General features: G+C 42.4%; 5 protein-coding genes and 1 non-coding gene across 6 annotated transcripts; 4 read left to right on the top strand and 2 right to left on the bottom strand.

Annotated features, from left to right (window-relative positions):
- Positions 1–17,734: 17,734 nt before the first annotated feature.
- Positions 17,735–21,340, top strand: S100Z (S100 calcium binding protein Z). Its single transcript, XM_054397559.1, has 4 exons — positions 17,735–17,775; positions 18,488–18,582; positions 19,350–19,501; positions 21,143–21,340. Exons 1-4 carry the CDS (start codon positions 17,735–17,737, stop codon positions 21,338–21,340), a joined length of 486 nt encoding a protein of 161 aa, XP_054253534.1.
- Positions 21,341–35,314: 13,974 nt separating this feature from the next.
- Positions 35,315–43,514, top strand: CRHBP (corticotropin releasing hormone binding protein). Its single transcript, XM_054397992.1, has 7 exons — positions 35,315–35,476; positions 35,933–36,026; positions 36,677–36,834; positions 38,831–39,041; positions 40,310–40,458; positions 41,783–41,900; positions 43,357–43,514. Exons 1-7 carry the CDS (start codon positions 35,396–35,398, stop codon positions 43,512–43,514), a joined length of 969 nt encoding a protein of 322 aa, XP_054253967.1. The 5' UTR covers positions 35,315–35,395.
- Positions 43,515–86,537: 43,023 nt separating this feature from the next.
- AGGF1 (angiogenic factor with G-patch and FHA domains 1) lies at positions 86,538–107,840 on the top strand. The gene is made up of 14 exons (XM_054397441.1): positions 86,538–86,708; positions 87,525–87,621; positions 88,046–88,248; positions 89,092–89,238; positions 90,366–90,554; positions 98,468–98,822; positions 100,262–100,373; positions 101,262–101,313; positions 103,167–103,268; positions 103,624–103,789; positions 104,031–104,113; positions 104,906–105,033; positions 105,928–106,027; positions 106,758–107,840. The coding sequence occupies exons 1-14, from the start codon at positions 86,538–86,540 to the stop codon at positions 106,956–106,958; spliced, it is 2,106 nt and encodes a 701-aa protein (XP_054253416.1). The 3' UTR covers positions 106,959–107,840.
- Positions 107,841–110,161: 2,321 nt separating this feature from the next.
- On the bottom strand, positions 110,162–110,290 carry LOC128979886 (small nucleolar RNA SNORA47). The gene has a single exon (XR_008489461.1). It is a non-coding gene; the product is annotated as a small nucleolar RNA SNORA47 (small nucleolar RNA).
- A 34,523-nt stretch (positions 110,291–144,813) lies between these two features.
- On the top strand, positions 144,814–240,838 carry PDE8B (phosphodiesterase 8B). The gene is made up of 22 exons (XM_054398232.1): positions 144,814–145,125; positions 187,596–187,655; positions 192,948–193,138; positions 194,950–195,009; positions 196,831–196,888; positions 201,522–201,610; positions 215,861–215,939; positions 216,434–216,574; positions 218,967–219,055; positions 219,690–219,750; positions 223,185–223,236; positions 225,469–225,546; positions 226,461–226,537; positions 228,891–229,055; positions 230,314–230,359; positions 230,804–230,939; positions 232,155–232,353; positions 233,336–233,553; positions 234,479–234,614; positions 237,421–237,588; positions 240,109–240,238; positions 240,723–240,838. Exons 1-22 carry the CDS (start codon positions 144,814–144,816, stop codon positions 240,836–240,838), a joined length of 2,661 nt encoding a protein of 886 aa, XP_054254207.1.
- Positions 240,839–252,100: 11,262 nt separating this feature from the next.
- On the bottom strand, positions 252,101–276,569 carry WDR41 (WD repeat domain 41). The gene is made up of 13 exons (XM_054397475.1): positions 276,519–276,569; positions 272,703–272,818; positions 268,462–268,510; positions 266,911–267,042; positions 266,511–266,573; positions 265,895–266,006; positions 263,529–263,591; positions 262,237–262,347; positions 260,817–261,001; positions 258,006–258,127; positions 256,865–256,953; positions 254,727–254,860; positions 252,101–252,973 (listed from the first exon to the last, which is right to left on the bottom strand). Exons 1-13 carry the CDS (start codon positions 276,567–276,569, stop codon positions 252,821–252,823), a joined length of 1,380 nt encoding a protein of 459 aa, XP_054253450.1. The 3' UTR covers positions 252,101–252,820.
- Positions 276,570–288,358: the final 11,789 nt, after the last annotated feature.

Genomic DNA, 288,358 nt, shown 5'->3' with positions numbered 1-288,358 from the left:
CTGCTGGTGATGCCCCTGTTGACGCAGCCCAGCATCCTATTGACATTTTTTGCCATCAAGACCACCAGACCCCTTTCCACAGGGCTGCTCTCCAGCCAGGTGGCTCCCAGTATGAGCTGGACTCCTAACTGAAGGGACAAAGCCTCAAATATGCCCTAAACCAGGCAATAGAGCAAGAACCAGGACTTCTGGCTTTCCAAGACATTGCCTTTGTTGCCCAGGTTGTCTGAACATGCCCTGGGGTCCAAGTGGGCTAGGTGTGTGTGCCTTTGGCCACGTTTGGAGAAAACCTGATTCTATAGGTTAAAATATCAGGTTTCTATCTCTTGATCTTTGTTGCCGCTGGCCATCAATGTTGTGGGAAGTCTACAAATGCTACCCCAAAATGTGAGCAACTTGAGCAAGATGCAGCAAGAGCCACTGTGGAGGTTGCAGCTGAAGAACCTCTCTGCAGCAGGCAAAGCTACAAAGCTGCCAAGACCAGAACTGCAGGGGCGAGAGCTGCTCAAAGCCTGAGCACCAAAGATACCCCAGATCACAGCCCACCTGGACAGCCACATCATCTGCCTACCTACACTGTGCCAGGGACACATCCTTCACAGAGACACCTCTGCCTGGCACAGCAGTGCCCACGTGCAGACACCGCCGCCGGCCGGCGTGAATTCAAATGCGCCACATGTCCTTGGGATGGTAACCGCAGTGACCGAAGATGCCGGCCTGAAGCGATCTGCAGTGAGTAACCCAGCCAAAACCCAAAAACAAAACAGCAAAGCTGGTGCTTATAGGCATCTCTTAAAGGGTTCTGTTGCCCTAGCCACTCTATTGGGTGAGTTCTGGAGTTCCCCTTTGTGGGCAAAGCCAGCATGTTGCTGAAGTCTGTCTTCACAGTTTAAATTACTGTTTGTTGTTTCTGGGTTTTGCTAATATTGTTTAAATTGTTACATGCTCCTACTTGTGAGATACTTTCCCACAATTGAATATTTTGAATCAGTAAATAGGGTTTATTAATGTTTTCTATGAGATTTTTGATTAATAAAGTTATTGATATTTTTATTAATCATCCCATCAATTATTAAATATTAATAACCATAACAGTTATGTATTCCCAGGTGCAAGGCCTTACATTTGTCCTCACTGAACTTCGTAAGATTCTTGCTGGCCCACTCATTTAGCCTGTCCAAGTCTTCCTAGAAGGTGGCTCTCCCTTCTGGAATGTCAACCTCCCCATTCATTTTGATGTCATTTACAAACTTCATAATGAATATTACATATTCATGAAGCATGATTCATCCAAATACATGTGCGTCTGCACTTGCATAATTTATCTGAGGGTCCTGAATCCCTCTCCTCACATCACCCTTCTGTAGTATCAAAGACAGTAAATTGTTTATCCAGCTTGGCAAACTTTCTCTACAAGATAAGGATGTTCCTTAAACAGTCCTAGGTTTTTTTCTTCTCCATTATTTGTTTATGTTCTGAAGCACACAGATGGTTTCTGAGCTGGTCATCCACCTGGCTGGCCTCTCATGTCAAGATTAAAGAACTTTCTAACTCACTCCCTAGACATATATTAAAAACATTCTCAAGGCCTTATGCCATGGACAAAGAAGCTACAGTTATACAGAGATTCAGCCAAAACACCAAGGGTTTGCACTTTGAAATGCAGCCCTATGAAACAGGACCAATGACAGGGAAGACAAAGGTAAACTGTCAGGGAGCACTTTGGTCCCATGTCTCTAAAGAGTTCATATGGGACACTCATAGCGTGGATGGGTGGATACTTCCCTGGATAGCCAGGCCCAGAGAATGATGGTTGGTGTCTTCACATGTGGTGTTTCCCAGGGCTCAGTTTTGAAGCCAGTTCTCTTTCATATCTTTATCAGTTACCTGGATGAGGGGATCGAATATATTCTCAGTTTGCAGGTGACACTAAGCTGGGATGGAGTGCTGAGCTGCTTGAGTGTAGAAAGGCTCTACAGAGGGACCTGGACAGGCTGGATGCTTAGACTGAGAACAACTGTATGTCATTCAACAAGGCCAAGTGCTAAGTCCTGCATTTGGGCCACAACAACCCCATGCAATGCTACAGGCTTGGGGCAGAGTGGCTGGAAAGCTGCTCAGTGGAAAAGGACCTGGAGGAGCTGGTTGACAGCCAGAAACGTGCTCAGAGAGCCAAGAAGAACAAAAGCAGCCTGGGCTGTATTGGAAATAGTGTGACAAGCAGGACCAAAGAAATGATTGTCCCTCTGTGCTCAGCACAGCTGAGGCCACACTTTGAGTATTGTGTTCAGTTTTGGGGCCCTTACTGCAAGAAAGACACTAAGGTCCTGGAGTGGGTCCAGAGGAGGGCAGCCAAGCTGGTGAAGAGTCTGGAGAACAGGTCTTATGAGGAATGGCTTAGGGAACTGAAGTTGGTTGTTCTGAAGAAAAGGAAGCTGAGGGGAGACCTTCTTGCTCTCTACAACTACCTGAAAGGATGTTTTAGTGAGGTGGTGGTTGTTTTTTCTCCCTAGTAACAAGTGATAGAACAAGAGGTTTATGACTGGGAAGGTTTAAGTTAGACATTGGGGAAAACTTCTATAATGAAATATTATTATATTAATATATTATCAAAGACTGGGACAGGCTTCCTGGGAAAGTGATTAAGTCACCATCCCTGGATGTATTCAAGAGCCATCTAGATAAGGTGCTCAAAGATATAGTGCAGTAATGGCCCTGGTAGAGTTAGGTAATGGTTCGTCTTGAACTTAAAAGGTCTCTGTTATTCTGTGATAAGGGCAAACATCCTTGAAGATGATGGAGCACTGGAAAAGGCTGTCCAGAGAGGTCATAGAGTCTCCTTACCTGGAGACTTTTAAAACCCACCTGGATGTGTTCCTGAGCAACCTGATCTAGGTGAACCTGCTTTAGCAGGGGAGTTGGACTAGATGATCTCAGGAGGTCACTCCCAACACCAGTCATCCTATGACTGATTCTGTGAGCAGACATGTATGTGTGTTTTGATATGGGCTATTACTAAACTATTTGCACATCACAGGGAAATGTAGATTAATCTTTCACTTCTGATATTTAAGAAATAGTGCAATAGCAGCTAGAAGCAGAAGAGGGAGTTGTTAATCAGTTTTTAGAAGATTAAATAAAACATGATTCTATATGTAAATGCTACCAGGTTTGACATGCTGAACCACCCTCCACAGATGTCTTTCTACCCATACAGGATGCTTAGAGAGCAAAGCCTTGACTCCCCTCACAGGTGCAAACTAACTGTAAGGGGCAGTCTCTTCTTTTTTTAGAGGGAATTAATTGCTCAGTGCAAAGGCACTGTGAGCTCCTGCGAACTGAAACCATGCATTAGCTGGCATAGGATACATGCCACATGCACACTGCACTTATCCCACTGTATGGACAAGCCCCTTGAACAGTCCTCAGGCCACAAAGCCCTGGGGCACCTTTGTCCTTCCTGATCAGGTTTGATAGGTCTTGTTCAGCGTCTTTGGGTGTCTCTGACCAGGTTTGGGATTCACACCAAAGGATGTCTAAACTTAAATCACTTGCGGAAGACAAAACAATCTTGAAACAAGAGGACTGCTGACACCTCTCTTCTAAAGCCCTGCTATCTTGCTTTGAGGTATAGGCAGTGGAAGCTGTGACCTTAGCAGCAGAGTCAGGCACTGCTACCTCCCTCTTTCTGGCATAGATATCTCCATACTCTCCTGTCTTATGTCCTAGAGTCAGGACCTTCTGTATCTGCCAGACCATGCCCTGCCATAACACAGTTACCAAAGTGAAGATAGCTCTGGGAGGAGTCTCTCCTGACATCTCTCCTTTTTCAGACCCATCATGGCTTCTGCCAAAGAACAGAATTCTCCAGAGCTTATCCTGGGCTGAGTTTTGTTGATGTTGGTGCCAGCTTTACATCCTTCAGCATCAAATCTGAACAAAGCCACAGAATCATAAAATCACAGAATCATAGAATCACAGCCTTTAAGACCATTGAGTCCAACCATTATTTAACTCTACCAAGTCTGGTACTAAACCATTCCCCTAAGCATTACATCTATGCATCTTCTAAATACCTCCAGGAGTGGGGTTTCTGCCACATCCCTGGGGAGTCTATTCACCTGTCAGTGAAGAAGTTTTTTGTAGTAGGCAATCTAAACCTCCCCTGGTGCAACTAGAGACCATTTCCTCTGGTCCTATCACTTGTTACTAGGGAGAAAAGACAACAACCACCTCACTAAAACATCCTTTCAGGTAGTTGTAGAGAGCAAGAAGGTCTCCCCTCGGCCTCCTTTTCTTCGGAACAACCAACTTCAGTTCCCTAAGCCATTCCTCATAAGACCTGTTCTCCAGACTCTTCACCAGCTTGGCTGCCTCCTCTGGACCCACTCCAGGACCTTAGTGTCTTTCTTGCAGTAAGGGCCCCAAAACTGAACACAATACTCAAAGTGTGGCCTCAGCTGTGCTGAGCACAGAGGGACAATCATTTCTTTGGTCCTGCTTGTCACACTATTTCCAATACAGCCCAGGCTGCTTTTGTTCTTCTTGGCTCTCTGAGCACGTTTCTGGCTGTCAACCAGCTCCTCCAGGTCCTTTTCCACTGAGCAGCTTTCCAGCCACTCTGCCCCAAGCCTGTAGCATTGCATGGGGTTGTTGTGGCCCAAATGCAGGACTTAGCACTTGGCCTTGTTGAATGACATACAGTTGTTCTCAGTCTAAGCATCCAGCCTGTCCAGGTCCCTCTGTAGAGCCTTTCTACACTCAAGCAGCTCAGCACTCCCACATAATTCGGTGTCATCTGCAGATTTATGGAAGATCCCTCAATCTCCTTGTCAAGATCATTAATAAATGTATTAAACAGGAGCAGCCCCAGCACTGAGCCCTAGTAAACTCCTCAGCTATGTTTAAGTGCAACCTCCTATGTTCTAGTTTGTTCCTGTTTCTCCTTGTCCTATCACTGGGCACCACTGAAAAGAGCCCAGCCCCGTTCTGTTGACCTCCACCCCCTTTGCCTATTGATTAGCATTGAAAAGATAACCTGTCACTCTTCTCCAGGTGAGAGACCATCAGGTCTTTCAGTGTCTCTTCGTAAGGCAGATGCTTTGCTCCCCTAATCATCTTCGTGGCCCTCTGTTGGACTCTCTCCAGTACTTATCTGTCTCTCTTACACTGCAAAGCTGAGAACTGGGCACAATACTCCAGGTGCAGTCTCATCAGGGCAGAGTAGATGGGGAGGCAAATCTCCCTCAATCTGCTGGCCACACAGCTCCTGGGATACCATTGCTCTTCTTGACCATGAGGGTACTTTGTTGGCTCATGGTGAACTTGTTGTCCACCAGGATTCCCATGTCATTCTCCACAGAGCTTCTTTTCAGTGAGTCAATCCCTAACCTATACTGTGCATGGGGTTATTCCTCCCCAGGGGCAGGACTCCATACTTGCTTTTGTTGAAATTCATGAGGCTGCCCACGTCCCAGCTTGCCAGACTATCCATGTCTCTCTGAATGGCAACACAGCCTTTTAGTGTCTCAGCCACTCCCAGGTTTGTGTCATCAGCAGACTTGCTGAGTACCTCTATCCCTTCATCCAGGTCATTGATGAAAATATTAAACAAGACTCAACCCAGTACTGACCCTGGGGGAACACCACTAGCTACAGGCCACCATCAAGTCCCTGTACCACTGATCACCACTGAGCTCTGTCATTCGGCCAGTTCTCACTCCATCTCACTGCCCATTCATCTAACCCACACTTCCTAAGGTCACCTACAAGGATGTTCAGCCTTGCTGAAGTTGAGGTACACAATATCAGTTGCTGTCCCCACATCTACCCAGATGGTCACACCATCATAGAAGGCTATCAGATTGGTCAAGGATGATTTCCTGTTGGTGAATCCATGGTGACTACTCCTTATAATCTTCTTTTCCTTCACATGCTTAGAGATTACTTCCAGAATGAGCTGTTTCTTCACCTTAGCAGGGATGGAGGCGAGGCTGACTGGCCTGTAGTTTCCAGGGTCCTCCTTCCTGCCCTTTTTGAAGATTGGAGTGACATTGTCTTTCCACCAATCCTCAGATAACTGTTCTCCATGACCTTTCAAATATAATGGAGAGTCGCTTAGCAATAACATCCTGCCAGCTCCCTCAGCACTTTTGGGTACATCCTATCACAGACCACAGATTTGTAGGTGTCCTAGGCTTTTTGCCTACATCATTTGCCTAGATGATCTCTAACTTGGTCCTCCTTGACTAAGGGAGAGTCTTTCTTCCTCCAGAATTTTTCTCTTACCTCCAAGGACTGGTATCCCTGAGGGCCAGTGTAAGCAGTAAAGACTGAAGCAAAGAAAGCATTCAGTAACTCTGCCTTCTCTGCATCCTCTGTCACCAGGGCTTCCATCTCATTCAGCAGCAGGCCCACATTTTCCCTACTCTTCCTTTTCCTTCTGATGTGCTTGAAGAAGCCCTTCTTGTTGTCTTTCACAGCCTTTGCCAGATTTAATTCCAAGAGGGCCTTAGCTTTCCTTGTAGCATTCCTACATACTCTGGCAGTGTTCCCATATTCTTCCCAAGTGGCCAGTCCCTTTTCCCACATACTGTGACCTTTGTTATTCCATCTGAGTTTTTCCAGAAGCTCCTTGCTCATCCATGCAGGTCTCCTGCCTCCCTTGCTTGATTTCTTACTGATGGGGATGTACCCATCTTGAGCTTGGAGGAGGTGGTACTTGAATATTAATCGGCTGTCATTGCCCCCACTACCTCCTAGAGCCCTGAGCCATGGGATTCTTCCAAGCAGGTGTCTGAAGATGTCAAAATTGGCTCCCATGAAGTCCAGAGTTACGATCCTACTTACCACCCTGATGCTTTCCCACATGATCCTGAACTCCATTTCATGGTCACTGCAGCCAAGGTTGCCGCCAAGCTTCACATCCCAAACCAGACCTTCTTTATTCATTGGCATAAAGTCCAGTAGCACACCTCTCCTTGTTGGTCGTCTGCCACCTGTGTCAAAAAGTTACCATCAATGCACTACAGGAACCTCCTGGACCATGTGTGCCTCACTGTTTTGCCTTTCCAGCAAATACTGGGGTGGTTGAAGTCCTCCATGATAACCAGGGCATGTGATTGTGAGGCTATTTGCAGCTTTCTGTAGAAGGCCTCATCAGCTTCCTCTTTCCGACCAGGTGGCCTGTAGTAAACACCCATGACAATGTTTACCTATATTAGCCTGACCCCTCATTCTTACCATTATGCTTTCAACACATTCTTCTTCCCCCAACTAGGCACAGCTCAATACATTCCAGATGCTCTCTCACATAGAAAACATTAGAGAAGAAGAAGGATTTAACAGAAGATATCAAATGTTCCTGCTAATCTTGAGATAAGGAAAGCTGATCGCTAAGGAGAGATAAGGGGGTCCTGGAGGTTATCTTTTGAAACAGAATTTTCTTACAATATCTTGCAGTCTTTACCATTTTCCTTGGATTTAAACCACTCTTAAAGCAAAGTCTTCAAAGCATAATCTTTTCTGAACAAGAAGAGATGTTGTCATTTATCTCCTCTAATTCCCAGTATGGCATCCAGAAGTTTATTGTCAGTGATAGCTGTGGGTTTTTTCATTATTTCTGCAGAGTCTGAGCCCAGGTGCAGTTTGCCATCACGGAAATGTTGCTTCACTTGCAAATGTCTGGCTGTAACATATTGCATGTTGTCAAGGGTTAGGGCTAGGCTGGCCACTAAATGAATGACAGACATTCTCCACGAGCCCGTCTCCCTTCCCAAAGGGAAGAAAATGGAATAAGGGAGAGAAACTTGGACTGGAAAAGAAAATTAAAATTACTTTAATGAATACAATAAAAATAAAATTAAGTATATAGATATAGATACAAAACTGGTATTGAACCCAATCTCCCTGATAGTCACTGGCATTGATGCTGTGGCACGAGTCCCAGACTGGACTTGGCAGAAGGGAACCAAATCTAGGAGCTGGATCCCAGAACTAGATTGAGAAATTTGTGGATTGGGATCAAAGGCAGAACAGACAAAGGTCTCCTCAGACAATGGCCAGTGAAGAAGAGGAAGTGAAGAAGAAGTTGCCCCTTGTGATCTCTCAGCTTTATCCTGAATATGATATATATTGCATGGAAGACCTCACCAGTTAGTTTAGGTTTACCTGAACTGTCCTCTTTTCCCTGCAGGTGTGGCCTTTTATTTTGCACCCCCACATAGCACAGAAGATTTAGCAGTGACCTTGGTCTCCATACTAATCTTTGGTACTAACTACAAACATCGAGAAGGCAGTCTGGGGAAACATGCCATTAACTTCAGAATGGAGTTACTTAGAAGTGACTGAACTGAAAAGCACAGTCACTGAACAGAATTAGTTCTGTTCTGGCTCAAACTAGGACATCCCATCCCTTATTCCATACCATTTAGGTCATACCAATCGCTGGTCAATGATTTCTTTTAGAGAAAACTTTGTTAAGTTCATTTAGTTCATTACTGCAGATTTCCATTATAGCAGTCTCTCAGGGCAGGAAAAATGCTATGGAATTCATTTCAGCTTGTGCCCAGGAGCTGCAGCTGCCTTTGCCTGAAGCAGGAAATACTCACATCGTCTTCCCCAACACGTTTCTTTCATACAGCACAGGAACTTTATCCCCTTCTACTGTATGTTCTGATTGAAAAGGACCAGCTCAACTGATGGATTCCCCAGGGTTAACTAAACAGGTGGCTTGTGCTAGATGCTTGTACCCGTTTCTAAAGGTTCCCTCCCTCACTGCTTTCAGAGTAGTTTTTAGCAGTCCACTGTATCATTCCATTTTTCCAGAGGCTGATGCACAATAGGGAATGCAATATGTCCGCTTGATACCAGGTTCTTTGCCTCAGTTGTCTATAAGATTGTTTTTGAAATGAGTCCCACTGCCTGACACAGTTCTTTCTGGAGTACCATGTTGCCACAAGATCTGATTCTCAGTGCCCAGGATAGTGTTCTGGGCAATGGCATGTGATAGAGGATATGTTTTCAGCCACCTGGTGCTTGGTTCCACCACCATCAGCATGTAACACTCATCCTGATGGGTTTGAGGGAGTGTAACATAATCAGTCTGCCAGGCGTCCCCGTAACTATATTTTGACTGTTGTCCCCCATACCACAAAGTTTTTAACCATTTAGCTTGCTTGATTGTGGCAGACATTTCAGAGTCATGGATAACCTGTGAAATAGTGTCCATAGTTTAAACCACCCCACAGTCGTGAGCCCATTTTTATGTTGCATTTCTTCTCTGATGTCCCGAGGTGTGTCATGGACCCACTGAGCTATAAACAGTTCGCCTTTATGTTTCCAGTCTAAGTCAGTTTGGAACACTTTAGCAGCCTGAACCACTTGCTGGTTGTTTTAATGTTCCTCTGTGGCCTGACCTTTAGGTACATGAGCATCTAGATGGTGTATTTTTACTACTAGTTTCTCTAGCCAAGCTGCAATATCTTGCCACAAAACGGCAGCCCAAATAGTTTTACCTCTGCATTGCCAATTCTTCTGTTTCCACAGTTTTAACCACACTACAAGGCATTTCATGCCATCCATGAGTCAGTACAGAGACAAAGTACTGGCCACTTTTCTTTTTCAGCAGTATCTAAAGCCATCTGGATGGTTTTCACCTCTGCAAACTTACTTGATTCACTTTCACCTTTAAGCTGCTTCTGTGACTCGTGTGGAACTCCACACAGCAGCTTCCAACGAAATGTTCAAGTAACAGAAATTCATACAATTCTGGTTATGGAGTTTCTTTTCACAGAGATATTTGCCTCTAAGAAGGAAAATATAAATGTTATTAAACTCTTAGCGATAACAAATGTAGAAAGCTCACAGGAATCAAAATGTGAATGTAACCTGTGCAAATTTCTATGGTTAAGAAAAGATTTAAACAGTGTTATGTGGCTCTTAGAAGTAAGGAGAAGACCTACTTATCAAATGTGGAGTGTTTTTTGTTGTGGCAGGGAGGAGATGAAGAGGAAGTTCTGTGAACACAACACTCAAGGCTTTGTTGTAGAGGTACTTGGAAAGTGGAATAAGAACAGTAAAACATTACTCATCCTTTTAGAAAGCAACAAAGCAGTAAATTTCTAAGTGGATATGCACGTGATCACTCTGTTTTCCACAGCAGAGATAATGACTATTTTTAATGCCACATAGACAAAATAGATAATTGCTTGGTGGGCTTTCTATCTGTCAAAACTTTTACTCATCTGTTTTAACTCAGTTTGGTGATTTTATTCCAGTCTATTTCCAAATTTGGTAACTTACTTTAACTGTGATGTGTATTGGTTGAGTAATAGTTCCACAGTCACTTATGTCTACTTCTTCTCTTTCAACATCTAACTTTGGTTTTACACACTAGAGGTGTTTGCTGAAACCAGTTCTATTCAAACTACTTCTGTGAATCCAACACAGTGAACTTGAAAGTCAGCTAATTCATTAGCCACCAAAAAAAAAAAAAAAAAAAAAAAAAAAAAAAAAAAAAAAAGCTTCCCATAGCAAGACTGTGGGGGATGATGCACAAACTTGTAAGAGAACCTCATGCTGCATGCTGCAGAGTGAGATGAGATGAGATCTGCTGGAGATGTGGGAGTCTCTGCAAATGCAGGCACTGAAAGGGTGCACAAATGTTATGCTTGTGAAGTGCAGAAGCAAGGATAAAAGCAGCAAGGAGAAGTGAAACAGAAGGATCAGAACAACTCCACAGCAAGCACTGTCAAAGACTGGAGAATTGGTTTTGCTATTGTTTGAGCTGTGTCCTAGGACAAAAAAGTGCAAGTGCGTTCTCTGTCACCCTGCTGGGCTTACGTCTAGCCTCTAAGCATCCAACATGAGAGCTGACATAGGACACTGGTACGAGACAGGAGAGTGTGTTACTAGGGTGTGAGCCAGGAGACCAGCATGAAGCCTGTGGAGCTATTTGACTCCACCTCACTGGTTTGTGAGGTGTGGTTTGACTCCAACCTCACTGCTGGTCAGTTGCTTGGATGAGGTACCTGGCAGGAATGGTGGAGCCAGGAGATACTACTATGCAAAGCTGAGAGATGGAGGCAGGTGGTGCATCTGCACAGTACAATGTATTCTCAGTTTCTCCTCCAGAGAGAAAATATGCAGGCCCAAATTCTAAGTAAACTCTAAGATGTGAAGAGGAAATTGTGCTTGTTGGCTTTCTCTGTTCCTCCCACCATCTCAGGTTCTTGGTTTGCATATGTGTGCAGCATGTCTCTAGCCCTCTTACAGTGTTCAATAAACTTGGAACAACCTCCTGGTTTCCTTGACTTTTAAAGACAATTAAACCAATTGTACCTTAACAACATCTGCCTCTGGTTCTTCATTTACTTTATCCCTTCACTATTCACTCCCATTTCCAGATCAGCAATGAATATGTTCAATAGTATTGACTCCAGGACAGATTCCTGTGTCACCTCACTGATGGTGTCAGTTCACTTGTAAAATCCAATAATTTATTCTTTATCTGCTATCTTTCAGTTAGCCATTTAGTGTATGAGTTTTTTCCTTGTATCTTATGGCTGTTTAGTTTCTTTAAGAGTGAGGAATGCTTTCTGGGAACAATGTAGACAGTAAACAGGCAAGTCACCCATTGTGGGATCCTTCAGGGAATACCAGTAGGTTGGGATTAGGTTTGCCCTTTATTTTTCACCAGTTCAGCTAAAATAGGCTTAATTCTCTCACATGATTTTCCCTCCCATCCAACCAGATTGGGAGTGGGGTTGGACTGCATGAGTGGCTACTGGTTTTAGACATGGTCCCACCCATCTGTTTTTCAGGATGGCATTTACTGCTTTACCCAATATGAACTGCAGATAATGTTCATCAACTCTCTGGATACTGCCTGCCATCTCTCCATTTGGCATTATACCTGCTAGGTTTCTGTGTTGTGGTCCTGTGGCAGATTTCAGCCAGTGGCTCCCAGGAATCATGCACCTCAAGTTTCTCTAGAGCTCCGGGGTGGACACCATCCAGTCTTTTCTTGTTACACCTTGTTTTAAGGATCTCCCCCACACCACCTTTTACCTATACTTCAGTCTGACAGATCGTAGAATCAGAACAGTTTGGGTTGGAAGGGACCACCAAAGGTCATCTAGTCCAACCTCCTGCAGTGAGCAGGGACATCTCCTATTTGATCAGGTTGTCCAGAACCCTGTCAAGCCTGACATTTGATATCTCCAAGAATGGGGTCTCAACTACCTCCCTGAGCAATCTGTCCCAGTGTTCCACTACCCTCATGGTGAACAACTTCCTCCTAACGTCCAGCCTGAATCTACTCTTCTCTAATTTAAAACCATTGCTGCTCATCCTATCACTCCAGGCCTTTGCAAACAGTTGCTTTTGAGCCTTCTTATAGGCCCTCTTCAGGTACTGGAAGGTCACTATTAGGTCTCCTTGGAATCTTCACTTCTCCAGGATCCTTCAGCACGTCTGTTTCTCCAACCAGTAGGAACCTCCCCAGGCTCCATAACAGAGAAAACACTTGCAAAATATTTATTGTGGTTTTCTGTTATAGTCTTCACATTTTATAAACACTCCTTCTATACCTTGACCACTACTGGCCCTCATTGCCCTCTTCAGGCTTCTTGATCCCATTGCATTTTTCCTGTGCAAAATTCCACAGCTGTTTGCAGAGTGTTCCTATAACAGCTCTGGTGAAGCATCTGTGCTTGTCCTGGAGCAGTCAGGTGGGAGTTTGTCTCCTTTGGGCCTGCGTCAGTGTGAGCTGAAATTCCCCCCCACCGACAATAACCAGGCTAGCCTAGTCTGGAAGCAAATGAAAGCTGTATTTACAAAGCAGAATCTACAATCTATGATGAAATGCAATGAATATGTACAAATATACAAAATTCACAACATTTACAAATATATAAAATCAACAGAAAATCACAACCAAGCTCCCTTTGCTTCCCCCCAGAGGGGACCCTTCCCAAAGGAGCCTCCCTCTCCCAGGAGCTTCCCCCCCCAGACCCCCCTTGGACAGAAAGCAGAGTTAGTTAGAGCAGAAAGTTGTTAACTTAGCTGCCAAGGTCAGTGTGTTATCTTCAGCCAGAAGAGAAGAAGAAACAGCAGCCAGACAGCCCAGCAACTGCCCCCACTGCAGAACGCAGAATGTGCAGAGTGCCTACTTTGTTTTGGGTAACAGTCCTTAAACATTTCTATCTATGCAATGGAAGTGTTTAGAACAATCAGTATTTTGCTTTCTTACACCCAATAGTGACTTATTTACACTCTTTCACTTTCTCTGTTCTGAACTTTGCAAGGAAAAATTAAAAAAGACAGTTTCAAACCATCACAGGCACCTGCAGCTCTATTAGTCATTGCTAGCATGAGATCAGGAAGCAGCAGTTCTTCAGCAGGACACTAAGGGGCAGCCCCAGACCAAAAGAAGCTCTCTTTCTTTTTTAAAATACATATAAAGTAACAGAACAAAATATTTCCCTCACTTTCCTGTATTGCTTTAACATCAGCAATGCCTGGGAAGATTGAATCAAGTCAGTCTGGAGAGGTTTTTCCTGTTATTGGTATGTATTTTGGCACTGGTGCTAAGCAAGGTGAGTTTATTTGCCACTAATCTCAAGACAGACCCCCTTGAGTACAAAGCTCACAGGGAGAGCAGGGAAGCTGTTTGGAAAAGACGCAGTGAGCTCTGCATCAGGAGCCTTGGTGGCCACCTGCAGGTCATCGTATGACCAAGAGCAGGTAGAAGTATGGCCAGTGCAAGTACAGGCCAGGGGTCCTTGCTGCTCAGAAGTGCTTCTTTTCACCAAAGAGCTAGTCAGACAAGCACTAGGAAATCCGTTCCCAAGGAAAAAAAAAAAGGCTGTTGTGTGCATAGTTAGAGACCAGGAAGGAGAAATTGAGGCAGGAGTCACTCAACAGCCCACATAGCAACAGGGAAAACCTGTAGAAGGTTTTCCTGCTGCTACAACTGACAGGTAACTTGGCCACCATCTTGTGACACATGATCACCCCTTGCAAGAAAAGGTCCCAATAGTTATGAACACAAGCCCTGTGAGGAGAGGCTGAAGGAGCTGGGATTGTTTAGCCTGGAGAAGAGGAGGCTCAGGGGAGACCTCATTGTTCTCTACAACTACCTGAAGGGAGGTTGTAGCCAGGAGGGGGTTGGTCTCTTCTCCCAGGCAACCAGCAACAGAACGAGGGGACACAGTCTCAAGCTGTGCCAGGGGAAGTTTACTCTCGAGGTGAGGAGAAAGTTGTTCACGGAGAGAGTTGTTAGACATTGGAAGGTGCTGCCCAGGGAGGTGGTGGAGTCACCATCCCTGGAGGTGTTCAAGAGGGGATTGGACATGGCACTTGGTGCCATGGTTTAGTAGTCATGAGGTCTTGGGTGACAGGTTGGACTTAATGATCCTTGAGGTCTTTTCCAACCTTATTGATTCTGTGCTTCTGTGAAGCATGGACTGAGCCTAGCTGTGAAAACGTTGTGGAAGGAGCTGGACATTAGAGTGAATTAGGATGAAGACTAGTTCAATCAGGAAGAAACATGAGCTGGAAAAGACTGGATTTGGCTTGTAGATCAGTGAATTTAACACAAAGGGACTTACAGTCTTTGCTTTGCTCAGAAGAGGGTGTATTGCCAAATACTAGCTGCAACATGAGCTACAAAGCTACCTGGTGCTGGGTGCGTGTTCTCTGGTAGCAGGGTTGGGGAGCTGCTCCCTAATAGGACCCCCTGCAGCTACCTGAGGCAGAGCTGGCTACAATTCCTTGTCACAACATAGCCAGATAGATATATTTGCTTCAGAGGTTTATGAGAAAAAAAGGGTTGTCTAGACCTCCAAACTCCAGTTAATTAAGGCTTGTAGGCTTTTTTTCACGTAACAACTTGATGTTGCCTTCAAACGCTAGCAGAAGGGGGGAAATGGCAGCTGATTTTTGGTGAGGAGGGGAAGGTAGCAGTAGCTGGTAACACACATAACACCTCAAGCACAGACAATGCTCCAGTTTCTGTCCTAAACCAGTATCACAAAAGAAATTTACCACAGTGAGAACAAAGTGAAATAATCTGGACGTTTCAATGAAAAAAGTAATTTCTGTATTTGAAAAAGCAGTGTACGATCTTGTCCAAAACACAACTCAGCAGCCTCCACTGAAATCAGACGGTTGGCTTTTATTGTAAGCCTAGCATCTATTACTTCTTGAGCAAAGATGGCCAGATTCAACCCTACAGAGAATTTGTGCCATGGCAGGTGAAAAAGCTGCCCTTTTACTTCTGACAGACATTGATTTTGCAGTACATGCTTTAATACTGAAATACTCATTAGGAGAAGGGCGCAGCTGGAGCAGCCTGAAAGGGACAAGCTTATAAGGTAAAGCCTAACTGTGGAACAGGATTTGTCTGGGGACAGGGTGCTCTCAAGTTTATCTTTGAATTTGAGTGAGGAGCCAAGACTATTTGAAGACAACAGAGTCAAACTCTTTGTAGTAGTGGTGGGTGGTGCAAAAAAGGGCCAGTGTACACAACTGCAGCTTGGAATGCTCATACTGGGTATTGGGGTAAACATCTTACCCAGGGAGGCAGAGAAGAACTACAGCATGTTACCCAAGAATTTGTGAAATCTCTGTGCTTGGTTTCAAGATTTCACTAGGCAAAGCCATGTTTAACCTTACCTGGCTCTGGTGATCATTCCACGTTGAGCAGGAAGTAAGACTAGGCACCTCCAGAGGTGCCTTCCCACCAACACTGACGTGATTTTGCATGTTGTGGTGGATAAAGTTTGGTCTTGAATGAGAACCAGTCTTCACCATGTCTACAGTAATTCTGCAGTCTTGCTGTCTCTGTCAGTCCCATGTCTGCAGCTGCTCCTGTGTTTAGTCTGGTGCAAACAAGAGTGAAGGGGCAGATGGATTGTGGAAGGGCGGCTGGTGACACAGGGTCAGGTCTTGCCCTTGTATTGAAGTGCTCACAGGATGCACTGGCTTTAGTTATCTTCAGTGCCTATCAGATTCCACACAAAAATAGATTGTGCTGATGTTTTAGATGAAGTGTTTAAAACTGATAACTTGATAAACTTAATAACTGATAAACTTGACTGATAATTACAAAGTTTGAGTAGGCTCTGGACCCTCACAAGAATTAGAAGATTTCTGCTGTCACTGGAACCACTGACAGGATTTCAGTAGCCAAGGAGGAAAGAAAGAGACACAGAAAATTTGACGTACCTCTTAATAAACAAGCCCAGTGCAGCCATTCCATGTGTACATGTAACCCACTGGTGTGGAATAGAGAATTTCTTATATGATTAGCTGGAGAAAAAGTAGCTATTGAAAGAGACTTGCACAGATGATCTCACAGTATCACAGTATATCAGAGGTTGGAAGGGACCTCAAGAGATCATCAGGTCTAACCCCCCTGCCACAGCAGGATCACTTAGAGTAGTCCACACAGGAATGCATCCAGGTGGGTTTTGAAAGTCTCCAGAGAAGGAGATTTCATTGCATAAATTATTGAGCTGATGTCCTTTAGATGATAGAGGAAACTGGTCTTTCTTTGGTTCTGAGTCTGGCAGCTCTACCAGTTTATACCAGCCTCGTGGAAGTTGTACCTTCTGCAGACTCTACTTACATAACTATTTTGCAATATTCATCAAGCAGAGGATCAATGTAATATACAGACAAACAGAAGGATTTTATACTCATGTATTGACTCAGTTGTGGTTTTTTTATCGTTATGAGTGAAACTGTTGTTGAATAAATGGCAAAAAATCCCAAACCCACTAGTATTTTGATGTTTGGTTGATAATTCTGAGCAATAGTTAATAGCATTAGTGAATCACAGGCAAGGAAGCCCTACATGTCTGTAGCTACATAAGAGACTCCATGCTTTTTTTCTAAGCATCTGCAAAGGCACAGAGAATGACCAAGATCTGAGTGGGATATCACATGATACCACCTATATTCTTCTCCCACATGCTGTATATGGTCCCTGTGCTCCAGCAGCTCCCTCTACATAAAACGGCACTCGTTAGCTATCCCCAAATACGGAAGAGCTGTGAAGAGCAGCTATCCTCCCCAGCTCTCCCCCTCAACTCGCCCCTGACTCCAGGAGGAATTACGTTCCTCTTGTTCCATATCAGCATTTCCAGGCTGGTTTCCACCTGGAGCTTATCTAACATTTACCTGAATGTTGTTTCCCCTCATATCCTGGTGAGCACTCACAATCCCAGTGATGGGAAGTGAAGACCTATACCCTGCACCAGGTGTTGTGTATGTCCACAGGGACCTCTAACCAGAAGAGCCAGCCTACTGGTTTTGAAACAGTGTTTTACAGAAGGTCACCTCCCATACCACTGGGGTTCAGTATTTTTATTTGGCCCCGCTTCCTTCTCTTCTCACCCAGAAGCCCAGCCAAGACCTCTCAAATTGTGAAGGCTTGTCACAACAGTGCAGACGGAAGGAACATCATGTTTGGAGGCAAAATAGGCAGGCAGAGATGTGTCTGAGTCTCCTGTGGTGCTCAAAATTGCAAGTGCCTGGTGGTTTTCAGAGAAAGCAATGCTCATCTCATTCTTTTTCTCCCTGGATGGAATAGAAGTGAGAAGGACCTGTAGTTGTGTGCCCTGTTGTTCTTAATCTACACAGTTGTGCTCACTGGACATGTGTGTGCAGAAGGTGAAAGGCTTCATTGAGGGAAAGTAAACCTGAAGCAACCAATTTTCTATTCCATATGGCTGTCATGAAAACTGTGGTCATCTGGCATTTTGGGTGGTAAGTAGGCCACACCATGATGAAGCTGATGTTTCTTTTATTCCCTAGTCATCACCTCTGGAATCAGTGAGTCCCTGGGCTTGAGGCAAGGGAAGCTTTCTTTGGGGTAAGATCACTTATTAAAAGAGAGATACTGAACTTCTGTTGCTGTGCAGGACTAATGAAAACGAAGCCAAGTCCACTGATCAGTGCACCCTGTAATTTCAGGCACACCTTCCTCTGAAACTGGTTTCCTCATTTTCTCCTACATGTATTACAGCAAGAATTTCATTCAGCAAGAGCCAGCATTTAGGCTTTTAGGAATTTGTGGCAAACTCACCTACAAACCTACCCCTAGATACCCAAGTCTCTAACAGTGGCTGATTGAGCAGACTTTCAGCAGTGTAAGTGCAGAGAGACAGGTCACAAAGAGTTGGGTTTCTATATGGGGGAAGTTGTTTTATACTGAGTAGTTGATCACTAGCCTTTTCTAATTTTGACCTTCAGTCCTCTGGATGGGTGTATTTGTGAAAGGTCAAATGATAAAAAACACCTCGTATGTTCCACACACAGCCCTCTGCTCTGCCTGCTGAATATTTTAGTGACCCATTTACAGCAAGAGGCTTTTATTGAGCAGAGTAAGCAAATGCAGAAGGAAACAGAAGCCCTGTCATCCTCGTAACAGTTATACATCTGCCTCAGCGTAATCCATCCTCTCAGCCTGATCAACAAGTGCCTCTGTGTGTGTGGGTTTTGAAAGGAAGGTAACCATTACTTTCTGTGATCTGAGTATTTTCTTGCATGCACTTCAGCTAGTCTGTAAAGCAAGTAAGTCTTAGACTTTGCATGGTGATACTGCTAAGGACTCCAGTATTACCTTAAATTTCATTCTGGCTTTTAAAACTCTCTCCCAGGGCTCAATCAATGTAATGTTTTCTTTTCACATGATTTATATTTTTAGTTACTTTTTGAGTCAGCTACTCAGCAACTAACTGTTTTTCCATATTTTTATTTTTCCCCTTTGTACTTTCTTACTGCATGATTGATGAAGCAAAGCTTTGGGGGTGTATAGCTCACATTTGTTTATTCCAGGTAATTTACAGGAAAAAAAGTCAGCCCAAGCAAACACGACCAAATAAATTGAAAGCTGATGTCTCTTTCCTTATTACTGGTGATTTTCCTCTAACCACCTAAGAAACTGGTGTGAAGCTTTTTGTATAAATGTGCATCTACTTTGACTGCTGTTACTCATTGTTCTCATGTTCTTGAGAAAATGTTTGAATGAGCAGGTAGGAGGGGGTACTCTTTTTTTTCCCCCTAGTTTTTACAGATACTTCTTAAATAAAGGTCTTCCTTCCATTGACCTTTTAGAAGTAGTAGCTAGTGAGTTGAGGGCAATGTTTTGGTTTATAATAGTCTAGCCTTGTTGATAGGAATAATCACCAAAAAGTTTTTTGTTTTGTTTTGTTTTGTTTTGTTTTGTTTTGTTTGTTATTAATGCACTTTCTCTCTTCAGCTAGCTCGCATTCCCTTCCCTGAGCAGGCCTTCGGTTTGGCTCCCGTGCAATGCCACTGACTGGTTCATTTCCCCACAGCTCTCTTGGCCACTGCTGTGTGCACTCCGCTGGAGAATGTAATGGACACCTTGATCAGGATTTTCCATCACTATTCTGGCAAAGAAGGAGACAGATACAAGCTCAGTAAAGGAGAACTCAAAGAGCTCCTCACCTGTGAGCTCTTTCTTTCAGTAAGGCACAGCTCCTGAACCTCTTGAGTTGCTGATTCATGGATGGGATAAGCAGCTATTCAAAATGTTCAGGAATAGCACCTCCTTCTGCAAGAACGAGGAACGTCCTGCTACAGCCTCTCAGTTGTCTTTTTGAGGCTGGGCAGAAGGACATGAGATGTCCTGTTTGACAAGTGTTTTCAGAAGGTGGCCCAGCCTCGCTATCTTGCCATGTGCTGCCAGTGGCAGAGCTGGGTACCTGTCCTCTGCTTACTCCTCTGAGCTTTTGAGCAGGAGGACAAAGACAGCCTAGAAGCAGTAGCAAAACTGCTGATAAATCAGGCATTAATAATTTGTTTGTTTGTTTGTCCATTTTTGTCCCATGAGACAAGAAAGTAGCTTGTGCACAATGGCCACAGACACAGTACAGCTGCTTGTGTGCCTTGCAGAGAGATGCTGTTATGAATATAATAAGTGATTTGTGTTAAAGGGTGAGTTAGGAGTAAAGTTCAAGGAGCTTGTTTTGAAAGATCGCAAGAAGCTGTTTTCGAAAAGCTCGAACAAAGACTTTTTAACCAGACAGACCAAAGATAAAGCTGTACTAGCTCTGCCTTGGAATGTGTGGATTTCAGATAAGAAACCTTGGGAACGGTGCATGTTCAAGGTGGGAGGTTTTTCGGCAGACACTGTGAGGAAGGTTACTTCATCTTTCAACCCCATCCCACCCCCCACCCAAGCACCCCAGAACATTCTAAGAACTCATTACCATATCCCTGCTTCTCTTTAACATAAGCCTGTTTATGTAAATGAGATAGCTATATAAGTAGGAAAAAAAGCTATTGCTGTTGTTGTGTTTTTGTCCCTTTTCTCAGCCCAGCACACTGCTTTGCTTACTTTCATTCCCAATAAAATTTTCAAAGACATTTTTTTGGTTAGCATATTTATAACAGATGCTAATAAAATCCTTTCAGTGTTAACCTGCTGATCTGAATATTTCCTTGCATGGATTACACAACATGGATGCTTTTTATGAAATACTGACAAGATTCATAATTGTTTTTCTGTATCCTCCTAATTGTCAAAATTGTTGTGGATCCTATCACCATCACCAGGATGTTTTGTACATTGTATCTATTTCATAGAATTGGATTTTCTTTTAATCTTGGTTATTTGATTTATTATCACAAGATTCACTATGCTTACTCCCACTGACTGGGATCTCTTGTTTGCTAAGTAGAGATCTTCTGAACTGATGAATTGGCATATATAGTAAGACCACTTATGAATAACCCATTGAAACTTTAAGTACTGTTTGTTAAGGGATGATAGAGAGAAATGCACATTATAGATCCACCTTGTCAAGACAAATCAGTGCTCAGCAGCTCCTAAAATTGCTCTGATTCCTTCCAGTGCCTATTTAGTAGCTGTATTCCTTCTAACAGCTTCACCGTCTTTGGTTTCTGTTGCTGTGCATTTTTGGCATTCTAGACTTAGATTTTTAATGCTGTAATCAGTGGTATATGACTGTTAAGGTGCAAATTTCATGCAGCCTTTTATTTAATAGCACCAGGCCTTGTGACATAGCAGTGGGTTGCACTGCCAGGTGTGTCAGAATTAAGCATTCAAGATCTGCACAGCTAAGATACTTTTCTTTCTCTTTAGGATCAAAAGGATTCCATTCTGGTTGACAAGATTATGAAAGATCTGGACTCCAATAACGACAATGAAGTGGATTTTAATGAATTTGTCATTCTAGTTGCTGCTTTGACTGTGGTGTGTAATGATTTCTTTGAAGAACAGCTAAAGAAAGAGGGATTTTTAAAAGGCTTCGTACAGTCAATCTTCTGGCCACAAATGTGAGTAAAACATGTCTAGTTAGGTAGCCCTCATCACCATTCAGTGAATGCAAACCTCCATCCTCCAAGAGCAGATTAGCAGATTTGGTTTTTTAGATCTGGCTTCTAACATTTTCAGTCTTTGGACTGCATGCATCTGTAACATGCATTCATCAGTTGTCCAGGTCATGGGCTTCAGGTAACAATTTTGCAGGAGTTTAGACTCTATTTCTTAATGATTAGTGGTAAGCAAAAGGCACAGGAATGTTACCTATACACTTTCTCAACTGGAAAATTTGGCATGAGACACCAAACTTGCAATTTAGTTTGCAGTCCACCAGTAACAAACATATATTTGCATCTCAAAAAGACCAGCTTGCTTTTGCTCAGCTCTGTTTATTCTAAAGTCATTTTTAGATGATGCTCCATATCTCTCCACACTCCTCTTTTTCAGATGTAGTCATAGCTGTCTCCTGCCTTCTGAGCAAGATAGTACTGCTTGCCATTGTTACGGGTTTGTTTCCTTCTCCAGCTTCAAATTTGTTGTGATGGCTTTATTGCATCCCAGTACTCCACCTCTTCATTCAGCATAAATTAATTTATTCATACAATGAATTATTCAAATACATAGAAGATTTTGCCTCCAAGGGCTGATGGAAGGACTAGATCTTCAGGGGAAATATAAATGCCTTCTGCTTTCACTATTCTGTCACCCATAAAAGAAAGGATTTTAAAGGACCAGTTGTGGGGGATTTAATGGCAGGATCCCTGGATACAGCTTTGTAATGTGACTCATTTTATGGAACAATGATTTAATTTCCCACTGATCCAATCAGTGCATAGAAGCCATGCAAAGGGGGCAGTGGGACCCCATGGCTGTGCATGGAGAGGTAGGACTATCCTTTTACATGTTCAACTGCTCTTGGCCTGAATTAAGAGTACCTCTATGCTCCTGTTTGAATAAGGCATGATTCCAAAGCCCTGCAAATCCTCAGTGGTAGGGTGCCATGGCTTTTTTCTTGGACAGAGAATTCTCTTTGTTCCGTGTTGTTTTGTTGGTAAATTCAAACTGTAATAAAAGACATCTGAATTCAGTGAAGATTTTCTGTTTGTGTAAGAGGTTAATAAAAAAAAAAATGCCCCAGTGATGACACACCCTGTTAGACAACATTTAAAGAATGCCTTTCTCTTGACTCTTCTCCACAGATCCTTGGACGTCATTCAGTAAAAACTAAAATACATGTGTAAAATCATATATAATTAAGAAGACATAACATATTACAAGAAGGGAATACTTCAGGTCTAATAAATATAACTAGGGATAGGCATCATCCTAAGAAACCAGTCGCCACCAAATGACATTATCTCAGATATAAAGGAGATATTGTGGTGGTGGCAGAGTCAGAGTGTGCTGTCTCTTTTAACTCTGCAGTAACAGAAGTTGTTTGCAATTCACAGGGGATCTTCTAGGGTGACATGGCTTAAAGTATTAAAGTAAAACAAAAAAAAATTACATAGCTTTTTTTCCCCTGTGATGCCATACACCTCAATATCATTGCAGTTGTTGGACTAGGATGGCAGGAGCATCAGCAAGAAAATGTAAATCTGCTTTTATGGTTCCCCATAGATCCTGCAGATGCTGCTAGTTTCCAAGCCTTTCCCCTTCCTCCAAGGGGAAAGGAGAGAAGAGAAGCTTAAAGCTTCAAACCCAAGCTAAAAGGAAGTAGGTTGTCACAGTAGGGACCAGTATGTTCATTAAAACTTCTGAGCTAGAGGCTTCTTGGAAGCTCTAGGAAAGTTCATAAACCCTCTTATCCTCCGTGATGAGCCTCAGGAAACATAGCTGCCCATGTGCTAAGCATAATTATGCCAAGCCACAGCTGGCTGCAGCAACATGCCTTCAGATCAGGCAGGGAGCTGCTGTCATGATGGAGAGGGTCAGTGGAACCATCTCAGCTGAATTTGCTAGGGAATCAGAACAGCCTAATTCCTCCATGGAAGTAGCTTAGTTGTACATGAGCTAGGAGTGAATCAGAGGAGAATGACTCAAATGATCTTTATTCCAATGAAAGTTTTATAAAACCTCATAAATCGCCCTTTTTGTCTTGGCTGATTAGGTTTTTCTTGTTCCTGTTATTACTGCAAGGACAACTGCTGAACTCTATCAGCTCTAGAGAAGAGATCTTTTTGCACAAAGACTGAAGACCAAGTGAAACGGAAATAAATACTACAAAGCACATTCATATGCTTCAAAACACAAAGCCTTGGCAGATTATGGGGTCGTGGGGTAAGGAACTTGCCACCCTAATCTTGGGCTAACCAGTGCTGCATTAGTAGAAGCCTCTTGCCAGATCACGTGGAAGTTTTGAATTGCCTCTGAACCAAAAAAAAAAAGCTATGAGCAATCCTCTTTTGTGTAGGCAATCCTGAGGAAGGAAAACTGATTTAAAAACACTCAAATTGGCTGTGCAAGATGATGCTTGCCCAGCCAACCTTACAACGTTCACTTTGTTCTGCAGATGTGACCATTTTGGTTTTAGCTTCTCTCAGAAGAGAAAAAGGTCTCCTTCAAACATGAAGTAAATTGTTGGATTTTTTTCTCATTGTTTACTGACACTTTTCCTGCTGACTTCAAGTTTGCCTGTAGTTCACGAATCTATGTAGCACTTTAAAGTTTTACATGCAAAGGATGTTTGTCATGTGGCTTTCTCTAAAATCCTTGAGCTTTAGGAATGATGTGTAATTACGGGGGGGGAAGGAGTAGTTTGTTTTGTTTTGTTTTGTTTTTTGTTTTGTTTTGTTTTTTGTTTTGTCTCTTTTTTATCAAACTATCTGAAAAATCAATGGGAAATTGAACACTGCAATACGGCCTAATATTTTCAAGCTACATTAAAGACCAATAAAAACACAGCAATGCTAGACAAGATATTTTCTAGTTATTGTGAAATTATTTTGCCTGACATCTAAAAAGCAGATTTTTCAGAAGATAAATGATATTATCTTGAAAGCCTTAGCCTCTGCCATTGGCTTTTATTTCAGTTTGAAAGAGGCTTTAAGTGCCAGTGTAACTGAGTACATGAAGCTTGACGCACTGTGGTAAAGAAATTTATAACCTCTTTAGATCTGGTATCCACTACAGATCTGGAAAAGCTCTGTACGACACCACCATGACAACTGTTTTGCAATGGAGTGGTCCCTCTGACTCATCAGCCAGGTCCACTAGGAAGGCAGCACGTTTTCTCTCTACAGCAGTGCAGAGAGTGTCAAGTGTGATGGGACAGCCATCATCCTACATCAGTCCCTCCTTATAAAGATGAGAAACAAAGTTGCCTGGGTTGTGGGAAGGGAGGAAGAAGTGACACTAGGAGACTCTAAAAGAACAGGTGATGTTTCTAACAGCCAGAAATGTCATTAATTGCTTTCCAACAAATTAAATTCAAGAAAGAATTGATAATGACTGCCAGTGCTGAATTTATACTTACGTATACGAATCTGGTGCTGCACTTGCCGGGATGCCTTCAATACGTGGTGTATCTGTGTTAACATGCACTCACTAGCAAAAGCAATCCAGTATCTCCAAGGCCTGTCACAACTGCTAAGGAGGCACAGAGCAGCATGTGCAACACAGCCCAGAACTACTCAGGGTCACACAAGAGCACATCAGTCTGATGCGCCTGGCTGTTCAGTCTGGAAAATGTGGATGGGTCTGCCTTTCAAAGCCCAGTGAATATTGATGCGTTTCCTTCCTCACCCTTGGCACCTTGACACCCAGGCTGGCAAAATCCCTGGGCTGTCAGTAGATTGCCTGCTCTGTTCAGGTGCACACACTTTTCCCTTATCAGAGTAGACATTTTCTTCTAGGGCAAGGCTCTGGCATCTCCCTCAGCACAGCAACCATTGACACAGCTGCATGGCCACAGCAATGCAGTGGGTGTAGGCAGTGTGTGTTGTATGGACTTTATTATCTCAAAATCTGGTGCAGGTATCTCAGTGAAGCACAGCTTCATGATAGCTTAAGCAGCCAGGGAATCAACACTGTGGTAAAAATAGGCCAGAAAAAGGGTTAGCAGTGTTTCTCTCTGGCAATGCAAACACATCCCAGGTCAGTCAGCCATCCAAGTCAGTATTAGAAGGGGTGCAGTTAGTAGGTCAAGAGACGTTCTTCTTCCTCTCTACTCTGCCTTAGTGAGACCACATCTGGAATATTGTGTCATGTTCTGGGCCCCTCAGTTCAAGAAGGACAGGGAACTGCTTGAAAGGGTCCAGAACACAGCCACAAAAAATGATTAAGGGAGTTGAAACATCTTCCTTATGAGGAGAGACTGAGGGAGCTGGGGCTCTTCATCTTGGATGAAGATATAGGAGACTAAGGGGTGACCTCATTCTTGCTTATAAATACGTAATGGGTGAGTGCCAAGAGGATGGAGCCAGGCTCTTCTCAGTGATGTCCAGTGACAGGACAAGGGCCAATGGGTAGAAGTTGAGGCATTAGAAATTCCATGGAAACATGAGGAAAAAATTTTCCACTCTGAGGGTGGTGGAACACTGGAACAGGCTGCCTGGGGGGGTTGTGGAGTTTCCCTCTCTGGAGATATTCAAAACCTGTCAGGATGCATTCCTGAGTGATCTGCTCTAGTTGATCCTGCTCTGGCAGGGGCGTTGGACTAAGGGATCTTTCGGATCTTTCAAGGTCCCTTCCAGCCCCTAACATTCTGTGATTCTGTGGCCAGGAGGGAAATGCTTAGGGGCAGCCAAGAACCCACTGTCCCGGCTTGGCAGCACACAGAAAACATGCAGTTCCTCTCTGATTTCAGCCCTAAAGAAGTTGGGTGAAAAGTCAAACACAAATCTTGCCTATGAAATCAGACTAACCTATAGGAAGGGTTTTGACTGGCAGGAAGATTTGTAAGACTGTGATGTGATATCATGCACATGTCTAATAAGGGCTTTGATTGACAAGCCAACAATTATTAGATGTGTCTTTAGGGATAATTAAGTCTATTGAATGGTACTGTAGTATTTGAAGAAAGAAGAGGTCAAATTTTCAATTTTATCCTTCTTCTGCCGTATTATGTGGCATGAGAGAGAATGTTTCTTTTACTGCCTGGTAATCTCTTTTCTCATCTAGCTCCATCCGTGTACTTTCCTCTGAGTTGGAATGTGGTTGGTAACAGACCACAGGCAGCCATCAGAGTAAAGCACATGAATGAACTTTACCAGATACATTAAAAAAAATTTTAAATAAATAAAAAACTAAAAATCCCAAACTTGTCATTTTAAAATGCCAACTCGCAGCCACCTGCAATCATTTGCATATGAGGGGCAACTCCCAAGGAAGAGAACTGCAGCTGCATCCACTTAGTTTGCCCTCGCAAGCAGATCCTCAGCTGATGCAAAATGACAGAGCCTATTGCACTTAGTGGCACAATTTTGCAACAGCTGAGGACACATGCTTGAGACTTTAAATTAGTTTTCAGTGGAAAGCTGTGTTTCTGCTAGCTGGTTGTCTAAATAAGGACATGTCTCTAAAACTGCAAATGTTGCAACAAGGCAGCTAAGAGGAAGACGGGAGGAGCAGTTGCTCAGAGCACAGGTATTTTTGGGAAGAAAACAGTGGGAAAATAATCCTGTGATACATCTACTTTAAATTCTAAGCTATCTTCTTAGGTCCTGGTTGACTGCATGAGTTGCAGAACAAGTTGCTGTAATTTAGCTCTCACCTATCTGTGGCATCTGCCTTAAACCTTCATATATATCACTGTCTTGCCAGCAGCTGCCTGTACCCAGAAGAACTATTTTGTGGAAACACGGGATAAAGCAGGAATAAAATTGTGGGTAGAACATGCTGCAAAGAGCAGAAAAGCAACTGAACCATCCAGGACATTAGTTAAGATTGTGTTTTGGGAGCAGAATTTGAGAATGCTACAGTAAGATGCAGGCTCCCCAGCTCCAGCTAGCTTCATTGAGTGGCAGCAGCAAATCGGTCCCTGTGACTGAGGAAAGAGTGGCTGCATGAGATGCAGTGTAGGATAGCTCTATCCCTTTTTAAAGCATTAAAGCCTTGGCTAGGTGAAACCAAATCTTTTTGCCCTTGCAACAATAACCTAATTCTGCAATTTTGACTCAGTGAAATTTTTTTATTATTACTATTTTCATTTTTGGTGCCCCAGGAATAATATCATGTGAAGGAGAATCATCAGCCTTCAAAAGTCACGTAAGGTTTCTGTTTGAAATTAAGTAACCCATTGGCATATCCAAGGTAAAGATGGTCTGTGACACTGCTATCAAAGGTGAAGCTGCCTTTAGACTTCAAGAGGCTGAAAAATGCTGGTAATCTTGGTCCTTCAGTTTTATGATTTTTACACTGACACAAAATATTCCAGTACTTTCACCTAAAAGTGTCTGGAGTCTAACTGATCAAAGCTTTTGACACTGCAGCCTGTACAGCACAAAGGATAACTGGTAAGGAGTCACATGAATGTGAAGATAAAAGACTAAGCAATAAGAGCAGTTGAAAGGGTAAATACAGCATTATGCTGGATATGCTGACATCTCTCATCTGACTCATGTTGACTAGCTGAATTGTGTAACACTCCACAGTGTTTCTGAAATGGGCCCATTACTGTAATGCCTAACACTACCAGAGATGATTGTGTTGAATCATAGTTTTTGGTTTTTTTTTTTTTTCCTGGTTGAGAAAGACTCAGCCAAGGAGACAGTCGCTTCATCTCAGAAATACTTGTCCTTGGGTAGGAAAAATATCTTAAAATATCACTGACCAAAGTGGTGTTTTGTCAGAGATAGAGTTTATTCTTCATAGTGACCCACATCTAACAAATTCTGGAATGTGCCATGCACATAAATAGCAAGGTTTTGCAATACGTAAGAAAACTACAATCTGTATAATAAAGTGGCAAACGTTCTAGTAACCCAGAACAGAGCAGAATATCTGGAAGAGGAACAGGAGCTGTTGTTTGGGGCAGTGTTGCTAGGAAAATGCTAAAGTGTTAGCAGAGGCTGCAGTGCTGCGTCCTCTGCAGATCCAGCACAGGATCTGACCTGGGCTACGAGGGGTACATCTCCAAGCAAAGTACGACTGCAGTAACAGTTCCATATTTTGGAAAGGGGATTGTTCTGTAAGAGCACTGGGACTGACCAGAGCTGTTGCTGCAGCCAGCAAAGACAAGCACAACCCACTTAAGCTTATGGACATGGACCAAAGGAGGCATCTACCAAGGTCTCTTGCCTGGGAGCCACACTGTCACCTGCTTGTTCTGGTGTTGAGGTCTTCCTGCACTGGTCCTTGAGAGGTGAGGTACCATGTGGGGTATCCACAGAGGAGCTATGCCCAAGCTCAGTGAATACCTGGCACCTATCCCAATGCCAGAGTGATGGCACATGCTTTAGCTGGTCAACCCCTCCCACATCTCCTCTTCATGGGAGAAAACTTTTCTGTGCTCCCACTTCTTGGCCCTGACTACTTTGCCTAGTAGCTGGTGGGTTGAGTCACAGGCAGAGCTGGTAATGATAACAGCCCTCAGGGTAATCTTGGTGCCTGAATGCAATGTTTGTTTGATTGTTTGTAACCTGCTAAACTGTGAGCTTCACAGTCCTTGCCTTTATTCAATGCCATAAATAGTGTTAATGCAACACTTATCATCAAGCCTGCATGATGCTGATAGGCTTTCAGTTCATAAATCACACCTCTTAGTCATTTCTCTAACCACTCAACATGACAGATCACACATCTCTTGTGTCAAACTGCCTAGAGTTGACAAGCTATGCTTACTTCACCTTATGGAAAGTCCAGCTCTATTTGAAACTGGTTTAGACACACAAAGTCATAGAAGTGTCATTGCACAGGGATGTATAGCAAGGCTTGGAAAAGGCTTGCCACGTGCAACACAGAGTTGGGGCAGACAGGTTGCAAGAGAAGTCAGTGACAGAGATGCCCACTGACCACAGAGGGAGGAAATGGGGTCTCAGATTGGATCATGGACTGTCAGGAAACCTGTCTGTTGCTTAAACCAACACAAGAGCAAGGGAACAAAGCACAAAATATGATCTCAGACTTGGTTTTTCTACTGCAGGGAATGCTCTCCTTCAGCTGTCATTGCAATTCTGGTTGGGTTCCTGTAAAACAAATATATTACCATCAACAGGGCCAGTTTAAGTCATTTGCGTTGTGTTTAATTTTACCTTTCCTATTGTATGTTCATACCCTAGCTGCTTAAACTGTGTCCAATAGTTAGCTGGTGCGTCCTGTAGATTGGGCAACTATGTATCGATAAGTGCCATGGCAAAAATCAAACTCATTTCTTGTGTGCCACAAACAGTCCCCAAATGTAGTCATGATCACAGTCACAGTTAAGGTCCCAAGTGATCTGGCAGTCAGAGTTTGAGTCCTCCAGACAATGAAGGCTTCGGAGATGTTAATAAGACACATATTTATTTTTCTGGGTCTGTGCTATGTGTTGCCTCCTGGCAATGGGATGCAACGGTGAGTCTGTGCTGGATGCACAGGGTGGTTTGGCAGCAGGTATCTTGATAATTAAATTGCCCTTACCAGCAATGATAAGATAAAAGCATAGCATAAGTTCTTAGTGGAGGGGGCACCTGGTGATTACTGATGGGATGCGTCTGTGAAGGCCCTCAGGACTGACATGAAGTGTTTAGTAATGATTTGTGAGTATTGAGTATGGATTTAGTTACTGTAGTACTTCCTGTGGTGACTTACGGAATGAGAGAACCAGACCACAAGCAGGAGCTACACACACATTTGGCTCTAGCTTCTCAACCTTTCAAGTAGTTTTTGAAGCAAAGACTTGTGTGAATCTGTATTGGGGATATAGCTCCAGGACAGAGCTCCAGGGCAGCAGTTTGCTGTACAGCCTCTGCTTTGCTTCCTTTTTTGTGATGTTATTTCAGAGCAATAACTGTTATTTCAGAGCAAGGATAGGCCAAAAAATTTAGCCCTCATTGTAGCATTTCTGACACTTTGGAGCCATTGGATTTCTTTCTTGCCTTGATCTGCGCTAACTGATCCCATGGTTCAGGAATAATATACTGAGGGATTTGCAATCAGTTGAATGACATCCAAGTATATTAAAATACAAAGGACATCTAGCAGTCCTCTACCCTGCAAAGACACAGACACCAATGTGAGACCTGCAGGCACACAATAAAAATTAAGGACTGGCTAGTACTACATGTCCCAGATGTCATGGGGGAAAGCAAAAGCTACTCCCTGAATTAATTCTGAGTTACAGTGGGGATGAGTGTAAGGGAAATAAATGTAGCTCAGCACAATGTTTATCGACTGTCACAACAGGAAGCACAAAGTCCAGCCAGACGTCTCACACTGTGCATCACCCCACACCCCATCCCTTCAGCCATCACTGAGCAGCAGTGAGAAAACAGCATCAACAGCCAAGGATGGACTGCCTGAGGCAGGTGACTTGAGCAGTCACTGGTTTAGCACTGTGGATTCACTGCTGTTCCTATCAGATCAAGAAACCACCCAGTACAGAAAAGCAGAGGGGACCACTTTGGACACACACCAGCTAGGCTGATCCTGTGGCATGGCATTGTGTCTATATTAATTCTTGTTTAAGGTCCCAGTACTAGATGGAGATTTGGTCTGCTTCAACTGCTTGTGCCACCAGTTAGGCTTCAGCTCAGGAGGGAGGTGTTCTGAAGGGGAAGGAAGAATGGGTTTAAAATATGATCTGGATTGGAAGATTACAGTTTTCAACAAATATCTGGTAAGGAGTTCAGGACCTGTGGTTTGTACAGGCTCCGTAGTGCCAGTGAGTCTCCAGAGTGCATGACGAGATCTGCTGCAAGTGAAATTTCCACACTGAGTGGAGGGAATGGAAGTGACAGCCTGTGGTGTGTTTATGGTGAAGATAGTGCTGAAATAAAATAATAGTTTACAAGCTCACTTGTCAGTGAGCTGAGGACTCAAGGGACCCTTTTGGAGAGGAGAAAGGTTCATAAAACCTGGCCCCTCTTCACATCAGGGAGGGACCCCTGACGAATGTCTGTAGCTCAAGCACTGCCCATTTAGAAATCTCACTACTAAGAGCATCATCCACAATCTTCCTGTGTCAATTTTGAGAAGAAACTACATTTACTACCCGTATTATAGCAGAGAGCATCACTTGATCACCACAGGGGAGAATAAATAGGGTTTGTTTCACTGCTCTTTTTATTCAGCTATATTTTCTCCACCTCTCACCACAGCTGGGATCTCTTCTCTGCTGTAATAGCTAATAAGACGCCTACAAGCTTGAAGCGCAAGACGGAGGATTTCCACTGCAGACCAGGCAGATCCTCCTAAGCACACAGCTGAATGCCATTGAAAAAAACACCCATGAGCACTGCTTTAACAGCCTGAGGCCCCGCAAAGACAGGATGTCTCAGCAATAGCCCCTGAGGTGCAGCAGAGGTGGCTGGCTCTGCAGAGGAATCTGGACAGGCTGGCTTGATGGGCTGAGGTCAACTCTATGAGGTTTAACAAGGCCAAGTGCCAGGTCCTGCTCTTGGGTCACAACAACCCCATGCAATGCCACAGGCTTGGGGCAGAATGGTTGGAAAGCTGCCCAGCAGAGAAAGACCTGGAGGAGCTGATTGACAACCAGAGCCAGCAGAGTGCTCAGGTGGCCAAAGCAGCCAACAATATCCTGGCCTGGATCAGGAAAGGGATCATGCCTATGTACTTGGCACTGGTGAAACCAAACCTTGAATACTGTGTTCAGTTTTGGGCCTCTCATTACAGGAAAGACATTGAGTTGCTGGAGTGTGTCCAGAGAAGAGCAACAAAGCTGGTGAAGGGTCTAGAGAATATGTTTTATGAGGAGCAGCTGAGGCAACTGGGATTGTTTTTTCTGGAGAAGAGAAGGCTGAGAGGAGACCTTCTTGCTGTCTATAGCTACCTAGAAGGAAGTTGTAGTGAGGCAGGTGTTGGTCTCTTCTCCCTTGTATCAAGTGATAGAAAAGAAGAAATGGCCTCAAATTGCACCAGGGGAAGTTTAGGTTGGATATTAGGAAAAATTTCTTTACTGAAAGAGTGGTCAGGCATTGGAACAGGCTGCCCAGGGAAGTGGTGGAGTCACCACCCCTGGAGGTATTTTAAAAGCATGGAGACATGGCACTTTAGGACATGGTTTAGTGGGCATGGTGGTGATGGGTTGATATTCGGACTTGATGATCTTAGAAGTCTTTTCCAACCTTAATGATGCAGCCCAGCCACTTGCCAGCATGACGGCATTACATTGCATCTGCCAGGGAAATGAGCTGCTCTTGGGATGAGTTACAGTTGCTGACAGAGTCAAGGTGCATGAGAGCAACTGGATTTTCTAAGTTCTAGCAGGGTCAGATCAGGAATGTACTATGTTATATAAGTTGATATTAAAAGAACAAAAATTGTCCTAGGAAGTGTTGATGTGACTCAACTCAATGAAAGAAAAATGACACCCTCCTCATTTGCCCAAGCCTTTGTATGACATTGAAGGTGCTTTTCCCTTCTGAAATGCTGAACCCTTTTAAAACTGCTGATTTTACTTTGCTTTGTTAGTTGCTATCTCACCTCTGCCAGTGGCCTTAAAAGAAAGCAGCACTGGAGTGGGCAAAGGAAGGTGCAGAGGGAAACAGGACCTCTGATACCCTGTGAGGAGGCAGCAATGTTGAGTGGTCCCCCATCCCCTCAACATCTAACAGCCAACAAGTAGGGCTGAGAGAGGAACATTCTCCTTCCCCTGAGTCTTGTCCTGTTTGGGGGTCTATCTGCTCAGGAAATCCCCTGCCAGCAGCAGCAGCTGCACCTCTCTGCATGTGGTTCACTGCCCCCATCCCAAATACTTGCCCTCCACAGGCATTACAGCTGCATAAAGGGAAGCACAGAAGAGTTTAGGGGCTGAACTCAGCCCTGCATTTGTGAACACAAGGAATTATCTCAAGCACTGGAAAGCAATGCAATGAGACTGGGCAGGACATCACTGTGCCTCATCAGCTCCTGCTGAACCCAGAGACAAAACACTAATTGGAAAATGATGCAGAATAGACGATAGGTTGCCTTAGCACCTCTGTTAAAACCAAGCCCCACAGCAAGGGGCATTTGAGTTTAACTTTTGTTCTAATATTATACAAAGTATTTGTAAAGCTCAAAGCAAACTTCTGTGGGTGTTGCATAGGAATTGCAAAAGTCCCACGTAAGCGAGAAACTGCAACAAAGGTGCATATGGCTCCTACCCTCCCTCTCACCATGTTAGCTGGAGAAGGATAGTCTCCACACTTCTTCTGCCAGGACCTCCTAGTGAATGCTACACTAGCCCAGACCTCAGCTATGCATGGGCAAGATTTTAAAATATGTTGACATCACTGTTGGCAGGTTTTATTCTGACTTCACAGCTGATATAATAGTCGGTCATACTGATTTGAGCATCATTTGTCCTTCACTCACTTTTGGACCTGAATTTAAGCAAATCTTCAGTAACTTGTCAAATTATCATACAATCAAATTATCACATTCCTTTGCTGAAGACATTCAAGGACCTAGCATCTCAGGTTTAGACTGGGGGCAAACAGGGACACCTCAGCCAGGATTGGGGCTGGGTTCTGCAAAGTGCCTCAAAGATGAGGAGTGAAGGGATCATACTGTAATTCTAACTTTCTTCACCTCTTGAGAAACTGAATGTGTGACGAGAAAAGTGAATGATGCTAGGCTCCCCTGCAGCCTCTCCTGGCCCCACAGGATTCCAGTGGTCTCCAGGGTCTCCTGATTAACCACCCAACCATCCTCTAAAGTTGGGATTAAACCCTGTGGTTTTCCAGCAAAACATACAACTCCCAAAGAACTTAAGTGGATTTCAGATTCTGAACTCCCTTGCCTAAAATCACAGTGTTTAAACAATTCAGGCCAGGTACATGAAGACGAATTAATTCAGCCTTGGTTCATGCAGTAATTAATCATCCAGTCATTTAATCATTGTTCAACCAGTAAGTTGGGGGAAACAGCAAGCAAATGTCTGTTCACAAGTCCTGACTATAAAATCAGAAACAACAAACTTAAAGATTTGCAGGTTTAGATTGTATTCTAAGTTTTGCTGAACCAAAGTGACAATTTGATAGGGATACGAAGTACAGAAAGAGACATTAGCAAGAAGCCTGGAATAGGCATCAGGTAGTTAATGTATGCAGAGCATTGATGGTTCATCCCAGATTAGAAGAAAACAAGAATATACTCTAACACTGGGGGTTTTCCTGATTTTTAATACTCTGCAGATTTATTAATTTTCATTCCCAGGTTTACCTTTTAAAGGTCTTTCTCAGATTTCCCTTGAGGATCAGGGCTGGAGTAGTATCAGCTACTATGGGGAATATGCCCTTGGGAACCCCAGGCTTTTCTCATTTCTGTACAAGAGCTGTGTTGGCAGAGAAAGCTGCCTGGTTTTGCCTGTGTTCTTGCTGAAGAGCCCTTGTGCCCCAGCTGCAGATGCAGGACCTGGAAGCCACTTGGTCCTCCAGCCCCACGGGGCACATTGGCCCTAGGCTGCAAGCCTGGGATGTAGGTGCACCCACTCAGGCCTGGCCAGTGAGAAGTACTTCGGACTAGGGCTGTGGAGAGCTGCACATCACAGAGCAGCAGGAGGGAGGCAGTGAGCTCTGCAAGTTCTGAAATGCAGAAGAGAAGGAGTGAGGGATTCTCACCATTCCTCACTTTGGAATAACTGGAAATAAGCAGAAGTGCCCCAGCTGCACAGGAATGGGTTCTCCTCTGCAGAGCTTTTCAAGTCCACCAGACAGGTAAGTAGAAAAGACATCTGCCGACTAGGGGAGTTCAACCAGCAGTGGCAGTGGCAGTGATTTGGACCCTCGTCATGCCCACATACTGTGTCACTGCAAGAGAAATTCAGTTACCATGGGTTACCCTATCAGTACAGGGACCAAGTGCCTCCCCTCCCAACAGCTCTATAAAAAGAATCTCTCCAAGATACCCCAGCGGCTCCTGCCTACCGGTGCAGACCGGCAGAAACTTGGACACGGGGAGAGAGAGAAGGCTGCCAGAGGAGGTGTCAGCATGCCGTCTGCTTTCCAGTTTCAATGCCACTTCGTTCTCATCTTCCTGGCAGCCTCCAAGGGGGAAACCAGATACCTAGAGGTGAGCAATGGGGTTGACAACTAAAGCAACTTACTGTGGTTTTAGCTACTCTCTTCTAACCTGTACTCCCAGCTTTTGAGCACTGTGCTTTTTTCTCTCTCCCCTCCTATTTTCACTCTTCCTACATTTAACTTACACCTGGGCAACATTAATGCAAGAGTCCCTTCACCCATTTATGTCCCCCGCTCCCCCCATTTGTTTATCCTCCTTTTTCTGGAACTTGCATTTTTTGCTGAGGATTTAAGAGACTCACCATGCACTGAGCTGCTGGGCTTACTTCATGGGTGCCAGGTTTGTTCCTCTCTACAGCAGGCTGGCAGCTTTCTGACTGCTCTTCCACAGCTGCACTGTTCTGGAGGAGGGATTTAATCTACTGCTGCCTATGCTTGAGAGGTGCACGGAGTGGGCTGCATTTCACTTTGTCCCAGCCTCATCTTGCCCTCTTTCCTTCACCAGGTGAGGGATGCTGGTGAAGACGAGCCCTTTCTACTCCTCAGTGAAGATTTGAAACGAGAGCTGTCTGCAGGGCAGATCTACCGGCGGTCACTCCGTGAGTTTCTTTGGTTCCTCTGGTAGGGACCAATGTAGGTGGGATAGTTCCAGGGGAAGCCTGGGGCTCAGGGAGGGGAAAGGGGCTATTTGACAGTGACAGAGCTGCAGGCACTTTTTGCAAGGAGGCGAAGAAGGATAAAGTGTTACGATCTCAGAAAAAAAAAACAAACACCAACATGGCTGAGGTAGAGAGAGTGAAACGGCGTTCAGAAAAGAGGTTGGAGCTCGGAGCTGGGGGTCCCCAATAATGGGAGGAGGATGAGGATCATCCACCTGAATCCTTGGCCAGGGTCACATCTCCAGGGGACAGGGAAGGTGGAAAAACTGTGATTAGAAAGAAACCTGAAGGAACAGGATTTGTGCGCTTGTGCACACACACACATGCGCACAGAGTTTTCTCTCTTCTCACTCAGAGATGCTTTGACATGACATCTTCCCCACACCTCTCCAACACATACTTGTGCTCACACCTGTGAGTTACTATACATTCTCTGATGCTCATCAGCTACTTTCTTCAGCTGGGCCTCCCTCCTCTTACTGCCAGCCTGGGGGTCTCTTGTTGCTCCCCATTTCCTTGCATCACAAGAGCTGGTGCTGGGTCTTCCTCCCCAGCAGGCTGAGGCAGCAGCTCTGTGTCTTTTTCTCCAGGCTGCATTGACATGCTGAGTATAGAGGGGCAGTTCACCTTCACTGCAGACCAGCCACAGCTGCACTGTGCGACTTTCTTCATCGGGGAGCCCGAGGAGCTCATCATGATAGACTACAACTTTGTAAACATCGACTGCCAAGGGGGTGATTTCCTGAAGGTAAGAAACTGGCAAATCCTGCTCCACTTCCCCTGCTCTCATCTGACATGTGAGACATTTGTTCCATGGGAAAGGGCATAGTGAATGCATTGTGCTTGTGTGTGCAGAACAGGCTTTCACAAAGCAGCTGCCTCTGGGATGGCTGTTTCTCTTGCTTGAGATACTTGGGGTACATCACACCCCTTGTAAAGCAAAGTCAAATGTGAGTTGAGGCTTTCCTCTTCAAACTGCAGCACTGGCTCTTCTGAACTCTTCCAGGAGCACTTCTGAGTGTCCATACCTGGGGACCAACCAAGAAGTTTGGTCAGTATGAGCTGAGCCACTTAGCCCCATTAGGAGAATTTTCTCATCACACTATGAATCATGCAAGCCCTGCAGACTATGACACAGCTCTCTGAAGGGCTGTTACTGCTCAAAACCCTCCACTCTCAGGTCACTTCACATCAGCTATTAACGAGTGGAGCACTGCAGACTTCTTCGAATGGTCCCTCTAGAGCTTTACAGGATGTTGGCTCAGAGCAGAGGTTCATGTCTTGGAGCCATTTATATTTCAGTATCAAAAAAACCTTACCAGCACATTTTGCTGGTATGCAGAAGATCTGAATTTGGTTCATGAAAGGAGAGGAGGCTCAACAGCCCCTGGCTGCTCCCCTCAGCTTTTGTTGTGCCCTTCATGCTGTGGTGGTTGTACACAGTGCAGACCACATCCTGCCCAGTGGAGAGCTGAACTCCAGGGAGGAGGATTATGAAAGCTAATTTCATCCCTTTTCTTGCCTCCCTGCTTTAAAGAGATGCTGTCTCCCTGCTTGATTTACCTGGGGAAATCCTGTCCCACTATCCCATTCTCCTGTCTGGGATCTCTCCCCACATCACTGCAGGGAGTCTGATTTCAGCCTCATGTGCCTGCAAAGATTTTGTGCCTAGACTTACAGTGACTTGTGAAGCTTAGAAAAATATGAAGAGATCTTTGAGCTTTTTATAGAGGTTTTCTTCCTTTGGTCATATAGCCCCACTTTCTACATTATACAATTGTATTTATACAGGCAGCTTTATTCTGGTGCAGTCTGAGCACCTACATCTCATTACTTCAAAAAAGATACAGTTCTGGCAAATGCAGAGACTGATCCTGCAGCTTGTCTGTAAGGAAGTCCAACACTTGCTCACATTAAGACCACAGGATCAGGTCCTTGGATTTTTCAAACTATTGACTGGAGCATAAAAGAGATTACTGGGTAAGAGTGGCTAGGAGGGAACTGAAAAAGCAAGGCATGCAATTGCACAGCTATGATAGAGTAAATACAGATTTATAGTTCTGACACACTTCTTACACATTTTGTCAAAGACAGAGAGAGCAAATTGTTGCTTATTTTGTTGTGAAAGAATGATTTGTAGAAGTTGCTGCTTAAGGTCCAACCAAGTAGGCAGCATTTGTTCTGCTTTCTAGTGGTTTGGATGAGCTGAAAGAATAGGCACAGGAGAGAGAGAGTAATACTTCTGCCAATAATTCCTCCCCAAAGCTGTATTGTATTACAACATCTGTGGAAAGCCTTTTGGACCATTAATGACAAGCTGCAAAACATGCAATGGACTTAATGCACAGAGTTTGAGAGGGTGACTTATCTTTCATTTGGCTTCCAAATCAAGCTGGTCAAAACCTTTTCTTAGTAACAATGAAATTGCAATAGTAAGAAATCTTAAAAACTATAGAAATATGATATTGCTGGAGCAAAAAGAGCTGCTTAAAAAAAAATGTCACCAAAATTATCACTAGAAGAAAACAAAGGTAGCATGAAAATCTGTGTGTATCCCTCTCCTAAATATGGATTGACACTTGAGTAATTAGTTAAATACTAGGGAACTGATAAATGCAAAGAATTTTTTGTTTTCATTGGTGGCTTTACCTGGTGTCAAAATAAAACAGTATCTGTAATGTTTCTGTTCTCTGCTAACAGTGTATTAAGCAAAACCCTTGTTTTCAATTATTGAACCCCTGTAGATATTTGATGGCTGGATACTCAAAGGAGAAAAATTTCCCAGTTCCTTGGACCATCCCCTTCCCACTTCCCAAAGATATGTGGACTTCTGTGAAAACAGCAATACTCAGAAGAGCATCAGGTCATCGCAGAATGTGGCAATGATCTTCTTCAGGATTCACCAGCCAGGCAATGGATTTACTGTCACAGTCAAGAAAAGTACCAACCTCTTTCGTAAGTCTGTGTTCACACCATCACATGGGCTTGAATTCAGGGCAGGAAGCAAACTGAACATATTAATTTGCATTGAATTCTCTTGCCAGCATTATCTACACTGACACAGCTCCAGTTGTGCCAGTAGAACTGTGCGCTCCTGCATGCCAGGGGATTTGAATCAGGCTCAGTGTGTGTCCTAAAAGAAAATTAAAAAAAAAAAAAAAAGTAAGTGAAGCAGAAGAGATAACTTAGGCATAGCTTCAATATTCAGGACCAGAAGGCTCTTCTTTTCAAACAGTATGCTATCCATTCTGTCATGTCCCAACACAATTTACTTGAACAAATGGTATTAATTTAGAGTTTAACCTCAACAATTTCTATATCTGGATTGATGATGAGGAAAAAAAATTGCAAAAAAGCTCAACAGCAAGAACAGTGTATTGAATAGTTATCTGATTGAATAGTTATCTGATAGTTATGAGTGACTTATGATCCCATGGATCTATTTTGCAAGTTATTTCCCTAAGCCTGTGAGCTGGCAAGGCACAAATCATGGCTGCTTTCATCATTTTCCCAAGAGGGGAAAAGACAATTATTGTTCAGGGTAGCCTGATTTATCTGCCTTACCATGGAGTGGATGAAGATGATGGCACATTTGCCCTGTCTTTATTCTGAGTTGTTCGGCCACAAGCCTGCAAGCTTGGTCTCCACAATGGTGTGGCTTCATTCTGTAGTTATTGTGTGCAGCTGATGGCCTCTAGGTCTGTGTGGAGGATCTGTAGGGTTGCAAATGCAGGTAAGTTGCTCCCTTACTTGAACTGTAAAATCAGCATGTACTTGCTCTAGTTTCAATGAGATGTTTTGCAAGGTAAGAAACTCCAGTTAAGAGGAGCTGAGTAGAACTTCAGGATTTCCTGGCAACATCAGGTGATAATCAGTCAAAGCTAAACAAAATCCCTGCATTCCTATTTAGCCTCCTTCAAGCTGGCAAAGAGTACAAGCCCCTCAACAACATGAGCCCCTGATATATGAATAAGGGCTGTGAGCTCTCCCATTGACTGCTTCACCCCTATCTTCTGCCAGACCTCATGTGTCCTCTTAAGCAACAGGCAGGGAATTTTTAGGGAACCCCAAAAAATGTGACATGCAAAATTCTCAGCATTTGGTTATAACTTTCAGTAATTAAATAGTATGTTCTTTGTTATTACTGAAAGTACATCATTATCATTTTGTTACATGCAGTAACGACTGCACAAGTAACTCCTGTGCCTTCTCCCACACTCCAGCTTGCAATGTCATCTCTCAGACTCCCTCAGGAAGGTTTACCATGGTCATTCCTCATCAGCACAGAAACTGCAGCTTCTCCATAATCTACCCAGTGGTGATAAAAATATCTGATCTTATCCTGGGTCATTTAAATGGACTCTTTTTAAAGGTGAGTTATTTGTTTCCTTAGAAATTACTACCACGTGCATTTTTCCCGGGCACAGGAGAGAAAAGGGGGTGAAGCAGGGGTAGCCTGTGGCAATGACTGCTAAGGCAGGTGTGCTTCAGTCCACATATGCACAGGCTGAGGGCTCTGGTTTCCCCCTAGACACTAGAGAGCTGGGTCTCTCTCTGTTGGTTTTTCCTCTGTAGTGTTGCAGAGGCAATACACTTATGCAAAGTATCATTAATGCATATACACTTTTCATTAGAAGGAAAGAACTATGCTCCCAGAAAGCTGTCTGTCTGTATTTAAACTAATGAAAGAAGCAACCACACAAACACAGAAAGAAGGCAAGGGTTAGATAGTCAGGTGTTATCATGGAGAAAATACAAACATGCTCACAAGATGATTCCCTGCATGCTGAGCATCCTCTGCTCCATCTGCTATGATGTATGGCACAGGGCTGGGATTTGGCTAAAGTGTTTGGTGCTAGGTGAAGATCAGACAGGAAAGGACAAGAGCATCTTGTGCCTGAGAGGTGTAAGAAGGTGCAAATTCCAAACTATCCAAGATCATAGGAGCAAGAAAGTTCGTTTTCTCCTGACAGTGAGACTGACAGCCTAGGTCCTTTACAGGAATTGTGAGCGTCAGAACAAACCAGGCTTTGAGAGATGGGCAAGTGAGGTGACTTATTCAGTAGTGGAGAGAAAAGGGACAACATCAGGAGGACAATAAATAAATCAGACACTTAAACAGCAGCATATGGGTGACAGCCCAAGGGCCACAAGGTATCTGCGTGAGTTGTTAGAAAACAGCATTTTCAGGAAAAGAACCTTTGTGGGCCTAATGTACAGTAAGCCATTGTCATCATACAAAACTATTCCTTTGGTTAATTCCTGCTTTAATTAAACTTTGCCAGAATAGTGCATTTTAGCAACACTTATTGCTTAAAAGTAAGTAAAGTGTAGTGCAACTTCAGTTCCTGCCTGCCAGACGAGTGTGGGCACACATGCAACTCATGACTATACTGATAATAGCTCTAAGCATCCAGAATCAGATTGCTTACCTGCACTAAAAGCAGCTGAGTCAACACCTTAACAACTTGTCTGTAATTTTCAGAGCCTACTTAGGTCTTTCTTTGGAATTCCTCTAGGAAATTAATTTATTAATGTCAAAATGAAGTATTTTTACTCAGGATGAGACCAGCCTGATTTCACACAAGTTTGACCACAGGGGACTTCTAAAACCTCCTCTTGGGTGTAATCATGCCTAGAGAAGTGCTATGTTTTGAAGATAAATGATAAACAATTTTTAATCTCTGCCTTTTTAGAAACCATCAGCAGGCTGTGCAGGAGTCGGAGACTTTGTGGAGCTGCTAGGTGGTACTGGCTTAGATCCATCCAAAATGTTTCCTCTAGCTGATCTCTGTCACTCCTTTCATGGGTCTGGTAAGAACTTCTTCCACTTACCTTTATGTGATAAAATAGTTAACCAAAGGGAGTCATACAGAGTCCTTGCATGTAGCAGAACAGGAAAACTAAGACTATTTTAGTTTGTACCTGGGCTGTGTGATACAGCACACTCACGACTACCTTCACTGGCCCTGCAATGTTCATTATTGAAAGGTTAAGTTATGTGCATTTTTTAAATGCTTGTCCAATGACACTTATGATTATCAGATTGTCAACAGATAAATGAGCCTGGAAAATCATAATAAATTAAGGCAAAGCAATTATATTTTCAGTTAAGGGTTTTTTTCTGCACTTAATGTTCCCAAAGCCTGCTTTTCTGCTGCAGGAATAACACATACCCCAAAAGTTTCAGAGGTCCCAGTCCCTGTTTTGAAACCTGCAGGAACTGTGTACCTGTTTGACTATCATGCCAGGTTGGCGACCTCTTTTTCCCCATAAAAATAAGAATTTCTATTTTTTCTAAGATTCAATACAGCAGAGTACAAAGTGTTGCAGCAATGCAGCAGACTAGCCCCTTTGGCATCTGTACTATTCCTTGGTACCATGAACGGGTGCACCAGAGAAGTGGCATTTCCACTGAGCTGAAGAGCAGGATTGTGTCTGGTGCGACACCCTGTGGACTCCCTTGCTGGGAGATCACACCACATCTTAATTGCCCAGGCACTGTTCAAAGCTTTTTCTGGCAAACACTAGTGCCAAGTCAATACCAAGCACTTCAATTAGAATAAAATGTGCTTTCCTGGTGGTGTGAAGGAGAAGAAATCCCATCTGGGCAGTTCTCACTCTCCCAATGACCCACCAGATTTCTCCTCCAGTAGGAAAGGTTCCCAAGTTCTCCAACTGAAATAGGCTTTGCCAAAATCCTGCTCAAATGGTTCATCTAAGGCAGTGGTTAGTGATATGCTTGATTCCTCCAGAGCAAGTCTGTATGTTGGTTTTGTCTTGGTGGGACTCTCACATACCTTTGTTACTGTGAAAAGCGTCCTTTCACACAAAACCACTCATCCCTCTAACAGGAAACATTTTGATATTGATGATTTTGGATCTCTGGGGTGCCTTTACCTTTACCCACTATTCATGGTATCTCACAGCAGCATACCATCTCAACTGCAAACACATACAGACCTCTGCATCATGTCTATCTGTTTATGCATGAGACTGCAGTGGGAAGGGAAGTGCATGGATTTGAATGAGTAGATGTTACAACACTGGATTAAATACCCAAACCACTGTACAGTAAAACTAAGAAATCCCAAAGAAGGTGTTCAGTCAGCAATACCATCATTGGCCAGTCATAACTACACACAAATTTGCTTTGTTTCCATAACTGTGTGTCTCAGTACTTCTGAATTCCCAACATTATGTATCTCTTTTCCCTCTATCTCATAAAGTATATATTTATATTTCCTTTATATCTCTTTTCCCTACCTAGCCCAAATGAAGATTGGCTGTGACAATACCGTGCTGCGAATGGTCTCCAGCGGCAAGCACATTAACCGTGTGACATTTGAGTATCGTCAACTCAATCTGCAGGAAACAGAAGACAGAAAGGAGAACAGTATTGAGGAATTCTGCTTCCCTAGTATCTGAGAAACCAGGATACAGAGTTTCACATAGTTAATGAAATCCTTTAACCAGCTGATGTTATCGAGCCTTTCTATGATACAAGCAGATTTCTTTTTTTTAATATAAATCAGTCATTCCCATGACAAGCAAGAAAAAATAATCAATATATTAATCTTTGTTATTATCATTATATTTTTTTCTGCATCATTTAAGCTAATTTACTACATCCAAAATCAACAGCAAGAAGGCTATATTTCCCATACAGATGTCCTTGATGTCCTTGATATCCTTTTATATCAAATATAAACAAAAAATAGATGGTGCAATACACTTTCAGTTTGCAAGAGGAAACCCAGCATTAGTATGTGTAAAAGCTACTGGTTTGTTTATGACTATAAATGTACTATTTATTTCTAACAACATGTTTTTAATAAAAATTTATAGCATGGAAACTTCCTTACACAAATCCAAACATAAATAAATGCATTCAAAGAGTTGGCAAAATGTTGTTGTGTTGTATTTTTCTGAAGGGCTCTGTTAACATTCTGGTTAAACTTCCTCATTTTTGTGCAGTTTTCTGAAGATTATAATTTTTGAACATATGTTGCTGTAAAACTGCAGACTACTGAAGTAGCATTAGGGGCAGAAATTTGGTTTGCCAGTTTGCACATACCTTCACATAGAGTACCTTCCAGCTGTACACTCACTGGCACCATCCCTGTTTGAAGTTTTTGGTCAGGTATCCTGCTGACATGTGGAAATAAGTGTAGATTAATTTTTCCAGAACTTTGATGACCCAGATGAAGAGAGGGTAAACCTGGAGATCGCTAGGAAGCCAGTGAGGGAGGCACATGGACTGATTCACAGAATCACAGAACAGATCCAGTTGGAAGAGACCTCAAAGATCATTCAGTCCAACACACAACCCAGCACTCAAAGGCAAACACTAAACTGTGTTCCTATGCACCAGGTCCACACACTGCGTCCAGGGATGGTGACTCTACCACTGCCCTGGGCAGACCATTCCAATGTTTGATAACCCTTTCTGTGAAGAAGTATTTCCTAGCACTCAGCCTGAATCTCACCTGGCACAGCTTGAAACCATTTCCTCTAGTCCTGTTGCTTAGCACCAAGGAGAAGAGGCTGGTCCCCTCCTTGCTCCAACCTCCCTTCAGGTAGTTATAGAGCAATAGGGTCTCACTCGACCTGCTCTTCTCCAGACTGAACAATCCCAGCTCCCCCAGATGCTCCTTGTAGGCGATGTGCTCCTCGCTGACAGCTCTTGAAATGTTTTTAGTTCGTAATTTCTCACTGGCCTTATTGTGAGGGAGGTATTTTTATTACCACTATTAAGAGCAGAAATAGTACTACCTGGATACTTAGGCAGATAGAGATGATGGGCACAAACTGGCAGTTGGTGTCAGGCTCCATGTTGGCAAGGAATAATCGCATCAAGACTTGCAATGCAAAATGCATCTAGTTCATAGCCTTTGGGCAGTAAATGAAAATTCACCATAAATTTTCATATATTTCACTCATTTTGCCATTGTGCTTAATAGTAAGACTACTGTTCTCCTGTGAGACAATCCACTGGGGTTTGTAACATTTGAAAAACTTATTTTGAGCTACTTCTGCTGAACAAAAGATCTACAGGCCAGTGAGTTGCAAGGTTACTGTTCTTGGAAGTTATAGCATGTGTTTGCTTGTTTCCTGCCCATGAAGAGGGATCTTTCTTTGTCCTACTTTACTGACTCTACTTGGGAAGAACTGTGAACCCAGGTAGGGATGACGTTTTTGCTCTTGGTATCTATGCTTGAGCATGGAACAGCACAAAATTTCTAAAATGGGTTTGGCTGCCCCTGCTATGGCCTATCTTTAACTTCTTTTAAGCGTCTGCCCAACAGATGGCTGTTGGAAGAATCATAGAATCAGTCAGGGTTGGAAGGGACCACAAGGATCAGCCAGTTCCAACTCTCCTGCCATGGGCAGGGACACCTCACACTACATCAGGCTGGCCAGAGCCTCATCCAGCCTGGCTGCAAACACCTCCAGGGATGGGGCCTCAACCACCTCCCTGGACAACCCATTCCAGGCTCTCACCACTCTCATGGGGAAGAACTTCTTCCTCATGTCCAATCTGAATCTCCCCACTTCCAGCTTTATTCCATTCCCCCTAGTCCTATCACTACCTGATAGCCTAAAAAGTCCCTCCCCAGCTTTCTTGTAGCCCCCTTCAGATACTGGAAGGACACAATAAGGTCACCTCAGAGCCTTCTCTTCTCCAGACTGAACAGCCCCAACTCTTTCAGTCTGTCCTCATAGGAGAGCCCTCTGATCATCCTGGTGGCCCTTCTCTCGACACATTCCAGCATGTCCAGATCCTTCTTGTAATAGGATGCAGTACTCCAGGTGGGGTCTCACCAGAGCAGAGGGGGAGAATCACCTCCCTCCACCTGCTGGCCAAGAAGCTGTAGGCTTCCATCTTCTGCAAATGTGGTCTGTGGGCACCAGGTGGTCTCACTTGAGGAACAACATGCTGCCTTGAACCTGTGTGGAGCTGATCATATGCTGTCCCAGGAAAGTGCTGCATAGGGCAGCTGAGCTTAACTTCCAGAAATACATTACCAGGAATACACAGAGCTTGTCTGGCAGGTCTGTTAAACGTGACAACCCCAGGTTGCATGTAAGTATTTGAGTGATGCCTGCTTAGTCACAGTGATGAAAGTGATGCTCCCAAGTCCTAAACTGGAATAACATTTTCAGTCAGCAGGGACCTCCTTTGGTATATGACCAGGAAAGGTCCTGCTGTAACATCTCTCTAGCTTCTTCAGTACTTTGGGGTGAATCCCATCAGGTCCCATGGGTATCTGGCTGATACAACTGGTCCCTTCTTATTTTAATGTCTACAAATAGAAAAATCACTGTTTCTGCAGTTGTGACTCTCCAGATCAGAGGACTGGGCAAGCCCACAGGGGCCCCATGGACCTCCCCCATTAAGCTCCGATGCAGACAGGGGCCAGCTAATTGGTGTTGTCTCTGGGCTACAAGGTTGGTTTCTGCCATGACCTGAGAGAAGAGTAACAGCACAAGATTTGTACTTGAGAGCCAAGTGGCAGAGACACATCAGGAATGCACATCAGAGGGACAAGTGCATAGCCATCAAGGGCAGGGACAAGCCTCCCAGGCCTCCTAGGTGTAGGGACTGCCTCAAGGGCAGCAGCCCAAAGGCTTCCTGTGAAGGATGCTGGGCAGAGGGGAGGTGGGTGGGGTGACAATGGGCAGGGCTGCACATGTGGGGCACATCAGCCTGATGGCACAGTGCCATCACCTGGTAACGGCAGCACCGCAGTGACAGTGCCCAGGGACAGTATAAAAGGGAGCACCCTCCTGTGTCTGCTGCCAGATCCTAACCTAGGAGCATCCCAGACACATCCCAGAGGAGGCCATTCAGGAACCAGTGGAACTGGTTGGTGAGGGCTGAGGGAGAAAGACCATTGGTGTCCTGCCAGGCACAGGAAAAGATACATGCCCCAAGGTCGATCAGGCCAGGGGTATTTGATCACTCTCAGAATGCCATGAGGTGGTTCCAGGTTGAGGGAGAATAGGGCTTGGGCATCTCATGGGAGGTGTGACCTGCCTGTGGGAGGAGGAACCAGGTCTTGCTCACATGCTCAGGGAATAGCCGATCACCAGTGCTGGGGTCAGGAAGGAATTTTTTCCCCCAGGGCAGATTGGCACTGGTCCCTGGGGGTTTTTTGCCTTCCTCTGCAGCATTGAGTATGACCACTTTTCAAGGCTCCTCTGAACCTTTTTGGCTTGGTTACTGCCCTGCTGCTCATGTACCACAAAGACAGCCTCTCGTGCCCTGCAGCTGGGGGAAGGAAGGCTTTTTTTTCCCCAAATTGGCTACAGTGTAAATGCCTACAGGCTAATAGGTAAATGCCTCTGGGTTTTTTTTGCCTTCCTCTGCAGCACTGAGCATGGCCCCTTGCCAGGCCCCCTTTAGGCTATTCTGGCCAGGTTCCTGCTTTGTGCTTCCACGAAGGTGGCCCTCATGCCCTACATCCAGGGGGAGGAAGATTTCTATACTCCCAGAATGGGGAAGATTCTTGGGTTCCCTGGGAGCTGCTTTCTTTCCTCTGTAGCATTGAGCACATCCCCTTCTCAGGCCTCCTCTGGGCCCTTTTCGCTCAGTTCATGCTGCTGCTCCATGCACCACGGAGATGACCTCTCGGGCCCTGCATCCGGGGAGAGGAAACTTTCTAGACTCCGCGGACGGGGAAGCTTCTTGGGTTCCCCAGGAGTTGTTTCTTTTCCTCTGTAGCACTGAGCACAGCCCCTTCAGCGCTCCTTCGGGCCCTTTTGGCTTGGTTCTTGCTGCTGCTGCTGCTCATGCACCATGGAGACGGCCTCTCGTGCCCTGCATCTGGGGGGAGAAAGCTTTCTACGCTCCTAGGACGGGGAAGCTTCTTGGGTTCCCCTGGAGCTGTTTCCTTTCCTCTGTAGCATTGAGCACAGATCTTTGTCAGGCCCATTTGGTTTGGTTCTTGCTGCTGCTATTGTACCTCCAAGGCACCACTTGAGCCCATACTCTCAAGTTTTGGAAGACAAAAGCCTGCTGCTTGTCATTGTTGCATGTCTGTCTTTGGAAAATACCCCATTGTACCATACACCACCTCTTCTTTTTTGTGTAGTGGATAGCAATTTTCATTCTTCAAGTTCTTACTCTTCAGGAAACAGGGAGTTCTTGGCCTGTGTTCATGCTGCTGCTTTTTGTGGCTTTCCTTTGCCACACTGCAAAGAATGTTTTTCCCAACTAAACTGAGAACACATCAGCCTGCTCCTGGCTACACAATGGGCTTTGTGTTAGTGAGCATCAGCTCTTAAAGAAGGTTCAGGAAAACAAAATAAAATCCTCTATCTACTTGTAACTTTTGTGTTTTGTGTTCTTGAAAGAGTTTTTGGAGCTAAACACCTCCTGACATTTCAGGCAACTGGCAGTCTTACTGTTGCCCAATTCACAGTGAGTGCAGGGAGTGGAATGGAGTAACAAACTCAGACACAGGTCCAAGTGCTCCACCCAAGAGAGCAGCTCTCTGCCGTGCAGGACCCAGTCCCATCCAGAAAAGAGAGGCAGTGAGAGGCACACCTACAATATCACTCAGGCAGGGACTGAAGGCCCCAGGCTAATCAGAGACATATCCCCCGGGCCCTCAGCAGTACATGGTGGGGATGGGGTTCCCAGGGGATATGTGTCAGCCACTAAGACCTATGAGCATGTCAGGACCCTGGCAGAAATAGACCTTCTTTCTCATTACTTTGGTGTCTAAACCAAAGCTAGATGTTTAGAGTGAAGCAAAGAAACAATATCTGCTGGCTACATGGATTGCCTGATTGACAAAACCTTGAAGTTTCAGGAGTGACACTGTCCTACTGGTCTTGGGTGGACATGTCTAAGGTGTTAATTATGATAGATTACCTTAAGCAGCATGAGACTCACTTACTTGAGGATTTGTCACCTCTGAGCACCAATGCTGTCGCAGCTGCTGACGACCATAGTCCTTCGAGGCAGGAAGAGGACAGCTGATGGTGTATTCTCAGCACATGAAGATTCACATTTGCTTCCAGCATGCCCCAAAATAACCTGTATTTGGCAACGCTGTTGTTATACTGCAGGATACATGCAGTTGAGAAGCGTTCTGCCAAGGGATACCAGCGTGCTTATCAACAACAGCGAATGGAAAATGTCTCTGACTGGCTAACTTCTTACATGAATTATATTAAGAGTTTCATTGTTTTGCCAGAGTATCTGCAGTTCTATTAGATTTCTAATTCTCTTCAATTAGATGCTTAGAGGATAGAAAAATGAAACTTTCTTCACTATTTACAATACCATAACAGCACTTCTGGAGAAGACAGTTAAGGAAAGGCATTCACACCTGCACTTACACAGATATATCAGATCTGTTGCATTTTGGTTTTGATTGCTTTCCCTTGGGAAGCTGGTCAGAGAAAGGTCTCTGAGGTATAAATGTGGATTGTACATTTGACCTCAATTTTTCAAAATAAACTATTTCCAAGTAGTGTGGATATAGCTGCAAAAAAACCCTCTCACTGTGTAGGCGTTCAGAGTGCCAAGTGTGGTTTCACACCAAAATACACACATCTAGATTTAGACAAACCGCCTGGACTCAAAGTGCCCCTTTAGAGTGGTGGGATTCATGCAGAAATGACCAATATGGCCAAGTTTGATCTCGCCAGAGAAAAACTGCTGTTAACACACAAGCACAAGATGAGAGGAATTTATCATCTCTTAAAACTGAAAGGAATCATTTATGAACTGAGATGCCTGTTTCTCAAAGCATAAGGCTCAGCACATATGGTCTGAAAAGTCTTTCTATAGTAAGAACAAAATATAGCATTATGAAGTGTAAACGATTGTATCTACAACACCATTGAAAGGTCCCAATGTTGCAGATAAACATTGTGGCTTTTAATTATCTTTTACCCCAATATTCCCCCTAAAAGCAGCATGCTAGAGCAGTACTTTTCACTGTAAGTCCCATGTAATTACAACTGCAGAGCAATGGGGGTTGGAAGGGACCACTCTAGGTCATGTGGTCTGACCCATCAATAACATTACCACACATGGGCCAACTTCAACATTAGGTCCAGCAAAAGTAAAAGGTACTTTTGAACTAAAGTCATTGTCAGTATATACAAAAGGAAGCAGGTTGGTTGGCTTTTTTCTCCTAGAGAAGTGACGTCCAAGGTGACACGATACTACAACAGCACTATGCAGCATAGGACTACTGTAGTAGGTTTAGAAAGAAAACCGCTGAACTTGAGCTCATGGGTCAGACAACACTCAAGTAATGACTGAAAAACTCTTCATCACCACAAAAACTACAAAAGAACCTAGGTTTAACAATTGTTTGCAGAAACAGAAAAATCATCAGTCCTTGCTGGAATCTCAAACTTGGAAGACAGAGGGATACAGGATATGAATCAACTCCTGAATTTCTATACTAACATGAAATTCAAGGTGGCTGTTCAGAGAAAACAACATAGTAAGTTCTGCAGAAGGAGTCTGGATTTCCCACCTTAAATAAGATTTAATGATTAAAATTCTTCTGCTTATAGACCGTGCAATAAATCTTCAGCTTAAATATTTCCATCTTCACCAGGTATAAAAGAAATACATTTATAACAATTGCAGAACTTATTAGTGAGTAGTAACCTCTGTTGTTACCTATTAAAGAAGACGGAAATACTCTGCACCTATTGGGGAAACAAAAAAAGAGCACTTGTTCCTACAGAAGTGCCCCTGTCACTGGGGCAGTCACTGGCCCCAGAAAGCACCAGTCAGCTGAAACAATGTTTGTCAAGAACTTTCTGGCAATGAAAACAGACCAATTGTCATAAAACCTATCAACACAGGACATGTGCCAAAAGCAGTGTAAAATAGGTCTTAATACAGAAATAGATAATACACATTTATTCAAGCTCTTTATGATTTTTTAAATGAAAAAAAAAAAACCCAAACACCAAAAAAACCCACCTCCAGCTATTCAGGAAATAAGGATTACTTTAAATATGTAAAAGTAAAGTAGAAATGTTTTGTTAAAGTTAGAATTGATTCCTTCAAAGGTAAAAAGATCGATGATAGTAAGATGTTACAATGATTTTTCTGCTCTGTGAGGTGACCACCTGTTCCCAAAATTAGACTCTTTGTTCCTATAGCAGTGACGAAAAAAATCACAGACTTCTGGAAATAATGTGCAACTTCCCATAATAATACTAAATGTTTTTAAAGAGAGAATTGTTCTGCTAACCTAATCTTGGCTTTTATCTTTCACAACTGACAACAAAAATAAGCTCTCAGACCAAGATAAGTGTAGTCTTTTCTGAATGGTAGTCTAAACACGCTTTAAAACACCTTCTAAATTTCTCTGCTGTGAGTAATTCCCTGAAATTGTGCCTGCTTTCTCTGTAGTGGTGTTCTGATTAATAGTCAGTAAGGTGTAGCACGGAGGCTGAATCATAGAGGTTAAGTAAACAGTAAAGAAAGCAAAGAAATTTTTGCAGAACACATTAGGTGCTTGATCATATAATTTGCTTTCCACTGCAAATCATCTACTCGTGCAAATTTACAATACACCTCTGGGGCCATCACACTGCACTCTTTTCGCACATCAAGTGGATTTTATGCAGCCTACATGGATCATACTATTTTGTGCACACAGGGCACAAAAGACTTTGAGCTCCATTATCTCGCACTGCAATATATGCAGCATCAATATTGTAACAGGGACCAAACTAATTTTTAAGCACTTAAAGAAATTTCACTTTTCTTCATGAAATGCACACTTCTTAGGACCTCAAAGCTGTACTTACTCAGTTCTAAACACAAGCTAAATTATACTTCAAGGAAGTGATTCATTATAGTCATTTTTATTCAGAGCCTCATTACTTCTGGTATCCAAGTAACTTTTTTTGTTGATAAATTGACACCATTTTCACTTTTTTCCCCACACTTTGCTTCTTATCTTTAAAGATCAGCAACAACTAATCATAGCAACTATGGATTTTGTACGCACATCATTTCCTATTAAAGGAAATGCAGTGTATTTACACGTGAGTCACTACAAAATGAAAAGTTTTCTTTATCTGTTGTTTTGAATAAAATTGGTATTCATGGTACGGTGCTGCTGCAAATTACCATCAAACCATCAATTACAGTGTTGACTAATAGGGTTTTTTTGGTAACTTTGCCCCTCAACAGAAAAGCAAGCAGATTTATCACCAAAATTTGCCTTTCATCTATACACTGATACTCAGTGCCCCGCACTGGGACTCACACAGTGGTTTGAAGGACCCAAGCATGTCCTTCACGAAAAGCATGCCTCTTTCATGCAGAATACGATTGCTCACAGACGTCCCACCACTCACAAGCCCACCCCAGGTCTGGCAGTAGTTGGAGGTTTCTCAAAGCAGCTTGGAGCTTGGCAGCACCACCCCCTGCCAAGAGCTGAGACACCCAGAGCTGGAGGAGAAACATGTTCTGGCCTTTAAACTCATAGGCACAACACCCTAGCTCTCCTCCTTCTCTGCTGTCACATCCCTGTCTCTGCCTTACCCAGGCTTCTGGAGCCCCATGGCAGGAAACTGCAGGGTTACAGCCTCGTGCCTGAATCTGAGCAAACTGTTGTCAAATAAAAGTTATCTTAACTCCTCTCACATGGGAGATGCTTAGGCTGGGCCTGCCTTTACTCTGGGACACTTCCCACTGCCGGTTCTGAGCAAGTGCTTTGGCTGAGCTCTCCACTGTGCATGAGAGCAACAGAAGCTGCCCTATCATCCAGCCTGGCTATCAGGGCCCACTAGTCTCGGACACATGCAGCCACAGGCAGGAATTAGGATATATATATAAATAAAATATTACGTAAAGCTCAGTTACTAAAACAACTGGATGCAATAGTAAAGGGTATGACTGAATATTTTTCACAGAACAGAAGTAAAAATTACAGAACCATCACCATGGCAAGTGGTAATAGATCATGATAATTTGTCTGAAGGATAACTCTTCCATCTTTGGGAAGCTCAGCTTTAATTAACTGACAGCTATTGGCAAATACCTCTACACACGCCTTTGACCTGGCTGAACTCAGACACCAAAGCTAGGTGATGATGACTCCTTCTGACATCTTGTTCAGATGTCAGAGCTCCAGTTAGGTTGGCAGAGGAACTTTCTGAGAGTCTCAGCTGATCCTACCTTGCTGCCTCTGGTCACAAATCAGTTCTGGTGCTCAGGAGTCACATGAGGTGCTGGAGACATGCAGCTCCACAACCTGCAGCTGCCACTAACTGCAAGCCACCAGAAGGTGGACATGGATTCTGCAGTCCCAAAAAGCCCTTCAATATGGACCTGGGTGTGTGGGGAAACAATTAAAATCTAATGCCTCTGAGAAGGTTTCACAGGCTTTTTAATTAGGAAGCCTATACTTACAAGGAAAAGATACTCTTCCAAAGAGTTTTGTGGGCCCACAAACTGTGAACAAAACAAGCAAGTGCAAAAAACTTTGTTGTTGCTTCTGTGAGGATAAAAGACATGACAAAATTAACAACATTTCTAAGAAACTCTTGTTTTCAACCTCCCTCAAATTTAGGTGCGGTAGTAAAGTGAGCCTCAAGCTGGGCAAGTCTTCGAGGAGGTCTGAACACAGACCCAAGTTGCTGGTTTCTCTTAAAAATATTTTGATTTGGAAGTCTGGGGGTTTTGTGAGGCAAAAGAGATTGATAACACATACTTCTAACTCTGACATAATTAGAGTTACAGTAAATTCTCTTTCAGTCAGGACCAACATTGCAATTAATTGGAAGCCAAATTATGTGTCCCAGTTGAAGAGATAACCAAATGGGGTCCCTGACTGTTTAATTAGTCAGGCTCCAGCCTCACCTTTGGGAATGCATAGGCAGTTTCTTATTTTATAAAAGATGCAGTGTCTTCAGGCTTCTGCAAGCTGGATTAAATACAGCTAAATACACTGGGTTCCTTTACACTGGAAAATGAAGAAAAGTAAAAAAGACCAGGTTAGAGGCAGGAAGAGTTGGACCCTCACAATGAGAGGCAGAAAATAAGTAAATCTAGGAAGCTTTACAGAGTCATCACCACATAATACAGTCCATTCTTAATGCAGCTGACACACAGATCTATCATCTCATTACATCAAAATATGTAGCTATCTTTGGAAGGAGGTCAGTTTTGGCTGATCTATTTGTGACTACAGCAGTATCAGCCCTACCTGTCTGAATAGAATACATCTTATGTTAGGAATAGATTCCTCAAAAACATAGAAATTGCTGTGTATTTACTATGATAATTTGTTTGGTTTGAACATAGATAATGGGGATTAAAAAAAATAAAGAAAAAGAGACACATTTTCAGCCCATCTGAGCTCTCAATCTCTATAGCAGATAGTATAATTTTACAGGAAGCTGAGGATGCAGTAGAAATGCTGTTTAGATGATCCAGTTTAAAATGTACAGTGTGCTAAGCTGAATCCTGGGGAATTTGCCCCAAAGACTTTGGGTTGCTCTTATTCCAAAACAGCCTAATTTACAAATGTGATCTATCCGTTTCTCTTTGTTCCCATCTCTTGGCTTTTTCAGACACTTGGTCTTAACTGTCTTTGCAAGCAAAAGCGAAGCAGAAGAAAGTTCCATCAAGCATGTATTTACAGAGGACACATCAAAGTCAAGCAGACTTTAGAGCCATCATTGGCTCAAATGTAAAAGGAAAATCAATTGGGAAAGGCCATGCTGGTTCGTCATAATCCAAAGGTATGATTCTATTACCAAACAGATGCAGGAGACCCCATCACTGAAAACTCAGCAGTTTTCTCATTCAATGAGAAAACCTGAGCACTACCTAACTCTGGATAATAAGATTGTACAAATAGATCATACATGTGCTCATGTATGCCCAGTGTGGCCAGGAGAGCCAATGGCATCCTGGCCTGTATCAGGAATAGTGTGGTCAGCAGGACAAGGGAGGTTATTCTTCCCCTGTACTCAGCACTGGTCAGGCCACACCTTGAGTACTGTGTCCAGTTCTGGGCTCCTCAATTCAAGAGAGATGTTGAGGTACTGGAACGTGTCCAGAGAAGGGCAACGAAGCTGGTGAGGGGTCTGGAACACAAACCCTCTGAGGAGAGGCTGAGGGAGCTGGGGGTGTTCAGCCTGGAGAAGAGGAGGCTCGGGAGTGACCTTGGTTGCTATTTGCACTGTCAGGGCCCTCTCACTGATCAGCAGGAAGAAGCAGAGTCCAGGAACCGGTTCATGTCTCGCTGAAGCACGCATTCAAAATGGATCAGGTGAGTGGCACCAAAAGCCTATTTGTTTGGCTCTGCTGAGCAGGGGACCCAGGATCGTCACCTGAGTTGCAGGCCTCGTAGCTTCTCTCTGTGTGCTCTGTAGATACTAAATGATTAAGTCACAGAGATATTTCAAATTCAGGAAGCAGTTGTTAAGAAAGCTTCTGCACAATCATAACAAATAAAGGCATTTATTTGTCATATCTCCCACACAGTCTCCTTCACTGCTTTAAGGAAAATTATTCCAGATTTTGATTTTTTGGAAAGTGCTATCCAGGTCAAACCCTACAAGTGAGTGTTGAAATCTCTGAAGAAGGATTGGAAAATGTGCCCAAATTGTGACTCCATTCCTATCATCCACAGGAATGGAGGGTTGCAACATTTTTTCTGAGAAGAGAAACTTAAAGAAAGGGCTTTGAGCGTACACACAACAAGAGAACTTACGTAAATTCAAAGCGATGTTCTATTTTTGCTGCTGTTAATTAAATGTTATCTTGCGTGCTTCATGCTTACAAATCACTTCAGCTATTGTCAGATCTCAAGTAGCTTCCCTTCATTTCTTCTTTTTCAATGAAACCAATTTGAAAGTCTCTCTCAGTGATTTGCTTTTAATTGGAAAGTACTCCCAAATGCAAGTCTGAACAATGTGATCACTGATGTGCATTGATACTGATAAAGCATTATTTGTCAAGTCTGTGTTTAAAAGAGAACATCTTTAAGGGCGACAAAGCTGGTGAGGGGCCTGGAACACAAACCCTATGAGGAGAGGCTGAGGGAGCTGGGGTTGTTTAGCCTGGGGAAGAGGAGGCTCGGGAGTGACTTCATTGCTGTCTACAACTACCTGAAGGGAGGTTGTAGCCAGGTGGGGGTTGGTCTCTTCTCCCAGGCAGCCAGCAGCAGAACGAGGGGACACAGTCTCAAGTTGTGCCAGGGGAGGTATAGGCTGGATATTAGGAGGAAGTTCTTCACAGAGAGAGTGATTGTCCATTGGAATGGGCTGCCCAGGGAGGTGGTGGAGTCACCGTCCCTGGAGATGTTCAAGAAAAGACTGGATGAGGCACTTAGTGCCATGGTCTAGTTGATTGGATAGGACTGGGTGATAGGTTGGACTGGATGATCTTGGAGGTCTCTTCCAATCTGGTTAATTCTATGATTGTATCTGACTGGAATCTGTAGAATGGTTTATTTTCACCCTTTTGCTTTTTCCCCTCACCAAGATCAGGTAAGCCTCAGGAGCAGTATGAAGGCAGGTGAGCACTAGGATTCTGCCAGGGACTGTGGAGACCCCAGACAGCCCAAGGTGAGATCATGGGAGCCTATACAAACACACCAGCAACTGAGGCCAGCAAGTGACTTTTGTCCATCTCATCATCATCTCTTCATGATGTTGGAGACAAGAGACAGGGAGAGTTTAAAGCTATATCCTTCTCTAAAAATGAAAGTCAGGAAACAAGTAGGTTTTGACTGCTCTTATGAGCTGTCAGAGGGTGCTGGTGACTGAGGATGGAGTCACACTGCTCTCTCCTTCTCTGTCTCCTCTTTCCCCTTCTGCAGCATGTATCTGACCCTCTTCTGTGCAACACACCTGGTAAATCTGTCACATCAGTTCTCTGCTGAGCCAAAGAGACAATTCAGCTCAGAAAAGGACTGAGTGAGCAACTGGGGGGCAGGTGAAGGCAACTGAAGCTGGGAGAAGGTGGAAACAAAATCACTCCTTTCTGGCAGTGGAAAGTCATTGGAACAGCTTGAGCCCATCTCAGTTTGTTGTGCAGAACAGAGAACATTGGCTGTCCAATGATCTGATAGTACTTCAGGATCACATAATGGGTAACCTTTGCTTTCCAGGGACAACCCATGAGGCAGCAGGTTGTACATGGAATATTTCAAGAGATTACTTCCTTTTGCAAGCCTCAGAGTACAGTTTGGGCATGAGGCAGCCACCTTTTTCATTACTTAGTATCAATACCTAGGAAGAAGGGATCAATATTCCCTCTCACCCTGTATTTATGTGGCTTTCTCAGGAAAACTGGAGAAATGAGGAGCAACTTGAAGCTGCAAGCTGCAGATATCGTAAAGCAGATGATTCCACTGAGAAATGGTTTATTAACTCTGTCCTGATGTGGCACACCTTCACCAAGAGCTATCAAATGGAGTGCTCTTAACTGAGCATTGGAAATAGGTCTCTTGTTCTGGCTAATGTTGTTTCTGAATTAATAGCACTCTCAAACAGGTTATCTGGCCTCTTAGAATAAATGCATAGTAATGAATCTTTTTTCTTTGCAGGACTGCCACAGAGTACTTTTAACCCCAGTAATATATTTCTCAGTGATAATTACACAGATAGCTAAAAATCCATTTGGTCAGTTTTTATTAGAAATTCAAGCAGTCCTTTCACTTGTCTCTTCCAAATTGCATTTATTAAGTCCTTATCATCCTTTTAGGTTCCAGTGCATAAACAATTCACTGAGCATGTAGGTCCTGCCTCCTGTAGTGACCACTATCATGGAACAAGAAACACTCAGCTTCTTATGGATGTGAGACTTTGCTCTGTCTGACTCAGCTGTTATTACTCCCTCCTCTCTGTTCAGGGATTAGTCCCTCCTCTGGTTTACCACAGAGTTTTCCCACTGCTACTTACATAAAACATTTTTTATCCCACTGGTATTTGTATTTTCAACATTGTCTGTTAAATAACGAAGAGTAAATTGGTCTTTAATAGGGACACTGGTAAAAGTCCAAAATCTCCTACCCTTCTTCCATGCATGCTGGAATGAGCTCAGGGATACAGAGTGAGATCTTCTTTTAGCTTTAACAGTGTTAGTTTCTTCAGTCCATTGATTTTTGCTGATAGTTGGTTAAAGTGGAAGGACCATAACTTGAAGAGGTATGTAGGCACTGGAGTCCAATGGTATTGGACTTTATTTTTAAATAGCAAAAATGATTCAGATAGATAAAAATAGAACTAGTCCAAGCCAAAGCCTGATTTCACATCCATCAAACAAGATAGTCACAGGATGGGAAAATCTATAGACCAAAACAATACGCCGAAATACAGACATTCCTTCATGGGTGAACACAGGGAAGCCATTTAAGGAAATTCAGTTAAGTGCATAAAGCAGGAACATGTGTGAATGGAATGGTACAGATTTGTTATCCTGGGTGTTGAATATTAAGATACACTGGAATTATGTCATTTAATACGGGTTCCAGGGACCAAACCGGGTTGAAGAACGATCTGCCATCCACCACGGGCAATTCTTTACCTGCTGCCAGCCTCTCTTCTAGTCCAAATCCCTACAGTAGAAAACCTGGGCATGTTTCTGCCCTGGCAGCATGGACCAGCCTGCATATGACCAGCTTACTCTACCAAAAATCAGTCTCCAGCAGGATTTGTGCCCTGAGATAGCCCTCAGACACCATCTTTGGGAGATGTAAAACCTTGTTGTGACTGCAGGCCAAGCTAACACACCCAGTAGTAAAAGAGAAAGCAAACATGTTGCTGAGAGACCTTAACCAGCTAAGGTCAGTGAGAGGTGTTTGATCCATACTGTCCTATCTCAGCTGTCCCCTTTATATCTTGCTGGGAATGTTCCAGCAGCTAATGTCACAGGCTGAGTGAGGTATTCATGGAGAATGAGGAGGGAGGCATGTACTGGAAAAATCTGGAGACTCAAATGGCCTGCTCCAGCCTGATGACTCCCAGATTAGGGTGGCTTCAGTGACCAAAGCCACCCAGAACTGGTCACTGCAGTCAGCAAGATGCTGCCAGCAGTTGTGGAGACAGATGTATCATAGAATCACAGAATCATAGAATCAGTCAGGGTTGGAAGGGACCACAAGGATCATCTAATTCCAACCCCCCTGCCATGGGCAGGGACACCTCACACTACATCAGGCTGGCCAGAGCCTCATCCAGCCTGGCTGCAAACACCTCCAGGGATGGGGCCTCAACCACCTCCCTGGACAACCCATTCCAGGCTCTCACCACTCTCATGGGGAAGAACTTCTTCCTCACATCCAGCCTGAATCTCCCCACTTCCAGCTTTATTCCATTCTCCCTGGTCGTATCACTACCTGATAGCCTAAAAAGTCCCTCCCCAGCTTTCTTGTAGGCCCCTTCAGATACTGGAAGGCCACAATAAGGTCACCTCAGAGCCTTCTCTTCTCCAGACTGAACAGCCCCAACTCTTTCAGTCTGTCCTCATAGGAGAGGTGCTCCAGCCCTCTGATCATCCTGGTGGCCCTTCTCTGGACACATTCCAGCATGTCCAGATCCCTCTTGTAATAGGGGCTCCAGAACTGGACGCAGTACTCCAGGTGGGATCTCACCAGAGCGGAGCAGAGGGGGAGAATCACCTCCCTTGACCTGCTGGCCACACTTCTCCAGGTGCAGCCCAGGATCTGGTTGGCTTTCTGGGCTTAAAGTGCACACTGACAGCTCATGTTGAGCTTCTCATCCACCAGCACCCTGAAGTCCCTCTCCTCAGGGCTGCTTTCTAGCCAGTCACTGCCCAGCCTGGATTTGTGCTTGGGACTGCCTCAACCCAGATGCAGGACCCTGCACTTGGTCTTGTTGAACCTCATGAGGTTGGCTTGTGCCCAGCTCTCCAGCCTGTCAAGGTCCCTCTGGATGCCATCCCTTCCCTCCAGCGTGTCTGCTGCACCACACAGCTTGGTGTCATCAACAAACTTGCTGAGGGTGCACTCAATGCCACTGTCCATGTCACTGACAAAGATGTTGAACAAGACTGGTCCCAGGACTGATCCCTGAGGGACTCCACTTGTCACTGGCCTCCACTGGGACATGGAGCCATTGACAGCCACTCTTTGGGTGCGGCCATCAAGCCAGTTCTTTATCCATCTAATGGTCCACCCATCAAACCCATGTGTCACCAGTTTGGAGACCAGGATGTGGTGTGGGACAGTGTCGAAGGCTTTGCTCAGGTCCAGGTAAATGACATCACTTGCTCGCCCCTCATCTATTAAAAATCATAGAGGTCTCTACTCAAACACTGCTCATGTCTGGCTAACTTATCTTATTAAAAGTTTTGATTGTGTGATTATGTCTTGCTTAGTACCTGGTGAAGAAAAAACCTGGGATACAGGAGCAGAGACATCTGACTGTTGTGCCAACATTCTGAGTTCCTGAATGCGACTACTACTGCCTACGATTAGGGATATGACTGAAGTTTTTTTTAACAAATTTTGAATATATTCTTATTTTAAGGAGCAAGTAAACCTCAGACTAGGACCTAAAGACTCCACATTTGTTTGACTACTTGAGTCACATAAATAAAATTTGTTTCTTTTACTGTAAATGGAGATGAATCAGTTCTAAGTCTGAACAATTAGCAATGTAAGCAATTAAGAACATTTAAAACTTGTGTTTCTATCTAACCACCCCTCAGTCAGTTTCTTAAGAAGTGTGGTTGAAAGGCACATTCATAACATTTTGATCTTTAAAAGAAACAAATATTTTTTGTGCTTAGGGGAAGGAAGGGAGTTGGTATTCAGTACATCCAAACTTTTACTTCAAATAGCTGAAAGATATTTCACTTTCAATTAGTTCTAATTTTTTCAGTTTAAAATGCCTTAGTCTAAATTGGCTGTTCATGATATATCATTGCCCCTTCATTGCATTAATTATTTTACTCAGAAATTAAGATTAAAAGCCAACATAACTCAGGTCTGAATTAAAACATTTTAAAATAGATTATAGTATAGCAACACTGTAGTTAAAGTCCCATTTAAAAGTCACTGATTCACTAATCAAATATCAGGAATCACCATTACAATCATTCTAGAGAAGACATTCCTTAGAATGGAAAAATTTAGCCATGGACTTGCCATTAGTGATAGGAAATTGGTTGTTCTATCATAGAATCATAATCAGCAAGGTTGGAAAAGACCTCAGAGATCATCAAGTCCAACCTATCACCCAGCACCTCATGAATAACTAAACCATGGCTTCAAGTGCCACGTCCGATCCTTTTTTGAACACCTCCAGGGATGGTGACTCCACCACCTCGCTGGGCAGCACATTGCAAAGGCAAATCACTCTTTCTGTGAGGAACTTTCTCCTCACCTCAAGCCTAAACTTCCCCTGATGCAGCTTGAGACTGTGTCCTCTTGTTCTGCCACTGGTTGCCTGGGAGAAGAGACAAACCCCCACCTGGCTACAACCTCCTTTCAGGGAGATGTAGAGAGCAAGAAGGTCCCCCCTGAGCCTCCCCTGAGCCTCCTCTTCTCTAGGCTGAACAACCCCAGCTCCCTCAGCCTCTCCTCAGAGGGTGTGTGCTCGAGACCTCTCACCAGCCTTGTTGCCCTTCTCTGGACACGTTCAAGTATCTCAATGTCCTTCCTAAATTGAGGAGCCCAGAACTGGACACAGTACTCAAGGTGTGGCCTAACCAGTGCTGAGTACAGGGGCAGAATGACTTCCCTGCTCCTGCTGGCCACGCTATGCCTGATGCAGGCCAGGATGCCATTGGCTCTCTTGGCCACCTGGGCACACTGCTGGCTCATGTTCAGGCGGCTGTCAACCAATACCCCCAGGTCCCTTTCCACCTGGCTGCTCTCCAGCCACTCTAACCCCAGCCTGTAGTACTGCATGGGGTTGTTGTGGCCAAAGTGCAGCACCCGGCACTTGGACTTGTTGAATGTCATCATGTTGGACTCTGCCCATCTGTCCAGCCTGTCAAGGTCCCTCTGCAGAGCCTTCCTACCCTCTAACAAATCAACACCTGCTCCCAAGTTGGCGTCATCTGCAAACTTACTAATGATGGACTCAATCCCCTCATACAAATTCTTTGTGACCAATACCTCTTCTTCCTGGTTTGCCAACCAGCCTTTGCACGTAGCAAGAAGCACTTGGTGATAGAGAGAAGTCAGCTCTTCTGTTTCAGAATCATGCCTCACCAAGTAAGGCAACTTTAGGGAACTGCTACCTTCTGCACCCGAAACAGACCATATCTTTGAATAATACAACCATAGAATCATCTAGGCTGGAAAAGAACTGTAAGATAAGCCTAACCATTAGCCTAACACTACCAAGTCTGCTGCCAAACCATATCCCTAAGTGCAACATCTACACATCTTGTAAAATAATTCCAGGGATGATGATTCAACCACTTCCCTCAGCAATCTGTTCCAGTGCTTGACAACCCTTTCAATGAAGAATTTTTTCCTAATGTTCAACCTAAGCCTTCCATGGTATAACCTGGGGCTCTTTCCTCTAGTCCTGTCACTTGTGACTTGGAACAACAGAGCAACACTCACCTTGCTACAGCCTCCTTTCAAGTAGTTGGAGCAAGCAAGAAGGTCTCCCTTCAGCCTCCTCTCCTCCAGACTGAACAACCTCAGTACCCTCAGTCATTCCTTGTAGTACTTATTTTCTAGACCTTTTACAAGCTTAGTTGCCCTTCTCTGGACATGTTCCAGCTCTTCAATGTCTTTCTTGTAGTGAGGGGCCCAAAACTGAACTGAACTGCATTTAAGGTGCAGTCTCAAGCATGCTGAGTACAGGGGGACAACACGATACAAGCCCACTTCTCCAATGTCCTTTCTTGAATCCACCTAAATTTTCCTGATAGACTAACTGTTCACAAGTTCATAGTGTCTGGAGTTTTTTTATATCTTCTTTGTTCCTTAGGTGTTAGGATAAAAAAAATGTTATCAGACCACTATTTATGGTCATTCTGGCATTATCAGTCATCATGGTATTCTTGAAATTGGTCTTTTAGTCCTCTAAAGAGCCAAATATGAAGAAATGTGTGCAGGCAGCACATGCAGCATTGAACCTTCCCCCAGGAGAAATCATGAGAAGTGTTTTGGTAAGATGGTTGTGAGTCTTTCTTCAAAAGAACATTCAAAATGAAAATGCAAATTCCAAACAGTCATTATTCTCTTAGTGAACATTTTCTGAAGGCTTTTATTATTAGGCAACTAGAGGAAAAAGAAACAAACATCCTTGGTCTCATGAAAAAATCCTGAGGAAATCTCATTAAAAAATCGCATTTTTGTCAACTAATTAGCTAAATCTCTAACTTCCCATAATTGAATACATCATGTAAATTCTATATCTGAAGGCATAATTTACTCAGCTATTGTACTGTGAAGGCTTTGGGTTCGGTAACTTGTATCTTAAGACAAAGGATCAAGTGGAAAGTATGAAATTTCATCAGTTAGAGCCCAAAGAAAAGGGCCTAGAGTTGACAGCAGGAATGCAGAGGGGTTTAGTTGGTTGGCTGGTCAGTTGGTTGGGTTTTTTTTGGGTCTCACACCAGCTTCTCCAAAGAGCTACTGAACAGGTCTTTCATTTTTGCTCTTTGTCATGGATTGAATTGAACCTGCTGCTGTTATTCATACCATGCTGCACTCAAGCCAAATTAAAAAATGAAAGTGCTAACTGGAGCAAAGTATTATGGGGCTTGAAGTTCAGATTGCAACATGGGAGGCTTCTTGTTCCAGTTGCTGCTTCTGGGTTCCCGGTTCTTGGATGCGGGGTCTTTTCTACAGGCGTGGCAGTGGAAAGAGTTGGAGTTGAGTAGCTGCTGGTTTTGGTTTTCTGTTTTATGCTGGTTTGTTTTTTTCCCCCTCTATTTCACTGTGCTTCTTCTGCAAATAGACTAAGCTAAGGTAATCATGTATTGTACTATTAGATTATTAGCTAAGGTAATTATGCGTTGTGCTTGTGGTATCTTATGTTACATTAAACTCTTATCTCAGCCCTGGGTTGTGTGTATTAATCTTTCCCTCACTTCTGTGTGGGGGGAGCAGGAGCTTTAGCCCTTGCACTAAACCATTGCATTCTTTTATGGCAGAATTTTACAATTGTACAGACCAAATTTGAAAACTGCTACATATGCCTGTCAGCTAGTCTGGAAATGGAGCCTGTTTTCTTCAGGTTTTGATAGGATCTTTCACAGTAACATTCAATTTCCACAACAGAAAAGCATTTAGGAAAATATACTGTATTTCTTGGCATGTAGCTGTCACTTTAATATGAATGACTCCAAAGAAATTTATTTTTTATACAGCATAATTACATTTTATCATAGTATCTGCTTCCCAATTCCTTACACATATTTGCTTCAGTGCTACCTCCTCTGCTGGCTGGATGATAACTTTGTGATGGCACTGGTGAAGCAGATAAGGTGAGGAAAAAGCAGTGCCTACAATTTACAGGTTTTAAAAGTGATTAGTTATGTTTCTGTTATCATGACTTATGTACAGGCTTCTTCTGGAAATAATTATCTTAGTCACCAGAATTAAATTTCCGCTTGAATCTTCTGCAATCTGTATTTCTTTTTTACCCACTGCATGGAATAATGCTGATTATTTTCACTTTGAGTCATTTTTAAATGCTCGTAGAAGCTGGATTTTATGTAAGAATTTCAATTATGACTACTAAGTCTCTCAGGTATCTGTCAAAAAAAGTGTTGTTGTGTTTTTCAATTTTTATTTCTCACCATCAAACAAACATAAAAACCTCTTCCTAACTCAAATTAGAGAAAAACCCTTTCCCTCAAGCACACTGTTGTTGAATGCAGTTCCTGTAGATTAATTGTTTCAGCAACTGTTGTTTTTCTCCTGTGTGCTCTGTGTTTCTTGACTTCAGATTCTCTGAAGTGGAAAAAGGGAAGGGCAAAGGCAGTCTTCATTTGTTCCATGGCAAATTTGCCACTTCTCCATATCAGTCTGAAGCAGGACACAACAAAGCTACATGAAAGCCACCAGCACCGTTCAGCTTTGGTTGTCCAAAATGGCCTTGTGGGGCCCGTAGATACTCAAGGTAGTTTCATAATTTTAAGACATTCCTCATAAGCAAAGAGTCAGAAGGATGGCTTACTAAAGTTACTGTGCAAAAGGGTGGCAACACCAGCTCTGAATGTTTGTGGTTTGCAAAGTAGTAAACGTCTCACAGAAGTTGTCCTGCTATCATTTTTAATTCCTATGCTAAATCATTCTAAATATATTTTGGTCTTGTCCAGACTATATTTTAATTAGCCCTGACCAGATGGATAAGAACTGGAGTTTTGCCTCTGAAAAACTTTGCAAGCTCCTTGACATCTGGTGGAGGATAACGATTAAGATTCATGAGGATCTTGAAATATTTCCTCTCATAGATGTGAGTCATACTTTCAGTCATACTTTCAGGAGAGTGTGCTTGGTGTACACAAGCTGAAGAACTGGCAAAAGTTGCCTGAATGCTTTTGCCTAACTTCTAGCATTGATAACTTCCAACATTAGCACTACCATTTGCAGGCAGCTGGGAGCCAAGTTCTTTGAGATTGGAGGGGAGAGCATCTAGGCTGCTTCAGGGTGAGGCTCCTTTCCCAGTTTGTTCAAAGATCAATTCCTATGCAGAGAGGAAGGACTGGTGTTGATTTGGAAACATTTCTGCTCACATTACATTCAAGATGTACCACACGCAGCTTAATAAAAAATGAGAATATCTCTCTGAAGTGCTTGAAAGTATAAAATCACCTGTTTAAGATCTTTTCAGGGAAAATGAATGATGTGGCAGGCCCTAGTGGAAACAGGATAGCGAATCTGTTCAACCCTGTAACAAATTGCCAAGCTGAACAGACACCTCTGATCACACAGGAAATAAGCTAGAAGTCTCTGAGGACATAAAAACAGACTTCTGTGAAAGAGTTGTCAGACCTCTTTCTCCAGACCTTCTGCTAGTTGGTTTCTAATCTAATTAAGCTGAGTATAAAAACTTTGTTTAACACGAAACATTCATATTAAAGTGACAGCTGCATGCCAAGAAATACAGTACATTCTTCTAAACACTTTTTAATGCAGAAATTGAAAGCTATTGTGTGAGATCCTGTCTAAGCCTGAAGAAAGGTGGTGAGGCAAGAATCAAAACTAAGGGTGAGCTGAAATTGCTTAATTAGGTATGAATAAGCATAGGGACATGTTCAGTTGTGTTTTCCAGTCTTTCTCTAACACATATATTAAACAATCTAGTGCAAACTTAGAAGACCGTCTTGCTGAGTGTAACATCTGTATATGACTCCCAAAATTGGGCAGGGGGAAAGAAGGAAAGGAGGTGAGGGCAAGGATAAAAACTAAGGGTGAGCTGCACAAACCTCTTGCAGAGGCTAAGGCACTTGGAAGTAACTGGACAAATCGTGTGTAACCGGCTTTGACGTCATAGCTGACATTACTCTGAGCAAGAGATTGCACTAGTGACCTTCAAAGGTCCCTTCCAACTTGAATTGTGCTGTGATGATATAATCAGACACAGCCTATATGGATGTAGATGCTAAGAAGTGGAAACCCCCACGTTATTCTGAAATGAGCTACCAGAACTGGCAACCACTTCACTTAATCTATAAGTGTGATCTTTATATTTAATCTAGTGTGCAACTACACATCTGAGTAACAGTGATGACTCCAGTGACAGACAGCATCCTGCTACTGTTGGAGCTGGAGTCAGGTTTACATTCAAATATTATATATCCCATCAGGTCTTGTCCTGCCTTGACAGAAAATTTTACCACATCGCAGGGATTTAGGCATATGACTGCTTTTCAAGGATTATTTTAAGAAAGGAAGACACCTACATTTGGAATCCTTTTGTACAGTATCTTAATTTAACTCGCAATTAAAGTATGCAGCTGGGAATTTAACTAGAGTCATTATAAGCTACAGCAGTAGGCCTGTCACCCACAGCCTCAAATTCACTTGTGATTGGAAGAAAGCCTCCCCTGCTGATCTTTGGTACAAATAGACACAGTACAAGTCAACATTTCCTTTAGTCTTCCTAAGGCAAGGCTGTTCCCAGCCTGAGCAGCTGGTGTTGGCTTTAAGCCAAAAAAATGCTGACTGGATGGATTTAGGGACAGAATCATAAAATGACTAATCAAAACAGCAGTGCCTAACTTTCTCAATAGTTGCATGCTGCGCTGACATTTTCAGGCAGGTCAACCCTCGATGGCCCACTTACTCTGTGGCATTCAAATCAAATCTTACAATGTGGCCCTATTAGAGCAAATCATTAATACCCATTTTTGCCAGTGCTAAAACACTTAGACGAGACTCCAGGTAACTCTGTAAGCTTTTGAGACAAGAACCAGTAATGAATGTATGACCTGCTGTGTAATGAGGCCATTTCTAGGTAAAGATGAATGTTTACTTGGGAGCAATCTTATGGTTCACTTCATCTGAAAACCTTCTCAGGAAAATGCAGATGTTGCCTTACTGGATGTTGCCTTACTGGATTTTAGATGATGGGAAACATCATCTAAAGAAGCCTCCAAAGGTCTCAATTTAAAAAAAAAAATAATAATAATTCAAAGGATTTCACAGAGTAAATACCTGGGAAAGGGACTTTGTAGGCATCTGATTGATCAGGATTTTCCCTACTATCTATGGAGCATTTTATTAGAAAATTTACTGAAGTCATCTTCTCAGCCATGGGAAAGAATACATAACTTGTAGGACTTTACTACATCCCATTACCATGATGTCTGTAAAAATTAGTTATAGACACTGATAACATGTGCGTGGAGCACCGAACATTAATGATTTGCAGCTGCTTCTTATAGCAAAGATGGCTTTCAATCTGCACCACAGCTTTTTATTTTGAAAGAAACCCAACAGTCTGAAGCTGGGATCTTACAAAAGGGAGATGAATGTGTTCAGTGAAAATTAGAATACACAGAATTTTTTGCGTCAGCTCATGTGGGCTTGTACAAGGTGTGCAAAGACTGGTCATGCCTTATGTGCACACAGCATGCTTCTTTCAGCTACTGACACCTTTGCCCAGCATCAGTGTGTTCTTCCATGTGTTGCAGTGTTGGGGTTTTGCCAATCTCTTGCATCTGTGGGGCATTTCTAGAGAATCCTTCTGATTTCTTGTGACCAGCGTGATCTTTGCACGTCAAAGGCAGCATAAGAACAGCAAGCGCCTTTTCCCTTCATCCCCTGCGTCAGCCTTCTTTTTAACTCCCAGTCACTAGCTGCTAGAGTTCCTGACTATGACAGAAAATGTGAGAGAGAGTATCAAATTACTCCCCCTGTTGTACCCCATTAAAACTGCTCCAGTCCCACTTGGTCTTACAGGCCAGGGGCTGGGTTTCACCTGGAGGAATGAAGCAAAGTCACAACACTTTGGAAAATCACTCAGCCAGCAGTATGTGCCTGCTCTGCAGCCCACCAACACCTAACACGATACAAGGGTCTTTCTGAACCAGAGCCTGGAATGATCATAGTTTCAACCACCATACTCAGGTATCTTAAGAAATACCATATACTTACATACAAAAGACACACATACATACAGAACAACTCTGAATGTCAGTCTCTGTAAATAGTACCACTTCTGCATATAAATTCTGTGCAGGGATAACTTACAGAATTAAGATGCATATATGTAACTTTACACTTAATCTGCTCTTTTGAAGAGAAGTATATAAAACATTTCACTATATAAACTAATAGGCAAACACATCAGGCAGACACACAGCCTGTCACAGATCTTCATCATTTAGCACAGGCTTTCTAATCTGATTAGGGGAGTAACAGAAAGGGTATGGCTACTGTTGCTTGTGCATGTTGGATGCTCTGTTAAGATCTACCTCTGAAGCTCTATCTCTGCTGTGCAGTGTGTCTTGCATTAGCAATTTATATACGAATTGCCAGCAAGCAGTTTTATTTACAAAGCACAACGCTAGCCATGGTGGAGGCTGTTACCAGTCTTAGGAGTGGCTCATCTGTGTTAGTATGGTAACTGTGCAGGTCAAATTACATTTCTCTCCATGTCCCAGGTCCAGGCACGTTACAGGCAGCAGCCAGAGCCAGCTCTACCTTAAGTCCCTCATTAAAGGATGTCATTAAAGGATTTCAGCTACAGGTAGGTTTGGTTTTTTTTTTCCCTGGATGAAGGTTGGTAGTATATGAGTATAAGACTAGGCTAATTATTTGAAGCTAGTTAGTCTCTGGTCATGTCTGTGATGTTTTGAGGACAAAAAATTTGGGAGAACTACAGTTCTTCACCTAAATAAAAGCTGCAGTTAGTCTGAGACAAAGCAGGGAGAACAGATGCATCCTGAGTCCAGACACAAAACCTTGCTGTACTCAGGTCTTAGCTGCTGTCCTTCACAGGCACTAGATCCTGTACCTCACACTGCTGGTAAGATCCTGCAGATAAGGAACAATGTATTTTACTACGAAAGACACAGCACCTTGGCAGCCCATAAAAGTCCTCAAATACTCCCTCCTCACAAATATGTATTTTAGAAGACCATGAAAAAATTGTCAGTCTTAATTTTACCACAATGCCTCAAAACAGCAGGTCTCAAGGGGGAAGAATCACAAGAGTCTTGAAGAGTCTGCTCACCTTCACCTACTTACCTATAGCTATGAAGGAGGCGGAAAGGAGAAGGCTTGCCTTTGTAACCCCAGAATCTGAGGCAATGCTGAGGGAGGCTGCAGAGAGAAACAGCATAGCTGCAACAACAGTAATAAATTCAAACACACCTAAGGACAGTTCTGAGCATACATCACACTGACTGTGCCCAGGGCTCCACTGCTCCTGCATGGAAAGCAGGATCCTGCTGGCCAACGTTGTCCTGGGGTGGTGATCAGCTAGCAGAGGAGCTGATGCCTCTCAGCTCTGGCCACGGCACAGGTGGGAGAATGAGGGGCACAGAACCACAAAGCAGGTGCCTTTCCCTTTGAACTTTATTTCTGCATGTGCAAGAGGCAGTCAGGACAGTGCGGTGGCTGAGGGCTGGGGCCATGCAGGATATGGTCATTGCTGCAATTGTGGTCTCTGCCTGCTCAGCTGCCCTGTTGCTGCTGTGAGACACCTTTCTGGGCACTCCTGCTGAAGCAGTCCAGGAGGATCTCAGTCAGTAAGCAGACTTGTGCACTTGTGTACTTCATTGCATTTTCTGTGATCAAGAACAAAATGATGGGAAAGGTGGTAAGTTGTCCCATGCTCCAGTCAGTAGCAGCACTAATATGCATTCCCGCTTCTGCCCTGGGACACTGTCACTTCTGAGCATAACAGGTCCCCCTCCCCTCAAGAACATTTCTTACCTCTGTGTAGCACCAGTTTCACCAAGAACCTGACCTCAGAAGATGCCAAGTACCACATGGCCCCCTTTTCTTCCCATCTGGCAACCTCAGACCCAATTTTCATTTACCAAATCCAAACTTGAGAGCCAGGATCCACAGATGCTGACAACGACTTTCGAAAGAACTAGCTCCTGGACCCAGATATCAGCCCTGAGCAGTTCAGAAGGTCTTTCCCATTAGTTGTCATTGCCTGTAGTCAGGCCTTGCAGTTCATGTCCAACACATTTTCAAGTATGTAGGGTATCAGGAAGACCGAATAGAGATAAAAGATCAGAATGCTTAGGAAAAAACATCACCACCACGTGGTACAAGTAATAGAAGAAAGATTTTTTGTTTTGTGAAATTTTCCAGATTTCTCAAGAGAGTACAAGAACAACAGCAACAAGGGTGTGTACATCGAAGCCACAGACTTTTGTCGTTGGCAGCCATCTGCTCCCTCTGAGAGTTTCAACAGCTTGAGAATATTTTTTTCAGTATATGATAGCTGTCAAAACAAGTTCCTAATTACTTCCCAGTCCATATTCAAAATTACCCAAGGTGTAACGCAGTATATTTATACCTCTGTCCCTGATGGCTACTCTAGTAAAAGACAAATCATTTGTCATTAAAATATCTTGAAAAATCAAGGTAGAATAAGGCAGTGTTTTTCCTCTCAGCTGAAAAGATATCAGTATGTTCCTCATGGAATAAGTGATCAGTATAAATTTCCAATGTTGTAACAGAATTCTCATCTAAGCCCTCTTATTTGGTAGAGGAAAATATAGACGCTTGCCCCAGAATGATGATGCTGGGGCCATTTAATAACCAAGAAGTCATCCCAACAGAGACATTGCAGTGAGTAACACTACATTTTTGTACTAAAGCGTTCCTGATGTGAGAGGCTCTATTACAAGCATCATTATGGCATGAATGGCAACTTGTAAAAGTGTTTGTGCTCCACCTGCAGTGAAAAAGAGGGTGCTGAAAGACTCAGCATAGTCAACACTAGGAGGGGGAGCAGGAGAAAAGTAGATGGTAGAGGAGAATAAAAGCCAGCAGCTTTTGGTACTATTTTAAAGTTGTTTCCTCATCACTAATTCAGTACTTGGATTAGGTATCAAGCACATCAGTAATGGTGAGAAGTTTGATTTTCTGTTGGTCTCACCTGTAGCCAGTCTCATACTCCTTCAGAAAATGGGCATCAAATTCATACTCTGGAATTTGAACAAGTCCAAAAATAGAGTTTTTATGTGGTTAATAACAAGAGGCAACTATAATGCATTTCAACAACAGAAATTTTGTGGTCACTTGTGTGTGAATATGCACACATAAATCACAAAGGGAATTTAAGAGAACGATACAGTAGAAATCAGGCAGTATAGGCTATTCACTATCAAGATAATTCTAACAAAGGAATTTAGTGTATCTGTGTTGGAAAAGAGAGCTTTCTCCTACATGTTCCTTTTCACATTCACATTGAGTTGCCATGTTGCCTTGTCTGTGAGCTTGGAGGCCAGCAAAATCTCTACCTAGAACCACTGCACAGTACAAATCCATAAGAGAACTGTAGCTTATTTAAATCTGAAGTCTTAAAACAAACAAATAAGCAAACAAAACAAAACAAACCCAAACAAACAAACAAACAAAAAAAAAAACACAACAAAACCCACCATGTATTTATGGTAAGTACCTCTCAGGGTTTACATTGGAAGTAAACCTCCATTTTACTTTGTTTCTGTTTCATATGACCAGAAGGACAGAATGAATGTGGTGAAGGCACCTGTGCCCAGAATTATGCCCCAGATACCGTAAAACTTGTCCAAACATGTTTGGGCACACCGCCCCTTCCACCCTCCTTTCTGGAGGGGGTACTCAGTCCAGAGCAGAGGGCGACAAAGCCCCAGGCACCAGCCAGACAGCATAAACAACCTCAAACTGCCTTCTAAGGGGTAAACAACTACATGCACCCATCGCATGGGATGCTCATGCTCCTGCCAAGTAAGGAAATAATTCTAGCTTCTTGTTTTCTATAGGATAAAGCTAGTTGTTGACAAGATTGCCCATTGGCCAAATCCAGCCTCGAGATACTTAGAAGTATTACCCCAACTTGTAATCAAGTCTCTCTCCTCGCTACCAAGCTTTCTCTTTGCTACCACGCTCTTTCTCTTCGCCTGAGCCTGTAAGTGCCTTACTTTTTGTGCTTAAGCCTTTGCTATCGAGCTCATTGCTAGGAAGTCTTCCCACTCCACATGCAAGCAAACTGCCAGCCTCTGCAACAGAGAGTGAAGCCAGCATCCTCGAGAGCCCCGGGAAGGGTCGCCGAAGCCTGAGACCCCGGAAACTGCAAAGGAGATCCCGTTGCTGACGCTGCAGAAGCCAGCGCCGTATCCCCAGTCCCACCGGTCGGAAGGAGAGCCAGTCATTTCTTAAAGAGGACTTACCCCCCAAGGGTGAGCCTTAACCCAGAGGGGGAGGACTAGCCCGAACCCCGGCAGTCCAAATGCCTGCTACAGCCATAACCAACAGACTGACGAGCCACAACCGTGTCTGTGCTTAGCTCGGAAAGTGCAGGAACAGCACTCAGACGCACCTTGCGTGACCCCGCCCCATTCACGGGAGAGAAGGGAGCCGCTTCGTCGCTCTGCAGCCCGGTAAAGCCCAGGGCAACTCGGGACCTCCCGAGAGAGAGAGTCCCGCCACCGCACTTTGAATTGCCAAGGGGACGCCGCCACCACACCGAGCAGCCGCGTCCCATTCAGGGAACCGCTCCGCCGGTCCCATCACGCTCCGTGCCGCGTGGGCCGACCCCGGAAGTGCCCGCTCCGCGGCCCTGTGTGTGCCAGGGAAGTTCAGAGCACGAGTCGGGACTACCTGTCAGTGTCCCGTACAAAGGACTGCCTTGTAACCTTAGAAACGAGAAAGCAGCCGCCGAGGAGAATCGGCACCGCCAGCTCTTTTGATCCGAGCAAGGGAAAGCCGCCGCTCCTGGCGGCCCTGAAGCCCGTCACCGAGCCGACCCCCGGAGGCGTCCGGCCCCGCCTGCCGCAGTGCAGAACCGTCGCCTCGCCCCGCCCCGCCCCGCAGTGCGGGCCGACCCCGAAGGGCCCTGAGCCGCCCTGCAGGACCGCTGTCCCGGGAGCAGCAGTCGCACCGAGGAACCGCCCGAGGCCTGCTGAGGGGACCTGCCGACTGGCTAAAGTCTCGCCCCTCCCACCGCCGTGGCAAGGGGAAAGTTGCCTCCCTTACGCCGTCCGGAGGGAAGCGCCCCCGAGCGCCCGCCAGCGGCTCAGCCTCCCCTCTGCCCAGGGAGCCTCCCCTTGCCCGAAACGGACCAGTCCCGGAGCCAGCCCCGGAGCAGCCAGGCAGGCGGCGACCTGCCGGTGTATCCTAGCAACTAGCCTCGCTACAAACAAAAGACACAGTGTATCTTTCACGTGTGCAACACCCACTAGCATTTAGTTCAAAGCCTCCCGCGCTCCGCTCGCGTAACGTTTCTAGCTTAAGCCTCTGACACTTGTAACACTTTCTCTGTATGTAGTCAAAGCCGTGAACCTCTTGTCGAGTCGCCATCTGGTGGACAAGAGGCGGAACTGCATGCTGCGTTCCTTCACTCGAAATTAATTCTGTAAATATTCTAATTGGGTTCAAATTGTATACACTAAACCAATTATGGGATATATTTCACAATCGTGCACTAGAATATATAAAATAGTGATTAATCAGTTATTAATATTTTAATAATAAAAATTAATTTCTATAATTTCAATTTCATAAATCAGAATTAATAACCTCTCCATCACAATGACAAAGGAAGATTTAACAAGGATTACAAACTTGTGGTGCAAGTGATCCCACTATACCCAAGGTCAGAGCCACCCTAGTAAGTATGAATTGAGAACAATCAATGACTGGAACAACCTCCACAGGCATGATGCAGTTGGACAGGCTGCTAGATAATCTCATACAGGATCCCTTTCCCATGAAAGGCTGGATGAGACTGTCTTTTGATACTCATTCAAACTTGGGCTGTTCTATGAAACTGAAAAATCCAGGAAAAGTGACTAAGAAAAAAGATAGGCATGAAAATTGAAAATTCCCCCCCCCCCAACATTGCTAGCTTAAGTCCGATATCTTTCCAATGGGGTTGTTTAGTATTATCATTATTTTCCTTTTTATACCCAATAGTGGTTTATTTACATTTTACTACTTTCTGTTCAAGATCTGTGAAACATTTTAAAGGCATAGCCTAAAACTATCACAATACCATTTAAAGAGAACAGCCTGGTTAAACCAAAGGCTGGAAGCATCTGGTTTGCAAGGAAAATTTTCATGTGGAAAGAAGCCATTGCAATAGCCTCTGAGGAACAGAAAAATATTTTTGTTGAGAACTCCTCTGAAACCATGATCTTGGGGGAGTTTGCACCTCAAACCTTCCTACTTTCAAAATACAGATGCATTCCTGCACATTTACTTTGCGCTTCTAACAGATAGCAAGAAGAGAATTTTTGCAGAACTCTGTTTATATTGAAGAAATTTATGCTTGTGTGGTTTATTAATGTTTTGGAAGCCAACTAAGCAGAGTAGTAAGAAAATAAAGAAACCACAAGTTTCACCACAATTCAGAGTAATCCCTCTGAAACACCTGCTACATTTCCCTTTTTCTGGCTTTTCAGCAGCATTTTTAGAGGTCAGCTGAAGCTCAAACACTGACCCAAAGTACATTGTGTCTCCTGAAGAGCATGCTTTCCTAGTGACATTTTTTGTCCTCCTTACTAAACATATTCTTCATTATCTGCTCCAGAATTTGATGGAATATTTTAGAAAGATTATATAACTATTTCTAATGAGGATTAAAGTGGGGAAATAAGCTATGTCTAAGTAGGCATTTTGCAAGATAAAAGTACTGAACTCTGTTAGACTCAACTGTGTGTGACATGCAAAAACAACTTCCCAGTTAAATGTGGAGACAAATTCACACAGTACATCTACAAATACCTTTTTAAAGTTCACACTGCAAGAAACTGTTCCGGGGGGAAACTTTGAAAAAACTACGGCCTGAGTTTTCTCTTCCAGGGCACACCAGCCCCCCAGAGCAGAAAACACAGGAAAATCATAGAGGCGTGACAGGATATCATGTCGAACATTGCTTATTTGACACAACTTTTGTTCCATTCCAAAAAGCTGGAAGCTGTTCTGGATACAAAGAATGAATCAGTCTCAAGAGGCTGCTGAAAATGAAAAAGAGATAAAAGCCCACAATCCTAAATGTAACTTTGCCCCAGAATAAAAAGGTAGCAATTTTTTTCAGAAAACAAAACAAAACAACAAAACAGAACACTACAGAGTAGGCAAAAATCAGCTTATTGCCCCTGTCTCAGCCCAAAGAAGTGTAAAAATTAAATATCTAGCTTCATATCACAACCATTGATAGCTTGGACATTAATTTTCATTTGGATCTCATTTAATTATCTAATAATTAAGAGTAAAAATGTAAAAATAATTGGGGGGGGGTTATTTTACCTAGATTAAATCCTGTTTTGTATTTATGCAGATAAGAAAGATACTGAGATAATTTTAATTCATCAGTGGAAGATCAAGTAATTCATATGACATACTTATTAAAGTAGGTCATACCTGATTTGTTCTTAATTAGATTCTCAATATAACACATTGCAATACAACTAGCTACATTCATCTCTCTGTGGCTATAAATGACTACAGAAGTTTTGTGATCACTACTCCTCTTAAACTAACTGATAATATACCTACAAAATTTCTCATCAGATATGAGTCAGGTGAACAAAGTTGACAGATAAATTAGACCAGTTGATGAGGTTGCTTCCTAACTTTCTTTATAAAACAAATTTAATTTTTTCCATAATTATCTCTATCAAAAAGTACTGCATTTGCAAGTAAAACACCTTTTCAAAGAGAGATCTTTCTCATCAATTTGTTTGCAATATGTTGCAGATCCGTACCTGCACATTATCCAGTATTTATGTGTTCCTTTTGAGTCTTTGTTAAAACCAGAATTGTCCCCCTATTAGATGACAACTAAGTCACAGGCAGTTTTATTGCTTTTGAGCCATCTGAAAGCCTTCAACACTGTCCCGCACAACATCCTGGTCTCCAAGCTGGTAAAGGCTGGGTTTGATGGATGGACCATTCAGTGGATAAAGAACTGCCTTGATGGCTGCACCCAAAGAGTGGCTGTCAATGGGTCTATATTCAAGTGGAGGCCAGTGACAAGTGGACCAGTCCTGGGACCATTCTTGTTTAACATCTTCATCAGTGACCTGGACAGTGGCATTGAGTGTATCCTCAGCAAGTTTGCTGATGACACCAAGCTGTGTGGTGCAGCAGACAAGCTGGAGGGAAGGGATGACATCCAGAGGGACCTTGACAGGCTGGAGAGGTGGGCACAAGCCAGCTTCATGAGGTTCAACAAGACCAAATGCAAGGTCCTGCATCTGGTTGGGGCAATCCCAAGCACCGACACAGGGTGGGCAGTGACTGGCTTGAGAGCAGCCCTGAAGAAAGGGACTTGGTGTAACAGTGTGAGAGCTGAAATCCCCATCCCACACCAACAACAACCAGGCTAGCTCAGTCTGAAAGCAAATGAAAGCTGTATTTACAAGCAAAACCATAATCTATGATGAAATGCAATGAATATGTACAAATATACACTATTCACAACATTTACAAATGTGTACAATTAACAGAAAAGCACAACCAAGCCCCCTTTGCTTCCCCCAAGGGGTCTTTCCCCAGGGCCCCCCCCTCCCCCCCCCCAATCCAGAAGGAATCCCCCCAGACCCCCCTGGCAGAAGGCAGAGAGTCAAGAAGCAGAGAGGCTTTTAGACTTAGCTTGTTAAGGTCAGTGTGTTATCTTCAGCCAGAAAAGAAGCAGACAGAAACCAAGCAAGCCAAGAACTGAGACTGCCCAACTCCCCAACCTTGTTTTGAGTAGTAGTTCTTAAACATTTCTCTCTCTCCAATGGAAGTGTTTAGAATAATCATTATTTTGCTTTCTTGCCCCCAATAGTGATCTATTTACATTCTTTCACTTTCTCTGCTTGAACTTTGTGAAGAAAAATTAAAATTACAGTCTTAAAACCATCACACTTGGGGGTGCTGGTGGATGAGAAGCAAACATGAGCCAGCAGTGTGTACTTGCAGACCGGAAAGCCAACCACATCCTGGGCTGCATCAAGAGAAGCATAGCCAGCAGGTCAAGGGAGGTGATTCTCCTCCTCTACTCAGCTCTGGTGAGACCCCACCTGGAGTACTGTGTCCAGTTCTGCAGTTCGTATTACAAGAAGTATCTGGACGTGCTGGAACAGGTCCAGAGAAGGGCCACAAGGATGATCAGAGGGCTGGAGCTCCTCTCCTATGAGGACAGACTGAAAGAGTTGGGGCTGTTCAGTCTGAAGAAGAGAAGGCTTCAAGAAGACCTTAGTGTGTCCTTCCAGTATCTGAAGGGGGCCTACAAGAAAGCTGGGGAGGGACTTTTTAAGGTGTCAGGTAGCAATAGGACTAGGTGGAATGGAGCAAGGCTAGAAATGGGTAGATTCAGATTGGATGTTAGGAAGTTTTTCACCATGAGGGTGGTGAGACACTGGAACAGGTTGCCCAGGGAGGTGGCAGAAGCCCCATCACTGGAGGTTTTTAAGGCCAGGCTGGATGTAGCTCTGGGCAACCTGATCTAGTGGGAGGTGTCCCTGCCCACAGCAGGGAGGTTGGAACTAGATGATCCTTGAGGTCCCTTCCAACCCCAATGATTCTATGATTCTATGATCTGTATTTTGCAATTCTGGCAACATCGGCAGATGTTCTTTCTGGGATTTCCAGCCTGAACCCCTGGTATTGAGCTCTGTTCTCTTCAGAGAACAGTCTACATCTACTGCTCTGACTCTTGCCTGCATTAATCTATTTTTGCCTTTGCAACTAAGCAGAGTCGTCAGTTTACTTGTAATCACAAAGTGAAGACGTCAGACATTTGGCACCTTCACGTCACCAGAAAAAAAGAAAAAAGAAAAAAAAAAAAGAAAAGCTGAATAGCCTTTATAAAGTGTGGAACTAGATTTAGCATCTAAGTCAAGTAGTTTAGGTTGGTGCTGACTCTGTGTCCTGCCCTTGCTGGCAAATGGACTCACAGCAACATGTCTGTATGTGTATGTGCTATTTGAGATAAGCTGTTCAGGGGGTAATGAGAAAATACAAGCAAAACTTTTGCTTGTGCAGCAAGAAAGGGGCATCCATATCTATTCCTCTACAGCTCACACTTGCTACTACAATTTCAGAGGAGGGCATTCAACTTTGGAGCAACCTAGACACCTGTGTTAAGGTGTTTGTTCACTCTGCTGTATAGATATCTCTCAGCCACAGCAATTCCTAAGAAGAAAGGTACAAAGAAGCTGACTGTTTCCTAGGCATAGGTGATTCACTTTTCCTACGGTACCAGTCTCTATAGATGCAACCAACAGGCAAGACATTGTATTGTTACTGTACTGGGAGCCTTTAGATCAGATCATCTCCAAGGATAGAACAAGCCCTTTTTGGTGGCTGAGTCCAATGCAAGTTTGACAGATTCATATATTCACAGAATACCCGGTTGGTAGGGACTACTAGGATCATCTAGTCCAACCTTTCAGGGTAAGAATAGAGATTAAACAAGAAAGCCCAGCACCCTATCAAGCTGAGCCTTGAAGCTGTCTGATGTAGGGGAATTTTGACTCAACAAAGCCAAGATTTGGGTTTTTTTGGAATGCATTGCTTTTTCTCAACTCTTTAAGAAAATTTTGGTGAGACTGTGGAGTTTAAGCAGGCTTCCACAGTTCATTCAAGTAAATTCTGTTGCCCTCTTTGTGTGCTTCTATATCAAGAACTCACTTGTGTGCCCAAGCCTAAACTGCATGGTGAGTGAAAGAAAATTAGGTCAGAAATACATCTTTTTGCCTAGTTAGGCAGGTCTGCTGTGTCAGAGCATTTTAAAAAAACCCGATCCTTAAACGCCACCTAGTGGTAAAGGTTCTTGGTTTTGACATTTCACTTCACAGAGAAACGACCAGAAAAGGAGCATTGTGCAGTCATTCTCAGCCTGCTTTGGATTTGTGGAAATTCCTTCAGATTCCTATCCTCGAATAGTGTATGGTCAGGAGCACTAGAAATATTGGAAATACGTTCACAGGATTTAAGCTCTGCAGTGCTCTGTATGGTGGTGTCTCACTTTCCAGCGTCCTAACGTGGGAGCAGGATCTTTAGTCGCAAGTGAGGAGACTGTACTTGTAGTAGGACAAGGAGTAGGCCTCCTGAACCCAGAACCTCGGTACACGAGGACAGAAGGCAGCTACACATCATGCAGGACCTAAAGGAATGTCATGTGCAGAAACCTGAAAGCCAAGATGCGCTTTGTGGTATCTTAAAACAGGTTTAAAGACGTTGCAGCAAGACTATAGCAAGCAGTATCAAGGAAAGCACCAAGATGCAGTTCACTGATTCTATTTAATACCTGTGGGCTACCTGAAAACAAGCTCTCTGCATTGGCTGAAACAGTTGTGATGGTTTGAAACTGTCTTTTTAATTTTTCTTTGCAAAGTTCAAGCAGAGAACGCTAAAGAGTGTAAGTAAGTCACTATTGGGTGTAAGAAAGCAACATAATGATTGTTCTAAACACTTCCATCGGATAGATAGAAATGTTTAAGAACTACTACTCAAAACAGAGTGGGGCAGTCTGCAGTCAGGGCAGCTTCCTGGGCTGTCTGGCTGCTGTTTCTTCTTCTCTTCTGGCTGAAGATAACACACTCACCTTGGCGAGCCAAGTAAACAGCCTCTTTGCTTCTACCTAACTAACTGCTTTCTGCCGGGGGGTCTGGGGGAGGCGGCCCCTGGGAGAGAGGCCCCTTGGGAGATCCCCTTTGGGGGAAGCAAAGGGAGCTTGGTTGTGCTTTTCTGTTGATTGTATATATTTGTACATGTTGTGAATTTTGTATATTTGTACATATTCATTGCATTTCATCATAGATTGTAGATCTGCTTGTAAATACAGCTTTCATTTGCTTTCCAGACTGAGCTAGCCTGGTTATTGTGGGTGTGGGGGGAATTTCAGCTCAAACTGACACAACAGTACATAACTTTCATACATACCCAGAGATAGCATCAACGACAGCTAAAATTGCTGACCTCTTGGTGGCACCTTGCAGTTTTTTGTAAATGCTTCCTGGTCCTGCTTGACAAAAACCCTCTGCCCCAATTTCTCAGTACCTATTAGAAGAAAGGTCACTGAGCAGCTGCCTCCTGTTTGGATACACAGTGTTTTGGGAGAAATACTCCTGAGAGTATCTCAGAGGTGACACAGATGAGGCCCCTGGCCAGCCCAAGACCATATCAAGGCTGGGCCAGTCATCTGCCCAGACTTTAAAGAACTGCATGGAGTCCTCTGGCATGACACAGACATACTGCCATACTGTACTCTCAACTCCATATTACAGCAGAGGAGCCTTTAATCCATCCCAGGTAATTTGCCTTCTCCAAAGCAGGACCATGGCAAGAGGTGGACGATGTAATTTCAGTGGATACACTCAAGTCAAGCACTTGTTGTCTGAACTGTGACACTCTAGCCAGTGCCTTTCACTTTAAGAAAGCTTAGGACAACATCAGAGAGCCTATCTGTTTGGAGGCACCTATTTTTCAAGCAATATACATTTGTATGAAATGGAGAATAGTGGGAGGGAAGAATAAGTCAGTCTCTGGATTCCTTGCTGAAAAGACCTGCAGCTTAACCTATTGCAATTGTTTTTCTTTTCCATTTACTTTCCCTGTAGCTGTGTTCTCTTCAAGACATTTGTAATAGTAGTGGTGCATGTAATACTGTTACTATTATTCATACAGATCATCAAGGCACTGAACTCAGCATACGTCATTGTCTGATCAAATGTAATACACTGACTAAAGTTTGGGGAAGACTTCTGAGTGAAAATGCACAGCTCAAGTCATGTTATCACCACCTAAACAACTTTTGGAGAATCTCCACATTGAAATCCAAACCCAGAAAGGAGGAGCCAGAGATCTGTTCCAAAACCTGCAATGCAGTGAGGCTGGCTCCAGCAACTCACATAGAGAAGCACAAAGATATAGGATGCTGAGCATCAAGTCTGCAAACTTCATGAAACTGGGAATCACTGTGCTTAATCTTACTTTTACAACAGAGAACGTTTGCATTGCCACACACATGAAATCACTCACAGAATCCTTTAATATCTCAAAAGTGGGACAAAGCAATTGGCTAGGTCAAAAGAGGCACTTTTGATCCACACATACAGCCCTCCACTAAAACACCAAACAAAATTACAAAGACCCATCAGAAAATCCCTCATTTTATTTATTCCAAAGCAGTATAGGGCATAGTCAGGGCAGTTAATTTGAAGTTACACATAGAGTGACAGCTACTGCAGGCAAGTAGGCTCTATCTGGACAAGTGAATAGAATGTGTGGAGAGCCAGAAAGCTGAGCAAAGCAGCCAAGCTCTGAGGGAGCAGAAGGAGACTCATGGGTCACAGACAAAGGCAGATTGTATGAGACATGCAGTGGCAGACAGCAAGAGAAGGCCAAGCAGGTCCAGTTTTACAACTCATTGTAGAGGAAGGCAGAAAGGTCTTAATAATTTGCTGTGGCAAAATATCTGTGGTTGTTCCTGCATGGCATCAGCCTGGGGAAGGTGCACGTAGTGACAGCTCTGTGTCCTTCCCATTTCTCCTATTCCAGGCTCCCTCTGCAGCCTTTGGGCTCTTGCATCTTGCTCATGCATCATGCAGAGTGGCATTTTCTTTCATTCAAGTTTGGGCTTGTAGAGCTGTGTAGTGGGGAGAGTTCTCCTGCAGATGTTGCCCTTAGCGAGACAGTATGTGTTTCAGCAGCCTTGCCATCCTCACCTTTCATCTTTCTTCTATTATCTCCAGCCCTGTGGTGACAAATATCTCTGTGACTCAAGTGCCCTCCTCCTTTTAGTATAGAAGGTGCAGGAATCTGGCATCTGTTTTCTGTTCAGATGGATGGGGATGCCACCAGTACTTCCAAGTGTAACTACCCCATCCCAGAGGAGCAAGGAGTATGGGCAGGGGCTGCTGCAACAGACTCTTATCAGTCCCTGTCAAGGGCCCACTAAGAACATAGCAAAGGGGAATGTTCAGAGGCTGTAACAGTGTGAGAGCTGAAATCCCCATCCCACACCAACAACAACCAGGCTAGCTCAGTCTGGAAGCAAATGAAAGGTGTATTTACAAGTCAATCTAGTCTACGACGAAATGCAATGAATATGTACAAATATACACTATTCACAACATTTACAAATATGTACAATCAACAGAAAAGCACAACCAAGCCCCCTTTGCTTCCCCCAAGGGGCCTTTCCCCAAGGGACCTCCCCCCCAGCCAGAAGGAATCCCCCCAGACCCCCAGAACCATCACAGAGGCACCAACATAGTGGCTTTATCATGAGATCAAAGATGAACAGAACTGAGACCTTATACCTGTAGCTTAACTATTCACCCATCAGGAGGTCTCTCTGGGAAATTGACTACTTGTGGTAACAGCTACCGCCTCCTTCTTCTTCAAACCTAATACCACTGCACATAGACACAAATCACACTCTGCATACCCTATTCTTCCATCTGATATGCTATTCCCAACTGCTGCTTCCTGACAGCAAGGCACAGTAAGATAATAGCCTGTGATGACTGTCAAGGACTTCAATACATCTACTCCAGCTAGCATGGATCTACCTCTCCTCCACTCTCTCTATTTTCATCCACTGCAAACTTTTAGGAACACTCACTATTTAAAGTGCTGGCATAATTTTTCACCACAGTTTTTGCTTTGTTTTGTTTTTACTGGTTACACTTTATAATCTGTTATTTTAACAATTACATATTTGACTTCAAGAAAAATGTTCAGTTGCTCAAACATGGCCAGAGAAGAGCAACAAAGCCGCTGAGGAGTCTGAAGCACAAACCCTATGAGGAGAAGCTGAGGGAGCTGGGGTTGTTTAGCCCGGAGAGGAGAAGGCTCAGGGGAGACCTTATTGCTGTCTACAACTACCTGAAGGGTGGCTGTAGCCAGGTGGGGGTTGGTCTCTTCTCCCAGGCAACCAGCACCAGAACAAGAGGACACAGTCTTAAGCTATGCAAGGGTAAGTTTAGATCTTAGAAAGAAGCTCTTCACAGAAAGAGAGATTGCCGATTGGAATGGGCTGCCCAGGGAGGTGGTGGGGTAACGTCCCTGGAAGTGTTTAAGAAAAGACTGGATGAGGCACTCAGTACCATGGTCTAGTTGATTAGATAGGGTTGGGTGATTGGTTGGACTTCAAGATCTTGGAGGTCTCTCCCAACCTGGTTGATTCTGTGATTCTGTGACTCACATATGTATAAAAAATAATTAGATCAGACCAATCTTTTAATAAGAAGATAACATGATTCTCTGAACTTAAAGCAATTTTACAGAGTACAGTGAATAAAATCTCTGCTCTTTCAGAAAGTATATTCCTCAACTCAGCTCCTTCTTTACTTACATTACATTAAGTGAAACCATCTTGACACAAACAAAAACATTACCTGAAATTAAACATTTTTGGTTACAGACAACACACTGAACCTCAGCTGGCAGGACACACCTTTCCAGTGAGAAAATACAGAGGAGCAAAACTGAGGTCTGAAACTGTGTGTTTTAAGATCTTGTAAAACTGATAGCCCACTCTAGAGCCTTATCACTTTACAATATGCTTTAAAGAAGACAAGCTACCTATAATTTTATCTATTTCCTTTCAATTAAGATATGAATAGCTGCAGTTTTGCCTCTTGCCTGATCATAGAGGCCACTCTCTGGAGTTCAAGTATTTGGTTCAGGCAGTTTCTGGTCAGAATGTTACTTAATGAGTTGTGCATAGTGCAGAAACCCATTGCCTTTGCAGTGAAAAGTAGCGTTCATGCTAGAACAAAACTGTGACATACCATGATTTTAAGATCTCATGTCTTTGGGATTATTTATTGGAAATGGGTCATTATTTCACTGTCTGCAAGAAGCAAGTGAATACCAGGCAGCAGTACCTCAGCTTTTAACTCATAGACTCAAAGTGTTGTATTATCTGCTTTTCAAAAAGGCAAGGCTCAAGCTTGTTTTATTAAGTCTAACTCAAACCCTATTGCAGTCCATGCTATTACCAAGTCAGTAGCATGAGTCCAAACTAAAAATATTTCAGAAATGCCTAGATAGATTGCAGCGGCAAACTAACCATTACTTTGATGCCAAGACAAAAGTTTGACAGATATAACGCCACCCTCTTGCAATCAGCAGCCAAAAAGCAGGCCACAGAAGCATGGCTACAACTTTGTGGCCTGCACCATGACACACTGCAGATTTTAAAACCCTGATCTTGCATCTGGTGCTGCATCAAAAGATGCATTGCCAGCAGATTGAGAGAAGCGATTCTGACACTCTGCTCTCCTCTGCTCTGAAGCACTCTGTCCAGCTGTCAGATCCCCAACACAAGAGGGACATGAACCTGATGGAGCGTATCCAGAGGAAGGCCACAAAAATGGCCACAGGGCTGGAGCACCACTTGTACAAAGATAGGCTGAGAGAGCTGGGGTTGTTCAGCCTGGAGAACAGAAGTCTTACAGTACCTGAAGTGGGCCTACAAAGAAGCTGGGGAGGGACTATTTACAAAGGCAGGTAGCACTAGGACAAGGGGCAATGGGTTTGAACTAGAGAAGGATAGATTTGCATTGAACATTACAAAGAAGTTCTTTATGCAGTGGGTGATGGAACATAACTTGCCCAGGGAAGTGGTGGTGACAGCCCCATTCCTGAAGATATTCAAAGTCAGGCTTGACAGGACTCTGAGAAACCTTCTCTAATTGGGGAGTGTTCCCTGCTTACTGCAGGTGGGTTGGACTAGTGCATTCTACGATTCTGTGATGCCTTTGGAGACTCTTTCAACACAGCAAGAACCAGCAGTCAAGATTGAAACACCTATGTGTGAAACATACACTATGATCTACTATGTAGTTCTTGTTTCTGCAGCAAAGTACACTAAATAAACAGAAGCATATGAGATGAAGGTTTGAAAATTATTATACTGAGATGGAGCTGTGGGGGAAAACCTAAGAACTCTCTCCATCTGTCTCCAGAAATCCCAGCAACGTAACTGTATACAGAACCTCAATGCTGCAATTCTGAGCACAGATTTAACAAGGTAGTAGTGCTGTATGCTGTTCAGATGGCTACAGTTCTAATAATCTCCGGACAACTCCATTTTCAGCCAGGGTATGAAGTGGTTTGTCACAATATAGACCGAGAAATCTCGACGGAAAAAAACATAGCACACACAGTAATGCCATGCAAAACCATACGGTACTTCTGTGGGACAGTGCACATGCCAGAATTACTTTTCACTGCGTCATGTGTTACAGGTGAAACTTCGGAGCATGCCAAAGCCAACAAACACGCCTTGGTGCAACCAAGTGCAGATGCCAGTTGGACTTGTTAACAGTCTTCAAGCACTCCTAGCCCCGAGACCGCACCGTGAAGTCCCGAGCTTCACAGTCCCATTCTTTCAGAACCGTTTTGGGTCATTCTTCAGCTTCTCCTCGATGCTGCTTCGCTGCCACGAACCCCAAGACGCCCCAAGTAACGAGTTAGAACTCTTAGGGCTTTCTCCGCCCACAACTAGTTTTATCGGACCCAGGCCCATCCCCCGCCCCCCGCGCAACGCACGGCAACCCAAACCGGGCGCTGAGCGCACGCGCGCTTCCCCCCAGCAACTTCCGGCTTCCCCCGGTCCCTTCCGGGTTGTGCCGCGTTCCCGCCCCGCGGGCAGGTCCTCGCGCGCCGCGGGTAAACTTTTCCAGCAGAGCATTGCTGGGAGAGGCTCGCGAGCGCGGGGTGGGCTCTCGCCCGCGCCATTGCTGCCCTCGTGCCCGGCTGGGCGCCATGGCCGGGGCCGCCGGGCGAGGCCGAGGCTACCTCTTTGTCCCGGGCGCCAGGCGGCGGCCGGCAGCCGGGCACTGAGGAGCGAGCGGGCACTGAAGAGAAGGCGGGCATGGCCTCCCCGCACGGCGGCGAGGACCCGGCTCTGCGGGAGCGAGTGGCAGCGCTGGAGGTGGACCTGGGCGCCTGCCGCGAGCAGTTAGAGCGGACACAACGCCGGTTGCGCTTCACCGAGCGCCTCTACCGCGAGGCGCGGGAGCGCAACGAGGCGCTGAGGAGACAGGTAGGCCCCCGCCCAAGGAACCAGCTCCCTCGACCCTCTCTTCCTTTCCGGGCCGGGCAGCACGCGGCCGCAGCCCTGCCAGGTATGGCTGCCTTCATACCCCCGAGTGCGTGCTCCGTCCTCCCTACTGTGCTTGCTTACTCGCCTAGGCGTGCCGCCGTTGTCCGGGCGCAGCTCTTCGGCAGGCGTGTACCGGCTCCCCGAGGCCCGCCGGGCTCTCCTGGCCTGGAGAAATCCAGCGAACAGAAAAGGAAAGCAGCCTTTAGCCATCACACTCTAGACTGTGGGCTTGAATTTGCTGCCCCGAGTCAACGTTTGCCCTGACAGGTAGTGGTGGTGGAAGAGAGAGCAAGTTGGGTTTCAGAGTTAGAAAGAAAAACTGATTTAGCAGAAAGAAGGATGCTTCATAAACAAGGTGAGGTAAAGGAATAGTGGAAGAAGTGTCCCACGTTGTTTATAGCAGAATAGGGAATTCTTGTAAATGCCACAATTTGCCACCACAGAACAGTGGTTATTGCTTCAAATCCAGCTTTCTAGGGTGGGCATCTTAAAAATAACCTTGGTCAAGTTTTTATTTGTACTTCCAAGTGTTTGCCTTTATTATTATATCCTTTGTGAGCAAAAATAGTATTTTTCATTATGCCAGCCATTCAAGTAGAAAGTGGACTCCTCCTAAACAAACTTCAGTTTAAATACCTATGATGCAGTGTTATTTTGTTTGAGATATTAAGAAATGTAAAATAAACTGATGCACTTTTCTGACATAGACTCCTAAAATGCAGTGTTGTGTTTTGTAACATGCTATTGTTGTTTCAGGTTGAAGATCTTACTAAGGAAATTGATAACAGAAAGGAGAAAAATACATCTAGCATAGCAGTACAAACAGAGGAGTATGCTGCGTGGTCACAAGCAGGTAGAGAGGGTGGTGATTGCTCAAATAGTCATCTACAACAGTATCTTATTTTGACGTTTTTAAAATACATTTCAAGACTATAGCTGCATTAAACGTGGTAACCATATATTATCTTTTCAATAATTTTCTATTTACTTACACCATTCCTTTTAGAACAGGATAAAGTGCAGCATGGACTGTAGCAATGTCCATGCCGTAGCAGTCCATACATAGCACATATGTATTTTACCAATTTTGAAAGCATGTTGAAGCAAGGTATAATTTGTTCAGTAAGAGTTGAGTAAATTCAGAGCAGGAATAATTGATTTTCATTAGGGTATTCACTTGCATGAATTGTCAGTTTAAGATTTAGGATCCTTAGACCACATTTTGTGAAATATTAGTTTGCTAATTTATGCCCCTTTAACTTTTTTCCCCCCTGCAGATTATTACTATTACGAAAATTATGATCACACTGATACTCAGGATTGTGCATCTGAACTGCCAGTGCAGTACAATCATGAGGCTGAAGGCACTGAGCATAACAGCACAGAGGACTTGCGGACAGATATTGATACTTCTTCAAGGATGGATAGCATCAAAGTTACTGATGGTGGAGAAGAGGAAAATTTCATCCAGACATCACAGGTTATAGAACCATTCAGGGTTTTACCAATTCTGAAGTTAGCACTTCATTAGTATTTCATCTTATTTAAAAGCTAAGCTTTTTTTGTCTTGATGGTATTGCATGACATGATTTTTTTGGGAAGGCCTGGTGCTCATGTTAACAAACAGACATTGTTGTGTTTTGAAACTAGTTGTTTCTGTAGTATGTTCCAGCAAGTATGTATGTAGTAACTTGCTCCTAGATTTTGTGGTTTGGTTTTTGTGGGTTTTTTGTTTGTTTTTAAAGGACATTCTAAGATGTGTCCTCCATTGTCTGGAACTCTGGCATTTATTTTTATCAGCAGGCTATGTTCAGCATGGCTGTGGTGACTTAAAGTGTAACTTTTTGCTTTCCTTCTCCATTGATACAAGGTGGCAGTGTATAAGAAAAAGTTAAGAGTGTTTTATTTGTTTATTTTATTGTGAGTTGTTTTTCCCTCTACTATCCAGCCTTCTTTCGGATCACTTCATTTCAGTCACTGACGTGCTTTTGTGCCTTAGCATCTAGCAGCTGAAATGAAATGGAGAGCAGAAATCTGTTCTAGCAATGTATTGAGAGATACTATGCATATTTTGATGTAAACCGCTTTTGAATGAAGGTTGGGGAAAACAACAGGCATGGAATGAAGTCTTGTTCCCATTGAAATCAGTAGAAGTTTATTGGTAAATTACAGCTTGATTTTTGCTTTCTTGTTTAATAATACTTCTTGAAGCAATCAAGTTTGTAGAGCATGGGTTAATTTTATTTAAAATAGGACATTGTAAAATGCTAAAGAAATAAGGAGGTTCTTTTTAGATGAAATTTTGATTTCTTTATGGTATCAGGAAACAGAAGATACTTCAGTGCCAGAGGGTTCTTTAGCAGAGAGCTTGAGAGCTGCTGCAGAGGCTGCTGTTTCACAAACCGGATTTACTTATGATGAAAGTACAGGATTGTACTATGACCATAGCACTGGATTCTACTATAATTCGGTAAGGGTTGTTTTCAAAACCCTAGGCATTTTTTCTCTTGCAAAAGCTTAGCAGTAAAAGTCAATGTGAACAAAGAACTAAGATCCAAGCTGACTGTGATTGGAAATTGTTACTGAAGATGAATAATAATGGAAGCTTGCTAATTAGTTATTTATTCCAGCTGAACTACAGGTAGCAAGCTGAGACACCTCAGCTCTTGATTTCTTCTACTCCTTTAACTTCCTTGTCATTGTAGAAATTTTAGACTACGAAACAGCTTCAAGACTTTGAAAATTAAAAAATTTGAGATGAAAGATGACTTTTATATAGAAAAAGACAGTGCTGAACTAAGTCACTGACTTCTCCACAAAAAAAAGTTAAGAAAAGTACACAAAATACTTGTACTTGAGTACTGTTACCAACTAGTTCTATGCTAATGCAAAGAAAAGGCTTCTTTAAAACAAGTCAGATAGTGAATCACAGTTTCATAATGGTTAATTCCTGCTGTATGTTTTTAAGAAGACGGCTTTTGGGGAGGCTTTCTTTTTGTCCTGTGAGGGGTGTGTGTGTGTGTCTGTGTGTGTATGGAGATGCGTATCTACAGATGGATACATACATTGTCACAAATCCCAGTGGAACTACTGTGCTGAAAACGGGTTTTGTTTGCAGCATAACATTCAAATCAATTGAAAAAGAAAACAATGCATGTAGTGCACAGAATAATTATTTTCAGAGACATTTCTGGACTTAATTTTTAAAGTCTCAAATGACGCTGTTGGTTTTGGCCTAGTTTGTGAATACAGGGGAATACAGATTACAGTTTGTGGTACAATTACACAAAATAATATCTTTTCCTGTTCAGTAGCTATTCTTAATGATAGGAAATGTTCTTGTATTACTTTTACTGGCAAGGTTTTGGCAGTGGAGATGGGGGCTGCAGAGGCAACCTCTGAAAAGAGGGCAGAGGCTGCCGGAATGCACCTGGTTCCACTGAAGGCCACAGCTGAGCCCATCAGAGAATCTGGTGGTGCCTCTGAAAGCATATTTAAGAAAGTGCAAAACAGGGCAAAAGTATGTGGTTTTAGGTGTTTCTTTAAACAGTGTATTTATTGAGGTGATGAGAACATTCTTCTCTGTTTCTTACAAAGGAAAATCAACTGTATTATGATCCAGCAACTGGAATTTATTACTACTGTGATGTGGAAAGTGGCCGATACCAGTTTCATTCACGAGTGGATCTGCAGTCTTATCAGACCTCTGATACTCAGCACATCAAGGATAAAAAAGGGAAAAAGAAGAGAAAAGAACCGGAGCGAATTACTGCAAATGAATATAAGGTAACTTTAGAACTGGCAGACAGAAAATGCAAAACTTTTTTTTTTTTTTTCATGTTGGAATTTGTGGGTTCTGGGGTTTGGTTTTATGTAGAAGATGTATGCCTGTTTTCTGAAGCACTCAAACTTCTTTGGACTTTGTACTACAGCAGTTTGCTGACTTGTAGTTAGTGTTCATATAATTCTGTTGAGTAATTAAGCATGAAACTTTAAACTTGCATCCCCTCACTGTTTTTCAATGTTAGGTTATTACAATATAGCTGTATAGATCTCAATCTGTCTCTCAGCAAAGCTTGCTGATCATGAATTCAGGGCACTATGTGGACTGAATTAATACCGTAAATTCATTATGTCATAAATTCAGTGGTACCTCAGTGTCTTGGTTTTGAGTTTTGGCTTGGGGTTCTTTTTTTTTAATTGTTGGGGGTTTGTTTTATTCCTTTAAAATCGTGTGATGAATCAAAAATAGACCAAAAGTTTTGAAAATGCACACATCTACCACCCCTTCTTTGTGACTATATCCCAAAGCTTTTTTCACTGACATTTTACTGTATTTCTACCTTCATTTGACATTCATGAAATGTCTGATGTTCTAATTCTTTGCGTATTATGCTCTCCTATTTATAATCTGTTTGGTCAACATGGTTTTTTTTGGCCCATAATGTGTGGGTAAGCTACATTCTAATAAATGACTATTGTAATCAGCATGTATTTTAGGTGATAAAAAAATATAACTTCCTTTCTGTTGTTTTTCTGTTCCTAAGAAAGCATACCCCATAGTACATAGCGACTGCTTTGGAAAACCATTACTCCTAAACACCAAGTCTAATGTAACAGAGCTATTAATCATCAAGAAACATTTTCTTCATGAATGCTGCTACTGATGTTGAATCAACTTTATATAGTCCTATTCTGCAAATTTGTTTTATGACTTAAGATTTAATAGAAGATAGTTTTCTTTAATTTGCAGTGCTCCTTAATTTGCATTTTTCAGTGCTATAGCTTTACCATTGCATAATTTCACTATGTATGCCTCTGAAGCTGACTGGCTGAAATTAAGTTGGTGTACATCTGGACACTAACACTCTTACATAATTAAGCACCATCAGTACAGAGTTTTAAAATTTTGTATCAGGAGTGAGGTCCTCTGAAAGATTTGAAAATGGAAACTGTTTACATTAAGAACCAGTGAAAGTAGGTTAAGTCGTAGTATTGCTTCAGGCTGGAAAAGTCCTTCAATATGGATAGTGGTAGTTCATCCATTACAGATTTTCTAAATAGGTTGTGGCTAATGCAGAAACTTTTACTCTGAGAAAATGTTGTGTGAGCCATTCCTTCTGAAAGCTTGACACTTAGCAACATTAAGTGTAATGATCCTGTAGACTTGAGGGAGGAGCTAATGCAGTTGAAACTGGGGGTTTTATCAGCATCCAGTTCTGGGCACGCTGTAACTGCTGAATCAGCATTCTGCCACTCACAAAAGGCATTAATAGAGAACTTTATTCATCATGGAAAGCATCATGAAACGCTTATTGAAATAAATCTTTATCATAACCTATCTTAAACTAGGTTCTGTGATGAAAGCCAGGCTGGATGATTTAAAGCCAGGCTGGATGAGGCTCTGGCCAGCCTCACCTAGTGTGGGGTGCCCCTTCCCATGGCAGGGGGGTTAGAACTAGATGATCCTTGAGGTCCCTTCCAACCCTGACTAATTCTATGATTCTATGAACTGTTACATATTGACGTAAGTTGCCAAGTGTTTTTATGGAAGTTTTGTGGCATATGTAGCTTTGACCTAGCAAGTTACGTTGACTACTTTTGGGGATCCTATCGCAATCCATTTTTGTTACCTAGTTATACTAGAAATAGCTGCTTGTCTTTCACTCATTTTATATTGATAATTCATTATTACATAGATGGTCTTGTTAACAAATCTTTTGTGTGAAGCTTGTGCAGTGACAAGGTAGAAGGCAAACATCCACTTTTTCTAGTTTTTATTGATAGTAAACAGTGCATTGGTTTTTAATTTGAGAATAAATTAACAGGAAAAATAAAGCATTCTGTGCAGATCTGTGAACACTTAGTGAAGGTTAGTGTCAGAATCAAGGCCTTTTTTATAAAGAAATAAAGGGAGAATTCAAAGTGAAACTTAAAAGTTACTCTCCACCTTAGAAAAGAATGCCTTTTTGACAGTGCACTTCTATGTAAGTGCACTGTTAGAAAGTACCATAATGTCTTATTTTATGTAGCTGAGTTAAAACACTTTATTCTTGTTGTGTGGTTCCTAATTCTAAGAAATCTGTTCATTGCTTAAAAAGTTAAATTCAAATAAGATACAATATTACTGTTGTCCAGTTCAGTTTGTTATTGGTAAAGGCATTAATTAGATCATGCTGATTGTTGTATTATTTGTATCCTAAAACAAAACTAAAAATGCCTGGTGTTAACTAGATTTTTTGATTTGAAGTGCTGTTGGGTGATATGCTTTCCCACACACGTAATTTTCCACTCTCAACAAAAACATGAAAACTGTCCCTGAATATTTGTTAAATTATTAAAAATGTGACAGTTATTTTGAAGATTCGTAATCCATTACTGTTGTTCCCAATTGCTTTTTTAATAGATTATTAAATTGTTCTGCTAGTCTGAAAAATATCTCCAAACATTACCTACTTTCTTGGCCAAAGCAGATTTTACTCAACTCACTTTTTCTACAACCGGTAGAAGTAGGAGAATGATTTTGTTTATTGTCTAGTTTGCAGACCACCCATGGCAGTAAATAAAGCAATGTTAGGGTGTAGTTCTGAGAATATGTTGCACGTCCACTAAACATTATTACTCCTGGATGAAGGTAAGGTGGTTTATAATAATACTCACTTGAAACAGAAGAGAATGAACAGTAGTTACAGAACCTCAAGTACATAAAACACTTGTTAAACTTGTTTTCTTTCCTTTTCAGATGCTTAGTATTAAATGTTGCCAAATACAATAAATAAAGAAATCTAGTACTTGCGTGGGTGATTATCACAGCAAATATTTCTACATTGTCTGTGCTCATGAGATCTCACCTGGAGTACTGTGTATAGATCTGGAGCCCTCAGTATAGGAATCATGTGGACCTGATGGAGAGGGTCTAGAGGAGGGCCATGAAAATGATCATGGAGTTGGACCACCTCTGCTACAAGGACAGGCTGAGGCAGCTGGGGTTGTTCAGCCTGGGGAAGAGGAGGCTCCAGGGAGACCTAACAGCAGTCTTCCAGTACCTGAGCGGGGCCTACAGGAAGGGTGGGGATAGTCTGTTTACAAAGGCCTGCAGTGACAGGACAAGAGGCAATGGCTTCAAACTAGAGAGGGGCAGATTTAGACTGGTTATCAGGAAGAAGTTCTTCACTATGAGGGTGGTGGAGCACTGGAACAGGTTGCTCAGGGAATGTGGTTGAGGCTCCTTGCCTGGAGATACTCGAGGTGAAGCTCAACAAGGCCTTGGGCAACCTGATCTAGTTGGGGATGTCCCTGCTGACTGGAGGGAGGTCAGACTAGATGACCTTTGGAGATCCCTTCTGGCTTGGGCAATTCAATGATTCTGTGATTCTATTGATAGTTTATAGTTTTTACAAAAATGGTATGTGATTTTTGAATGACTTAACTCTATTTAAACCAAGTTAATACCTTGTTAATCTAAAAAAGATTGTAACTAGACCAATGGGTTAACTCTCTGTTTCTGGTCATAAGAGAGTTCTTTAGTTGTGGTTTAGTTTGTATCTATTTGTATCCTTATTTGTATCCTTCCATGCAGGTTAGAGAATAGACTCTGTGCAGCAGGGATCACGTAATTCTACTTATTTTATTGGGGTCATTAGAAGTACATGGTGAAATTTAAATGCAGGATCTGATGTAAGCCTTTTTTCCTGAAAATATTTTTACAGTTTATTCTTAAACTACTGTCTTAATTTTATTCCTCTGTAGTGCTATAATTAACTACTGCCATATTCTTTTCCACTACAGTTACATGCTAGCTACTTCTCAAGGAGAGCCAAAAGTTTTTGTGGCATTTCCCATAGAACTCTAGAATTAGTAATTTTTTTTTACTAATTTTTTTTTTTTATCACATATAGTTTACTTTTTGCAAATATTCATCCCATCTTTAGGTACGTCATTTGGCACAAACCATGGCTAATCTGAAGATTTCTTCTTTTGGATTGGCAGCTTCTGGTAAAGGTAGAGTTGAGACAACAAACACATTAGTCCATGGATGTTTACCTTTAACCTTGACAGTTTTATTAAAGGAAAAATATTATCTAGTAGTTGATGTTTAGATGTCTACTTTCATAAACAAATTAATTTTTTGAAACTCTTTGACCAAAATCAATTCATCGACAAATTAACTTCAAATACATTTGAAACACTGTATAAAAACATCTGAAGAAAACTTGGATGACATTTTAGAATATTTGGGAAGAGACATACTTAGCATCACTGTATTAAATGCAGAGTGTCCTGACTTAAACTACCTATTGTTTAGTAAAACAAATTTGTTTCCTATAATTCAGAGCTGTTCACCAGTACATAAAACTGCTCTTTATGATCTAGGAAGAGCTTTTTCTGGATTTTAATTTTTTTTTCCATTGGAAATTTTGAGTATTGTGTAGGGTGAAGCTAGTAACTGAAGCACTTGTGAAATGGTGCTAACAAGTGAAACCTTAATCATCTGAGTAAAAGAGCTATTTTAATGGTTTGAAAACAGTTCTTTAGTAAAATACTAGTTTTCAAATTAATGTTTCAGAATGAGAAAGTCAGTGCTAAAGATCAAATATTCAGTCTTTTGGATGAGTGTTGCTAACCTGTGATTCCATTAATTCACCTACTGAACCTCAAGCAAACCAACAAGCAACAGACTGCACGTTTATTGGCGTGTTTTGCATAAAAGAGATATATTTAGAAAATAGTGCAGTTCAAACATTGTATTTCTTGGAGGTGAGCTAATTATGCTCAGAATTTTTAAGTTCTAATTTTGTAAGAATGCTGAAGAACTGCATAAGCACACATATTGATCAGGCAGAATACAGAAGAAAGTGAGGATGGTAAAGACGAAAAGTACCTTGCTTTGTCACAGTAAGGCAAAAAGCATAGTTTATGCTTAAAAGACTTTTAAATTTTCATTAAAAATTTCAATGACTAAATCATTCATGCATTTCAGAAGGTCCTTTTCATTGGTAGCTTGTAGCCTAGTTTATAAAGCAAAAATATCCATTCTAGTCACATGAGCATCAGTTGTAGTTCTTACAAGATCACTTATCATGGGATACATAAAAATCCTTATTTGACTTGCAACTTTGGCTGGCTTTGTCAGGGATGTGGAAATATGAGCTGTCTGAACCCTGTAATTAAGAAAATAATTGATTGTGGATCAGATTCGTCCTGCCTCTCAACATACGCTTAGAGGAAAGACAGGTCATGTGGTTAGAGTGAGCACAAACTTGTGTACTTTTGTGTGTTCTGTCGTGAGTTTGGGATGAATCTAAGTACACTGCCATTGAGAAATAAAGTGCATTGCTAGTATTTGTTAGGTCATTCAGCATGGTATTAATGGGTATTTTGTTTACTGCCAGTTTCTGGGGTTTAAGGAGTGGCTGTATGGAGGCAAGGTATTAGGTGCTGCTTGCATAGTTACACTTTTACACATGCTTCATATGTTCAGTGTTACTACTGGAAAATTACTTGTTCAGCACAAGACCTCTCAAGTGCTTTAAGAATACATTCAGTATCCTGTATCATCAAGATGTGTATTTTAATACTGATCTGTGAAACTGAAATGCTTAAAATCCCTATTATTTAGGAATGCAATTTTAAAATCTTCAATTTTGTACAAGGATTTATTTTTAAATGAGAAGATTACATTTTATCAGTACTTAACTATTTAGAGTTGCATTTGGTTTTTGGTGGGTTTTGGTTGTTGGTTTTGGGTTGGGTTTTTTTTTCTTAACAATTTATTGCAGTAATAATGGAAAAAATACAGAAATTGCTGAGAACAGGCTTAACGGTCATACTGGCAGAATGTATGTACAGAATCCTTCGTCACCTTATAAATGTTTTTTAAAATTCCCGGAAAATGTAAATTTTCCACACAGAACAGAGTCTACTGTTTAGTAGCCAAGCTTTGAAATAACACCTTATTATTTTGTAGCATAGAATACCTGAAGTGGTGCCAAAACAAAGTACCACTGGATTCACAGTGACAAAAGAATTGAGTGGTTGGAGCATTATACTTGGACATCAGTGCATCACAGTCATCTGTTGCTTTGCCTCGATTTTGATTTGAGCAGATCATTTAGTTTCTCTGTTTTCAGATAAGAATAGTAAAACTTCAGTAGCTCACAGTATTAATGGAAAGAAATAGCAAGATGCTCTGTAACCCTAAATATATGTTGTAATCAATCTGATACTGAACATTAATATAGACAAATACACTGAAAAAATAATCTATAAAAGCAAGAATCAGAGTTGTCAAAAAGATTTCTAATGGAATTAGTAATGTCTGACATGTCTGACACTGTAGACTTACTTTTGGTAATATTACTATATCTCATTTAAAATAACATAAGGCAGTGACCTTGTGACTTGGTCCTTCCTCATTTTCATACTTAGAGGATTCAAGGAGAAAGGCACAAGTGCATTCCAGAGAAACCCTAAGCAAACTGATAATTCTTCAGTTAAAGCATAAGGTCTTCAGAATTTGAGAATTGTTGACTTACTGAAAATGCTCCAAAAATGTATTGTAAAGCCCTATCCAAGAGCCTGACTGCTGGGATGAGAGGAATTTCTGTGGTTTACAGGTCTGCCACTGATGAGTTATTACAGTTCTGGAAAGTGGGTCTGCTTTCATTTCTGTTAGCATTTCAAGATACATAAATCAATATGAATGTAAAATGCTCTTACGAAAGCTTACTGAAAAAAGTCAGAAGTTTTTTAAGTTCTGTGTTGCAATATCTTGTACGGTTCAGGGCAAGTGAATGTATTCATTCTGAATCTAACACAGCAAATAGCTTGAAACCTGAGAGTTTTTTTAAATTTAATTTTTAAAGCCATTTGTGGTGTTCTTTGTTTTTTCTTCCTTTTTTTTGTGTGGATTTTTTGCTCTTCTTTTTAAGATGGACATCAAGGCTATTGGACTGTTACATTTTCAAGTTACTCTGTCAACATTAGTATGAAACTTTAGATTTCTCAGTTAATAAACTGTTGCTGATCTTTTTTTCTGCTGATGAAATCAGGCAGCAATGGAAGAACCTGCAGAGATCTAATCTGTCTGGTGTTCAGTGCAGAAATACATTGCAGTAGAAAATGGATTGCCAGTAGAAGTGTTTCATGTAGCATAGTTTATAAAGTTATCTAGAGTATTTTGATGAACAGCTTTGTTGAAGTTGAAAATTTGAAAGGAGGAGGAACAGGTTAGTCAAGCATGAGTGGGCATTTCAGATATTCTGGACAATTGTGGAAAAAATGGGAAGACAAAGGAGGAAGATAAGATCAATTGTGGAAAACTTTTAAGCAAGTTGTGAGTTTTGAGTAAGAGGGACAAAAAACAGTGTCATAAAGGCAAAGCTGGAAAATATTCAAGATGCTGTTGTAAAAGTTTGAAAGCGAGGACAAGGATCTTAAGTTTTGTGAGAAAAGAGGAACATGTAAAATTTAGAAGAGTAGTGCAATTATGCTTTCCCAAATCTGTCATGAGACTTGTAAGATGAAAAAATATTTCTGATTAAATGTTCCATTGACTGCATGTGCAAAAATTTCTGGAAATGTAACTATTTCTTAATGTGAAATTAGTTCTTCCTCTGAAGAATTTACTTCGAGGCTGACAGCAGACTTGAAAGTAACTCAATCTGTAAAGAATGTAACATTCTGTAACTCCCCCCCAGGATTTGGACACAGAAGAGCAGAAATCATCTAACAGTCTGAATTGCTTTTTCACTACTGAGCAAGTAAGTTCTACTGAAGAAGAAGAGTCTCCAAATACAAGGAAGAGGACTAAAGTGGACACAAGCCCACAAAACCGTCTAGCAGCCAAAGAATCAATTCGTACAGACAGTATAAATTCACATTCATGCAAAAGTACACAAGATATTGCAGCATATACAGATGACAGTAGAACAGCAGATACAGAGAGTGAGCCAGAAGAAGGTGAAATTACAGATTCAGAGTGTGAAGCCTACAGCAGTGAGGATGAAGTAACAAGTGAAGAAACTGCTGATTCAGAAGATTCAGAAAATGGAGGTGAATTATTGTGGCTTATATGTATGATATCACTATATTTTTCCAGGAGCCCATTAAGGACAAAGTACAACAAAAGAGTTTGGCTAATTAAAAAAAAAAATAAAAGGCATTGTCACTGGAGATACTTTGAATTACAATGTGCTATAAGTTAACAGCATTTGGTTCTTTCTCTTGATTTGCACTGTGGCCAGAAATAGGCAGTGGTAAAGCTGCTTTTGTGAAAGCTATGTAGGGGTATGTGTTATGTTTGTGTAGGAACTAGTGGCAAATTAGGATTTGTTTAGGTTAGGATAATGACAGGAAAAAGTAAGTCTGTTGCCAGAATAGAAGTTCTAGTACAGAACTCAGAGTAATTCTGTGTATTAACTCTATTCCATTAATGTGTTATTTCTGATACTGTTCATAAACATTCGTGTATAATTCAGTGTAAGATCTGTATACTGTGTGAAAACGACAAACATGGAGTGGTCAGTATTATTCAAAATCCTATTTTGTGTGTATTCCAGTTGCAACACGTTAGTATAGAGAGTAAACCTGGAAGTAACCTGTGAAAAGCTTAATGCAACCAATTGAAACTGTGTATGCAAAGGCTATTTCAGATTAGAGTGAAATACTACCTACAGGAGTTTGTGTTGCAGTCTGTACACTTCTTACAGTCAGTTTCCTCTATTTTCATTATTTTACTTAACTACTCAGATGCTTTTGGATTAAAATTCCTTTTCTCATAATCAGTTTTGCAGTAATGCTGGAGTAATAAAAAATGGAGACAGTTTTTTTTTTTTCCTCCCTAGTACCTTTTGAGCTAATGTCTTTCCATTTTACTGTGTCTATTCCTGAGATCGTTGTAGACTGCTTCTGCAAATGGACATCCAAGAACAGAATTCATACAGCTGTTCAAATGTAATTACTTCACAGATACCAAGGGAAAAAAAAGCATATGTTTATCTATTGTTTTTCCTTATCTGTATGGGTACATAGTGCTAGTAAGTCTAAAAACTAGTAAAAAATACATTTGACCTATACAACTTTGTATTTTATGATTTCTATGCATTAGGTTTGTGATGTGCAACAAAAAGTTGCTGTCTTTTCTCAAAGTAAAACTGCATTCTAATCTGCTATGGCTAATGGTCTATACATTACAACATACTAGTAAATTCTATGAATGTAGTTGTATTCTGTTGCTGTAACTAAATAGTTATACACATGTAAATAACCAGAAATTAGGAAAACGTTTTTAATATAGTGTAGTCAGAAAGGCTTTAAAACAGTAGTCTCATCAAAGTTTTCTCTCAGATGTGTTTATACATTTTTTTCTGAAAGTTGTATAGGATTCAGCCAGATAATGGCTACCTGCGTATCAGTTGTGTGAAAGCTATGGACTGTAAGAGAAAAACGGCATTTTGTTTGAACTGATTTTTTTTTTTTTCCCACAATTATAGATGAAGAAAAGATCTGGCCTCCTTGTATCAGAGTAATTGTAGTAAGATCACCAGTTCTACAGACTGGATCACTTTACATTATCACAGCTGTGAAACCTGCTACAATTGGAAGGTAAAAATTTAATTGTTCTCTATATTGGAAGCTATCTCACGTTGAAAGCTGTGGAAGCCACTCAGGATTGCTTGTCCTAGTGTGCAGCACTTGTGAAACACTCTAAGTTAGCCCACAGTATTATGTCACATAACGTTCTTGCTTTGATAGCAGCATATGCAGTTAATGTAACTCAGCAGTAGTGAAAATTTGTTAGTGATAGCTTGATCTTGTGTCTGAGTCCTAATGGCAGTGTAGCTGCAACTCATTCTTTGAAAGCTTTTGTTTTCTAAAAAGTAAATAAACTTTTCTTTCTGGGCAACTAAGATAAGTTTAATTAAATGTTTTAAGATCACAAGGAAGCATATCCTAGGCTTCTCACACATTCAAATTCCAGTAGTGTTGGTTCATCATTTTTGAACAGTAAACTGGGTTTTGTGCTAACCTGTATTCTTCTGTTATCAAATAAAGTCTGGGTAACCCCCCTGCCAAAGCAGTATCACCACACAAGAACACATCCGGGGTGACTTTGAAGTGGTGACTTTCTCCGGAGAAGGAGACTCCACAACCTCTGTGGGCAGCCTGTGCCAGTGCTCCGTCACCCTTACAGTAAAGAAGTTTCTCCGCATGTTAGGTTTTATCTATAAACCTAACATGCGGAGACATCTTAACAGCACATCTTTATTATATGTTCACTGCCTTTTATATACAGTTTATAGATGGAAGAAGGTACCTGAAGCAAGTCTTCACATTTGCAACATAAAAAACAGTGGTACACATCTATAAAGTTCCATAATAGCTCAGAAGAGAAATAGGCTATTAAGATTCAACTGAAATACACCTTTTGTAAGTTACATACTAGACCTATTTCTGCTTTGTTGTGATTTATCCATCACCTTTCCTTTCCAGAGAAAAAGATGTTGGACATACGCTTCAGATTCCTGAAGTTGGAGTCAGTAAGGTAACTTGTTTTCATCTGCTCAGCATATGAATGAAACTTTAGATTTTATGGTGTTATAGTTTGCAAAATCTTAAGTATTTCAAAGAACTTGTAGAAGGAGATGTGGGTTTAGCTGCATTTGAAGTTAGAAAAAGGAAAATGTACATAGTAATTTACAGAACAGGAATGCAACATGAACAACTGTGATTTCAGTCTAGAAAAGCTAAATAAAAATTCACAGTGTAATACATAGTAAAAAAACTTTGGAGTCTTGACTTTTTTAATTATCAAACTTGAGGAAAACTTTAGTCTGTTAAGTACTAATGGCATATAAAAGATTGATGTCAACTAGGTAAAACTTGTCATAAAATAACCTAGTCCTTCCAGTTGAGGTCAGAGCAACAGGTTTTATTTTTCTTCAAGGCAACTGTGTAAACATGTTAAGTGATGTATAGGGAATTTAAAGATTAAACAGAATTTCAGTGACAGATTGTAATGAAAAAAATTTCTTCTGGTGAAGAAATGATTAAGATACATTATGTGCTCTGTTTTGCTAACTACTTTAACACAGATCATAAACACAGCACTTTCAGTTAAAAAATGCAGCTGGACAAAGACATCATCCAAAAAATACTGCAAATGCATGTATCTGAAATATGCTTTATTATATCTGTTCCAGATTATAATTTTGATTGATCAGCTGTGTAATTCTTACTGAACAACTTCCAAAGCAAATCTTTCCTTGCTATTAATGCCTTTTTCAGGCATGCATTTGAAACTGAGTGCATAAAGAAGCCAGAAGGCTTTTATTTTCCTGTAATGTTTAGTACTTCATGGGTACCTGAGTGTTTATCTGCAAAGTGAAATAATTTCTTACATAAGGAGTCAAACACAGGAAGATAAATGACAGATTCGTAGAGACAAAGTTAACATTTTTTTTCAGTGTTGATATTTAATAGCTGTGCACCACTTAGGCACTTGCTTTTCTTGAGTGTAAAATGAAATTCAAAACAAAGCTACAGCCTTCAGATTTAGCATCTGTAGAAGTTTGGGTTCACTCGATGCAGTACAAGAGAGGTAGAAATTAAATTAATTACTAGTCAGTCTCCACCTAATGGTGGAGTAGTTCTGTTATAAATGGCAGCTAACCTACAAAATACTTATTACTGAATGCAACATTTACTGTTGCACAGATAAGATACTTGGCTTTAAATGAACACTTGTTCCCAGATTGACTCTTGGGTTTTTTTCTCCATTAGAATAAAATTGAAATAATCACTTTGTTAAACTTCTGATTTTTACTGGAACTCTCAGTAGACTGCAGAATTAGACTGCTAGTCTCAGTATCAGGATACAGTTACAGCATCCTGGGCATTAAGATGCAGGTGAAGGTTAACTGAATGAAATTTACAAAAGCCTGGCATTTAAGGAGCTATTTCCAACATGGAAGACCAAGTAACATGAAGCTGTAGAATGAAATCAGATTTATTTATTTGAATGAGAGAAGACTGTAGAATGCTGTAACACTTAAAAAACACCCAGCCTTTTAAGAGCAGCTAAAATGCTGTATTACTGAATCTTGTAGTCCTTTAAGTAATGCATACTTGCCACATTAGAAATACATACTTTTTCAGTACTGAATCACTTTGTAGTTAAAAGCTGTATTAGTATACTGTAGTTCATGCTACTATTGTGGCTCATTCATTGCATTTCACATGGATGAAATCACAAGGTGTAGAACACAGTAGTAACTTAGATTACCAGAGCCACGCATTTAAAAGGCCTTCAAATAAATTCTGAAATCCTTATAATAGTATATATGTTGTGAAGTATTTGCTTAATAAGAACATTTCACTTAGGGTTCTATTTATCAGTTCCATGCAGAAGTGTATTTTGACCATGATTTGCAAAATTATGTTCTCGTGGATCAAGGCAGTCAGAATGGAACAGTTGTTAATGGAAATCAGATTCTCCAGGTGAGTACCTGTTATAGTGCTCTGTACACTGCACAGAGAACTGCAGTCTCCTGGTTGTTTTAACTATGTTATGGCAGATCACTAACAATGTCATTGCATGGCTTCTTTGATGCATCAGTCTCTCTCTTGGTTCCCTTCATGTTTTCAGGGCCACTTACAATACTTCACATTCGATTTATATTTGCAAAAATCCACTACCATTGCAGCTGATAGCGCAAAATACCCACTGTAGTTAGATACTTGCCTGAATTTGTGGGACCAAACTGCATTAATAAATTATGAGCAGTATTCATGCAATAGAGTTTGTGCTCTTAGTAACTAGGTAACATCTGACAGAAACTTTCTTTTGCTGTAGCCTAAAACAAAATGTGATCCCTGTATCTTGGAGCATGGAGATGAAGTGAAGATTGGTGAAACTGTGCTTTCATTTCACATACATCCGGGCAGTGATACTTGTGATGGATGTGAACCAGGACAAGTCAGAGCGCATCTTCGCCTGGACAGGAAAAAGGAGTCTTCTGGTTAGTAATGTGATAATGGGCTATGTGGCTTTTTACTTTATAAACATAACAATTACTTCAGTTTTCTTACCATTTTCCTGTCAAGTGGGAATAGTTCTATAACACATGATGATGTATTTTCTTCTTGGTCTGTGTGTCTGTGTAATCATGTTAGAATAAAAATTCTCGTGTTTGTCTCATGTTTCAAAACAACAGTGTAAAGTTATTAATTAGAGATTCAATCCTGTGTTATTCCTTTCAGTTGGTCCAGCACTTAGCAAAGAAGAGAGAGAGTTAGTCAGAAGAAAAGCATTAAAACAAATACGGGTAAAATATGGTTTACAGGTGAGTTTACAGTAGAATTTGATTAAATGTTTGCAGTCTCCATCTATTTTGTGATTCCTGTTTTAAGCCATAAAATTAAGTGAATAAGTTTTCAAATGCCCTCTAGCTCAAGCCTGTCAGTTTAACTCATCTTTTTTTACACTCCTAATTATTTACAAACCTCTGCAGAGACAGATTATGGTAGGAAAATCCATTTTGCCATAGGAGAATGCCAAGATGAATGTACAGGCTACCTATTATATATAAGTATTCAAAACTATTCAAATTACTCATTTATTAGAGATTATTTTAACTATATTACCTCTGCGTTTGTGTAGTAAGTATTTGTGTAGGAAACAGAAGGCCATAATTTATTTTAAATTCTTCAGCTACCAAAATAATGTTGATACAGAAGACACATGCTTAGTTCTGTCATTTGTTCTGAAGAAACAGTTGCTGAGGAACAGGCTAAATGTTTAAACAAAAAGCTAGTGGCATGTACATACGGTTTTCTGCTAAATACGGAGAGATTGATTCTTCTTACCAAAAGAATATTTTTCACAGCCTCTGTGAAATCAGTGTATTTGGCAATATTACATTATGTGATGATGGCAATAACATACCTCACCAAGGTATGGCTGTAAGGTAAGAATCTAGTTAGATGAGTACTATAGATTTTTTTGTTATAAGGTTTAGAATCAATAAAGTAGGCTGAAGCTGCCTTACTTCTGGAGGGAAGCAGTGAAATTATCAAAAATAAAGGATTTAAAGCCCTCTTTCTTTGTCCTGATGGAATTTAATTTTCTTACAAAGAACACAGAGTATGAAGACAACAAAGCAGTAAAGAATCCGAAGTACAAAGACAGAGCAGGAAAACGGAGAGAGACAATTGGAAGTGAAGGAACCTTCCAGAGAGATGATAGTCCAGCTTCTGTTCACATGTAAGTTTGATTTGGGGGAACATGAATCTTCAATGAATCTTAAAAAGTGATAAAGTTAAGTGTCAGTTTGATACTAGGATACAGTTTGTTGATGATGAATTACCTGTATATAATGTGTTAGAGCTAGAAAATGGTGAGCTATTCTCGCTTCCCAGTTCATGTGATCTTTTTACTAACTGAGCTTCCATACTTCCATTCAATGTGGCAGTAAGGATGCATCAATCGCTTCCTTACCAACTTGAAAAATAAAGGAACTCCTCAGCTGCAGTATCAACACCCCTAATAGTGTCTGGTTTCCAATTTCAGGGGTTTTATCCAGTCCCAGTAATTGTACATGTGCATCTTCTTTCACTGACAATATCCAGGCTACCATGAGACACGCATTTACATAGTCTTAAATTACAATCTTGCTCCTCATTTATTCCTTCGTTTCTGTAGTTATAGTTGGGATGGTGTGCTTTTTTTAAGAAGCATGAACTTGTAGGAGCTCCTAAATTAGTAAAAGGAAGTGTAAGACAATGAAATTTGTGCACTAGGATGATTTGGTAACGAGGTAGCAATACTGCTTTTTTCCTAGTGCAGTCACTTTCTACCCACCCATGCTGTATTTTTTTACTCCTTAAGTAAGCAAGTAGTTCAGAAGTAGTTTTAAGAAAGTTTATATTGACAGGAGGCTTGGAATAGCTTTGGTAACCTACTCTATTAATGGAAGAACTTGCAAAAGATAGCACTATCATCTTCTAAATAGCTTGTCACAGAAGTAGGAACATACAGTATTGAGTCCTGGTTCCTAGAGCAGCATATGCATGCACACTTCTGTCCTTCAGTATTTGAGTAGAGAGCATACTCTTTGTATTAACTCTTGCTTAACAGTTGTTTAAATTTTCTTCAAAGTGAAATCAGCAACAGCAACAAAGGACATAAAATGTTGGAAAAGATGGGATGGAAGAAAGGTGAAGGCTTGGGCAAGGATGGTGGTGGAATGAAAGATCCGGTAGGTCTTTCTGATTTTTATTTGTAGTGAAAGGGAACAGAAGTGTATTTGCAGTGCGATATGTCTTAACAGTAAGCCACTATTTACTGGAAACATTTCTAAATCCTGGTTAGGAAGGAATAATGACTAGTGGAGTAGTTTTGATTTTTTTTTTTTTTCAATGATTTTGCCCTTCAGTAGAAAGTTACACTGATGTCTGTATATGTTAGGAAACTAAGGGAAGAAAAACAGCTTCTAGCAGATGAATCAATAATCTAATATTTGAAAAGTCTGGAGGATCATAACTGATGTAAATTCAAGATGGGCCTATGGTGGAATTTTACACTTTTTCTGAGGGTGATCTAGCATGAAGTTCAGATGACAGGCCATGTAAGAGGAAAAGCTGGCTGAAGTCACTGTAGCCACTGAGTTTTGGGCTTCTGTGGCAGCCATGCCTACCTCCGTTTTTGTCACCAGAAGTGTGTTGTCTGTTGTCAGACTACACAGGGACCATACACTACTCAGTGAGGAGTCATTCATGGTAATGTTAGTGGCAGGTGAAATCATTCAGCACTCTAGATCATAGTTCATCATTTTAACAGTACTTTAAATGTCCGTGGATGATCTAGGTATATTACAGCCTTGAAGAGAAGCACTTGGGAGTGGAATTAGTATTGTAAAAATATTATTTATAATAAAGTATTTAGAGTATCTGACTTGTGTTTACAAGAGTATTTAATGTATTTGATAGATCCATCTTCAGATACACAAGATGCATGCAGGTTTGGGTACCAGTAAACCAGCCTCCATTGAAGATGTTCAGATCATCCAGAGCAAGAACAAAAAGAACTGGGATAAAGCAAGAGAAAGGTTTGCTGAAAACTTCCAAGAACCTAAATCACAAAAGGATACACCCAACATTATGCCTTGGGTTAGAGGGACTGTAAAGTGAAGTATCTCGTCCTACAGCAGGGTACTTCATGTGTGTAAATATTTGGGAGAGAATTTATTTTTATTCTTTTTTTCTTTTGCTAAAGCAGAAGTTTAGTGATATGTAAAATAGTTGTTGAGAAAATTATAAAGATTAACTATCATGTTATTTGGGTTTCTGTAGTCTTCATGCTTTTATAAAACTACATTTTTAATAATGGAGTTTAGAGGGATATTCAAATCTAAGTACTTGAAAGGGATTCTTACCCTAACCAGGAAGCTTCTTCAGATCTGTTTTTATACAGTTCTTCATGGAAAGTAAAACATCTGTTGAATTTAAATACAGCGCCTTTGACATTTGGACAGTAGTTTAAAAGCAAGGTAAAACAAACTAAGGACAAAAAAAATTCCCCTGAGCCCTAATAATAGTATTATATTGCCATTTCATCTTTTATGTTCGTTTGCCGTGAAAAATGCTCAGCAAGAGGTACACCATTCTTAAATTCATATGATTCAGTTACATGTCTACTAGTTACATGTCTCAGCTTACATTAAGGGGGGAAAAAAACCTTGTTTTAAACGATTCATCAGTATAGTTCAAAAGTACTGTACTTCATGAAATGAACTGCCACCATTGGTGAAGAAAACAGTGTTCAGAGAGAGCTTATAGCAAAATTTTCTTCTGTGAAGAACCTGAGATTTGTTTAGTAACTAATCTGTATCACACCTTTAAAAGAGGAGGTATGTTTAGAAAACCTGTGTCTGTGTGTATTATTTATCATCTTGTTCTGATACATCCATTGCTGGCAATGGAGTTTATGCCAGAAAAAAGTTCCAACCTACCAACTGCTTTTTGGTAGGGGTGGATTACCAAACTAATTCTAAAAGCTTGGTATTTATTGAATGTTCCTGAACACAATAAATCATTGTCAATTTAAGCAGTGTGCTTCTTGATACTGTCTTGTGCATAATTTGGATAGGGAGAACTTAATCCTGTTCTAGTGAAGTTAAAGTTCTGATAGTTGTCCAAATAAAGGAAGTAGTCTTGCCTGCCATCTTTTTTATCATGCAGGGAACTGCCAAGCACGGTTGTGTAAATCCAGGACAAGTTGCTAGCTATTTATCTTAACATTTAGATGCTGTGGTGGCTTGACCCTGGGTGTCCACCAAAGCTGCTGATAATCAATTTGGAGTAATGAGAAACAAACCCAAATCTTGGAACACCTGCTCTCCACCCCTCCTTTCTTTCCAGGCTCAACTTTTGATTTCTCTACATCCTCCCACCAGCAACACCTTGGGGGAATGGTAGATGTGGGGCTACAGTCAGTTCATCACATGTCTGTCCATCCACAGGCAGTCCTTGAGCATCTCCCCTGTGAAGAAAGACAGACAGCTGGGGCTGTTTAGTCTTGAGAAGACTCAGAGGGGATCTGATCAATGATAAATACCTGAGGAGTGGGTGCAGTAATAAGGCAAGGAACAGTGCATACAAACTTGAACATAGGAGGTTTCACTTCAACATGAGGAGAAACTTCTTCACAGTGAGGGTGACAGAGCACTGGAACAGGCTCCCCAGAGCGGTTGTGGAGTCTCCTTCTCTGGAGGCTTTCAAAACCCACCTGGATGCATTTCTGTGCAGACTACCCTAGGTGGTCCTGCTTTGGCAGGGGGCTTGGACTTGATAATCTCTGGAGGTCCCTTCCACCCTCTTTTAACATTCTGTGATTCTTCATGAACTGCTCCACTGTGGTTCACTTCCATAGTATGTAGAGCTTCAAGAACAAACTGCTCCAGGATGGGCTCCTCCAGTGGTCCACAGGTCCTGCTAGGGTCATGGTCCAGTATGGGCTTCTCAGGGAATTGCACCCTCCTTCAAGGATCTGCTTGCCTTGGCATGGGGTCCTTCATGGCCTGTAGGTGGCTGTCTGCTCCACCATTAATCTCCGAGGGCTGCAGGGAAATCTCTGCTCCAGCACCTAGAGCACCTCCTCTCCCTCCTTCATTGACCTTGGTGTCTGCAGAGTTGTTTCTCTCACATGTGCTCACTTCTCTCTTGCAGCTGCTGTTGTGCAGGTTTTTTTACCCTTTTTAAGTGTGTTACCACAGAAGTTGCTAGACCATTGCTGATGGACTCAGCCGCGGCCAGCAATAAGTCTGTCTTGGAGCTAGTTGGCATTGGCTGCTTTGAATGTGGAAGGAAGATTACAGCAGCTTCACACAGAAGCTACCCCTGTAGCCCCCCATGCTACAAAAACCTTGCCATACAAATGCAATACAGACACACACAATATAAAGCAAAAAAATCACTTGTTTATATCGTTAAAGCACACAAGTTTAACAACCTGAAGCATGCCTTACTTCAGCAGTATATGTTTGAAAATAGAGTTTTGCATGCTCTGCCTGCAGTATTGCTTTAATTGATACCAGTTCACTGTTTGCCTTTGTAAGCTGGCTTGGTTTTCTTTTTACTACTACAGTGATAACTGAATTTTTGGCTGACTGCTGCTGCATTTTTTTATATTGACTTCACATTTTTAGAGGCTATCTAACTGGAAAAAATCTTTATGGAACAGCTACAAGTGAAGTTTTAGTTCATCATGCATCTAAAAAGACTTCTGCTACTACAAGAAAGGATCAAATAGACTAAAAGAAAAGGTTTACCTTGTTTAAAAAAAAAAAAAGTTGAACATTGTGGTCTTCATATTAAACTGCAAATCTGTACCTTAGCTTTCCCTCTTTCCAATTACTAAAGAAACAGCTCTAAGAAAAGTCAGTCACTGGTCTATTGTTGTCTTGCAAAGTTGAAACTTTAAAGGATTTAACTGAGTTTGCATTTCATAAAGTTTTTTAAGTAAGGCATCATTTGACTTCTGGGAGAGGCATGGTCTCATGCAGTCAAAGGGTGACTGCTTTCAGTACTGCAGCTTTTCCTCTTTCAAAGAACAGTTCTATATAAAGGGTCAAAGCTTAGTCTCAGTTTAGTGTTGTGATAAATCCCCAATTACCCCTTGATAATATTCCAAATTTCCCTTGAAGTGGAAAAAGTGGTGCCATTAATACAGCATTGTTAACTGAAAAGAATCCTTATCAAGCAGTTGTGTGCTGACAAGAAGAGTGGGAAGATTTGAGCTAAGTGAGGCTTCTCATCCCCTAGTCTAGTGACCTCTTAGAAATTTCTAAGTACAAATGAGATGGAAGTGCCAAAAGGTGTGCAAGATTTATATGCAAATGCAGTACTGCTTTCCCTCATGTCAGGAGGGGAACATGAGTTGCCATTGCACTATCATAATTTTGGAGGCTATAACCAGTAAGATACAGCATAAAATTTAACTGTCTTACCTTCTCAGTCCTCCAAATATCCTATTGTCTTTTTTACCTTACAATATTTAATACTGATTGCTTACACAAGGCTGCTTTTATTTTATAAATCCAAAGTAAAAAGTTTAGGCAGTTTACTGTATAAAAATACTGATACTGAATCTTAAAGCTAAGAGTGACATTCCATTCATCAGTTTACATAAACTACTTTCTCTAGTCTTAAGAGTGAATTCTGCAAAGCATCAACTTTAAACATATTTCCGAAATGTAAAATAAACTAAGAAGCGTATGCTTGTATCTTCAGTGAACAACCCAGCTGTCAATTAAAAACAAGGAGCACATCCATCATTGAATGAAAGACAGTGAACTAAACACCTATGCCAACAGGTGCTCTGAACTGTTGTACACAAAGTATTTTTACAGAATACACCACGGATGAAACTGGAGTTTCTGCTCTAGCAAGAACAGACCCTTTGCTACTGCAACCGGTTGTACAAAGTGTACCTGACAGGCTTCCACCCAGCAGTTAACAAATGCAGGGCAGCACAGAAAGATGTTGAAACCAGCATCCTATTATGAACAAGGCATACTTAAATGTGTATAGCAAGAGATTGTTGCCTTTCTGTAAATGCTACGTATTTTTGTGACCTCTGAATGCAGGAATTTTTCTCATCCAGCTGCTGTCTTATTAAATGTTTTTCATCTGCATTTTATTTTAATCCAGCAATACCTTTGCCACACTCAACTTGAGTGCCACTTTCTGTGGCCCAGCTAACACTGATCTTGGTACAGCCCTACAACGCAGGAGGGCACCATTTGCTCTCCTCTGTGCTGAAGTGTCTCGGTGTTATTTCAGCACTGCAGACAGGGCACACGCTGCCTCTTCTGCTGCTCCAGCTCCTTGGTTAAGGCAGGAGAAAAAAAAAACGAGGATTACGGACGGCCTGGCTGTGCCGTCGCCTTTCCTGCGCTCACATTCCTCGGCAGCCGGGGAGCGGGCTGGCACCGGCAACACCTCCCGCCGCTTCCCCCCCACTGCCAGCCAGCCGCCCACCTCAGCCTGCTTTCGCAGCGCGGGCAGCCGCGCCGTCCCAGCAGCCTTTACCTCCTCAGCTGGGTCTACCTCTCCGCCGAGCCCGCCGCCATCTTGTCTCGTCCCGTCTCGTCCAGCCTGCGGCCGTCACACATTTCCCCAGGGGCCGCGCCTCGCGTTTGAGCCTAAAACTCCTCCTCCTTCTTCGTCGTCGTCTTCTCCTCCTCCTCCTCCTTGTTTTTTTCCTCCTCTTCCACCTACCGGCTGGCTGCACGCGGGCTTCCAGGCCGTGCCGTGGGCTCAGGGGTTCCTAGAAAGGCAGAGAATTGGGATGTTCCCCTGAGCTGGTAGCTGATGTAGCACCTGAAGCTCAGGAGTGGAAGAAGTAGGGAATCCATTACAGGAGGAAATAAGACCAGAAGCCGTGATGGTAGGCGCACAATAGGCCAACACCCTCCTCCAGCATTCCTCTACACAGCATAACAAAGAAAGAATAAGTTAAAAACCCAAAAGCAATACACTGCACAAGAGTGGCCCAGTACTGGATCATTTCGGCTTTTTGAAACGTTGCCACACACTTTATAACGAGCAATTCTCTGTTGTATGGTCTGATGTTCTGAACTTTCGCCCAGATGCAGGTCTGGATAGAACTATCTGTGCATAGACGGTTGCTCTGTGTGACGTAGATTTGCTAATCCTCCACAAAGGCAGTGGCAGGGAAAACACCACTGTGGTGTTCCTGAGGTATGTTCCCTGGAGATTTTCTTCGTGTAGGATTTTCTGATCTGTGTCAAGAGGTTGGGGGTGGGGAGGAGACTGTGATTGCTGCAGGAAAGAGGAGCTTCTGGCTGATTGGGTTGTTAAAACTTGCTACTGAGGAGGTCAGTATGATGTGGAATAATCAGGAAGCACGAGCAGCGGGCTGCTTCTCTTTGTTTTGGTTAAGCAGGAGTTAATTGGGTTGACAAGAATCATAAAATCATAGAATGAACTGCCACATTTTTAGAGCTTGTTTAAGCCACTTCATGAGGAGGAGAGGGTAGTTGAGATGTTCTTGAAAAGTACAGTTTTCTTGAGACAGTAGTTCTGTTTTTCATTTTGCTATATAAATACTTCATTTTAGACACATGTCATTATATTACAGACTTGTCATGGAAATTGCTCATAGTACACACCAGGAGGAAAATTACATGTTCTATACAATAGCTTTGTCCACTACATGTCTATAGCATGAAATTTTGGGGGTATTTAAAGAAGAATAGCTATTTTAGTGAATTTGTTATATTTGGGGCTTATTAAAGATTAAGATATTCTCTCTGTGTTTTGACTCAGTAGGTGACAGATGACTGTTTCAGCTTTGTGTTTTCCCATATGTAAGCCTACAGAGACCCTTGCCATTGGGCTTTTCTTGCTTGCTCAAATGCTCTTGCGTTAAGTTTTGCCACAGACAATGCTGAGTGAAAACTCTGGTTTTAAGCTTGTAACTGTTCTCAGTTCAGCTAGCTACTGCTTGTTCCTTCTTGAGACGTTCTGTGAAAACCAAGGTTAGCTGGTTCTTCCAAAGCTTTATGTTTGGAGTTTTTCAAAGGGTGGTGGAACATTGCAAAAACATTTATACAACTGTCTACAAAATGTGACGTGTGCCTCACCTGTTTCCTGTGACCTGCATTCAGGAAAGTATTTCCTTTCCCCTAGACACCGCTGACGTCTGGCTCTAGTAATATTCCAATTCCAAGCATTCTTAAAACTAATGAACTCTTGAAGCCTAGATAAATCACTTTAGTCATTACAATTAAAGATGAAGAAAGCTTAACTGAGTGTAAGGCTCATTTTTAAAATGCTGCAGTGGATACATTGTCAGGAGACCTTTAAGCTGGGATCTCAGTACACTTGAAGAGGCCTATTGTAACAGCTGGCAAAATTATTAATAGCTGAACACAACTAATTTAGGTAAAGAACGTGTTTTCTTGAGGGATTTTAACTAATGAGTCATATCACTTTGTTCACCTTAGTTTGCTATGCTTTGAAAGGAAGAGGTAGTTTTTTACGCAGACATGTATACAGACAAGTGGTCCTGGATTTGAAAGCTCAAAAGCACAGCCTTCAAATTCTAGGATGTAAGGGCAGGAGCCTCAACTGAAATGTCACTGTATTTTCAGTGAGCATGTGGTAACCTCCAGCAGCTAAGGTTCTGGCCCCAGGTGCTCACAGGCTCGTGTTTATAAACAGATGTTAGCGTGGGTGTTGATACTAAGTCTACACATATATATGCATGCCCTAACTCTACAAGCTGGAGGAGAAATTGAAGAAGGTTTATGTCAGACATCAGAGGAACCACACGACACCAAACTGAGAAATGTGTTTCACAGCACTATCCTCCTGCCAAACTGTATCTGTGGCACCACAGGAATTAGGCAGAGAAGATATTTCTACTGTCATTCATTTAGAAGCCCTGGTATATTTGCTCACATAAATGAAGCATTTACCCCCTGCTTGTATTCAGCATTCAGGGTGACAGCTGCACTAATAGCTGGTGTAATCATAGTGCCAGCCAAACTGCAACAATGTTACAGGTGTCAGGATGCTTGCTTATTTTCAAAAACACTGCACATTTCAGATTTTGCATTTCTCATTTGAATAATTACATGGTTTATATTCTTTTACATGCTGTTAAAATAGGCTAGAGCCTTAAAATCTGTAACTCCTGACAGCTGCAATGGCATGATTTTTTACTGGCTTCACATGGAGTGCCTCAATCGTCTGACAATTAGCAGTGATTTTACAAAGTGTATCTTGGAATCTACAAGGTTTGTTTAGAGTAAAAAAATAATTTTCTGCAAAGTGAAGATACCAGTCTTCACTGTAGGCTTTCACAATGGGATTGCTTATCTGGAGAACTTGCTAGAGAACATGGAGGCAAAAAAGTCTTTTTGAGTTCTTTAGCCGTCTCCACTTAGGTGCAGGATCATGCTTTTGCCCTTATTGAACTTCATCAGGTTCACACAGGCCTATCTCTCAAGTCTGTTGAGGTCCCTCTTGATGGTATCCGTTCCCTCCAGCATGTCAGCTGCACCACACAACTTGGTGTCATCCACAAACTTTCGGTCGTGGTTTAGGCCCAGCTGGCAGCCAAGCCCCACACAGCCTCCCAACCTCCCAATAGGATGGAAAGGAAAATCAGGAGCACAATCCATGAGTTGAGATAAGGAAAGTTTAATAAGAACAATACAAAGAAAAAAGTGAAAACCAAACCAATATCACAGAAAATAAAAATAATGAATACTAATTCTAACAAAGTAATTGTCAAGGGTTAGGGCTATGCCAGCCACTAAACAAGTAACAGCTGCTCTCTATTAATTCCTCTTTCTCCCAAAGGGAAGAGAAAGGGTATAAGGGGGAGATGTATTAATTAGAAAAGACAATGAGAACTATTTTAATTAATAAAATTAAATACATGCAAATATATACAAAGCCAATATCAAATCCAAACCCCTGACAGCAATGACATCACTATCACCACTGACGGTGTGACAAGAAGTTCCAAACTTGACTCAGCAGAAGATGGGAACCAGATTCAGGAGCTGAATTCTGGAATTGGATTCAGGAACTCACAGTTTACAAAGTTGAAGGCAGAAGGGACAGAGTCCTCCTTGGACACCAGCCACTGAAGAACTGGACCCTTGTGATCCCTCATCTTTATACTGAATATGATAACTATGTAATGAAATACCTAGTTAGTCAGTTTAGGGTCACCTGTCTTGTCCGCTCCTCACCACAGGTGAGGCCTTTTACTCTGCACCCACACAATGTTGTTCACCATTCGTAGCAGTGACTTTGGTCTGCATAATGGTCCTTGGTGCTAACTAAGAACCTTGTGCATGATCACTGCTAGATACTGTCTGCAAATACATGCTGGAATGGAGTTACTTAGACTGAAATGAAAAGTAAAATTACAGAGCAGAGTTAGTTCTATTCTAACTCTAACCAGGAGAGTAATTTATAAAGGGAGTGACATAAAACCCAGACAGCTAACCAGATGGTGTCCACACCAAAACCCACCACAACTGCTGTGCCAGACCTCCCCTTACATAGCAGACATGATGTCACAATGTTATTGAATACCCCATGCCTGTTTTGATTGGCTGTCCTGGGTGTAGACCCTCCCAAATTCTGATGAGAAAAGTAACTCGTGCCGAGCCAAACCTAGAATACACAGTTAGCCCTTAGTAAAGCCATGTCACCAATCGCTGTCATCAATCTCCTTATTTTTCATGTGCCATAGTTTCTATGAGGATCTGCTCAGTAATCCTGCCAGGCACTTGGAGAGGTGAATTGGCCTGTGATTCCCTGGGTCTTCCTGTTTTCTCTTATGGAAATGATGTTTCCTCTTTCCCAGACAGTGTGAACTTCACCAGACTGCCATGGCTTGTCAAATGTGACAGACAGTGGCTTAGCCACTTTGTCTGCCAGTCCCCTCAGGACCCATGGATGCATTCTCAGATTTGTGGACTTTCACATACCTTTGTCTCAAACTTGACCTTTTTCTACAATGGGCAGTTCTTCCTTCTCCCAGTTTCTTTGACTTCATCGGCTGGAGTGATGTGGTTGAATACTTGCTAGTGAAGACATATTTGAGTACTTCAGCCTTCTCTGTATCTCAGGGAGCTAGGTCTCCTATTTCATTCTGGAAAGGGCCCATGTTTTCCACACTCTTCTTTGATCACCCACATACGTACAGAAGGTTTTCTTCTTGCCCTTGACATCCTTGGCAGTTTTGATTCTATCAGGCCTTCAGCTTTCCTAATCTGGTCTCTGGCTGTTCAGACAGTTTCTCTGTATTCCTCTCAAGGCTAGCTGTCCTTTCTTCCACCCCTTGTAAGCTTACTTTTTGTGTTTCAGAGTTTGTCACGGAAGCAGGCAGTCTGTCCCCAGAAGAGCAACCCTTGCTATCTCTAGGCCATGGAACTTGGAGCTGGAGGAGATGGGCTGCTGTTGTAGAGCAGTATCGGAGAAAGGCTCTGAGGGCTGTGACTGGAGGATGACAGAAGCTGTTTGGATGTAGAGGTGCCAGCAGGAGGACACAGCAGGGACCTGGGCTGTCATGTGATGCCCACCTTCACAAGTCTTCTGGGGAGGTGACCCAGCTGATGGTCAAAGGCTCTGGGCAACCTGTACCATTGCTCTGTCATCCTCACTTCAAAAAGTGCTCCCTGGTGTTCGGGAGGAATCTCCTGTGCATCTGTTTGCTCCCCTTGCCGCTTGTCATTGGGCACCAGTGGCAAGAGCAGAGGTCTGTCTTCTTTATACTTTTCTTTTAGATGTTATTACACCTTGATGGGATCGCTCCCGAGCCTTCTCTTCTACAGGCTGAGCAGCTCCGGCTCCCTGTTCACTCAACCATCTGGCAACAGTCCACCTAATGCAGTCCAGGAGACTGTTGGCCTTCCAGGTCACCAAGGCACATTGCTGGTTCATTTTTCATTTGGTGTCAATCAGGACCCCCAGGTCCTTTTCCAAAAAGCTGTTTTCCAGCTTTTCTGTTAGTCAGACCTTGGCATATACTGAGGCTCCTGTGTCCCCAGGTGCAGGACTTTTCAGCTGTACTGGTTGAACTTGATGCTGTTCCTTGCAGTCCATTTCTTCTGCCTTTCAAAGTCCCTCTGGATGGCTTCACTGTCTGGTGTATCAATTCTGCAGCTACATCATACAAAGTTTCCTAGCTTTTTCTCTCTTTCTCATCCTGTGCAAGTATCTTTTGCTGATAGCAGGAACTTCATGCCAGCCATGCCTAGGTAACCAATGACAGCTGGGATGGAAAATAAATAATAGGTTAATGAGGCTGTAATTTTTAAGTATGCTGCAACAGAGATGTGAAAAATTCCTTCTGATACAAAGGAAAATTCGTTTGGAGTAACTTGGTGTGAACAGAGGAGGAAGTTGAGAATAAAGAGAAGCAGACCTTGAGAGTCACCTAGAACAGACAGAACTTTAGAGTGGGAAAGCGAAGTCTTTGTTACTAGAAGTAAAAGAAGCTGCTCATCTGCTGTAAACTGAAGAAGGCAGCACAGGTTTTGAGAGTCAGGATAGTCTTTCCTCAAAGTTCTGTATATGAATGGGTTGCTCCTTTTAAGGATGTTGGGGAGAAAAAAGGTGCTAAGAGAGTTACTTTATGAGGAGGGCATTGAAGTGCCTGCTGCAATGGTAGAAAGCAGATCAGAGAACAAAACAAGTCATCTACAGGGCAAGAGAGAACCCTGTGCAAGGGCAGAAGGTGGAGCATGCGCATAAATACCGGAGCAATGGGTGAGCATTCTTGCAGAAAAGGAGGCCTCTAAAGTTGCAGCAACGCTGCAATAGCCTATCTATGAGTAAGAAGTGTCTCAGGAATTGGGAAGACTTCAGTTAGTCCTTTTCAAATTATTTGTCTTTGGAGAAAGAAAAGGGGTTGCCAAAGGGTTAGAGGCATCCTGTTTCCTGTTTATCACAAGAAACAAGGACAGGCTGGCAGTTCCAAGTGAAAAAGAAAAGAGCAACCATCACTGGCCACTGTCAAAAGAGAGGAAAGAGTAGAAGGAAGAAATACCCCAGCATAGCTGGTTATTCAGTGTGTAGGACTGGAAAAAGCAGCTCATGGATAAATTACAAAATTGTAAGCATCCAGGCACTGGTTGCTGTGAAGGATCAGGAAAGACATACTCAGCAAGAGGGCCAAAAAATAACCTCAGCACTGCACTGTGGGGGGAGAATACCAGTTCTGTAGTTAGTGGCAATTGCTCCTCACCTTGAAATATCACTTAAAATATTTTTCTCCTCTTCCAATTCTGTCTTCCGCACCACCCTCAAGCCTTTCAGCAGGAGATGATGAAGATGAAGCACAGTTTTTAGTCATGGTGATTTGGGCTGTATTTATACATTTTTTCCATTGTGGCTATTTCTTGTGGTCTGGAAGTGTCATGAAGGACAGTTTTTCACAGTAGTTTATCAAAGATGTATCTGCACAGGTGGTGTTGGGCTGGAGTCTTTGTTACTGGAGATGGTAGGGTCTGCTCTGGGAATAATTCTTCCATCTGTGAGTTTCTGATAAAAAGATCCACAGCAAAATAGTTAATTTTGACATATATTTAAATATTACTTTTGTATTTGAGTATCCATGTTGGATTATAATGGGGAAGGAGCATATATATATCTTTTATTCTGAAGGCCTGGGAAGATTTAATTTTCATTTTGTTGATTTTTGGTTTGTTGTGGGTTTTTTTGTTGTTTGTTTGTTTTGCTTTTGTTTTTTGTTGGTGGTGGTGGATTGGTTTGGCTTTTTGGTGATTTTGGTTGGTTGGTTGGTTGGTTTTTAAAAGAGAGCTTCTATGTATAATTCTAAGATATATATTGTAGATGCTAAAATTTTAATTAAAAGGCCAGAGTAACTACTTCAGCTGCCTGTCCCCAGAATCAAACAATCAAGATTGAAGAACTGCAAAGCAGATACTGGCAATGTGAAGGAGTAGGGGAGAGAACATTATGTCTTTGAAGAAAGTGAGATATACTCTGTTCTGGACTACAGGTTATTTTTGGTGTTTCGGAAAACCTAGTTCAAAGTTCACAGCTAAGTCTTTTCTAAGTGAAAGTCAATATAGAAAAAATCAGTCAGTGACTAATGGTCATCAGAACATCTTTGTCCTGTCTTTCTGTCTTGCAGCAAGAGGATATAGTGTTTGGTTTAGGCTGAAACAATATGTAGCTGTCTTTCCGTAGCTGGCAAAGGAAGATGCAAACAGATCTTGCTGAAATAGGAAGTTATTATTTCCATCTGTGCCCTCCTGAGGTGAAAAATAAAAGGAGGGAATACTAAGCCAAGCCTCTGACGGTGGCATCCATTATGCATCTGAGTAGCCCCAGCGCTCTTGTCCCTCATCCATCTGGCAACAGTCCTCCTAATGCAGCCCAGGAGGCTGTTGGCCTTCTTACCCAGCAAGACACATCACTGGTTCATTTTCCATTTGGTGTCCATCAGGATCTCCAGACCCTTTTCTGCAAAGCTGCTTTTCAGTTACTCAGGCCCCAGCATATACTGGTTCATGGCCTTTTCTGTCCCTGACTTTTCAATTGTGCTGTTTGAACTTAATGATATTCCTTTCAAGCCTATTTCTCCAGCCCCTTGAGATCCTTCTGGACAACAGCACAGTCATTTGTCAGGCAGAGTTTGCCTTTAGTTGGCTGTCCTGTTGGTTACTCCTGTATTTAATAACATGCTTTAGTGCTTTGACTTGTAAAAGCAGTCTTTGAAAACTTTGATCAATACATGGCCAGTGTCATCTTACGCTCCAGTCTGAGAGATGCAGTGAAAATCCAAGATCTTAACTTGGATTTCAGGACACATGGAAATAATTTGAATAAATCCCAACCCCAAGAATCATAACTTCATATGAATAAATTTTTCCCTGTGCTGAATTTTCTCTGCTCTTTTCATTGTTGCTTCTTGTCAAAAGTGGTCATGCAGTAGCTAGGCACTGACATAAAATTGACGTATTCCTGTAGGGCAGTGATACTGTTACCAGGAGTGCAAAGGGCTGAGGCCACTTTATCTCCAGCATGGCCACATTGATAGGGATTATGATTGGAGCAATTACACAAAGATAAACACCTGCACAACATCTGCCAGTTGCAGAAAAGATTCTGTGCTGGCCTGGCATAGGCTGTTAACGGGAGCCGAGGCAGACTGAAGGGATGGAGAGTGTCTGTTCTCAACAGTCTGGTGGTTTCAACGCCCTTTATAATCATAGTTTCAGCTGAAAATACAGCTGCTTGCCTGGCTGATGATCAGGGGACAAGAGACCTGGGTTTAATCACATCTAAGGAGTGACTTCTACATTTCTGCCCTTGTGCTTCTGCAGAACCAAAGCTTGTATGGAGGAAGACTGCTAGAAATTCTGCAAAGGCTGACCTTGTACTGTGTCAGAAAGTGTAAGTAGTCTAGTGGGCCGTAGCAGAAATGGCTAGAAGACTGGAAAACATTATCAATTCAAGCTGAAGAATTAAATTTGGTTATCCTAAAAAAAAAAAAAAAAATAAAAGAGTGATAGACACAAAGAAAGATTTTGGAAGCATGGTAAGCAGGTATCTGCCAAATCTATGAGGGAAAGAACAAGTATGAATGAGCCTGATGTGCAGCAAAAGATAACTAGGTTTGGAACATTCCCCTTTTCCTCTTCTATGGGTCTATGCCAAGAATTTCTTAGGCAGAATGCACATTATAGTTGGACAGCTGTCCCCAGTGGGAACTCATCTGGTACAAGGTCCTGTATCCAAGAAAGCAGTCAGTATAGATCTCCTGGAGCTTCTTCCAGCCCTATTCTCCCTGCTGTTGCGTACTGCAGGGGACATGTACAACAGCAATTTAGCAATGTTGTTGGATCAGCCAGGTAGGGATCAGCTTGTGAGTCAGATAGGCATCAGATCAATTCACCTCTATGAAGTGCCCTCTATCCTCAACTGTAAATTTTAAAACCTCTACCCTCAACTGTAAATTTTAAAACACTTGTGCTTTGTAGTATTTTGGTTTGGTTTTTTAACTCTCCACTTTGTTCTGTTGTTAGTACATCTCATAAGCCCAGCTGTTACAGCCAATTGCAAAAGCAACAGAAGCTTTTTCTTTTCTAAAGACGTTTTTCAGATTTAATGAATTCATATGATTTCATTGGCTTCCATACTGTGCAGTTTTTGCATCTTGATGGAGTCAGACTCCCTGTTCTGCATTCCATTTCAGTGTGTTCTGTGAGACTAACTAGAACTTAGTAGGAAACTGAGTTTTTCTAAATTACTTTTAAAATTTATCTCCCCTGATCACGTTTTCCATTTCTTCTCTGACTTCACATCACTCGATGTTCCTGGTCTCAGTTTTTCCTGCTGAGGAGTGCTGGCTGCTGTGCAGCATATGTTTTTTTCTGTAGAAATAGAGCTAGAATGGTAAATGCTTCTCTTCAGTCTCCTCTTTGCATTAAGGAAAAAAAAAATAATAACGTTTTTCTTCCTATTAATCAAGAGAGAGTACGTCCCCAGCAGCTTCTCTTCAATCTGAGCCTGACTTAGAGGTTTGATGCAGCTTGCAGTACTGATTTAAGTGCCACATCTGTTACTGAGAAATAAAAACATAGTAAGTGAACATTCCTCCATTAGTTGTTAACCTTTTTGTAAAAAAACTACTTACACATCAAAAACCTGGAAGGCATTTTTAGCTGATATAAATCAGCATAGGCACAGCCATGCACTTTTACACCACCTATTCTGCTTTACATCCCTCTCCTTCATACTGGTATTCTTCTGTCCATGTAGAACTATGATCTGTAGATCAGTGGATTGGCATATGTGGATGTATCCAAGCAATCCTCAGACAATCAGAAGCTCTGGATCAAGATTTTCTTTCTCATGATTAGCTTCCTGAGGTTGCTGAAGGTGAAAAAATTGAACAGACTTACCTTCTAATAAAGCTGCTAGGACTTGTGTTGCTGAGATCTTCCAAGAACCTAATGCCCCTTCAGACTGTTTACAGAAAATTGAGAGGAGGTTAATTGCAAGCAGGGGTTTTGAACCTATGGTAGCTTGAAATCCATCACCTCTGCAAGACATGGTAGCAGATTCTGTATGCGCATAATTAAGGTGGGTTAGTTAGTGTTCTGTAAGCCTGTATGCAGACCTTATTTTGGGCTGAATTGCATCTTTCAGTGTAAGCCTGTGCTTGTCTAACATAAGCCTAATGAAAGTAAGCTGATTTTAAATGAAGGGAAGACTAGTTTCCACTGGCCTTTGAATGGAATCAGCTAGATCAGGATTTAAATCACACTTGGAACAAAGACCCTACAATTCTGCATGCTGGCAGGCCTTCAGTTGGTTTGTGTGATGTATAGACCAGAGTACAAAAGGCTTCATTGTTATCCTCACCAACTCTGATCCAGACATCTCCTTCTTTCTTCACTTGTTATTTTCTGCTGGACATATGAGGTCATCTCAGTTTGACTGCTCATTTGTGACTGCAATAATCATTTTTTAGCAGATGTCATGTGTGGTGGAAAATACCTGTCCTAATCCTCTTAACAGCACGGTGAAAAACAGGCTGATCTTCACCTGGCCAGGGCTGGAAGCAGATTCTGGAAGTGCTGTTTTTCTTATCTGTGACTGATTTCAGTCTCAAGCCTATTTGCCATCATGACATGCCATCAGATTTCCAAAATACCTGGGGGAAGAATTTGCACTTAGAGCTGCATACTGATGAGTGCCCCCTCTGATTCCACTCCCCCAGCTCATTAACATGCATGTCTTCTCTTATTAGTTTTCGTCATTATGTGAACAGCTGGTAACTGCTCTGTTTTCCTTCTTGTCAAAAAGAGGGCTTCACAGCCATGAGAAAAATTAGTATTAGGCACAAGCAAATTTTTTAATACTGACTCCAGGTCCATTAATTTTTTTCATTATCGTTATCATCATCATCACAGCAAGGATGGGCAGGTAGGCTGCAGGCCTGACTCTCATCTCACTTGGAGGGATGTAAAGGGAGAGAAGCTCTTCCAAAGGAGCAGGGTGACACCAATGCAAACTGGAGTAGGTGTGGATCAGGGTCTGACTTTCATTAATTTTTTTTTTCATGAATGCCTTTTAAATATGAGTAGTTTCTCTTCTAAATCCATTTTATCTGTAATTAACTGTAACAAAGATTTTTTCTTTTTTTTTTTTTTGCTTGTATTTCTCAAATACATGCTCCATCAAAGATTTTAAATGACTCCTCTGGCTGCATATCGTATGATCAAGAGAGAAATTATTTCTCTCACGTATGTGATGAGAAGATGAAAAAGTAAGAGATAATTGGAAACTAGACATATTTTCTAGAGTCCTCACTTTTTTTTTCCCTCAGCAGATGACTGGTTATGATGGAATATGCATTTTTAGTGGATTGTGGCTGTATTTAGGATTCTAAGAAATGGCCAGGTCACACGACTTTGTGAACTGTCTGCAGTACTCCAGAATTTAGATCTCTAATTTTCAGGTTGAAGGCAATTTCAGAGTGATATTTTACCCTGGATTTTTTAATTACTCAGGAGAGTAATTACTCTCCATGCCTTTCATCCAGGACATAAGATCTTTTATATTTTCTCATGCCACAACCCTGATAATATGTTTATTTTCCACAGGAATCAACAGCAGTGTACTGATTGAAAATTTATCCCCTGATGTGGGAAGCTTAGGTTAGGTGTTAGGTCAGGTGTTACGGAGGTGGCATGTGTTTTCCACCCTTCCCATGGAAAAGAAAAGGAAGGGGTGGAGGCACGAGTCCCAGCACTGAGAACAAGGTTGTTGAGGATGTCTTCAGATATGTGATTTGATAAAGATGTGCCTCCATTCACATGTCCTCACACAGCCAGGAGCCCCTGGGGATACAATCTGATATAGCTGCCTTTCCCCTTCTGAAGCCACCATTTTTTTTGCTGTTGCTGGTCAGATCCAGTCATTTGGCAAAACAGGTACCAAAGATAGATATCTCAGATTTAGGGAACTTCTTCTAATGACCTGCCCTTCTTCAAGGAGCCTAGGCCCTGCTGTAGGATTGATTTGATGCTTCAATGTGTTAAGTCTCCCCATAGTTACAGGTATCCGTATTCCTTGAAGCTGTTCTCTTTGTGTTGGGCTTGTGCTGCTGTGGAGGAGGTTGCCCACAGTCCCTGACACAGGAGAAAATAAGAACTTAAGTTTTGTCTTGCACCACCAGTTCAGCTCTTCCCGATTACAAGTGCCTTCACTGTGGCAAAGTCTCCAGGAGTAATGTCTGGTGGATCTAGAAATGCCAGTATAGATTTCCACAGGAAATAAGTGATCTCACACTCACTGGGATGAGTGTGGTTTTTTGTTGGGTTTTGGTTGGTTTTGGTTTTTTTTACAGTAAAAATCACTTACAGTTGTAACACATAGTCTCAGGAACATACACTTCTCAAAAAAATTAAACCCAGCTGATAGCAAAAAATTGTGGAAGAAACCAAACATGAAACATACTCTGGGCTTAGATAAAATTAAGTTTAAAAAAAATCCTAAAAAGTATTGAGCTATAAAACTGTGATGTGTGATCACTGCATGATTAAACCAGTCTTCACTCTCTTTCTAAGTTAAATACAAGTGCAAAATACTGAAGAGCCTTGTCTTCAAACCAAACAAGTTCAGTATGTATCTGCAATAAAGTTAAAACATGGCTTGGAAATTAGTTGGATTGACTTCTGTTCCCCCTGTATCTTCCCTCTGTATTGTTATACTGGCTTATTATTTTTAATTTTATTCTAGTCTCCCATTCCAGAGACAAATCAATATAATACTTTAAAATCAACAGAGTCTTTAACCAGTCAGATGACATGGAAATTCAAGAAATTCCAGGAACACAGTGCCAAGAGATAAATAACTAAATTGCTTTTGAATGTTGACTTACTTCCCTGCCTTGAAAATGGAAACAAATATACAGTGATTAGTTGTCTGAACAAAGTCAACGAGACAATATGTCGTCTGCTTATTTTTTCCCTCTGGGATCACATTTTCATCTCTGGAGTTGTTTATTCTCAGCCCTGTACCACTAGAGGGTGCTCAAATAGCAGTATTACTGGGAGTTTATGAATCATCATTTCTGGGTTTTTTTTATTTTTATGCAGCTAGTTGTGGCTTTAATCCTCACCTTCCTACTTGCTCTGTCTGGTTTGTTTGCTTGCTTTTTTCTTTTCCCGTTTTCTACAAGACTCTTCATCAAGATTTTTGATGAATGTTAGGGGCTGGAAGGGACCTCAAAAGATCAAGTCCAACCCCGCTGTCAGAGCAGGATCACCTAGACCAGATCACATAGGAATGCATCCAGGCAGGTTTTGAATATCTCCAGAGAGGGAGACTCCACGACCCCCCTGGACAGCCTGTTCCAGTGTTCTGTCACCCTTAACAGTGAAAAGATTTTTCCTCGTGTTGCCATGGAATTTCTATGCCTCAACTTCCACACTTTGCCTTTTGTCCTGTCATTGGACATCACTGAGAGAGCCTGATTCTATCCTCTTGGCACTCACCTTTTATGTATTTATAAACATGAATGAGGTCACCCCTTAATCTTCTCCAAGCTGAAGAGCCCCAGCTCCCTCAGTCTCTCCTCATAAGGAAGATGTTCCACTCCCCTAAACATTTTTGTGGCTCCGTGCTGGACTCTTCCAAGCAGTTCCCTGTCCTTATTAAACTGAGGGGCCCAGAACTGGATACAATATTCCAGATGAGGCCTCACCAGAGCAGAGTAGAGTGGGAAGAGAACCTCTCTCAACCCACTGTCCACATCCTTTCTAATGCAGCCAGAATGGCATTGGCTGCCTTGGCCACAAGAGCACATTGCTGGCTCATAGTCAACCTTCCATCCATCAGGACTCACAGGTCTTTTCCCCTTCACTGCTCTTCAGCAGGTCAGTCCCCAGCCTATACAGATACCTGGGGTTGTTCTTTCCCAGGTGCAAGACTCTACACTTGCCCTTGCTGAACTTAATTTCTCCCTGCCCAGCTCTCCAGTCTAAGTGTCACTGAGTGGCAGCACAACCCTCTGGTGTGTCAGCCACTCCTCCCAGTTTTGTGCTCTCAGCAAACTTGCTGGCACTGCTCTCTGTTCCCTCATCCAGGTCATTGATAAATATATTGAATAGAACTGATCCCAGTACTGACCCCTGAAGGACCCTGCTAGATACCAGACTCCAACTAGACTGCATCCCATTGACCACAACTCTCTGACTTCTTTCCTTCCATCAGTTCTCAATCCACGTCACTACCTGATCATCCAGACCACACTGCCTCAGTTTAGCTGCAAGGATGCTGTGGGAGACAGTGTCAAATGCTTTACTGAAATCAAGATAAACCACATCCACTGCTCTACCATCATCTATCCACCTGGTTATGTCCTCATAAAAGGCTATCAGGTTGGTCAGAATGACTTCCCTTTGATAAAACCATGTTGACTGCTCCTAATGACCCACTTGTCCTGGACATGCCTAAGGACAGCACCAAGGATAAGTTGTTCCTTACCTTTCTGGGGATGGAGGTGAGGCTCACCAGTCTGTAGTTACCTGGGTCCTCCTTCTTACCCTTTTTGAAGATTGGAGTGATGTTTGCCCTCCTCCAGTCCCCAGGCACCTCTCCTGTCTGCCATGACTTACCAAAGATGATGGAGAGTGGTCTGGCAATGACCTCTGCCAGCTCTCTCAGCACCCACAGGTGCATGCCACCAGGACCCATGGATTTATGGATGTTCAGATTACTTAACTGTTCCCTAACCTAGTCCTCATCAACCAAGGAAAACTCCTCCTTTGTCCTGTCTTCCTCTGGGGCCTCAGGAGTCTGGGGCTCCTGAGGACAGTCTCCGGCAGTATAGATGGAGACAAAGAGGGCATTTAGTAACTCCACCTTCTTTATATCCTCTGTCACCAAGGCACCCACCTCCTTCAGCAGGGGGCCAGCACTGCCTTTAGTGTTAGTTTTTCCTGCAATGTATTTGAAGAAGCCCTCTCTGTTGTGCTTGACCTCCTTCAAAGGAGGCCTTAGCTTTCCTAGTTGCCTCCCCACATCCTCTGACAACAGTCCTACACTCCTCCCAAGTGGCCAGCCCCTCCTTCCATGATCTGTAGACTCTCTTCTTCCACTTGAGTTTGCTCAGCAGTTTCCTTCTTAACCATGCAGGTCTCCTGGATCCCTTTCTTGATTTCCTACTCATTGCAATGTTCTGATCTTGAGCTTGGAAGAAGAGGTCCTTGGATATTAACCAACTACCATGGGCCCCTTTGCCTTCTGGTACCCTGTCCCAAGAGATTTCCCCTACAATTCCTTGAAAAGCCCAAAGTTGGCCCTGCTGAAGTCCAAGGCTGTGATCCTGCTTGGTATTCTGTTCCTACAACACAAGATCCTAAACTCCACCATCTCATGATTGTTATAGCCAAGGCTGCCCTCAACCTTCATCTCTTCAATCAGACCCTCCTTGTTAGTGAGCATTAGTACTCCTCTCCTAGTTGGCTCTTCCACCATTTGCATCAGAAGTTATCACCAGTGACAGAGGAACCTCCTGTGGCTGGCTGGCTGAGTAAACCCTCCAGCAAATATCTGGGTAGCTAAAATCCCCCATGAGAGCCAGGGCCTGTGATTGTGAAGCTGCTGTCAGCTGCCTATAGAAGGCCTGTAAAGGAAAGATTAAGTAATTGCCCTTAATTAATAAACAATGTGGCAAACAGGTATTAATAAAAGTTTTAGTAACCCTTTATTAATAAGAAAATTGCCAAAACTCTTTAAATAGGATCATTGTATGGTTATAATCTATATTTACAATGGGAATATACAGCCTGTGGGCGAATACAACACTTCTGTGCAAACCGGGAAGAAGTAACTTGGAAAGAGAAGGTCCCCAGGAGCAGATAGTGCTCAGTCACAGTGGGGAAGACTCAATAAGAACCCTTACACCCAAAGGGCAATGAATTAACTACTCACAGCTGGTCCTACCCATGCAGGGGATGCTGCTACTGTTGCTACGTTAGCTATGAAGCTTTAGGGCGCTCTTGTATGGTGCTGGCATGGCAGATTGCCGGCAAGGAGGGTTTACCACATTGTGCCAGGCTGATCTGACTTCAGTGGACAGTGGGTGGTTAATGACGCTTCTTGCAGCGGGCACTTGCTTGGTTCCTGGGTACACTGAGGCATGGCACGACTCTAGTGGCAAGGGGAAGCAGGCTAAGCTTGGCTTCAGCTTCTAGGCTTGTGGCTTCTCCAGCTTGCTGCTTATGGGCTCGTGGCTTTATCCCAGGTTCTGGACCAGGCACTCGAGGCAGGGCAGGGCAACTCGAGGCAGCTTCTACAAGATGGGTCCAAATAGGCTTGAAGCAAGGCAAGGCTCAAAGCAAGGTTTGAAGAAAGGCTTAAGAGCAAGACAAAGGTGACTACCAAGTCAACCTGTATGTATACAACTTGCCAGAGACCAAGCGGTCCAGTGGAGAACCTGAAGCTAATGTGTAGCTGCCCAATGGAAAGGCATTCTGCCAGGCTACAACCAAAAAAGGCAGAAACAAAGACCTTGTTTCTGGGGGAACAGTGGTCAGCTTATGTGCTCTCATCTCAGGTAAACAACTTGTTTACCAGACATGCAGGGGTCCTGTCCCCGTTGTTCTTTTTTCCATGTTCCCCTGTCTTTCGGGAGAGTGGGACCATGTCTAAACATCTTAAGGTCTGTCTGGGTTTGTACTGGGCCATGTCATGGCCCTACCACAACAAGGCCTCATCAACTTCCTCATCTTGATCAGATGGCCTGTAATAAACATCCACAAACTCTTAACTCATCCCTCATCTAACCCTGGACAGAACTCAAAACATTCTACTTGCTCTGCCACATAAAGAGCAACTCCACCACCTTGCTTTGTTGACCTGTCTTTCCGAAAAAGGACATAGCCATCCATGACCACATTCCAGTCATGTGAGCTGTCCCACCAAGTCTCTGTAATTGCCACCAGATCATAATCCTTTGACTGCACATGGATTTCTAACTTTCTCGATGATATTTTAATGGCATTTATGAGCACAAATAGTCTTGCTGCATTGCTCCACTCACATCGTAGCCAAACATGACTTATCACATCACAAACATGGAAACAGCAGTAGACAACAGCTTCTAGGTGATTAAAACAGATGTGGCAGAATCCAGGAATCCAGAACCACTTCAGTGTAAACAAACCTCTAGGACCTGGCTAACTCCCTTCTCTGTCCCCTCTCAAAAATAACCATATTTGTCTTCTCCAGACTTACCAAATTCCATTTCACATGCAAGGAGACAGTCTGTGTCCTAAAATTACTCACTTTGTCACTCATGCTAAAAACCCTAAGCAAATGCATAAGCTTCACACGTGATGAGTGTTGCAACCCTTCAAGTAAGTGCATTTCATGGTGCTATCAACATCCTGTGTTGAAAAAATCTCCTCCAGGTGGAGACCCTTTATAGTGTCTCTAAAAGCCTTGCGTGTAGGCTATTTACACTCTACAGGGTCAAGGAGATGAGATTTCCATAATCAGGAGAGATGAATATTAGCACCAGCCTTGTAGCTCAAATATGCTTTAGCAGTAGTTAAGTACTGTATGGAATGCCACATATCAACATAGTGACAACAAACCCAAAACTTTATCTTTTCCCATTTTTTCTGCAGTCTACAAGATAGGGTAAGAGATTACTTACTAAAAGCTAGGTTTGAGAGATTACAGATGAAAAAAACAACAGCAGCTCACCTTTTATGAGATTCCTGGAATTAATGAATTAGAAGGAAAGAGCACCAAATGGACAAAAGGAAAAGCATGTGTGACTGTAGGTCATTTCCAGAATTTAGAAATGGGTGCTAAAAAGAAGGTAAAGTCTCTGTGGATACAGAAATGAGTGTCTTTGCTGTACACAGCTTTGCACATGTGTTTTGGATTAAATCGTTCTAAAGCACACCAGAGTTTTTCCTACTTGAGCCAAGGATGTAGGAGTTTTCTTAGGGTTTCATGGAAGTCACTGCCTTTGATGCTGGATTGTACCTCTGATTCTTTTTTCCATTGCCTTTATGTAGAACAGGATATCATTTCTTCAGGGAAGTTTTGTTGACACAAACGTGTCTGTAAAATGGTGATCTTTTTAACTATTAGCTGATGCTAGACTACTCCTTGCACAAAGGAAGATGAGAAGACAAACCATCTGCCTTTGGTAGTTCATATGAGTCTCATTTAAGAGCCATGCACATAAAAGACCACCAGGAATGGTGGTCTCACAATGGCCAGAACTATCATGAATATATTTGGATTAATTTTAGTTTGATCATCCTGCTATTCTTGGCCATGAGATAGCATGAGCATGCAATGATGGTTGCAGATAGGAAGGGGCAGATCTGTTCTGGGATAGCTTTCCTTCTTGGTTGTATTTGATCATTCCTGGTTTCAGTTGATCTTTCCTGTATGTTGAATGATACTTCTGGTTATACTCAGATGACCAAGCAATCCTAATTGCCCTGTGAGGGAATGATCATTTCTGCTGTTTACTCTTCCAGCAGTATGTGAGACTCAGATGGAGAACATCATCAGCTTTGAAAAGAGCAATTTGATGGAACAGAGAGAGGCCAAAGACTTGATTTATGGGGTCACTTTTTAATTACACGAAAATTACACAGAGAAAGTGAACAGCATAATCCATGATCCTGGAGGCTACAGAAGGCGGAGGTCTGAAAAAAAAATTCTGGCCAAGGAAAAGCAAATTTTTAACATAAGGCCAAGGTGTATCTCTGTGGGCAGGTGGGGTAAAAGAGCAAAAACCAAAAGAGAGAAACTGCTAAAATGAAAAAGATGCAAGAGAGGGAGAAGTATTGAGATTATGTGGAAATCTGAATGTAAATTGAGGCAGGATTATTTCTGCAAAAGCACATATCTAGTACTAGCATCATAAATCTAAGACAGTGCGTTTTTTTTTTTCTTGGGAGTTTGTTTCCCTCTGCATCTGAAATTGCATAATTTGTTAGCATCTGAAATTACCCACTATGGAAAAATAATCACTCTCATACGATGCACTGTGAAGCCCATTATGTCATTGCATTGTTTTAGAACGACTGGCCCCTGAAGGAGGAATGAGGGATGAGGCTTTCTCCCCCGTCCCCCTCCTCCAGACTTATTGATATGAGCCTGGAAACATTGCACACAGTGATTTTTGACCACAAATAAAGAGTATTTTACCACCTGACCTGTGGATGAAAACGAGACTGGGTCAGCAAACACCTGTAAATACCTGCCTGTTGTCACAAATGGTCATGCACTGTAGATTACAATGGAGAATGAAAATGCCTGGTCTTTTTCACATTTGGAGTTCATTACATATTCTAGAAGGTGTTTTTCAGAAGTCAGTAGGACTGCTCTCTGACTTGTGATTTCATATGTGCATTCTGTAACCAGAAAAGAATTGAGGGGTAGTCATAGCTTTTGTACCTTTTGTCCTTAGAATGGAAGCCTTCACTCAAAGGAGTAGTAGTCTGTGACTTTTATCAGGGATGCTTTTCTTTTGGATTTTACTGTGACAAAAAGTAGAATAGTTCAGTGGTGGTTTTTTTTTTTTTTTTGTCAACTGTAGGATCTAGTGGATCTTCACTATAAAATTTTATAAAATTAAATTCCTAGGGTAACATAAGATTACTCTTCCATGTATGTGCTTACACTAATTCATCCATGTAATAGAAAGCAAAAGGGCCAAGAACAGTGTTGAACTTCCTAAACTGATGCTGTTGGTAGATGGCTATGACTTGCAGATCTGAATATCTAATATTGATGGCTTGGGATTAGACACTGTGGCATGCAAAGAAAAGGATTCTTCTGCTGCCATCTGTCTTCTTAGTTGTTCAGAATTGATTGTTTTTGTTCGGGTTCATTGCATTATTGCAAAGCAAGGAAAAAAAAATCAGATTATTTCTAGACAATGAGCTGGGTAGTGGTTTCTCAGAGCTGTAACAAGGGAGAGGTTTCAAATGCACCTGTCAGAATATTTATATTCTAGCAGGTGCAGAAGCATTCATTTGTAAACATCATACTAACATGCATTTTGCACAGGCATATTGTTGTTTGTCCCATAACCCCAATGAGTTCTACAAATGTGAATGACTCTTGTGAAGTTTGTATTTGTCATAGCTGCCTTGGCTTGAGCTCTGTGCCTGTCCATCCATGAGTGAGTGTCACACAAATATGCAGTCTGTGATGTAATCATCATCTTTGACAAAGGATTGCTTACAAAACAGTTCTGCTCTGGAGTGCTCTAAAATAGTGGAAATAATGTTTATGTGTTTGAAGCATTTCCCTAAGAGTTTACACGCACAGAATGATTCATGTTGCTTCCTTCTTTTGTGTCCTAGCCAACAACAGGGTTCTGCCAGCCATTGTAGTTCTTGAAAGCCATACTTGGGTCTTTCTAAGAGGGAAGATATCTTCAGTAAGTACACAGTCTGCTGAAATGAGCAGAAGAGGAATTTCCCAGGGATGGCCAAAATGAATACTACTTTATAGCAAAATTTGTATCATTGACTACTCAACAGCAAATCCCCAATGCTTTTATATAGTCTTTACTTGAGGGAGACAGTAAAAAGGGTAGAGCACATTGCTTGAGATAGAGGATCTTGCTCTGCAATGTCTTATTAATTGAAGACACATCAGTACAAGTCAGGAAATGATGGGTTCTTTAAAACTGTTTTCCAATTAGAGAATGTCTCCATCCGATTTTATTACTGGCACAGTTTATTCCAGAGAACAGGACCATATGATCCACCAAAGCCTTGTGTTGCCTACTGATGAGAATAATGTGAACTTCACTGACAAAAGGACCTGCCCTTAGGTATCCTATAGATGCTTGAGGAAGAGAGAATCTCATCTGAAATACGTGGTGAGGTGTATGTTCCATGTTCTAGATGCAAATCTCTTAATTCTGCTAGACAGCAATGTTTTCTTCTCATTTGTGGTAAGTGTAGAAAGAAGTTATATCCCTCTTGAGTGTTTGGTTGATGCTTGTGGTGTTCTGGCTTGTAGTTTACAAATTTTCCTGTGCTATTATCCTGGTTTTATAATTCATTACTGTTTATTTACTTCACAAGAACATTAAAAAGTCTAATCAGACTATGAGTGAAGGACACATATAGCAGTAAGTTGATTGTCTACCAACCAAATGAACCACTCCAAGTCAAGACAAGAAGCTACTGTACATATCAACTGAAACAATTGATAGCATCAGCTGATATGTACTTAGTATAGCATTGACTGCATATAAGGATTACACTGTAAAAGGTTAGCTCGGGCAAATTAAACAACGTGTACACCCTGAGACCCATAGATAATGACAGGATTAATGAAGGATCCTGCAGCCTTCTCCTCATGCTAGCAGTCCCAGCAAAGTCTAAGGTTGTTAGGACTATATGAAACCTATTGAAAACTCTTTGAACTGTGAGCTCTCACTCTCAAGTGATCAAAGTGACCAGTGACATCTTGTGCCACCCCTAGTTTCTGCAGGCTTGGCTCAAGTAGTGGAACTCGGAGTGACTGGCTCAAATGCTTTAACTTTTTGTGCCTTTTGTTGTTGTTCTTGTTGGTTTTTTTAAATTTATTTGTGGATTCTTTGGGGGTTTGGGGTTTTTTTGTTGTTGTGGGTTGGGGGTTTTGGTTGGTTTTGGTTGGTTTTGGGTTTTGTTGGGGTTTTTGTTGGTTGGGGTTTTTTTGTGGGTAGTTTTGCTTTGCTTTGCTTTGGTTTTGCATGTGTGTGTGTGGTTGGTTTGTTTGTTCATTTGTTTTTTGGGGTGGTGGTGGTGGTGAGACAGAATTACTCCTTCATTTCCTCTGAAAGCTTTTGAAATAGCATCATGCTGAAGAAGAACTTGGAAATAGTGATGTGTTTCCAAGAAACAAACATCTAAAATGCAGCACAAAGCCCACAGATTTATTGCCTTTATCTTTTACATAAAAATGATATTACTACTTATTATAATTATTTTATTGAATGACTCTTCCTCTCTGAAGAATGGTTCTTTCTTAGCCAGTGACAAAAGCAATGCTTTTTTCAGTACACATCACATGACAAATCTCCATCAGGCAGTGTTCTATTCACCCAGCTGTGCTGTGCCAGAGAGTATTGTTAGATATCTATTTGCCTCAAATTTAAATTTTTTTTTTCTGTTTGTACTTGTGGTGACCTTAAAACCTGAGGAGAGATTAAACCCAACTGGTATAGAAGGACTGGATTAAAAAACCAACAACAACAAAAACAAACAAACAAAAATCCCAAACAAAACAGAAGCTGTGTTCTGTGTTCCATTTTGGCTTGCAGTCTGGTGAACCGTATCCTTTTCAGGATTAATATTATAAAATGTATGCACATTAGATATGTTCAGAGATAAGAAATTGTTGTTTATTTTAAGCATACCTGATTTTTAGGTGATTTCTTATCTGTTGAGATCTAGAAGCTTTTTCAATGCCTGCCAAATAGAAATGAAAAAAAAAAATAGTTCTTCTCTAAGAGTCACCTACTCCTGTCTACCATGAGAATTATTTCCAGATAGGAGGAAATTCTGATGACAGATAAATGAGCAAAGATGCTATTCATGGGTCTGAGGCTGTCTGTAAGACCAGGAATGTTTTATCACCTGCTTTGCTTATGGCAAACATGTTGAAGTCCAAACTTAATCTGAGTTCTGGAGTATGCCCAAGCCTAGGAGGACCAAGCTATGGTCCTTGCAGTTGGGGCAGGAAGGACTGTTGGGCAAGCATGCCTCAGCCTAACCAGAAGCTTGCCTTCATAAACTAGAGTGGATGCTTTGAGATGAAACTACAGCCAGGCTGCAGCCAGCCAAGGAGGCAGAAAAGGATTATAGACCTTGATAGAACTGACTTCCTGGTCACCTGCTGAATTTTGTAGTTTGCTTCCACAGGTGGGGCAATACATCCAACAAAAAGTAGTATCCTGGATCTTGTCCGTGACGTGTCTTAGATATCTCTTTCAACAGTCCCAAAATGTACGGAGTGAGTATTTTGATTGCATAAGAAACATGAACTCTGTGGCTGTCATGATACAATTCAGGCACAGATATGCAAACACTCACTTTCTTACTATTTGCATAAGTGCAATAGTGTCTCAGGAGTGGATCCCTCACAAACAAATTTGTGGCTGAGAGGAATTTTAATGGTAAATTTTTGCACAGCAAAGAAAATCACAAAGACGAAACCTTCAGAACCTAACTGGCTGTGTGCAAGAAAGAGCAAAGTGAAAACCACAAGAAATAAACAAAGGATTTTCAGAGTGACAAAAATACTGAAAATTACCTCCTTCATACTAACAGAAGAAAGTCCAAGGAAATTAGCAAGAAAATGCAACCTGAAGGACAGTTGAAATCTGTATACGTTACCCACTAGGAGGCACAATGTTTGCATACTAGAATTTAAAGGTTTTAAGATGCTGCAGTGTATTGGTGATATTCTCAGAACATACAGAAGCAAATTAAGAATGATGAAATAGGTTAATATTAAAAAAGGAATAAAAATGCCATAAAATTCAAATGAAGGGCCTAATTCCATCCCTACTAAAATACAAGCAGACACATTCTCATTAAATTCAGAGTAGTATACTGAAGCCCCACAGAAGTGGGCTGAAATCTACATGCATGCAAAATGTACTAAAAAAAAAGAAAGGAAGAAAATTTACTTTTTATTTTACCTATAGTTCTAACAGAAAAGTAGGCAGAATAATTCCTTACATTTGGGCTGTTTCCCCAGAAACAAAGACTGAGTTACTTTAATCTTGTAGAGTGCTATAATTAGTGTCAGCAGCCTAGTCCCAAGTCACAGATGAATAAAAAGTGAGTGGACCTGTGCCTGTGCTCTTTGGTCAGGGGAAGCCTTGCTGACAGCACGGTTGCTGCAGGACAGCATCCTTCTTTAAGACTGCATACAAAATGGTGTTTGCCACATAATGAAAGTTAGTTGTTAGCTATGGGGCTGAGCCTTCTGCATTTTCCTGCATCAGCTTCTTGGTGCTTACAAGAATTGGTGCTCTAGCTGGTCTCAGCATTTCTCTAGCTGGTCTTCAGAATCTGCATCAGCTCAAAGAGGATGGTGCAATGAAAAAATGCAGGGAACGGCTTTAGTGTGGGGACTGCAAAAAGTCTGTGCAGTTGCATACAAAACCTAGTGCTCCTGGCACTTCTGAAGCCTTGTATCCAGATGACTAAATTGCACTGATTGTGATGCCATGTCTACACGAGATCCTTCCTTCTGCCCCTTTGCCTTTGTTGGGAAGGCAGCCTGGCTGCACAGAATGACAGGAACAAGAGGCATGCTTTCATTAGTCCCTAATTTGTCCAGCTGGTGACCCTGGATCCCAGGGCAAGCTGCAATGATTGCTTATCTGACAGTCCTTTCAAATAAGCAGGCAAAGCTAATTCTGAGTTTGGAGCTGGCTGGTTGACACCTGGCACTTGTGCAGAGGTGCTGAAAAAAAAAGGTTATACCTCCTCTGAGACCGTACCAGGGCTGCAGTTTCAGGTATCAAAGAACATGGCTGCATGCAGCTGAGGCTGTAAGAAACCACCTCATCCATGCAAGACTAGGACCTTAGAAAGAGTGTCAAGGACATGAGCACCCACACAACAGCTCTTGCAGATGTACGGCCACAAAAGTGTGTGTGTGGGTGTTCTGATCTGGTGTTAAGGACATTTCAGTATGTGCATTGCCTAGGGTTTCTGGGGAATTGTGTTTGCTAACCATGTGTTTTCTTCCCTAGAAGTAGGACAGCTCTTCACAGACCCTATCCTCAATCTGACATAACTTGCTGATCCACAGTAGTTCCACTTCTCCTCTCTGAACCTGATTTTCTGTGCAGGCTCAGTGCTTTGGATTTATTTTGTTAATGGTTTTGTGAGGTTTTGGCACAGTTGCTGTGACTCGACCACTACTTGCCCCGCAGCTCCCAGTCATCTTTAATGTTGCTCTACTTCTGTGACATTCACGTGCTGTCCACTCTCTTGTATGCAAGCCTTTGACTCTTTTTGAGGTAGAAATTGGATTTTGTTGTCTTTGCTGAGTATCTTACAGAGCTCTCTCAGTGAGGCCTTGCATACTACTACAGAGCCATGACAGTATTGATATTAATGAACCTCCAAGAAATAGCAGTACCAAAAGGAATAACAGCAGTAAGCAGTTGTTAAAGTATGGAGAGAGCAACCAAGTGAGACAGTCTAGTCCAGACAAGCCCAAAGCTGTCATTCCCAATATGACACTTTTCACCGAAATGGTACTCACTGCAAATTGGAGTATCTCAAAGGTGAAAATCGGCTGTTTGAACTTACATCTTTGGTCCCAGTTCTGTTGAAATTTGCTCCAGATCCCGGCTATGCCACTCTCTCTCAACCCTGGGCAGTTTGTCCCACCTGTCCTCAACTGGAAGGCTGGTGAAAAGCAAACTCTGCATCGTGGGTGGATCTACCACTCCCTCCAGGGAATGTAAGAATTTGCCTTTCTCGGAAGTGTAACTGTTAGCATACAGAACCAAGGCAGGTTCAGGCCACTTGAATCTTCTTACTCTCCCTGAGCTTTTTCCCGCATTGCTAAATGTTCTCGATCGGGGCAGAAAACGATCCGAATGGCGCACAGGGAGAGGCCGCGCTCCGAAACGGCTCTGGGAAGCGGGTTCGCCCCCCTTCATCAGTGGAACCCCCAATGCGAAACACGTTTCACTGGAGCGCTTCAGCCCAACGGGGCCAAAGGGGAAGACGGCTCTGGGCAAGGTAGCGGCGGCGGGACCCGTCCCGTTTACCTGGGCAGCGTTGCAGGAGTGCCCGTCCCCGCGCCCGTCCGCCGCTCGGAGGACAAACGGGTCCAGGGAAAAGGAAAGGGGAAGCGGGCGGGTCGGGTTACAGCAAGGCGATGCCGACGGGCTCCCCGATCCGAGGAGCCAAGAGCCTAAGAGCAGCGGCCCCGAGTGCTGATCGCCCACTCTGGGCAGCACCCCGGGGGCTGGTGGAGATGGGTCCGAGCGTTGCTGCTGCCGAAGCGTCGGCCGGGCCCGGCTTTGCACGGCTCGGCTGTGTTCAGTAGTGCCTGGCGCGCACAGCCATGCAGCCACCACCCGAGAGCGATTCGCTGTGCAGATGTTCAAGTATTCCCGCAGAAGGGTAAATTAAAGGGAGAGGAGTTGTGTTATGAAAGTAGTTACAAGCAAGGAACAAGCTTCTTGTGAGGAAACGATCGCTGAAATCTTGCTGGGGGACTTCTGAGTGCTAATAAGAGATCTCCAATCACTTGAATGATGTGGAATACTTGATTCAGTCGTAAAAAATGGCAAAGCAAAGGGTTTGGTGGAAAGCAGAATGTGTTGTGATCACATTCTAGATCTAGCAGATTTGCTTGTAAGGAGTATTTGGCCACTGTCCTGCCAAAAGCTGAGCTCCTCAAGGGGAATAATGCTTATATTTAATGCTACTCTTGTGGCTGAAGCCTGTAGTTAACTATATATTTCTGTGTGTTGTTACTCTTCTTATTAAAAACTGTGTAGTAAAGGGTTGCTTTTCTCTCAAGAGTATCCTGATATGAAGCTGCTAAGTTGCCCCATTCTAGGGAAAATGACTGCAGGTGTCTGCCCCCAGGAGGGAATCTGCATTCCTGGTGCAGCTCATCATTTGTCGGCAGTGAGGAGCAAAGGTCCAGGACTGCATCTTCTCCGGCGCCTGGGGAGATAAACAGCTGCAGAGGAAAGCAGGAACCAACATCTCTTCCTTGCTTTGCACACAAAGGAGTGGAGAAAGACTGCTACCCATCCGTGCACTCTCAGCACAATTTGTGCCTTGTGGTATTTACAGTGGCAGAAAGGCAACCAGGCTGAGTTCCCTCTTCAGGTCTGCTCCCCTCAGTAAGCTTGGAAACAGGCTTCTTTCTCACTCAGTTTCCCCACTTGCAAAATATCCACAGTGCAAAGTATTTTATGAATTTGTGGGAAAGACATATAGCTGGCATTGTCCAAGCCAGTCAAACTCTTGACTATAAAAGGCGGCCAACATCATGTTTTACGGTGTGATTAGGAGGCAATTCTAGCAAACTCACTCTGAGCAATACCTACAGAAGGGTATCTTATTGTAGGGTGTTGCTTTTGGGAGATTGTTATTCACAGCACTCGCAGAAGGTAGTATGTCAACACAGTATAACAAACATACGGTAACGGTAAAACACAGTCTTGCTGCAATGAATGATTTTTCAAAATTACAAAATGAAAGAAGTTTGGAGCAGGGAAAAAATAAGGTGCTTGCTTTTACCTTTTGGTTGAGCTGGAGAAAAGTAATTGCTTTCAGTGATGGTAGTCTTGCTTACATTGTTGAGGGAGTCATTGGATTTGTGCATTGGAAAATATATTCTGTTTTTCCTCAGGCAAAAGAAATAACCTTCACCTCTTGTATTTAGTATCATTCTGTTTTTGAAGCACCATTGTTTCTTGTATTGCTGATGAGTAAAAATATTCAATGGTCTGTTATAGATTATCAAATTACAATACAGGTGGAGCTTTTTTTTAAGAAAATGGAGGTAAACAGAGAAGAGCTCTATTCTAGCTGCTATGATTATTAGTTTCTTCATGCCTATTTTCAGTTAAAAACACAGCATGGATAACTTAAATTATTTTTAAGTCTTTATTTTGTAGTATGGGTACTCAGTATGTTAGTTTTTACTGTAGTTGAGAAATCTGTTGGACCAATATGAAACTGCTGAGCCTCTGAAGGACCCAGTGTTGTTTTTTTTTTTCATGGAGGCTTATTTATACATTCTTAAATTGTTTTTACAGTAAATGAACCATGAATAGAGGTAACTGTCTTCAGTAGCTGCTTGTCAAGTACCAGATTTTTAAGTCTTTGTAAAATGCAACCTCTAAAGTAGTTTATTCTTACTGCAGTGAACTGGGATTTACAGATATTACTTCCAATAACGCCAGCATAAATTTAGCAATCTACTAGCAGCATAGACTCTTAATACTGAGGTCAGAGTGAAGACTACGACTGGCTTTGGAAGGGATATAAAGTTTGGAGGAGTGTATTTTCCTCATTGTGGAGGGATTTGCAGGTATAAACATAGAGAATGTGTATGTACTGCTTTTTACTGTGGGGGAAAAAAACGACCAAACAAAAAGGACAAGATGCTTCAGAATTCCACTGATAGCTTCCAAAATCACTCAAATGCTTAAATTCATCATGCTGAAATTAATAATATGCAAGAAATTAGCTTCCTGTGAGAAAAAGGTTTGTTAGGATTTATGCAGTTGCAACTAAAGCAAATGAAGGTTCTTTAGTAGTGGGAAAACTCGTGCAGTTAGATGCATTGGCTTAATTCTGGGGCGATACTAAATACACCTTTTTGAGAGGAGACTCTGCTGCAGTGTGCTAACTGTGTCTCCTGTAAATCCATAGCTGAATTAATACATGCTTCTCACAGTAACACTTTCAGCTTTAGTGGGCCTCAGCCAGGGCAGACTGCAGCAAGATGACTGTGACTGCTGGAGCATGAATTCTGTCTGTCATGAGTGGTGGTGCAAGTGTGCATACATGTGCTTAAACATTCACAGAATCACAGAATCAACCAGGTTGGAAAAGACCTCAGAGATCATCAAGTCCAACCTATTACCTAACACCTCGTGACAACTAAACCATGGCTCCCAGTGCCACATCCATTCTTTTTTTGAACACTTCCAGGGACAGTGACTCAACCACCTCCTTGAGCAGCCCATTCCACTGGCCAATTACTCTTTCTGTTAAGAACTTTCTTCACACCTTGAGCCTAAACTTCCCCTGGTGCAGCTTGAGACTGTGTCCTCTTGTTTTGTCACTGGTTGCCTGGGAGAAGAGACCAACCCCCACCTGTCTACAACCTCCTTTCAGGTAGTTGTAGACAGCAATGAGGTCTCCCCTGAGCCTCCTCTTCTCCAGGCTGAACAACCCCAGCTCCCTCTTCCCTCCTGTCCAGTAAATCCATGGTTGTTTTCTCACAGGCAACAGGCAGGAAGGGCACCAATGTTAGGAAAAGGAGTCTTTAATTTTGCATTTCTTCACTTCCTGTTTCAGCAGCAGACAGTGATCCTTTAGGCTCCTCTACATCCACTCCCTCCTCCCCGTTCCAGCCTCTGCTCATGTTAATCCTTGCTGGCTTGTTCTCGAGTTCCTTCTGAGCACTGCACACACAAGAAAGCTGGGAGAGCTGGGATTGTTAAGTCTGGAGAAGGGAAGGCTTAGGGGAGATCCCATCAATGTTTGGAGATGGTGTAAAGAGGATGGAACCAAGCTCTTTTCAGTGATGCCCACTGACATCCAGAGGCATGTGGGCACAAACTGAAACATAGGAGGTTCCCTCTGAAGATAAGAGGGAAGTGAGGGTGACTGAGTACTGGAATAGCTTGCCCCTGGGCAGGAGTGGGGGTGGAGGGGGGGGTGGGGACTTTTCAACCCACCACAGTGGAGTCTCCATCTTTAGAGATACTAAACAAATGTTCAGATAAGCCCATCCTCAGGAACTGGCTCTAGGTGGCCCTTCATGAGCAGGGGAGTTGGACTAGAGGATCTTTCTAACATTAAGCACACTGAGATCCTGTGATTCTGCTGTTAGACCAAGCATTGTTATTCTCCCCACCTTTATATTGCTTTTCAGCAGTTCATGTAGTCTTTGCTCCTCTGACACACTCTAGTGCTTTTCACAGGCAGGCTTATCTTCTTCAGTGGTGATCCTTTGCTCCTTCTCCAAAATCAAGAGTGCAGGGAGAGCTATTTGAGAGCTGCATTTAGCAGAGGTCTTCCAGAGCTGTGACTTCTTGTTCTTACAACTTCGAATGTTGCACCTAAGGAAAAGAAGTACATGTCAGAGTGGGCAAATGTCTGCAAGGCTGTCTGAAATCAATAGCAAAGTTGTCACATAATTCAGAAGGAAGAGAGTGGAAATCCCAGTAGTGGGATGTTAAGGAAACCTAGACACAGATAATTTATCACTGAATAGCTGGTAACACAGTTTAGTGTGTGACATGGTATTTTCACCAAACGCAGTCTTTTAAGTCAAAATACAGTTTATGTTCACACCCTTTGTTAAAATTTTAGATGCTGTTGATATCAGGGGGTATGTGTTTGTGTGGTGGGGTAAACTCCTATGAGCAAAGTCTCAAACTAGAGAATCTAAAACTCTTAGAGGTCTTTCAAGTCAACATCATTTACACCAATGTCTGGGCTCAGAGTGGCATTCCTGAACTTCTGGCTCTGCTGCAAATCTCAGGTGTGGTCTAGGGCAGGTAACTCAAATCCCCAACATTACTTTCCAAACCATTAACAGAAAAGAAGAAGCACTTGAAAACATTGCAGGGCATGCATGCAACTATTTGGTTGTTGTTAAGTGCAATTCTAGGCCATTTTCATCTTCAACTAAGTGCATTACACTCTGGGGCACTGGAAGGTCTCATCCAGAAGTGCAGCCTAAGCAGCAAGAAAAGCTGCATGGTTGGGTGAAGTGTGGTCTGTCTCATTTACATTGTACTGAGCCTATTTTCAATATGGTCTTCAAAGACAGCCATCAGCAGAGCAGCATGGCAGCATGCTAACATGCAGCACGTGTAGGACATGCAACTTGGTTTGCAAACACTGGTGTTTTAGCTATGAATCCATCACTGCTCTGTAATTCATGGGATTGCTTTAGGACTATTAGGAGCCAAAATAACATGCTCAGAGCATTGCAGTCCTTGCATCAACTGTGCTTCACATCTCTAGTGTTTCTACATCACTCACTAAAAACTAAATGGAGAAACAGCGATCAAATGTAAAGTCACAGCCCTGCTGAGAAGAAAATGTGTATACACAAGTGCTGGTTGGTAACTGGCTGTCAGATAAATGTTGTATTAGGCAGGCAGCATACTGCTTGGATGACATTATCAATTCTGGAAAGATTTATAACGTGCCATTGACCAATGAGAGACTTTAAGTCTTGCAAAAGCTCAAAACCCACATGTGTAGCTTCACAGCTCATAGCGACCTCACTGAAACTATTCACTGCGTAAGGTTAAGAAGGTGTGTAAACCTCTGCAGCATTCAACATTTTTCTTGATTATCTACCCTGGAACTGGAAAGGGGGGGTTAGCAGCTATCAGACACATGGCCAAAATAGAAGTTTGTGTCTTTGAACATTGGCCTAATTGAAAAGCAGTATTAAAAACTGTGGAGCAGTCCTGGCCCTTTTTACCTAACTTGCAGTGGGGGCTTGTTATGAAGATGAAACATAATTTATTAATGCACCAAATATGATATTAATAAAAATATAAATTATTATTTATTAACATGAAAAATTGCCAAAAACTTACTAATAGGTTCAGTGTGCAGCTGTAGAATATTTACAATGGATATGTATATAAGCAATACTAACAATTTAAACAGTATTAAGCAAACTGGTGGAAGTAATACTGGGAAAGAGAATCTGCCACAGCGTTATGCCTCTTGTCCACTAGGGGAAGACTCGACAGGAACCTTTTGCAAAAAGGCCTTATAGAGAGAAACAATTACTCACAATGTTGTTTCTCTGGAATTCTCTCTGGGGCTGCAATATAGTCCAAGTTACACAGAGCAAGGGGAATTTCTCCCAAATGAAGGAGGTGCTGCTGCTGTACATTAGCCAGTAAGGGCTGTTGGGGCGCTCTCGGGCGCTGGTTGCCGGCAGGGTTGTCTCACTGTGCCAGTGTCCGGGCTGGCCGCGGCACGACGGCAGGCGGCTCTCAAGCTTCCCAGGGTTCGTAGGCTGTCTCGGGGTTTCAGGCTCTCGACAGTAGCGTATTTCTCTCGGCGCTTTGCTGCGAGGTCTGGATTTCAGAAGCTCACTTTTAAGATGAAAGTGGCTTATCGCTGCAAGGGGACGGTTCCCGAGGTCTTGGCTCACCTGGGATTTGTCCCTCTGCCTGGCAAGACACTTCTGTCTGCTCCTGGGCTTTTATGACATGAAGAGACCGACTATGGTTTCAGCACACTTTACGTGAAGAAGCTTGAGTTTTTCCAGATAAACTGAGGCACAGCAAAGATTCTGAGTTGCAAGGCTCATGGCTTCTTTTCTCAGATCTTAGGCAAGCCTAGGCAAGGCACGGCACGTTATTTACAATTTGGCTTTGCTTTTATTATTTGCCTGAGGGTCAATTTGGCCAATTGGCAATTAATGGAAAGAGATTTTGCCAGGCCATGACCATGTAAGATAAAGACATAAGCCTAGTCTAGGCGAAGCATGGCAGCGCACCTGCTTGTTCACCGCAAAGGGCATGCATATCCCTGTTCACCAGACTTTCTGATGCCTGGGTTCTTTGTTTTTTTACCGTGTTCCCCAGACCTCTGCAGGAGAGAGGGGGAGAGGGGGATCACACCTGGACATGCCAGGACTTGTTCTGATTTTGTGTTGGGCCCGTTTGTCCCTATCACCACAGTGCTGTCCAGCTCTGAACTCCTCCCTGTAGTCCTCCTAAACAACTGAAACTTACACACCCAGAGCTAGGAAAAGTAGGCACATTTTGACTGTAAAAGTAAGTATTTTAACTGCTTTTGATAAGAAAATAAAAGAAAATTGACCTAATTGTGGTGTCATCTTGTACGTGTAAGAGGGCTTGAAAGCAGACTCTGCACGACCAGTGATGCTGCTTCTCTTCCCTCCCGGTCCCTCCCAGGACCCCGTAGTGGCAGGCGCTTCGTAAAGCGCTGCCGCGGAGGGGAAGGTGCTTAAGGAATCTGGGGTCTGTGGAGGCGGTACGGGGAGATGGGCGGGGGTGCCAGGGAGGCGCCGCATGGGCGGGAGTGGCCGGGAGAGCGTCGCCGGCGGGGGGTGGTGCCGATGTCGGTGCCGCCGCGCGGAGCAGGGGCAGGAGGGGTGGCCGCGCATCCCGGGCGGGTGGCAGGTGGGAACGAAGCGGCCCGCCGGCGGTGCAGCAAGGCGGGGTGGGGAAGGGATGGGCTGCGCCCCCAGCATACACGTCTCGCAGAGCGGCGTGATTTACTGCCGGGACTCGGACGAGTCCAACTCCCCGCACCAGACCACCACCATCTCGCAGGGCACAGCCACCTTGCACGGCCTCTTCATCAAGACAGACGCGGCCGACTCCATCCCCTCCGTTCTCGCCTACCAGAGCCGGCAGCAGCCACCGCCCTCCGCCGGCCCTCGCCGCAAAGAGCGCAGAGAGCCCGGCGCCTCCGCCCGGGCCAGGGCCCCCCGGTGCTGCGGCGTCGAGGCGGAGACCCAGACCAGCAGCGCCAGCGTCAAGGTAAATCACGGCCGCTCCGGAGGCGGTCCTCCGTGGGGCTGGGATGGGTCCCTGCCGGCCGCGGCACCGGTAGGACGAAGCCAGAGCCTCCCTCGCCTCCCCTGGGTAGGGAGATGATGCTTGAGCGGACGGGATGCAGCGGGACAGTGGTTGCACTGGTGCCCACTGACTCACCGCAGCTGCAGCGACCAGGCTGGCACTGATGAGGGGTGAGTCGGGGGCCGCCTGGTCCAGGGCCCCTTAGGCTGCTGCCTCGCCCGCCTGGCGTGGCTCTGGAGTGCCCTGTGCCGAAATCACTTTTGAGGTTACATCCAGGGACCAAGGGTTTGCTTCGAGCTTTGTGACTGATGGCAGGGAGCAAACGCCCAGGAAAAATGCGAATGTGCCGGATGAATTCTCCCTCAACTTAATTTTCAACCACACAGACTCCGTGCTTGCTGCTGGTTTTCTTCAGCTCTTTCCCCCGCCCCCCATATATGGTTAAAATGAGTAGTTGCTGCCAGGCTTGGATGCTTAGCTGAGAACCTAAGCACTGTGACATGCACATGAGGGAAAATGTCTTGCTGTTGTAGGACTGCGGGGTGTAGGGCTGCGGGGTATTCCCGCGAGGGGCGGGTAGGGGCTGGCGTTGTAGAGTGGTATCACTCCAAATCTGGAAGACTTTGGTCCTCCTTTCAGTGTGCTGAGGTAGGCACTGATGCAATCTGCTCCCGTCATGATCTTAAGTTCAGCGGTTGAAAGCGGTGATTGATCTGGACAGGTTTGTTGTTGTTGTATTTATTTGTTTGTCTGTTTTTGTGGGGTTTGTTTGTTTGTTGGGTTTTGTTTTGTTGGAGTTTTTATTTGTGTTAGTTTTGTTTGTTTGTTTTTGTGTTTTTTTTTCTTTAATTTACTATCTGAATAGATTTTTCATTAATTTCCCTGAAAGTTGCTCTATTCCAAAGCTTATTATCAAAACCATGTCATGATCCCAGCTGCATCTTAGGTTGCTTTTCTTTGGTACCAATAAAGCAGGATAGTCATGTCACAAAGTAATTCCATGGGCTTAAACAGATCCTGATGTTTTCTTAGAATATAATTAAGATATTAGGAGATTGTATAATCTTCTTCTATAATTTAAAAAATACATAAATCATCTAAAGTAAACAAAAGTGAGAGAGATAATAAAAAAACATCGCTCATAGTCCATCTGTTTGTTCAAATGCTGAGAAAGTTGCAGTATTGTCTGCAGTTACATAGACTGTTTTGCTCATCCAGAAGCAAAACATGCATAATCACTGATATGTACATATTTCTTGGATTTGGGAATTTATTTTTAGATTCCAGAGTGGGATACTTAAGACAGTGTGATTTTTTTTTTTTTTTAGTCTAGAGGAGAGCAGAATGAAAATTCATGCACAATTCTTTGAGTTGAGATTTATAAAAAAGACTTTTAAAATTTTTAAAAGCGGTAATGCTGTTTTCTGTTCTTTTAAATTGTTTACTATTTGTTATTGTATCATATGCTCTTAAAAGCAATTATGTTCATTTTTAATAATCAGAAAGTCAACACATTTATTTCAGATATTTCTGAACTTCATAATTGTCACTGTAATATTATTTTGGATAGTGTCAGTTCTTTTTATAATTCTAGAATCCCAAGGACACAAGAGACACAATTGTGTTTTTATTTACAGCTGCTTCAATGACAGTAAAAATGTTTCCATTCTTAGAAGAATCAAGATCTCTAAAATCTTTTATATCCTTTTAAAAATTAATTAGATCTTTCACTCTTGCTGCTACATGATTTTTCACAGGTTAGTATTATAGCTGAGTATTTCACCAAAAACAAATACTCAAGTTCTATAACAGAACATCAGAAAGGCAAAACTCTATGATGGGCTGCAAGAAGTAGAAAAATACAGAATCCAGGTTCTCCAATAGTATATGATAACAATATTTATTTATGTATAAACTCAAAAATGAAGAGAAATACTTCTTAGTATTCTGGTTTAGAAAAAGTAACCAGTAGGCCCACAGTGTTTTAACTGCTGTAGTGGTTGGTTACACGTATTTGCTGTGTGGAAGTCTCTTCTAATTGTGTTTAGGGGACACAGCAAATACACAGGTCAAGTGGTTGTTAGCTCTATTATATATCAGTAAAATATTCCAGTTGTGTAACTATCCAACTCACTTAAACTGTGCTGGTTAGTTTTGTCTTCATTTTCCATTCTAAATTGTTCTAGGGTTGTTTACACAATCCCATTTCAGTTAAAATACATGGTTTACCTAAATCTTAGTTTTAAAATCTGCCTAACCTGTCCAACCTGTGCTAGATTATATGATCCTGCTCTGGCAGGTGGGTTGGACTCAAGATCTCTAGAGGTCTCTTCTGACCCCTAACATCCTGTGATCCTGTAATCTCTATTCATTGGTGTGAAATCGTTGTTACCAAAACCAAAACAAAATTTTTTGTTGTTTTCTTTTGCTTTCCTTAATAAAGAATTCTGAAAGTTCTGAATTGTCCATAGTGTTCAGATGTGGTGGTTGCATCCTGTTCCCACTGTCCATGAGTAACCATTCAGCAGTTCTAGGGTGCGTGTGCTTACTTTCTAGATCTTAAAAAAAACTTGGTAACACATATCCACAGTTTACCTGACAAGGCTCATAAGTGGACTTGTTAAGTATTATAAGATGCATCTGCTCCCTAATTTGGAATAGGAGCCACAGTTTTGGTGCCCAGACATCCTTCGACTCTAGAATCAGTATAGTTTCACTTGGAAAAGACCTTTAAGATCACGGAGTCCAGTAATTATCTAACTACCAAGTCTGGTGCTAAACAGTGTCCCTTAGCACCACATCTATGCATCCCTTAAACACCTCCAGGAATGGGGATAAAACCACCTCCCTGGGGAGCCTCTTCCCATATTTGATAACCCTTTCAGTGAAGAAGTTTCCTCTAATATCCAACTGAAACCTCCCTTAATGCAACTTGTGGCCATTTCCTCCCACACTATCAGTTGTTGTGAAGGAGAAGATACCAAAGCTGACCTCAGTACAATATCAGGTAGCTGTAGAAAGCAGTAAGGTGTCCTCTCAGCCTCATCTTCTTCAGACTAAACAACCCACTTCCCACAGCTGCTCCTCATACTTAGGCAGAAAACACTTCAGCAAAAAAACAGGCATTCCTTTCCATGTTACCTTGTTAATAAAACCAAATAATAATTGTGACAGCAAACACTATTAATATCTCAAACTCTACATCAAATGTCTTACATCACTGAAGCATAATATTAAGCATGAGATGATACTGAGTGTGTAATGGCTTCTTGAACCATTGCTCAACTGCTGCTGATTCTGAACTGCAACAGTACTAGCTGTTTAGCAAGAAGTAAACAGCTTTTTGAATGCTTCCTTAAGAGTTTGAAAATATACTAGAAGTTTACTGTATTTATGATTGCAAATACATCTTTTAGTTATGGCCAAATACAAATCTTAAGCAAAAGTTCATGCATAGGTGTGCTTTTCTTGAACAGCTTGATACTTAAACATTAGCCAAACCTAAGGACTGTGAGAACAAACTAGTTTTAAGACTCTTGTTGGTGACATTTAGCCCATTGGGAGGAAAAATCAACCATGCTGCAGTATTCTATTATTTATTTTTCATCTTGAAAAGAACAGCAGGTGTAGTTGTTCGGTTCTTCTTACACTGTGTTCTTTGTGGAAAAGAAAACTTGTTTACGAACCTCTCTTGAAAGTCAGTCACACTAGGAACATCTTTTGACAGTTTTCAAGCTTTTGTGTAGTAAAATATTTATTAGAAACAATGTTCAGAAATATGAAGAAATACAATCGGACACAATCTCTTGCCATTGTTCATCTCTTAAGCTCCTAGATCTTCCTAGAGCTCCTTGTTCTCCTGAACAGAAGGGTTCAAACCAGTATGTCAGGCACCTAGTTATACATTTTATTTTCTAAAAGGTATAGGGGAATAGGGACAAGGATGCAGCTGCCAAATGCAAATATGAAGTGCTATGAAGAGCATTGAGAAATCTAGGTACTGAGACTTTCACCAGGTCCACAGGTTCTGGAGAAATGCAGCCCTAAACATTGCCTTGGTTTCCAATACAGTTCCTTTTAAAGCACTATTGTGTAAGAAAAATCAGTGTGTTCCATACACTTCTTGTTTGGTTTGAAGTGTGCTACTGTTTATTTGGCTGCTATTTTGTGCTGTAGAATATGGAATATAGCAGGTGAAGGATAAACTTGGAAAAGAAACTTCCCAGTTCTGTAACTTAGTGAAGGTGCATTCCATAAGTCAAGAGTACATTTGACTAAGACACCAGAGTCCTCTTGAACATTCTCCGGGGTTGCAGAGCTTACAGGGAGAAAAAAAAAATGAGCAGGCCAAAAAGTGTTGAGCTATGTTTCAGTGAAGAGCATTTTTAATTTAGTTTAGCTGCTCTTTGAGAGGTGCTGGCCTAAATAACACTTACCATAAAGAAAACCGCTAGTAGAGAAGTGCTTTTCTAGGACTAAGCTCAGACTCTTAAATGAATAAAGGACTTTTTCCAAAGATGTGGTGTTGTGTATTTGATGTTTCCATTCCTCCTTCAAATGGTGCAGGTAAACTTCAACAAACACTGTGGCTGTGCTCTTAAACAACTCTAGACATGAGAAGTATGCAGAATGGAGAAAACCATTTCATCAGAAAATAACAAACCAGTTGACAAAGGAAACAGAGCAGCCTGGTAGATTAAACTGAGTTGGCATTGAGTCACATAACATTCAAGACTTCCAAAACGGTTCTGTGTGGTAGATTTTTGTATCATTAAATATAAAGTGCATTTTTAAAAATTCCCTTACTTTGTATAGAAAGAGAAACATTGGAAGCTTGTAACAGAACAATGAGCCTCTACCATTTCAGCATTGAGAGTCAACAGGTAGCTCAGGGACCTTGCACTTCTTCACATTTGCTTTAACTACCAAAAATACCAAACAGTTTTAGGTAAATTGAGTGTTGGTAGCATCTCTTTCTGCTTTGTACCATGTACTGTGTGCAAAATGAGACACTCAGGTTTTACCTTCTGAAAAGCTTGATCTTCTGACAGTTTCTAATATTCCATTACTATGCTGCATGCAGAGCAGAGGGATATCAAATATAACTGGAAGTGGGGAGATTCAGGATGGACGTGAGGAAAAAGTTCTTCACCATGAGAGTGGTGAGAGCCTGGAATGGGTTGTCCAGGGAGGTGGTTGAGGCCCCATCCCTGGAGGTGTTTGCAGCCAGGCTGGATGAGGCTCTGGCCAGCCTGATCTAGTGTGAGGTGTCCCTGCCCATGGCAGGAGGGTTGGAACTAGATGATCCTTGTGGTCCCTTCCAACCCTGACTGATTCTATGATTCTATAACTGACTACACAGGTTGAAGACCTAATGCAAGTTCAGAAATCGTGCCATATACCATGGGGAATAGTGCATGCTTTTGGGATATGGGAAATATGTTTGAGTTCCTGCAACTAAGAAGGTTTAATGATTGTTAGGGTGTGATATAGAAAATGGGCACAGAGTTTCCTGTTCCTCTCCTTCAGATGAGGAATAATCTAGTCACTATCATACTTTCAAAGTAGTGGTTTAGACAGCAGAGTAACGGAGGAGGTTTAGATTGTGAAGTTAAACGTGACACCTGCTCTGGATGGCCTAAGAGAGAGAGACAGGGCTACTACACATCTCTTGTAGACGTTTCCTTTCAGCTGGCTTGAGTGCCCCTCCTCACTTTGGGTATCTATCACAGTGAGATGATGAGCTTGCCTTACTTGCTGTAACAAGCACTTAAACACCTGAGTTGAAAAAAATGTTTCTTGTGCCTGATCGGGAAGCTTCAAATTCTGCAGGAGCCTTCAGACAGGCTGTGGTACCTCTTCTGTGTCGATGGATTCCTAGATCAGGTAGTTGTGCCAGGCTGGATCAGAATCAGTATCACAATCACAGAGTTAACAAAGTTGGAAAAGACCTTTGAGGTCATCAAGTCCAACTTACCACCATACCTCAGCTAAACCATGGCACTAAGTGCCTCATCCAGGCACCCTGTAAACGCTTCCAGGGATGGTGACTCCACCACCTCTCTGGGCAGCCCATTCCAATGGCAGATCACTCTTTCTGTGAAGAATTTCTTCATTAACATCCAGTCTAAACCTCCCCAGCGCAGCTTGAGACTGTGTCCTTTGGTTCTGTCACTGGTTGCCTGGGAGAAGAGACCAACCCCCACCTGGCTACAGCCTCCTTTCAGGCAGTTGTAGATGGCAATAAGGTCTCCCCTGAGCCTCCTTCTCTCCAGGCTGAACAACCCCAGCTCCCTCAGCCGTTCCTCACAGGACTTGTGCTCCAGACCCCTCAGCCTTGTTGCCCTTCTCTGGACATGTTTGAGCAGCTCAACATCTTTCTTGAACTGAGGGGCCCAGAACTGGACACAGTACTCAAGGTGGGGCCTCTCCAATGCTGAGTATAGGGGCAGGATCATACAGCACAGGCATTCCTGAAGTAGGAGTAACTTTAATGCATGTTTTCAATGATTTGTAAGTTAGTGCACTTCATAGTGCAAGGCTGACATGCTATTTGCATGACTACTGTATTTTCATTTTGAATTACCTGTGTACTCTCAAAAGTGTTGCTACTTGAAAATTCAAGTCCTGGAAAGTAAGATTTTGTGAAATTGCAAGTAGTGGTGTAACACAGGGGAAACAGAGTAAGTAGGGGAAACAGGTGGAAAAGAAACCATCCTTTGGGTTACTTTTTCCTCTTGCACCACTTGTACTACTGGCAGATCTCAAGGTATTTCCCTTTTCATGTAGATGGTTTATGCCTGTATTTCCTGGCTGCATGTTGATCGCTCCTCTTAGTTTTTTTGAACAAACTTCCTTAGTTTCAAGTCTGTTTCAGTTACAGGGCTTTTCAGTGTAGCCCAAAGTGAAAGACGCATGCTGTATCTGAAATTTGTAGAATTGTGTTTAATGTACATACAACTTTTCTAAAATTGCCTTTGATGAAAGCTGCAAGTACCTGTGTGGTTGCTAGGAAATAGTGTGTGAAGGGTTTTATGGTGTAGCAGTTTTTAACTCTTTAGGGAGAGTGTTGTCGTGGTAACCAAACCCAGAATTTTCTGGACTTCAAAATAAGTCAGTAATAGCAGGATTATAGCTTCAGAAAATCGACAGTCACCTGTACTGATGTAAAGAGAAGTGTACTGGGCATTGTGGAACACAGCACGTGGAACACATTTTGTGGTTGAGGAGCTTACAGGACTGCCACCTGGTATCTCTTGTGTAGTGCTCTCTCCCTCTGGCCCAGTTCACTGGATGCATACGCAGCTCAGTCACCAATCTTGCAGGCAGCAACAGCTGATCACTTCTTTTCTTCTCTGAGGCCATCTTACTTTGGGGCAATTCTTAGAGGCCGTAAAGTACAATGAGCTCATATTATAGGAGCACCCACAACTCCTCCAAAACACTGCTGCTTTTGGCTTGTGAAGCCATTTGTGCGAGGAGGAAGTGCTGTCCAGAGACACACTACTAATTCTGAGTAAGATGGAATGCTACACATACTCCTAGAGGTAGTATCTAGGTCAGGTAACTTTCTTCACTTGAGAAGAGCACTAGTCCATTTGCTCCTGAGCTTTATTTTTTCCTTGCAAGGTAGCCATTGATGTCAAGTGCTGCCTCAGCCTTCTGCATCCAATTATTTATAAATGTCTTTCTCACTTCTATTTTCAGCTATAAAAGGACAAAATGTATTGGAGATGTTCTGTTCCTTTGGATTACCTCTGACTCTGTGAATAGAGAGTTATTTTGGAGAATTTTTAAAAAAAATCTCTACCCACTGATCTAGCCATACAGCACTAAATATCTTGAATATAGAAAGAGTACAGCTTAGATGTATGCAAGAAACCCCTCAGCTAAATATAACTACTTTAGGATGAGTCTTAATATTAAGCTCTTAATAATCTGTGTTACTCACTTTGAAAATACAGGATTAATGTAGATTTATGATTGATTATCTCTTGTCCTGGATTCACACTGCATCTGAAGAGGCAGCTTTATTATAAAATGGTGGGGAAACTGGACCAATATCAGTTGGTTTCATAGCATGGAACAGTGGAGCAAGAATTGCAAAGATCTGAGCCACCTGGACTGCAACACACAGAGTTTACAGAGAATGCAGCCAAGTATGAGTATGTGAATAGATATTATGAATTGTGTTTCAGTAAGAAATCCAAAGAAATAGCAATTAGCTGGGGGAGTCCACGCTGGTAGGGTCAGTAATGTCCACTGTAAGGTAATGCAAGGAGCTGAAATGGGCAGAATGGAGTTTTGAAGCAATGTAGCTATTGCAAAACAATCTATTGAACACCTGTTTATAAGCCTAGGACAAACTGTCCTCACAACCAGTCTAACTGTAGAGCTGTAACCTATTAGACTTAATTACAATTTATTTGCTTATTTTTGGAGGGGTGGAGTCTGATTCCTTTCTCACTTTATGCATTTTTTATTAAAATAATTATATACTTACCAGCAGCATACCTTTTAATGCTATGTACAAATAGGATTAATTGAATGTGAAATTGGGCATGAGGTGTCTGAAGGTAGCTTTGGAGCTGCTTCCAGCACTCCATTTTGTCTTTGCCTTAACATCAACCATTTCACTGTAGGGACAGCAAAAGAGGCTTTCTTCTTTCCCTGTCACAGATTCCGAGAACTGTCTGCAGGTGCTGTGAACTTGAATGTTGTCAATGATCATTTTCTCCTTCGCTTACATTTAATAATCATGGTGTCCACTTATGAAATATAATTTATTAAACCATTGTGCTAGCCAGAAACCCAAAAAAATTCTTTTAGAAAAGGAGGGGGGAAATGAGGCTTTATCTTTTGGGTATGTTCGAGTTTCTTTTCAAACTCATGAACCCCCGGGGCAGGTGGTAATGTGGTGGCTTGAGTGTTTTCTGGAGATGAGACAGCCAAGTTCAGTTCTCTGTTTTGGAAGAATCTGAAGAGGTTCTCCCACGTGAGTATCCTGCCTCCTGGACTATTACCTGTTGTGGGTTTCTATTCCTCTTGGCTCTGAGACTGCTTTTCTGAAATCCTTCCGTTCTAAAGAGTCCCATCCAAATGAATCACTGCTTCCTCCTGTCACAAAGAAAGCCATTTCCTAAGCAGCAGTTTAATTGTATTGGGGGATAATGCACGCTTTCAGGAAAAGGTGCTATGTTTGGTTTCAGAATAAAACCATTCATGTATGTTAAATGGTTAGAATCATTCTGTTGGGAAAAGACCTTTAAGATCAAGTCCAACCTTTAATTCAGCACTGCCAGGCCATAACTGAACATGTCCTATGCACTACATCTATGTGTCTTTTAAATAACTCCAGGAATGGTGACTCCACCACTGCCCTAGGTGGCCTGTTCCAGTGCCTGACAACCCTTTCAGTGGAAACAAATCTCCCATATGCCAACCTAAACCTCCCCTGGTATAACCTGAGGCTGTTTTCTCTTGTTCTGTCGCTTACTACCTGGGAGAACAGATGACCCCCACCTTGCTACAACCTCCTTTCAGGTAGTTGTAGAAAGCAAAAATGTCTCTGATAGGCCTCCTTTGCTCAAGACTAAACAATACCAGTTCCCTCAGCTGCTTCTCATCATCTTTGCTACCCTTCTCTGGACATGCTCCAGCACACTGTGCCTGTCAGAGCCAGGCAGTGCTGTGACTTCTTGAAGAGGTAATTACCAAGTCAAGCACCTTTCTACAACTTTTTTTCAGCCTGCTTCTCTTTGCCACAGACTGCAAAGTAAGGAAGGTCAGGATTAGCAAGATACATGGAAAGTTTGGATGTCTTACTGTCTCATGGACATGGTGCAGTGGGTGTGGTTCACTGGGCTGCAGCCTCTGGACAGTGCTACAGAGCATCCCTGCAGAGCTCTGGCACGTGGCCACATTGTGCTGGTGGAAACCTGGGAAACCTTTGGCCATCTTTGTTCTGGAGGTTTTGCAGGCTTAAAAAAAGTCAGCTAAAGTTCTGTGAGGGCACAAAAGATGGTTAGAGAAGAGATGGGTGAAATGATGATCTGACACAGGCTAAGCAGAGTGAGGTGTGGTTCTTCAAATGAGAAGAAAGTAATCAACCTAGCCTAAGTTGGGGTGGTTGTGGAAGGACTGCCTGTTATGGGTTGGAGGAGACTGGGACAGATACTTAAGCCTAAGGGAGTGGGGCTCAAGGGGCATGTGGGTAGAGAGGTGTTTTTCTGGGGGAAAAAAGATTGTCTTGGTGGCACAGAATACCACTGGGAGGTGAAGATGTGATGTCTGAATCTAGTGATTTCTGTCCAGACCTTAGAGCTCCATAACAAGACCTCAGAACTACACAACATAAATGTAGCTTGCAACTCAGTGCTAAGAAGTATTGTGGATTTTAACAACCATCTTGACCACATCAGAAGGGATAGGCAAGGAGGGAGATGAGGCAGAGATATGGCCCTGTGTGTTAGGGAGTGTTATGAATGTGTAGAACTTAATGACATTGAAAATAGACTTGAGTATTTGTGGGTAAGAATCAGGTGGAAGGCCAGCAAGGCAGGTATTACAGTAGGAGTCTGTTATAGACCCCCCAGCCAGGATGAAGAGGCACACAAAATATTCTATAAGCAGCTAGGAGAAATTCTTGTAGGGGAAACTTCATTTTGTGAGATGTCTGGTGGAAATAAAATGTGGCAGAATGGGAGCAGTCCCCGAGGTTCCTGGACTGCGGGGAAGATAGCTTCCTGATGCAGCTGGGAGACAACCAGATATCCGACTGGACCTACTGTTTGTGGGGAAGGCCAGAAGAACAGCCTCCTTGGACTTCAGGAAGGGAGTCTTCGTCTTATTTAGGAGACATGTGGGGAAGCCCTCCTGAAGGGCAGTTTTGTCCAGAAAGGCTGGTTATTCTTCAAGAAGGAAGTTTTAAAGGTGCAGAAACAGGCTGTCCTCACATGTCAAAAGATGACTTGGTGGGACAGAAGAGCAGCTTGGCTGAACAGAGAACTTTGACTGCAACTCAGGATGAAAACAATGTTGTGAGCCTATGCAGGTAGAAAATCAGAAGGGTCAATGCCCAGTTGGACACTTATCTGGCTTCTGCTGTTAAAGGCAAAAAAAAGAGTTTCTGCAAATACATTTTGGCTGGTGAGCTGATCGGGATCGACACCGGGTCCGCTGTGCCTGCTTTGTGTTCTCTCTCTTTTCGTTTCTTTTCGGGGTTTGCGGGGCGGAAGGACCCTGGCAGAGAGCGACAACCAGCGGTCGTCCTCTCGCGTGCCTGCTCGGGATTGTGACGTCAGCCGCGGGAATGTTTAAAACCCGGCGGGGCTGAGCGCGCGACGCCATTTTGGCTGGTGAGCTATAGGCTTCTTGCCTGCTTGCACGTGCCAGGTCAGCTGACAGGGTACAGGGGAAAAAACCAAACAACCAACCAAACAAAACAACCTCTCAATAAAATCTCTGATCTCAAGATCTCTTGCCAGCAGGTACCTACCATGGTAACAACTCGGACAAAGGGTGTTAAACATGCAGTACGTTCCCAGACTGAGTCTCTCTACAAGCATGCTGGTGTTCAGGCTTCTAGCTGCAGTGAGTGTTTGAGCCTGGCACGTGGTGTGGAGGGTGAAGGAGACACCTGTGTCAGGTGTGACCAGCTGAATTGTCTCTTAAATTTAGTAGCTGAGCTGAAGGATGAAGTGGCTGAGCTGAAAGCGGAGGTAGCAAGGCTCAGGACCACACGAGAATGTGAAAGGGAGTTGGATATATGGGAACAGGCTTTGAAACCCCCTCCAGTTGAGGGGAGCAGTGGAGGATGGATACAGGTCCCTGTCAGGGGAAGCAAAGGGAATGTACCCCGACCCTCCTCCCCTCCCCCGCTGCCCTTGAGCAATAACTATGAGACTCTGCAGGCTGAGGGCAATGTGGATGAGAGTATTGTAGAGGAACCAATCAAGGAGATGCCAAAGACGAAGCAGCCCCCCCAAACCTTAAGGACCAGTGCTACAAAGAAAAAGAGAAAGGCTGTAGTTATTGGAGACTCTCTCTTGAGGGGAACAGAGGGACCCATATGTCGTCCCGACCCATCCCATAGGGAGGTGTGCTGCCTACCTGGGGCCCGGGTGAGGGACATCACCCAAAGGTTACCTAAACTAATCCAGCCCTCTGACTATTAGCCATTGCTGGTAATCCAGGCTGGAAGTGAAGAAATTGAAAAGAGCAGCACCAGGAAGATTAAAAAGGAATTTAAGGCCCTTGGGAAATCGATTGACGGGGCAGGAGCTCAAGTGGTGTTCTGCTCAGTTCCCTCAGCAGCTGTGGTGTACACTGAGAGGAACAGGAAAACCCACACCGTCAACAGTTGGCTTAGGACATGGTGCCAGCAGCGGAATTTTGGCTTCTTTGATCACGGGGCAACTCTTACTGCACCTGACCTGCTGGACCAAGTTGGGTTGAATTTATCTAGAAATGGTAAGAGGGTGCTGGCACTGGGCTTGGCAGGACTCGTTGGGAGGGCTTTAAACTAGGTCTGAAGGGGGTGGGTGTGGAAACCAGTCTCCCTGGAGAGGAGGGAGGACCACATAAACTGGTGAAATCAGCAGCCCAGCTGAAGTGCATGTACACCAATGCACGCAGTATGGGCAACAAACAAGATGAACTGGAACTCTTGGTTCACCAGGAGAACTATGATGTAGTTGCCATCACAGAAACATGGTGGGACGATTTTCACAATTGGAGTACTGCACTGGAGGGTTATAAGCTCTTTAGGAGAGACAGGCAAGGAAGAAGAGGAGGAGGGGTGGCCCTGTATATTAGGGAATCCTTTGATGCCTCAGAACTTGAGGTTGCAGAAGAAAGGGTTGAATGCTTGTGGGTTAAAATCAGAGGGAGGCCGCACAAAACTGACATCCTGGTTGGAGTCTGTTATAGACCACCCAACCAGGACAAGGAGGCCGATGAGATATTCTATAAGCAGCTGGAAGCTGTCTCAAGATCATCAGACCTTGTCCTTGTGGGGGACTTTGACCTACCAGACATCTGCTGGGAACTTAATTCAGCAGAGAGGAGACAGTCCAGAAGGTTCCTAGAGTGCATGGATGACAACTTCCTGATGCAGCTCTTAGGTGAACCTACCAGAGGTAAGGCTCTGCTTGATCTGCTGTTCTCAAATAGAGAAGGGCTGGTGGGAGATGTGATGGTCAGAGGCTGTCTAGGGTGCAGCGACCATGAGATAGTGGAGTTTTCAATATGCAGGGAAATAGGGAGGAGCAGTAACAGAACCCTCACTTTGGACTTTTGGAGGGCAAACTTCAGGTTGTTCAGGCAACTGATTCGGAAAGTTCCCTGGGTAACATCCCTTAAGAAGAAAGGGGTCCAGGATGGTTGGACCTACTTCAAACAGGAGCTCCTAAAGGCACAGGAACTGGCAGTTCCCACATGCCGTAAGACGAGCCGGCAGGGAAGACGACCGGCCTGGATGAGCAAGCAGCTCCTGAAGGATTTAAGGGAAAAAAAGAGGTTTATTAGTTCGAGACTTGTTGAGTCACTTGGATATTCACAAGTCCATGGGACCTGATGGGATTCATCCTAGGGTGCTGAAAGAGCTGGCAGATGAGCTGGCCAAGCCTCTCTCCATCATTTTCCACCAGTCCTGGCTCACTGGAGAGGTCCCAGAAGACTGGAAACTGGCCAATGTGACACCCATCCACAAGAAGGGACGAACAGAAGAACCTGGGAACTACAGGCCTGTCAGCCTGACCTCAGTGCCAGGGAAAATCATGGAGCAGATTGTCTTGGGGGCAATCACTGCGCACCTGAAGGATGGCCAAGGAATCAGGCCCAGCCAACATGGATTTAGGAAGGGCAGGTCCTGCCTCACCAACCTGATCTCCTTCTATGATCAGGTGACCAGCCTGGTGGATGTGGGGCAGGCTGTTGATGTAGTCTACCTGGACTTCAGCAAGGCCTTTGACACTGTCCCCCACAGCAAACTGCTGGCCAAGCTGTCAGCCTGTGGCTTGGACAGCAGCACTCTGCGCTGGGTTAGGAACTGGCTGGAGGGCCGAGCCCAGAGAGTGATGGTGAATGGTGCCACATCCAGCTGGCAGCCTGTCACTAGTGGTGTCCCCCAGGGATCAGTGCTGGGCCCCATCCTGTTCAATATCTTTACTGATGATCTGGATGAGGGGATTGAGTCCATCATCAGTAAATTTGCAGATGACACCAAGCTGGGAGCAGGCCTCTTTCGATGTCTGATAACCCTTTCAGTGAAGAAGTTTCTTCTAATATACAATCAAAACCTCCCTTACTGCAATTTGTGGCCATTTCCTCTTGCTTCAGGCCATTGTCTCTCATCCTAAATGCGACACCCATTTATAAGAGGGGGTGGAAGTAGGATCCAGGGAACAGGTGATCTGTCAGTCTGACCTTGGTGCTGGGGAAAGTTACAAGCAAAACATCCTGAGTACCATTACACAGCACATGCAGGATAACCAGATCATTAGGCCCAGTCAGAATGGGTTCATGAAAGGCAGGTTTAGCTTGATGAACCCAATCTCTGTCTGCAACAAGATGCCTGCTTAGTGGATGTTGTTTATCTGGCTTTTAGTAAAGCATTTGACACCAAGCCCCATAGCATCCTCCTGGAGAAATTCACTGATAATATGGCAGGGAGGAGTGGATGCTTTGCTCTGTTAAAAACTTTTTAGATGGCTGAGCCTAAAGAGTGGTGGTGAATGGAGTTAAATCCAGTTGGCTGCCAGTCACAAATGGTGTTCTGGCCACCATTTTGGAGCCAGTTCTTTTAATATTTCAGGGGGCCTGAGTTCACCATCAGTTAAGTTTTCAGATGGTGGCAAGTTGTGTGGGAGTGTTGATCTGTGTGCAGGTAGAAGGCTCTACACAGGGACCTGGACAGGCTGGAAAGCTGCCTGGCAGAAAAGGACCTGGGAGTGCTGGTTGATAGCCATCAGAACATGAGCCAGCAGTGTGCTCAGGTGGCCAAGACAGCAAAAGGCATCCTGTCCTGGATCAGGAATACTGTGGCCAGCAGGAGTAGGGAAGTCGATGTCTCGCTGTACTCAGCACTGGTGAGACCATACCTCGAATAATGTATTTCGTTTTGAGCCCTTCACTACAAAAAGACATCAAGATGCAGGATCAGCTACAAAGGCAGCAAAGCTTATGAGAACAAGTCTGATGAGGAGCTGCTGAGAGGACTGGTGTTGTTTATGCTGGAGAAAATGAGGCTGAAAGCAGACCTTCTCTCTCTCTATAACTCCCTGATAGGAGGTTGTAACCAGATGGGTGTTGATCTGTTCTCCCAATTAACAAGTGACAAGACAAAAGAAAACAGCCTCAAGTTGTGCCTTGGGGAGGTTTAGGTTAGACATTAGGGAAAATTTCTTCACTGAAAAGGTGGTGAAATACTGAAACAGGCTGCCCAGTGAAGCAGTTGAATCATAACCTCTGGACACGTCAACATAATGCTTTAGGGACATGGTTTAACCACAGACTTGACAGTGTTACGTTAATGATTGTACTCAGTGTATCTTGAAGATCTTTTCCAGCCTAAATGATTCTATGATTCCATGCTGTTTCTGGACTTTATTTTTGGTGGTCTTAATGAACTTATAAAACAAGTCAAGCAAACATCAGTTTCACTGCAACAGGAAGTGCATAGATGGTGTTGTGTGTTAGAATTGTAGTAACTTTGCTGAATTGAGTCACCTAATAGTTTGTGCTTTTCTCTGGTTTTATTTCCCACCCCATCACAACAGCAGATGACTCCTTCTAAATCTATGTAATTAATAATTGAGAGCAGAAGAGAAGTGTCTAAACCATGATGGTTTGTTGTGGTGTCAAGATGCTGGGACAAAAGTGTTGGTAGGTAAATCAGTGCTTCTACTGTAAGATAGGAAAGAAAGCTTGCTGGGATGATCTTGTATTGAAAAGATCTTTGGCAAAAAGAGGAGAAAGAAAACCCAAACCCGAACAAAAAACTCACCAGAACAAAACAACAACAAAAAGCCCGCAAGACCAGCAAGCAGGGCATGGCAATCAAACCCAGATACTTCTGGTACAGTTCTGTGAAATGACAGCATGCACTCCTATATTCCAAGCCCACTCCTATATTCCAATGTGGAATACATAGGACTTGCACAGTGTATTAGCTCTGTGGGTTTGGTGCATGGGAGTTTTCTCTTCCCAAAGTGACTTTGTATGAATGTTGTCAGTTTATTCCTAATGGTAGTTTTCTCTTCCCAAAGTGACTTTGTATGAATGTTGTCAGTTTATTTGGTGCAACAGTTTCTTTGATGTATCTTGACATTTTTACTCAATTAATTGTGACAGGGCTACCTTTTATTACTCTGGTCCTTCAAGTGATCCTGGAGTGAACAATAGAACTCATTTGTTTCTCATACCATTGGCAGATTGAAAACCATGTGTTTGACAGATAGTGCCAAAGACTCAAACTCAGTACAAGAGTTTTACCAGTCTTAAAAATAATATATTCAAAGTTTCATAATTTTGAGTCAACGCACTCTGGTGTTAAAGAGATGAGACTTTTTTCTTTCAGACACGAAGATGGATGTCTAAGAAAATACAACAAAGTTATCAGCAGAGTAAAAACTGCTGGGGTTGATCAATGTTACACTCAACCAGAAAGTGTAAGTGAGGATGTTGTGTGACCTTTGGTAAGAACCTGCAGTGTATTAGATCTATATGCTGCTCTTGGGGATTTAGGCCCTTACAAATGTATGTGGAACAAAGGCTTGTATTTCAGTTTGTTCCTGGGTTTTGTCCTAATACTTACCGTTTTGTCCCAGCACATGTTTACAGAGTTCAGGGAGAAAAACTAGCAAGTGGTGAGAAATTCTCTTAAAAAAAGGTTCCAACCAACAGTTTTAGACTTTGGGCTTATTTCCTTCCTACCCTATCAATTCAGTAGATTTCTTTGTTGTCTTGTTTGCAGATACGCATTGACTGGAACAGCCTTTTTTGGCCCTCTGGCTTTTCAGTGGCTTAGAGACCATTCAGTGAGTAATCATCTTCAAAGAAGGAAATCATTTTCATAGGTTCCACCAGATTTATACAAGAAGCTATTTTTAGATCAAGGATTTTTTTTTACCCTTTAGAGCTATAAGACATTTGTGCTCTCACCTTAGATCTGAGAAATCCACTGTACAGAAGATGACATCCTTTCATGTAGACTTTATTGTTGCTTTTCATTTGGTTGCAAATAATCTGCAGATAGCTTAAGGGTGAAAAGGACTCTTCTTCTGTAGTTATTACGTGAGGTCTCATCAGAGAACACTGGCTTCCTGCATGGTTAATGCAGATGATTGCCTGCTTATGCTTGTCCTCTCTTGTCAAAGCATAATGCAGTTTACCTTTCTGTGTCTGAGATACACATAAGTTTACAAACCAGTATTTTATAATACAAATCTTCTTTTCTCACATATGCCATTTTATACCATGGTTAAGTAAATAATATCTTCAACATAATGCTTGTTTTTTTTGGGAACTCATGTCCTGCACAGGTTCCACTGGAATACAATAAAGGAAAATAGAGGCAACTTCCTCACAGTAGCAGAGTGTTACAGTATGTTTTACTAATGTTGTAAAATGGCTACTAGAGGTGCACAAGGTGATAGAAAGCAGCCCTGTGGAAAAGGACTTGGGGGTGCTGATGGATGAGAAGCTGGACATGAGCAGTGTGCGCTTGCAGCCCAGAAGGCAAATCAAAAGATGTGTGGCCAGCAGATCCAGAGAGGTGATTCTGCCACTTTACTCTGCTCTGGTGAGACCTCACCTGGAGTACTGTGTCCAGCTCTGGAGCCCTCAGTATAGGAAGGGCATGGACCTGATGGAGCAGGTCCAGAGAAGGGTCACAAAAATGATCAGGGAGTTGGAGAATCTCTGCTACAAAGACAGGCTGAGGGAGCTGGGGTTGTTCAGCCTGGAGAAGAGGAGGCTCCAGAGAGACCTAATAGCAGTAGCTGAAGGGGGCCTACAGGAAGGATGGAGAGAGGCAACTCACAAAATCCTGCAGGAGGTGGTTGGGACCCCATGCCTGGAAATATTCAGGCTGAGGCTCAACAGGGCTCTGGGCAACCTGGTGTAGTTGAGGATGCCCCTGCTACCTGCAGAGGGGGTTTGACTAGATGACTTTTGGAGGTCCCTTCCAACCCAAACCATTCTATGATTCTGTGATCTTTGAGTTTAAGCTAGAGAGCTACTTCTACAAGATACTGTCATCAGCCAGATTTAGGAGTGTATGGGTGGTAAAGAGCAGCAATAAACTTCTGTGCACTTCAGAAAGTTTTAGGAGAGTGATCCGGGTTAACTCCAATTGTGCACACATATAACAAGAACATTTGCCAAAGCTAGATTTTTATTGGAACACCAGAACATGCAGAAGATAAATGTGATTACTTTTTAAGGTGTTTACCAGGAACTACGCTGGGGTTATTTGTATCCCTCTTTTGTTGTTGTTGTTGTTCTTGAAGAAAGAATAGCATTTTATTTCAAAATTGAATGAATGAGTTTGAAATACAAAACAATGTGCAACAACACACCAGTAAAATCTTTGTACTTATTTGCATTTGGGCTTATTTGTCCAGCCCAGATACAGAAATGTGTGATTCACGTGTGTAAGTCTCGTAAAACCAGCCAAATTCAGAAGTCATCATTCCATATGCTATAGTGCAAATCATTCTCCTCAAAAAGACTCCACTGATGTCAGTGAGATGAAGGTTGGGCCTTTTTCAGATAGGAGGATAGCAACAGGAAAAAGACTGTTCAAATCTTTCTGAAAATTTCCCCGCTTTTTAGTTCAACAGAAATAGATGATTTGCCTTAATACCTGTTTTTCTCATTAACAGGCAGGAGGGACCAAACCAGTTGGCAGCACATGGGACATATGCATGTGTAACTTCCACACAGTCCTTAGCTATTTCAGCTGTAGCTAGAGGTGGGGCTGGGCAGTACCACTTCGTTCCTAACTTTCTTTGATAAGAGTTCAGCATTTCTTGACGAGTAAAGGAGGTGGTGGCATAGCACAGGTACGACATACCAGATCTGTACCACTGAGGGCAGTCAGCAGTGCTTCTTGCAACCACTCCCTTTTGTTGATTTGCTACTCTCTTTCCTGAAGGATTTTTATTTCTTCACTCATTCTTTCAGCACAGGGTCACTGAAGAGATAGTCTGCCTTCACTGAATGACATGCAATCCTTCTGTACGTTTGTATGCATATGTGGTGTATTCTTGCCTGTGGACTGGGTGAGCCGTTTTCTGGGATCTTCCCTCCAGTTTTGTTTCTTTCCACCCTCCAAGCAGTTGCAGAGTGCTGCCATTGCTGAGAATAGGATCAAAGCAGGATACATTTAAATGAGTGAACTTGGCTCTTGTTGGTCATAGTTCATATTCAGTGTCAAGATATCAAGAGCTGCCAAGTCTCTTCACTGTCTTTCATGATCAGTTCCTTTTTTTCTGTCTCTGAAGGTGAGCAGTTCTATCCATCTAGTCCAAAAATTATCAAACTGATGACTATCTCATAACAGTAGGCATATCTTCTTTTCTGCTACCACGCTGTATGCCATGGAGAGAAGAAAATCACAGCACAAGTACGTGACTCAAAACAGTACTTTGATTGCTGCCAATCACAGAACTGAACATAAAAGAGAAATTACAGTCTTCTATGCATACTCTCTAGACTTCTTCCAAACTTTTGCTGCTTGTTTTCTCAGAAATTTGCTTGGCAGATGGCTTGTTTAGTTAGTTAGCTATCTTGTTAGTGGGAACTGGATTTCCTGCATATTTGGAAATAGCAATTCTACAAAAGAAATATTTCAAAGATAGTATTAACTCAAAAATGCTTTGAGTTAATCAAAACTTCAACTATGGTCAGTCTGATAATCTGTTTATATTTTTGTTTTACTTCTAATAAAATGAAATTTTCTGGTGTCTGGGAGGATCCAGATGGAAAATGGCTAATTGGCATTGCTAACTTTGATAATTTCACTTCATGCTGCATTTGAGGAGTCCAAAGACATGTTACCACAGAGATACCCACAGTAGTTTTAAACCAGCTTCAAAATATTAAAGCTTGAGGGCTAATGGTTATGGTGACATCAGCTGTAAAACACACATTGAGAGGCTAGATACATACTTTGGGAGCTGGATACACTGAGTACACCTAACTAAAGTCCAGAGATGTGTGCTTTTGAGGGCGGAAGAATGGGACTGAGATCTCATATGTCTTGCTCAGGCACAACTGACTTTGTACTAAGGAGTGAGGTGATTAGGATGGAGGAGGATGGTTATTAATTTATGAATTATGAAATATGAATTATTAAAATATTGTTCATTGAATGTTAAAATTATTAATAACTGATTAATCACTTTTAAAAATATTGATTCTGATGCACGGTTGTAAAAATATATTACATAACTGGTTTAGTATATGCAATTTGACCAGATTAGAATATTTACAAAATTAGTTTCTAATTAAGGGAACAAAGGTTACAGTTTTGCTGCTTGTCCACTAGATGGAGACTCGACAAGATGCTTGGCAGCTGCAACTATATACAGAGACATTTACAGTGTTATCAAAAGGCAATTCAATCTGGAATATCACGGGGCCAGGTGCGGGTGCTTTGAATAGAATGTTACTGAATTTTGCACACGTGAAAAGATACACTGTGTCTTTGTTTGTAGTGAGGCGAGTTGCTGAGTTACTCTGGCTAGCTGCTTGCTGTCTCTCGGCCCAGGGCTGGTCCATCCGGGCGATGACTTTTTTTCTCCTCCCGTGGCTGTGGGTGGGGCAAGGCTTTCTTTCTCCTCCCGCGAGAAGAGGCTTTCTGACGGTCGAAAGCTTTCTGACGGTCAGCAGTTTCCCTTAGCAGCGTTGTCCCATGGTGCAACTGCAGCGACTGGGGGCTGGCAGGATTGGTGTGACTCCTTGAACAGGGTCGGCCCGGTAGGGCCGGTCCGGGGGAGTAGTCCTGTGTGACGAGGCTGGGTCCTTTGGGGTCGGCCCTCGCGATCGAGGTGATGGTTCCCGGTAGGTGGGGTCCAGCCTTCTCCAATCCCGGAGATGGGCTTCAGGGAAGGGGTGCGGCGAAGCAGCGCTTCCCCCTCGACTCGAAGTGAGATGACTATGCCAATCTCTGTGACTGTTTCCCATTTAAGGTTGGCTTGAACTCAACAGAGAGGATGTCTCTCTCTCTCTCTCTCTCTCAGGAAATCCCGGGTTACATTACGCTGATGGCACAGAGCTGCAGAGCGGCGACAGTGGGCAGCTCCTCTATCTCCCACAAACGGCGGGGGTCACGCAAGATGTGTTGCTGCTTGGTTAGCAGCTTACAGCTGGACTGCCAGGCTTGGGCTAGTCCCTCCCCTTCTGGGCTAAAGCTTACCCTCAGGGCGTCCAGTCCTCTCAGAGACGCGACTGGGCTTACGATGCTGGCTTTCTGTAGCTTCAGTGAAGGGATCTCCTGTGCTGGTTCCTCGGGCAGCTCAGGGAGCTGGCTTCTTTCCGTGTTGCAGAGGCCTATAGTGTGCTTGCATGTGGGAGTGAGAAGACTTAGGGGTGCTGCGAGCTTCCATAGCTCAAGCAAAGCAAGAGAAAGCAAAAGGCGAGAGCAAATTGGTAAACAAGAGGGGAACACTTATAGATTTCTGGAGGCTGGATCTGGCCAATGGGCACACTTGTCAACAACCTGCTTTAACCTATAGAAAGCGTGAAGCTAGAATGATGCCCTTAGATGGAAAGAGCACGAGCATGCCATGCAATGGGTGCATGTAATTGTTTGGCCCTTAAGGAGACACACTGGCACCTGGGCCTTTGTCCCCCTCTCCTGAAAGGAGGGTGGAAGGGGGGACTTGCCAAAACATGTTGGGACAAGTTTGCTGGTATTTGGGGGCATAATTCTGGACATATGGTGCCTTCACCCCAAGGAGCCTGAGCACTTCCATTGTGCCAGTGTTGTAAAGGATAAGTAGGTGGCCTTGGACAACTGTATCAGACCTACACAGGCTCCACCATATGGCATTGCAGAGCTTGCTGCTCCTTTCCCCGCTTGGTAACCTACCTGTTTCACTTTTTGTTATGATATATTTTGCATCTTTGGTAGAGGTTGCACCGTTAGATCAAAATTCAGTGTGAAAAATGCTCTCAGCCATAACATCATTTGTGTTGTTACAGATTGGGCTTTGCTGTCTGTGTTTGTTGCTTGCAGATGTGTGCAGTGAGTACATATGAAATGGCAAATTGTTCCTTTTGAAGGAAAAGAGGAAGCAGAGCACTAAGGTGAGGAATTTAGCAAGCTATCTTTAAATAAATGTGGTTTCTGACTTGGTTCACATCTGAATCCAAATCAGTCAAAAGAAGTCAAGCAAAATTTTAGATATAACTAGCAGGCTGTTACTCAATCCATTGTCATTATGTTTCTTTTCATGGAGAACATAGACGCATGAGGACGCATATGAATGAAATGCTTACCTAATGTTACTGTCAGCAACAGAATGGTAGAGTGAACAGCAGCCAATCGTGTGTGTCCTCCTGTACATAAAAATTCATTGAGACTTCTGTACTGCTTCATGCTGTACACTTTTCATTCATAAGTAATAACCTCAGGTGGAAATGTCTGCAGTCTACCTTTCAACAGCTGCATAAGACACTCATTAAACCAAGACATCTTGAATAAGCTCTTGCAGCTGTTTCATTTTCTTAGAATTAGCCTTTTCACTAGAGCTTACTTATAAATCCTTGCCAAGTAGAGTGTATTTACTCTATTTCTGTACATAGTCACAGCATCTTGCAAGGATAATAAAATAGTTTGTGGTGGGTACCAGTGGAATTACTCTGTTCATATGGTTACTTGAACCAGCATGAAACTCCTTTGCATGTGTGAGAAATGGAGAAATAGTTCTTATGTGCTCTGGACCTAGGTAAGGTTTCTATTCTAAACATATTTTTACTTTCATAATCTGATTACATGATTGATAAGTACAAAATCATAAGTTTCATTACATGTAAAAATAGGGTAAACTCTTTTCTGGTCTAATAGAACAAAGTCAGTTTAAGTCATCAGTGTCCCAAATTCTGAGGTGGCCTTGATGTCTTTAGTGCTTTGGCTTTTGCCTTCTCCCAGGATGGCTGGCTGCAGTGTTCCTGCTCTGTGATAAGGAGTCCTGTGCCCCAACAGAGGCTGTCTCAGTGTCGTTAAGTGAGAACAAGCTCCTAGATGACTGCTTGTTGGCTTGAAGAATAGTTCCCAATACAGAGACGAAGATTGCACGCTGGAGAAAAAGGGATACTGTGCATATCCTATCCTCTGTGCATTTCAGTTATGCTCTGAAAACTCCCAAATGTGTATTCCTTAGCTAGTTCATGGTGTTTTCAGGCTATGATATTTTAAATGTGGTAAGAATGACCACATTTTAAAAAAACATTTCTGCATACATAGTGATTAAATTTAAAACACCAGATTAGGGAATTACTTGTAATTTATTTTTTAAAATTATTTTTAATGGCAAAAGGTGGAGGTTTTTTTTTTTTTGGCTGTTTTCATAAAGTGAAATCTAAAAATGCCAGTTAATGCAAATGTATTTCATTACAATTTTTGCAGGAAGAACTGTATGTGCAAATACATGTACCTCTACTGTAAAATGCAAAAAGAATTAAAACACAAAGAACTTCTAAACCACTAAATACTAAGCATAACTAAGATCTCAGATTATTATGGGGGAATGGCACTTTTTCAACATTTTTTATGTATTTATTTCACTGTTTAAAAGCATCAGTGTTGAAATGGGTCCAAAAAGCATGCTTCTATAAACTCTACAGTTCTTATCACTAGCAAAAAAGACTTCTTACTGTCTTTTTTAGCTTTCTGCTAACATTTGGTGGGGCTCCTTTCCTAAGGTCTTCCTAAAGTCTAATTACCCTGATATGCATATGAGAAGCAGCATTCTCAGTTTCTACAGGGAGAAGAAAAGTCATTGGACAAGATGCATATCATTGGTCTATCATGGCCACTTTGGGTTTAGAATACACAAGACAAACTCCCATGTCAGAACAGATCTCTCTGCAAGGTAAATTCACCATGTTGACTGGCAAATCGCCTTAAAGGCTGTCAGAGCTGTTGTCTCAGACCTGCTGTAGATTCAGGGATATGTTAATTCATGGTAACTTTAAAAATGCAACCTTATCTACCTTGGGGACTTACAAAAGGCTTTGCTTTATTTTTAAAGCTCAGAAATTTTATTGCTTTATTGCTTTATTTTTATTGCTTTATTTTTAAAGCTCAGTTTTATTTTTAAAACTCAGAAAGTTTTCTGAGTAATCTGTACCTGATAATGGCAGTTTCTCTGAAAAGTGTATGAATGCGAATTACAGAGTGTGTCAGACTGTGCCTTGCTTTACAGATATACACACAAAAATGAGGTAGTTTTCCATGGAGCACGTAACATGGAACACTGCAAGAATGAGAGAAAGATCTTCTGAGGATCAATAAATAAAAAATTACTTCTCTGTATTTTGGCAGCCCATAAGGCCTGTGGGGAGGAATGGATGCAAGAGGTATCATAGGTGTCTGCTCTGGTCATGTATTTATTATCCAGTGTTGACCATTGTTACAGACATGATACTGGCTTTGTAGCTTGATCTCACCCAGTGCACCTTAAGTGTTTGCAATCCCAGCCTCCACTGAAGCCTAACTTAGCAAAATATTTAAATGCACGATTAGAATCATCCAGTCTGACTGGAAAAAAACAGAGCATGAGTTTTACTTTACACTTCCTCCTTTCATTTGGTGGAAGTTTAAATAAGCCTTGAGAGGTTATAACCAGTTAAATACGGAACGGTTGGTTAGCTCCATGTTGCTACAAAGGTGTAAAAAGGAAAAGTGGTATTTCCCCAAGAAGAGATGCATATGTGAAAAGTACTTTTTCTGATAATGTTATGTGGATCTTAAGACTTGGGGCCTCAATTTTGTAAGGAAGAGTACTAATACACTTACAGTGCTATGACTGAAATAATCAGTGATGCAGTTGTGTTACTCAGCGTGGAGGATCTGGCTATCCGTACTGTGCTATCACTTCATCACAAGGTTTCTGCAGATAGGACCAGTGAGCAAGTCAGACTATTTTGTGTGTGCCCAGAAATAAGCTTTTTATGTTCAACAGCTGTAACAATTTCAGGTGTTTCATTACTTTTTTAGGAGGCCTTCCAGCATAGCATCTCATTTGCTTTTGGGAAGTATTTAAACTTTAACAGTAACTTGCTATATGAACTAAAATGTAGATTACAGAGGACTCGTGGATCAGAGAGATGGCCCCTGCAATTGTAGAAAGCCACCTTCACTAACCCCTTTAACTTCATCAAAGCCTTGGAAAAGCTTACTTGGGGTCCTCTCTGACTTCACTAAACTGATATATCTGCTGCTTCTGTTGTATTCAGCTAAGAAGCTTGTGACATATAGCAATGTACACTAAGTACACAATGAATATTGTTTGAATTTTAGCCCACTTCTAGAACTCCTGCCATCAAAGTTCTCTGCTACCCTACCTACTTTACATTTCTTTTATTCACCACATTTCCACAGCTTTTTTCATAGCTTTGCCTGTCACATCCCAACAAATGTCTTTCAGCACTCTTGAACAGGACAGATGTAATGTTTCCTTTCTCTAGAAAATCACTTCTGTTATTTTCTGTGTTCTTATCAGCGCTCATATTAGGGTGGCCCAGTAAGTCTGGTAAAATTATATTGAATCTTTTGTTCAATATAACTCAAGGTACATTCTTCTATACAACTCTGGTACAGACTTTTAGCATGAGTGCCAATATGATGGGCCTATGATTGCCCAGATCACTTTCCCTGCTCTCTTGACAGCTCATTTCCCCCAGCTTCTATCAATCAAGTATTTCTCAATTCTTTGGAAACTGAATGGGACTCATTGAGACATTTATCGAACTCACTGTTCTCTGCATTGTAATATGCTCTTGTGAACAAGTACAACATTAAGAGGAAATACAATATATTCCTCTGCAGAGCTCATCCAAAGACAGTTGTAAAATCAATATGTGAGAGAGATATCACACAGAGCTCCATCAATATATCTTCCTGTGGTAATCTCATACACATAGCGGTGTTACATTATGGATAATCTATGCATGAGCAATTCTTCAGTGCAGCTACATGTGGTATGAGTCTAATCCACTCAAATGAAGAGATCACGTCAAAAAAAAAGGTTTTGCTGGTGAAAACTTTGTCAGTAAATTGGAACTAAAATCTTGTATGACTTTCAGAGATAGGATATCTAGATAAAGGTAGTCAAAAAGTGCCAGGCTTGGAAACATTCATATGATCTCTTGGAGAGGAAATTATTGTTCTCATACAGTTCATTATATGTGTATGGTTCCTGCTGCTTAATAGTTGCTTAATTCTGCAAAATGCTGATCATTTGGACCATGATACCTTTAACTGTACAAGAAGCCCTTTTTTTCTCCAGTGGCATTGCCCATAAAACTAAACAGATTGCTGAGCTTGGGCTGTGCTGCACAGAAAGTAGCTTCTGCAGAATAAGGTGTATTGAAAATAGGCAGCTGTAACTCTTCTGTGGGGAGAGAATAAAAGGTCTTTTTCCAGAAGGCTGTTAATGATTTTCCCCCACCCTGGAAACAGTGATGAGTAATAGCGAAATGATTATTGCTATTGCTCACCAGCTGAAGGACTATGCAATGCCTCCTTTCCATACTTTGCAGAGCTTATTTGGACTGCAGCTGTGTGTGTAAGTTAAACCCTACCATAAGATGCTGATCCTACCAGCATTTACCTGAATAGATTAAGGGCAGTGAAGTCAACATCCCAATGTCCATGTCACTGACAAAGATGTTAAAACAGTGCTGGTCCCAATATAGACTCCTGAGGAATGCCACCTGTCATTGATTTATACCTGGGCATCGAGACGTTGACCACAACTACTTGAATGCAGCCGTGCAGCCACTCAGTGAATAAGGAATCCTGTCAAATCAGTGTTTCTCCCTTTTAGAGACAAGGATGTTGTGCAGGACAGTGTCAAAATGCTTTGCACAAGTCAAGGTAGATGATGTCAGTTGCTCTTCTCTTACCCACCAATACTGGAACCCTGTTGTAGGAGGCCACCAAATTTGTCAGACGGAATTAGCCCTTAGTGAAGCGATGCTGGCTGACACCAGTCACCTTATTTTCCGTGCGACTTGGCATAGTTTCTAGGAATATCTGCTCCATGATCCTGCCATAATTGGATGATCTAGCTGGTGTGAGACTCGTTGGCTTTATATGTTTCACATGGTGGCAAGCAGCCTCTCTAGCAGCAGCAGCAGCAGCAGCAGATGGTTCTGTGGGTCAGGTTTATCTCCCGGTCTGATCAGAAGCACCTCTGCAGGCTGCTGTGCAGAGAGGCATTGGGGTGCCGTTGAGCTGTGTTACCCTGTGCCCCTCAGAGCCTCCCCACAGGCCCCCTTCTTCCCACAGCAGGCTCATCAATGGTGGGCCTCTCGGTGTTGAACCTGGGGCACAGGTTGTAGTGCAGCTGTGGGGATCTGCTGCGAACTCTTTGCCTGATTGGGGTCCTCTGCTGGTGGATGGACAACCTGACCATGTACTGCTCACTGTGCACAGCACATGGTCAAAAGGCCACCTACAGAGTGGACACACAGCAGTTATGGCAGCCCAGTAGTGAATGCAGCCAAAGCAGAAGACATGGAAGCATCCATCAGTGTGGGCTTCATTGTTGATCTCACCTAGGCAGATGGTGCAGAGGTTCCCTGCCACTGCTTCCCACTGCCCTGCCCAGTGTGGACGGCTGTTGGTGGCCATTGCAGCAGAGTTGCTCTCTTCCAAGCTTCCTCAGCACCCGATGCCATGTCGTGCTGAGAGACGTGTTCAAAGTGTCTGAATTTTCATGGCACTGGGAATGGAAACACAAAGAGCCCCAGAAAGCTGTGGGATGGGAGAGGAAAAGGCATCACAAAGGGTCTCCTTTGGGGCATCACAAAGGGACAGCAGAAACAGCCTCATGGGACAGCCAGTCCTAAGGGCTGCCCTCCCCACCTGCCTGTTCCCCTCAGCTCCTCACAGGGACTTTGTCCCAGTCCAAGGCCTTCTCTGTTCTCACCTCCAACTACTAGCACAAATCAAGCTAGTGCAGGGTACGTAAAGGAGGTGATCATGGAAGGTGAAGCAACAGGCTGGGTTCCACAGCCTCAGCCCACCTGCCATGTGACACCCACACAGGACCCCTGCTAGGCAGAACTCTTCATGAAGGCAGCACTCATCATGGAGGTCCACAGCCCTGAAAGAGTCTGCACACTCCACATGTGCACTCAAAGGAGCCCTCCACCACAGGCAGTGGTAGACAGCCTGCAGCAGTTGGAGATGTTGTGATCTAGCAACAAGCAGCCAGCAAGGCTGAAGTGGAACCCCAGTGACCTCAGTGGCAATGGAGTGCCCTGACTTGGCTCCTCAAAATGCTGTCAGGGGAGGAGGACTCTCCCCTTGTTTGCCATAGCAAAGGCCCAGAGCTTGAAAGGGACCTTTGGACATCATCTTGTTCAACCCCACTGCTCAAACCTAGAGCAAGCCACCCAGGACAGTGTCTGGATGCTAAGAAGGAGTTAGATTATGAAGAGGGCATTGAAATGCATTCTCCAATGACAGAAAGCAGACCGGAGAATATAGTTATGTACATGGCAAGAGAAAAATCCTGTGCAAGGGCAGAAGGTGGAGCATGTGCATAAATGCCAGAGGGATAGGTGAGCATACTTACAGAAAAGGAGGCCTGCTTTAGGTATGAGTAAGAAGTGTCTCAAGAATTGAGAAGACTTCAGTTAGTCCTTTTCAAATTATTTGTCCTTGGTTACAAAAAGAAAGGATTTGAGTTTGGCAAAGGTTTAGAGGCATCATTTTCTCTGCTTATGACAGGAAAGCAGACAGGCTGCCAGTTTCATGGAAGAAAGAGTAACCTCCACTATCGAGAGAGAAGAAAAGAGTAAAAGAAAGAAAATAGATGCGTATCCCAGCTCAGCTGGTTATTCAGTGTGTGGGAGTGGAAAAAGCAGCTCAGGGATTAATTACAAACAAGGTTGTAAGAATTCAGGCATTGGATAATAAGAAGGAGAGGGAAGAACACAAAAAGAACTTCAGATACATCCTTCAGTACTCAGCAGGAGGGCCTAATAGTAACTCCAGCACTACAGCATGAGAGGAGAATAGCAATTTTGCAGTTAGTGGTAGTTGCTCCTCACCTTGAATTATCACTTAAAATATTTTTCTCCTCTTCCAGTCCAATTTCCCCCACCACCCTCAAATCTTTCAGCAGGACATGATAAAGATTATAAGCACACTTTTTAGGCATGGTGATCTGGAATGTATTTCTACTTCCATTGTGGCTGTGGAAATTCTTGTGACCTGGAAGTGATGGCATGAAGGACAGTTTCTCATAAGAGAAAGTCTGTGTGTTCTCAAAGATGAAAATAAGATTAATTTCTTTTTCTGTGTATTTTTGGATTTTGCTCTCTCCTAAAGACCAGTGTCTTAATTTCTGTTCAGGCTTAAATGCTGTGTTTTTGCCTAAGACCGATATAAGGCTGGTGAGCTGATCGGGATCGACACCGGGTCCGCTGTGCCTGCTTTGTGTTCTCTCTCTTTTCGTTTCTTTTCGGGGTTTGCGGGGCGGAAGGACCCTGGCAGAGAGCGACAACCAGCGGTCGTCCTCTCGCGTGCCTGCTCGGGATTGTGACGTCAGCCGCGGGAATGTTTAAAACCCGGCGGGGCTGAGCGCATGACGCCATTTTGGCTGGTGAGCTATAGGCTTCTTGCCTGCTTGCACGTGCCAGGTCAGCTGACAGGGTACAGGGGAAAAAACCAAACAACCAACCAAACAAAACAACCTCTCAATAAAATCTCTGATCTCAAGATCTCTTGCCAGCAGGTACCTACCATGGTAACAACTCGGACAAAGGGTGTTAAACATGCAGTACGTTCCCAGACTGAGTCTCTCTACAAGCATGCTGGTGTTCAGGCTTCTAGCTGCAGTGAGTGTTCGAGCCTGGCACTTGTGTGGAGGGTGAAGGAGACACCTGTGTCAGGTGTGACCAGCTGAATTGTCTCTTAAATTTAGTAGCTGAGCTGAAGGATGAAGTGGCTGAGCTGAAAGCGGAGGTAGCAAGGCTCAGGACCATACGAGAATGTGAAAGGGAGTTGGATATGTGGGAACAGGCTTTGAAACCCCCTCCAGTTGAGGGGAGCAGTGGAGGATGGATACAGGTCCCTGTCAGGGGAAGCAAAGGGAATGCCACCCGACCCTCCTCCCCTCCCCCGCTGCCCTTGAACAATAACTATGAGACTCTGCAGGCTGAGGGCAATGTGGATGAGAGTATTGTAGAGGAACCAATCAAGGAGATGCCAAAGACGAAGCAGCCCCCCCAAACCTTAAGGACCAGTGCTACAAAGAAAAAGAGAAAGGCTGTAGTTATTGGAGACTCTCTCTTGAGGGGAACAGAGGGACCCATATGTCGTCCCGACCCATCCCATAGGGAGGTGTGCTGCCTACCTGGGGCCCGGGTGAGGGACATCACCCAAAGGTTACCTAAACTAATCCAGCCCTCTGACTATTAGCCATTGCTGGTAATCCAGGCTGGAAGTGAAGAAATTGAAAAGAGCAGCACCAGGAAGATTAAAAAGGAATTTAAGGCCCTTGGGAAATCGATTGACGGGGCAGGAGCTCAAGTGGTGTTCTGCTCAGTTCCCTCAGCAGCAGTGGTGTACACTGAGAGGAACAGGAAAACCCACACCATCAACAGTTGGCTTAGGAGATGGTGCCAGCAGCGGAATTTTGGCTTCTTTGATCACGGGGCAACTCTTACTGCACCTGACCTGCTGGACCAAGTTGGATTGAATTTATCTAGAAAGGGTAAGAGGGTGCTGGCACTGGGGTTGGCAGGACTCGTTGGAAGGGCTTTAAACTAGGTCTGAAGGGGGTGGGTGTGGAAACCAGTCTCCCTGGAGAGGAGGGAGGACCACATAAACTGGTGAAATCAGCAGCCCAGCTGAAGTGCATGTACACCAATGCACGCAGTATGGGCAAAAAACAAGATGAACTGGAACTCTTGGTTCACCAGGAGAACTGTGATGTAGTTGCCATCACAGAAGCATGGTGGGACGATTCTCACAATTGGAGTACTGCACTGGAGGGTTATAAGCTCTTTAGGAGAGACAGGCAAGGGAGAAGAGGAGGAGGGGTGGCCCTGTATATTAGGGAATCCTTTGATGCCTCAGAACTTGAGGTTGCAGAAGAAAGGGTTGAATGCTTGTGGATTAAAATCAGAGGGAGGCCGCACAAAACTGACATCCTGGTTGGAGTCTGTTATAGACCACCCAACCAGGATGAGGAGGCCGATGAGATATTCTATAAGCAGCTGGAAGCTGTCTCAAGATCATCAGACCTTGTCCTTGTGGGGGACTTTGACCTACCAGACATCTGCTGGGAACTTAATTCAGCAGAGAGGAGACAGTCCAGAAGGTTCCTAGAGTGCATGGATGACAACTTCCTGATGCAGCTCTTAGGTGAACCTACCAGGGGTAAGGCTCTGCTTGATCTGCTGTTCTCGAATAGAGAAGGGCTGGTGGGAGATGTGATGGTTGGAGGCTGTCTAGGGTGCAGCGACCATGAGATAGTGGAGTTTTCAATATGCAGGGAAATAGGGAGGAGCAGTAACAGAACCCTCACTTTGGACTTCTGGAGGGCAAACTTCAGGTTGTTCAGGCAACTGATTCGGAAAGTTCCCTGGGTAACAGCCCTTAAGAAGAAAGGGGTCCAGGATGGTTGGACCTACTTCAAACAGGAGCTCCTAAAGGCACAGGAACTGGCAGTTCCCACATGCCGTAAGACGAGCTGGCAGGGAAGACGACCGGCCTGGATGAGCAAGCAGCTCCTGAAGGATTTAAGGGAAAAAAAGAGGGTTTATTGCCTTTGGAAAGGGGGGGAGGCAACTAGTGATATGTTTAAGGATGTTGCTAGATCATGTAGAAGAAAAATTAGAGAGGCAAAAGCACAGTTAGAAATTAAACTGGCCACTTCCGTGAAGGACAACAAAAAGCATTTTTATAAATATATTAATGCTAAAAAGAGGGGCAAGAGGAGCCTCCACTCTTTATTGGACGTGGAGGGTAACATTGTAACTAAGGATGAGGAGAAGGCTGAGATTCTAAATACCTTCTTTGCCTCCATTTTCAACAGTAAGGCAGGAGGACTTCAGGATAACTGGCCTCCTGAGCTGGTTGATGGGGTCAAGGAGCAGTGTTGTACTCCTGAAATCCATGTGGAATTAGTTCGAGACTTGTTGAGTCACTTGGATATTCACAAGTCCATGGGACCTGATGGGATTCATCCTAGGGTGCTGAAAGAGCTGGCAGATGAGCTGGCCAAGCCTTTCTCCATCATTTTCCACCAGTCCTGGCTCACTGGAGAGGTCCCAGAACACTGGAAACTGGCCAATGTGACACCCATCCACAAGAAGGGACAGACAGAAGAACCTGGGAACTACAGGCCTGTCAGCCTGACCTCAGTGCCAGGGAAAATCATGGAGCAGATTGTCTTGGGGGCAATCACTGCGCACCTGAAGGATGGCCAAGGAATCAGGCCCAGCCAGCATGGATTTAGGAAGGGCAGGTCCTGCCTCACCAACCTGATCTCCTTCTATGATCAGGTGACCAGCCTGGTGGACATAGGAAAGGCTGTGGATGTAGTCTCCCTGGACTTCAGCAAGGCCTTTGACACTGTCCCCCACAGCAAACTCCTGGCCAAGCTGTCAGCCTGTGGCTTGGACAGCAGCACTCTGCGCTGGGTTAGGAACCGGCTGGAGGGCCGAGCCCAGAGAGTGGTGGTGAATGGTGCCACATCCAGCTGGCAGCCTGTCGCTAGTGGTGTCCCCCAGGGATCAGTGCTGGGCCCCATCCTGTTCAATATCTTTATTGATGATCTGGATGAGGGGATTGAGTCCATCATCAGTAAATTTGCAGATGACACTAAGCTGGGAGCAGGTGTTGATCTGTTAGAAGGTAGAAGGGCTCTGCAGAGGGACCTTGACAGGCTGGACAGATGGGCAGAGTCCAACAGGATGGCATTCAACAAGTCCAAGTGCTGGGTGCTCCACTTTGGCCACAACAACTCCATGCAGTGATACAGGCTGGGGTCAGAGTGGCTGGAGAGCAGCCAGGTGGAAAGGGACCTGGGGGTACTGGTTGACAGGTACCTGAACATGAGCCAGCAGTGTGCCCAGGTGGCCAAGAGAGCCAATGGCATCCTGGCCTGCATCAGGAATAGTGTGGCCAGCAGGAGCAGGGAGGTCATTGTACCCCTGTACACAGCACTTGAGTACACAAGGCCACACCTTGAGTACTGGGTCCAGTTCTGGGCCCCTCAGTTTAGGAAAGATGTTGAATTGCTGGAGCATGTCCAGAGAAGGGCAACGAGGCTGGTGAGAGGCCTTGAGCACAAGCCCTATGAGGAGAGGCTGAGGGAGCTGGGACTGTTTAGCCTGGAGAAGAGAAGGCTCAGGGGAGACCTCATTGCTGTCTACAACTACCTGAAGGGAGGTTGTAGCCAGGAGGGGGTTGGTCTCTTCTCCCAGGCAACCAGCACCAGAACAAGAGGACACAGTCTCAAGCTGTGCCAGGGGAGGTTTAGGGTGGAGGTGAGGAGAAAGTTCTTCACAGAGAGAGTGGTTGGCCATTGGAATGTGCTGCCCAGGGAGGTGGTGGAGTCACCATCCCTGGAGGTGTTCAAGAGGGGATTGGACGTGGCACTTGATGCCATGGTTTAGATAGTCATGAGGTTTAGGGTGACAGGTTGGACTCGATGATCTTTGAGGTCTCTTCCAGCCTTCTTGATTCTATGATTCTATGATTCTATGATTCTATGACTGGACTTTCCAGTAGTGTCTGTGACTCACGCTCTTATGAAAGATCAGAATGGACAGTAATGGCAAGTGGACTTACAGAAAGATGTCTCACCATGCTGAAATTCACAAGTCTTGGGCAGATTCTGCTTACTTTAACAGGTACTTGGAGAAGTATGTTTTTCTTGTGCCTCTTCACACTGCAAGGACATTAACATAACTTCAGCCTGTCTTCATAAGAGGGCTATTCCAGCCCTCCCACCATCTTTGTGGCCCTCCTCTGGACCTGTTCCAGCAGGTCCACGTCCCTCTGTGTTGGGAATCCCATGATTGGACACAGTACTCCAGTTGGGGTCTCACCAGAGCAGAGCAGGGAGGCAAAATCACCTTGCTTGACCTGCTGGCCACACTTCTTTTGCAGCCCAGGATGCAATTGGCCTTCTAGGCTGCCAGTGGCCATTGTTGGCTCATGTCCAGCTTCTCCAAGTCCTTTTTTGCTGGACTGATCTCAGTCCATCATCATCCCCCAGCCTGTGCCTTGACCTAGGTGCAGGACTTTGCACTTCACATTATTGAACCTCATGCACTTCTCCTCAGCTGATCTCTCCAGCCTGTCCAGGTCCCGCTGGATGGCATCCTGTCCTTCTGTCTTATTAGCTGTATCACTCAGAATGGTATCATCTGCAAACTTGCTGAGGATCTCATAGCTGTGTACAAGTACATAAAGGGCTGCTATCATGAGGAGGGAGACTTCCTTTTTACAAAGAGTCACATGGTAAAGACAAGGGGCAATCAGTACAAGTTGCTAATGGGGGGATTCAGACTTGGATGCCAAAAAAAAAAAATTCACCATTCGAACTGCGAGATATTGGAGTAAACTCCCAAGGGAGGTGATGAATTTCCCTACATGAAGACAGTTTCAAGGCCCAGCTTGACAGGGTGCTGGGCCATCTAATTTCAACTATATTGTTGCCCTGAAAGGTTTGGCTAGATGATCCTTGAGGTCTCTTCCACCCTGGTATTCTATGAATCTATGAATTAATCTTTCTGTCTATATCATTGCTGAAGATCTTGAACAAAGCCAGTCCAAGTCCAGACCCTTGTCATCTGTTTCCATCTGGACATCAAGCCATTGACCACTACCCTTTGTTTGTGATCATCCAACCAATTCCTTATCTGCTGAACAGTCCACCTATCAAATTGATATCTCTCCATCTTAGAGAGAAGGATGTTGTGGGAACTGTGTCAAAGGCTTTACAGAAGTCCAGAGAGATGGCATCTGTTGGTCTTCCCTTGTTTACTGATGTACTTATGTAGTTAAGTTTTATATTCTTTTGGATTGAGAAACCCAGCCAATTCTAAGAAAATCCATCCCTAAAACTTGTACATAAACAGAAGAATTAAGGAATTGAGTCCATCATCAGTAAATTTGCAGATGACACCAAGTTAGGAGCAGGTGTTCATCTGTTGGAGGGTAGGAGAGCCCTGCAGAGGGACCTGGACAGGCTGGATGGGTGGGCAGAGGCCAATGGGATGAGATTTAACAAGGCTAAGTGCAGGGTTCTAGACTTTGGCCACAACAACCCCAAGCAGCACTACAGGCTGGGGACAGAGTGGCTGGAGAGCATCCAGGCAGAAAGGGACCTGGGGGTGCTGGTTGATAGTAGGCTGAACATGAGCCAGCAGTGTGCCCAGGTGGCCAGGAGAGCCAATGGCATCCTGGCCTGGATCAGGAATAGTGTGGCCAGCAGGACAAGGGAGGTTATTCTTCCCCTGTACTCAGCACTGGTCAGGTCACACCTTGAGTACTGTGTCCAGTTCTGGTCTCCTCCATTCAAGAGAGATGTTGAGGTACTGGAACATGTCCAGAGAAGGGCAACAAAGCTGGTGAGGGGCCTGGAGCACAAACCCTATGAGGAGAGGCTGAGGGAGCTGGGGTTGTTTAGCCTGGAGAAGAGGAGGCTCAGGGGTGACCTCATTGCTGTCTACAACTACCTGAAGGGAGGTTGTAGGCAGGAGGGGGTTGGTCTCTTCTCCCAGGCAACCAGCAGCTGAACGAAAGAACACAGTCTAAAGTTGTGCCAGGGGAGGTATAGGCTGGATATGAGGAGGAAGTTCTTCACAGAAGGAGTGATTGCCCATTGGAATGGGCTGCCCAGGGAGGTGGTGGAGTCGCCATCACTGGAGATGTTCAAGAGAAGACTGGATGAGGCACTTAGTGCCATGGTCTAGTTGATTGGATAGGGCTGGGTGATAGGTTGGACTGCATGATCTTGGAGGTCTCTTCCAACCTGTTTGATTCTATGATTCTATGATTCCATGAATAAGGAGCCTTCAATACCTAAGAGTAGCTTAATGCAAAGAGGAATAAACGTAGTAAAGAAGCCAACTGTGCTTCTTTCTGTAGACTTGCACATAAAATATAAACCAGAAAACCTAATAAGAAATACTACTTTTTTGCTTAAAATCACTACTGAATGTACACTGAGAAACACAGGATGTATCAAAGATAGAATTTATTGAAAGAAAAGTGTCAGACTGTGATGAAGCATTTTGTAATTAAAATTAATTCATTAATTCAACATCTTTGTTCTACTTTTTTTGATGCCATTGGCATAACAGCATCACTGACAGTGAGTACACTGAGAATGATACTTTTTGAGATCATGCCCTTTTCAAGCAGTGTAAATGGCTTAATCTGAGCCACCTCTTTAAAAAGACATGAAGACAAACAGTACATCTGGAGATGTGATCCACTTTTTGCTATGGCTGTAGGAAGAAGATGCCAGGACCTATCTGGCATAATGACTCAGGACTTCACAAGGAACATAAATCTGAAATAGCTGAACTACTAGCTAAGGTGTATCTCCTGTTCTGTAAACTGATCTCAGTGCTAGAGGAGTGAAAATCTGATGATGATACATTAATCTTCCTTAAAACGGTGCCAAAGATCATCCAGGAACTAATTCTGTTTCCATGATGGACAGGACACTGTCTAGAAATAAAATATAGCACAAGTAGATTGTTAAGTAACTGGATAATATGATGTGCTGGTAAAAAATTCAGTGTGACTTTCTCTGTAGGGAAACATAAGATGAGATGAGCCATCATCATCCAGAACAGGTGAGATAAGGGATACTGTCATTCTGTGTTTGCTTTTTTTTTTGTTGGGTTTTTTTTTTTTTTGGTTTGGTTTTGGTTTTGGCCATTTCTGGAGACAGGATGTCAGCCCAAGATTGGTTGTTCTTCACAGAGCTCCTAAAAAAGGACATGGGAGTGTGTTTAGAAATCTCCCCAGAGATTTGTGCATCCTAATCAACTATGTTCACCCAACTAACTGGCACTTGGACGTGGCACTTGGTGCCATGGTTTAGATAGGCATGAGGTGTAGGGTGACAGGTTGGACTCGATGATCCTTGAGGTCTCTTCCAACCTTCTTGATTCTTGATTCTTGATTCTTGATTCTTGTACAGTCACCCTCATTTCCCTCCTGATCTTCAGAGGGGGAACCTTCCATATTTCAGTTTGTGCCCATTGTCTCTGGACTTGTCTCTGGGCATCATTGAAAAGAGCTTGGATCCATCCTCTTTGCACTTTACCTTCATGTGTTTGTATACACTGATGAGATCCTCCTAAGCCTTCCCTTCTCCAGGCTGAACAGTCCCAGCTGTCCCAGCCTCTCCTCGTGTGTGCAGTGCTCAGAAGGAAGTCAAGAGAGACAGAACAAGCCAGTGAGGATTAACAGGAGCAGAGGCTGGAATGCGGAAGAGTGAGTGGATGCAGAGGAGCCTAAAGGATCACTGTCTGCTGCTGAAACAGGAAGTGAAGAAATGCAAAATTAAAGACTCCTTTTCCTAACATTGGTGCCCCTCCTGCCTGTTGCCAGTGAGAAGACAACCATGGATTTACTGGACAGGAGGGAAGAGGGAATGTTTAAGCACATGCATGCACGCTTGCACCACCACTCGTGACGCATAGAATTCACGCTCCAGCAGTCATCTTGCTGCAGTCTGCCCTGGCTGAAGCCCACTACAGCTGAATGTGTTACTGTTAGCAGCATGGGTGCAGTAGAAAGCATGCAACAGGGAAACACAGTGTTGCAGTGGAAGTTCAGTCAAGAAAAGAGTCCTGTTACCCACTGGTACATACATCCTCAGCCTTTGCAGGAGGCTGAACTTACCAACACCTTTGCTTCGACACTCACTTGGCTCTAATTGCTGTTGCTGCTCTGGAGCGATGAATAATTATTCAAGATTATTCAAGATTTTGCTGTCCTAATTAGTATTTATTTTTGCAGTGACTGTATTACTAATTACTGATAATTCATAAACTGCAGGGTCTCTTTAAGTCTGCAGATTTAGTGGGGAGGGAAAGACTTAGTGTTGGTGATTGAAAGTGTGTAACTTTAATGAACCAGTAAATACATTTTGCGTGATGGTACTGCTGTGATAGTAACATAATTGATTAAAACATGCAATTTAAGAAAGTACCATTGCCTTTGTCATTAATTCTTTGATTAATACCTGATTTCTGTGGAGATTAGGAGGTTAGAATGGAAATAATATTGGACAGTTTAAAAAGCTAAACAAAACAATATATTCACTGTTTTTAAGCTTTTGTTATTCTCAGGTTGTTAGGTGTTTTATGATTATTTTTTTGCCCTCCAATTCTGTGTGTGTTCCTCTACTTACTGAAATCAGGAATTTCTTAACTGCCCTCTTAGAGCCAGGCTTGTCTTTATATGTTTTACCAGAAGTTTGTCATGAGCTACTGTACTGATTTAGGTTACAGATCTATCAGCAGTCCTTCCTGACAGTTATCAAATAATGAGAGATTTATTTAAATTGGAAATAATCATCAATAAAATACTTAAGCCGGGAAATGAGCAGAGGTATGGTCAGATTCTTCTGAGAGTTAGGGTGATGTGGAATTAGAAACTGCAGGCCAAGAAGAGATCCATAGGACACTTGTGAAGATGTAGAACCCATATCAGTATTCTTGATGCCTCTTCTAGTAGTGTTTTGAAAGAGAAAAGTGAGATAAGTCACTTGCACCCAGTGCGATTTGGGCGTATAAATCCAAGGGACTGATTCATCTTGTGAAACGAAACTAGGAACTCCAAGTCTAGAAAGAAGGATTTCAGACATACTTTTTGCTGTGTCTGATGAGGAGGTTTATTAAACCTTCCTATGCTCAGGTTCATCACCAGTCTTAATCTGAGGATCCTATCTGTCTCCATGCATTGTATAGGTAATGAAGGTGAGAAAATTAGGGAATTAAAGATTATACATGACAATCTTCCAAATATAACAGCACCTTTTCTGTATCCCTGCAAGGTTCTGACTCTATCATGACTGCATAGAGAAGGACAAGGACAAGTTCATTGACATCAGGACTCTCAGATTTTCTAGTCCTTGTGAAGCTTTACTACAGGTAGCAAAGGCATGAAAATGGGAGAGGGAAAGAGAGAAGGACCCTGATTTTTAGGTCTTTCTATTCGAGTATCTTCTATTCATGAGGCTGACACAGAAGGATCTGGGAGAGGCACGCTGAGTCCCAGCTGTTTGAATTTGTTGTTTTGTTTTAAAAATATCCTGTAAAGGAATCTCCGTAAGGAACTGTGCTAGACTTGCTTGCATCAACCTATGGACACAGTTAGTTCATCTTGGACAAAACAGGGTAAATAAAGCTGGATAACCTCTGAAGTGGCAGAAAAATGGAAAACATTAATTTACAATGTCAGTTCCTTAGTACCATTAATAAATGGATCATAAAATAAATATCTGAGTGCTAGCTTCTTTTGTGCAGGTTCCCAGGCACTTATCAGTTCATTCTGGAAGAGTCAGAGCTGTGCATTCTGAAAAAAGGAAGCTTTTGCACTGAAATTGGGACAAATCTGTTGTGTATTCTTACAGATTGACCTAATGAGACTTTTTTAAAACTTCTTTTTCTTTTTTTTTTTTTTTAACCAAAGTGAATCAGGATTAAAAATTTATTTAAGAGTTTCTCATTGGAATGTGTATGAGCTGTTTTTTTTTGGTGTGAGGAAGAGGTGTTTTCAAAGAACTGTCTAACCTTACTCAAAATTTGTAGCTGATGATGGGTGCTAAATTTTATTTCTCCTCTGATATGCTTACTGGCATTAAGTTACATTCTGCTATGGCAGAAGCTCAAGTGGGAAGTGATGCTTTTCTAAGAGAAAACGAGATTAACTACCATTATACTGCAGAGTTTTAGCTTTGGGAAACAGTCTCAGGCTTTGTAGTTTAATCTTTTCTAGCACTGCCTGTTACTACTTTCTGACATATGTTGTTGGGCTGAGAAGGATCAGTGCCCAGCGGTACACGAAAGTCCAACTTTTCATTTGTAGTTATACTTCATAGAATCATAGAATCAGTCAGGGTTGGAAGGGACCACAAGGATCATCTAGTTCCAACCCCCCTGCCATGGGCAGGGACACCTCACACTAGATCAGGCTGGCCAAAGCCTCATCCAGCCTGGCTGCAAACACCTCCAGGGATGGGGCCTCAACCACCTCCCTGGACAACCCATTCCAGGCTCTCACCACTCTCCTGGGGAAGAACTTCTTCCTCACGTCCAGCCTGAATCTCCCCACTTCCAGCTTTATTCCACTCCCCCTAGTCCTATCACTACCTGATAGCCTAAAAAGTCCCTCCCCAGCTTTCTTGTAGGCCCCCTTCAGATACTGGAAGGCCACAATAAGGTCACCTCAGAGCCTTCTCTTCTCCAGACTGAACAGCCCCAACTCTTTCAGTCTGTCCTCACAGGAGAGGTGTTCCAGCCCTCTCATCATCCTGGTGGCCCTTCTCTGGACACGTTCCAGCATGTCCATATCCCTCTTGTAATAGGGGCTGCAGAACTGGATGCCGTATTCCAGGTGGGGTCTCACCAGAGCTGAGTAGAGGGAGAGAATCACCTCCCTTGACCTGCTGGCCACACTTCTCCAGGTGCAGCCCAGGATCTGGTTGGCTTTCTGGGCTGCAAGTGCACATTGACAGCTCATGTTGAGCTTCTCATCCACCAGCACCCTGAAGTCCCTCTCCTCAGGGCTGCTTTCCAGACAGTCAGTGCCCAGCCTGTATTTGTGCTTGGGATTGCCTCGACCCAGATGCAGGACCCTGCACTTGGTCTTGTTGAACCTCATGAGGTTGGCTTGTGCCCACCTCTCCAGCCTGTCCAGGTCCCTCTGAATGGCATCCCTTCCCTCCAGCGTGTCTGCTGCACCACACAGCTCACACAGCTTGGTGTCATCACTTAATGCCACTGTCTCACATGCAGGCAAGTTACTGTAGTCTCTAAGGAAACTGGTAACTTCCTCAGTTTTGAATGTTTCTACACATTCCTTTGAAAAATACTAAATTTAAGAATAAGAAAACACCTGGACAAAAGGCTTAAACTAATGAGCACCATAGAGAAAAATACTGCAGAAATAAGGCCCCAGGATTCCTGTATGTCAGGGATCAGTCCTGGGAATCTGCCTACAATTAGTGTTTTGTTCAAATTATATGTCTTTTAGGGTGATGGCTTTAACTGGCCTACACCAGGAACCTATGGTAACTGGTAGCAGGAAAGCCAAGAATCTGCCCTTTTAGAGACTGCTAACTTTCAAATAATACTGCATATGCATGAGAGGAACAGAATTTAAAGAGTTCAAAGATTCTTTTCCCTAAGTATATGCATCTGTGGGAGGACAGAGGTATTCTTCAGTTGTTTAACAACCTTCTGAAGCTAATGGTCTGAAGTGAAACAAATCAGTAGTGCACAAGAGAAGTATATTGGAATGTATCAAGACAAAAGAAGTATAAAAATAGCCCAGCTCCTAGGAAATAAGGAAACAAGGCAGCCACAGCCAATGTCTGCTCACCTTCTTACAGTGGCTTTAATTTATGATGTGTTTTCATGTCTTCTGAGAATGTTATGGCTCACATGGTAGCAATGTTTTTTCTTGCAAACTAAAGCTGTGGTTCTGGAAAACAATTTAAAATCTGCAATCTAAACCAGTCATGTTGTCTGAAAAGCTACTTGTCTTGTAACCAAACCTGTTAAAATATTATGATTGAATATATGTCACAAAGTCTTTAATATAAGTTCTGTATTACATTCGAATGAATAACACAGGGGTTTTTTGGCCAGGAAAAATAGCTTTCTGTAGTCTCAAACAAAAATACAATGCCCTTCTATGAAACCAAGGTACTCTGCTAGGGAAAGATGGGAAAGGAATTGTTGTCTATTACTTCCTTATTTAAAACGCTACAATTTTTAATTTAGAGGTAAATAAAACAAAATTAGGAGTTTGGTCTAATATATTCATCAATGATACACTTCAAAGCAACTAAATGAAGGCTGCTAATCATATGCCAGCCTGCCTTGAGAGTCTTTCAGGGTTCTGTTTGATCTTTCGTTCTTGTATGTTGTTAAGAACCAGACTGGAAATAATTACCTGTATTACTGTTCTTCAGCAGGCTTCAACTACAGAAGTACAAATTGGGCCTATGAGACTGACACAAGACCCAATTCAGGTACGATTTTCTTTCAGTTTCTTGGTGCATTCAATTCTGAAGAAATTAAATGTCTTCAATTAACCACTAAAATGAAGTATAATGTTTTCATTTTACCTGTGCAGGGCTGTGAGATGGGTATATCTGATTGCTTGAGAAGAGGTCTACAATAATTTAACCTGGTAAACAAGGTGGTTAGATTTCCATTATCATGTTACTCCTTTTATATGTCCTGTCAATAGGAGTGTGTATGTGCATTAGCAGGCAAAAGAGCTTCCTCTCTGGGTTATAAAAGCTGTTCAGGCCTAATACACTAAATCAGAGAGCCCCACTAAAAATTTTTGCTGGGTTTTGCACAACAGGACAGAGAGCTGTGCTTTTATAGATTACCAGTCCCAAGAAATTACACTACTTCCAACAAGACAGGTTGAACTTCAGCTTAAGGAGCAACACCTGTACTTGTTTCTGTTTCTGTACATTTTGTTTGTGTGCTGATAAAGAGATGCTAGGTATTATTTTTCTATAGCTTAGCTTATAGTGGCTGTAAGATACTTTAGGTAATAGGAAATTAATAGTGGTCGCCTTTGACATTGCTGTAGTCACACAGCATTCATTGGAATTAAATTTTGGGTCTCTTAACTCCGTAAAATATGGAGACTTCCAATCACCAGTCTCCTATTTTGTTTGGGTTGGATTTTTTTTCATACCTGACGATGAATGGAAAAACCTACATGTGGAAGAATTACTGTTCTCAAGGCAATTGATTCATGTGTATATAGATCATAAAGCTTTACATCTTTATTTCCATATTAAGCATTCAGTCTTAATAATGACTTGATCTGATGAAACTGTATTTATATTACAGTAAGTCTGTGGAACACAGGCTTCAGCAGAGATGGCCACATTGTGGGACTGGGGCTGTGGGGTGGAGCAGGGCATGAGAAGGAGTGAAGTGGGATGTCTTTTGCGGAGTTTTAAACTCTTTTTGATGTTTTTAACCAGCATATGTCAGCAATAGTGTGACCAGCAGGACTAGGGCAGGGATCACCACCCCCTGTACTTGGCACTAGTGAGGCCAAACCTCACGTACCGGTTCAGGTTTGGGGCCTTCACTAGAATAAGGACATTGAGGGGCTGGAGCCCCTCCAGAGATGGGCAACAAAGCTGGGGAAGGGTGTAGAAAACAGGTCTTGTGAGAAGCAGCTGACGGAACTAGGGTTGTTCAACGTGGGGAAAGGAGGCTGAGGGGAGACCTCATTGCTCTCCACAGCTCCCTGAAAGGAGGCTGGAGCCAGGGTGAAGTTGATCTCCTAAAGAGCAAGTGAGGGGGCAGAGGAAAATCACCTCAAGTTTCCCCAGGGGAGGTTTAGGTTGGGCATTCAGAATAATTCCTTCCCCAAAAGGGTTGTCAAGCCTTGGCCCAGGCTGCTCAAGGCAGTGGTTGAATCCCCATCCCTAGAGGAGTTTCAAAGCTGTGTAGCTGAAGTGCTGAGCGACATGGTTTGGTGGTAACTGGCAGTGCTGGGTTAATGGCCTTTATGAGAAGGGCAGGGCTGGTGCAGGTGGTCTATTCTCTGGCCTGGGCTTTTAGCTCATGGTGGGTGAGGTTGTAGCAGGTGAGAGTGTTGTGTTGTGTATTACTGGTTGTTACATATGACTTTGTTTATTCCTGTTGTTAATTTCTTTGTGTTGTTCTATTAAACTCTCTTTATTCCAACCCTCAACTCTCCCTATCTCTCCTTTTGCATTTTGCTCCCAAATTCTCCATCCCATAATACTAAGGGGAAGGAGTGAGGGAGGCAGTTGCTTGAGCAGCCATGTGGGACTTGGCATCAGCTGGACTTACAACCGTGACACCCACTGTGACACCGTTTTTGGCACCCAGCATTGGGTGTGTAGGGTTAAGATAAGGATACATTTGCAAAAGCCTGTTAAAACAACGTTGTTTTATGCACTTTTTTACATTAGAATGTGTGTCTATCTGTTTGCATGGTAGTACATACTCTCTGTGTGCCCTGTGGTCATGTTTATCATCTTAGTGGAATGGAACAGGTCTGTTGTATTGCTGTATTGGATATTGCTATGTGGGCATGGGTTAAGCTGGTATTTGGATGCAGCATTCTCATTTATTAGTAATCTCACCCCATTTATGGGTGAGACAGCAGGAGAAACCTTCTCAGCTTTTGAGAATTTTGAATAGCCTTAGAATGTTCAAGCCAGCATGCTCTTGTTACTGTGTCTCCTGAACAGGTCCCTAGTCTTGTTCATGGTTAAACAAATTTCTTCCAAGAACAGCACCAAGAGATCTGCCCTGAGGCTGAATTGTTATGAGCAGCAGGGTGTGTGAGAGAGAGTGGGCAAGTGCCTAGGACACTGGTCAGCTCCAGTATTTTTGGATTTCAGCCCTAAACATGTGCAGGACTTGAAGTTCAGGTTCTAACATGAGTGGCTTCTTGTTCCAGTTGCTGCTTTCAGTTTCCAGGCTTGGGGTGTTTGTCTTTTCTGCTGAGCAGGCTGTGGGTAGGGAGTAGGGGAGGTCACTGGCTTCTGCTGCTGCTTCTGCATTTTGCTGCTCTTTTCTGCAAATAGTCTGAGGTAGTTGTGCATCTTATCATCACATTAAGCTCTATTTAGCTCAACTCAGAGGTTTTTTTGTGTTGCTTTCCCTCCTGTCTGTGTCAGAGGAGGGGAGTTTGTGCGAGCAGGCTGTGTTAACACAGGACAGTTGGCATTCAGCATCCCAGCATGGGGCTCAAAAGCAGCTGTCTTAAGACAGTTGATTTTGGCAGGAGGCAAAAGGCTTGAGATAACAAGAAGTAAGATAGTGTGAGGCTTGTTAAGAGAATTTTATATACATTTGGGTTTTTTCTCCTATAGTGTGTTCGCTATGTTGATGTATTTGCTTTCTGGGGGTGGCTGGGGCTGATGTGCTGGGGTGCTGTATGTACTTGCTGTGGTGCCGAGTGGATTAGAACTGCACTGTTGCTGTGCTGGTTACTGGCATGCAAAATTTTGTTCAGAGCAATACAGAACTCTCCCAAGAATACCACTGAGAGATCTGCCCTGGGGCTGGATAATTATGAGTGGTGCAGTGTGGGGGAATATGGCAAGTGGCTAGGACAGTGGTCACCGCTGGTGGTTTGGAATTTCACCCCTGAACAAGTGTGAAATCCTGACAAGCTGGTGAAGTGTTTGGAAAAAGTCTGTTGTCAGCCTGGAAGTTCTCCAGAGACATAAATCACTGTGATGTGTTGGGGACTGGCCCATGCTTATCAAGCCCTTCTCATCAGTGTTCAGAGCGCTCAGGGGCAGAAGAAGGTCTCTGGGACTACGGACGGACTAACAGGCATGGCAGCTGCACCAGAGAACCAGCCTGTGCCGGCATCAGGTGACCCTCTAAGGTAAAAGACACACAGAAGGAAAGAGGTTCAACTGCCCTTGGAATATAGCCAAGGAAAAATGGTGGATGAAATGACTAGCAGGCTCTGGCAATGCGAAGCAAGTGTCTCTTCCTCTGTACCGGCCTAGGTTTCAGCTATGAAGGAACTGTCCCCAGAGGTGCATCAACTCAAAAATAACCTGTCCTATTCCACACCTACAGGGGTCCCATGTTTCAGTCATGAGGAACAGGTGCTGCCCTGTTCAAGAGAGAGAATCTGGGAGGTACACACCACAGCGCACCCTGTGGTTTTACCTACATGACCCTCTGGAGGACATTAAGAAGTGGGACAGAAAACCCGTATCAGTCCTGGCTGCATGAGTCTGTGAATTACAAGAAAACTTTCCCCGGAAGAACACTGCCTCAGTCTCCAGTGGAAAATCACCCCAAAATCACAGAGAGGCCTATACTGCTTCTGATCCTCCTGAAAGGACCTCCATAGTATCTTCACAAGATGCAAGTGATTCCAGTCAGAATTAGAGGGGCCCTGCCTCCAACCAGACAGAGGAGAGGGACAGCTGGCTTTATTGGACTCTATGGAACTGATTGGCATGGCATACTGAACCTACAAGAGTATAAAACTTTAGTAGATACAGGTGCACAGTGCACTCTGATACCATCAAACTAGGAGGGGGTGGAACCCATCTGTGTTTCCGGTGTGACAAGAGGATCCCTGCAGCTGGATGTGTTGGATGCAGAGCATCAGAACGCAAGCCCTAGTATTCTTTCACTTAAAGGGTTGGAAGGAGTCACTGGAATTGACTGTCCCAGAGGTGGAAACATAGCCCCAGCATTTAGACTGTTCGTGGACTGATCCAGATTGTACTGCAACAGGGTGGAGCTCCAGAGCATCTGCAGTGAGAAGTCTTCTGTGTACTGCAAGGTGATCTTATTTTGAGTGAGAATGGACAGTGACTGATGTATGATGTATGTTGTTTGATGTTGATTGCTGCTGGGAATGATGCAGACAGTATAGATTAAGGGGTGGGGAATGTCATGGGTTCAGTTGAATCTGCTGATGATATTCAATACCATCATGCCAGCTTCAAAGTGAATGTGCTGGCTAGAGCAACGTGTTATGGGGCTTCAAGTTGAGATTGTAACATGAGAGGCTTCCTTGTTCCTGTTGCTGCTTTCTGTTTCTGAGTTTGGGGTTTTGGTCTTTTCCTCTGGGAGAGCTGCGGGTTGGGGCATGGGGGAGGTTGCTGGCTTCTGCTGCTGCTTGTGCAGTTTTCTCTTCTTTTCTGCAAATAGGCTAAGGTAAGTGTGCATCTTATCATCTCATTAAATTTCCTTTGTCTCAACCCAGAGGTTTTTTGTGTTACTTTCCTTCCTGTTTGTGCCAGACAAGGGAAGTTTGTGAGAGGGGGCTGTGTTAACCTACGACTGTGAAAGAATATGGGTTAACTTCATTATGTTGTGCATCAAAGGAGAAATAATTAATAACACTGTGTTGTTTGTCCCTGAAGTGATAATAAAGTCAGTTGCATTTCAGAGGGTTTATTGTATTAAAAGTGTGTGTAACTGGGATGGCTTGGTGAGAGTGGCAGTGATATTTGGACACCTACCCACCTGTTTCTGGATGGCTGCTGATGGCATTTGAACATGAGTTAGAGCAGATTAATTGTCTGGCAGCTTATTTTGTCCTAAATACCAGTCCTGCACACTTAACTGTTGATCATCTATTGATAATAACTCTACTTACTGAGCAAGTTATGTCACTGCATCAGTTGCTATACAATCTATAGCTCAATGCTCCCACTTTCCAAGCAGACTAAATCTTCCGTATAGCAGAAGTGTTTGGTAAGATATGCACCATGCAGAAAACTATTTTGTGTGTTCAATGTTGTGCCACTGGTTTGCATTCTTTGCAGGTTTTGCTGATCTTTGCCAAAGAAGACAACCAAAGTGATGGTTTCTGGTGGGCTTGTGACAGAGCTGGATACAAGTGCAATATTGCCCGAACTCCAGAGTCAGCACTTGAGTGCTTTCTTGATAAACAACAGGAAATAATTGTTATCGATCACAGGAATTGCAGATATTTTGATGCAGAAGACATCTGCAGGTAACTTGAAGGACCTTACACTTCTCTTGAACATCTGAATATATTGCATGAACCCAAACCTCCTAATTTTAAAAGAGAAAAAAAAAAAAAGGAAAAAGAAAAATAAAGCAAAACAAATAAACAAAACCAACCCAAACGAACAAAAAAATTAGCCTCTAAAACTGTTGGCACAACTGAGTTGTAGAATTGTCTCTTTACATCACAGGCTCCTATCAGAGCATAAGACAGAGCTGTTGTGAAATTATTACCAGCTATTTGTGCCTGTTTCTTTTCCTGGATTACTGCTGCAGTGAAGTCTGAAGCTGCAGGGCTTCAAAGAAATGTGTTTATTTGTCTGTTGGATCAGGTACTGTCAGCTCTTCACAAAGGTTCACATTACTTTTATAGTTCAACTCACTCTGTCTTAGCAGCACTAAGGTTGCAAGTGGTTAGTATTGGTATTCTTCACTAAAGTACACATTTCAGCTAAAGCATAAATTTTGGAACATACACTATACTGTGCTTCTCTATCCATTATGAGCCAACATTTACCATGTTTACCATGGTTATGACAAAGAGAGTTTTAAAGCTCAATTACTTGTGCTGATGGAAGATATTCTAAACAACAAACACATAAATATAAAACCTGCTTATTTGCAGTATGACATGATTGAAAAAGTTATTATGAGCCAGTAAAAGGTAAATGGAGTACACTTCTTGTAGTAGATCGTATTTTCTCGGTTTCTCAATAATGTGTAAAGTGGTAGCATTTTGTTTATTCAGCATTTCATAGATGACAGTCTGTCATATGTATTTGCTATAATCTCATTTCTTGCCTGTACATCTCAAAAGCACTTCCTACGCTCTAAAAAAATGTTACTCGAAGGACAATGCTAAATATGGGATTCTTGTTTAAATTAGCTGATGCATGTTGAAAATGTGTTGTATGGACTGATCATTCTTATCCCATGCAAGTAGGATAGTCTACCCTGAATAAGCTAAGTAAAATGGACAAACCTTTGCTACATTAAAAGAAGCGTGGCCAGAGGATCCAGAGAGGTGATTCTGCCACTTTGCTCTGGTGGGACCTCACCTGGAGTACTGTGTCCAGCTCTGGAGCACTCAATGTAGGAAGGACAGGGACCTGATGGAAGAGGTCCAGGGGAGTGCCACAAAAATGATCAGGGAGTTGGAGCATCTCTGCTACAAAGACAGGCTGAGGGAGCTGGGGTTGTTCAGCCTGGAGGAGAGGAGGCTCCAGGGAGACCTAATAGCAGTAGCTGAAGGGGGCCTACAGGAAGGGTGGAGAGAGGCAACTTACAAAAGCCTGCAGTGATAGGACAAGGGGTAATAGCTTCAAACTAGGAAAGAACAGATTTAGATTGGATGTTAGGAACAGGTTGTTTCCTATGAGTGTGGTGGAACACTGCAACAGGTTGTCCAGGGAGGTGGTTGGGGCCTGTCTCTGGAGATATTCAAAGCGAGGCTCAACAGGGCTCTGGGAAACCTGAGGTAGTTGAGGATGCTCCTGCTACCTGCAGAGAGGCTTGGACTAGATGACCTTTGGAGGTCACTTCTGGCCCAGACCATTCTATGATTCTATGATTCTATGCCTTGTGGTTTTTGAGCTCTTTCCTCTTCAGTGTGTTGTTCAAGATCTAAGAAATCTAGCTAGCTAGCTAGATAGATAAATAGGGATAGATAGGTTTGTGGCAGTGTGATATCCCATTTTCTGGCCTCAATGATGTCTTTCAGTCTTGGCTTTCATTTATATATTTTGTGAAGATACACAGAGTAACATCAAGAAAGCTGAGAAATTTTTGTTTCCTCAGGTCTATTCGTGCCACAAAACCATCAGAGCACACTGTAATACTTGCTGTTGTTCCACACACGTAAGTATTACTGTCTTGTAAAATGTTTTTATTTTACTTATAAGAATGTAAGGTATCTTACTAACAAGCTTTACAGACTAAGCTTAATATTATTTTACCTGAAATGGGTTAGTGGTGTTTTATGTGGCCTTCAGAGTATTGTAATATAATGGCTTGAATACTAACAAAAATTGGAATGTTATGTGTCGGTTTCAAAAATAAAAAAAAATAGAAAGCTCTGTGGGTTGCTGAAAGAAACAGCTAGATCAAATAACACCACTATGGATAATATAGAAGTGGGTAATGGAGTAAACTTCAGTTCTGTTGTTCATCAGAATGTTGTCCTGAAATCCTTACTCAAAAATATATACTCCATGTATTCTTGCAGAATTCTTCCTAACTTAAACAATTTTTTATCAAATACCTTCAAAAAGAGACCATTCCTCTCTTTGTTAAAACTCCAAAATACTGCTGAATCCATTCTATTTTTATTAATTTCTTAGCTCAATTAAAATATTTGGAAATAGAGTATCAAAAGAAGAGCTATTCATGTCAAGATTAGAAGACAGACTAATTTTGCTGCTGATCAAGACTTCACTTTTTACATAATAAAACTTTTAGGTTCTTTCTCATAGGATATCACAGGTTGTCTTTTATCCTTGTCATGATTTTTGCAATGCCTTTGTGTGTTTGTAAAGAGACATGGGATTTCTGCAGAGTGTCTATCAAGCTTGCTGTAGGAATAACTATCAGTTCTTAGTAATAGTTGCAAATAGCTGTAAAAGAAGACTATAGCATAAACTTCTGTAGTAGTGTGATGTTATGTACGTATTTTATGCAATAATGGTCTCCCTGCATTCATTATATTTAGGTAACCACATGAAATTGATACCTTCTAATTCTTAATGCTGTGTGACCATGCAATATACCAGTCCTCTTTAACGTCTTTATTACTGATCTGGATAAGGGGATTTGGTGCACCCTTGGTAAATTTGCAGACAACATTGGGCTGGTCTGGAGTGTTGATCTGCTTGAGAGCAGAGAGACTCTAGCAGAGTGATCTAGACAGACTGGACTGATGGCCTGAAGGCAGTTGTATGAGATTCAACAAGACCAAATGCTGGGTCCTGCACATAGATCACAACTACCCCAGGCAATGTTGCACACTTGGAGAAAAGTGGCTGGAGAGCAGTCCTGGCAGAAAAGGACCCAAATGTGCCCAGGTGGCCAAGAAAGCAAATAGCATCCTGGCTTGTGTCAGAAACAGTGTGGCCAGCAGGACTAGAGAGGTGATTGTCCCACTCTACTTGGCACTGGCTGCATCTCAAATACCATGTTCAGTTTTAGGTCCATCACCACAAGAAAGAGAGGTGCTGAAATGGATCTAAAGAAGGTCGGTGAAACTGATGAGAGCAAGTCTAGAGAGCAAGTCTTACGAGAAGCAGCTCAAGAAATGGAGCTTGTTTAGTTTTGAGCAAAGTATGCTTAACTGAGACCTTCTTGCTCCCTCCAACTCCAGAAAAGGAGGTTATAGCAAGGTGGGTGGGGGGTGGGGGCAGTCTGCTCTCCCAAGTAAAAAAGCTGTAGAATAAGAGGAAACAGCCTCAAGTTGCACCAGGGAAGGTTTATACCAGATATTAGAAAAAAATTCTTGATTGAACAAGCTGCCCCAGGAACTGATTGAGTAACCCTCCTTGGAGTTATTTAAAAGACATGTAGATGTGGTGATGAAGGACATAGTTTAATGATGGACTTCTTAATTTAGGTAATGGTTTGACTTGTTGATCTCAAGAGTCTTTTCTAGCATAAACAATTCTATGATTCTGTGATTTTGTTTTGCAGATCCGCTGACCAAGAAGAGACTTCTGTTCTCCCCCTTCTTAATGCAGGCTTTAATAGGGTATGTATAAATTACATATTCAATGTATTCAATGCATTGATAAGAAATCAGTGATTGAGTATTGGGGGTAATTTGATAGTGTATCAAGAAGCATGTAAGAGAAACTGTGATCTAGCTAATCCTTCCAGAATAAGCAGGAATATTGAAATGACCTTCATGCCATCTGGGTGGGTGGTAGTTTGGTTATGTTTCTCACTTCGTTAAAAAAAAGTGTGCTGGGGCACCCTGACTGAACGTATGCTGTGTATTGCAGTATGCTGAGTAGTCACTCAGACATCTGTGTGCCTGAGACTGCTCCTCTAAAGGGACCACAAGCCTAGTTCTGTTCCTCCTGATGTGAAGAATAGTTTTTTTATGTGGTCTGGTGCCCTGCACCTGTTCTTCTCAAAACACTGGAGGCCCTCATTTAGAGGCAGAGGAAGGGAAGGTTCATACTGTTTCTCAAAACAGCTTCATAGGAGAGAACAAAAAGGCAGGAGTTCTCAGCACTCAAAATCTAGGCTCAAATTGCTTACCCTCTTCCAAGCTTTGTGTGAGTAGCTTTGATGGATATTAGTGTGCTGTACATCAGTTCTGATACTGAAGTTAGCTGTTCCTAAGGAAGGTTATGTATCAAAGCAGTAGAAGCAGTGGACACTGTGCTTGGGGAGATTTAACAGTACATAGTTAGGACAATTAACTGTGGTAAAGAAAATCAGAGAAGGAAGGGAATTAACCCAGGCAAAATCTTATGCTAATACGCTCACACTGAGTCCTGTATCTGAACTAACTCATATTTAGCTTGAGTTTCTTTGCAATACAAAATACACATCAAAGTTACCGTTTTCATGTCATCTCCAAAAAGAAGTAATAGATCTTGCCTTTCCTGCAAGAGTGCTGTGGGGGAAAAGCATTAAAGGTAAAAGAATTTCTGAAGCACTCAGATGGTTCAAAAATTAGAAAAGTTGAGGCTAAGAGAAAGGTCATTTCAAGAATGCCTGTGTTTACTTAGTGTAGTTTTCTCCTCTCAGAAAACCCCCAACCAACCAACCAAGCAAAAACAGAAAAAAAGAATTTAATATTTTGCAAATAAATTTTCATTTCTTCTAAAGTCTAATATTTAATTTAAAAACATTTAATTACATTTTTAAAAATGTATGGCTATATTTTGTGGGCTAGATTATTACTGTAGTTGTAGTACTGAGGAGAGCCCAAGGAGACATTTGTGCAGCTCTGAGAACGTCTCAGTGACACACTGTCTACCTGGAAAATAAACTCTTTTTGCACCTGACAGCTGCTCTAACTGTTCCCTCTAGCAGTACCAATTTTATCAGAAAGTTTGTGTAATTACATATTGGAATTATTTTCAAGCCCTTTAAAACACATCTAATGTCAAAGATCTTGTTTTTGCAATGGGGTGGACATAGGAATTAGTTCTGCTTGGATGGGGATCGGAAGGGACTAAATCCATTAACACAACATCTCCTCACCCCACCCCTCCCCACCCCAAAGATGTAAAAATACCTTTCCCCAAACAGAAAGCTAGTATTTTCAGGGAATCTCTTCCTCAGCAGCAAAAGGAGTTTTATTTTGGTAAAATCATACTGTTCAGATCGTAAGTTCTCTTCATTGTATATATAACTTGGAAAGAGAAAGTCCCCAAGATCAGATTACGCTCAATTACGGGGGGAGGCTCGATAAGAACCTTTAAACCTAAAGGGCAATGAACTAATTACTCACAGCTAGTTTTACCACATGGGGCTGCTGCTGCTGCTGCTGTGTGAGAGTTTACCGTGTGGTCCCAGGCTGATCTGGCTTAAGCGGACAGCGGGCAGTTAACGATGCTCTTTGCGATGGGCACTTGCTTGGTTTCTGGGTAAACTGAGGCACAGCAGAATTCTGGTGGCAAGGGGAAGCAGGCTAAGCGGATCCAGCTTCTAGGCTTGTGGGTTCCCCAGCTTGCTGTGTATGGCTCGTGGCTTTATCCCAGGCTCTGGACCAGGCACTTGAGGCAGGGCAGGGCAACTCGAGGCAGCTTCTACAAGGTGGGTCCAAGTAGGCTTGAAGGAAGATTTGAAGCAAGACTTAAAGCAAGGTTTGAGCAAGGCTTAAAGCAAGGCAAAGGTGACTATGAAGTCACTTGTATATATACATCTTGACAGAGATCAAGTGGTCCAATGGGGCACTGAAGCTAATGTGTAGCTGCCCAACGGAAAGGCATTTTGCCAGGCTATAACCGTAAAAGGCAGAAACAAAGGCCTTGTTTCTGGGGGAACAGTGGTCAGCTTATGTGCTCTCATCCCAGATAAACAAACTGCTTACCAGAGTCCTGTCCTCTTTGTTCCTTTTCCCACATTGCCCTGTCTTTCTGCAGGAAGGAAGGGAGAGAAAGAGACCTTGTCTAGACATCTTAAGGCCTGTCTGGGTTTGTACTGGGCCATGTCATGGCCCTACCATGACAGCAGTTACTCAGTTACAATATTGTCTTGTATTTTGAACTTCTTTATCTAAACGAATGTTGGTTCTCCTTGACTACTTACTGTTAAAATTTCCTTATTTGCAACAAAATGAGTCTTTAATTTTAAAGCTAGTACCTCCCTGGGCAACCTGCTCCAATGTTCCACTACCCTCATGGTAAAAAACTTCTTCCTCATGTCCAAAGATTTGTGCCAAGATAGTAACTGGGTTTTGTCAGTGAACAGCAGTGGTTAATTTTTATCAGTAAACTGCACTACTTTAAAATTCAGTTTATAAAGAGCTTTAGTATGTTCTGGGAAGTTTAGATAGTAAACCAAATTGCCTTTATTGTTAAATTGTATATAGATGTGGCTTTATATTGTTTTAAATTTAGCATAAGCATGTTTGAAGAGCACCCTAGAACTGAAAATCTAAATCTTCAGAGTTGTAGAAGATGTTTGGTTGCAGGCAGTTTGTCATGCAGAAATAAAACATTATTTGCAGCTCTGCTTCTGCCAACGTGATACTGTGCCTTTTCATTTCCCATGCATTCCCTTAATGTTTGAAGTGGGAGTTACAGAGAGGTTTTAAGATCTTAATCTTAAGGAGTGAAGCATATACACGTTCACAGTATCACAGTATATCAGAGGTTGGAAGGGACCTCAAGAGATCATCAGGTCCAACCCCCCTGCCAGAGCAGGATCTCTTAGGGTAGTCCACACAAGAATGCATTGAGGTGGGTTTTGAAAGTCTCCAGAGAAGGAGACTCCACAACTGTTGACAGTTACTTTTAATTTTACATTTTTACATTTTGCTGGCAAGCCATTGGTCCCCAAAACCCAATTTTTCCTATGGAGAGAAGCACAGATTTCTTCAAACTTTTTTGTCCTCAGAGGTTTGAGTGTTGTCTTTGACTCTGCAGCCAGCTGGGCTGTGAGAACTGGTGACAGCACAGAGTATTTTCTGTGAAAACTAGAGTTGGTTCAGGTATTTCTAAAGGAGCAATTTACTAGAAGTTTACTAATGAGCAGTAAACTTTAACTGAAGTCAGAGAATCTTCTTTTGTATCAACATAAAGCTGCTACTTTCAGCAGGATCAGGCACAAGACCTTTCATCTTACTACCTTTACCTAACAAAAAGGACATTCTCCACATCTGGAGTTTAGAAACTTGTTAACTCTTGGCAGCATGCTCCTTACTTTGCATACTTTTCTGAACTTTTGAATTCACACCTCAGTGAGAGCACTTGTGGAGCAAAGTTAGTGCATCTTCTGAGCTTCAGCTGCAATATTTGCTTGAAAACAAAAGAAACACCAAATATAATTAACTTTCCTCTTTTTAGTGTGAATGTTTTATGTCTGTAAGGTGTTCCGTTTTGGTTTGGAATTAAGGATAAACGTTCAAAATGAAAATCAAGGCAATACTGGTTTTGAGTGAGACTGTGCTTGTTTGTCATTAGGGTATTATTATTATTATTATTATTATTACACTGAGTTGCTAAAACCAAATGGGAAAATCCGTAGCTGAAGTTTTAGTGTATGTTTCTACTTGCTTTATACTTAGATAGCCATGTTGTCTTAAGAACTGGAAAATCATTCCTGGGGAAAAGATGGCTACTGATCACAAAAAGCACACAAAAGCTTTTTGTTTCTACAGAATCACAGAATGGTGGAGGTTGGAACAGACCTTGGGAGGTCATCTTGACCAACCTCCTTGCTCAAGCAGAGTCATCTAAAGTAGGTTACTCCTCAGGACCATGCCCACACAACTTTTGAAGATCTCCAAGGGTGGAGACTCTACAACCTCCATGGGCAACCTGTGCCAGTGCTCAGTCACCCTCACAGATGAAAAAAAGTGTTTGGGGATGTGCAGTGGGAACCTTCTGAGTTTGTGTTTGTACCCGCTGGCTCTGGTTTTATCACTGGTCATCACTGGAAAGAGTTTGGCTCACTTTTCTAACTCTCTCTTCAGATATTTATGTACTTTGATGAGATGTCCCCTTGAGGCTTCTCTTCCCCAAGCTGAGTAGTTCCAGCTCTTTCAGCCTTTCCTCACAGGAGAAATGCTTAATCACCTTCATGGCCCTTTGCCAGACTCACACCATCTTTTTTAATAGGGTTAGAATTAGAGATGCAGGAACAGAAATAACTTTAAAACCATTCCAATCTACCTCATGCACTCTTGATTTGTCTTCCAGCAATTCATGGAAAATAGCAGCATAACTGCTTGTTACAATGAACTGGTTCAAATAGAACACGGGGAGGTGCGGTCTCAGTTCAAATTACGGTATGTATATTACCACTTAGTCTACATAATTGTATCAAGTTCCTTTTTGCTTCTTCCCAGCTATGTGTTCATATGCTTTGCATATGTATGCTATCCCCTTATTTCCTCCTTCTGTATATTGTAAAGGATGGATTTAAGTGCCTTAGCAACTTAGAAAACTCGGCCTGTGTGTGTTTCATTGACTGCAGGTTAAATAACGGCTTTCCTTAATGCAAAATGGAGTACATGTCCTTTTTTCTGATGCTTGTTTGTCTTGGGGTACCCATATTGAATTTGACAACATTCTATCAGCCATTACTACCAGCATTACTGATAGGGCAAGATCCTTTAGCAGAAGTACTGCAGAATGATGACACGTTTAAGTGCAGGGATAGCACTTTAAAAAGGCTGTCTTGCATGTAATGTTTGTAGGCTGGAAACTTACATTCATGATCTCATGTGTGTGAAATTTCATATTTTTTAGCCTGAGCTGAATGCTGTCTTGATCTGTTTTTTCATACCCTGGCTTTATTCTCTTCCTTGGGCAAGAATTGGCAAATGAGGAGCATGTGTTTTTGTCTTAGTGAGAAATTTACTTACTTTCATTCCCTTATCACTTTTTTTTCCAATGTGACTAATTTTACGTTTAATACAGGTGCTTATACATGCATGTGAATATGTCTGCTATAGAACTGTTAAAAAAAAATCCCTTGAAGTTGAAATAGAATAGAATTTAAGCTCAAGCCGTTTCTAGTAATTTTTTTCCAAAGCTCAGTAGAAAAATAAAGCAGGTGTGAAATTTTAGAAGTTAATTATGTGTTACAGTGTTGCTGACTTGATTTGCTGTTCAATTGTAACAGCAACATGAAGTGGCTGACTTCTGAATTAAGTCAGCATACATCACAAAAATGACTTTATGTAAGAAAGTTTAAGCTGTCATTCATACACAATGCTTCTAGTTTATGTTTCATTTCAAGAACAAGATGCATATACAGTTTGAGCACCTCTACATGAGTAGTATCAATTATGGATGCAGATAATTAAAACTCCAACATAAGGGTCATGACTAACATGTTTTGCTGCAAGTTTACTTGTAGCCATCACCAAAACAATCTTAAAATTGAAAGGAAGCAACATCAGTCCCCAGCAGTGTTTCATCCAGTTTAAATGGAAGGGGATTCAAAGGTCTGATCTTACTGGGAAAATCAATGCACGGATGAGGGAGTGGTGTCGTGGACCGGGCTGTGGCTATCTAAGCCATGGGACTTGCCTTGAGAAATCTGGTTTTCTGGGGGCTTCCTCTTTTTTCAGAGAAGAGGAAGAACATCTTTGTCCATGAGCTTTGCAGTCTAGTGAGGTGGACTTTAAACAAGGGTGACTAGGGGAAGGGATCCTCAATCCATCTTACATTAAGGCCAATGACCCTAATAGGCACTCTGGAGCTGGACTGCAGGTTGGGAAGAGAGCACCTGAAGTGCAGCATAAGAGAACTCCAGTCAGTAAATCAGTTTCAATGGGGGTCTAAGGTAAATGCATCTACACTAACATATGGAACATGGGGAACAAGCAACAAGAGCTACAGATGTGTGCATGCCCTGTGGGACTGTGATGTCACTGGCATTGCTGAGACATGGTGGGATGGCTCTCACAGCTGGAGCTTAGGAATATATATATATACAAGCTTTTCAGGAAAGTCAGCAGGAGAGAAGGAGAGGGGTGTTGCCCTCTACATCAGTGACCAATGGAGTCCATGGAGTTCCACCTGGAGATGGATGAAAAGCTGGCAGAGAGCTTATGGGTTAGGGTTAAAAGGAAGACAAGGAAAGGAGACATTATAGTGGGGGTCTGCTACAGGCCACTTGGCCAGGAAGAGTAAGTGGATGAAACCTTCTATAAACAGATAGGAGCAGCGTCGTATTCACAAGTCTTGGTCATCATGAGAGGTTTCAAGCATCCTATTGGAAGGGCAACACAGCAGGACACCAAGAATCTAAGAGGTTCCCAGAGCACATAGATGATAACTTCCTCTTCCAGGTGGTAAAGGAACCCGCAAGGAAAGGTGCTATAAGGACCTTGTCCTTATCAACAAGGAGGGGGGTGGTGAGTGATGTGAAGCTCAAGGGCCGCCTTGGCTTCAGCAGCCATGAGATGGCAGCATTTAGGATACTCAGCACCATCAGAGAGGATGCATAGGAGGCTCACTAGTCTGGACTTCAAGAGAGAAGACTTCATCTTCAGAAATATGACTGGCAGAGTGTCATGGGATAAAGCCCGGGAGGGAAGAGGGGCCCAAGGATGCTGGTCAATATCTGAGGACCGTCTCCTCCAAGCCCAGAAGCACTGCATCCCAAGAAAGAAGGCAGCAGGCAAGAATGCCAGGAGGCCAGCATGGATGAATGAGGTGCTCCTGGACTTCAGCACAAAAAGAAAATATGTAGAGAGTGTAAGCAAGAATCGGCCAACTGGGAGGTTTGCAAAGAAGTTGTCTGAGCACCCAGGGATCAAGGATTAGGAAAACAGAAGCACAAACAGAATTAAATTTGGCTAGAGACATGAAGGGGAACAGGAAGAATTTCTTCAGCAATAAAAGGAAAGCTAGGAAAGATGTGGGGCATCTCTGGCAGGAGAATGGAGACCTGGACAAGGGATACAGAGAAGGCTGGTGTGCTTCAGTCTTCACCGGCAAAGGCTCTAGCCACAACATCAAGTTCCAGAAGGCAAAAAAAGGTGTGGACTGGGAGAAGGAAGATCTGCCCACTATAAGCAAAGACCAGGTTCAAGACTATCTAAAGAACCTGAATGCACAAGTCCACAGGGCCCAATGAGACCCATACATGGGTCCTGAGGGAACTGGCAGATGAAGTTTCCAAGACATTCTCTATCATATTTGAAAGGTCATGGCAGTCTGGTGGACTTTGCCCACTGGAAAGGAGGAAACATAATCCCTACCATCAAAAAGGGAAAAAAGGAAGACCCCAGAAACCATAGGCCAGTAAGTCTCACCTCTGTGCCTGGCAACATCATGAATCATATCCTCTAGGGCATGTGGAAAATGAAGAAGAGGTAATTGGTGGTAACCAACATGGCTTCACTAAGGGGAAATCATGCTTGATGAATTAGATGACTTTTATGATGGAGTTACAGCACCAGTGGGTAAGGCAAGAGTACTGATGTCATCTACCTGGACTAGTGTAAAGCATTTGACAGTGTCCTGCATGACATGTCCAAGTGGAGACAAGTGACAAGTGGTGTTCCCCAGGGGTCAGTGCAGAGGCCAGTGCTGTTTAACGTCTTTGTCAGCGAAAGAACAGTGGAACTGAGTGCTCCCTTGGCAAGTTTGCAAATGACACCAAGCTTTGTGGCCCAGTTGACACACTGAAGGGAGAGGATGCCATCCAGAGGCATATGGACAGGCTTAAGAGGTAGGCCCAAGCAAATGTCATGAAGTTCAAAAAGGCCAAATGCAAGGTCCTGCACCTGGGTTCAGGGACATCCCAAGCACAAATATAGGCTGGGCAAGGAATGGCTCAAGAGCAGTCTTGAGAAGGACTTGGGAGTATCAGTTGATGAAAAAATCAACATGAGCCAGCATCGCATGCTTGCAGCCCAGAAGGCCAACCCTGTACTGGGCTGTATCAAAAGAAGTGTGACCAGCAGGACAAGGGAGGCAATTCTTGCCCTCTGCTCTGCTCTTGTGAGACCCCACCTGGAGTAATGTGTCCAGTTCTGATGCCCCCAACACAAGAAGGACATTGAACTGTTGGAGTAGGTGCAAAGAGGGGCCACAAAGATAATCAGACAGCTGGAGCACCTCTATTATGGGGACAGGCTGTGAGAGTTGGGTTTGTTCAGCCTGGAGAAGAAAAGGCTCCGGGGAGATCGTATAGCAGCCTTGCAGTACCATAAGGGAACCTACAAGGATACTGGGAAGGGACTTTTGATAAGGGCCTTTAGTGATAGAATGAGGGGGAATGGCTTTAAGCTGGAATGGGGTAAATTTAGACTGGATATTAGAAAGAAATTCTTTACAGTTTTGCTGGGTTACACCCAGCCTTGATGGGGCTGAAAGAACCAGCCACCAGGTGGAGAAAAGAAACTAGATCCAGGTGGGCAGAGAGAGACTTGGGTTTCCCCCACCCAGGAAGAGGGGTCCCCTGGTTCAAAGGTGGTCTATTCTGCTTTGTAATGGTTTTAAGACTGTCTTTAATTTTTCTTCACAAAGTTCGAGCAGAGAAAGTGAAAGAATGTAAGTAAGTCACTATTGGGTGCAAGAAAGCAAAATAATGATTGTTCTAAACACTTCCATTGGAAAGATAGAAATGTTTAAGAATCACTACTCAAAACAAGATATGGGACAGTGGGGCAGTCGGGCAGTCTCTCAGTCCATCTTCTCTCTGTCTGCCTGCTTCTTCCTTTCTGGCTGAAGATAACACACATACTGACCTTGACAAGACAAGTCTAATGAACCTCTCTCTGCTTCTTGGCTTTTTTCCCTTTTGCCCGCTCTGGGGGAGGAGTGGAAACAGAAGCACGGACCCCTCTCTTTTGGGGGGCCCAAAGGGGGCTTGGTTGTGTTTTTCTGTTGATTGTACATATTTGTAAATGTTGTGAATAGTGTATATTTGTACATATTCATTGCATTTCGTCATAGATTGTAGTTTTGCTTGTAAATTCAGCTTCATTTGCTTCCAGACTGAGCTAGCCTGGTTATTGTCAGTGTGGGAGGGGGGATTTCAGCTCTCACGCTGTGACACACTCCCTCTTCCTGTCCAGCAAGCCTATGAAAAGGTCAGACATCTTTTACTGCTCTCTCTTTCTTGCCTCGCCTGCTTGAGAGAGAGATCATCTGCTGCTTCTGCTTACTGCACTGACCACATGGTCGGAGCCTATTTTCCAAGCTGCATCCATGCTTTCAAAAGAACTGAGTCCACTTGCATCCAGAGAAATAGAAAACCATCCAGGCTTGGTTTTATATATTTTTGCTATTTATCCTTATCCCTTACCTTTGTGAACCCTCCCTGTTATTGCTATATATATTTTTTGTTAAAAATTTCTCTCTTCTACTTCCAAACCAATTCCAGACTATTTCTTTCATGAATTTACCTCTTCTTTTCCCTACCTGTTATATTTTTCATTTTGTTTTTTATCTCACTAGGAAAAGGGATGGGGGAAGAATCTCAATCTGTTAGCATTTGAGCTTTTAAACTCCAGTTAAAGCTCAAACCAGCACAGATATTCTCGGCGCCTCCAACATGGACTTTGAAAATAATACTTTGTTTGAAAAAATAATACTTTGCTTGGAAAGAAATGATTGGAAGTAGAGATATTCATTGTACAGATTCTAATAGTACAAGTTTTTGAGTGGATTGTTGGCTGGATTTTTTGGACATATATTTATAAGCTAATAATTTATCATGTAATTTGGTTAATGATAGAGATGCTGTTCGACTGGGTAAAAAATTTTCCAATGCAGTTTTGCATGTATCTCTTGAATTCCACCAACTTTACTGGCAGTGAGAACTTCTCTAACATAAAGAATTTTTCTGAAGCATGCCATGAAACTAACTGTGTAGATAAAAATGTTTTTGAAGGAGAATGGTGTTATATAACAATATAATTCTATAGGCTTAAATGTAATCTTTATAATTAGATCAGCTCTGGCTGCATGGGGAGGGGGAGGTGTTAACCTATTAAGAACTCTGGAGAGGGACAATGGGCGCAATGCATTCTTTTGTGGGCTCTGATTGCTGAGGGATGGGAGGCTGTAAACACTGCAGGCACTGTGATAATGTTTATGAGAACAGGGACCTCAACAGTTTCCCCCTTAACCCCTGATGCTCCCACCCACGTAGTCTCTCTAGCATGTGTCACTACACGCTGGGAAAAAGATGCAAAAATCAGTTCCAGAGATGGAAGGTGAAGAAGGCACTTCGACAGGACCCAGCACATCTCAGAAACCACCAATGGATGACTCAGATCAGGAGATATAACCATTACATCTCTGTCCAGAAAGGAATTAAGGCAAACTCTTATGGGTTACACACAGAAAGATGGTGAGACAATACTAAACTGGACCCTGAAATGTTGGGATGAAGGTGCAGAAACTGTAGATCTAGATAAGAGGGAGGTGAAGCTTTTAGGCTCCCTGTCTTGTGACACCAGTGTGGACAAAGACGTAGCAAAACTAGATGGAACACACACTCTCTGGGCCCGGATTATTGATGCTGTGAGGTGCTGGTACCCCTCCAAAGATGACTTGCCCTGGGCCCCAGTTAAACGGGCAGCTATGGAACAGGGCATTGGGTATCTGAGACAGATGGCTGTGTTGGAAATAATTTCTGGGAATGGTCGGCTCCCCTTGGACCCAGATGAGGTGCCCATGAAATGGTCCTTTGTAAAGAAACTCACGCAGGGTGCACCTCAAAGATATGCACACACACTAGGAGGGATGCTCGTGACTGGGCAGGGTGGAAGTCCTAAAACTGTGTGTGAGTTTGCTAGTGACTTGAAGGAATATGAGGACGGTCAGTCAGAGGCCCATAATCTCAGCCATAGAGACTATGACTGAAGACATTGTCAAAGAGATTAAAGCCATGTCCGAATTGAAGAAGGGGGATGACACATCTTTTTCCCCTTCCCCTTCTTTTTAATGGATACATGTCTCGGCCATCAGAAATAGACATCCTCCTTCTAAGAGAACACCCCAAGATAATCAGAGGATGTCAAGGGAGTCTCTATGGAGAATTCTCTGTGACCACAGAGAAACCATGGACAGCTGGCATGGCCAACCCACCTCTGTCCTCTGGGCCAGAGTATGGGAACTGCAAGGTGGCCACAATGGGAATAACTTGCCCAGGAGAAGGGCTGCCCTAGTTTCCCAGGGTGGTTCTTCTCATTCCAGAGACCATTCTCCCAGTAACACGGGACCCTGTGACGAGTGTGGACATTGCTGCCAATGTTAGAGGTGCCCTGCCTCCAGCCAGGCAGAGGTGAGGGACAACAGAGTGTACTGGCATGTGTTTGTGAAACAGCCTGGCACTTCAGAAGCCCTGAAGTACCGAGCTCTGGTGGACACAGGGGCCCAATGCACCCTGATACCATCTGGCTACAGAGGGACTGAACCCATAACCATTCAAGGAGTCACAGGGGGCTCACAAGATCTGACTGCACTGCAGGCTGAGATAAGCCTGACTGGGAATGAGTGGGGAGAGCACACCATAGTGACTGGTCCAGGTGCACCTTGCATTCTTGGCATTGACTTTCTGCGGGAGGGATGTTTCAAGGACCCTAAGGGGCACAAGTGGGCATTTGGGGTAGCAGCTGTAGAGAGTGCAGACAAGGAACGGCTGTCTACCGTGCCTGAGCTGTCAGGTGATTCCTCTGTAGCCATAAGGTGCCAGATTTGAAATTACCAATTGCTTCTTGCATAGTACATTGCAGACAATACAGGACCAACCAAGACTCTCTTCATCCCATACATCAACTGATTCAACGACTGGAGAGACAGAAGGTAATCAGCAAAGCTCACTCACCCTTCAACAGCCTGATATGGCTCATGCAGAAGGCAAATGTGGAATGGAGATTGACTGTGGGCTACTGTGGCCTGAATGAAGTGACTCCTCCAATCAGCGCTGCTGTGCCAGACATGTTGGAGCTCCAGTACGAACTGGAATCGAAGGGGGCCAAGTGGTATGCCACGACAGACATTGCTAATGCTTTCTTCTCCATTCCCACTGCAGAATAACATAGGCCACAGTTTGCTTTCACCCGGAGAGGTGTCCAATACCAGTGGAATCGTCTTCCCCAGGGGTGGAAACACAGTTCTACCATCTGCCATGAGGTGATTCAAACTGCACTGGAGAAGAGTGAAGCTCTTGAGCACCTGCAGTTCATTGATGACATCATTGTATGGGGTGAGACAGCAGAGGAGGTCTATCAGAAGGGTAAGAGGATAATAAATATCCCATTGGAGGCTGGCTTTGCCACAAAGAGAAGCAAGGCAAAAGGGCCTGCCAGAGAGATTCAGTTTCTGGGGGTTTGATGGCAAGATGGCTGTCGTCACATCCCTTGGGATGTGGTAAATAAGGTAGCCACCATGGTGCAACCCTCTAGTAAGAAAGAGACACAATCCTTCTTGGGGTTTGTGGGCTTCTGGAAAATGCACATTCCCGGTTACAGTCAAATAGTGAAATCCCTCTTCCATGTAACATGGTGTGGTGGGTTGAAAATTTCCCCCCCCAACATTAACTTTGCCAGACCAGCTCAGTTTGGAAGCAAATGAAAGCTGTATTTACAAGCCAAACTACAATCTACAATGAAATGCAGTGAATATATACAAATATACAGTACTTACAATATTTACAGGTATTTACAATTAACAAACAGCACAAGGACCCACTCTGGCCAAAGGCCAGGGAAGCTGTAAAGGCTTCTCCCTCCCCGCCTCCCCCTTACTCCCCTGTACACAAGGGAAGAGAGTTAAAAGCAGAGATATATTGGACTTAGCCAAAATAAAAGTGATGAAGCCAAGGTCAGTAAAGCCAGTTAGTATCTCCCCAGTGAAGAAGTGAGAAAAGAGAGAAATTGTTTTGAGAACCAAATGTTATGGGAAATATCCCTCCAATGGAGTTGTTTAGAATAATCATTACTTTCCTTTTCACACCCAATAGTGATTTATTTACATTTTTGCTACTTTCTGCTCAAGATCTGTGAAAAACTTTAAAAGCATAACCTCAAACTACCACACAGGGATGAAAAATAATTTTTTGTAGGGACCTGAGCAACAGGTAGCATTTGACCAGATAAAAAGAGAAGTGGTCCATGCTATGGCTCTGGGACCTGTTTGAACTGGGGCAGAGATCAAGAATGTGCTGTATGCTCTGGCTGGTGAGAGTGGTCCTACGTGGAGCTTGTGGCAGAAAGCTCCTGGTGAAACAAGGGGCCAGCCCCTACGTTTCTGGAGTAAGGGATGCAAAGGCTCTGAGGCCAACTACACTGCAATAGAAAAGGAGATCCTAGCTGCCTAGGAGGGAGTCTGAGCTGCTTCTGAGGTGACTGGGACTGAGTCACCACTCCTTTTAGCTCCAAGGCTTCCAGTCCTGACTTGGATGTTTAAAGGGAGAGGCTCAATGCCACATCTTGCCACAGATGCCACCTGGAGTAAATGGATGGCCCTGATAACTCAGCGAGCTCGAATGGGGAACTTTGAACACCCTGGCATAGTGGAAGTAATCACCAGCTGGACAGAGGGTGCTGACTTTGGGATGCCACCAGAGAAGACATTGACCCATGCTGAGGAGACTCCCCCATATAATGATCTCCCTGATAATGAAAAGGGCTATACTTCATTCACAGATGGATCTTGCTGTCTTGTAGGAAGCAAGCAGAGATAGAAGGCAGCTGTCTGGAGCCCAACAAGGCAAGTGGCAGAAGCAAAGGATGGAGAAGGTGAACCCAGTCAGTTTGCAGAGGTAAAAGCTGTCCAGCTGGCCCTGGGTATAGTGGAATGGGAGAAGTGGCCGGTGCTTTACCTCTACGCTGACTCCTGGATGGTAGCAAACATCTTGTGGGGGTGGCTGAGGGAATGGAAGGACAGATGGCAGAGGAAAGGAAAGCCTGTTTGGGCCACGGACCTGTGGCAAGACATCACTGTTCATTTGGACAAACTACCAATAAAGGTACGGCACACTGATGCACACGTCCCCAAAAGCAGAGCCGCTGAGGAACACCAGCACAACCACCAAGCAGATCTGGCTGCTAAAATCTCCCAAAGAGACTTGGACTGGGAGCACAAGGGTGAGCTATTCTTAGCCCGCTGGGCCCATGACGCTTCAGGTCACCAAGGGAGAGATGCCACATGCTGGTGGGCTCTGGACAGATCAGTGGACATACCTGTTGGAGCCATCTCACAGGTTATTCGTGAGTGTGACATCTGTGCTGCCATAAAGCAGGCTAAGTGCATGAAGCCTTTATGGTATGGGGGGAGATGGTCAAAGTATAAGTACAGAGAGGCCTGGCAGATTGACTACATCACCCTTCCTCGATCTCACAGTGGCAAGCAGTACATACTGACCATGGTGGAGGCGTACAGGGTGGCTGGAAACCTACCCAGTATCTCATGCCACTGCATGCAACACCGTTCTGTCCTGTGGAGACTCAGCACCCCAGAGAGAATCAAGTCGGACAATGGAACCCACTTCAAGAGCCATCTCACAAGGGACTGGGCAAAGGAACATGGGATTGAATGGATTTACCATATCCCATACCATGCACCAGCTGCAGGGAAGGTTGAACACTACAATGGCTTGCTAAAGACCACCCTAAAAGCCATGGGGGTGGAACCTTTAGGAACTGGGAAAAACACCTAGCTCAGGCCACTTGGTTAGTGAATAGCAGAGGGTCTGTAAACCAAGCTGGTCCTGCCCAGTCCAACGTGCTGCAAACAGTAGATGGAGATGGAATTCCTGTGATCTGCGAAAAGAATCTATTGGGGAATTCGCTGTGGGTTTCTCTGGCTGCCAGTGGGGGTGGTCTCTGCTGAGGGGCCTGGTCACACATACTAGATCATGCTAGAAATTGGAGACATTCAGCGAAACATAACATAACTCTGGCTGAGAAGGTATAGACTCAGGGTAGCACAGATTAATGTAATATAATCACTGTATAATAGTTATAAGTTGTTGTAGGTTTTCCTTCCTAGTTTAAAAACAACATGGCGTCCAGGATTCAACGTGAACCCACGCACACAAGCACCAACCCAGAGGACTTCTGCATCATCTCACCTGCATCTGTTCCTGATGCCCCACAGCAACAGACTGTTCCTGATTCCCCTTCAGAGACAAACACTGCTTCCTTGTTTCCTGATTCTTCTCCACATTCCTGCCCAGCTCAAACACCACCTGCATCAGCTGGCACCGGAGGGACAGACTGCCCTGAGAGAGAGACAGCCAGGATAAAGAAGTACTTGCAGCAAGAACTCTAATAACACAATTCATAACTGGATGAAGAGACTGTGACAAGAAAGTGGAAGTGGAATAGAGGTGCTGGGTTACACCCATCCTTGATGGGGGCTGAAAGAACCCAGCCCCCAGGTGGACAAAAGAAACTTGATCCAGTGGGCAGAGAGAGACTTGGGTTTCCCCCACCCAGGAAGAGGGGTCCCCTGGGTCAAAGGTGGTCTATTCCACTCCCTCTTCCTGTCCAGCAAGACTATGAAAAGGTCAGACATCTTTTACTGCTCTCTCTTTCTTGCCTCGCCTGCTTGAGAGAGAGATCATCTGCTGCTTCTGCTTACTGCACTGACCACATGGTCGGAGCCTATTTTCCAAGCTGCATCCATGCTTTCAAAAGAACTGAATCCACTTGCATCCAGTGAAATACAAAGCCATCCAGGCTTGGTTTTATGTATTTTCCTATTTATCCTTAGCCTTACCTTTGTGAACCCTCCCTGTTATTGCTATATATATTTTGTTAAAAATTTCTCTCTTCCACTTCCAAACCGATTCCAGACTATTTCTTTCATGAATTTACCTCTTCTTTCCCCATCCCTTCTTTTTTGTTATTGTTTTGGTTTGTTTTTTTACATTACTAGGAAAAGGGATGGGGGAAGAATCTCAATCTGTTATCATTTGAGCTTTTAAACTCCAGTTAAAACTCAAACCAGCAAAACCATGAAGTTAGTGAGATACTAGACCATGTTGCCCGGGGAAGTTGTGGATGCCCCCTCCCTGGAATTCTTCAAGGCCAGGTTGTATGTGGCCTTGAGCAACTTGGTCTAGTGGAGAGTGTCTCTGCCCATGGCAGAGTGGTTGGAACTAGATGATCTTTAAAGTCTCTTCCAGCCCAAACCATTTCATGATTTTGTGTTCTACTAGCAGTCCTTTCATCCATATCGTTTATCGAAATAGCTGTATTTTGCTTGCTTTTGCTCTCTTCAATGCAATTACATAAACTGTGAGTCTACTTACTTTTCATTTATGTAAGTAATGACACTATATAAAATGCATTCAGTGTTACCATGTCTTTTGTATATTGACAATACACGTTGTGATTATTTAAGTATGTGTGTGTATATTCTGTGTGTATGCCTCTGAACATGGGTGAATTGGGAACCTTGGGCAGCACTGCAAAATACTATTAAAAAAAAAAAAAAGTGGTATTCTGGGGTTTGCTACGGCCACCTGAAAAGAGGTTTTAGTAAGGTGGGTGTTGGTCTATCCTCATAAATAAATAGTTCAGGAACAAGAGGAGATGGCCTCAAGTTGCACCAGATTGTATACTAGTAAAAACTTCTTTACCAAAATAGTGATCAAGCATTGGAATAGGCTGCCCAGGGAGGTGGTAGAGTCACCTGGAGTGCCTGGAGATCTTCAAAAACTATGTAGACATGGCACTTCAGGGCATGGCTTAATGGCTGTGGTGGTATTGGGTGGTATATGGCTGGACTCAATCTCAAAGGTCTTCTCCAACTGAAATTCTGTGATTCTATGAGAATGCTATTTGGTTGTAACTTGTTCTTCAGCTGTGTGGTTTAATTAAGTGTGGAAAAGAGCGTTGCACTGTATGTCTATCCCACTGGGTCTCTGATCTATTTGCTGTCTCAGAAAGTCTTCCATACAGCTTTGTAGAAGTGAAAGGGAAGAGAGAATATTTTTATAAAGTTAGTTGATGGAATTAAAACCAGGATCTTCCAGGTCTTCAGATACAAGAGAAATGTGGTAAAAAAGGATCAGCCAAAGAAAGCAGTATGTGAGGTCATGTGAGCATTCAGAAAGTGTCTTTCCTTTTCAAGTGAGAACTTTACTTATCCGCATAGCTGCTTCTGGCTTGAAGTTTTGTTGGGTATCTGTGAGAGTTGGGTATTAATGAAAGAGGATATGGGCCGTGTAAACTTGTGATTTTGCTGGCTTGGTTGCCAGATCAAATGGAAATAGTAATGTTTGGGTAGTGCAAATACAGCTACATGTTTTCTTGCAGAAAGTTTACATAATGGCATTTGTTAACAGATGGTGTAACCGGACGGGCATTTATCCCTGAGAAAACCTGGTTTTTTCACACAGCACAAAAATCACACTTTGAAGCTGGCTTGGACTGCTAGAAAACCACCTGTAAAAGCAGCTCCACAGTAGGAGCTGCTTTTATTACGTCATCTGTAAATACCACTTTTTCCTTTAAATCCTCATCCATGCAGCTGCATGTCTGTGTCTCTGTTATATTTCTGCGTATCTTGTTTGGTTTTGAGTTACTTCCATAAAGAACTATCAGTGTCCTGTATTTCTTTCTTAATTCTCTGCTTATCAGTATTCAAACCCCACTATTCAGTCTGGGAGCAAGATGTTCCTTTTAGGTAGTAACTGTGTACAAGAATGTTCATGAGTGGTGTGTTTATGCACCCTGCAATGAGAGGTAGGGAGAAGATAATTAGTTTGTGTTTAGTCCAAATCACAGATGAAGTATTGACGTAGATCAATGTAAGTATGCCTCGGTTTCTTTAGCATGGTGTTTGGTTTTTCGGTGTTTGGGTTTTTGTGGGTTTTGGGGTTTTTTCTTTCTAGTATTGAAAACTTATGTTAATGTCATCCTGTGTAAATTGGTTTAAACAATTCAAATTTTGTAGCAAGAAGTTAAGGCTTTTGCTTTCCTGCGTTAGTTCAAGGATAGCCCTGGAAAAAAAATTAAATTTAAGGTCATTCAGGCCTTTAATAAAGATCAGAATGTATGGAAATCAAATTACTGAATTATTACAGGGAAAATTGTATAGGGCTTTGAGATGACTGAAATTGTTCCCATTAGTTATGTTGTATTACCACTTCTTTGAGATGACTGAAATTGTTCCCGTTATTTATGTTGTATTGCCACTTCTTTGATAGTGCCAATCTGCTGTATCGAAAACTTTGTGTGTATCTGTTGGTGATTTTTATGTCTCTATATTTTATGGTCACAAATCTTTCTATTCTGGTGTAACAGACATTTGTTATTTTTACTGCTAATTTTTAGTTCCTGCTGCCTAGAGCGTATTTGGAGAAAGAAATGTTAAGATGCTGTAGTACCTGTGAGCAATTTTACAGTGTGATCTGCAGTAAATACAGGTTAACAACAGGGATGTTAGAAGCTGAGTTTCCTGAGAAATCATAATGGAGATAGTGACATGGTTTAGTCAAAACAACATGCTACATTATGACTCATCTACTCATGAGTACAGTATAATAACATATTTACAGTGAGCAGATTGTTCTAACAACAAAATTAATGTGAATCGTTTGCTCATTTCAGGGCTTGTAATGCAGTGTTTACAGCATTAGACCATTGTCAGGAAGCTGTAGAAATAACCAGTGAAGATCATGTCATTCAGGTAGGGCGTAAAAAGGTAACTGTTTTGTAGAACTTGGAGGGAGGAATCCTGAAGAGATCATTGCTCGATAGTTTCTCTTCTATGTCGATATTTTAGTTTTGTGGCCCATTAGGAAGCCATTTGCAACGAATTGCCCCACTTCTGGATGCAGCACATTGACAGCTGCTGGGTTTTTAAGACTTTACCTTCAGTAACTTTATTTAGGTTATAATTATTTGTACAGTAATGCTGCTTATGGTAAAACCAGCATGAAATCTGTAGCAGAACCAGATAACTTGTACAGCTTATATAATGCCTTCTATGTCCAGCTCCTTACTTAAATGTTTCATAACATCTCTATATGAGAAACACAGTATGGGTATGTCTTTGAATGGTTAACTTATGTAACTTTAGATGTATAACTTGCAATCCTTTGATAGTTGCACGTGAGGAATTGTCCATTAAATACATTTGTGTGTGTGTGTGTATTTTCTAAAGCACTTTTGTTCTGGCAGTATGTTAACCCAGCCTTTGAGCAGATGATGGGATATCGCAAGGGAGAGCTCATTGGAAAGGAACTCACTGAACTACCAAAAAGTGATAAAAACCATGTGGATCTTTTAGACACGATCAACACATTTATTAAAAAAGGAAAGGTAAGGAAATTAAAAAAAATCCTTTAAAATTGCTTTAGATTTCTATTCTGCTTTATTTTGGATGCTCTAGGTTTAAGAGCACAAGATGTGGTTGGTTTTCATGAATGTACATACAAGACTGGAATTCTACTCCTCAGATGTCTTAGGAGCACCACAGCCCATGCTTCAGATTTCTTTATCTTTGCTTTAGGATCTTACTGAACTCCTCTGTAAATCTGTTGGCTAAAGATCAACATAAGAACATTTTCTGTGTTTCTGTTTTGTTTAGAGCTCATGCAGCTTTTGTTATTTGGAACATAGTAATTTGTCCCTCCATCAGTCTCTCAGGTGGCTGCACCATCCAAACAAAGGTTTAACCGTTCTGTCTTAACAGCCAAGCCTTCAATGACTGGATGCTTTAAGCACCATGTGGCATAATCAGTTGTGACTAAAATATATCAGCACCCACTGAGTTTTACTTTTCTAATTATAGTTAGAATGTCTACAGTGCACTGTGAACTCCTGTTGTGATGGTGACAGGCCACAGAAGTGCTACATCACAGAATACAGAAAACATCCAATTAGACGAGACCTCAAAGATCATGCAGTCCAATTATCGATCCAGCACTGAAGGGTCAACACAAAGTCATGTCCTTAAGCACGAGATCCACACACTGCTTAAGCACCTCCAGGGATGGTGACTCCACCACTGCCCTGGGCAGACCATTCCAATGTTTGATAACCCCCTCTGCGAGTAGGTTGAGAGCATATGGGTGAAGATTAAAGGGAAGACAGGGGAAGGAGATGTTACTGTAGGGGTCTGCTACAGGCCACCTGACCAGCAGAAACAAGGGAAGTCCCCACTGACTGGAAAGGGGGAAACATAACTCCCATTTTCACAAAGGGAAAGAAGGATGACCCAGTGAACTATGGGCCAATCAGTCTCACCTCTGTGCCCGGTAAGATCATGGAGCAGATCCTCCTGGAGGCACTACTGAGACAGAAGAATAATGAAGAGGTGATTTGGTACAGTCAGCATGGCTTCACCAAGGGTAAATCCTGCCTGGCAAACCTGGTGGCCTTCTATGACAAGGTCACAGCATTAATAGATGAGGGACAAGCAACTGGTATCATTTATGTGGACCTGAGCAAAGCCTTCAACACTGTCCCGCACCACATCCTGGTCTCCAAGCTGGTAAAAGCTGGGTTTGATGGATGGACCATTCAGTGGATAAAGAACTGGCTGGATGGCCACACCCAAAGAGTGGCTGTCAATGGCTCCATGTCCAGGTGGAGGCCAGTGACAAGTGGAGTCCCTCAGGGATCAATCCTGGGACCAGTCTTGTTCAACATCTTTGTCAGTGACATGGACAGAGGCATTGAGATGGGATATTTATGGTCATAGGAAAATAGTCATGGATTAAGAATACATTGTTGGTTACATGACGTTACTTAAAGGACATCCTTGTGTAAAGAGCTTCTGAAGTTTAGCATACGTGTTGCTTGACAGGTGACTACTTCAAAGCATAATGATGGCCAGCGTAGTGTTTGGTTCTGTGGTTGCAGCCAGCACTGCTTATGATGGTACCTAGAAAGAATGTTTATAACCCCTCAAAAGTAGTTCATGAAGTTTTTTGTAAAAATTGTATTCTGTCTCACAAGAGAAACATTTTTATGCTGTCCTTATATTATCAAATGCTTTTTAAAGATGCTCTTCTGTTTCAATGTATTTTGCACTATTGAGATAATACGAGATAATGTGTAATTGGAATCATAGAATCAACAAGGTTGGAAAAGACCTCAGAGATCATCAAGTCCAAGCTATCACCCAGCACCTCATGAATAACTAAACCATGGCTTCAAGTGCCACATCCCATCCTTTTTTGAACACCTCCAAGGATGGTGACTCCACCACCTCCCTGAGCAGCACATTCCAATAGCAGATCACTCTTTCTGTGAAGAACTTTCTCCTCACCTCAAGCCTAAACTTCCCCTGGTGCAGCTTGAGGCTGTGTCCCCTTGTTCTGGTGCTGGTTGCCTGGGAGAAGAGACCAACCCCCACTTGGCTACGGCTACAACCTCCTTTCAGATAGTTGTAGGGAGCAATAAGGGCACCCCTGAGCCTCCTCTTCTCCAGGCTGAGGAACCCCAGCTCCCTCAGGCTCTCCTCATAGGGCTTGTGCTCCAGACCTCTCAGCAGCCTTGTTGCCCTTCTCTGGACATGGTCAAGTGTCTCAATATCCTTCTTAAATTGAGGAGCCCAGAACTGGATACAGTTTTGGGTTTTGTTTTTTACTTACTTCATTACTTACTACATAAGTAGTAGCAAAGTAGTACTACTATGTAACAAATCAGTATTCGACTGCCAGCTGTGTATCCTTAGTTGCTGTCTCTGTTGTGTATGTTTGCTCAGGAGTGGCAAGGAGTTTACTACGCAAGAAGAAAATCAGGAGACAGTATCCAGCAGCATGTGAAGATAACACCTGTGATCGGTCAAGGAGGGTAACTAACTTGTCTAGAACATAATTGCTTTCTTGTCCTTAGGGCCTTTTCTCTGTTTACCCTGTCTGCAAGTTTGACATGAACCTCCGTGTATTTAGGAGCAGAGATGTGACATAACTGTTGATTTAAAGCAATGTGGAAAGAATAAAGAAAGCTGAGGAGATCATGCTGATGTTTAGCCATTTTGGTGTCATATGCTGGCTAGAAGAACTGCAAAGTCGTAACAATAGTGTTGCTGCTTACTCACCTGCAAGCTGATGTTCCTGTTGTCATGAATTTCTTTATGAAGTTATTCTCAGTATCCATTCAGTTACTTGATCAGCAGCTGGGCAGTTCTCTTGTTCACATGTGTGCGTGCATGCACACCCTTGCAGTGTAGCATGGACACACTGCCAAATTCTGCTCCCAGATATGCAAGGGGAATTCCTATAAGCAAAAAGATCCTGTGTCCTAGGACAAGGACATAGCTGTCATGCTGAATGAGTGCTTGTCACTCAGTCATCTGTTTGGTGTTGGGTTTGGTATCTTGTTTCATGAGGGCATGGAGACCTCTGCTTTAGAAAAAAAGCAGCTTATCACTTCACTTCTCTCTTTACCATTTAATATGGTAACAAGTGATTATTTCTGTTGCTAGGAAAATAAGACACTTTGTATCCCTCAAAAGGCTGCACTGTACCAATGAAAAGAACAAACAGGTACTGTATTTCTTTCATGTCATAATTTTCATGACTTCTACTAAAATGATATTTTTCTATTTGGAAATGGATAATTTTCCAAGAGGATCTGTATTACCCATAAGATTCTCACGAACTGTTGAAGCAAGCAAGAAAACATCAGCATTTGCTTGGTCTGTTCTCCTTTCATATTACTGCCAAGAAAAGGAAGAAAGGCTTTAATCCTCTGGAACATGGATGTGACAGCTGAAACTGTGATATATGGGCCATAGCCCAAGGAGAGTTCAGGGGCTTTCTTCTAGAGCTGCTCTTGCCAGTCTAATCTGGGATTCTTATGTGTGATGGTTTGCCAATGTGTGGTCCTTGAATAAAGCAGAGCCTTCATACAGGACCTGTGAGAGTGCGTGCTTGTGGAAGGCTGTAATCCAGGCCATGACCTAAGTAAACCAGCAGTAACAGTTGACCCAGGTCTCTGCAGTCAAGGCTCCAGTAGGTTTTGCAACAAAGCTGGTGGCACAGGGAGCTGATTGTTGTCATCTAGTTACCCCCCTCTGAAAGTGTCTGAAGTGATCATATCATACGTGTTGCCTCAAAAATATTCCATATGTAGGATGTAGAGTAAAGAAGTTTGCACTTTTGTGAGCAAAGGATCACAATCTGTCTTTAGCCTGAGATCTGTAGGGTGGAAATAGAAAGTGGGAACCGCAGGCAGTGGTTGGCAAGATTTTAGACTGAGGATGTACTTGCTAAATGTGGTATGTTTCCCTGCTCTTCGCAGGAGGGGTTATGTATCTTGTTTTACTTAGAATTTTGATGAGGTTTTATCTGCAATGGTAGTAAAGACACTTGTGCATAAAAGTTACTTAGAACATCACTGCTATTTCTAGTTGGCCCCTCTTGAATAAAATAATATTGTGCTTAAACACATTATTGGAAAAATTCTGCAATTGAAAAAAAGTTCATAGATGGTATTATATGAAATTCAACTGTTGAAACCATCCTTCTTGTACAAGTTTTTTGTGGAGGTATGTAGTAACAAGGGAGAAATCCACACACCTTTTGGAAGAACTTTGAAGGCCTGTACTTAGTGCAAGGTAATGAGTACAAAGCAATTACATACTTGCAACCATCTGTAAAAAGCAGCAGCAGGAATATAGATAAAAGTCCTTCTTTTCTGTTTTTCATTGCCATGTTCACTGGGCTGCCTAGACTTTCTTAGCTGTAAAGCTTAAGAAACAAATTTTAGTTAGAGACCTGTGTCCAAGGCCTCATTCTCTGTACTACTGGTACAGTTGGAAGGCACAGTCAATTGATGGGTTTTAGTGTTGGCTCATGAGTGGTTACTGGCAAATAAAGTGCTAATGTGAGGATACACAGATCTGGGAAGCTTTACACATTTGGTCAGCCCAGGGAGTATGGCCTTCAAAGGAGTTGCCACAGATGTAGAAATCTACCACAAAGATTAAAGACCACAGCCTAACAGAAAGCATGGTCTGTGAAGATTGAGAGTCCACTGGGGAAAAAACAAGGTGCATCCAACAGAGCTAGGTCACTGTTCTCTTTTACTTCTGTGGTGGAAATGTCTCTGCCTGACATAGAGCATCAGATGCTCTCACATTGCATGAAAATTCAAACAATGTCTGAGAATTTTGGGGGTTTGTATATGGTTTTTGGTTTGGGTTAGCTTTTTTTTTTTTTTGGGGTGGACAGTGATGGTGACATAGAGGAATATCTATCATGTTGATAAAAGTTCTTTGAGTTATACTTGTAGCAATACTAATTTGATGATGCTGATCCTGATTGACATTTTGATACTGCAGTTTTCCTAAAATCTATGCCTGAATACATGCAGCAGTAAAACTTTTTTTCTACTCTAAAAATATATGGGTTTCTTTTCAAGCCTTTAATTATTTGTTGAAGGATAAAAGGAAATCAAACCAAATATTTAATTAGTTACAGAGCAGTAAAAGCTGCTGTGATTCAAATTTTGATGGAAATGTCTAGTGTTTCACTGGATCACTGTGATTTTAAAGGGCTTGGTCTCAGCATTCAGACACTGTATGCAGATTTGGAAACATCCTTACATCATTGTGCATTGTTTCATCTAAAAAAAGGTTGATGTGTTCTTTGTCTTTACCAACAGTCTCCATAAGGGATATCACAGTATGATTAGGGATCATTGTGTAGGAACCGTCATAGATTTCTGTGCCAGATTTATCATATTAAAAAATAAGCATGTTGTATTTATTCAAGGGGATAAAATACATCTGGGAGTATATTAAATATTCTTACAGTGAAGTTTTATGAATGAGGATTGATTTCCATGTGATTCTCCCCATGTGCTGAAGCCTCGGTAAGGATTAATGCTGCCTTTGACAATCTGATTCCTGACAGGGTAGAGTTGGTGCTTCTTCTCTTAAGAATGTACCAGCCCAAGATTAACTGTGTACCTTACCTTACATGGCTCTTTCAAGTCATGCCTGCAGAAGTGGTAGCAGTATCCAGAACTGAAATGTGGTTTTATTTTTTCAGCAGAGCAGTAGAGGGCTGTGCTGGTGTTTTCTGACAGTTGTGTAGTAAACAGCTCTTTCAGAAGCTCCCCGTTGGGATCAGAACAAGAAGTCACTGTACCACATCTTACAAGCTTCCTTCATCATAATGTGTTTGGATGAGATGATTTCTCCAAGGGTTACTGCATAATTACAAGAAAGGTGTTTAAGCTCTTAAAACCAGTTTTCTGGAGGAAGAGTTGTTCCTTACACTCCCTCAAATGAGATTTATATGGATTTTTATTCCTTTGGGGTTTTTTTCCTTCTTATTCATTAGAAAAAAAACATTCCTAAGTATTTTTTTTCCTGTCCATTCCCTTCTCTTTTCCTTTCACTACTTCTTTTCCTCTCCCTAATAGCAAAAAGTCAAAAAACATGGAAAATGTGCAGAAATTGTGGAAAAGAAAATTTGTATAATTCCTTTCCTTTCTTTGCTGAGTAATCCCTGTGAGGACCATGCAGCACGCACTGTGGCAAGCTGCTGTAGATACTAAGAGTGTATATGAGCAACTTCCTGTACTATCCTTTTAACTCACAGGTGGCAACCATGGATTTCATGCTTCCATTCAATCTAGTGCTTTGCTGTAGGCAGGTGATGGACTTGGTGAGAGGAACCAGTCACCACAGATTAGATGACAATACTGGTCTCCTAAATATGATGTGTAATGACTTATGTGTAAGTGCAGCATCAATCACCAAAGTTTATTCATCTGAAGTAAAGGGTATGTATATGATCTCTAGTGACTACAGTAAAAAATGTAACACATTGTTTTTAGTCTTTTTCAGTGTTTCCTTTAGCTATACCTAAATACATCATATGCTAATTTTAGAGGGAATGTAGCCCTTCTAAAATCTTTTTGTGTTCTTTTTCCTTACATACATATTCTACTCTTGGTGCATCTTCAGCTCTACAAGAGTCGCTGTGATGAGAAGTACACAGGAGAAAATTTTCAGTCAGGTCAGAATATTGTTGTTTATATTTCACTTTGCTTGAGGTCATGGCCGAGCACTTTGCTGATATGAAGTGTTGTCTCTTCCCTCGAGTCAGTGGTCCAAGCAGACGGCCAGTGACTGATGCCAGCAGCTCTGATGTCACACCACGAATTGGATTTGTAACTACCATTAGTAATTCAATCTCCCATACACAGCTCTTGCTCTGCATCCAGACTGAAGATGCATTGCTCTTCATTGTGTGTCTAATCCTGAAACTGGTGTAACCTGGCAACCCTTTGCATTCAAAATTAATGTGGAACTATGCTGATTTGTGCCAGCAGGTCTACCCTAGTGTTTCTAAGTTAGGACCTATCAGGAGGCTGTTTGTTTGGCCCTGGCAAAGAGCTATGATAGTTGTCTGTACTGTCCAGACTAGACCTAGTCGTGCTGAATCCAGGACTGAATTGCTTCAGGGTGTCTGCACAACCCTTGCCCTGTGTCTTGGGCAGGTTTGCTTACTTGCAGACAGTATATTCAAGCTCTCAGTATCTTCTGCTGATACCTTTTGACTAAAGGTATGGAGTATAAGGGAACAGTCTCTTCTTCTGATGCTGTGTAGTGATTAGAATAATACTTTTCCCTGAATAAGGAGGAACTAAAGGCCAATTTAAAGCTTGTGACTCCAGTGATCTATGCTGGATGTAGTACTGTTGTTGTATGAGCGAACAGATTTTTGTGCCCTGTTACTTTCTGGCACCTGAAGACCTTACCACTATGAAACACTGGACAACTTTGATATGCAGTATCAGGCAGCTTCTGATTTTCACATGGGAGGAGGATATAATATACCAAGAGCATGGGAAGAGACTGCTTGACATTCTCTACTTCTTTGAGTGGCATAATAATAAATACAAGGATCAGAGAGTTTTGTGATGCCAAATAGTAATGCTCTCATTACCACTCCTGACATCAGAACTGATCCACAGAGTGTTAAACTGCTTGTTCCCCTGTACTTGCAGTTTTCTCATGGTTTCTTTCTTGAAAACAGGAAGATGAGAACACCTATGAATTAAACTGAAGAACATACGTTACTAGTTGACATGTTGTTACTATCTTTCACAGATTATGTGAGGCATTTAGGTTTGCTTATTTTTGTAATAGATTTCAGCAAGACTGGGAAGCCACATCCCATGTTGGTGACTACAGGGCAGCAGAAGCAGGCAACCTTAGAGTCACACATATACAGTGTAGGCTATCCTTCCCTGCAGTCTATGGTTGTGCTCCAAGAATAGATTCCCAGAGCCAGGGGCATACACCAGAATGTGATAGGAGTAGAAAAATAGTACATGTATAGTGATGTTTGAAATGGTGTGACCTGTAACAAATATGGAATATGGAGACATTCCTCTCACCAGGTGAATACAACTTTTTTGTTTAGGCATTTAAATATTTTCACTGAAATTGTAATGTGGCATAGGGTAGCTGTTATGTATTTATTTCCAGGTGGCACTAGCAAAGTTTCCAACTACCTAGTTGTTATTTAACACAAGGAGAGTTATTTTGTCAGCTACTGCCACTTGTAGTGGCTCTTTCCAGGCATTTCATCCAGCTTTTGCATCTGTCTGGATGTAATAATTTCTCTTGCTTTAGCAAATGGCAGTTTCAAGAACAACAGCTTGATGTGTGGTTGATTTCCTCAACAGATGAATTGATTGTTTATAATCATTCTCAATGTGTTGGATTTTTCTTAAGCACAGGGTACAAACAATTATTGCCAATGAAAGCAAAAGCTGTGTGCTTGGGCTAGAAGAGTGTAAACTGAAACAGAATTTTTCTCACTTGGCTTAATTTCTAGGCAGTTAAACTCAGGCTTGTTCAATAGTTGGTGGAAGGCAAAAGGGACTTGCAGGAGGGATTGAGAATGTCTCCTGAGACATGTCTCATAAAGCAGGCTCTTTGACAGCTACCTTAGACAAAGACAGCCTGAAAGACTGCTGCTTTTAGGCAGCTCAAGTTAGGTGGAATGACTCCCCTCTTCCATAAGGCATCTTGACTTCTTTGTGAAACAGCTTTCTGTGTGACTTCAGACAAGTTGCTGTAAATGTATAGGCACTGAATCCCTTGTTCTGACGTACAGACATTATACTGTTTCCCCCAGTTACTTGGTATCATTAAGATAATTTAATTAAATGTTCAGAATTTTAGATGGAGGAGTCTTACTAGATGCATTTTTAAAACTTTTGTTTTGTATTTACAGAATCCCATTCCTTCAAATGCAAGAACAGAAGGAAAGACTCAACTGACATTAAGTCAATAACATCTCAAAGTAGTGATGGTAAGAAAGTAAAGTATCAAGAATTACTTTTATAAATAAAGACCAGACTTGACCTGAGCAATAAAAAATGCAGAATGAAAGAGGAGCCAGAGATTCACAGGTGATTAAATGGAGATTAGTCCAGTTTTTTATAACTGCTGTAAAATTTCTTTATTCTGATTTGCAAAACAGCACCGCAGCATGAGTACCAACATCACCATAAATGCATGCAGGGCATGGTGCCTTCATGGAGAGGGGGAGTGACTGTACCATAGGATGTGGGCAGCCTGCTAAAAGAGTGCATGGTGAAGCATTAGTTCCACCTCTCTTAGAAAGCTGCAGCTTGTGCTTCTGGACCAGTATTATGGTTTCTTTAGTATGTGACATGAAGGGAACTATTGCTGCTGGTTAGTGGAGAGCAGTATTTCTGCTTCTGATCACATTTATGACTGTTTGCTGGGTCAGAGATGGTGCTGCCAGAGATCTCTTTCTGCCCTGATAAGTAGTGAGAGAAGCACAGCTTGTGGAGAGAAAAAATTATTTTCATTAGAGCAGCTGTATCACTGAGATGAGGGACATAGACACACATGCTCTCACAGTAGGAGCCATGTCTGACAGAGGTCCACTGTGAACAGTGGGAGAGGGGCAGGTACTGAATGTGAAGTGTAAGATAGCCGAAGTACAGCTTCATTTCAGTGTGACAGATGGACAGAGAAATTGACAGCAGAAGTGAGAGGTAGCTGCAAAGGAGGTAGACAACACTGCAAGAAATTAAACAGCAAAGCAAGAACTTGCAGGAGTGGAGATACAGGAGAAATGGGAGATGAGGCTGCATTCTGTTGTGCTGTTCTCCAGTGACAGCCTTCTGCACTCTTGAAATGCTGTGATCTGATTTGCTGTCCATGGCATGTAAACGTTGCTCTCTCTAACAGCAGCTCCAAGTTTACAGACTCGACGGTACTCTTCCATGGCAAGGATACATTCAATGACAATAGAAGCTCCTATCACAAAGGTGAGTCCTGAGTCCTGCCTTCTCCACAAGCCCAGAGTTTGGAGTTGCTTTCATAGGGAAGTATGCTGTTTGTGGCAGGACAGCCAGGGATTTCCACAGCTTGTATTTAACAGAATAAAACCTGTTTTTCCCCCTACCTTACTATTTCCTGCATCTCATCACTTCATCCTAAATCCTGGTCATAAGGAATAGTATTAGAAAGGGGGAAAGGGTGCCTTTGCTAGATGCACTGCTTGTGGCAGGAAGGGGACCCTGCCTCGCTGGGCCACGCATGTATAGAAGGACATGTGCTTTCAGTACCATCTTTGCTTCTACCACTGGTATCTCTGAGGTGTCATGCAGAGGAGAGAGCACCTGCACCATATCCTATTCCTCCCCCTTCCCTGTAGTCTGTTCTTCAGTACCTGTGTCACACAGTCTGTATTGTCTCAAATGTACAATCACTTTTCCTGCAAACCAGGGCACCTGCCATTTCCCACTCTCAAGGCATTTTTTTCTCTCTCCACATCTTCTTTTCATATTATCAAGCTCTTTATTTCCCAGCACCACCATGCCCATTAGAGTAGCTGACTCCTTTCCTTTTCCTTTTCCCCTGGCATACTTGCCCCTGCAGCAGCTTCTGATTGCTGGAGAAGACAGCACTGGGGCTTTACAGCCTTAGTTTACAGCCAGTTTGCTGGGGTCTTTTTACCTCTAGGGACTGAATGATTATTTTGCAGCCCTGTCTTTGCTGAAGCAGTGGGACATGGACAGTTTTTGGTCTTCTCACCTGCAACTATTTCAGATATTTCACACCCCTATGCTTTCACTTCCTGGGAGTTTTCCATCCAATAACAGATGGGTACCAGGGAATCTGAGCACAAATTTACATTCTCAGAGTATACTTCAAGGGCTGGGGAGAATTACATAGCATTTGCTAAGTGGGAAGTAGCATAACCTCTCAGTCTGACATCAGTACCTGGGAAGGTCATGGAACAGGGCATCTCAAGCACCATTACACCACATATAGAGAACAGCCAGAGGATCAGGCCCGGTTGGCATGGGTTTATGAAGGGCAGGTCCTGCCTGACCAACCTGATCTCCTTCTATGACAGCATGACTCAACTATTGGATGAGGGAAAGGCTGTGGATATTGTCTACCTAGACTTCCAAAAAGCCTTTGACCACTGTTTGCCACAGAATTCTCGTGGAGAAACTGGCTGCTCATGGCTTGGATGAGCACACACTCTGACAGAGTGGATAAAGCACTGGTTGGGTGAAAGGGCCGAAAGAGTGGTGGTCAGTGGAGTCAAATCCAGCTGGTGGCAGGTCACAAGTAATGGTCCTCAGGGCTCAGCGTTGGGACCACTTCTGTTTATTGATGACCTTGTCATCAGTAAGTTCACAGCTGACACCAAGTTAGGTGGGAGTGTTGATCTGCATAAGGGTAGTGAGGCTCTACAGAGGGACTTGGATAGATTGCATCAATGGCCAGCGTTAATGGGATGAGCTTCAACAAGGCCAAATGCCAGGTCCTGCACCTGAGTCACAACAACAACCCCAAGCAACACTACAGGCTTGGAGAAATGTGGCTGGAAAGCTGTCTGGCAGAAAGGGACATGGGGGTTCTAATTGATGGGCAACTGAACTGATGATCAAGCAGTGTGCCCAGGTGGCTAGGAAAGCCAGAGGCATCCTGGCTTGTATCAAAAATGCTGTGTCCAGCAGGAGTAGGTAGGTAATTATCCCCCTGTACTCAGCTCTGGTGAGGCCACGCCTTGAGTATTATGTTCAGTTTTGGGTACCTCAATACAGGAGAGATGTGGAGGTGCTGGAGCCAGTGCAGGGGAGGGCAGCGAAGCTGGGGAAGGGTCTGGAGAATAAATCTGGTGAGGAGCGACTGAAGCAGCTGGGGCTGTTCAGTTTGGAAAAGAGGAGGCTGAGGGGAGACCTCATTGCTCTCTACAACTACCTGAAAGGATGTTGTGGAGAGGCAGATGCTGGTCTTTTCTCACAGGTAATTAGTGACAGAACAAGAGGGAATGGCCTCAAGCTGTGACAGGGTAGGTTTAGTCTGGACATTAGGAAATGATTTTTCACAGCAAGACATTGGAATGTGCTGCCCAGGGAGGTGGTTGAGTCACCAACCCTGCATGTGTTTAAAGGTGGTTTGGATGTGGTGCTTGGGGATATGGATTAGGAGTGAACTTTGTGGAGTAGGACTATCAGTTGGATTTGGTGATCCCGAGGGTCTTTTCCAACCTGAATATTTCTGTGATTCTGTGATAACCAAGCCATGAATAAAGATATTTTAATAAGAAAAGACAAAAGTGCCATTCACTCTTCCTTGCCTATCTTCTTAATCTGTTTTCAGGTTATTAACATAATTAATGCTGCCCAGGAAAACAGCCCCATCACAGTAGCAGAGGCCTTGGACAGAGTTCTGGAAATCCTGCGGACCACTGAACTTTACTCCCCTCAGCTAGGTACCAAAGTTGAAGATCCTCACACAAGTGATCTTGTTGGAGGTCTAATGACTGTGAGTAAAATTACTAAATACAGAATTGCTGCCACCAGTGCCCTGCATCACAGTTCAGTGCTCAACTCTGTTAAAATTTTACAAGCAATGGGAAGGAGACTCAAAACTCGTCACTACTTATCTGAAGTATTTTGACCTTTCTGCCAACAGTAGTCACCAAGACAGTGGCCACAACTCCATCCATTGGGTGCATTCCTCATCACATATGAATGAACACAGTTGCCACTACAAACTGTCTGATTTGTCTTAAGGAGATAAATTTTTAGAAAAATGTAGAGGCATAGAAGGGATTAGAGGAATTGCTGTACAGCTGGACCAGTGTAAAAGTGAGGTTACTTTAATGAGGCTCTGACTTTGGTCCTGGAACAGCAATGTGATGGTTTTAAAGACTGTCTTTTTAATTTTTCTTCACAAAGTTCAAGCAGAGAAAGTTAAAGAATGTAAATAGATCATTATTGGGTATAAGAAGGTAAAATAATGATTATTCTAAACACTTCCATTGGAGAGAGAGAGAGAAATGTTTAAGAATCTCTACTCGAAACAAGGTTGGGGAGTTTGGGCAGTCGGGGACTCAACTTGCTCGCTCGGTTTTTCTCTCTGGCTGCTTCTTCTTCTTTACTGACTAAAAATAACACATTGACCTTGGCAAGCTAAGTCTAACAGCCTCTCTGCTTCTTGACTCTCTGCCTTCTGCCAGAGGGGTCTGGAGGAATTCCTTCTGGTTGGGGGGAAGGTCCCTTGGGGGAAGCAAAGGGGGCTTGGTTGTTCTTTTCTGTTGATTGTACACATTTGTAAATGTTGTGAATAGTGTGTATTTGTACATACTCATTGCATTTCATCATAGATTGTGGTTTTGCTTGTAAATACAGCTTTCATTTGATTCCAGACTGAGCTAGCCTGGTTATTGCCAGTGTGGAACAGGGATTTCAGCTCTCACACTGTTACATACTGAAACAAAGAAAATGAAAAATAAATCATAGTGGTTAATATGAATGATGAAAAATCATGCAGCTGCTAATGAAAGGGTCAAGAAGGGCAATGCACTAGATAGTTAATAATATGGACTCTGGAGGTCCTTGGATCCATTCACGTAATTTTTTTGAAAGCCCTTAAGACAGGTATGTTGCTTATATGTTAGAATAGGAGCAGTGCTTTTAGTACCCAGGAGTAGTACCTAAAGTGAAAGTGCATGTAGTGTCTTTGCAGTTAATGATGATGGCTACTCTGTCTAAAATTTATGATCAACTTGATTTTTCAGGATGGCTTGAGAAGACTGTCAGGAAATGAGTACGTGTTTTCTAAGAGTAAGCCACTATTTTTAAACTTCCCTTTGCATGTGTGGTTCCTGGTTTTTTTAGATGCTAGTGACAAAGACCTCCAAGCTCACTAATTTGCAGTGGGATGCATGTCTTCAGAATGCATGTCTTCAGAAGTGGTTGTGTAAGTGACCACAGAACAAGTGCTAGATTGCCTTCATTTTGAAGTGGGTTCAAATAACTAAAATAATACATTTCAAAATGTAGAAAATCAAACTAAGGAAAAAAATCCAACAGATTGTCACTCTAAGAAATGCTCACTGATCTTTTTGTGTATGTCCAAATCATCTGTAATAATATAAACCATATACCGCATTACAGGCTTTTACACTTCTTTTTTATGTAAGGAAAAGAGTTGCTTCTTGTGGAAAAAGAATTCTCCTGGGGGATGGAATCCAGAAATGCTGTAATTACCAAATTCCATTTCAACAGATACGAACCTGAGCCATAGTCACCTTTCAGTGCCAAACACCATCAGTGATGTTCCACCCTGTATTGCACAGCTCCTGGATAATGAAGACAGCTGGGACTTCAATGTTTTTGAGTTGGAGGCCGTTACAAATAAAAGGTACTATAGTTGTTGCTCTGGGTGCCTCCAAAAAGGTTGTTGAGGAGACAGAGCAGAAAGTGCTTTACTCTAGAGAAACTGAAGCAAGATACAGCAAAGCTGTGAGAGATGTCTTTGTGTGTGTTTCGATAGCACTTGTCCCATTCAACAAGGCAGGCACACACCATGGGCAAGATGCGTGATAGGCCTGTGTAGGCTATTGTCTTCCCTGACAGTGTCTGCACCCTCCAGAATTGTTTCCTGTTCAACTTTCACTTTGCTTGACTCCCATCCACTCTGTTCAGGTGATACTGTTTGCCTCAGTCTGATGCTGTTACAGGCTGGATGTCCCTTTTTCCAGCTGATGTGCAAGTGATCATGCTAGAGAAAAAAAAAAATCTCCCCTCAGTCACCTAAATCACTCTATGATTTAGGAAGCTCTGAGACAACTGTGGCTTTTGATTATAAACATAAAAAAACTTGTTGGAGGATAAACCAATGATGGGGTTAAGAGCCTGAGATTTACAGCTTGTAATGAAAGAAGATGGCAGTAGTTTTGAGATTTTGCAGACCATAAAAATAAACATGTCATCCACAGAGAAAAGTTAATCCAGAGTGAGTTTGGATCTAAGAACCAAAAAGATTAGAGATCTTACTTTATTTACTGTTTTCACACAAAAGTTCATCAATGTCCTCCCCAGCACTACCTTCACCAGACCTTGAATTCCCTTTCCAGCATATTGCCAACTTCAAATAACTGGGAAGTGAAAATCTGGACCCCCTGAAGTCATAGGGCTATTTGAAACAGTAAACCTTCAACCCCTTTTCACCTTACAGATTTTTACGCTTTGGGGTGTGCCCATGTTCAAAGTCTGCTTTTTCTCCTCATTGTCTGTCAATCAATGAAAAAATTATTTTTGCTTGATTGACAGATATTAAAACCATAGAAGACCTGATCTTGTATGATTTTTTTTTTCTGAAGCCACAAGACTTTTTTAAGCCACAAGAATTTTGCCATTTCTACAAAATATATTAAAATAATATCTGAAAGGATGATAGATGTAACAATTTCTAACCTTGGAGACGCTTTCAAGTGGGTATAAATGTGCAGTTTTAAAACACTTAACATTTCCTTCCCACCTTTTGTATGGTTGGTTTCTTTGTCAAAGAGCTGCTCTTTAGAAGATCAGAAGCTCCTATTTCACAGCAGTGTGTATTTCTTCTATTGTTTTCCAGGCCATTAGTCTATTTGGGTTTAAAAGTTTTTGCCCGGTTTGGTGTCTCTGAGTTTTTAAACTGTTCAGAAGCAACACTGCGAGCATGGCTGCAGTTGATTGAAGCCAATTACCACTCCTCCAACTCATACCACAACTCTACACACGCAGCAGATGTCCTGCATGCTACTGCCTTCTTTCTTGGGAAAGAGAGAGTTAAGGTATAACCATCATTTAGGAGTCCTTTGGGTTAGGATTTCAGTGTGCTCTCCATCTTATGTGTGTCATTCAAAAGTCAGATGTTTGACTGCATAAAGTTTCTCTAATCTCAGAATGTTCCTGTGATGTCTGTAGGCCCATAGTTTCTCTAATGTCTGTTTACGAAAGAAAGGAATTTATATTTTAAGGAGGAATAATAAGGGGTGAAAACTTGTTTTTTTCTATCTCTTGGCAACTGGCTGCTGGTAACAGCTCCTAATAAAGCTTTTCAAGAGCTTTGGAGAGGGAGGTGTTGATTGCTTTTCCTTGTTATCCAGTGAAAGGATGCATGGGAATGGTTCAAAGTTGCACCAGGGGAGGTTTAGACTTCATGTTAGAAAGCATTTCTTTACCAAGGGGTGGTCAAGCACTCTAAGAATGGGCTTCATAGAAAGGTGGTTGATGGCCCAAGCCTCTCAATCTTTAAGAGATATTTCAACAATGCCATTAATAACATGTTTTAACCTCTAGTGAGCCCTGAAGTGGTCAGGCAGTTGGACTAGATGATCATTGTAGGTCCCTTCCAGCTGAAATGTCTACTCTGTCCTCTCTCCCTTCTTCTTTCTCCTCTTTCCTCTCTTCCTCTCTCCTTTTTCCTCTTCCAAAACACACAAGCTATGTAGGTACAGAGTCGGTACAGAGACAGGCAAGCACATGAAGTAGAAAGACATCACAAAGAGAATCCATCCACCATTAGAGGATTTCACACAAAGATACTGCTTAGGTGACAGCACAGTAAAAAGGTTCATGAAGGAAAGAGAGTTTGGATGAGATTGGAAGTTTTGGACTAGGTAACCTGTGAGCATGATGAGCAGAAAAGGATTGCAGGGAGGTAAAATCCTGGCACTGAAGCCTACACTTGCATATTTGTGGGTACCTGGAAATGATCAGAAATTATTTACTGTAATTTTTGTGCCACATCATAATTTTTCTCTCTTCTTACAGGGAAGTCTTGACCATTTAGATGAGGTGGCTGCATTAATAGCTGCCACCATTCACGACGTAGACCACCCTGGACGGACCAACTCTTTCCTGTGCAATGCAGGCAGTGAACTAGCTGTGCTCTACAATGACACGGCTGTGTTAGAGAGCCACCACACAGCACTGGCCTTTCAGCTCACAACTAAAGACAGCAAATGCAATATTTTCAAGAATATTGATAGGTGGGTCTGCTGGACAAGGGGAGTGTGCATGTATGGATTGCTTGTTCGGGGCAAATTGAGAGCCTACTTTATAAACAGGAGCATATAATTTAGAGACATTAATATTTAACCTCTTCCAGAATCCTGTGTAGACATGTTTTTTAAAAAGGCTTTCATTCCTTCCATCCCTGTCCTCCAATTTGTATTTTTGGGGGAGTTCATAGGGTTATTTGATAATCTTTTACAGATTATATTGGCATGATCTAGTTGACAGCCTCAAGACTACATCTTGACCCACTGCCATTGCAGGAGTTTGGATGCTACTTTTTTGGGCCACTTTTCTACCCAAGCAGCCAGATGATGCATGCTCTATCTGCACCTGGCCCCATGCTTGCTGGCATTTCTGTATTCACATGGGACAGAGAGGGGTAGCAGAGAGTTGGATGTACCTTTCTGTTGGGCATGCATGTAGCCTGCATGCCAGTTTTGCAAGGACAGGGTAGGAGTGAGAGAGATCTGAAAGGGAAAGGGTCTGACCTCAAGCAGGTAACAGATTTGTCTGTCACACTGATGGTTTTTGAAAAATGTCAGATTTGAATTCCACATTTACAGTGAGATTGAAAATGTGTTAGTGCCATTCCTGGAGGTGTCTTAAGTATTGCAGCATTATGAAATTGAATGGCAAATTTTTATTGTATCTGGGCTTTGGTTTTCATTAGGTAAAAATAACAGAAAAAAAGGCAATACAGGAAGTCAGAGCTGGAGGAACCCACAGAAACATGATCTAGTCTATTCCTCCAGCCCAAGACTGTCCATAGTTCTGAAGGTGCCAGCTCATGTGGATGAACCTCCTAGCAATGTTTTGCAAAGCTACCTAGGCAGGGGTGAGGATAGAAGAGAGCTCTGTCTGGCAGGCTTGTGAAAAGGAACTCTTTCCCTCTCCTAGAAATCACTACCGGACGCTGCGCCAGGCCATTATTGATATGGTTTTGGCAACTGAGATGACGAAGCACTTCGAGCATGTGAATAAGTTTGTGAACAGCATCAACAAGCCAATGGCATCTGAGGAGACCAGTTCACATGTAAGTGCTTGCAGGACTTTACACCTTCGGGGATTTCAGCAAAGTTCTTCTGAGACAACTCTAAGTGTCATTTTCATTCACAGTGTATGAATTTGCAATGTGGTAATTCCCAAAAGACTGTAAAAGTGCAAAAAACCTACATTTATGTCTTCTATGTCTGGCTCTGCCATAGTTCACTTAAACACTCCATTTTATAAGCCTTGCCCTGAAAAGCCATCTTATGTTCAGAAAACATGCAGTTGGCTGCATTTGTACAAATAAAATTCTGTCCATGGAGCCAGGTTGGCACTTGTGCCTGTAGTCTTGCCTGCAAGCAGTAGGATCTGCCTAAGCCTGGGGTTGTTATTTAGGAATGTGCCCTGATGGTTTTGTGTCTCTGTAATCTGGAGCCTTCAAGCCATTGCTTCCTGAGACCTCTCCACCCCATTCCTGATTGTACCAAGAGATATGCAGGCCTGTATTCCCATAGGTTATACACCCTAGTGCTGCCTCACCAGTCAAGGTATATTTTCATAAGATGCCTTCAAATTTCCCAGAGGAATGGTTCCTTGGTACTTCAAAGTGAACCAGATAGCAGCTTGCTCCACCTATTTCTAAAAAAGCCTTCTGAAGTGTCACTGAAAAATGTAGCTTCTCACAGTGCTACATTTCTCCCTCCGACAGCTTAAGCATTTTTCTGAAATGTTTCCTCCATCTCACACCTTTAAAAATCTCTTTAGTTTTTCTAGCACCTCCGTATTGGGCAGTAGGACTTAGATTCACAAGCCTCACTGAAACCACCATGTTTCCAAGCTCTGAACACATTTCTGACAATCTTCCTTTCATCCCATGAATTTACTTATTCCAGCACTTTCAAAAAAGCTTTTGAACACTCTCCATACATTCTAGTGCAATCAGTGTGATAGTTTTAAAGACTGTCTTTTTTATTTTTCTTTACAAATTTCAATCAGAGAAGGTGAAGGAATGTAAATAAACCACTATTGGGTGTAAGAAAGCAAAATAATGATTATTCTAAACACTTCCACTGGAGAGGTAGAAATGTTTAAGAATCTCTACTCAAAACAGAGTTGGGGGCAGTCTGAGTTGGGGGCTCGGCTTGCTTGCTGGGTTTCTGTCTGTCTGGTGGCTTCTTCTTCTTTTCTGGCTGAAGATAACACACTGACCTTGACAAGCTAAGTCTAACAACCTCTCTGCTTCTTGACTCTCTGCTTTCTGCCAGGGGGGTCTGGGGGAATTCCTTCTGGTTTGGGGAGTGGGGAAGGCCCCTTGGAGGAAGCAAAGGTAGCTTGGTTGTGCTTTTCTGTTGATTGTACATATTTGTAAATGTTGTGAATAGTGTATACTTGTACATACTCATTGCATTCCATCATAGATTGTAGATTTGCTTGTAAATACAGCTTTCATTTGCTTCTAGATTGAGCTAGCCTGGTTATTGTTGGTGGGGGGGGATTTCAGCTCTCACACTGTTACAATCAGGTACTCTACCAAACGTTTTCTCTGACTGACTGTCTTACAGGTTTATATCAAAAGCTATTTTAAAATATACAGGCGATGCGGAGCAGTAACAGTGGAGCACAGATGCAGCTGTATTACAGACTTGGGGTTTTTTTTCACCAGTGCTGGGTTGTTCTGCTTCTTACTGTTAACAGTGTCTCTTTTTATTTTTGATCTTGAACAGCAGTTAAGGAGCAGGGTTTATCTGACAGGCCTTTGCTGGAAAAAAATAAAAAAGTAAACTGCTAAACATAAAGTTAGAAGATTGCCTGAATTGGCAAGTCACTGCAAAATATCTCCCCATAAATCACAAAGACATTAATTTAGTCATGGTGGTAAAAAGTTTTTTGACTCAAGAGTTGAATTTAGCAGAGAAGGGAGGGCATAATTACACAAATCTATTATTTTGAGAGTAGTGTTAATACCATGATGATCTGGAGGCTTTTTATTACTCAGTAAGGAATATAATATACCTGTGCCTCTTTACACTGTTCAGGACCCAGAAGACGATGCCACAGCAGAATTGTAACAACTACTCTGTCCCTTCTACCCACTCTCCAGAGAAATCAATAAGCGGTTTGGTATCTTACTGCCTAGCAAGCAGAGACTCTGCAGTCTGCCACTCCTGCTTTTTCCTACTGTTAATCTCATGCACTGTCTGAAACTTCATCCTAGCTGGTAACTAAGACCAAAAAGTATTCCAGGCTGAGGGTTCAAACTCTGGCACAAGAAAGCAGTTGATTTGCAAACACTCTGGAACTCAATGGCACAGACCCACATTTCTGCCTGTAAAAGAAACAGTTGTGCAAAGTGGCTCACTCTGCTGTGTCTGCCTCAGTTTCCTCATCTAGGAATGAAAACCAAACTCTAGAAACTCCCCCAAGTGAAGCAGCCCTCTACCATCACCACCCCAGAATTTAAATACTCGGCAGTGATGACAGTTTATCAGCTTGGATTTGTGGATGTCCCTTATTCTGGTTCAGTTCCAAGAGCACAAGACTGGGATGCACAGAAGGGTAGCTCGCCCTACCAGATAAAAAGACAATTACTCCTTTATTTCACAAACTTTGCAATTAATTTTGAGAATCTTCACAACTCTCATATGTAATGGGGCTATCAGTTATTACATAGCAAGACTGCAGTTCTCACGCATCACTTTCTCCTCCTAATTCCTGTTTCTCTGCATGATGTTAGAAGGTGTTAGGCTGGGTGCCTGCTTACTGCTCAAGTGCAATACAGCTGATAATGATGCCCTCACTTCTGCTAGTAGGAATGCTGGCCACTGGCCCCTGTAACCAGCTCTCTTTTACAGCGTGATGGCAGCGACTGCCAATGCACAGCCAACATAAAGAACTTTCCAGATAACCAGACATTGATCAAGCGCATGATGATTAAATGTGCAGACGTAGCAAATCCGTGTCGCCCCCTGGAGCTGTGTATCGAGTGGGCAGGGAGGATTTCAGAGGAGTATTTTGCACAGGTATGTGTATTTCTATAATTTGACTGTTAAGAAAGCATGCATCAGCCAGTCTGCTGATCCAGACAAGGTCTGCCAGTGTCATCGTTTGAGACTGGGTACCTTCACAAACCATAAAGTTACAGACCTCCAGAGGATAGATAGGTCCAAGAGGTGGACCAGAAAGTGTAATTTTTGTATACTTCATTCCCAGAATGCCTGCATTTAGCCCTTGTAAGGGGACAGCATAAGCTGCCTCTTGCCCTTTTTCCCCTCTCTCTCTCTCCTTCCTGATGCTGCTCCCTTATCCTTGCGATTGCTGGGGAGTGAGGCCTAGAGCAGCCTTGGCAGGGGCTTGGAGGTAGGGCAGGGTGGGGTGTAGGCATTTCAGGCCTGGATCTTTGGCCTGGTTTGGTGGAGATTGGGGAAAGCTTTAGCTTTAATGGGCTTCTGTGTTAAGCCCAGACTATGCATTTTGTGGTTTTTTTATGTTTTTGCACGGCAGCACGTAGTTTATGAACAGCACTTCCATTTAAACTTCCAATAATATTCTGTATTTCTATCCAATCCTGTGTGGAGTTTTCCTGTAACTACTCTGATAGGAGTTAGAGAGCCTGTCTTGCTCCTAAAACCAAGACAGCCAGCATTACCAGACATATGTTTTCTGTCCCCAGTCAGAACTGGCCCCTCGGTTTCATGCAGAGCAATTCACTCCAGTCAAAGTTAGATAGTTCACTTACCATGAAGCCTGCAGCACAAGGAGGTGGAAAAGAGGTTTTACAATTTCAACTTCTCTCTTTGGCCCAGATGAAATTATTTGATTAGTCTTAGTCAATTTGATTGGCTAAAATTCAAGCCCATCACCATTCTAGCTTCTAGTCCCAATACCTTCCCTGAAGAAGAGCACAGAGACATGTGGCTGCTGAAGCCCTCAACTGAATCATCAGGATGGACTTTTCTCTTCTAATATGGCTGCTGAACTATTGGCATTGTAGTCAGATGGTGTGGCAGGCCAGTACTGTAGGCCTGTGGGCAGTGTAAATACTTACCCCATGGGATCTCTCCAGACAGTAGAACCTCACCTTCCTTTTGTAATACACAGTTTTTCTAATGCAAATGCACCAGCTTCCTGAAAGCAAAACCGAGTTCTTCATTTGAACAATGGAGAGATTCTTAGCTTTTATTTGTCACTAGTGGTGTGGAAATCAGCAGCTATTAGTGGGAAGACATAAGAGCATGTATGGCTACCACCCAAATTGGGATCATACATGTGATACTTGTTACTGAAAAAAACTGTAGTTAGTGCCAGGGACATGCCTGAATTTCATTTTAATCACAGTGAACAAATTGGGTCACTTCACAGAATCACAGAATGATAGAGGTTGAAAGGGAGTTCCAGAGATCATCAAGTCCAACTGCCCTGACAAAGCAGGATCACTTAGGGCAGGCCACACAGGAATGCATCCAGGTGGGTTTTGAGTCTCCAGAGAAGTAGACTCCAAAGCCTCTGGGCAGCCTTTTCCAGTGCTCCGTCACCCTCACCATAAAGAAGAGTCCCCTCCCGTGGAGGCGGAACCCCCTGTGTTCTAGCTAGCACCCATTGTTCATTGTCCTGTCACTGGGCATCACTGAAAAGAGACCATTGCCTTCATCTTGACACCCACCCCTCAGATATTTATAGACATTGATCAGATCCCCTCTCAGCCTTCTCAAGAGTAAACAGCCCCAGTTCTCTCAGTCTTTCTTCACAGGAGAGATGTTCAATTCCCTCTTCCTAGGTAAGATCAAGGATCATTTAGTAGTCAAGGTATCATGAGCTAGTTTTAAATTGCCAGTCTTAGGCACTAGCCTACTTGCAGCAATGTGAGGTGCTGAGAAGTGTTCTGCCTTTCATTCTCCTTATTTGAAGACCTGGGCGATTGCTCTGCTGCCAGTTCCAGCATTAGGTGCTGCCTATAATACTTAAAATATTTGGGTTTTTTAAATTACGTTCTAAGACTGTTAAGGTGATTGACTCCCCCACCATACTGTGTGAAACAAAACCAGCCCTCTTCTAGGTGTGGACACAATTAAGGGGCGTAACCTTATGTCTAGCCATCTTAGAAACCAATGCAAGCAGAGAAAGAAGCAACATCCCTCTTACTTAAAAGAAAAATGGTTTGAAACAGTCACTAGAGGGAAAAAAAGGAGAACTCAACTTGTCCTCTGCTAAAGGACTCTGCAACCCTATTTTCCATTTTTAGCTTGTGTGTCCTGAACACCAGATGAGAGTGTTCTGCCGTGTCAGCAGCAAAAGCAATCACAAACTACAGGAATAAAAAGGTACTTGTGAACAGTAAGAGATGTTGATTTCAGTCTCTGTTACAGATAAAGAAAACACATGAAATTAAGGCTGTTCACCTCAGGGGTTCTCAGGTTTGTCTCAAGTCTGCTACTGCAGTTCACAGAATGGGTTGGGTTGGAAGGGGCTTTCTAAGCCCTCAGCCTACTCCAGGATGGAAGCCAGTAAAGCTCTAGGGGCTAACTGGAGTTTTGTTTTCTTAGACTGATGAAGAGAAGAGACAGGGTCTGCCTGTTGTAATGCCAGTATTCGACAGAAACACCTGCAGCATCCCCAAGTCTCAAATCTCCTTCATTGATTATTTTGTAACAGATATGTTTGATGCATGGGATGGTAAGTATTTCAGCTTTTCTCTTCCTTGTTCTGAAGCAGAAATAATCTCAAGATGGTCCTGAGTCCATTTTTTTTCAAGGACTGTGACCCTGTATAAGCATTACAGCACCGGATTCTAAGCAAAGCTCCTGCTGAAGCCTGTTTCACTGCACACAACACCAGCTTTATGAAAGTTGAGCACTAACCAGACAGTCTGTGCAAAGAAGAGGAACACCTTAAAACTAAGCTTTTTTTATTCAAGTTATTTTTTTCTCTTAACAATGTATTCCATCTGAGCAGCAGAAACAGTGGTTGCATGCTAGCATTATTTAACTCATCAGACTTTAAGAAAGGGATTTGCTTGAAGATAAAGAAAAATGGTTCCCCTTTCAGCTGTAGCTTACAGCTGAAGGAACAAGAATAGAATGCCAATAGCAGACAGGGTTGGGCTGTTCTTCTGCCCACTCTGTATACACAGTACAACTGTTTCTCCTGTTCATTTCAGCATTTGCACATCTGCCTGTTTTGATGCAGCACTTGGCTAACAACTATAAACACTGGAAAACACTGGATGAGTTGAAGTGCAAGAGTCTGAGGCTCCCATCAGAAAACAACAACTGACACTAAGGCAAGAACAAGAGACCACACTTGATCTACCAGTTTCACTGTGAATCACTAACTGACTTTGCTGCAAGAGGGATTTCCTTTCCAGTGAAATTAATACTGCGTGGCAAGTATCACTTTTAAGCTTCTTGAATCCTACAGAAAAATGTTTTCTAACATAATTTACAGATGAGTGTTGTCTTTGGAAATAATATTTTGTGGCAGAAAATGTACTTCTGAAACTAATTTAATACTGAATATTGTATTTATTGAATCTTGTAATTGATACAACTGTGTTTACTAACATTCCACACAACTGTTTCTCAGAGGGCTAATCTAGTCACCAGTAGAGTAAGAGTAGTTTGACAAATTAGGCTAAAACTTCCCACTTCTCTAGCAGAGATTTGCTCCAATCTTCTTGATGTGCTCCAAATCATAGAACACGCACAGTAGAACAAGTGACCCTCAATAAATTTGGGTTAGTAAAACCCAAACCCTATACCATTTAAAACAACCTCCTTCTTACGGAGACTGTCTCTGATAGCACCACCTGTTCTGTCCATAAAAAAGCCTTGGTAGGAGTCAAATTCCCTTAGAACTGGTCATATAATGGAGGAAAGTATGTTCTGTATGTGGCGCCATCCACACATTTCTCTGCCATTTTAGAGATGTTAACCATGCAGTGTTTCATCAGCTTTAAAAAACACCACCATAGTGGCACTTGGTCAAGACCCTTTTTTATACAGTGGTGATTGTACAGTGGTGTGGTGATCCATTTTGTTAAACTGATCTAAATTTTATGATGGGTCTCTATATTGTGCTACTTAATATATAAGATGAATCTGACACTTAAAAAAAAACCCTGAGGTTTCCAGGTTATAATTTGTAACAACATTGCAATTTGTACTTCCTTTTCCCTCCTAACAAAATGCTGGTTTGTTTTGGGATGTGAAAAGTACTTCAAAAGATGTAAATAAGCTAGAAATCAAGCATAGTTTTTCATTAATTTTAAGATACTAAATTTATGCTAAAGCTTCCAAAGCACAAATGTGTATTTTTGTACATCTCATTTTAATCACATGCAGAACGTGAACGCAAGTTCAAATTTTAGACTATTCTCAGACTACTCAGTTCATAAATACTGGCAGAACCGCTGATTTTTAACGTTGTACACTCCAGGCTGCAGGCAAGAGCATCAAAGCTGTGGCTACAGGTGAAGATGCAGCCCACCACTCATTAAAAGGAAAGGTCTTGAGGCATACTCTTCTCTTCCCCCCTATGATGTACCAAGGATTGAACCCAGTAAAGGGAAGAAAGCAAAACAGAAAACAGAGTTTAAATTGCTGTGGAAGAAAACTGACAATGATTGTTGTTTACTGCAAGTAGCTTACATACTGTGCCAACCTTTTTTGTATGTTTTATACCAAATCCTGTAACAAAAGGAAATGTTCGTAAAATGCGTGTGCAGAGAAATGTACATAAGCTCTATTTTTGTTAGAATTGTAATGGCTGTGTATTAAAATAGTGCATTGTCTATATTTGAAGAATGGTGTTCCTGGTGAAGCACTTTTGTTCTTTCTTACTATCTATTGCAACATTCTTAAATGAATTTGTATTCAGAGAAGTTGAACCTCTTGTTTTTTACACAGTAAACTGTTTGCTTTATCATTCCTTTATTTAGAACGAGTGCACTCAGTGATTGTACACTAATTATTATGATGACTGAACACTCACTGCAGCTTGCATTAGAGAGAAGAATTTCAAAGCTCTGTCATCTTAATTTGTTAAACAGAGCAACACCATAAGACTGCATCTGTGTAAAACATTTCAGTTTGTTACTTTTGTCACACTTCTGTCACAAGGAAGAAACAGTGAATGGTGGAAGGAACCTAAGAAATAAAGTTCAGCCTCAGTTCTGGTTCACAAGTTAAGGCATTCATGTCAAATCAGAATATTTGTTGCAAGATGCTGTGCTTTCTCCCACAGCTTGAGACTAAGTCAAAAAAGCAGTTGGTGTGGAGATACTTCCTCTTTAAGAGCAAAAGAATTCAGAACACATCAATCACCATCTGCCAGCTGGCTAGCTCTCCTAGACTCTGACCTGTCCAGCTCCTTATTTCACGCTACTGTCAGTGCCAATACGCAACAGAGTGCCTCAGACTTGCATGAGTAGGTCTGATAAAGGTACTTACTTTCAGGATGTGAACATCAGGAATGCTCTGTTACTGTGAGGAGGAAGAAAGAAATTTGAGAGGACCCAAGGTGGAAGCAACATTTATGATGTGGTCACTCCAATTCTGTATTTCCCAACAGCAAGGGACAAACTCTTATATAACAGGAGTGGGATTGCAATAGCTCTGCCGTGTTTGCTGTCATGCTCGAAGTTTATTTGTAAGACAAGGAACTAAATTTAATATTTTAAAATCTTTAAAGAAAGAGACCACTGGGAGATTTATTATGAGTGAGGTGTATCTGAGAACAATGGCACTTTCGATAGATATAATTATTTATACATGTATGTAGGACTATTTAAGCCTGAATTACATCCTTGTAAAATCCACAGTGCATTTTGTGACTAGAACTGTTCAGGTAAATAGGCCTTTTTCTTTACCAAATATTCACTTTAAACCAGGCACATATAAATTGAATAGTTGTTGTCATGCTGTAGGAAGAAGAGGTTGTAAAAATACGATGTTCCTTCTCTCTATAACTGATGATAGCAGTAGTCTCCCCCAAAAACTGAAGTTTTATAAACTGTTGCTGTAGAGTTACAGTATTCATGTGCGAACACATCCTTTGTATACAAATGAACAGCAATTTCTCAACTGAAACAAGGAAAAAAAAGAGACAAAGAGCTCCCCCAAAGAGATCAGGTTTTGGTGTAGCCAAAAACATAGCACTTGCTGATGAAGACATGCTGAAACAATTCAGACTGACAGGCAGAAAGGCTTAACATGCCTTCTTCCCCTAGGTTTAATACCATGCACCCAAAGGATGTTATCATCAGCTGTAATCCAAACACCTTTCCTATGCTGTTCTACAGAATATCCACCCTTAGCAAAGAACATGCAGCTCAAGATCTAACACTGATTTAACCATCCTGAATTGAAGTGAGAGGGAAATTTAATTATTTTTCTCTTTTGTTTTTGAAATATATCACTCTGAGATCAAAATTTTACTGTCCCTCTGCCCTGCCTTCCAGGGAAGATTATGGTCAATCTAGAGAGGGAAAGCTTGGGTCTTGGATGCAAAAGGAAAGGCAAGTGCCTACAGGGGCTCAGGGAAACAAGTCTAAAAGGCTCCTTTGGGGTACCCTAGGAAGCTGAAGCTTCCTCCTTTTTCTTCTGTTCTTGTAACGATCTGCATAGCCCTTCCTTTTAATCACATTTATTGCAGCCACCGGACCTTAAGCCTCGAATGACAGGTCTGTAGTTTCCTATACTGAAAACAGTTCTTACTGGTTCAAAGGCAAGAGATGGCAGTGAAAAGTTGCATGTTTCCATATTGGATCATCTGAGTATACCTGAGGACAGGACTACGTTTTTCTACATGGCTTTGTCATGGGTTTAGCCAATCAAATCTGCTAGCGAGTATTCAATACCATGCTGATGTCATGCCAGCTTTAAAATGAAATTGCTGGCTGGAGCAAAGTATCATGGGGCTTGAAGTTCATATTATAACATGAGAGGCTTCCTGTCCTGGTCACTGTTTCTGGTTTCTATTTGTGGGGTGTTCGTCTTTTCCATGTGGCTGACTGCAGGCTTGGGGGTGGCTGTTTCATCCCTGCCTTCTGCTGCTTCTGCTTTTGCCTTTCTGTAAAACAGGCTAAGGTATATTGTATTATTTTCATTAACATTCTTATCTCAGCCACAGGGCTTTGTATTACTTTCCCTCCTGATCTTTGTGTTGGGGACTTGCTTGTTAGGCAGACTGTGGGAAACCAGTACAATGCATTTTGGCACCCAGTGTGCAGCACAAAAAAGGCTGAGGTAACAAGAACCTAATAATGAGAAGATTCGATTAATGCTTGTTAAAAGAATTTTGTATACTTTTTTTTTCTTAGTATGTCCACCATGTTGATACATCAACATGGTTGATAAATCGGAAGAGCTCAAGTTATGTTCTCCTCTATCCCTCTAATAACAGCAATGGACAAGGGAACATTTAGGAAGAGCCAACTCATCAATTCATGTCTCCAGGACTGGTGTCATCAATAGAGGTTTGGATTCTACAACCATGGCTCGGTTTACAAGGCACCAGAGCTGCAAACAACTAATGGGATGCACTTGTCCCAGAGGGGGAAAAGGATCCTGGGGCAGGAATTGGAATGGCTCATTGATAGGGCTTTGAAGTAGATTTGAAGGGGGAAGAGATTAATAGTCTCCTGCTGGCTGGTGACAAACAGTGGGGCAGCTCACCAGAGGCAGAGGGATGGAGAACTAGTGAGGGCTCTCAACTTGCTGCCCTGAGGCAAGCCACCGATGATGCACCAGGACACTCTGTGGAAATCAAGGGGAATTGGCTCAAGAGGAGGACAGGGCCAGCCCAGGTGAAGTGCCTCTATGCAAATGCACACAGCTTGGGCAACAAACAGGATGAATTAAGGGGCACTGTGCTGCTGGGATGTCATGACAGAGTGGCTATTACTCAAACTTGGTGGGATGATTTCCATGACTGGAATGTAGGGAGATGGGTACAAGCTCTTTAGGAAGGATAGGCAGGGAAGGAGAGGAGGAGGTGTTGCCCTCTACATCAGTGACCAGCTGGAATCAGTGGAGCTCCACCTGGGGAAGGATGATGAGCTGGTTGAGAGTGTATGGGTTAAAGTTAAAGGCAAGATAGGGGAGGGTGATGTTACTGTAGGGGTCTGCTACAGGCCACCCAACCAGCAGAACCAAGCAGATGAGGCCCTCCAGAGGCAAATAGAAGCAGTTTCCAGGTCACAAGCCCTGGTCCTCATGGGAGATTTCAACCACCCTGACATCTGCTGGAGGGACAACACAGCAAGGCACCAGGAATCCAGGATGTTCCTGGATTGCATAGATGACAACTTCCTCCTCTAAATGGTAGAGGAACCAACAAGAAAAGGTGCTATGGTGGACCTTGTTCTCACCAACAGGGAATGGCTGGTGACCATTGTGAGGCTCAGGGACAGCCCTGGCTGCAGTGATCATGAAGTGGTTGAACTTAAGATCCTCAGAGCAACCAGGAGGACACATTCTAAGCTTACGACCCTGGACTTTAGGCATTCAGACTTTGATCACTTCAGGGATCTGCTGGCCAAAGTGTCGTGGGACAAAGCCCTAGAGGGAAGAGGGGCCCAGGACAGCTGGTCAGTGTTCAAGGACCACCTCCTCTGTGTCCACGAGCAATGTATACCAACAAAGAGGAAAGCAGGGAAGAATGCTAGGAGGCCTGCCTGGAAGAGCAAGGAGCTCCTGGGCATGCTATCACTTAAAGGGAAACTCTACAAGGAGTGGAGGAAAGGACAGCTGGAATGGGAGGCATATAAGGAAGCTGCTCAAGCAGCAAGAGACCTGGTTAGGAAAGCCAAAGCACAGTTTGAATTGAATCTAGAGAGGGAGGTTAAAGGAAACACTAACAATTTCTACAGGTGTATTAATGGAAAAAAGAAGCCTAGGGAAGGTGTAGGCCCCCTCAGAAAGGAAACAGGTGAAATGGTCACAAGTGACATGGAAAAGGCTGAGGTTCTCAATGACTTCTTTACCTCAGTCTTCACTGCAAAGGCCTACAGCCACACTCCTGGAGTCATGGAAGATAACAGCAGGGACTGGGAGGAAGAACTGCCCATCATAAGTGAAGATCAGGTTCATGAGCACCTGAAGAACCTGAAGTACCTCATGGGTACTGAGAGAACTGGCAGATGACGTTCCTAAACCCCTCTCTATTATATTCCAAAAGTCATGGCAGCCTGAGGAAGTCCCCACTGACTGGAAAAGGGGAAACATAACTCCCATTTACAAAAAAGGTAAGAACTACAGGCCAGTCAGTCTCACCATCATGAAAGCAGATCCTCCTGGAGGCACTACTGAGACAGAACAATAATGAAGAGGTGACTGGGTACAGTCAGCATGGCTTCACCAAGGGCAAATCCTGCCTGACAAACCTGGTGGCCTTCTATGAACAGGTCACATTAGTAGATGAGGAGTGAGCAAGTGATGTCATTTACCTGGACTTGAGCAAGGCCTTCGACGCTGTCCCACACCACATCCTGGTCTCCAAGCTGGTAAAAGCAGAGTCCCTCAGGGCTCAGTCCTGGGACCAGTCTTATTCAATATCTTTGTCAGTGACATGGACAGTGACATTGAGTGCACCCTCAGCAAGTTTGATGATTACACCAAGCTGTGTGGTGCAGCAGACACCCTGGAGGGAAGGGATGGCATCCAGAGGGACCTTGACAGGCTGGAGAGCTGGGCACAAGCCAACCTCATGAGGTTCAACAAGACCAAGTACACGGTCCTGCAGCTGCATCTTGGTTGAGGCAATCCCCAGCACAAATCCAGGCTGGGCACTGACTGGCTGGAAAGCAGCCCTGAGGAGAGGGACTTCGGGGTGCTGGTGGATGAGAAGCTCAGCATGAGCTGTCAGTGTGCACTTGCAGCCCAGAAAGCCAACCAGATCCTGGACTGCATCAAGAGAAGTGTGGCCAGCAGGTCAGGGGAGGTGATTCTTCCCCTCTGCTCAGCTCTGGTGAGAGCCCACCTGGAGTACTGCATCCAGTTCTGCAGCCCCTATTACAGGTGGGATATGGACATGCTGGAAGGTGTCCAGAGAAGGGCCACCAGGATGATCAGAGGGCTGGAGCACCTCTCCTGTGAGGACAGACTGAAAGAGTTGGGGCTGTTCAGTCTGGAGAAGAGAAGGCTCCCAGGTGACCTTATTGTGGCCTTCCAGTATCTGAAGGGGGCTACAAGAAAGCTGGGGAGGGACTTTTTAGGCTATCAGGTAGTGATAGGACTAGGGGGAATGGAATAAAGCTGGAAGTGGGGAGATTCAGGCTGGACGTGAGGAAGAAGTTCTTCCCCATGAGAGTGGTGAGAGCCTGGAATGGGTTGTCCAGGGAGGTGGTTGGGGCCCCATCCCTGGAGGTGTTTGCAGCCAGGCTGGATGAGGCTCTGGCCAGCCTGATCTAGTGTGAGGTGTCCCTGCCCATGGCAGGGGGGTTGGAGCTAGATGATCCTTGTGGTCCCTTCCAACCCTGACTGATTCTATGATTCTACGATTTGTTTTCCCAGCCAGGGCGCTGGGGCTTAGCCCTGGTTACTTTACATAAAACCTTATGCACTTCTTCTCAATGTGCTCTCTGTGGTGGTGCCTGATTAGCTCACAGGCACAGATTAATGCTATGATATGGCTGCACTGGGCAGTGTCATTTTAGGATCTGGTTATTCCATCAGCCACTTGGTGTAGATGTAGTATCACCCAATTGATGGGCCAGGTTTTGTTCAGAATGATGCAGCTCTTTCCCAAGAATACCACCTGTAGACCTGCCCTAAGGCTGGATGCTTGTGAGTGGCAGGGTGTGGGGAAGAATATGGGGACGTGCATAGGACAGTGGTTACCACTGATTTCTCAGAATTTCACCCCTTAACAAGTGCAAAATCCTGACAACCTGGTAAAATGATTGGAAAAGGCCTGTTGTCTGCCTGGAAGTTCCTGAGAAACAGAAATAATTGTGATGTGTTGGGACCTGGCCCATGCCTATCAAGGTCTTCTCATCACTATTCAGTGCACTCAGGGGCAAGAAAAGGTCTCTGGACTTAACGGCAGACCAGCCAGCACCATGGACACTCAGACCCCAACAGCAGGCATAGCAGAGAACCAGCCTGTGTCAGTATCGGTCACCCCTGTGCAGAAAAAGAAACAAAGAAAGCAGTTTGGCAAAGGATGAGGGTGAATTACAGTTATCATGGGAACAAGAGGAAAAGCCAGAGGTGGTCACTTGGTCTGTATCCCTACCCTTGAAAGATGACCACAGATAAACAGTGGATGAAATAACTAGCAGGGCCTGGCAATACAAAGATAGCTCTCTTCCTCTGTACAGGCCTGTGTTTCAGTTGGGGAGAAACTGTCTCAGGAGGTCCATCAACTCAAGAAGATCACGTCCTATTCCCAGCCATGAGAAGCAGGCACTTCCCTGTGCAAGGGAGAGAATCTGGGAGGTACACACTGTGGTATACCCTATGGTTTCACTGATGTAACCATGGGGAGGACATGAGGAAGTGGGATGGAAAACCCACTTCAGTCCTAGCTGCATGAGTACGTGGATTACAAGGAAATTTTCTTTGGCAGAATGCTGCCCCAGTTTACATTGGAAAATCGCCTCCAAAACATGACAAGCTGGTACAGCTCCTGATCCTCCTGAAGGGACTTTCCAAGCACCTTCAGAGGCACAAGTAATTCTGGTCAGAATTAGAGGAACCCTGCCTCCAACCACATGGAAGAGAGAGACAGCTGGGTTTATTGGACTGAATGGACCTGATGGCTTGGCAAACTGAACCCACAAAAGTATAAAGCTTTAGTAGTTACAGGTGCACAGTACAGTCTGGTGCCATGAAACTACAAGAGGATGGAACCCATCTGCATTTCTGGCGTGACAGGAGGATCCCAACAGCTGGATGTGTTGGAAGCAGAGCACCAGAATGCAGGCCATGGTTTGCTTTCACTTAGAGGGGTGGAAGGAGTCACTAGAATCAACTGCCTCAAGGATGGAAACAACAGCCCCATGCTTTGGACTCATGGAGCAATCCAGATTGTATGGGAACAGAGTGGAAGTCCAGGACATCTGCAGTAAGAAGCCTGTTGTGTACTGTTATGGAGGGTGATTAGGGATGGAGGATGACAGTTATTAATTATGAATTATGAAATGTGAATTATGAAAATTATTATTAAAATTATGAATAACTATTAATCACTGTATATATAATGATTTGAATGCACAGTTGTAATAATATAGTCCATAACTGGTTCAGTATATACAATTATACCCAATTATAATATTTACAGAATCAATTTCTAATTAAGGGAACAAAAGGTGCAGTTCCGCCGCTTGTCCACTAAATGGAGACTCAACAAGACGCTTTGTGGCTTGCTAACTATGTACAGAGATATTTATAATGTTATCAAGAGACAAGTTAAGCTGGAAATATCACACGGCTACGTGCGGGCACTTTGAATAGAATGTTACTGAATGTTGCACACATGGAAAGATACACTCTTTCTTTCTTTGTAGCGTGGCAAGTTGCCGGGTTACGCTGGCTGCTTGCGGCTTGTCTGCCCTCAGGCTGCTCCCATCCAGGTGGTACCCTTCTTTCTCCTCCCGCCTCCGCGGGTGGGGTCAAGGCTTGCTTTCTCCTCCTGCGGTCACGGGGAGGTGATGGTTCCCGGTAGGCGGGGCCGGTCATCTCCGATGTCGGAGATGGGTTTCGGTGGAGCGGTGCAGTGACGCAATGCTTCCCCCTCGGCTCGAGCTGAGAATGCCGAATATTGGTGACTGCTTTCAGTTAGGTTACAATGCAGTCTTGGGCTTTGACTTCAATGGAGAGGCTATCTTTGCGCTCTCTCTCAGGGAAATCCCGGATGCTTTGCTCAGATGGCACAGAGCTGCGGAGCAGCTATGGCTCCTTTTCTCTCCCGCAGACAGCGGGGGTTACGCAAGATGCATTTCTGCTTTTGGCTGCTTAATTAGCTTGCAGCAGATCTGGACTGCCAGGCTTGGGCTAGTCTTTCTGCTTCTGGGCTAGAGCTTACCCTAGGGCTGTTTTCCTCAGTCCTCTCGACTGGGCTTACAACACTGGTATCTGAATCAGCAAAGGGATCATCCTGTTTGCTGGTTCCTCAAGCAGCTCGGTGAGCTGGCTTCTGTCCGTATGCAGAGGCCTCTAGTACGCTTGCATGTGGGAGTGAGAAGACTTAGGGGTTACGAGCTTCTGTGGCTCAGTCAAAGCGAGAGAAAGCAAAAGGAGAGAGCAAAGTAGTAAACAAATGGAGTAATACTTATAGATTTCTCGAGGCTGGATCTGGCCACTGGGCACACTTGCCAACAACCTGCTTCGACCTATAAAAAGGGTGAAGCTAGGATTATGCCCTTAGATGGCAAGACCATGAGCATGCCATGAGATGGATGCATGCAGTTGTTTACCCCTTAGGAGACATGTTGGCACCTGGGCCTTTGTCCTCCTCTCCTGAAAGGAGGGTGGAAGGGGGGACTTACCAAAACATGTTGGGACAAGTTTGCTGGTATCTGGGGGCATAATTCTGGGTATATGGTGCCTTCACCACAGTACTGCAAGGTGATCTCATTTTGAGTGAGAATGAACAGTGAATGGTATATGTTGCATAATGTTACCTGCCACTAGGCATGACATAGATGACATAGAATAAGGGTAGAGAATGCCATGGGTGTAGACGATTGAATCTGCAGTTAAGTATTTGATACCATGCTGTTGTCTTGCCCGCTTCAAAATTAAATTGCTGGCTAGAGCAAAGTAGGATGGGGCTTTGGAAGTTCAGATTGTAACATGAGAGGGTTCCCATTCCAGTTGCTGTTTCCAGTTTCCACTTCCGCTAGGTTGGCTGTGGGACTGGGGGGTTGTTTCATCACTGCCTTCTGCTTTTGTTTTAGGAAATAGCTAAGGTAATTGTACACCATACCACTTCACGGAATGGGGCATTTGTGCTGCTTTCCTCCTGACCTGGGGGACTTAGAGGGGTGTTGCATGTGAGAACATGCGTTAAGCCAGCACAAGCTTTATGACTACTAAGTTGCGACAATCCTCTCTTCCCTAGCTCTTCTCTGTTCAAATCATAGATTACTACTTACTATCCCGTCCTCCCTCTCATGTTCTCTGTATCAGTTCTTTAGATTTATTGGTTTGTTTGGGGTTTGTTTTTTGGGGGATAGGTTATTATGTTGGAGTTTTTTGTTTGTTTGTTTGTTTGTAGTTTTGAGGGGGTTGGGTGGGGTTTTTATGCTTTTGTGGTTTTGGTTTAGGTTTTTTCCCTGTTCCTGTGGAGCTTGTAGATTACTGCTGCTATCTCAGAGTTGAAAGAGGCAGTGTACATAGAAGGTTTTTTAAAACTCTGAAATACTATTTATCTTTACAAATGTGGTAGAGATTGCTCTGCAGTCAAACTTTCAGCTGAGAATTTAGTACTCATCTAGCAAAACTGTTCTGCTGGTATTGAAGCCATCATCTGCTTCTGCTTAAGAAAGTATTTTACATCCTGAAAATCCACAGTAAGTCCAGTGCTTTTTATTCAATAGAAACTGATTTGATGAATGCAATATGGAAAGACTAAACCAGTCACACTTGATGGTAACAGTGCTGTACAAACTCAAGTAGCATAGGTTAAGCCACAGAAAAACTGCAGCTACTGCGAGTAGCTTTGCCAAGAATTAAAACCCAACAAACAGGTATTGCCCACTTTTTTTTCCCCTCTCACTCTTACCCTTGATGCAGAATAGTAACTTCAAATACAGAAATTCTATTGAGAACTGTTTCCTTTGCGTTTTTTGGTAGATATGTAAATTTGAGCCATCACGTGTCTAAAGTTTAGCTTCAATAAATAAGTTACACAAAACAGGAAGCCTCAGATTTTTCTTGTGTCTTCTTTCTACACCTCACACTCTGGAATTCCCCCAACTGCTGTAGTTATGATCCATCTAAGGATTTTCACTTAACTTTATTTTGACTCCCACCCCTGCTGTTTTTAAACATAAAATAGTATTAGACACCATTTAATGAATTATCATTATCTTCAGTCTTTCGAAGAGAATGTAATTTCTGCTGACAGAGCAAGCCAAGTAAATTTCAACATGCAAAATTCTCCTTTGGGAAGAGTAGTAGCAACTAATAAAAATTCCAATTCCAGAACATGTGACATGTTACTCAGTTACTCAGACACTCCTTTGCATTCACATTTAACACACACAAGCACAGAGAGGTTTATGTATAATGCAGCCTGTATTCAAGCAGTTTAAAATCTGAGCTGCAAATTACCATTTTGTGCCAGTTTTTGAAATAGTGTTAAACTGCGGAGTCGAGATTCTCGTTCACCATCCTTCCACAAAATAATGAGGTGGTCAGCAGAGCATGTAGCCAGGCCTAGCTCACCAAAGTACAGGAACATCTGCAATGAAACAATTACCATTACCATGATGCTCACATGAGACTGTCGACTTGCTTAAATGTTGAGTGTACAGCTGGACTACACAAATAATATCTGAAATGGCTTTGCTTGAACACAGGCACGCAGAACTACAAAATGTACTTTCTATATGTTTGAGATGTCATAAGGTCCCTACAGGAAGACAAGCCTTAACACCTCACACAGAAAGATCTCAGTTTAGAAAAACAGTAAAGATAGGGAAGCTAAGGTGTATTGGAGAAACGTGTTACGAGTCAGCAGTAGGGGATTTTTATGAACTCCAATCTGGTTTCTTAGGAATAAAAACCATTGTTCTTTCACTTTGGTACACTACCCCCTTCCCACAAAACACTACGTGCGACTACCACCAGGCCTGGAAGGATCAAAGGAGTAAACAACTGTAGAAGACATCAGCATATACCTGGTCAAACAGAGGAATCCGAACCAGCAGGAACTGCAGCACTGGAGAAGAGTACACAGCAGCAGCGGTGGGATTTTGCAAAAGCAGTGGAGGTTACAAGTCATGTAGGCATCCCTGACTTCAGAGATGTCTTTAAGGCTGCTTAGTATTAGCTACTAACAGCAGTTCAACACAACAGCCAATGTCACGTGATGCCACTGTATGCTTGCCACTCTTCAGCTTGTCAAAGGGATCCACCCAGGGGCAGCAGTCAGATTGAGGACTCTGCTACAGCGTACCTCTTCTGGGAACAGCCACTTACCTTACCAGCTATGTGGTTCCAGTAGAAATACTCTCGTCAAGCCCACACCTTTGACCATCACATTTCATCGTTACTCAACATTTCCAGCCACAATTGCTGCAGTCTGAGTTTAAAAGTGGCACTTTCCATATGTAGAACTTCACAGGAAATCACATCTAGCATCATCTCAGTTACTCCTCGGCTTTGAAGCATCCCAACACGTGCTTCTCACCTTCTTTGCTCTGCCTCTTGCTAAGTTACATTATGTCTTCTTTCTTAGATAGAAACTTTCCATATATACTGATAATACAGGACCTCTTTCAAGTGCCTTTCAGAAAGATGGCAGAAAAGAGGTGAAAGCCTTGCAGAAATCCCTATAGCAGAACATTACACCTTAGCTACACATGTAAAGTTTGCAGCTTGTGGCAGTAGCAGTTCTGAAATCCTATTAGTCTCATGAATACTTGTGAGTAAATCCACTCCAGAACCACACTACTTCTCTCTGCCTGCCCTTTCCCCATGAACGTTGTGTGAAAGTCCACTGCAAGATAGTCTGTTACTCAAATAGGTGTTGTGGGAAAAGGCTATATAGAACAAAAACATACTCTATTAGGCAAAGAGAAGCACAGAATGGTACCTGATCTAATACTGAAAGACCTCCTTAGACCTCTGTGCTGTGAGCCTTAAGCATTTAGTGAACAGGTTTTGTTTTACTTGAGCCCTTTTTTAGGTTGTGAAAGTCACGATGAAAACTGGAACAAACACACAGTTGCTAGCAGTGCCATTTGCAGTCTATAAATAAATCCCATATGCCTCCAGATCATCTGTAGCACATACAATCTTCAGGTATTAGTGTCCGAATTCTCATTAGAACTTTAAGTCAATCTGTACTGTCACACTGCACCAAAGATACTGCACAATCAATGTGTTCCCAGAGCCAGACAAACAAAAGTTACAGCTGTTTAAGAAACACTGCCAAAATTACATTAGTAAGTGAAATTAACTTCCTCTGGTTCCTACTCAAGATGACCTACCTGCACAGCTGACGAATGACCAATTAAATCACCAACTAGCTCAAGGAGATACGTAGGTGTATTCTCTTGCACCTTCTTAGCAACTTGGTTTGTCTGACGGTTTGCTCTTCCAAATCCCCACATGTTGAAAAAACCTTGAAAAAGAAATATTTTAATTTTGTATTTAATTTAATAAATACAATTTATTTCCTCAAGATCAGGGAAGAGCTACAAGAGCCAATCTAAAAACAGGACAGTCTGCATGGCAAAGTGAGAGAAGCATTGTACTGCACAGCATTTCTACATCTGGACTACTCGAGTGGTGAAGGAAACGTTGCTATTTTGTCTTTCATCCTTATGAGATGCAATTTCACAAACATGCTGTAATAACGTAAGGATTTAACAGGAAATCCAAGGACTGCTTAACGGCAAAGGTAGATGGAGGACAGTGATATTACCTTTGCTCTGTCCTCCCAAACTTGTGCAAAGAGGAGAGAAATGAGGTGCAAGACGCTCCCCTATGCGTTCTGCACTAAACCATTAAGAGTGCTGGCATGGAGGTAACAAGCAAGTTTCTTATGCTGAATTTCCTGGGTTAATGCAACCCATTATTTTTTTTCCTTCACATTTAAAACTGTCAGCAAAACTGGAGTGTAAAGACACTACATCCCATTTAGACAGCAAGAAAATACACAGCCTCCAGAACAGCTGATAGAAGTAAGAGAGCTGGGTTCCAAACACAATGCAGCTCCTGACTCTCTCCTTGGCTTCATCACTGTATAAAACAAGAAGTGAGCCAGACCACAGCCCCTGAGTAAGGGAGATAACTGGAGAAATGAACAACTAAGTACTCTGGGGATTCCTTATAATAAAATAGGAGCAAATCAGCAGTCCACCTATCTCACCATTACATGTGATTTATTTCAAAGGTCTCCAGTTGTGTAAGTTATAAATTTCCAATGTGAAACCAAAGACCATTTGGCACAATAAGAAGCAGGTGTGTGCAGATCACCTGTCACCAGCAATACTGAAGACACAACATTCCTGAAAAGGTGTTTCTAAATCAACGCAGGCAGCAAAAAGATATTTGCAAAATTTGCCATCAACAGACGAACAGCCAAGCAGACAAGATATATCAAGAAAATTATTCACAGCTCACATAAAAATTCCTACAGGACAGAGTAACACCTCCCTGATGTTCCCAGTCCCTCACACTACTGTTCTCCAGAGCACATGTCCAAGACTACAACTACCAGTGCCCAGGAAAAGTGCTGGCCTGGTAAAGAGCAGCAAGCAGTAGACAGGCAATGTTTGTATTTGGGGAAAACACTTTCTAAATCATTTGCAACTAGCCCTGAAGCCGGGGACACCCAGAAACAGTATGTAGGTGAGGCTGGATACATGCCCAGAAGCAGCATGTGAGGCTTGATACAGCCTCAGAGTGAGTCCCAACATCACTCCAAGTAGGAGAGGCAGAGAACACTATTTTTGATGCCAGCTGCTCATCTGCAAGATTTCCTTTAGCTTTCTTCATAAGGTCCTGCAACTGTAATGTCGATGCATGGCAGAATATCCAGCATTATTCAGTACAGGAAGTGAATCAGGGTTTGTCAGGAGAGGTCAAAACTTTACAGTTTTATCAGCTGGTTTAACAAAAGCGTAAATAAGCTTTATGCACAAAACTGCTTCAGGTGGACCTTCTAACTTCCTATATCAGATTCTGTAGGGTGTAAAACACCTATGTCTTAGAATCAGAATGCTTGGCTTGAAAGACACTTTTTATAGGTCATCTAGTCCAACCTCCTTTCACTGATCAGCAACATCTTTAACTACATCAGGTTGCTCAGAGCTTCATCCAATCTTGCCTTGAACATTTCCAGGGATTGGCCATCTACCACCTCTCCGAGCAATCTGTTCCTGTGTTTCACCACCCTCATCATAAAAAAGCATTTCTTCCTAAAATCTAATCTGAATCCATCCTCCTTTAGTTTAAAGCCATTAACACTTGTCTTCTTCAGCTTCCCTCCCACACCTGTTATTAGTCATCGTCTACAACACATTCTCTTCTAACAAAGCCTCTCTATTCCTATACGGTGACTATCTGGTTTCCAGTTATCCTTTTTGAAAGGTTCTTTTTCACCCCCCCACTGCTAGCAGACCTGTTGGAACTGGTTCAGCTGGTAGCTGCTGCTTTTCTCGGAGCTCCCAGATACGCACACTGCCGTCTTCTGAACAGGAGATCAGCTGCCTGTAAAAACAGTCAACAAGCAACACTAGCACAGAGACCAATCCACACAAGTCATCTTGTGATGTTTCTGTAAAAGAGATACTAAGTGCTTCAGGCTGTATGTAAGTTCAGTAATACTCTCAAACGTAGCAGGAGATCCAGACATTCCATAGAAAACAAGGTGCATTTGTAACAGGACAAATTCTAATGAATTTGCAGAATAAGTGGAAAAAATACACATTTTTCAATCCCATTTTAAAAGCATACCACTCTGTAAAAAAAAAAAAAATATATACAATTAAATAACAAGCCTAGATTCCACAGAGAGTTCCACTAGCTGGCTTCTGTAAGATTACCTTTTTTTAAGCAAAAACATTTTTTCTTAGGAAAAAAAAGACGGAAAGACACCATTTCTATACCTGTTTGGAACAGTTTAGAACAACACATGTACTTAGAGGATCACATAACACAATTGGTTGGAAGAGACCTTTAAAATCATCTAGTCCAACCTTACAACATGAAGGCCTTAATTTTTATCTTCTGATAGACTTTTGCTCCATTGAGCAAGAGTAAAAAGGGATCTAACAACACAATTATTGGATTATAAGTACACAGCAAAATCTCCAACCTGGCTCTCAAAATAAATTCCAGCTAGAAATTCAGCTCTAATGAACACAGCTGGAAATTATTTTTGTTAAAACTTTTCAACTGTTGCAAAATATTTAGCAGAACAGAAAAATATTCAAAAACATTATTGGTTTTATAGAAGTGTCATTAAGCTGTATTTCCACAACACTGACGAAAGTGCTTTATCATCAAGACTGATTTTGAAAACAGCCAAGACACTTTTAAGTCTGTGCATCAAGTGCTGTTGGCTTTTTTCTTCCCTCACACTGAATTACAATGTGCACTTTCAAGAATCAAATCAACAAGCTCTATCTTATAAAAGCAGATCAAACTAAAGATCAAGTCCCTGCTCTAAAAATCAAATGTAGCTTTGCACGCTCTCTCCAGCCACCCTTCCAAGCCCTGTATTTCTTTACTGCATTAACAAAATGTACCGTGACTCATACCTGTTTGGAAGCTTCTCAATGTGCAGTACAGAGGAGTCGTGAGCATTTCTCTGGCAGGCAATTACACGCTTCATTTGAAGATTATATACATATATGCCTTTCCCAACAGCAGCAAACACACACTGGAAAGAAAATTCAATGGAACAACTTAAAGAAACAGATACTGAAGGTTATTGCCCTGCATGTAATGGATTTCCAGCAGTACTATGACATCATCTAACCTACATTTTCTAGCTTGTTTCTGCCCTTGTGTTACTCCTTTATCCCAAACATACAGAATCAGCAAGCTATAGCAAAAAACATGAATTTTTTTTTTTGTGGAGTATATGAGAGAGAGCCTCCTATAAACAGTTGTTTCCTTTCTATACTTTCATCCTGTACCTTACAGTCTAAGCAGAAACCAAGAATACTAACATATTAACACACTTCTGCAAATAAATATTTATGTTGTTACAATAAAATATTCCTCTGTGCTTTGAGAAACTCTTATCAAGAAAGACTGAGAATACAGGAAGCTGTTCTATCTTTAAAAAAAAAAATTAACTGAGGCTGCACAGGGAGGTCTTGCTCAAGCATTTGGCTCCACTGAGCACAGAAAATAAATTCTCACAGAAATGTGTTACACAATACTGCAAAGATCTAGAACCATTTTGTATTCAATGCTCTCCTACAGAAAAAAATGCCATTCACTCTCATAATCATCACAGCCCAAAGAGGCCACAAACAGTTTAGAGATAATTGGACCTGGACTCTCTCATGACTTATGATTTTAGGAGGGACACTATACAGTCACGGGTACCTACATATGATAAATATTTGTTACCAGAGGAAAGCAAAATGCTTCCATTCATTAGTCAGAACTCTCTGTGCAGGTTTTTGTTGAGTTTTGTTTGGGGCTTTTGGTTATTGGGTTTTCTCTGGAAGGTGGGGATGGTATTTTGGGGGGGGGGATGGGTTTCTTTATGCACATCCATAGTGGAAACTCCAAGAGCTCTGAAACTAAGGTCAGATTTAAAGCACTCGACCAAATCAAGAAAACACCACCAAGTTAATTTCTATTATTTTTCTGGGTTTGTGTGAGGCTTAATTCAATGGCCTTCCACACCACTCTTCCACTCCTTCCTGTATCTCAAGGTTCTTCTTTACAATCGTCCACCTTGAGACAGATCTTGAGTTTCACATAGTCTCAGGCTTTGCAAAAGACATTCTTCACAAACCACAGATCCACATAAGCATCAGCAATTTGGTCATCTCAAAACCCCAAGGAAACAGATGATAAAGCATGAATTGTACACCTATCTTAACAGCTAAGTCAAAAACACACACACGAATCAGGACAGCAGATGCCCTCCGTAGCACTGATTCCTAATATTGCTGAACCTATGCCATTCCATTTGTTTCTGAGCTATATTTTGTCTAAAAGCTCAATGTAAAACTAGACCAGTGCATATTCTCCAAGTACCATGCCTCCTGGCAAAGCTCCTAACAGAAATCACCAATTTTATTTTTTTTTAACATGAAGAACAGTGTTACCTGCTATCAAAAAACATAAAGTAATTATAGGAATACATTTCTTCACCACTTTCTAAGTAGAAATTTTACAATACAGACAGCTCTGGCCAAGAAGCACCTTGTATTTCAGGACAAAATTGTAAAACTATCTTTTCTTCCCACCATTCAAAAGTCTCACAACACAAAATTCTGCAGCAATTTGTTTAGTTCAGTTCCAGGAACAGATGGAAGTCTTCAGCAACCTGAGATTCCACACTCAATGTTTTAATTACTTCTGAACTTCCCAAAATTCCTTTCTCCCCCATTAAAACATATCTTGTGTAGCTTTCAAGCAGAGAATCAAAATGTTTTTAAACCAAATTACAGAACTTCTGAACAGGAATGGCTTTCTTCTCCTTCTAAGTACTGTACAGCCACAACAAAAACCGCCTGCCTTTACAGACAGCTACATCCCTTTTCACCTACCCCCTCCTCCAGTGTTTTAGGAAAGTTCTTTTCACAGGCAAATGCATTGGGTGACTACTTGGCCCACAGCCTACATTGAGGCTTTTCCACAGCTTTTGTTTTGTCATGGCTTGCATCTCTGAATCCATTTTCAGGAACCCCTTTCTTAATCATTCTCCAGCAGTGGGGCCCAATAGGCAAACTAGGAAAGATCTTCACTTTTGCCCTAACAGTTGGCAACATTTCACAAAAGCAAGTAACAACTTGAGGATTTTTAGTGTTTCCTCAACAAAACTGGGTTCTGCTTGAGTCTTCTGATCAAGAACTCTTAAGACTGTTTCCAAAGCATGATTACAGTAGATGGACTTTGGGCTTAGAGTTGTGGTCTTTACAATTGAGTATAGCCCATCTGTACAGAGGCAGCAGTATTTATTCACTACTATGCCTACTCTTTAATTTACTTCATGGTACTATCAGCTGTAACTGTTTAAGAGTCACACTGTCTTGGAAACTGCATTTTCAGAACTTCTGGGAATATGAAAGATGTATACCATCAAAACACACACCCCCTGTTTAATCTTCTCCAGTGGTACTGTAAACAACTAATAAATCTTCATCAGTCAGAAAGAAATGCTTTTGTAACAGTTGATTATGTTAGGCCCCATATTACCGATGTAACCTTCAACTAGCTCAACAACCAAAATTTTATATAAAAACTGTTGACTGTCTAAAAAGAGCTGTTCACATTTTAAAGAAGCCTCTCATGTCCAAACCGAAAACACAGAACACTTGGCTTTCTGTGGTAAGGTCATGCTAGTTCACCTGAAGTAGTTTATTCTGTTTAAAGCTTTTTACCTCTTCATCACATGTTAAGTGTTGAACTGAAGTTTCATTTGGGCTTTGAGATAACTTTATTTCTGGCTGTACATCTGGATGGACAGCAGAATCCCAGAAGTTGCACTCAGATGCCTGCTTTGTCCAGTCAAGTGCATCCCAAACTATTAACTCTCCCACATGAGAGCCTGTCACAAAAGTCAAGTCTAGAAGAGAAAAGAAACAATCATGTTATATATTACAAAAAACATTTCACACAGATTTACAATCCTAGAGAGTTAGGAGAACCCACAACAAGTGAAGCTATGCAAAATGTGCAGTACATACCTGACTGGGGAAAAACATCTCCTTTTTGAGTAAATACTGATTACCAGGCATAGATCAGGACAAAAGGAGATGAGGTCTACTGTAAAATTAAAACTAGGAAGGAAAACATTCTTTGGTCACAGTGCACAAAGAGAAGAATCACCCCCAGAAGCATGTGCAAGTGATTGACTTTCATTTGTTGCCTACATACAAAACTTCTATTCCTTGAACAAGTAGTGTATTAGCACTCCTCTGACACAGCAAAGTATGTCTGTGTCATAAAAAGAAATGATCACAAATTAACTGGATGAGTTAATGGCAAGAATGAATTAGCTGCTCACAAATCTGTAGCATGTAGAAAGGCACTGCTTCAACAATAGTTACAGCAGGTAGCATATTGTCTTTTTAAGCCAAGTATTGCTGTTCTTCATAATCAAAAAGCAGAAAACAGTACAACGAAACCTAAGAAACGAGTACCAGAGTATCCTTCTTCTTTTTAGTTTCTTGTACCACAGCCCTTTTGTGCCAACTAGGTGGACACAAGTAAGACCAAGGACAAATAGACATCCTCCAGTGCACCAGGAATAAACTGTCCTGGGGTCTGGTGGTGCTCCATTAAGAGACAGGGAAGAACATAGTGGGAAAGGATGATACCTGTGTTACAGCACACAAAATTTCAGTTCATAGCTCAGTATTTTCCTATTGAGCAGAGGGATTTGTGTTATCTTCCAGAGCCCCTAAATAGACAAGCCCACAACTGCACAACCAGTAATTTTGTTACTTTGGGACTACAACTGTCAAGTATGTGGCTTATATACTCCATTTTATGAATCAGAGAGAACAACAACAACAGCATTTTAAACCTTCCCAACAAGAAGACGACCCAGAGTCCCATTCCCATCAAAGGCATTGCCTGTTCTGCATCATACCCTGCTTAGATTAATTTCACTGTTAATCCATATATAAAGCTATTATATATTCACATTTCACTCCCTTTGTAGCTACACAGAAAGGCACATCTACTAGTTACAAAGTTACAATCCAGTTAAAAGTTTGGTTCCAATAAAAGCTTCATAGTTTAAAAATACTTCACTAGTAACTAACAAAACCAGTAACATCACATGACAACTCTTACCATTGACACTGACTAATGACAAAATATTATCCTGATGGTCAACAAGGCGTTTTACTTCATGGACATTCCAGCCTTCGGACTCATCATCAGAAGGAATCAACCTAAAAATTACTTCAAAAATAGAGAGAGAAATGGTCCAAACAAACTTAATCATTCAGAATAAAATATAGCTATGCTTAAATAAACCCCGTCATTTTCCAAAAGACAAACTAAAACATATTATAAGCATGTACAAGATGTGCAAACTCACTTGTGACCCCTCATAGCACTACTACAACAAAAACAAAACAAAAAAAAAAGGGAAGTTATTTCAGTGTTAGTACTAAGGCCTCTCACTACAGCAACTACAGGATAAAACATTGTAGCCTAGTAACTCTGAAGTTGGGGGGATCAGTCAACATCAGAAGTTGCAGAAAGCATAAGTGAAAAGCATTAGACATCTTTATGGATAAGTAAATTAAAACATTTTCCTTAAGGACTCAAAAGAAGTCCTTTTACTATAAGATTATTGCATCCTTTTGAATAACAATGAAGATCATCAAGAACGAAGACCTTATTTTAACCAATCTTAAAATTTTTTTCTATCTTCAGGGCACTAAAAAAGGAACTATAGAAGGTTAGATGGATGTTTACATTATATATCAATGTCTAACTAAAAGACAACTCTGTTCAAAGAACAAAGAGCAAATTAAAACAAGTGTTTTTTCAGCTATTTATTTATTCTGAGCAAAGTCTGGTTTTTTTACTGCTCTTTCTGCTCTGGATTTTTTTTCCCCAAATTTTGAAATTTTATAAAATACTTAGTTAAAAGACCCTCCACTGCCAGGTAACCTAAGATTTACTGTTTGCATTCATAGAAAACCTGATCTCCAAGTGAAGCAACAGAAACCACAATGTCTCATCATGGCTGTGGACAGTATAGTAAGACCAGCAATACCCTCTACTCCTGATTTTGGGATAAGGAGGCTCTAGAGAAGTCTAGTTTCTGATAACTCAGATAATGTGTTCCAGACCTTCTCCAGAAGCACAAATGTAGATCACCACAATCCGATCTGTACAGGCAGCAATAACAATAAACATAAAAAAGTTTTATAATGCAGATCACAGCTAAAATCCTGAATAACTACTCTCTGCCTCTTTGTCAAGTAAGGGAAAAAAAGAAGGTTGCTAATCACACCCTGATACCATTTACTCTTCCTAAACAATTCCAGTAACATGCTCTTCATAGGTATCTCTGACAAGCAGCTGATATAAAGGAACAAGAATGTTTAAGAGAAATGCAACATACTCACTTAGCTCTTTGCCAACAGCTGTTGCAACACAATTTTTAGGCAACTCAACCAAAGCACTGATACCTTTCAAAAAAACAGGAGATAAGGGAGAAAAGTTATTTATTGGCTACAAGAAAATACAGCAACCTGTTAGTTAGTAACTAATAAATCACAGAATCACAGAATTGTCTGGGTTGGAAGAGACCTCCAAAGGTCATCCGGTCCAACCTCCTCTGCAGTTAGCAGGGGCATCCTCAACTAGATCAGGTTGTCCAGAGCTCTGCCAAGCATCACCTTGAACATCTCCAGCAACAGAGATACAACCACCTCCCTGGGCAACCTGTTCCAGTGTTCCACCACCCTCATGTAAAGAACCTGTTTCAAACATCCAATCTAAATCTACTCTTCTCTAGTTTGAAGCCTTTGCCCCTGGTCCTATCACTATAGGTCTTTGTAAACAGTCTCTCTCCATCCTTCTTGTAGGCCCCCTTCAGCTACTGGAAGACCACTATTTGGTCTACCTGGAGCCTTCTCTTCTCCAGGCTGAACAACCCCAGGTCCCTCAGCCTATCCTCATAGCAAAGGTGCTTCAATCCCCTGATCATTTTTGTGGCCCTTCTCTGCACCCCCTCAATCAGGTCCATGTCCTTCCTGTATTGAGAACTCCACAGCTAGACGAAGTACTCCAGGCAAGGTCTCACCAGAGCAAGTGGTAGAATCACCTCTCTGGATCTGCTGGCAGTGCATCTTTTGATGCAGCCCACGATGTGATTGGCCTTCTGGGCTGTAAGTGTACACTGTCTGCTCATGTCTAGCTTCTCATCCATCAACATCCTGAAGTTCTTTTCCACAGGGCTGCCTTCTGTCACCTCATCCCCCAGTCTGTATTGATAGTGAGGATCATTCCCTGTTCTTGCTCTTCTTGAACCTCATGAGGTTTGAGGCTCACCTGGGTCCACCTCTCCAGCTTGTCCAGGTCCCTCTGGATGACATCCCATCCCTCTGGCCTATCAACAGCACCCATCAGCTTGGTGTCATCTGCAAACGTGCTGATGGGGCACTCAACCCCACTGTCTACATCATTAATAAAAATATTAAACAGTACAGGTTCCAGTAGAAACCCCTGAGGGACATCACTTAATAATCTTCCTTTGACTTATAAGTTATTCTCAAAATAAAAGCATAGTCCCTGAAGTGAAAGTTAAATCATTTTAGAAGTGAACAGATAACCTCCAATGGCGCTTGGGTCAGGTCTTTTGGTCCTCAATCCAGCAGAACTCTGAACCGCAAATGTGAGGTGAAGCTGAGAATCATTTTCTTTTTCTTTTAAATAAATTTAAGATCTTTATGTCTTAATGCTGGACCACATTAAGGACGCTATGGTAATGACTGAGAGTACACATATGCAGCACCATAGTTCTTAGATACTATCACAGTATGAATAATACTAAAACATTGTGCAAAGCCAGCTGAAGAATAGGTGACAAAATACAACATCTATTTGCTGTTGCACTGCCTTCATCATGCAGAGAATTTCCTCTGTGTTGCCACACCATTAATGGAAAATTCCCCAAGGAATAAGCAATATTTTCACCACAAAGCAAGCAAGAAATTAGGACGGAAGATAGGGACCATGCTGCACATTCCATTGACCCCTTGTATGAATTTTCAATGGCACCTCACACTAAGCACTACAGCACCACTTCCAGTTGGTATTTGGTGTATTGAACCCAAAGAAGTATTAATATCCTTTACAATTCAGAAGGTTTTCCCTGTCACTACTCAATTCTACAACAAAAATATGGAAAACGACTGCTTCCAACTTTGAATCTGAACCACAGCTTTATAGGTATCTTTGTAATGTATAGTAGTAATACGACTCAATCTACTTTGCATGGACAAATTATACATAAGCTTATTAATAGAAAAGCATGATTGACAATGAGATCTGATTAAATTTACTGTACTTCCAGCAAAACCTGCATTTTCTATGTTAAAAGTACTGATTCTTAATAATAAAAAGAAATATTCACTGCTCTACTACTACAAAGCTTTACTTAGGAATAATAGAACACCTGCTTGCTCACAGAGAAAGCCAGCCAAAGGATCTGGTCCACGTTACAGCAAACATACAACTCAGCATGCAAGGTCTAACCCTAATGCAGAGTTACCACAATTTGACATACTCTAAAATTCACACAGCAAAGGAGACTAAAAGCAGTCTTAATTCTGAAACAATTACGTCTGACATTTAAACAAACAGAATGGCTCTTGTACATAATGTTATTATTAGAATTAAAGAGAGTTTGCCAAGTTGGTTTTGTATCATTAAGCAGATCCATTTTACTTGCACTTTAATAGCTATAATGAGTCATTTACGTTTTTACCTGCATCAGTAAGATGACTAGTCTTACACAAGAGATCTGATTTTCGGTTCCAAACACATAGATCACTCCCTCCAGACAACCATACATCCAGTCTTTGAAGAACTGTCAAACACTGCAGAACAAAAATCAGATATATGTCCCCTGCAAAGGTTCTACAGGGAATTTCCCCAAGAAATTATTATGAGCTTCAGCTAGATAAAGTTATAATTACTATGAGATACAGCATTAAGGTGCCCCTTTCCTATAGAAACACAAATTTAATTAACTACTATAAATTTTTTCCATAAACAATGCAAAATCTGATTTTTCAGTGATTCTTTTCTATTACCATTCAAGAATTAGTTTGACTATAGGTTGCCTTTTCCAACAAAATCACAAAACCAAAACACAGAATGGCCTTTGTTCTACAGCCTTTCAAAAAAGAAATTAAGGTAACACAAGTTCCAAAATTTAATCACGAATTGTGCCCATTTCTCAGCCATTCTTTATGAACCCATTCCTAAGGTAAACACTGCTGTTAATTTTCACACACCTGCCCATATGGCCCATAATCCTTACATACTACATTCTTGTATACAACAAAACAGCAGGCATACCTAAGGTTTCCTTGGCTTACCTTTACAGTATAATGGAAACATGACACTTTCTGAACCTGTCTACCTGTAGTGCAGTCCCAAACCTAACTTTACTCATTAAGGAAACAGCAGTTGTATTTAAATGACAGAATGGGAAATAGGCATGCAGAAACTCAGTCTTGTAAACCTTGACTGTTTTCACAACATTTGGCCAAAGTAACATATTAGTAAAAGCATGCTACGGATTATTTTTGGTAGGAAGGATTGCATCTACTTGTGAACAGTAACCAGTAAAATCCTAGTGCAATCCAATTATACCTACTGGGTATTACCAACCATTAAACGTAAACAACCCGCAGCCTATCTTTTGATTTACCTTCAAAAGTAAAAATCAAGAAAAAAGCCCTCAGAAATGTAAAGCCTCCCCACATGTAAGGATACAATAACTGTTCTGTCAGCTGACGCTGTTAAAATTAAATGTTTTTTTTCTTCAGAAGCATCCGATGAAGAAAATGGTGCTATAGCTGTAATTTTGTGTGTGTGTCCATGAAGTTCAAGAAGCTTTTCTCCAGTCTGAAAAACGATAATATTGAAAACTAAGGGTGAGATTTGAAAAACATCTACTGTACATAGGACATAGATACCAAATGACTCTTCAAAGCAAGGATTTCTAAGTCTAAAATCTCCCTTTCTGAAGTAATTTATGTATTTACTTCTTACAGTCTTCAGTACTGTTCAAGATCTTACTCAGAATTAAGTAACATACTCAGTATAACTGTAAAGGCATAGTACATAATAAAACTTAAATCCAAGAGTTAAAAAACCTCTACAATTCCTTAAGAACTGAAGTCCGTATTAAAGTAATTTCATTTTAATACAGATATTGGTCATTCACCCTTTTTAGCAGATACTACATTAATTCAGATTTGTCAGTAAACCTTAAAAGTAATTTTTTATTGAAAATTTTAATTTTAAACATTATTGCCATTATTATGGCAAACAGCACAGTCAATTTCTTTGCAGTTTTATTTAGTATGTACATTATCTACAGCTTCAAGCTGCCGTTCCTTCCACTCTTTCTAGTTAGATGGCAAAACACTACACGCAACCATTCAGAAGACAGTTTAAGCACATAAGTAAAATACAGGGTAGTTAAACTTCTTTACGCTTGTGGGTTAAGTTTTTTAATTAAAACTACAAAAAATCTGCTTTAACAAAAAAGCGTAACAAAAACCCTACAGAAGCAAAAAAATGGAACTCTGTTCTTAAGCTGGATATAATTTTAAATTATTTTTATACACAGACTTTATATCATCTGTTCAGAATGCCGAGTATATATGCTCACACCCGTGGTTTTGAGTACTCAGAAACAATATCCTCTTCCAAATTACAGAACTTAATAAAACCTTCAATAGCAAAGCACTAAGTGAAACTGCTCAGACAAGAAGTTTCAAGTTCCTCTTTCTGTATTTTAAAATTACACCATCATAAAATGTCACTTTTTTTTTTCAGGTTCCTGAAAATGTTTAGAGTCAGATTTCTTTCTTCCATAATTTTAATGTGATAGTTTAGACAGCACAGTACGTCTCCCTTTAAGACTTCCTGCTGAACAATCAAGTGTATGTACTAGCCCTCCTTGACATAGGACTAACACTCATTCTGTCTCTATCATTTTATCAATGATACAAAGACACAGCAAACATTGAACACACTTTAAAAAAATTAAAGCCACAGCTTCACACACATTTCTGCTTTTCATATGCAGATGTGTATCTCTAAAATCACTATGCCTTTCCAAAACATTCTCTTAAAACCTCTTGTCCTCTTGAGTTCACGTATCTGCTCCTCTGAAAACTACATTTTCTAAGAGCAGCACTGCAGTGATTCTTCATTTTGCCTTTTTTGCTAGTAGACGTTTTTATCTCCTCACCCCAACTTCCACCCTCTCCAGAGAACACAGGTTGATCTCCTACCTGCCCAAATAAATCTAACCTGAGCATTCCACAGAAATACAATTCCATCATCTCCTGCAGATGCAAATCTAAAATTAAAAAGAAAAATCTGTGAGAACTTCAGTGTATTACAACCTAACAGAAATGCAATTAACAGTTATGCACAGAAAATATATCAAGATGTATCAGACTCTGCCTTTAAAGAACACGTATTTGTAAATCCCCGTTATAGTCAGTACATTTAAACAGATATTTATCAACATATAACTAAAAGAACAAGGCTTAAGAATTCCAATACATACTATTATAAATAGAATCCTACATTACAGAAACAATTTTTCATGTTTAAAAATGTGAACTCCTACACACACAGCAACAAACTCCAAAATGAAGTACTACTATTCAAAGCCAATTGACTGCAAGACACACGACCAGTTACAAACCACACATTTGAGTTCAGCCCCAGAGAAGCCCAGCATTTATATGATGATACTTCAAACTGCAGATAAAAAAAAAAAAAAAGCTTACAAAGGGAACACATTTAAGGTGCCAAATTTGACTTCTGCTAAAAATCCAGCTGAAAGGCGTAGCACATGAGGAAAAAGAGGTTCGTATTAGCATGTTAATCTCACATTAAAAAAGTCTGACCTAAATTCAATTTTTTCCCTAGGGTGGAATGAACATCTAACCATCTGTCTACATTTGCACTTTACCTTCACCACAACTACACTGTAGCTAGGATACACAGCCCAGCTATCCTAGTAAAGGTGTACAGTAAGTTAAGAAAGCCTAGAATAGAAGTAAGATGCTCCACACTAATATTTAGAGAAATAAGATTTATACTACATGCAAGACAGTCAAAGAAAAGAAGTTACATCACTTATGGTTTTGGGTTTTTTTTAGTGTTCCTACCTGTGAATGGTTTCATTAAACATACACACCATTTCTTCTTTTAGAATCCTTGCAATTTCAGTGTTTGTGAAACTAAGAGGCTGTTTTGGGCCATAAAGCCATAGGGTTTTTTTCCTCCCCATTTCTTCCACGTATCTTCCTGTTTTATTCTATTATAGTAAAAAAAAAAAAATGTGCAGTCCATACATTCTTCATTTCTTTCATTAATTTTTTATTTAATCGAGCCCCTTCTTTGAAAAGATTATAGCAAAAAACAACCTTCCATGTTCAGCTGTGGTAACACTTGTTTTTAGCTGTCTTTTAGCTCTTTTATACCTTGACTTTTTCAGAAAAAGAACTTAATATAGTAAGACTCTCACAATTCAGCAACAACTCCTTGAATTCCTGTTCCTTTCTTGCATAATATTGGAGCTGTGTGACACGAACAAAATTCTGGGAAGAAAACTGTTGTTTCGATGAGGTATGACCGTAATTCATCAGCACAGAAGTTCAATAATGCTGTTTTGTGTATTTTCCTCGTTATCTTCTAACCAGGATTTCTGTTTAAATAAAGGTATACTGTAGAGTCAGTTATCCTACAACTACACTCTGTTGACCAAGGTGGAGATTAATGGGTCACCTGATTCTTTTCCACTCACGATTGCCATCATCTACAACATTGTTTCCTGAAGGAGCAAAGAATGGTCAAACAAGCAAGAAAAGAAGTTACTCTTAAAGTATGTTATGAACTCTGTTTAGTTAAACATGTCAAATGCTAGAGTATTACATGCAATTTTATCTCCATTTATTTTCTGGAAGACTCTTGCTGAGGCTTAACCTTCTTTAGTGATCTTCCAATCAATATGACCCTTTCTTCACATTGAAAAGGTACAAGAGAAAAGAAGGAGGGGAAAAAAAAAAAAAGGCAAGTAACATGCTTTCTGTTACATTTATACAGGATTTATTTAGTATCTTCAAAAACCAATCTGAGAAAATTTTCCACTCACTGGTTTTAGCTGAGCCACTGAGAAAACAAGAAAATCCTTTCGCAAAATTCTCAGTAAGATGATATTATCTAAAGGCCTGAAGCGTGAAACTTGGGTTACAATAGTTGACGAAAAGCACACAATGGAATAGCTGCAAAAACTAAATAAAAACATTTCAGAAGCTGAGTAACAAGACTAATTTTACTGAAAAGAACTGAATGAAAAATATTATCAGCTGTTTAACAATCCAGAAACTACCATACTCTTGGTAAATGAAACTGCAGAATTACTATCCAGTGGAGCAACCCTACTAAACACCTCAAACTCTCAGAATATTAACCAGCTACATAACTTACTCCTTATCCATATGCTATTTTATAACCTACCTTCAATGTGGCCATCCAGCTTTGGTTTTACAACAATTCTCATTAGTTTAGCTTCAGTAATTTACCTTCTACCATACAATGAAGCCCAAAATGCATACAATCTAAAACACTCTCATATTTCTATAAAGACCAATTACATTCCTTGCATTTGGGAAAATACACTTTGAGAAAAGGTTATTTTAATAACTTGTCTGGAGGGGGAAGGACTAGGAAAAAACCCACAGTATTCTTCTATTTTTATATGAAGCTTCTGGTTGGTTACTGTAACGTAGAAAAACAAAGTTTATGGTAATGCTTTTCTGATACATCATAGAATGGTTTGGATTGGAAGGGACTTTAAAGATCACTCTGCCACAGGCAGGCAGATTTTTCACTAGACCAGGCTACTCAGAGCACCGTCCAATCTGGCCTTGAACACTTCCAGCGAAGGGGCATCCACAACTTCTCTGGGCAACCTGTTCCAGTGTTTTGCCATCCTCACACTCACAGTAAAGAATCTCTTCCTAGTATCTAATCTAAATCTACCCTCTTTCATTTCAAAATAATTAGCTTTCATTTCTTTTCTCTCTCCCTGATAAAGTCTCTCACCATCTTTACTAAGCTTGCTTTAAGTACTGGAAGGCTGCCATAAAGTCTTCCTGGAGCCTTCTCCCCTATAGGCTTAACAACCCAAACCCTCTCAGCCTGTCCTCACAGAGGAAAAGTGCTTCAGCCCCCTGATTATCTTCATCATGTATTTATGATATTAAGAATGAATACTGATGAGCTAAAACTTCTTCAGTGTCTTCTGTGAAATTCATATAGATAAATATAAAAATTAATACCAAAAAAAGATTCTGTTGGTGTTACAAATTTGGACCAGACCATCAATCATCAATGTCTGCGGGGAAAGAAATTTCCTTGCAACTCTCACCAGTGTTAACCTGGTGTAGTTTTTTGATGAATATATCAGAAATTCCCTTCTTTGTCTAATCCATAAAATATATATATTACTACAACTCCTTAACAGTATTGCCCATTACATTTTTAATTCTGTAAGTTTTCTACTTAATTCTTCTCATCAGTCCAGAGACACTACACATTACTGACTAAATGTTCCACAACCTTACTTTTAAGAGCAGATGAGCAGAACATGCAAGTCTAATTTAGTAGAAAAAGCTAGGATGAAAGCCAGGTCATAACATAAAACTATCATAATTCATTCTCTCAGTCACACTTCTGTATTTCTCTGCTTCATAAACAGTTTTCCAATTTTTAGGTAACTCCATCCTCAAAGTTCACACTAAAGTTGGCCCTAACTACATGGAACTCTGATAAAGGATGTCAAGGAATAGACAAATGATAAGCAAAAAGCTAAAAATTAGAATAGAGAAACAAAAGAAGAAGAGCAAGTCAAAAAAGCTCAAATTGGAGGAGATAATGTAATGCAGAGATTGACTAAACAAAATTCAAAATATCCAAATCTGAATGAAGGGACAATTTCAAGAACAGAACACTCAATAATGTTGAGAAAGAAATGTTTCATTGCTGCAGTGTATCTGTAGGAGCCTGTTAACACTTTTATGTACAACCAAGTAATAGCTCTCCTCAGTTAAAAAAATGAACCACATGCATCTGCTCAGAACAGAAGCGGACATTACTATATATTGTCCTGAAATAAAGTGTGTGTGTGCATATATATACACACCTACAGAAAGGAACACTGAACCCAGGAACAGACTGAAAAAGAAGGGCTGAATTAGCTAAAAGCATTGCTTTCAAATAAACTAACTTGTACTAAGAAATATATATAACTCCTATCACTATTTTCAAGAAAGTACAACTTACAAGAGAAGCCAAAGGATGTAGCAACATACCAAGAAAAAAGATTGTTCATCCCTTGCCTTTTTAAACTCCAGGCTTTCCATGCCCTTCCCCAGACAAAAATGAAGAGGATTAAAAACAGTACTATATTTCCATAAATATGTATGAACTATTGCTAAGGATGCTTTGAAACAATTTGAAATGCAATTTCATACCTGCAATCATCTATCTGCACTAGAAATCGTACTATATCTTGATGACCTTTCAACACAAGGAGCTCCGTATAAGGATTCTGTATTTGTTCTTCACCAATTGTCTGTATCGATGATTTCTGAAATTCATTAAGAAAAGCAAGGAAATTTATTTTGTACTGACAACATTTTTTTCATCAGGTCTTTGTGATGTCTAACAATCTACATATAGACTCATATGAATGTACAGTTACATCTAAAGTTGAAGCTTCTAAAATATCTTTTTGCCTCAATGAAAATCATTACAAAAGATCCTTTACTATTTCAAGTAAATAACATCGTTCTACAACATGCCTTTTAAATATTTTCTGTTTAACAAAAACATTTAATCACTGATACATCAAGATGAAAATCCAGTTAAGTCATCAGCTGTCATGTGGCGTCAGCTTCATGACTTAATTCACCATACATTCAGTTTTTCATTAAATTACACCTTTTCTGAGAAGCCTGTGAACTTCTCATATCTTTCATCTACCATTCAATTTTAAAAACCTATATAAACCTATTTAAACTAAATAATATATACTATTCTGTTAAATAATACTAAACCACCCATTGTGACTATTCACAAAATACCAAACCACTTTATAAAAAAACATAGAGAATGATTGTTCATGTTACAGAACAGTACCTGCAATTACCCCCAACTAGACTACTAATTCAAAGAACTATCAATCATTTGGAGCAAGATGATCACCAGCAGAGTCAATGAAATATTGCACAGTACTGCAGTTTCAAGACAGTACTTCTGCCCAGCTCAATCACCACCTTGTTTCAACAGAACACAACTTTTTGTATTTTAGGTCTTCACATTCTGGAGCAAATTCCTAGTAGACATTATTCTAAATAAACAAAGATATATCTAAATACCTCAGTAGTAACTCATCAACAGCACCCTCCTAGATTTATTTTATCTAAGTCAATATCATCTTACATTCAAGACTGCCTCTTCTTTGAGGACTTCAACAGAACCTACACTTTAAAGCAGTAATTACTGAACGCTGTACAACATGTAGCACACATGACAGGTAATCCTGGAGGAAAGGCAAACTTATTATTCTCAGAAGCTTCAACATCTTCTTGCAGGAATAATGAATTATGTTCTTCCATACTGGTATTATGTTCTTCCAATACTTCCATATTGATATTATGATAGTGTACTTCAGAAGTTAAGAATGACAAAGTTAATAAATATGGAAAGAAATCTGTATTTTTTAAATGACAAGGTTGTCAAAATGGTAGTTCCTGTGATTTCATCTTGGTTTTGTGCTATCTGATGCATTTCACGAAGCAACTGTTTCTCATTTTATGCAATTATGTGAAAACAGCTTTTCCCATCTAAAATAATGCAAGCAAGCATCTTCATGGTTATAAAGAAAAGTTGGACAAATATAGAAGCTTGGAGTTCAGCTGTCAAAAGCTAATCAAATCCTAAGCAAATCTCAGCATCACAGGATGACATTAGCAACAGTATACAGTCAGACAACTTGCATTTTTATTTACTAATATAAATATACATTCACAAAACAGTAACACCACTTTCAGAAAGTCAGTTTGTAACACTAACATCCCAATTCTATATTCTGTTGTTGCTTCAGATTCAGTAAAGGACAGTGCTACTTCTTTGAACAATGCGTCTAATCTTATCTTTGCTCAATTCTAAGAGCAGTTATGTCACAGTACTGAGGAAGTACTATAGATAAGAACAAAATAACAGTTTTTCCCTCAGTACTGTCACAACAAGCTATGCTCTCTTCATATCTTCACGAATATTTACAGAAGCATTGGGTTACATATGCATTCCTTCACTGAAGAAGAAATATGGATTTGACATACTCTAGTCATCGAGCACTTTTGTAGCAACACAGTGATTTTTAGAAGAGAAAACTAGATGCTCATGCTAATGGAATCCATTCCCAACTTGCCTGTTTTTATGCAGGACCTGTGAGCATCCCTATAAATAACAGTAAAAAAGCCACAACATGCAGCTCAGCTTCAGAATTTCCTATAGCCTTCATGATGTGAAGCATCTAAAAGTGGAGTTTTTCAAAAGTAATTCAAGAGTATACAGACATAATTATGTATGTATCATGGAGAATGATAAATTGTCTTATATGGACCAAGATGCTACTGTAATTAGACTACTCCCATCACCAGAGTCACTGTGCTTAAGACATACACCGTGAACAATTGACAAGATTCAAGTTCTTCAGTCCGAATTATTTCTAATTCCATAGTAATTTAAAAAAAATTTACATTTCATTAATTTAGGGCAGCTTTGCCAAAGGCTTTCCCTATTCACACATTGCAACGCCCTCTTAACGTATTTGCTTCTTCAGAACTGCCTGTAGCCATAGCACATGAAACAAAGACCCTAAATCCATCACACACAGCTACGGACTTCCTTATCTATTTAAGAAGAGTACAAAGAGAATTAATGATTATGAAGATGATCATCAGATGAAACAATGCTACAGATCCAGGAATCATTTTTTCCACTGAGAAGCAAAATGATCACCCTCATTCAGCCAACCAGTGGTAGCAACGGGAACAGAAGCCCTGTGGATCAGGTTTAACCAAGCTACAAATGGCAGGATGGAAGAACTGGACAACACCTTGACTCCTGAGCATGTTTTATTAAACCAGAGTATAAATAAACTGTAGCCAGACACAGACACACATCTTTGAAAGCTGTTGCATATTTCCCATCTTTCTTTTAAAAACAACTTCACATCCCCTTGCTAAATATGACTGCGATACAACCAACATTTTGACTGACAACAAAAGCCAGGGGCATACCCAGACATCACCACTACAAACTGGTACAGACTCATATTTCCAAAGTGACTACTGGCATTTAAAATCGACCACGACATTGTCATTACTTGCTCATGTACAGCAGCTGAAAAAAATTACTTCCTGGTATTTGTCTAGATCACAGAAGCACTGAGTGCAAGGAGTCCCATAAGTTTGCTAAGACAAAGAACCATCAACTGAGTCTTAAGGACAATAAATAAACCAAGTAATCTCTCCTTTAAGTCTTGCAAAACTTTTTTTCTAAGTAAGAGAACAAGGATGTCAGCGTAATGCATTAGTGAGGCCACGTTTATTTTATGCATGGGAAACTATGCAGAAATGCTGGAAGCCCACTGAAAAACATAACCAGGCCACACAAATAAGCTACCGCCTTTACATTATCGACTGCGGAGTCCCGAAGGCAGGACTCCACACGGTTGCAAGCTACAACCCCCATTTGCCCAGGACGAGCTGAGCAGGAGGGAGGAGGCCGGCACGCTCCTAACAGAGCAGGCTCCCAAGCCCTTCAGCTCCCCAAGCTCAGCTTGGGCGGGGGGAGGGTCTGTTTCCTTCTGTGGGTTTTCCCCATCGTCTCCTTCTCTTCAACGAAACTTGTAACCCCTTCTAACAGCCAGAAGTCTCCCAGCCCACGAGCTAGCCCTGACGCTCGCCTGCACAGAAGCACCCAGTGCAAGGCCCAGTCGCGCTACCACGGCACAGCTGACCCAGTCCGACAGAAAGGCCACGGCTTAGCGCCTCCCCTTCCTCAAAGCGCTTCCCCCTCAGGCCTAAAACTTCTCAGCACGCTCCATCGCCGCAGTGCTGCGGGGAGCGACTTTCCCCAGACACCCCCGCCGATCTGCCGGGCTAACCTCACAGCACCTGACAAGGGAACCCTGCGGCCCCCTAGCCCCCGCCAGAGGCCCTCACGCTCCTCCTAGCCCCGCCTCTCGTCGCGGCCTTCCGCCACACCCGCCGCCTCACCTCCGCCAGGCCCTGCGGCTCGCGGCCGCCGCCAATCAGCCACCGCAGCATCGGGACCGACTCCTGCGTCCCTGCCACGGGCGGCTCGCTAAGAAAGCGGACCCCTTCCTTGCTGCCCACTGCACCAGCGGGGCAGCCGTTGGCAGGGGCTCCTCCGGAGAAAAAGGCCTTCTTAATCGAGCTCCGCTAGGGAACCAGCCCTCCGGTGGGCGGGGCCGTGAAGGGCCTGGGCAATCGATCGCCGAGTGAGCGCTGTGCCGCCATCGAGGAGCGCTGTCAGGGGATGGCGAAGTGGCGGGAGGCGTGAGACGGCGGCCAGGCTGGGTTTGGGCAGCCGGTGGGACAGTTCTGCGGTTTGACTGGCAAGCATCTTAATTCCGTATAGTGGACAGATGAAATATTTAACAGCGTCTTGTCCAATTTCAAAGGAAATTTCTGCTATAACAAAAGAAGAAACCTTACTATTTTATTGCAACCATCTTGTTTCCTGAAGTAAACGTCTACTGCAGTTTTCTGTATACAGCTTCTCCATGGCAGTTGTTTTCATTCTCCGTCACTGAATCCACTTTAGGTGTGCAATGCCCTTGTCAGGATGGAGTAACAAATACTGCACAGATACACCACCTTCAAAATGGGGATTCATCATGGGGCTGAACAGTCATCTCATGCAGCTCACTGACCTGCACCTCCCCTGAGCTTAACACATTGATCTTAGAAGCCTTTTTGAATTTAGGTGCACATAGAGCAAGGTATCAAAACCCAGTGCAAAAGGCCACAAAAATTGTTCTTGTGCAGACACAAGTAACAAAGACACCCCCCCCCCAAAATGGGTAAACATGTCCAACAGTCACTGCAGGTAAATGTGTCCAGAGCCACTGCTCTGGGCATCTGAATCTAAACTTTTCAATTGTCCTCTTGTCCTTTTCATCACTTTTTTCAGGTAATCAACACCATATGGTTACATGAGATATGACTGACATTTTCCAAATATCTAAGGCAGAACAGTGGTTTGCTAAAACCTGAACTTCAACCTGTGTGTGAAAAGTGTGGGATACATCCTAGGCCTAGGATAAAATGCTGCTGCTGTGACCTAAGCTTGACAAGTATTGGTGGCCTGCAACCTGAGTATTGCCATTTGTTAACTACTGTAAATTCATTGCAGCTTCCCAGCAAATTAAGCTGATGACAAGCATAAACTAGTTTAAAAGCAGTTTGTTATACTCCTGCTTTGTCATTTCAGCTCAGTCATGCTAGATTCCCAGCTCAGAGGTACTGTTCCTGCAGACTAAGGGCACAGCCAGTGGGATTACTTTGTGCATGCAGATACATCTGCCAGTGTTTCCATGGTAATATTTTGTCATTACCAATCTGCTCTTCAGCAATATTCCTAAATAATTTGATATCTTCTCCAACCTGGCAAGTGTTGGCTCATTTCATTGCATTCATTTGTTGGAAGGACTACACAGCATAACACTCCTTACAATTGTGTGACCTATAATCCTCAAATATAGTGTCTGCAGTGATACTTCCAAAAACAAAAAGGAGAGAGAAGAGCATTTAGTAAACCAGATGTGAGGACAGAGAATGCTGCTTATGCAGTTTAGCAACATGAGTAAGGATTTTATTTCTTCTTCAATACAGTGAGGAAAATACACTGCTTGACTGTATCTCTCCTTTCCTGCCATACCACCATATTACAACCTATTCTACCATGTTACAGCTCATACATCTGCATGAGATAAGACAAAAAATTACAGCTTGGTACTATGTCGAACAGCATCTTTATAGATAAGTACAAATCTTTGGCCTTCATGGCAGTATCTGGAGCCTGTAGGTGTTGTACCATCTTTTTAAAAACCATGTTGGAATGTGTTTTTCAAAACAGGAGCTGGAAATGCATAACATTCCTCCTGCATGGTTAACACAGAACCTGGCATGACTTTGATGGTCTGTTGAGTTTGCATGGCAAGGTTTTGCTAGTGGGAGGGGCTACAGAGGGGCTACTAGAAGGTTGCCCTATATCCAATAGAGGCAATGCCAAATGACTCCAAGGTGGACCCACCTCTAGCCAAGGCCAAGACCATCAGTGATAGAGGTAATGCCTCTGTGATAACATATTTAAGAATGGGGGAAATAAACTATGCAACAGCAGCCAGAGAAGAGGAATATGAACATGTGAGAGAAACAGCTTCAAGACAGACACCAAGGTCGGTGAATGAGGATGTGCTCTAGGTACAGGAGCAGAGTTCTGTCTGCAGCCTGTGGTGAAGACCATGGTGAGGCAGGCCATCCCCCTGAAGCCCGTGAAAGTTAAGGGTGGAACAGATATCCACCTGTAGCCCATAGAAGACCCCACAATGGAGCAGGCAGATGCCAAAAAGAAGCTGTGATGATTGGACTCAATGATCCTACAGATCTTTTCCAACCTAAATGGGTCTATGATTATATGACCTTGTGAGAAACCCACACTGGAGCAGGCTTCTGGCACAAACTGTGCACCTCTGAACAGAGTGGACCCCATGATGGAGCAGGCCTGCTGGCAGGACTTACCACCTGGTGGACATCCCATTCTGGAAAAGCCTGTTCCTGCAGGACTGCACTCCAAGGAAGTGACCCATGCTGGAAACGTTTGTGAAGAACTGTGCCCATGGGAAGGACTCACACTGGGTAAGTTCATAAAGGGCTGTCTCATGTGGGAGGGTCCCCACTCTGAAGCAAGGGAAGACTGTAAGAAGGAAAGAGCAGTAGAGACGATGCATTAGATGCACTGACCAAAATCCCCATTTCCTGTCATTTTGCACCACTCAGAGGAAGGAGGTAATCAGGAGTGAAGTCAAACCTGGGAAGAGGGGTAGGATGCAGCCTGATCTAGGCAAAAGTGTTTTATCAGGGGGGGTTTGAGTAGATGATCTCCAGAGGTCCTTTCCAACCCCTACATCGTTGCTCTCTACAGCTACCTGAAAGGAGATTGCAGTGAGGTGGGAGTCAGCCTCTTCTCCTTAGGATCAAGTGATAAAATGAGAGGAAATGGCCTCAGGTTGCACCAGGGGAGGTTTAGACTGGATTTAGAAAAAACTTATTTACTGAAAGAGTGCTCAGGTACCGGAATAGGGTGGCCAGGGAGGTGGTGGAGTCACTGTCCCTGGAGGTATTCAAAAAACCTGTAGACACGGCACTTGAGATGTGGTTTAATGGTCATGGTGGTGTCAGGTCAGTAGTTGCACCCAACGATCTTAGAGGTCTTTTCCAACCAAAATAATTCTATTATTCTGTGACTGCCATTCTGTGATTCTCTCTATTGTACACTTCCTGGTAGCAGAAACAACTTCTTTATTCCCCAGTGCAGTTTGTTCAGCTTAATAAGCTTTTTGCACATCTGTGGCCCTGTTACTAAATTGCTGAATGCTCTATTTTGTTGCATGCATCAAGACACTTAAATAGACAAGTTAGGGTTAGGGTTTTGCTGCATGAACTTGCATATATGTGTGCATAGGTATCTGTATGTATACACACACATACAAAACACATAGGTGTAGATCTGTGTAGCTAATATTTGTATATCAGAATTGAGTCTTATCTATATAGGAGAAAAACAGAAGGAAACACTTCTTTACTTTGAGGGTGATGAAGTACTGGAGCAGGCTGGCCATAGAGGTTGTGGAGACTCCTCTGGAGACTTTCAAAACCCATCTGGATGCAGTCCTGTACAATCCGATCTAGGTGAGCCTTCTTTAGCAGGTGAGTTGCATTAGAGAATCTCTAGAGGTCCTTTCTGACCTCTACCATTCTGTGATTCTCTGAGAGGGAAGATCTGATTAATGCACTGACATTGCTTCTCTTATAAATTGCTGAAGCTTATTACAGTTTCCTCAGCTTAAACATTCAAAATTTTCTATAGCTTTCTAGGATATATACTTTTGAGATATAGTTAATTGTGATTCAGTTTCAAAATTTATGCCTAATACAGAGAGTATTTTCCCTTATGTCATACAAATGTATCAGCTGTAAAGTACCTGCAAGAATTTCACACTCTACTTTACACATTAAAGAAACAGAGTTAGAAGCAAGTAGTCCAGCCAGTAGTTGATATTTCAATGGACAGCATGTGTTACATTCTTCCATGGTGAGTTTATGTGCCATAAAAATCCATTCTGCTGTTCCTTATTTTCAGTGGTGGGTAAATCCGTCTCCTTGGGATATGGCTAACTCTGTATTCCCCAGGTCAGTTGAGTGACACATATGCTCAGACATCAGTTATTCCTGCAGAGAAATTATCCTTTTCAATCTGTAGGCCCTTTTAGAGGTATGACATGTGCCTGGGTGATGTGGAATAACACAGCTAAGTGCTATTTGCATTGCAGTGCTCGAGGCCATGATGTCTAATCATTTCATTCAGTGGCTGAAGAATCATGGAAACCTGGGACACTAGCTTTATTTAGCTGATCCTGGATGTAAATTTTATGAACTTGTGAGGGAATGGAAGTTCAGCCATGGGTGGTGATTAACTTGGCTTTCTGTATCCTGAGAAGGTCTCCACAGCAAAAGTCTCAGTGTTGTCTGTGAGAGTAAAATCCTCTCTGAAGAAGGGATCAGCTGCTTCCATCAAGAGTTGCTGGAGTTGCCCATGGACCAAACAAGTGCATGGATACAGACATAAATGCAAATAAATAATTTTGCATTTTAGCAGATTTTTGGGATTACAAGAAAAGTCTCTATCACTCCTACTAGTCAATAGCTTCAGCTACCCTTGAAGCCTCTTCAGAAACTCATGTGTTGCCCAATTGTGTGGGATCACCTTTTCATGCTATTCTCTTTCTCTGTTTATCACGTGATCCCTGATGTGGGCAAATACACAATAATTCTGCCTCTAGGTGTAGACATTCTTTATGGTCCACCTTGCCACAAGGACAGCCAAGCTCCCAGGTCTTTGGCCCTAGAACTGCTGACTTGATGGAAGTCAAGGTGAGATGGAGTTAGATAGCACAGTGCTCCCATTCAATCCTTCATGGAAAATTTTAAAAGACTGGAAAGCAGTGGAGAAGGGTATTGTATTGTGTTAGATTTAACATCTAAGTGTACAAAATGTTTATTTACTTCTCCTGTCTGGTCCAAATCATCAAAGTTCACCAAAACTGCAGATGAATAATAATGAGGGGAGAGGCTACCCATGTGTTTCTAAAAGAATTTTTATTTAGTTGTAATTTCTGGCAAAAGATTGGACTAGTTCTCACTCTCACCACTCTAGGTTCACAATTCCCTAAATTAAAGCCAAAGAAAGACTTACTTTTAATACTAATTTAATGGATTATAAGTATAGTCTTTGTATTTCTATTTTTCATGCTTAGATTGGATGCATTACAGAGTTTATTTATGCTGGAGTGATCACTTTTCTGCCTCCATGAACTTTGCAGCCCTCTCTGTCACGTGGATGGGGTAATCTAGTGTTTTCTACTGTACGTTGTGAATAAATATGCTTATTCTAGTGTATCTCATGTTTAGTTTACATTTATTTGTGCAAAGAAGCAGAGTATCCTCCACAGAGCATAGTGCTGTGTTTACCTTTAGAAAGCACCTTAGCTTGCTTCTTCAGTGCTCATTTCTTGCATTGTATTTGTGCTGAAGGACAAAGGAAGCAGGTGCCATAAAATGGAATAACACCTTCATCAGTTCCTAAGTGTCTGACTGTACTTTGTGAAGAAAATGGAGCAAACAATTTTTCCTTTTTTTTACCTGACAGTACAAATTGCAAGCTGCTCTGATCTTCAGTGAAGTGTTATGGCAATATAAGCCCCCAGGTGGCATTCTAACCTTGTTTTTCTAAATACTTTGTTTTCATAAGGAATGGATCTGATTCTTTTGTTTAAAAAGAAATTTTCTTAACCGTGGTAGCTTTGAACAAAGAAATTAAAGCAGTACTCTGATTGATGCTTGCTTGCTTGCTTGCTTGCTTTTTCTTTCTTTCTTTCTTTCTTCCTTTCTTTCTTTCTTTCTTTCTTTCTTTCTTTCTTTCTTTCTTTCTTTCTTTCTTTCTTTCTTTCTTTCTTTCTTTCTTTCTTTCTTCCTTTCTTCCTTTCTTTCTTCCTTTCTTTCTTCCTTTCTTTCTTTCTTTCTCTTTCTTTCTTTCTTTCTTTCTTTCTTTCTTTCTTTCTTTCTTTCTTTCTTTCTTTCTTTCTTTCTTTCTTTCTTTCTTTCTTTCTTTCTTTCTTTCTTTCTCTTTCTTTTCTTCTCTTTCTTTCTCTTTCTTTCTTTTTTCTTTCTTTCTTTTCTTTTTTCTTTCTTTTCTTTTTCTTTCTTTCTCTTTCTTTCCTTCTTTTTCTTTCTTTCTCTTTCTTTCTTTCCTTCTTTCTTTTCTCCTTTTTCTTTCTTTCTCTTTCTTTCTTTCCTTCTTTCTTTTCTTTCTTTCTTTCTTTCTTTCTTTCTTTCTTTCTTTCTTTCTTTCTTTCTTTCTTTCTTTCTTTCTTTCTTTCTTTCTTTCTTTCTTTCTTTCTTTCTTTTCTTTCTTTCTTTCTTTCTTTCCCTTCCTTCCTTCCTTTCTTCCTTCCTTCCTTCCCTCCTTTTCCTTCTTCCTTTCTTCCTTCCTTCCTTGCTTCCTTCCTTCCTTCCCTCCTTTTCCTTCTTCCTTCCTTCCTTCCTTGCTTGCTTGCTTGCTTCCTTCCTTCCTTCTTTCCTTTCTCTCTTTCCTTTTTTTTCTCCCTGTTTCCAATTTGTATACGTTTTTGTAATTCAAAGGCAGCAGCCTCAAAGGCAAATTGAAATTTGATACATGTTTAATGGAATCATGTAAATTATACTATATTCCAGATATTAAAGGCCATAAGATGATGATGTCCTGCCACAGTTATTCAATAAACAATGCCATTCAAAATCTTAAAGATCATGACAGTAAAATTAGTTATACTTAACAGGCTTATGAGAAAAGTGAAAATCCAGTTATGACTAATACTTTACAACATGTGGGTGTTAACTGACTCCGGTTCACAGTGAAGTCAGAATTTATGTCAGGGCTGCATAAAACCAGCAGCCCTGGTTTTCTAGTGATATTTTTATTTCCTTCCAGGTGGAACAGGTAGACCTATGCAAAGAGCAAGACTTGCACCTCCTGACTCAGGCACCCAATTTAGGTGCTGAGGGTACTGATGGTTCATCTTCAGCTCCTACATTCACCAGAGTAGGGATGGCTTCTACAGAGATTGATTCAGACTACCCCAGATGGGTTCTTACCTGACTTGCTCCCTGCTTAAACATTCTTTCTCCATCAGCTTCACAGTTCAAAGGCTGGGGTCTAGAGTTGCTCTACCAAAGTTTTTTTCCCTTTCAGCCATCTCATGCCCAGTTGTTACTTTGCTGGTGAACACCTACCTATATGTTTTCTCCCACATTGTCTTAAATGAGGAGTGCCTAAAATAAACTTCACTGTTTCCCCTTAAATCCCTTCTTCCGACTCTCATTCACAATAAAACTCACAAATTCCTCAGAAATCACTGGACTGGTTGTTCCAAGTTGTACTTACAATGCTGACCAAAACAATCACTTAATCACATGCACCATGGGCTGCTCCATCCCTGTCTCCTTGCAATCTCTTCACTTGTATATGGACTATAACGTCTTTGAAAGGTGGACCATTTTAGTTTGTATTTGTGCAGCACTCAGTCAAATGGGATCTTTGCCCCTCATTAGGATTCCAGTGGGATACTGCAGCACAAATACACAGTAATCATATTTAATAAAGCACATAGAGCTAATTTAAATTACTGCTTAAAATACATTGGTAAGTAATAGGTCATAAATAAAAGCCGACCTACACACTGCCCTGCATATCTTTCATAGTGTACTTTAGGAGGAGTAACTCAGTCAGAGTATCATCAACTACATTTCCTAAAGCAACAAAACCCAAATTGCTGCAACAGTGTAAGACTGTGGATAAACAGAAGACATAGAAGGAAAGTTTAAAGTTAAGGCTTTCATCTGTCTTGGTTTTTAGCCCTAAAACTCTCAACAGAATATCTGAAAAGTAATTTCACTACATGTTTAAGGATTAGGCTGTTAGTTCATCCTAGTCACTTGCAGGTGGTATCACAGGGCTTTGGACTGGACAAATGAAAAGCATTTTTTAATTTAAATGGATTCTGAAGCAAGTCCTTATATGTTTGTGCACAAAGACTTATGAATAACCCTTTTAAGACTATCTTGTACAGCGCACATGACATACTTCTGTTTAGTTATCTTCCTATTTGTTAACCACATTTTTTCATCCTGTATTTTCTAGAGGCATTTAGATGTGGTTATAGTTAAGTATTAAGCATAGACTCATAATTTTAAAAGCCTGTTCCCTTCACAGTAAAAGGCAAAAATGCACACAGATTATTCTCTTATTCTCTAATGCAGAAATGGTTAAGAGTTTCCTTTGCCCTTATAAAACATTCTTCTTGAGAGGCAAAGTATAATAGCCTAGTAGCTCTTATGGTATAGCATGTAGCAAAGAGGTCCAAAACCTGAAGAGCTCCACTGCCTTAGCTGTAGTGAATACTCGGTTGGCTACAGCAGAGTCTTCAATATCTGCAACACAATGAGAGGATGGATCACTTCCTGGAGTCCTCTGGGGCCATGCCAAAGAAGAAATTGTTGAATGCCCTCTACTGTTAATTTTTTAATTCTCTTGGGGTAACACTTACTTCCTGACAACATGAATATGCTGGTAATGCAATGTGACTGCAACTAGTCTGTGCAACTGGAATGGTAAGATACTTCTAGCACAGATACGAGTTTACAAAGGCCAACATACATGGTGCTAGCAAGATTTGACTCACCATGTCATGTGCAAGGCTTGTCCTCCAGTCAGAAGACATTTATTCACATATATATGCGAGCAGAGAGCAGTCACTGTAACCCCAACACTGATCACGTCAGATGACACCAAGAATCACAGAATGGTTTGAGTCGAAAGGGACCTCCAAAGGTCAGCTAGTCCAACCCCCCTGCAGTAAGCAGGAACATCCTCCGTTAGATCAGGTTGCCGACAGCCACACTGAGCCTGGCGTTGAATATCTCCAAGGATGAGGCCTCACTACCTCCCTGGACAACCCATTCCAGTGTTCTACTACCCTCATGGTAAAGAACGTCCCCCTAATGTCCAACCAAAATCTACTCCTCGCTAGTTTCAAACCATTGACCCTCATCCTATCGCTACAGGCCTTTGTAAACAGACCCTTTCCAGCCTTCCTGTAGGCCCTTTTCGGGTACTGGAAGGCCACTATTAGGTGTCCTTGGAGTCTTCTTTTCCCCAGGCTGAATAACCCTGGTTCCCTCAGCCTGTCCTTATAGGAAAGGTGTTCCATCCCCTTGAGCATTTCCATGGCCCTCTTCTGGACCTGTTCCATCAGGTCCATGTCCCTCTTGTGTTGAGGGCAGCAGAGCTCCCTACTCCAGGTGAGGTCTCACCAGAGCAGAGTAAAGTGGCAGAATCACCTCTTTGGATCTGCTGGCAGTGCATCTTTTGATGCAGCCCAGGATGTGATTCGCTTTCTGGGCTGCAAGTGTACACTGTCTGCTCATGTCCAGCTTCTCATCCATCAGCATCTCGAAGTCCTTTTCCACAGGGCTGCTTTCTATCACCTCATCTCCCAGCAAAGATTGTTCCGGCCCAGGTGCAGGACCCTGCACCTCCTCTTCTTGAATCTCATGAGGTTCACCTGTGCTCACCTCTCCGTTTTGTCCAGGTCCCTCGGGCATATCAACAGCACCACTCAGCTTGGTGTCATCTGCAGACTTGTTGATGGTGCACCTGATCCTGCTGTCTATATCATTGATAAAAATATTAAACAATACTGGTCCCAGTATGGACCCTTGAGGGACATCACTTGTCACCGATCTTCACCCGGGCCTTGAGCAATTGAGCACTCCTCTCTGGATGCGACCATCCAGCCAATTCTTTATCCACTGAACATTCCACCCATCAGATCTGTGAAAAAAAGTGAAAGAAGTAGAAAAGGAAGAAGGCTCTCACTAGTTTATCATGAGACACTAGAAGAAGGCTGGGAATTTAGTATAGTTTTTAATCAAAAGGGAAGTGTCATGGGAGGAATTGTGCAATGAGATGTGCTCTGGCAGCCTTGGAAAGGGCCTGCAGGGACAGAGGTAGTGAGTGTCCTCACAAATCGTGTGCTCCTGTCCTGGTGCTCTGGGTAGGCCCAAGACCATTAGGTACCCACCTGAGCCATATAATTAGATGAGAGTAGGAGATGGGTATACTTGATCCTAAGGGGGTGGGGGGTTGGGAAATTCCATCACTGAATTGCCACGGTCCAATCTAGCAATGTATTTCCATTTTCAGTGTGCACTGCCTGAACTGGGTCACCAAAATAATAAAAGGCAAGTCTGTAATTAAGTATGTTGCCTGAACACTATATGGGCCACATGCAGGTAAATGGATTTCATATGTCATGTCTGTTCCACTATTCAAGAGAAATCTTCCCTCTCAGAACAACAGAATAAAGCCAGTTCCTTGAAAATATTTCATTATTTCATCATTCATTCCAATCAAGTTACTGGGAAGCAGATAACTAAATATCTGAAGGAGTATGATTTAGGTCATTAAAAAATGACTGTAAAGTCCAGCATTACCACTGAGAAATATGCTGGAGTGTAGATTACATGAGCACCCTGTAGTGAGGATTTTTCTTTCACGTTTCAATCTGCACAGTTTGAAATAAAATGTCACTCAACTTTACATAATAAGTTAAAACAAAAATTATAACTGATGAGCCATAATGACTTAGAAGATTAACGAGGGAACAGTTCTTTTCTACATGTACCATGGTTAAAAATATTACTATGTTAGTTCATACTGTGTTATTAAATAAAATGGTTTTCAAATTCCTACTCCCTCTCTGTATGAAACTACTGAAATGTCACCAAAAGACACTGGTATTAGGCCATATCCTTTGCTCCCTTTTCATACAAATTCCCTCTTGAAGTAATGAATAAGGTTAAGTCAGGAGTGGGCCCCATCTTCTCTGGCTTTGATCTCATAATCCTTGCATCATCTACTGCTGGAAACTTTAAAGTGTTGCTCTTAAGGCTAATTTTGTGGCAGAAGAGTCTGGATGGTGTAGCATAGTGTGTTTGAGTGCCAGCTAACCAGCTGTGTCATTTGTTCTGTTGCTGTGCTGGCTTTCCTAGCCTCTCAAAAGAAACTTGCTTGGTGGTTTTCCAGAGAAAGTGCAGGCAGATGCCAGTTCTGGGCTGCAGGGAAAGTTAGGCAAGAGCTACAATCTTCTGAATAGTGCACAAATGATTCCCAAGAGCCTGTTCTCTTAACACTGTTCACTTCATGAAGAGAAGGGGAAAAACAGAGCACAAAACCAGTTAAGATGGGTGACCTCAGAATCATACTCCTCCTCCTTTCTAATTTTCTTTTTAGGATAGGACAGTGTGTTGATACCAGCACCAGATCAGGTTATCTTTTCTTTCAATACTGTTTTCTTGAGTCTCCGTGGTGTCCTGGTTGAAGGTTTTCAGTTCTTTCTAAATAGTTCTTCTTCTTTCCTCCTATACATTCTTCCTACAAGTCTATTTCTTCAGAAATAAATTGTAAGCCAGAAAACATTGCCCAACCATTTCTATAGCAAGCTTCCACACAAGGTACTGCAAGTCCTTATAAAGGTAGATGCTCTCATGTGACAGAATCTGGCTATTCTAGGGCTCAATTCACCTCACTATTTGAAAATGTTTAAAACCATCTTGAAATTTGTCTGGCTGTAACACCAATCACAGAGCTTATGATGCGTCTTCTTCTGCCAGATTTCAATAGCTAATCCATTCAGTTGAGTTAGGACACTGAG

This window comes from Indicator indicator, chromosome Z (assembly GCF_027791375.1).
Source record: "Indicator indicator isolate 239-I01 chromosome Z, UM_Iind_1.1, whole genome shotgun sequence".
In the NCBI taxonomy this organism is placed as follows: Eukaryota; Metazoa; Chordata; class Aves; order Piciformes; family Indicatoridae; genus Indicator; species Indicator indicator.
The sequence above is the reverse complement of the archived record's forward strand: the minus strand, read 5'-3'. Positions and strand labels throughout refer to the sequence as shown.

Bases quoted from the DNA above. Each gene is read 5' to 3' on its own strand.
- CRHBP (XM_054397992.1), top strand. From the start codon at position 35,396: ATGCCGTCTGCTTTCCAGTTTCAATGCCACTTCGTTCTCATCTTCCTG. The intron at 35,477-35,932 runs GTGAGCAATGGG...TTCCTTCACCAG, and splicing joins GGGAAACCAGATACCTAGAG to GTGAGGGATGCTGGTGAAGA. The intron at 41,901-43,356 runs GTAAGAACTTCT...TTCCCTACCTAG, and splicing joins TCACTCCTTTCATGGGTCTG to CCCAAATGAAGATTGGCTGT.
- AGGF1 (XM_054397441.1), top strand. From the start codon at position 86,538: ATGGCCTCCCCGCACGGCGGCGAGGACCCGGCTCTGCGGGAGCGAGTG. The intron at 98,823-100,261 runs GTGAATTATTGT...CCACAATTATAG, and splicing joins AGAAGATTCAGAAAATGGAG to ATGAAGAAAAGATCTGGCCT. The intron at 103,790-104,030 runs GTTAGTAATGTG...TATTCCTTTCAG, and splicing joins CAGGAAAAAGGAGTCTTCTG to TTGGTCCAGCACTTAGCAAA.
- WDR41 (XM_054397475.1), bottom strand. From the start codon at position 276,569: ATGCTGCGGTGGCTGATTGGCGGCGGCCGCGAGCCGCAGGGCCTGGCG. The intron at 266,574-266,910 runs GTATCCTTACAT...GAGTAAAGTTAG, and splicing joins CAGCTGACAGAACAGTTATT to GTTTGGGACTGCACTACAGG. The intron at 256,954-258,005 runs GTATGAGTCACG...CTGTTTTTACAG, and splicing joins ATTGAGAAGCTTCCAAACAG to GCAGCTGATCTCCTGTTCAG.
- S100Z (XM_054397559.1), top strand. From the start codon at position 17,735: ATGGCTGTCATGAAAACTGTGGTCATCTGGCATTTTGGGTG. The intron at 17,776-18,487 runs GTAAGTAGGCCA...CTGATCAACAAG, and splicing joins GTCATCTGGCATTTTGGGTG to TGCCTCTGTGTGTGTGGGTT. The intron at 18,583-19,349 runs GTAAGTCTTAGA...ATTTCCCCACAG, and splicing joins TCAGCTAGTCTGTAAAGCAA to CTCTCTTGGCCACTGCTGTG.
- PDE8B (XM_054398232.1), top strand. From the start codon at position 144,814: ATGGGCTGCGCCCCCAGCATACACGTCTCGCAGAGCGGCGTGATTTAC. The intron at 145,126-187,595 runs GTAAATCACGGC...ACTGTTCTTCAG, and splicing joins CCAGCAGCGCCAGCGTCAAG to CAGGCTTCAACTACAGAAGT. The intron at 187,656-192,947 runs GTACGATTTTCT...CATTCTTTGCAG, and splicing joins TGACACAAGACCCAATTCAG to GTTTTGCTGATCTTTGCCAA.